The sequence below is a fragment of the Ornithorhynchus anatinus genome, chromosome X5 (genome assembly GCF_004115215.2).
Source record: "Ornithorhynchus anatinus isolate Pmale09 chromosome X5, mOrnAna1.pri.v4, whole genome shotgun sequence".
NCBI classification, from domain to species: Eukaryota; Metazoa; Chordata; class Mammalia; order Monotremata; family Ornithorhynchidae; genus Ornithorhynchus; species Ornithorhynchus anatinus.
Window position 1 is genome coordinate 41,094,516 of NC_041753.1, and position 288,358 is coordinate 41,382,873.

Sequence of the window (288,358 nt, forward strand, 5' to 3'; positions counted from 1 at the left end):
AGGTTTTCAGAACACAACATTGCTAGATCAGAAATAGATCCATAAATCAAAAGGTCTCAGTAATTAAGACTATCAAAGGTGCGGACACTATATAGCTCATACCTTCCTACACTCCTGAACAACCTGTCCTATCCTCTACCAGCCTACACATGGATGAACTCACATCACCTACCTCTGTGCATTAAGAAGCCAGAGATGTGATTCTCTTCAGTAAGATGCTGAAGGATTTCCATGTACCTTCACAGAGTCTGTGAAGGGGGTTGGGGAAGTAATTTACATAAGGGGTGGTTTGATTAGCTTATGAAGCCACCTGGGCATCCTATCAATTCTACCAACCCAGAGGCAAAGGAGTTAAACTACGGTCCCTCATGGTGCTGCCTCCCCCACCAAGTCACATGACACAATCTGAAGCTGGCCTGGTGCCTGTCCCCCACATGAAGCCCTGCTCATGGTGCCGCCTACCCCAGCCAGTCACATGATGCAATCTGATGCGTGGCCCCAGCATTCCTGGGTCTGGGGATTGCCCTTGTTTCGAGCAAGTGCTGGCCCTAGGGGATTTATTTATTTATTTATTTTGAACTGAAAAGAAAACAAACACGAGGCTTCTCACAGGTACTTTCCTGTCCCCCCCGCTCCAATCTGATGAGCGGGGAAACGGACCTCAGGTAGCCTGAACCCTCCTGAGAAGCTTGGGGAGGCCCGGCTGTGATATAGCCCAGGTTGGGCCCCACCCACTCTTCAGTTTGGGAGGCAAGCGTATGAGCTCCCGTGGTCAGCTTGGATTCTTTCCTTCTGATCTTCATGGAAAGTCCTGCCTCCCTCTTCCCCTGCATCGTCCCCCCCCGCCCCCCGTCCAGATCAGGCGATCTAGTAATTCAAACTACGAGATGGATTGATCGGTAGCCATTAAAAAGCACTTGACTGTGATATCATTTCGAAGGATTTCACCTGAATAACGTTCCGTAGAACCGAGTACGCCACCCCGTCATGGAACCGATCCATGAGCCGGTATCGAAAACTAACGAGGAAATCACACATCCATAAAACACCATTCAACTGTGGGACAAGTCTGCACAGGAAACTGGGAGGGTGTCTAAGTTATGGCTGCATCCAGCCCAGAACATTTTCAAATTCTGGTTTTTCAGATGTCTTAAGCTTTGTGTGCTGCTGAAACAGCACCTTGTGCATAGAATGGATGACTCAGTTCTGTGAATTTGCTAAAGTTTAGGCACCAGAGGCTTATGGGAGAGGCAATAGCCTAGTGGCCAGAACATGGGACTATAAATTAGGAGATCTGAGTCCTGAGCCTGCCTCTTCCATTAATTTTCAAAGGGGCACTGGGAGAGTCACTAAATCCTCTGCTTAAATGGCAGAATGGCACAATCACCCCCATTCCCAACACCTGCCTCTCAGGGATGATTTAAAAATGTTGAATTAGAATGCGTGTAAAATACTTTAAATTCCTAGAAATGAAAAGATACTTCTAAAATATAAGTATGTCTATTATTTAGTGTGCATTTGTGCCTAGTGAACAATGCCTGGCACCCTGGGAATTTCAAGGAGAATTCTCTTTTGACTCCAGCTCTAAGGGAAAATTTTGGAGTTACCAACTTTTGAGCTTGTAATAAAGTGTGGTTTGTTTTGGGGGTAGGACTTAGGAAATCAGGGCCATGAGTTGAAATTTTTCTGGGAAAGGACATTTGGTTGGTTTCTTTTGATGGATTCTGACCACAGCTGGCACTTCCAAGCTGTGTTTGAATGGAACAATAATGAGGTTTTAAACTCACAAAAGAGTCTAGAAATCAAAAATGTGTTCATTAGATCAATCTGGGAAACAGGATCTGAATTGTAGTTTGTTCCGTCAACACTCCTAAGGGACTAAGGCAGAAAAGTTTCCTTCTAAAGTAATTCTCTGAAAGAGATAACTTACCCAAGAAGCTTTTGATGTGCCTCCAGGAAAAAGGATCAAGTTGTGTGTTATTTGCTGGTACTAAGCAGGACAGGATTTTATTCGAAGTGTAAAGTGCAACACATAGGATTTAAAAACAGACAACAGTGGAAATCACAATCCAGCTTTAGAAAATATTGCCCCTCTGACTTGCTGAAAACATGAAAAGGTTATTAGATAGCATGTGGTCCAGCAACCACATTTAAATTTCCATCCTTTATGGCCAAGAGAAGCCTGCCCCATCCACGTGTCCACAGTTTTGCTTATAAAATACTTCATCCAAGCTGGTTGTGTGCCTTCTTATTTGGACCAGGAACAAGTGAGCATTTGATTTCTGCATGATAAGAACCAAGGAACTATTGAACCAGTTGGTCTCCCCTGCCACAAAGGGTCTCTCTGAACCAAATCATTCTGCCCAGAATGTTCAAGAACAAGCCTCAGGCAGGGCAAGCAGGGTAAGAGATAACTACCTTCTAAACAGTAAAAACACCCTGTTTTTTTCTATTCCTTCAAGGATGCTTTTGGATGCCCTGTTCTCTCAAAGGATAAGGAAAACTTGACACAAAGTGCTTTCTGAGAATGTACAGCACCTTGAAATCCTTTATGCTTGGCCTCATGATAGGCTCTTTGGTTAGGCTATATGGACTTTTCGATGTCTTTTTGCACTTGTGGAGAAGGAGCCTGAGGTCATTTGGTGTGGTTCTCCCAGAGACCTAGAATGCTGTGCTCTTAAAAGCATTTTCTTTTTGCTAACATCAGAAGCAGAGACTGTAATTACCACACAGTCATGCTGAGAGAAGCTTAAGGAATCTTTTGGAGTTGGGATGTGCCCAAGCCTCTCATCTCAGCTTGACAGGGAAAGGAATTACTGAAGTCTTCCCATCTTCTTGAGGTTCTTTATCTTGTTCATTCACAACTATCACACGCTTAATTAAAATGCCCAAAACAGTTCCTTGCGAGAGAGCATATTGAGGGGTGTAATTGGGAGAGGTCAGGGAGTTCAGGCTAAATGCTGCCCTTCAGCAGTTTTGACTTTCATTCATCCTTTCCAGTTTTTCTGGTTGGTCTGTGAATGTTCTTCATAGGCTCACACCTGGCACAGTGTTCTATTCTCCAAGATGTGTAATAGCCCAGCTCACTGCTTAAGATATTATTATCATATTTATGAAGTGCTTAAGATGTGTCAAGTACTGTTCTTGCCAGATACCCAGTGGATGTGATTCAGTAGGGAAGCTCTGGTGCTTTACTAGATGGACTAGAACTTGTTAGGGAGGGAAAGAGAGCACTCTTAATGGCTATATCAAAATAAGGGTCAGTGGGAAATCAAAATGGAGGCGTCTCAGAAGGAGAATTCTGCCACTTCCAAATGAACAGAAACATGAGCCGGCCGAAGAAGTTGACAATGCTTCTGTTTGAATCGGGCTATTTAATAGAGTCTTGCAAATAAATTCCAAAAATCTACCGGCCAACAAAATCTTTTTCCTATCTGCAAAATCCTAATTAGCCCTGTCTGCATTTCACAGTCTCATTGTGGTGATTTGTCTGCCAGCTGTGAGCTCAATGACCTGAGGACACTGTAGAATTAGTTTAATCTATAATGCTTTGCACTTTTTCAAGTTGCCTATTTTTTTTTTTTTTTTAGATTAGCCTAACTTTTCTCAGGCCCTAGATATATGAGCCCATGAGAATTCAATTGGCTGTTTCAGAGGGTAATTAGTGGTCAAAATGCAGGACTGAAATGCATCTAATTAAAGTGGTACTTTGGAAAAGAACAAGGGTCAGGAAAAGCTAAGGGGTAATTGGGGAGATGGTGGAACAAAATTAGTGCATTTCTTTCACTTCCCAACATATAGGGCTTGAAAATACCTATGTAATCAAGGAACGCTGTTTTACTTTCTGTCAAATATATTTTTTTTCTGATCTAGATTTCATTCCATAGAGTATTTTAGTAGGATGGCAAACAAAGCACTAAAATATGAGCATAGCTCCAATAAGCAAAGACATGAGATTAGGAATAAGGTTATTGGCTGATACAGGGAACTGGTTTTCATGCTGATTCCTAGTGTCAGAATCTGGACTCTTCCATTTGCCTTTATCTTTTCTACAAATGACTCATCAGTGTTCTCTTCTTCTCCTATTCAGGTGACTCATAATTTATTGATATTCCCTGACTGAGAGCTGTCTGAATTTTCATATCAACAGATTTAAGCACACACTGAAACCAAAACACACACACACACCTCAGTCTTAACTGCTTCTCTAAGAATTTCAGAAGATAGTTGAATTGTAATTTATGGTGGAGTACTTTTCAATCTGCAAAATGGCTGCTAAAGGAAACTTCCAGAGCAAGAGAGTTCAGTATGGGAACTACTTTACCGATATTACCTTGCACCACTGATTAGTTTCCTCTTTCTCTGGTTAGGCTTGATTACTATCTTTACTTGGAGGCACAAAAGAAACAAATAGGTGGCATGGCAATAAGAATCCAGGGTATTTTCCACAGAGTGCTTAGACCTGATCAAATCCTGCTAACTGGTGGCATGGCAACATCCCATCTTCTAGCACAGCCTTGGAAATATGTCTAAAAACCCATTAAGGGCACATTTCTATTTGGCCCCACTCAATATTACCCAAAGAATCATCCTCACCCACTTCTCCTGTCACCCCCCCACCATATAACACAGCATTTGCCTTCAACAAACACATTCTGAATGCAGCCCCAAATCCAGATTCCCATGACAGCCAAACAACAAAGGAGACAAACACTCCCGCAGGTCACTTTCAATTCCATTTTGTCCACGGAACTATGGGCTCTTACTTATTTTTTATGGCCATTCTAGGGGCTATGGAGGTGACTTACTAGAATATGATACCTTCCTTTAGTTTGAACCGGTTTCTTCTTACTTAGAGATGAAAAGTGGAATTAAGCCCGGAGGATCTCCTGGGAATGGGTAATGGAAACATATGATTAAGGGGAGAAGAAAAGCCTAGTTACCCATCATATGTGGAAATACTTCAACAGCATTTTGAAAGGGCTTACAGAGGCAAAATAGCAATACTCTTGCCAGGGAATCACTAAATTGATGTGGGAATGAATAACTGAGCCTCATGGAAAATAGCAGAGACTGTGTCTGATCTGATTAGAGGTATCTACTCCAGTGCTTAGTACAGTGCTTGACACAAGGTAAGTGCTTAGACACAATTACTATTTTTATCATTAGTGTCCAGCCCCACTTTGGTAAGGGTGAAGGAAGAACCTAGCTGGTAAAGGTGTTAGAAGTTGACCTATCAATTTTTGCTTCTCTTCCAGACCACATAAACCACCTCAGATCATGCTCCCACCACCCCCTTCTTTCAAATCCAGATATGATCAAGTCTTAGAAAACTTGAGTTTCCCTGTCTTTGAAGGAACCTGACATTTCCAATGGGCTTAGGGAAAATGTTAGACCCAGGCAGAAGTGTGAGCTCCTTGCAGTTAGAGAATGTGTCTACCAATCTATTGTACTCTTCCAAGTGTTTAGTTCAGTGTTCTGCACTCAGTAAACACTCGGAAAATACCACTGATTGGTTGATTACTCTGCACTCAGTAAATGCTCAATAAACATCATTGATGGATTGATTGGGTCAGTTGTTGTGTACTGCATGATATTAGGCTGAGAGACTTGCAGCTAAATCTGACAGCTGAAAAGGGCAAAGAAAGATGCTTATTCAGCCAGTTTCAGCAATTGAAAAATGGGAGCCCAAGTCCAGGAGTGGAATTGAGAAAGACTGATAGGAGAAGGTGCTGAGTAGTTTTTCAATATAATCATTCATTCAATAGTATTTATTGAGCGCTTACTGTGCGCAGAGCACTGTACTAAGCGCTTGACACTGTAAGCTCATTGTGGGCAGGGAACATGTCAACCAACTCTGTTGTATTGTACTCTCCTAAGTGCATGGTAAAGTGCTCTGCACACAGTAAATGCTCAATAAATACCAGTGATTATAAGCAGATAGGACACAGTCCCTGTCACACTTGGGGTACTCAGATATCCCAAATTCCAATAATTTTTCTCTTGACACAATCACAAGTGATTATGAAGTGGTTTTTAATGATGGACTGTTGAAACTGTTAAAATAATCCTTAATGAAACCTACATTTAGGGAAGACTGAGAAAGGGGAAGACAGAGAGAGAATGTGTGCATGGGAGTTCAGAAAAAAATGGAGGTGGATGGGGAGGGAAAGAATGGAGGAAAACAGGAGAAAAAAAAGAAAAAAAGGGAAGAAGGACAAAATGGAAAAAGAGAGGTTTGAAGGAAACAAGGACAAAGCTTAAATTAGGAGTCAGTTCTAGCCACGGAGGTAATTCTCCCTCTCTTTTCCTAATGGCAAATTTCAGATGAGAACACTCCCCTAATCACCGCAAAGCCAATCCCCACCTTGATCAATGCTCTCTCAGCTTAGTTCATAGATCTAAAATTTTTCTGGAGGGAGGGACTCATGTTAGTAAGATTCTGGTAATACCATTCACGTGACCCGTGGAAGCCTCTGCAGGCAACATTCAGAAGAAAAGGAATTGACTGCAACGGCTGAGTGGAGCAGATGCCTCCGAGGATTGTATACTTTATAATTCTCAATTGCCAGGGTATTTGTTTCTCTTCACTGAGGGACAAACTTGTTCCAAATATTACCTGCAGGGAAATGAATTATGCCTTTTCTTGTTTCCATGGTACCTAGTTTCTCTTGCGGTTTATACCAAGGAGTGGAAATCTCCCATGTGATCATTCGAATGGTTTCATTACTAAATCTCTGGCTATATAGAGAGGAAAATTTTATTGTTACAATATTTCAAAGAAAATGATTGTATGTGGATATGCATAGTGGCTGGCACTCTCATCCACGCTGGGTCTCTCAACTTCCTAAGGAGGCACAAGGGATAAGAACCTGCTCTCAGAGAATGATGGGATAAATTCATCCATCATTAATCCTCTTGATTGTCTATAGTTCAGCCTCTGGATTATATCATGGGTTTGACAAACCCATGCTATGGCAAATTTACAGCATTATATTAATTAGCAGTAAAATATATTTTAATTAACAAACCATAATCAAGGAGTTGAAAACAATGACCAAATGTATACAAGGAATTTTCCCAACAGACAGCAGAGCATGTACATTTTTGTGTGTGTAGCAGCATATACTTAATATACTTTCATATATGAAAATACAGACAGATTCTTTAGAAATGGAAAAGTATAGGAAAATATATCACAAAATAAAAATCCACGACAAAAAACATTTCAAAAAACTCAGCACCTCGTGGGATTTACAATGCACAAGTTCCAGAATACTTAGGGTTTTCCCTGAAGAGATAATCCCATTCTTTTGTGTGAGCCACTGTGTTGTGTTTAAAAAGGTGAGAACCCAGACTTCCTTTTCCTGTAGAAATAAATAAAGCAAAATGAGTGGGTTGTAGAAATAGGCTGGCTCTGAGGAGTTTCTTCAACTAGGATTGAAGCTATGGCAAAACTGGGATTGGTCTGGGTCATCACAGGAGCTGATATGGGCATGACCTCACAAGGATCACAATTTCAACACCCCAAACACTGTCCTCACCTTCATGCAGGCAGGAAGTGTGAAACACCAAATTCCCCAGAGCCCTCCCCCTGACACCCCTACCCCTGCCAACTTCTTAAAACTGCTGGGCAGTTAAGCACCAGGGTTTGGAATTGGGGAGAAAAGAATTTATTGCAAGGGATATGGAGAAGCAGAAGGAACTGCAGGTGCAGCTGATTTTCTTAGCCATCTGACCATTCTAACTTCAGTTTTTTATAAAAATAGTACAGCTCAAAAATTTCTGCTACTTGTGCAGCAGGTTCTCACAAATGGTTTTACAAATGATGCCATCAGAAGTCATTCTGACATCGATGGTATGGGGCTTGCTAATCCAGAGCACTGATCCTGGAAGAAAAGACGAGTCAACCTGAAGGCAAAGATCGATGTCTACTGGACTGTTGTTGTTATGCCATTGCTAGGTGGTTGTAAGGCATGGACATCATATTGACAGCATATCAAACAACTTGACCAGTTCTACCAGCACTGTCTGGTAGCCTGCCAGGTAGCCAGGTAGCCAGCAAGATATTCTGAACACAGGATCATGGACTCCGGGGCGATGAAGACCAGAACACCAGCGAGGTGATGCTGTCACCTAGTGCGGATGTACTATAGAAGGATGTCCAACTTGCTCCTTTATGTAGAGCAAAGCACTGGAGCATGTCTCACAAATGGTCAGAGGGACTGAGACATATATATGAGTCTTTGAAGAAACTGGGCACATCGCTTAAACCCAACCTGGTGCCTAAGGACTACAGGAAGTGTTGCTTTGATCATGAAGAAGGGGATGGGGTCACGGCTGGGCCAGCCATGTCTCTCAGCCTGGACCCTGATCTCTGGGTCTATATGAACTGTACTCTGTGATCCACAGAGGTCTACGAGACCAAGGCTGGTGCCTTAATCAACTTGGAGCTGGTGCTGTGCAGAGACCTATCAACTGTATTTATTGAATGCTTACTGTGTGCAGAAACACCGTACAAGCATTTAGTACAATGCTCTGCACACAGTAAGCGCTCAAAAAATACAATTGAATGAGAGTACAGTAGAGCAATATGATAGGCACATTCCCTGCCCATATTCCTTGCTTACAGTCTAGAGGGGCAGACCTGCAGAGAATTATGAGAAGTAGTGTGGTGTAGTGAATAGAGCATGGGCCTGGGAGTTAGAAGGTCATAGTTTCTAATCCCTGCTTCACCACATGCCTGCTGTGTGATCTTGAGCAAGTCGCTTCACTTCTCTGTGCCTCATTTCCCTCATCTGTAAAATGGGGATTGAGACTGTGAGCCCCATGTGAGACAGGGACTGTGTCCAACCCTATTTGCTTGTATCCATTCCACCGCTTAATACAGTTCCTGGCACATAGTAAGTGCTTAACAAATACCATTATTATTATTATTACTAAAGTGTGTATTCTGCCACAAAATGGGCACCACAAGTGGTTGTCACAGGCTAAGGTGCACCAACATGTATCACTTTACCTATACCATTAAAGCACAGAGTGTTTTTCAAGGACAAAAGAATGCCTTGCCCCATGCACAAGCCAAAGGGAGCCCACACGCGAGAACTAAACTCCTCTGTGGTCTTGAGGAGGGTCTACATCCAACGGGATGAGGTTCGGCAGATAGCCAACATTGTGCAGCGAGGTGAGTGGGATCCCACTTTCCTTGTCGGGAGCCTCACTTTCCATGCGATTGGACAGCTGCTGCCACAACAGATATGGGCGTTATACTCTCCCGGAGCCCTCTTCCCCATGGGCTACAAGGCCAGCCAGCTGTATGGGAGCACACACTACACCAAGAAGTTCTGCCACTACTTGTGCTGCACTGAAGAGAATGGTGGCTTTCCAGCATTTGTGCCCGGGATCGTGGAGCAAGGCCATGAAGCACACATCACCCAAAGATAAGTGGCCAGCTTCTGGAGGAAAGTTCCTGCAAGCCTGGGGAACATTGTACAGAACTGTCCCCATGTTCACTCCAAGGTTTAGATTGTGCTTTAGCTTTCATTCAATTGGAAACACACATTTGATGGTCTGTTTTTAAATGGCACAGTGGCACTTTCTGAAACCCAGATCTGGCAGGGTCTGGGGGGGTTTCTGTTCCTACTCCAATCCTGGTACCTGGCCTCTATGGGCAGGGAGCTGTACCAAGCTCCTTTACCTCACCACCTAAGAAAACAAGCCAGGTCTCCTGCTGTGGAGAGGCAGGGGGCAGGTTCCTCTTGGGGCCTAGGCAAACCATCTCTGTGGCTGGAGAGAAGGAGTCATGTTGTGAGAATGATCCCAACATTTGCTCTGAATCACAGAGCCTTATTCGGTTCATTACTAACTCTCCCTGGGGCGGGAGGGATTTAACCTCATTTCTGTCTCTGAGTGGTGGCATTCAATGATTACCACACAATGCATGCAGAAGGGGAAAAAATAATTTCACTGAACAAGAACATTTACTTGGGCTTATTTTTAACAGTATTTTTTAAAAACCTGGGGCATTCATTTAGTTTTCCAAAAGGCTCGATCTGAGCTTTACAAAAGCCAGGTGGTTGAATTTAGTGTTTATTGAATGCCCACAGTTCCTGCTTTGAAGTTTCCAGTCTAACACAGCAAACAAAACAGATGAAGAGGCAAAAACATCCAACAGTTGAGGAATGATTTGTGTTGGGGTAGAGAGGTCGTGTATTGTGCTGGTATGATGAGCAGGATTACTTGGAAGACAGCTTCCTGGAGAAGCAGGGAGTTGAGCTGGGATTTGAAAGGGAAGGTGGTGGAATAGTGGGCAGGAGTGGAAATGCTGTTCCGTGAAGAAAACTTTGGACCAAGAGCCAGATGCAGGAGACTGGAGGGTTGGGGGTTGGGAGCCCTGAAGAGGCAGAGGTATGGCAGGAACAGGATGTGGGCTGGGGTGAGGGGCCAGCTGGGTGGCACCAGCAGGATGGCATCCAGAATGGGGGGGCGTGCACATAGCCTTATACCCTATTTCCCCCCTCTCTGTAAGCTACTTATGGGCAGTGATCACATCTACCGACTCTATGGTGTTTTAATTTTTAAGTGCTTAGTACAGTGCTCTGCACACGGTTAGGTGTACAATAAAAAAGTTGATATATGTATATATATATGTATATACATATTTACTTGTCCATCATATTTGAAGCAGACATCGCTGACGGTGAAGGTCACCTATGAGCGTGTGTATGGCTGAAAAAGCCAATGAAGAGTCCACAGTTCCAGCCACATTGGGCACCCAAAAAGTTCCATGGTTGGGCTGTTATTCTCAATGTTTGTAGTGCCTGGTGCATTTTCTTTTTTGCCTCCTTGTCTCTCTTTCCATAAGAAGCTTTTTGGTCAAAAGGGGCTGCTACCTTCTTCATGGCAGTATGCCATGCAGGTCTGTCCTCAGCACCTGACTCCCAATTTTCAGTAATATCTCAGGCTCCATTGACACTAGTTCTTGGGAACTTGTAGCACGAGAAAGGTCCTCTTGGCATTCGGCTAGTCAGTCTTTTGGGGACAAATGAAAAGCAACAACAAAAGAGCAATGTACTAGGTGAAAGGCGGTTTCAAGGGTTGCACAACAACCAATGGTAACCTTCAACTGCAAGGTCTGTAGTTAGCCATGCGTCTCACACCTTGGCCTCTACATTCATCTTGCAAAACTTCAGAAGTGATAGGTCCAAGGTTCATCTGTCTTTTCCCATGAGACACTCCACCGATACTTCTCAATTGGTGCAAGTTCTCTTCTCACAAAGCTCCTGAACCCCTTTTCTGCTCCTCAATCCTTTCTCTTTGATTTTTCACCTTTTATTCTTTTGTTTTCCTCCATTCTCATTACTGTTTCCACACTGACCATCTCCTAGTCCACTTCTCCAACTCAAAACTCTCTCCTCCTTTTTATTTTCTTATCCCTAGTATCTCCTGGCTGCCTTGCCTGCAGATCCCATTTACACAGGGGAACGAACACCAACTGCTCTTGGACACAAGGAATACCATCAGGTCAATGGCAGGTAGTTATCATTAAATTAGCCTTGTTTCCTAATTACATTAGCTGAAGCGTTACCTTCAGAGGCGAATGGTACTTACCGGGAACAGTCATGGCCTGTCCAAGCTGAGAGGCAATAGCATCGATTTGGTCTTACACATTTTCCACCATTTAAGCAGGGAGACTGGCAGACAGCTACATTGAAAAACATACACATGCAATGTAAATTTATTTATCACAAGAAAAAAAATGTATAAACTGCATTTAGAAAATATATAGCTATACATTTACTCTCAATCACATATTTTAACTTTTATGTACGGTGTCTATTTTCAACAACATGTTCTTCAGAAATGGCAAGAATGGCTCAAACAAATCCCTGTCACATTAAATCAACTGTGTTTATTGAGCGCTTACTTTGTACAGAATACTAAGCAATTGGGAGAGTATAACAGAGTTGGTAGTTGCCCACAATGAGTTCACAGGCTAGAGGGAGATACAGGCATTAGTTTAAGTAAATAAATAAATTACACATGTGTACATGAATGCTGTGGGACTGAGGGAGGGGTGAATAAAGGGTACAAATCCAAGTGCAAGGGAAAAAAGAAAGGACAAGGAAAGGAAGAAAACCCTTCTGGAAAGAAAACAGTGGAGGGAAAGCACAGACTGATGGCTGATTCAAAAAGGAAAAACTCCCAGGTTATTAAAAGAAAAGTCTGCCCTGATGCGAGAATGATAATAGAAATATTCAGTCCTACTACATAACCATAGCCAAAAATAGGAATGGCTGAAACTGGGATCATAGGTTGATTAAAATGGTTTCAGCATATCTAAGATATATTAAAAGGCCCTGACACTTCTTCAGGGCAGTGGCCTAGCTGACCAATCACCATTACTTAGAGCTATATCTGTGTTTTTGAAAAGGGAGAGAGGGCCTCTCCATAGATCAGACAGTTCTGCCTTCATCTTGTTAGCTTGATTGATGCCATATTTTGTGGTGACATGTCATCTGATTAAATTGTCCGTACCAAAGCCCTACCTCTCTGTTGGTTAATCCTGAACACAATTCCCTCAAATGTGAAATTCTAGGAAAGCAGGGAAGGGTGTTTACTTCCCCTCTCCCCCAGGCCATGTTTGCAACCAAGTACACTGGGATGGCAAAGCCCATGAAAACACTTTTCCACCTGACTTCTCAGGGTAAAAAGGTGTCAGCAATGCAATTGTATTTCCTGGAGGCTTTGAGGTAGGCAGTTGAACGTTATAACCTAAGGGGAAAGAAGTCAGTAACAGGTGAGAATTATATCTCTGGAATAACAAGCTTCTGTCTAAGTCTTCCCGAGGAGCTTGGAGGGGCTGCCACTCTTAAAGTCTTTGCTTTGTAATTGCCTGTAGCTGATCCATTTCCTGTTCCAGCTAAAGCCGCAGCTGGAGGCAGTTATGAGTTTAAGAAGAACCAGGCAGAGACTATGGAGGAAAAAAATCCCCACTAATCTTTCAGTTAAACTAGCAAAATCAACAAAATCTTAGATTCAGTTGTAAGAAATGGCAATGGATGCCATGACAAGGCCTGAGGATTCCTACATACAAAGATGTTTTAAGTACTCCCTATTTTGCTGTTATAAAAAAACCCAAACCAACCAAAAAGCAAAAAAGCACAGTAAGTTTTAAAGTCACATCTTTAAAGTTCCCCTCAGGTTGTGAACTCAAACACTAGGATGAAAGCTGTATTCAGGAGAAGGCTTCTCAAAATGATGATATTTAGATTTCTGTTTCTCCCAGAAAATATACTTTTGAACAGCCAAGTTGCTCTGCTGGAGCTCTGAAAAATGGTCACTTGGCATGTTGTGACCTGCCCTCTTTGAACCCCAGGTGGCATCCAACTTGGGGGAGGGATCAGGGTAGAAGAGAAAGGGTCATTTTTATTTTTTGCAGTTTTTTGGGGAAGAAATTTAATGTTACTTCTCAAGAATATTCCCTGTGAAGAAAATCCCTGAGAAATTAGGGAAAAAACTCCACACAGAAGTACATGTCCCTCCCTTCTTTCCCAGGCCACTGCCACCTCACAAAAATGAAGTGTACTCCACAGTTTCCCAGGTGATAATTTGTCATGGCCCCAATATATCAGTTCCCTTCAGAGTTTGTGTTCGTAAGCAACACCGTCTCCTGTTTCTAATCTAGCCATTTGATAAATTACATTATTCTGGTATATGCTATTAACCAAATTTCCCCAATCAGTTAAACAATGCAATAAACCTTATTTATTTAGAGTTTGGCAAAACTCTCAAAATTCTTGATAAAATGGTGTCTGGGGAACACAAACTGACCACTGGCTTCTAGACTGACTGGGGATTTAAGCAATCAATAAACACATTTGAGGCCAAAAAATTAAATCATTGAAAATTGTAGTCTTCTGTTGAGAAATTCAGAAGAACCTCGGTCCTGAGAGGTCAGGACTGAGGTCACATGTTGTCTCTCACTGTACTAAGCACTGGGAAAGAGTACACAGGTGGGAACAAGCCATGGTCCCTGGCCCTCAGAAGTCTCACAGCACCACAGCAGTTGCCTGGGAAACCACATTGGTCTTCACTGCCCATTTTCTCCAGTTATTGATCAGGGTTCCTGCTGGGTCTGTCCACCTGGCAAAATGCCCTAGGTCCTTCTTCAGTCAAGAACCTTCACCATTTCTGGCATAGCCACGGCTGACATTCACCTATTTGAAGAGCCAGCATTAGATCTCCTAATTCCCAGAGCTACACTCTTTCCCATAGGAAGAACTGCATAAACTGGACTAATGAACTTGCTTGATATGTTCACCTAGATGCTTTTTTAAAAAAATGGTATTTGTTAAAACAATTACTATGTTCCAGGCACCATACTAAGTGCTGGGGTAGTACCAAGCTAATCATGTTGAACACAATCCCTGTCCCACATGGGGCTCACAGTCTTAATCTCTATTTTACTGATGAGGTAACGGAGGCACAGAGAAGCCCAAGGTCACACAACACACAGTGGCGGAACCGGGATTAGAACTCAGATGCTTCAAAGATTCAGACTGATTTCAATTTTTTGAAAGTGGGTAAATCGGCTACTGTTGATGGTTCACTTTTAAATATTTCATTTTAGATGATTTGCTGCTCCTTCCAGTTTGGTACTTAATATGGTGAATTCATCATGAATTTTCCAAAGCACATGCTTTTTACCAAGAAGGAGTCTATTTTCTTGGCAATTCCTAAGAAGTTTGAAAAAAAAAAACTGCATTCATCCCTTTTCTAAACTGAAAATCACAGAAATCCACCAATAAGAGATTTGGTAAAAATTTAAACAAATTATCCAGGTTCTTCCACAACTGAATAGCTGACATTCAAATGGATATACTGGAGATTCAATTTAGATGCCTTTCTACAATGGATGGGACCGTGAAATTAGTTTCCCTTGGACTGAATCTAGACTGTAGACAGGGAACGTGTCTATCAACTCTGTTATATTGTACTCTTTCAACTGTTTAGTACAGGGTGTAGCACACAGTAAGTGCTCAATAAATACGACTGATTGATCGATTGATTGATATGCTCTTTCTGGCAGCATGAAGAAACTATTGCTGCAATTCCTATTTCTGCCATGGGAGACTGGATCCAACAAGTATATGCAAACATTTTCAGACATCATCATAATTATTAACAATTTATTACAAGTGCTGAACCAAATTGACATTTATCATTGCACAGTGGGTAGCCAGAGAAGTAACCTTATGTGAATCCAATGTTTTGAAATTCAACATTGTTGGTAATTTCACTTTTTTTTTTTTATGAGCAAGGAGGTTTACCTGTATGACAGCGAGAACCAGTCCATCCAGCTGGACAATCACATCGGTAAGGTGCCACACAGCGACCGCCATTCAGGCAGGGGAGGATGCATATGGCTGGGAAAAATGATGGGAAAAGAAGGATGACTATAACAGCAAAAACAAACATTTGTTGCGGGTCCAATAGGGAAGAGGTTTCGAAAATGATCATGGTCAGAAGCTCAGCTCATAAAAATGTACTGTATCTAATAAGAAAAAAAATGCTTTTTTGTACTCTCTCCAGTGCTTATTACAGTGCTCTGGTACACAGTGTATGGCGCATAGTGTTTAACAAATACCACAATTTTTATAAGAGATACAAGTTAATCAGTTCAGACACAGTCCCTGTCCCTTGTGGAGCTCGCAGTCCAAGTAGGAGAGAATGGGTATTGTATCCCCATTTTGCAGTTGAGGAAACAGACATAGAGAAGTTGAATGACTTGCCAAGGTCACAAAGCAGGCAACTGGCAGAGACAGGGTTAGAACCCAGGTCTTTTAGCTCCCAGGCTCTGCTCTTCCTACTAAGTTGTTTTTTCCTGGCATTTGTTAAGTAATAATAATAATTATGGTATTTGTTAAGCACTTACTATGTGCCAAGCACTATTCTAAGCACTGGGGTACATACAAGATAATCAAGTTGTCCCACATGTGGCTCACAGTCTTAATCACCATTTTCCAGATGAGGTAACTGAGGCACAGTGAAGTTAAGTGACTTGCCCAAAGTCACAAAGCAGACAAGCGGAAGAGCCGAGATTAGAACCCAGGACCTCTGACTCTCAAGCCTGTGCTCTTTCTGCTAAACCACATTTACTATGTGCTAGGTACTGTACTAAGTGTTGGGGTAGATACAACATAATCAGGTTGGACATTGTCCATGTCCCACATGGGGCTCACAGTCTTAATCCCCATTTTCCACAGATGACATAACAGGCACAGAGAAGTGAAGCGACTTGCCCAAGTCACATGGCAGACAAGCGTCGGAACCGGAAGTAGAACCCAGGTTGTATTCTATTTCTGATCCTGTGTAGATTACAGTCAAAAGACCGGATCTAGACGCAGTACCATAATACACTTCCTGTATGGCCATATGAATGGAATTTAGTTTTGGATCCTTATCCAGTTGATTAAGAAAAACAGCCCCCTACTTACTTCCCAAGAGTAGTCTCCAGTGAATTTTGAGCCCCACAGTTGGAGTGATTATGCGAGTGTCTGTGCGTGTGTGTCTGAGTGTCTATGACCACAGTAGCTTCCCAGTGGGCAGTAAGGAGGGAAAGACTGGTGATGGTCCCCTCCTCCTCCTCCTCTTCAACCTGTCCTTAACCTCTAGGAATTGGGAGTGAGGCAATGATGGAGAGAGAAGACTGATATCACTCCCACCCTCAACCTTTTTCATCAGAGACCCCCTTCGTCCTGGAGGTCAGGCTATGGCAGGTGTGAGGAGACTACCTTAGGGACCTAGCCTTCTTAGACAGTTGCTGCCTGTGTCAGACTCTAAACTCATCAGAGAACTTGGAGAGGATGACCCAGATAGCAACATTTCTTGTGTGTATGGTTGTGTTTGTGTTTTATTCATCCATTTTCAAGCACTATGTCCAAAGTCATCTTGAGACTTCTGGAGAATTTTGATCCACAGAACCTAAAGGATTATAAGGCAGAGGAAGCTAATCCCAAATGTGAAAGCACTTTTTTGTAACTGATCAGCTTTATTCATTTTGGAACAGTACCCAGCATAAGGCTGATTTAAGCAATATAGTTATCAAAATGATAAAGCAAGCATCAAGGAAAGGATGAAAGCTATGAGTCACACAGTACTGATAAATTATTCTAAATCCCAAAAGGAAAAAAAAAACAACTGAAAAATTACTAAAACAACTGCCTATATGCCAAAGCTTATATGAGGCCATTATTAGCTCAGAATTCACTGCTAATAAAGAACCATTGACAAACTTTGTCTTCCTAGCAAAGCTCTGTTATTCTCAAAAGCAATGCAACAATCTCTGGTTAAATAGATTTATTTTTTTTTTACAAAAATCAGCTTTGTGTTCATGATTTAACAAAACTTAGTACACCTTCTGAAAACACATTGGGCATACTCCAAGCTATAGCATATCAAGCCAGCTGTCTTTTCCATTTTATGTGCTTGGGATTGTGGCATGAAACAAGCTGGCAGTCAAAATGGCCAGGAGCAGAAAATTATATTTCCCAGAATAGAGATTTCTGTTGAAACACCCTGTGATATAAAGGTAAGAAAATCAGTCGTGGCATTTTAATGGCCATTTTATCATTTAAAGAAAAAAAGAAGAAATGGATCCTGATTTATAAAAAGAATACAATCTTCTAAAATAGTCTAATGAGGATAGACAGAGGAAGAAATCAGAGATAGAGAACATGGAGGCAATGGTTTGTTAAAAATAAGAGTTTAGAACAGTGAAGAAGATTGAAGTGACCAATATTATGTGGTTCAGAGGTACTATAGGCCTATAAGTAGAGAATGGATAAAAGCCACAATAAATTTATTTTGCAATGGAAATATGAAGGAAATATGAAATATTCCTAAGGAATATTCCATATTTCCTAAGGAAATATGATTATTAACATTTTAACTAAATCACATATTTCTCATCTGCATTCGTTTTGGAGGAAGTTCATTTAGTGCAAATTATCCCCACATGCCATACACTGAAATGATAATACAAATAGGTCCCCTCCTTATCACATATTCTAATAAGAATAGACTGAGAGCATTTGCTACTTACAATGAGTAAAAATGAACAGGGTGAAAGAATATATCTGAGGAGTGATATATTAAAACAAGGTGACAGCACCAACTACTGTGTGAAGTACTCAAGTACCTCCCTCCTCCCCGCCCCCCAGCCACACACACACACAGAATGAAGTGAATAGATGATGCCAAGGTTATGGGCTTGTGAGAGAGGGAGGATAGTGGTGTTGTTTACAGTGATGGGAAAAACAGGGAGAGGACATGGTTTGAGTGAGAAGATAAGGAGTTCAGTCTTAGATATATTTAATTGGAGGTGTCAGCAGGACATCAAAGTAGGTATGTCTTGAAGGCAGGAGGAAATGTGAGATTTCAGGGAAGGAGGGAAATCATGAAGATGTAGATTTGGGAACCACCGCATAGAGGTGGTAATTGAAGCCATGGGAGTGAATGAGTTCCCTAAGGGAATGGGTGTAGAGGAAGAACAGAAGGGATCTAGGCTCAGTCAGAGGGTGGGAGGCAGAGGAGGAGCCAGCAAAAGAGACTGAGGCATGGTCAGAAAGATAGGAGAAGAATCAAGAGATGACAGTGTCAGTGAATCCAAGGTTGGCTAAAGTGTCAAGAAGAGGGTGGTCCACAGTGTCAAAGGTATCTGAGAGGTCTAGGAGGATTAGGATGGAGTAAAGGCTGTCAGATTTGGAGAGAAGGTCATTGGTTAGTTTAGAGAGAGCTGGTTCAGTGGAGTGAAGAGGGCAGAAGCCAGATTGAAGGGGATCTAGGAGAGAATTGGAGGATGGAAAGAGGAGACAGCGAGTGTAAACTACGCACTCAAGAAATTTGGAAAGAAACTGTAGGAGGAAGATGGGGCGATAACTGGAGAGAGCCATGTAGTCAAGAAAGGGTTTTTTTTAGGATAAGGGATACAATGTTTGAAAGCAGTGGAGAATAAACAGTTGAAGATGGCAGTCAAGGAGGGAAGAAGGGAGAGGGCAACAGTTTTAAAAAGGTACGATGGAAGGGGTCAGAACCACAGGTGGAGGGGGTATATTTGGAGAGGAGGCAAGAGATTTCATCTTCAGTTACTGTAAGGAATAAAGGGAAAATAGAAGAGAGTGGAGGAGGAGGGAGGATTGGAAAGGAGCAAAGGAGAATTTAGGGAGATCACGTTTGATGGTTCTAATTTTGTTGATGAAGTATATGGCCAGGTCATTAGGGGAAAGAGATGGTGGGGACAAGGGGACAGGAGGTTTGAGAAGGGAGTTAAATGGAGGAAGCACTCACGTTCTTCACAGAGACGTCCCATCCAACCTTCTGGGCAAGTGCATGCATTGGGTCGTTGGCAGACTCCTCCATTTTGACAAGGGAATCGGCAGACAGCTGGAAAAAGAAACAAGAACAACAATACATTTAGAAAAAAATCATATATTTAGCAGCTGCTAGGATCTCTGCTTTTCAAATCCAATCAATCAATTTAGCACTTATTTTTTGCAGAGCACTATACTAAGCAATTGGGAGCATACAATAGAATATGTAGATATGATCCCTGCACTCTAGGAGGTTACAACCTAGTGGGGGAGACAGACATTAAAATAAATTACAAGTAGAGGAAGCAATAGTATAAGAGTATGTATTTAGGTGCTGTTGGGGTAGGGTAAGTGCTTAGGAGGTACGGTTAAGTGCATATGTGAAACAGAAGGGAAGTAGAATAAGGTGGGGTGATAAAGGATTAGTCAGGGAAGGCTTCCTGGAGGTGGTATGATTTTGGTAGGGTTTTGAAGATGGAGAGAGTGGTGGTCTTTCGGGGGAAGGGGGAAGGAATTTCTGGAAGAAGAGAGGGCCTGAGCAAGGGGTCAACAGTGAGAGAGGCAAAACTGAGGTACAGTGTGTAGGTTGGTGTTAGAGGAGTGAAGTGGGTGGGTTGGGCTTTTGTTTCCCTGGCAATGAGGAATGTAAATGAGATAAAATAAATTCATTAAACACCAGTAGGAACTTTACCTACAGAAAGGGAGCAATGGGGAAAGTGAGGGGAGTGGGACTGGGAACACAACAGCATGCCATTTGCATAAGAGGTATTTGGTTGGATTATTAATGTGTCTGGGCACCTTATCAGATCTACCAATCTCTAGTAGAAGGGGTTGAAATATGACCCAATATGGCTCTGCATCCCCTCTGATTGACATTTGCCTGTTAGAAGACGCAATCTGCCGTCGGTCTAGCACCCACCCCCTACTTGACTCCCTGGCGGAGGGTTCACTCCCCAGCTGCACCAGAGACTCCACCCTCCTGCTCCTGCTGGAGCTCCTCTCTGTGGCCTGGCAGGCAGTGGCCCCGGGACCCAGAAAATACGGAGAGAAATGCCCCGGCTGGACACGATCCCTCCCAAGGAGTTAGGACGGAGCCGACTCAGTTTGCACCCAACCCTTAGTCTGGCAGAGGAAACCAGGCACGTCCCCGGACAGACTCTGGCCCCCTACCCCTGCCATGGGGGTCAGCTCCAGAAGAAAGTCCCACCTCCCTCTTTCCCGGGGTTGCCCCCCTTTTGGAAGATCAGTGCTCGGCACATAGTAAGCGCTTAAGAAATACCAACATTAAGATCAGGTGACCTAGTAATTTAAACAATGAGACGATTGATCAGGAGCCTCTCAAAAGTGCTTGTTCATTGGATCAACTTGCAGGATTTTGCCTTATTAACGTGTTGCACAAAATGCACCGATCCATCATGAAATTTTGGGAATGTATCATTATTCTCTCTGCCCCTCCATTGGATGAAATAGCACATCTCTTCAAGTGGCTACTGTGCAAAAGCAGAGCCATTAAATCATAACCTACATTTCTAGGTCCTCCATCCAAGTCCATGTGGGATATGGACTGTGTCCAACCTGATTGGCTTTTATTTATGCCAGTGTTTAGTACAGTGCTTGGTGCAGAATAAGTGCTTGTTCATTGTTACATTGTATTCTCTCAAGCACTTAGTAAAGTGTTCTGCACACAGTCTGCACTCAATAAATTATCACTGAATTGAATGAATGCTTAACAAAAGTCACCATATTATTCAATTCAGAGTTTCTTTTTTCCCCCAGAATCAGTATGTTCAAGAGTTGGAAAAGACTTTGAGAGATTGCTTTGCTCATATCCTTGCTTACAGGTGGTACTTGATGGAAATGGGCTATCATTAACAAGCACTTAGTACAGTGCTCTGCACATAGTAAGCGCTCAATAAATGCAAGTGAATGAACCCATTTGTCTCACCATCCCCATGGTCACTAAAGTTTTCTTTGCAACTAACTCAAGTCACTTAAGCTATAACTTAAGATCTATTTCATCTTGCTATATCCACAGTAGAGTTGGAGAACAGATAGTCATTAGTTTCCATAAAATGGGAGTGGCAAATTTACCCATAGTTTCCATCCTGAAATGGCAAATTTGGGGGTAGAGATTTTTCAGAATAAAATTAAAACTATTTTTATTAATCCATGGTCTTGATACATACTATTTTCAAGTGTGCTCTATAAAATACATGAGCATTTTGTAAAAGGGAAACAATTTGGGAGCTTGGAAGTGAGGATGCTTCAAATAGTCTTGAGACAGAGCACTTTTTTGTTTTGTTTTTATTCACTTAAATAATGTGTGATGGAAGAAAAACTTGAGAAAAAGATGTGTTGTGACAGAATTATTGTCATTGGTCTCTTATGATAACCATCATCATCATCATTCTTTGCTGAGAGGAAGATGAGGTATTGTGCTTTCTAGATTTCAAAATAAGAACATGATACAATAATAGAAGACATTTGCATGTTGATTTTTATACAAATATGAATAAGCAGAGGAGTAGTAATGAATATTATTATTTAGTGCCCATGGCAGCAAAATAATAAACTCACTCCTGAATAATCTTTGGCTGGTGTCTAATGATTAGGTCTTCTTGGCTTTGATTCTTGTAGGGATTTTGTGAGATTCAAGTGCCTTGCCATTTTTACATGCTATGACTGGAAGTTATGTCAAAGTTGGAGCTAAGGCCATGCCTTGTCCTTTTGGCTGCTTTTCTATGCTCAAGTTAAAGCACTGAATACCGTTGATTGATTGATTTAACAAATAAACATGGTGTCACAGAACATGAGGATGCTAGGTTATGATGAGAACAGTCACTGCCCAGAAAGAACAGCTTGTATAGCGTGAACTGGTCAGATATGGAGTTAATAACATGGTAAAAAACAAAACTGTTCTGTATCTAGTGAAGGACAGCTACCAGAGAGACCTCCTCTCTTCAGAATGGAAGACTATCAGGAATTGGTTTCCCAATCAGACCAGCCCTAATATTGAGTCCTCCAAATATGATGAGGTATAAGTGACATTCTGATGATTCCATTCCTGAAACAAAAGTGCTTTGCCACCACCATCAGTGCATTGCCCAGTTCAGATGTTCCTGCCATTTTCTGTATCTGACCTGCCTAGTTGCGTGAACAGCAATATTTCTTGCTTTGCTTTCTCTCTGGTTTCCACAAGAAATCCCAAAACACACTCCCCAGTCCTCATTAAAATCACTATGAATACTCTACTCAGCAATGGATTAGGAAATGCGTGAGGGCACAGAAGTCACTTCTTTTACAAAGGAGGAAACTGACTGGGAAGGTCAAGTATCTGATCTATTAACCTGTTATTTATCTCAGCTTTCAACACATAGGTAAATAATAAATGTAATTATAACAACAATCATGGTTATCACTACTATTATTATTATTTTATTTTTAATGATATTTGTTAAGCACTTACTTTGTGCCAGACATTATATAAAGCACTAGAATAAATACAAGCAAATCAAGTTGGACAGAGTCCTTGTCCTACATGGGTCTCACAGTCTTAATCCTCATTTTACAGATAAGGTAACTGAGGCCCAGAGAAGTTAAGTGACTTGCCCAAGTGGCAGAGGTGGGATTAGACCCCAGGTCCTCCTCTTGACTCCCAGGCCTGTGCTCTATCCACTATGCCATGCTGCTTCTTACTTATTATCTTATTATCATCAGATAGTCAATATTGCAAAGCTGACTCACCCTCTCATCCAATTCCCCTGTGATCAGTAGTGCACACTGTGAGAGAGTTTGTTGAGGCTAGGGGTGCAATCTGTAGCCGTGGAGCAGAATAACTTTGTCTCTGCAGCAGCAGACACTGCTTTTTCAAATCACTGTTCAGTATGGTGCTCACTTCTGCTGTAAAAACTAGTGGGGTCTTTTGACTTATAAAAAAGATGCTCCTGAATAGACTAGTTAGGTGGCCAAGTAATTTCTGATATAAATTAGCCTGGAGGTAGCTGGGAAAATGTTTAACTGAAAAACTATGGACATTTTAGAAGGATTAAAGGATATGGGGAAGGGAGAAGTGAAATAAAATAGGCCCCAAAAAAAATCTGACAAAGATCAGAAAAGCCAGTGAGTTCCATATGCTATCCTGCATAGAAACCATTGCTTCTATATTCAAATTCATTGATCGGCTCTGCCTGCCTTCTAGAGGTGGGGGTGGGGAGCAGTAACCTCCTTAAAAAGTAATTTCTTTTGGGAATCCTCTGAGGTTCAATTGGTCAGGTACCCCCAGACCCTCAGAGACCCTGCTTCAAGCACCAAAGCTGGCAGAAACCTCTGCTTCTTTCTTCAGAATGAGAGGATAGCTCGGCCTACATTCTGCCCTCAAGTCTTTGCTAAACATATTCTTAAAACTAGTCAAGGCAAATTCTTTCATGCAATATCTGAGTCTTGTACAGTCAGCGTGAGCAACCCAAGCCCAAGTAACTTGGGTTTAAATGTTAATTTGGATACTGAACAACTATGCGACTGTATCTGTTAGACAGTGATGTCACAGTGCAAGCAATGTGGTTTAAAATGCTTCCAAACAAGTCTAACCAAAAGGCTGGCAGGAGAATTGCAGGAAAGGAAGCACGACTACAACTACATAATCTGGAGTACAAAGAGGCCCGTTTCACTTACGTTCCCAAGAAGCCAATGGGGCATTCTGGGAGGAGTTAGCCTAACCAGTCAATGGGGAAGAATTTCATTCCTTTAGGTGGGGCTGAGTTTTCCTTAGAGCATGCTAAGGAAAAGGCTTAGTTTTTGTGCGTTTTAGTTTGCCTAAGATGGCCGCTTCTGACCTGGTCCTGTTGGGTTTGTACCAGAAGAAGATTTCCATGAGGTAAGATCATTTTCTCTCTGCTTACACTATATCTGGGGTAAAAATGAAGCTATGGTGAACTAACTGGGGGTTATTTTCAGGCTAAAACTTTTCCCGTCCATTTCTACCAAGCAAAGCCTTTCGCTGTCCAGGTGACCAAGTTCATGATGAGTGACTTTTGGTAATCGGCCAATCAAGGTTTACATTTGCAGCTTTAACTATCTATGGCTTGGAATATCATTCCATAAACACCCATTTTGTACCTTCTGTTGCTATTCTTTCCAAACTGCAATATGGATTAAATCTTGACTTTGGCCCTAATTGTTTGAGAATGTGGTTCAGCTATGGATAGATGATCTATAACCTTCCTTTAGTCTTTTTTGGACACAAATCCACTTGTAAAAACAGAAGTGGATTTCTGTTTTAATTATAGGCATCTCATTAAATCTGATGTTAGTACATAGGAAGAATATATATCATAAAAATACCTTCAGCTAAAACACCTTCAGCCAAATATAATGTGATCGATTTTCTTATTTGTGTTGAGAGTCATGACAACCAAATTCTTAGGACTTAATGCTAAAAATCACTAAGTACAGCGAAGAGGGAGCACAGAGTCACCATTAAGTAATTTGGGTGTGCTGTGGATCAGAAGTACATCAGCCCTCCACAGGGATTTCCTCTATGCTTTTCAACCCCAACATAACTCAAACGGATCTACTCATACCTCGGCAAGTTGGCGGTGGTGTCCAGGTTCGGTTTTCTAAGCAAACACTTCTAAGGGAGCCCTCCAACATATAGCCACTATAACACGAATAGGTAATCAAGTCTCCATACTGATAACTGGTTCCTCGAGCAATGGCATTTTCTATATGAGTTGGAGGTCCACAAGAGATTTCTGAAAGAAGAATTAACCAGTTATGTTTGCATTCACAATAGACAAACCTTCCCCAAACCAACCCTGACTACATATGTTTCATGGCCAGGGAGAAGGAAAACCCCTTAAAATATATGCTTTAAAAAGACAGGCCTTGGCTTATCTGTCCATAAGACGATATCATAACATAATGTTTGAACATCTTGCAGACTGGTGATTAGTATTCCTGATCAATCTTTGAGCAATCCATAGCTCCTGGTATATTACCACAAGACTGCCCGTTCTATATTACCACAAGACTGCCAGTTCCTTGAGAGCAGGGAACTTATGCTTTGCTTCTGTTGTACTATCTTGCTTGTGGAATTTGTTAAGCACTTACTATGTGACAAGGGCTGGGGGTAGACACAACACAATCAGATCAGACCCACACTCCTAAGGATTTAGTAGCAATGTTTGGTATGCCATGCACCCAGGGAATATTCAGTACTAACTATTGAGAGGTATGAAACTGTAGGTTTAGTTTCCTGAGTTTAAGAAAACAGACTCTACAAGACACCTTTACTCATAGTCACTCAACAGGCCCACAGACTTTGAAAGTCTCTCTCCTGGCACCCAAGGGTTTGAATTTGCCACTTTGGCTGATATTTGAATCAACTGATCAATGGTATCAGTTTAATTAATCAGCTTAATGGTATTGAGTGTTTAATGTGCACAGTCACCAGCCTTTTAAATCTTCTGGTTCCACCAGAATGAAAAATGAGGCTGTGTTGTCACAAAATAATTAATCATGGCACCATGATTCAGAAATATGATATTGTGATATAACTCTGAGGTAATTAGGTAGCTCCTTCCCCCAGAAAGCCCTCTTTTCTCCTACTCCCTCTCCCTTCTGGTATCATAAAAATACCTCAGCCAAAACACCTTTAGCCAAAGATAATGTGATCAATCTTCTTATTTGTGTTGAGAGTCATGACTTAACCAAATTCTTATGATTTAACGCTACAAATCACTGAGTACTATGAAGAGTGAGCATAGAGTCACCATAAAGTAAATTGGATGTGCTGTGGATCAGAAGTACTTCAGCTTTCCACAGGGCTGTGAATCTTCTCTGACGCCCATATACTTAAATCTGTCCCCTTTTGCATGTAATATTCATCCTACTCTCAGCCCCACATCACTTATGTACACATCCGTAAGGACCTATTTATATTAATGTCTGTTTCCCCCTTAAGACAGTAAGCTCCCTGTGGGCTAGGGATGTGTCTACCAACTCCGTTGTACTGTACTCTCCCAAGCGCTTGGAAGAGTGCTCTGCAAACAGTAAGTGCTCAATAAATACCACTGATTGATTTATTGCAAAGGGAAAAGTATCCCCATCTCTCTAATCTAGTTTCAAGCTTGGGCTTTGAAGAACATACACTACTGCTGGAATTGAAAAGTTTGTGCACATATTATGAGGCTTGCATGGATGGGGCAAAAATGAAATCCAGAATTCAAACTGGAGTCTTTTATTACACAGACTGTGCCATACTTTTTCTCTTTAATGAAAAACTGTGGCCTGCACTTTGAGATTTATAGTACATCCCCTAGGATTGGATGTGGTATGGTCTTGGTTCAAGATTTCAGGAAAGTTCCCATATCCGGGCCGATCTATGAATTGCACCCTCCATTAAATACCAGGCTCATTTAATTCTGATTTGGGATCTGGATAGTTCATCGAAAAATACTGTTTTCAATTGTTCTCTGGCCAGTGCTTAACAGAACACACTTGGAAAGTCTTTTCCTTACCCATGGTCAAATACGATTTGGTTAAGGTCTGGAAGGAACCTTTGCCTTTTTGATTCCAGGGTGTTTCTTTAATTGTTCAGAAATGGAAAAGCAAGACTTGAAAATGATAATGAAAGAGTGCTTAACCAGACTGAAACCAAACCACGGCATTAAAAAAATAAAATCTCCCGTGACTGGGGAAACAGTCTTTAATGAAAGTGACTGGTCTCCATTTGTATACTTACTTTCACATTTAGCACTTGTTGGTGTCCAAGTCTCATCAGGGCTACAGGTAATAACAGCTTGTCCCTGAAGCATATAGCCCTCCCTGCACTTGACAGATACGTTCTGACCCACATAAAATTCCGTCTCAGAAAGAACAGCATTCTCAGGGATTATGAAAGGCACGGGGCAGGGATTTGCTGTTAAGAAAAAATATAATAATGCTTTGCTGCAGTTTTCCCCTTCTCTTGATTCTTATTTATATTTTTAAAGCAGTAAGAGTGCCTTTTTTGAGCTCAATGTCTGGGTGCAGAAAAGTTTTTTTTGGAATTTAAAATTACAGATATTGAACCACATTTCCCCATGAACCATTTATAATATGCATGTACCAAACCTATGCAGAGTATTTGAAGAAATCAAATAGAAACATCAAGGAACACAGATCCCACAGATCTTGAAATGGTATACTAAAATTCTAAGTAGGAGGCAAATTCCGAGGTCCTCTGAAAATCTGACCCACTATCAATTCGATAAACCAAATAACCGCTGGTGAGCAAAAGAATTTCGAACCTCACCAAGTGTGGCATTTAGGACCTGATATTCACTAACAGGATACTGAATCTATGCAGTAGTTATAAAAATAACGTACAAATATTTGAAAGTAGGTTTAAGGTTGTGATTAAATCAATCAAGAGAGACACATAGGACAATAGAATAATTTTAGAAGTTGCTATTGGGAGTATGGTCCATCTTGACCCTTGTTTCCTTCTCCTGTTCTCTGCCTGCTGTACAAATTACATCCCACACCTATCCAGGCTACTGAGCATGCCCCAAATCTCAGCAAGAGCCACAGAGAAGATTCACACCCATTTTTATAAATTCTTGCAGTAGCTCAGAGACTGGGATTGGAGGAGCGGGGTGGGCATGGAGGAGAAGGGAAGTCAGGCTTCCCAGTGCCCCATCCCATTCCTTAGTTTCTTCCTCATATATTTTTTCCTTCCAAGTAGAGGCAAGTCTTTGGCAGGATCAGTATCATTTTGAGCCAAAGTTTAGACTACCCTGCTGCTCTCTTGTCTTCTCTTCTCTGAGCTGCTATTAAGCCTGAAGAAGGGAAACAAACTCCTCTGTGAATTGTGCCAGGATACTGGGTAGGATCAGTAGCCAGAGACTTGCACCTAGGCAACATCCCTCTCCAACTGACCCCCATTTTTTAACCTTTACATTTCCCCCTTCTATAGTGGCTGCAAGGGAAGACTTGTCTCTTCTTTCCAGCCATCCAGCAGTCTCTGCCTCTTTATCCGCTCCCTCTCTTCTCTCGGCTTGAATAGCTCTCCTTTGCCTACCTCCCTTATCACTCCTCATTCTTTTCCATTTTAAAATTAGAAGAAAGAATGCAACTGATGAAGAGTATCAATTCGCCCCATGTTTGGGGTCGATTTGCTACACACAATGTGTAGCAAACATAGGAGACTACCAAAGAGAAAAGATGCAAGTGGAAGGATTATGGAATTGCTGGAATCTTATTCTCTGGACCATCTATTTTTCCTTGCTGGTCAATAAATATCTCTGGGGTAGATGATTTCTAGTAACTTTACCAGGAATTGGCTCTGGCAGGCCTTTGTCATTACAATACTGTAGATATCAGTGCCTGTTTATGTACCCTCTAAGCAACTGCAGCCACGTTGGGCTCTTATTGAAAGAAGAAAAAGAAAAAGAAAAAGAAAGGTAAGTCTCTGTGAAGGAGCAACAGGCCAGGGTCAAAGCTGCATGAGGTGACACAGAAAGTGACCAGAGGAGGTTGTTTGGGCATTTTGACTTAAAAGAGTACATAGTTTTTTCATGGAGTATTTTTACACTTACAGAAGAATGGTGAGGTGAGCCCAAAGCATTTTGTCTATCCTCAGCTATTATGAAGCCCTCTTATGCAATTCCCTTAAAGAATGAAATACAACATTTAAAAAAAAGCCAGAAAAAGTCACCAAATGCCTTGATCCTATCCTCCTTATATCACCAAGGGAGGTTTGGCCCAGAAAACATTAAATCAAATCCAAACCCATTCAGGATCATAAATTAAACACACACGTTTGCAGAAAGGTGCTGGGTAGGTCCAAATTCCACTGGCTGTGCATTCAGCACTATGCTCTCCTTCCAAGCTATATCCTCTATTGCAGGAGTAGGTCACTTTACTGCCGACAGTGTTATTTTCATACGCAGTCTTCCCATTCACCAGCCCAATTGGAACTTCACACTTGGTCTCTGAAAAGAAGGAAAGTAAACCCAAATTAATAATCTAACATTTATGGCACCACTGATTTGGATTTGCAGTTTGGGATTTAAGACTTTGGATTGAATCCCCCCATCTCCTCAACACCTCTGGTGCGACACGGCCTGGATGCTGTAATACACAGTGCAGCTCAGGGAACTCAAGCTGAACTGCCTCTTCCAGACGTACATTTTGTTACCATAGAGACAGCTTCTGGAGGAAGAGGAGACAAGTGTGGGGCAGACATGGTAATCAAAAGAGCCTGCTCCACACCCTCTCCCTCCCCCGACCCCCCAACACACCAACTCCAGGAAAGTTGCCAGTCAACAGCTGACAAACACTTTAGTTTTGCATCCTGAAGCTAACAGACAGGGACATTAAAGGTCACAAAAAGGAACTTCTGGGCTTTGAATTATTTTTCAATATGCCTGCACAAACCCTTACATTTTTCAACGTTATAACCTCCTACTGAGCGGTAAACAGGTAAAAATTTGAGATTCATGAGTAAGTCACCAGGCACTGGTTGAATTGATATAATTCCACCCGTGACAGCTCATGAATAATACAAAACAAAAATTGTGAAACCTCTCAATTTATGTTTCTTTGGAACAGGAGTGACTCCATAGAATTTCCTTTAGATATTAAGATAAACTGGAAAGAATATAGGTAATTTATTCTGTTACAAGTTATTCAATTAGTTGTCAGAATACACTGGGATTTGGACTCATGGTTAAAAGAAAAATTGTCGAGTACAGTCGTAACCTAAGCCATTGGCAGGAAAATTTAGCTAGTATACCTAATATAGGTAAAATTTGACTGACAAGAGGAAATCTACCATAGGAAAGGACATTGGCTATCCCAAGGAACAAACAGTATACACCCATAGTCCTCCTCCTCCTCCTTCCCTTCCCACCTCCCATCTATCCCTCACACTTTGTATGAATTTCTATATTTCGTTTTGATACAAGTCTATTGTATCACCACTTCAAAATATACTTGTTCTCTCCTCCATGCCAGCAAAGAGTACATTTCTCACCCTACTTTTCCTATTTCCAGCAAACTAACAGGATATTGGATCTAAGGAGTCTGTTTCCCACACTGGACTGAAAGTTCCCTGAGGGTGGAGATCATGTCCATTAATTCCACTGGATTCTTCCAAGTGTTTAGCACAATGCACTCTCTTTTCTTTTAAATGACATCTGTTAAGTGCTTACTGTGTTCCAGGCACTGTGCTAAGTGCTGGGGTAGATACAAGATGATTGGTTTGGATACAATCCCTGTCCCAAAAAGAGCTCATGGTCTTAATCCCCATTTTACAGATGAGGTAACTGAGGCCCAGTGAAGTGCCTTGCCCAAGATCACACAGCAGACAAGTGGTGGAGGAGGGATTAAAACCCAGGTCTTCTGACTCCCAGGCCCGTGCTCTTTCCACTAGGTCCCACTGGGTCCCTATGTAGGGAAAGAAAGGTCATCTATTTTCTTTTAGGGAAAGCTTTAAAATCTTAGGAGTTTTGCAATTAGTCCTCAAGAACAATTTTTATGTCTGCCTCCTCCATTAGAGTATAAGCAACTTGTGAGCTGGGAAGTTGTCACTTTTTTGTCTTGTACTCCTCAAGTGGTTAGTGTGCCATTCATTCATTCAATTGTATTTATTGAGCGCTTACTGTGTTCAGAGCATGGTACTAAGTGCTGGGGAAAGTACAATACAGCTATAGTGACAATCCCTGCCCACAACGTTGCATCCAGTGGGCGTGCAATAAATGCCGCTGCTGCTCCGACTACTACTCCTATTACTGTTCCTGCTGCCTCTGTCGCTAAAGTCTGCTAGATTTCCATCTTGCCCAGAGCAGCAAAAGAGAAGCACCCTACTATGACCTTGGGGGCACTGTGCCTGTTAAAAATGTAGCAGGATCTTCAGGTCAGCTCTATCTTGCTGCATTCTAGTTAGCCCATCGCCTCGCCATTCTCCTGCCAATGCTGCAGCACAGGTGCGGCAGTTACCTTCTGCAAGCCTCCTTGCCTCCTCTCTCCTCCTCCTGGAGGATTGTAGAGTACTAGACTACTGGGCTAGGAAGGACAGGGCAGAACTACTTCTTTAATGAACTTGCTAAAGTGATGAGCTGAACTTTAATCATTTCTAGGAGTGATTTCCATCTGGCTGACATGGAACTGTTTGGATTTCAATATACGGAAGTATGTTCTCAACCTACATATCCTCTTGGTTAGTTTACACACAGTTCTTCCAGTATGATAGCTCCCAAAGCATCTCAGAATCCTTATAGTGGTTGCCAATAATAGAGTTAACTTCTGCATCCCAATTCTATACAAAGGACAATGATTCTCTTGGAGGTGATACGATAGCTGTCAAAACTTCAATGGGACAAATGTTGAATTGCCTGGGAATTTCGGGGCCTCTAAGTTATGGGAAGAGAGAATAAACTATGGGAGCTTTTTAAACTCCAAATGCCCCTGCTCTCAGCCTCTAGCCTATAAGTCTGGGAGCTCCACTGGGGATGGTCCCAGTACCACAAAGATTAAATGGGTCCTTGGTCTCCCCATCTTCAAGACCCTTTTAAAGCCTCTCCTCCCTCAAGTCACATCAACCCAGAAGCTACCCTGAGTCCTTGTGCAATTTTTGCCCATCCTTAGCACATATGTATATGCGTAGATTCAATTATTCAGTAATTTCAATTGGACATATCTGTGCTATTACCTTCGATATGCTTGTTCGCCTTCCTGCTCCTACTATTTTAGAATGGGCATGGGAGTGCTGTGATGGTGAGTCAAAGGGAAATATGATGGGGTCAGAGTGGTTTTCAAAATAAAAGTAAATTTATGAACGAGGAGGATGGGGGCAGTATGGTCCGGAAGATGTCTTTTAATAGACTCTGAGTGCAGAGGAAAGAACCTCAAGTGATTAGAACAACAAAGATAGTTGTGAACTTTGGAAGGTGATAACACCTCTTTATGGACTACAAAAGAATGTCACCCTGGGAGAGGAGTGGGAGTGCAGTTAACTGGGTGGCAAAATGTTCAGAATGAGATGTGTGGAGGCAGTCTATTAGAAAACTGGGGTGAAGAACACTTTCAAAGGAACAGTTGGAACATCTGATAAGAAGGCCAAGTGGAGAGACAGGATTTGATGAAATATGTGTGTAGGAGAGAGTGGCAATTACAAAATATGAATGGGAGAGATTTGCTTCTCTGGCCATTCAATGAGTAACCTAACACTGAATTTTGGGAATGTGATCACGTTTGGAAAGGGGAGCCTGAATCCAAAAGATCCAAAAACCAAGGAGGAAACCTGGGAGGTAATAAAATGGGAGGGAGGGGTGTTGGTTATTAACACATCCCCAAACCATCCCAAAATATGTGAGATCCTAAGCACAGGCATTTAAAATACAGTCAGAGGGAGGGATGAAATTAGATTTCAAGAAAGAAGCAAATATTATTTGTTAAGGAAAAGGAGGGTAGGTGATGGATGAGGGCAATAAGCAAGATCAAGTCAGCATGAAATAAGTGACCTCAACAAACTGTTGAGGGTGGGGTTGCGAAGAGAATGCAGGGAGGCTAAGAACAAACATGGAAGGGCAGGCCATGTGTAAGGAGTTGCTGCCAGATATTTTAGAAGGCACCTGGAGGAGGAAGGAAGGTTGGTTGATGCTGACACTAAAGGACAAGGACTGACAGACTATGACAGAATCCAAGGAAGTCCTGAATTTTATAAACAGCTACTTAGGAAGCAAGACCAAGAAGATTTGCAAGTGTTGGTGAGAAAAGACGTTTCAGATAAAGTCAACAGTAGGAGAAATTACAGAAGGGGAAGTGAGAGAAATTTTAAAGAAACAAGTATTTCTGGCCAGCTGGAATGATGTACAGAAGTGGAAACCAAGTAAACTCTGGTGTATTTAAATAAGAGGAACTTGGGATGCTTAGAAAAAAGGAGTAAAATAGGCTATGAAAGTCAGAAGCAACAAAGACAAAGCTTAAACAAGAAAAGGTATCAGAAGGAAACTTGAGAACAATTAATATCTAAATGCTACGGTGGAAAAGACTTTTTGGACAATGCTGGCAAAAGAGCTGGGAGACTAGAAAATAGGGTATAAACTTCACATAACTGTTGGTATTAATATTTTATGAGGAAGTAGAAATGTGAGATTGTTTAGGAGAAAACTGGAGCATGGGCTGGAAGCAACTATAAGGGAAATGAAGGGAATGGCAGTAAAAGCCATTTGGAGTATTTTAAAAGATCAATCAATCAATGGCATTTATTGCCTGCTTACTATATGCAGAGCATTGTACTAAGTGCTTGGGAGAGTATACTAGAGCAGAGTCAACAGACATGTTCCCTGCCCGCAAGGAGTGTACAGTCTAGAAGAGGAGACATATGAAAATCAATTATGGATATAAACATAAGGGCTGTGGGGCTGAGGGTGGAGTGAATAAAGAATACAAATCCAAGTGCATATGAACCAATTCATATGATGATTTTGAAAATACCCCAATAAGGACCAAACTATCGAGGTTCTCTCTCCTGCGTCTAACCCTTCTGTTAATTCATGCTCGGCTATTGGCGGTCCTAACCCGCTTGTTGACTATCTTGTTTTGCCTGCTGCCTGCCCTGATAGCTTTGTCTAGCAAACCAAAGCGCTTGACCATCAACAGGCCCAGACCTCAGCCTATCTGCCTGACTCAGTCAGTTCTGACTGCGGATCTATGCTTGGGTTCCAGCCACTGGGCTCCAACATTGCTTCACCACCCACGGCTCCTGATATCCAGCCAGCCTGGTGGCCCCAGTCCACCCCTATCTCTAAACCAATCAATCCATCAATGGTATTTATTGAGAGCTGACTGTGTGCAGAGAAGTGATTTAAGCACTAGGGAGAGAACAATATAACAGAGTTGGTAGACACGAACCCTGACCTCAAGGTGCAAGGCCTAGTGGAAAAAGCATGGGCTTATGAGTCAGAGGACCTGGGTTCTAATCCCAGCTCTGCCACTTACCTGCTGTGTGACCTTAGGCTAGTCACTTAACTTTTCTGGGACTCAGTTCTCTCACCTGCAAAATGGGGATTCAACACCCGTATTGGCTCCTTCTTAGACTGAGCCCCATGTGGGACCTGATTATTTTTTATCTATCCCAGAACTTATTACAGTGCTTGGCACCGAGAAAGTGCTTAACAAATATCACAATTATTATTATTCTAGTTGGGGAGACAGACATTAAAATAAATTTGAGATGGGGCAAGCAATAGAGTAGAAGAATACATACATTTTCATTCAAAGAGAACATGTGCCTGGCAATGCGGGGGTTGTTCCAATGAATTTCCCTTTCTCAAACTCAGAAATATTCAAAAGGAAACTGATGCTTTAGTTACCTTCACAAGATGGAAAAGGCCTACTCCAGGTCCTATTGGCGAGGCACATAATGTTTGGTGGTCCAACCAGGTGGTAACCGGGATTGCATACAAAGGCAATGCTGTTCTGATAGGCATTTCCCATAGACGTGAAGAAGGCATTTTCTACAGAAGGTGGTGACTCACATATGATACCTAGAATCAGAAAAAACATCCTGTGGTTTTCTGTCCATATGATGTCCTTGCAACAGACGTCACAACAGAATTGACAAAATACATAAAGAAACTGGGCAAAGAACAAAGAAAATTTTCATTATGAGATTTAGAGATCTGTGAACTCCAAGGTACAGAGTGGGAAGAAACTGATTTGGAGGTGGTAATTCAGGATGTAAGAGTCGAGGATCCTGACATAGAAACTGCTCAGTGGCAGCAGACAAAGTGGAAATAGAAATAGGCCCAGATTGGTTTTCAAAAGTGATAACTTATGGTAAAAGATGGAAAGAGGTCCCAGAGAGGACAATATCATAACCAATGAATGATGAGCCAATTCTCTAGCTCTGTGATTTTAATGTTCCTTGAGAAAATTTCTGGAATCCATGGGAATATGGAGAAGAAATTGCTTGCAAGGCATTGTGACAGGTCTACTTAATATCATGTGAATGTTTTCACTTTTCAAATACTTGTTTGTTCACTTCAGGGAACCAGAGGAAATGAATTAGCAAACAAGCTGCTGCTGCTACTGCTCCTCTTAGTGCCAGCACGCCTGTGTGGGTGTGTGTAGACAAGGGGAGTGGGATGTTGGGCAGGGTGGTCACCCATCTGTAGAAACCTGTACATCCTGTAAAAAATGCCCCCAAATTGGCCACACCGGGGTAACAGCAGGGGGACTCCCATTTGCATCGCTCCATAGGCCATATTCTTTCCTGGCCGGGAGGGAAGGGAACTCTGGCCTCCCTGGCCAATCAGTGGTGATGGCAGCACTAGCCCCACAACTTGAACCACATTGCCCCATTCCTAATCAAAGAGGTAGCAACTAAGCTGTTGCATCTGGGACAGGTGAGCTGCCTGTTAAGTCTTTCTCCCCTTGCCCCTGGCCTCAGCTACAAGAACATGCAGGCCACCATGTTCTCTCACTTGATTTGGGTATCCCTTTTCCTCCCCACAATATTTTTCAAATGTTGCAGCTGTGTAACCTTTCTGACTGGAAAACGGGTGAAGGACACATAGTGGGAAAGAGAAAGAGAAATCCTTTAAAGTTTTCCCTTAACTTCTTCCTCTCTCTCAACTCCCTTTTTCCCTTTTCTTTTCTTTCCCTCTACCCATTTCCCTCTATCCACTTATCTACATCTTTTCCCCGGCTCTTCTTCTCCCCCTTTCCTCTTCTTCTTTCCTGTCCTCTTCCCCCTTATCTCCCCCTCCTCCTGGCTCACCTCCTTGTCTTCTCTCCTCTTTAGTCCCTTTTCTTTCTGGGTCAGTTTGCCTGAAAGAAAGAGTCCAGGGGGCAGTCACTGAAAGCTCTATGGCAGGAGGTGGCGGGCCGACAGGATTTCTGGCGATTTCTAGTCACCCTGAATGTCCCTCCCTCCCCCAGACCCCATACTCTACTCCTATTGGCTGGACACTTGGCATTACCTAGCTATGGGCCAAATAGATACCAAAATGGATGCCTAATTACCTTATTTTATATAAACTTTTGTCAGTAAAATAGTTTGTAAGTTTGCCATGCTATTGGTAAACACCATTTTCCAGCAGTTGGCTAGCTTGCAGTTGGTGGAGGATGAGAGGAGAGGATAGGTGAAGGGGGATAATGTGTTGGGGAAACCGTGAATCTGCATGAGTATAACTTTTAAAGAAAGGTGACACACACATGATCTTCATTATTAAATTTAAGATTATTTCATGCTCTCAATACCTGACAAGAAACAATAATGTAGGGTTTAATGTTTTGTTTTTTTTAAGATCCTTTTAAATGCCTCTTGCCCTTCCTTCTTGCCAGTTAAAGGGCACATTTCTCAACCCATTCTATTCACACCCACCACAAAATAAGGATTAGATCTGAAATCCTCCCTTATTAAACCTTGAAATGATGCTTTTGTTCCAGATGTTCAAAGTGCCTTGCAAGCATTTACAGACCAAAATTGAGAAACAGAGAAGAGTTTTCAGTGACTATTATCAATGTTTTCTAGATGAAGAAACAAGCTAAGTCTGCGCTGGGCAAACTTCACATCAGACAACTGGAAAATTTTTAAGGAACCCACAACTGTCTTAATGATCCCCCAAATTCAAACTCGTTCTCCAGTATATAATAAGGATACTTGTTACCAGCATGTTTTATCACAATTGAGCAGCAAAGGTCTGAAAAACAGTATGCTGAAGTCATGTGGTTAGAGCTTGGGTCCTCATGCGGGCCTCTTCTTTGGCCTAGGAGTTCACTTGATTGGAAACTCCATTCTGTTCCCTTCATTTCCATTCAGTGCCCCTGCCTGGATTCTAGAAACTGCCTTGAGGCCTCCAGGGTGGAAAGCTGGGTGTGTGGGTATAGGGCTTGGGTTAGGAGAGATATGACAAAAATGCAATCTGTCAAACAGACATGCTGATGTCAGGATTCCTGGAGTAGGCTCAGAAGTGGAATTAATGGCACGTCTTAGACCATATATCTTGTTCACATGGGTTAATCCCAAAGAAATTAGTTTAGTTGGCAGTTATGGGCATTAAGCACTATGTCAAGGATTGGGTTAAAAGTTGAGGTAAATACATGCTAAACAATTCAAACATAATCAACTTCAATCAGTAAGTAACTTTCCACTTCAGGTTAAAGTTACCTCATACAGTCATGGCCATGAAAACTCAAGGCAATTAGACGACTGACCTGAGATCATATGGCATGATAGAGGCAAAGCTTGGACTGAAGCCCAGGTTTTCATGCCCCCAACACAGTATCTGATTCATTAGCCCACACTGACTCTCTTGAGTGGATTTATATCATTTCTTGATGCAGGTAACTTCCAGAAACACACTAAATACCTAGTTAAATAAAGTTGAAATAGCCATCTGGGAAAGTCAAAATTTGTAAATAGAAGAGATGGTTCATTTAAAAATGTAGTGTAAAAATGTTGTACTGAACAATTTTTCATTAATTTCTATGTCCACTGATTTTTGTATACAACTTGTTAAATGCAGTCCAAGCAAGCCCGTGAAAATGCTCGCTAAGCTATAATTGCTAAATCTCTACAGCTCTGAAAACCACTATATTTTTATTCTTCTGGCAGGGAAAATTGGCTCTTGCTGATTGTGATAGTTCTCTTTCCTCTTGTAAAAATCAACACCCTTCAAGTAGGAAAACAAGGACTTTTGTTGCTTGGTCCTTAATATGACCATTCATGAGGAGCGTTTCAATTACAGTACTGTTATTTTGGAGAAGACAGACCCGGAATGAAAAGAGATTGAATTAAAAATCCTGTGAAACATATTTGCTAAGGCATATGGTCTATACTGTGCATTTTAACACAAAACACTAATCCATTTACCAAATTAATTATATGTCTGTCACTCATAAAATACACAGGACTTTCAGATACCCTGGGAAGATTTCTAAACTTCAAATGCAACCTTACTTTCAGGTTTTAAAATCAGTGATACATAGCATTGACTAGAGGTGAAGAATGTTGAAGAGTTAAATTTTTCCTTGTTTAAAATGGCCTTGGAGTCTTTTTTAGCATGGTGAAGCCTTTTTCCTGCTTTTTAAATTAGCTTTCTCATTTTGTTTTGAGCTAGTTATTTAGGTGGTTAAATTTACAGCACCCAAAGAATAGGGAAATCAACAATGTTCAGTAAGATTTCAATAGGGCTTCCTTGCTATTTCAGCTGCATGGAAAATCAACAAAGTTTAATGTGGTTCATCCATGATTTGCTAGTGCAGCTGTTTGCCTGAGGAAACACAAACATGACAAATTCTCTGTCACTGGTTTGAATTTAATCTGTTACTAAAACTGGCTTAGGGAGAGGGACAGTATTTCCTGGTTTTCAGTAAAACTCCACATACTCAGGGGCAGATCTGGGGAGCAGGAGATCAGTGAAGGGGTGATCAGGGTGATTCCTCCCCATCTAAGTCAGGTGAGAAGATGGGCAGCATCAGTGGTTACCTCAGCATAGAGGTGGCAATGGAGGCAATGTAACCTGAACAAAGCTCTGCCTATTGGTTCTGGGATTTTGCCTCTTCCATAATGTGCTTTGGCCCAGCCAGGGATCCCTTTCCATTCCTGTCTGCTTCCAAACCCCTCAGCAGTGACATACCAGTGGCAAATGCCAAGCCCAGCGTTCAAGAGTCAAGGCGGTGGCAGAGATAGAAGGGGAGAAGCAGCATGGCCTAATGGATAGAGCAGAGGCCTGGGAATCAGAAGGACCTGGGTTCTAATCCTGGCTCCACCACTAGTCTGCTGGGTGATCTTAGGCAAGTCACTTAACTTTTTCATTCCTCAGTTACCTCATGTGTAAAGTGGGGATTAAGAGTGTGAGCCCCATGTAGGACATAGACTGTGTCCAACCTGATTACTTTCTATCTACCCCAGCTCTTAGGACGGTGCTTAGCACATGGTAAATACTTAACAAATACCCTAAAAAAGGGTTGGAGTAGGTCATAAAAAGAGCTAGCAAGAGCTGTACAATTAGGACTAAAGTTACTACAGAAAAGCCCGTTAGCCTGAGGTTCGTGGACCGAAGAGGAGAGCTGGAGGTCAGAGATTAGTTGAATCACAACTGTGCTTAAATTCAGATTCTTTTTTGGGGGGCCAGGGGAATCAGCACCCAGAAATCTCATCCAACGAGGCTATTGGTGAGGGCTTTTCGCTGATCAGATTAGCATGATACCAACAAGACTCCCGTTTCAGCTGCTTTGTCCCCTAATACAGACACAGCATCACCTGGAATTTTTAATGCCCAGTCTCCCACTGTCTCAGCCTCTGTCAGGTCCCTTGGCTCAAAAGTGGTGCCGACATTTACAGAGACCTGGGAGGGGACTGCAAAGGCTCTGAAGTACAGAAGGGACAACAGAGGTACTGTTGAGGAAGCATTCTAGGTCACAGACTTCTGCATAATATTCCATATTATGTCATTACATTACACTGAGGGCCTGGCATAACACACAAAATATCACAGGCATCTGGGTGCTCAGTGTCTGCCAGTGCCAACATTGGCCATCCTAAATACCTCCCTGCCACTTGGGGAGGACTCAAACATCTTCTGATCATTGTAAACTTCTCCTATGTGAAGGTGTTTTCCAGAAGGAATCAATTAGCTAAGATTATTCTTGTACTAGAGACTTCCAATTGGAAAAGGCATGGTTTAACACAGCTTTTATTGCAGATAAACAGCCACGGATGGGGTGTTCTGGGAGAGATGTGTCTATGGCGTCACTATGGGTCAGACACGACACGACAGCATAAGACAACAACAACTGTTTTCATAGCGCTCTCCTGTTAGTGAAGTGCTTTTCCTCCCGCTCAAGTGTACTTACTCACACACGTAGGTGCTGAAGGGCTCCACTTTTTATTGACGTGGCAGATTCTCCTGCTGGGGCCCTGAAGTTCATAACCTTGATTGCAGGTGTAGAGTACTTCATCTTCAAACAAGAAGGCCTGTCCCTGCACTGAACCATTTTCTATGTCCTCTGGGGGTCCACAGGAGGCCCCTAGTAAGAAAGAACAGCTCTTCAACAGAATTTCCAAAGATCCATACCAACTCCCACTTGGGAAGTCTCCATCTCTTTTAAGGCTTTCTTTGTAAAACCACTAGTGGAACGCAAGAATAATGATATCTGGATGTTTAGAAAATATACGCATTCATATTTCTTTGGGACATTGGTTTCTGGTCCCAATAAAGCTGCTAGGGGAGGAAAAAGCTGAAAAAAGCAACCCAGTAGTCCATAGAACTTTTTAAATGATATGCTCAACAAAAGCACGAGCCCCTTTTGTTTCTTTGCACTGGTGATGAACTGAGGTTCACATAGGAGTTCCAAATGACAGAAGAAATACCATAAGTGGGTTGGGTCCAACAATCCATCCAATGCTAATGGGATGCTTAGAGGAGCTGTGTGTAATCTTTTGGGGTAGATGATCCAGCAACCCTAACCATTTCCCTCTATATCACAGTAACATACTATAGATTAGACCACCCTTCTTTTAATTTACTCAATCCCGTTTTGAAACTACTGCTATTTTGGCATGAACGGCTTTCTCTGACACGCACATCACCCGGGGCATGAAGAAGTCTTTTCTACGTGAACTAGGGTTGAAGAGAGGGAATGCATTGTCCCTGCAACCAGAGCAAGGAAACTGTATCATGCCCTCCTGAGGAGCACACACATCAGAGTGCAGAGTGAGGTTTGAGTGGCAGGCACTTGCTGCAGGCGATTCTGCTATTGGTGTTGCTCACTACGGCTCAGATCCTGAATGGTAGGGGCTGGCAACTTTTTGGTGCAGAAGGGGCACATTAAATGAAACCTTTGAGCAGCCTATGTGCAAAGAGCCAATTTTATCATTTAGACACATTAATGTAGCTTACTTCATTGGGACTCTAGCACTTTTAAGGGCATGGCTGTGTCCTTGAGGACTTCAGGGGAAAGGAGGGAGGGGGCCCAGAAAGGAAGGCTTCTTGAGATTTTGGGATTCTGAAATCTTGAGTTCTGGCCTTGCTCTTCAATTATCACTGCTACTGATATGGGTCAAGTCAAGCTGTTTTTCTTGGTTCCTCATCTGGAGCATGTTGATGATAAAAGTTAGTTTCATGCTGAACTCATAAGTTCACTGTGGAAAACACCTGCATGAGTCTAAAGCACATTATTTATAGGAACAGAACAGGATGTTAAGAATGGTCAGCTCTACAAAAGTCACTCAAACTGAATTTTCCCTGAAATGTATTCCTGTTTCAGATATTCACTGTGTTTCTTATGAAAGCTAAGAAAGAAAATGGCTATGGATATAGAGATTGAATTTGATCTTGTAAGACTTACTTTTGCACACAGCCAGGACTCCACTCCATTGTTTGTTTTCTTGGCAGATACGCTCACCATCCCCCTGTAAGGCAAGGCAATGGGGTCATCCAAAAGTACAGAACAAGATGCTTGAAAGAAAGATGAAAAATCAATGGGAAATAATCTTCAAAAGAATGTGAAATAACATTCATTATGAATGTAAAAGAACATTCAATATGAATGTGAAATAAGTGGGAAATGGAGAGGTAAAGACATTTATTTTGGAGAGTAAGTTAAGATTTCAAAAAGTCTTCGACGTTCTCTAAAGCAGGGCCCGACTTTCAGCAGAATGTCTTCTGTTGCTATATAGACTTTCTCTCTAGAATATCGATTAATCAAAATGTTTGGTTGATGTGACTAGAATCAATCAATCGATAGCATTTCTTGAGCAATTACTATGTGCAGAGCACAGTTCTACACACTTGAGAGAGTACAATACAAGAGAAATTAGCACATTCCCTGTCCATACTGAGCTTACAAAATAAAAGCAAAATCAACAGGGGGTGGGGGGCGGAATCTATAGTTCTAAAATTTGACTTTTGTCTATCTCTATTTAGCACAGGGTTCTGTGTAATGCAAGAGACTTATTAACTCATTTTTGACGATGACCTCCTACCTCGGTGGATAGCTATTAAAGTTGAGAGCTAAACTATGTCCTTCAAACTTCTTGAGGAGGACTCACTAACTGAAGGGTAACTGCCTTCCATATGTTCTACAGTTAAAATAGCCTCCTTTTAAACTGAAACGCAAAAGGAATAAAGTTATTTTGGAAAAAATACACACAGATCCCCCCACAAACCCAGTGTTCTCAAGCACAGTCACGAAAAACAACAGTTAAAAAATAAGTGAGCACTCCCTTCACTCACCTCTAATTCGTAGCCTGCTTCACACTGATATCGAACTGAATTCTTGAAACTGTACTTCGTGCCAACTACGAGCCCATGATCTGGAGTTTCAGGTTTCCCACAGGAAACTGGGGCACAGGAATCATCAGAAAAAGGGGGATCCCAGGTTCCATCAAGCTAAATAACAAAAAGGGAATAGTTTTAGGGCTTGATCACAACCAGTACCTCCAAGACTCTCCATTAGCTCTCTCCCTCTTACCTATCCACTTAGCTACCCTATCAGCTGTCTTCTGCTCCACCCCAGCTTGAGCTCTTCATTCTTCTAAGCAATTTAATTTTTAATTGCTGACCTAATTTTACCCTCCACTTTCAACTTTCTCATCCTTCCCCCTGCATGGAACATTCTCTCTTTTCTGTTCTGCCAAATCACATCCTTCCCCTCCTTCAAAGCCCTCCTGAAAATCCATTCATCCCATATGAATTCCCAATTCAATGTTCTACGTTCACTGTCCCGTCATTCCTATTACCACTTTAGAACTCAGGTTCATCTATCTTTCTATTTATTTCTCTCATCCCCTACTGATTTAATTGCTTGTATTTTAATCAAGATTTGTTTCAATAAAGATGGTTAGAATATGTAAAGGCCTTCAGGCCATGTAAAGTTTACTGTTTGTCTCAATCCTTTTCTGCATTTCTTTTTGGACCTTCCTTCACTTTCTGCCAGGTGAAGTGGGTATGGGTATTTAAGGCACTCAATCACCTTGCCCACTCCTACCTTACCTCACTGCTCTCTTACTACAGCCCAGCCCACACACTTCAGTCCTCTAATTGCCAATCTATTCACTGTATCTCAAGCTCATCTATCTCACTGTCGACCTCTCGCCCACGTCCTATCTCTGGCTGGTTGTATTGTGTTCTCCCAAGCACTTAGTACAGTGCATAGTAAGTGTTCAATAACTTCAGCAGATCGAATGATTGGAATGCCCTCCCCCTTCATATCTGAAAGACAATCACTCTACCCACCTTCAAAGCCTTATTGAAGGCACATCTCCTCCAAAAGGCCTTCCCTGAATAAGACCTCATTTCCTTTTTTCCCACTCCTTTCTGTGTCACCTTTGCACTTAGATTTGCTCCCTTTATTCACCTCTCCCTCAGCCCCATAGCACTTATGTCCATAATTTATTTATTCATATGAATACTTGTCTGCCCCTCTAGACTGTAATCTTGTTGTGGGCAGGGAATGTGTCTACTAACTCTGTTATATAGTACTCTTCCAAGCTCTTAGTACAGTGCTCAGCACACAGTAAGTGCCCAATAAATACGATTGATTGGGGGCTACTAGGGAGTAGGATTTTTTTAACCTATTGCACGGCCTAACACTTATAGTCTATTTCATGGCTAAGCATATGTGTTTTATAAATGAAAAAAATGACCATTAAACACAGCCATTAGACCATTCAAATTTGATACCTTGTTTCACCAACCATCTAATTACGCTGTCACTAATAATCTGTCATTCCAAGAAACAAATGTCTTAACTAATGCTATTTGTTCTTTTCTGGTTAAAAATGTAAATTTTAACTATCATCTTGTGGGCTGGAAAAAACAAAAAACGTCTTGCAATGGTATTAATGCGGAACAACAGCAGAGGAGGTTTACTTCCAAATCTCTGGCTCAATTCACTGCTTCTCAAACTGGAGATCAAGACCCTGAAAGGGGTGGTGGAGAAAGAACTACAGAGACTGGAGCTGAAGCAACACCTGCCCCCACCTGCCTTCATAAATGGGGTAAAGGTGGGGTGGTCTCCCTCTATCTTCTGGATCCTCCCAGCCCTTGAAATCTGCTGAAATGCCAGAAGGGAGACAGGCTGTGATGTTTTTTGCCTGTTAATTTTGAGGAGGGATAATCAATCAATCAATCAATCCACCAATAGCATTTATTGATATGGGCAATGTGAGGCATGTGAGACAAGGGAATCCTGGGATGAAAACCACTCTGAATGCACAGGTTATTTCATTAGGGCCCAATGTGCCCTCTCTCTGATGGTGAGGTCAGAGACAAGTGACCTTCTGAAGTTTTAGAATGTTTGGATTGGGGTAGTGGTGGCTGTTGTGAATGCACCTATCCCTTTAGCCATAATGTTCTGTAGCTACTGTGGCATTATTCTTGTCCAGGTCTGTTTATGTGCTTTTCTCAATTGTTTTGCCTTTCCTTGTGTCCCCCGGCCTGCCCCCACTAACCCCTCCCCTCTCTCATCCCCTATTCTTAGATTGAGAGATCACGCCTAATTCTCATCTATATTTTTCCCCCAGAACTTAGTATAGTGCTTTGTACACACTAAGCACATAAAAATATGATTATTATTATGATTTTTTTAATGAGACAGCAGATTGCTAGACATATTCCAAAGCTTGCTCAAGTTTCACATATCACTTCCAGCCTAGGGATGACTATTACCTGACACGTTGATATGTTTGTTCCCAAAAAAATGTAGCCCTCTGTGCATGACACAGAAATGCGATTGTTTATACTGAAGTCATCCCCTTCAATAAGCACGTGTGTCATATTTGTTGGCATGGGACATTTCTTAGAACTACAGGAAATACTCTTGGGGGACCAATGTCCATCTTTCAGGCACATACACGTGTCTGTGTCCGATTCCATCACATAACCTTCTAGACATCTGCAAAGAGGAATGTAAAATCATGACATCAGAAAAAAGAAAATGATGTAGTTTCCAGTTCCTCCTCTGTCATTCTGGCTCTCTTCTATCCTTCTCAATCCAACTCAAAAATCTCCCTCTTTCGGGATCTTTCCGATCAACTCCTCCAAGTCTATGCACTGTCCCACACTTGACTAATTTGTATGTGGCTTTGGTACTTGGTTTCTGTGCATTGTTCATTTCAATGGCAGAGGGACCCAGGCAAGAGTGTGTGCACCTCAGTGCCTACGCTCACCAAAGCTGGAAAAGCAATTCTACCAACTCCTGCTGTTGGTAGGACAGACCTTTCCCCTTGTAACCACTGGTGCCCGAACAATGCTCAAGCTGAATGGCAAGGGACCAGAAATGATGCACTACTGTGTTTTCATGGACAAAATGGACAAGTATGCAAGAGATTCTCTTCAATGTTACTCACTGTCATGGATATGATCTCACCATCAGCATCATCTTTGAACTGAAGGACAGCTCTATTTATTCTACATATCTGCTTTCATCAGTCTTGCTTCCCCCTCGATTGTAAACTCCTCAGACACAGGAAGTCTGACCAAAACCTTGTAAAATGCAGTAAGGTACTGTTCAGCAGAGTGCACTCTATATTGATTTCTCAATAAATGTTTGTTGATGAATATTTATGTCCTATTCCTCAATTTTAAATAGTTACTAAAAGATTGAGACCACTGGTGTCCAGGCAGGGATCCCGGGCAAATAAGCCAGAGTGAACCACTGGCTCTAGGCTCTGTTCAGGAAGGTAGGAGTTCTGCTCTTTTAAATTCTCCTTTTCATTTCCTCTTGATCTGAACCCATGACTCACTCCTTCTGGGGGCTGCATATACACATGACCCGCTGTCCCTATCCAAGTGGCTCTGCTGACTGTGTGAGGGAAGGGTCCTCTAAAGTGGAGGGCCTGAGATATTCAACCGAACATTCTTTCTTTGACAGTGGTCTCTAAAGATGCTGGCTGGAACTATTTGATTGTTGCTCTCCTTGGCACCTAACCACATGGCTAGAAAGATCCCATTTAACATGCCAAATTTTTCCCCTTGTCCAAGTACTTATCTAAATTTGTAAACTAAACCCTTCTTGAGCTTTCTCACACCTTCAATTTTCCTTCTATTCGTTTTGATATTTAGTCAAAAAAGACAAAATTTAGGGAGAGAGAGGGAGAGAGATGGGGGGGGGGAGAGAGAGAGCAAAACAAAGAGAATACTACTTTTAGAAAAATCACAGATACTGGCATACCTTCTCTCTATTTCAGGATGGAGCTAGAAAATGCATACTCTCTTGCTCTCTTCTGTAGCTCAAGTAATGAGGAAAAATAATGGTGGTCATGGGGATAAATATTATGTCAACTTTAAAAGATAGCCAAAGGTCAGACTGCACAAAATATGATTGATCTCTAGGGCATTAAAAGTTAGATCCCCAATGCTTGGAAAATCCCAAACTCCCAGCGAGGGACTTCGTCCTTCAGCCAACCAATGCAACACAGCTGATTTTACCAAATTTGGAGAAGATGAAGTATTTAGCTTTCACTTTGGAATCACCTGCCTGCACCTCTTGGACGCTTTAGAGCTACTGCCTTACCTGTACTGAACTTTACTTCCATAGGTGTGAATGTCTCCAGTCATAATGGCATTCGGAACAGAAGGTGGTGGTCCACAGGAGAGGAGTTCACAGTTGGGATATGGCTCACTCCACAGCCCTGTCTCTGTACAAATCAGGTCAGACACCCCTTGCATCCTGTAGCCGGTCACACAGTTGTATGTTATTGCGTTCTCCTCCAATGAGCCACTTCCATTGATGAAGGCATTCGGGATCATAGGGGGAGAGCCACAAGAGAGACGCCCGCAGTGCGGAAAGCCAGAACTCCATTTGCCGGCTGCTTCGCAGACTATTTCAGAAGGTCCCAGAAGTTTGAAGCCTTCAAGGCACTGAAAGCGGGCCCCCTGGCCACAGGTGAAATCCTTCCCGGTGACCACTCCATTTTGAATCACTGGTGGGGGGCACTTGCAGGGCAGACAGGAAGGGAGGGTGCCACTCCAGGAGCCACTGGCAAGACAGTGACGTATAGGACTTCCAAGCAGCTCATACCCAGGAAAGCACACGTATTCCACCTGGTCCCCATATGTGAAGGAGGAGCCATTGAGGAAGCCATGGGAGAGGTCTTCAGGAGGTCCGCAGCTGACTGGTTCACAGTAAGGAGGCTCCGCGTCCCAGGTGCCATCCGCTTGGCAGGTTAGTTTGGGAGCCCCCTGCAACACAAAGCCCTCCTGGCACTGATACTCAACTTCTTTCCCAAAGCCATGTTCCAGGCCTTTCATCTCTCCATTTTCAAGGGGCAGTGGGGCAGTACATTTGACAGCCACGCAGGTAGGTGGGGCCCCACTCCAATGTCCATTGGCCAGGCAAGTTTGGCTCCTGGTTCCATCCAACAGGAATCCTTCCTTGCAACTGTACTCAATTTCTCTCTGGAAGGTGTATTCTTCACCACTCACCCGGCCATTCTCTGAAACAGGGGGTGGGCCGCAGGAAACAGGAATACAAATGGGCTCATTTCCATCCCACTTCTGGTCTTCCTGGCACGTTCTCCTCTCTGAGCCATTCAGCTCATACCCAGGATCGCACGCGTAGTGCACCATGCTCATGTACGTATAGTTCCTTCCTCTGACAGATCCGTTCATTAGCTGGCTGGGCTTGTTACATGATATGGCCTCACAGGTAGGGGGAGCATCACTCCACTGTCTAGTGGACAGGCAAAGTCTTGTGTCAGAGCCCACCAGCATATGCCCAGGTTTACAGCTATACTGCAATGCACTGCCCAAGATATTCTCGGTAAAATGTAAAAAGCCATTCTGTGGAGGAGTAGGCAGGTCACACTCTATGGACAGACAAGCAGGAGCACTGCCATTCCAAGTTCCATCCTCCTGACAGATCAGCACAGGATTTCCTAAGAGTTCATGCCCCGGGTCGCAAGTGTACAAAACCATGGAGCCATATAGAAAGTTTGACAATGGTGCAGCGACTGGTTCTTTCGACCCTTTTGCCATCAACCCAGGGTGGTGAGATGGGCTGGGAGCATGATAGGACACTTCCATGACCTCCTCCTCAGGATCAAAATGTCTTGCTCCCCCTTTGATCTTCACACTCTCCCCAAAGTCTATATGAGGAGGAAGGCCACAGTCTGTGGGGAAGCATGTGGGAGTAAAGCTGGACCATCCCGACTCTTCACAGGTCTGCATAGCATGACCCGCCAATTGGAATCCCGGGAAACAGCTGTAGATGATCATAGCCCCAAAGCTGTAATCTGCACCTTCAACGAAGCCATTCTCAATGGGTTGAGGGGGCTCACAGAGTATGGCACTGCAAGATGGAATGACGACGTCCCAATCTCCTGTCTCCAGGCAGACTAGCACGTTGGGCCCTACGAGCCTGTAGCCCCGGTCACAGGAATAGGTAATGGTCTGTCCGTAGTGCAGGTTTGTGTACGAGTATTTGCCATTCAAAATCTTCCTAGGCTTGGGGCACTCAATGGGCTTACACACCGGTTTGCCTCCGAGCCACTGTCCACTTTCTCCACAGAGGATGGTTGTGTTTCCCATCAATTCGAAACCTGGCTTACAGGTATACAGTGCTGTGCTGAGGTAGTCAAGACCTTGCACATCCACAATGCCATTGAGGATTTCCTCAGGCTGGGGGCATTCTACTGGGATGCATTCTGGGAGTGGTGAACTCCAAGTGCCATCAGATTGACAGGAGATGGTAACGGCCCCCCTGAGGAAAAAACCATCCACACAGGAATACTTGACCATGCTCCCAAAATGCAGTGCAGAAGAAGGAGTGGGGCCACCGAAAGAAATGAGTGGAGGTGGGAAGCACAGCACTGTCTTGCATGCAGGAAAAGAGTCATTCCATTGCTGTGATGGCAAGCACTTGAGAACAGAGGAGCCCTGTAAGACCTGGCCCTCCTTACAGGAAAACTGCACTACTCCCACTTCATTGACCAGCTCCTTTAAGACAAGCTGATTTTCCACCAAGGGTGGCTCTGGACATTTTGCTGGTATGCATTTTGGGTTCAGCTTCTTGTTCCACTTCCCAGATTTCTGGCATGTCCAAGTGGCATCTCCCATAAGTTCATAGCCCTCGTTGCACAAAAACTGCACTTTGGATCCCACCTCAAAGTTTTCACCCTTGGCGTAGCCATGCTGGATGGGTGGAGGCTTTCCGCAACTGAGGGGGATGCAGGATGGAGGGGACTCACTATGCCAATGGCGATTGGCTTGGCAGACAAACCCAGGACTTCCCAACAACTTGTATCCGGGGTTACACTGATACCTCACTTCGCTCTCAAAGACTCGCCCGGTCATGTGCTGTATAGGGGGGAAAAATAGGAAACGTTTGAGAATTCATCCTAGTCCTTGTACATGGCAGGTAAGAAAAATAGGCTTGATCCATTACCCTGAAGGAAGAACCTAAAAGTAAGGCTAGAAGAAAAGTCCCTGCATGAGATACGGAACCTTTGAAACTTAACCGGGAAGCAGTAGACAAGCCTGACTAAATCTAGCTAAAATCTCTGCCCTTCTTACCTGATCCCAATTATGTGATGCTTTAGAATTAAACAGAGAAACCACAAGCATTGCCAAACCCCTTCTCCCCTGCCCCTCCCCATACACAGAGAGCAGGCATCTCTACTTTATTCAAAAGCAGCACAGAATCACAGGGTGGTAGAAATGGCTCTCTAAATCCCACTAAAATCTTTGCTCTGCTTTCTCACCCTGATTCTGTTCTGATGGTGGATGAATCAGAGAAACCCCAACTCCCTAATGGCAGAGAAGGTTGTCATGACTGCTGCTAAATCTGGAATCTTCACTCCTCCACCAGCTGAGATTTGGGGATTAAAAAGTATTGCTTTCCTTTTCAAGAAAGCAGACTAACTTTTTAAAATGATCAAAGAAGTCTCTGAAAGAAAGAGGAGTTCAAGGTGGGCAGAGATGTTCAAAAGGACTAAGCCTACTCCAAGGTGCTTTATGAAGAAAGGAAACAGACTACTGGTCAGCCTAAATTGTACACATTTTTCACTAAATTTGGAAAACCACTAAAACTAACAGCAGAGTTAGCTTCTATTTCTGTGGCCTCTTGCAAAGACTAATTATCACATTTCAACTCCTTATTTAACATTGCCATATTATGCTTTGAATTATTTTAATAGAGAATAATGGTTTAGTGATGTTTAATGTTGCAAAATATTGTATGCAAAGGAACTTCTTATTGTCATTCTAGGGGTTCCGGAGTTTATTTATAAGTCTGGTAAATGTTTTCCACTATATGGTCATTCATAATACAGCCATGGCTTAGAGCAACATACCATGGCTGTATCATGCAATATGCCTTTATCATTTTACTAGAAGGAAGTGAGAAGAATGGTGGTCAGAGAAATAAGAAACTTTACCATTTAAAAAGCTGCTGAAAGGCACTGGGATTACCTGCCCATCTCAAAGGACTCTTTTTTTGTGGGGGCAGGGAGGGAAGAAATAGGAGACAAAAAGGATGAATAATAGTGAGAGAAATCTATCTCTTATCTCCTTCAATAACCAGGCATCAAATGTAAACTATAACATCCATATGACATTAAAATAACCTCAGTTCCTTACACAGCACTTTTGGCGTTCTGATATCATGTTGGACCCAGCAACGATGAATAACACTGAGCAGCAGCACAGTCAATGGAGCCAAAGAAAGGAGCCCCTGCCCTCCACCACTCCCCTATCCTCTCCCTCTGAGTCAGTGTCCCCAAGTTTCACATGGAAAATTTCTGCCCAGGTGACTATAGTCTGCACTGCCCAATGGCCTTGTTTCATTACCACACAGTTCAAATGAAATCAGGCACTACTGCAGTCCTGTTACATTTTCACATTTCCCCTCCAGTTTCATTTTGCCCATTCCAGGGCATAATGGGCTTCCACCTACATGAAGACATTAATTTAATTTTAGAACACGACATTTAAACCAGCGTGAGAAGCAGTGTGAGCTAGTGGATAGAGCACGGGCCTGAGAGTCAGAAAGACCTGGATTCTAATCCTGACTCCACCACTTGTCTGCTGTGTGATCTTGGGCAGGGCACTAACTTTTCTGTGCCTCAGTTCTCTCATCTGCAAAATGGGAATTCAATTCCTGTGCTCCCTCCTACTTAGAGTGTGAGCCCCATGTAGGACCTGATTGTCTTGTACCTACCCCTGCGCTTAATACAGTGCTTGGCACATAGTAAGTGCTTAACAAATAATTATTGTTATTATAATCATCATTACTTATTATCATTATCTCCTTCAGGGTCACAAGGGTATCATTTCATTTCTGAAGAATAGTGATATTCAGTTCTTACTTGCCCACAGCCTATTTTCCTCCAACCTCAGCCAAATTTATTTCAGTACCTGAGTCTGTGACTTCTGCTGGGGTTTTTTTAAGGGTATTTAAGTGCTTACTATGTGCCAGGCACTGTACTAAGCGCTGTAGTAGATATATGCCAATCAGATTGGACACAGCCCCTGTCCCACATGGGGCTCACACTCTTAATCCCCATTTTACAGATCAGGTAACTGAGGCACAGAGAAGTTAATGACTTGCCCAAGATCACACAGCAGGCAAGTGGAGGAGCCGGGAATATGAACCCAGGTCCTCTGACTCCCAGGCCCAGGCTCTTTTCACTAGGGCATGCTCCTCACACCTCCAAAGGTAACTATTTCTTTCCACCATGAGGATCCAGGCCAACACACTGGCAGTCATCATGAAAAATCTTAATAAATTACCATCCCTATAACATATCCTTTTTGTTGCTTGAAAATGTATTTCATTCATCCTTCCCAGTTAGTCGTCCATTATGCTTTCAACTCTTCTCAACCTTAGCCACTCATCTTGTTGCTGAATCCGCTCCCTTCAACTTACTCTGACCAAACAACGCAAGCTTCGAAATAAGACATGAGCAGCTGGTAAACTCCCTTACCTCCACGAGCCCATTCTCAACTTTGGGGGGTTCGCTGCAAGACACGGGGTGGCAGGTGGGTATGCGGCCGCTCCATTCCCCTGTGGCTTCACAGGTGCTCTTCTTCTCCCCTTTGATGTAGAATCCCTTGTTGCAGCTATAAGCCACCACAGCTCCGAAACTGTAATTGCCTCCACTTGCATAGCCATTCTTGATGCTTGGGGGCTCCCCACACCGTACAGGGATGCACTGGATCGTCATGGGAGAAGGGTTCCAGTGCCCTCCCCGCACACACTCAATCTTAGCCGAGGTATTCAAGACAAAGCCTTCCGTGCATTTAAAGCTCACGGCTGAGCCAGCAGCAAACTTGGCTTTGCTCACGGACTCTAATATGCTGTAGGAAACAGCCGGGGGTTTCTCACAGAAATCAGCGATACAGTGGGGCATTTCCTGGCCTTCGGGGGGTACCCACTGCCCTTGTGCATTACAGAGCAGCTGGGCATTGCCGGCCAAGCTGTAACCATCAGAGCAGTAGTAGAAAGCTATGTCGCCGAATAAGCGATGAGCAGTTTCTGGGGATGCGTGGTCCACGTTGGGGGGCTCGTCACAGGAAACGGCCAGGCACTGCTGGTTGCTGACACTCCACTTACCATTAGCCAAGCATTCAATGGTTTCAGGGCCAACAAGGGTGTAACTATGAGGTCAGAGAAGAGAGAAAGTATTAGAGATGGAGTTTGTAGTAGGTGGGCTTTTCCTGATTTTTTTTTTTCAAGTTTGATTTTCCACCTTCGGGATGAGGTGAGCATCATGTACTTCTGTTATGTGGAAGCACGGATCACTTGGTTGGCTTTGGGGTAGCATTTATAATTGCAATTTTAAAATACATTTTCTCTATGCTCCAACCCCAAATCAGGAGCCCAGTAGAAGTGGCACATGGAAATATTCTGCTCTCTTTTCATAACCTTCAGGTATTACTCAAATAAATAATAAAGCATTTGTACTCCTAAAACCCACTGCAGTGATCCCAAAATATTGGTGTTTTCTGGAAATATATATGTCACAATGCATTTTACAGGGCAAATGGAAGTACCGATAACTAGTCTTTGATCCCTGCAGCTTTTTCAAAGCAGTTGAGCTAATGATGTAATTTCATGCTGGCTACTGAGCCAATTAAATTACTTCCTTTTTAAGGTTCTTTTTAAGTTGGCCCACCAAAGGAGGATGGATAATAACCCATTGTTGAAATGTCTGTTGAATATCTGCAGCTGCTTCTGCAAAATCAGCTTGAAGATACTTGGCAAATCAAGGTAATGAAATTTGCATCTATGTATTTTTCCTTTCTGGCCTACAGTATTAATTTCCAAAGGTTGGTTAGGATTTTGGAAAACTATAGAGACAACACATTTTTTTGAGCTCCCATTCCATATACTCTTTGAATTTCCTGAACCCCAATCTTCTAGAAAATGTACATAGGACCCAAATATAACCACTTAGTTTTAAAATATTCTCATTCAGCAACAAAAAATACAGGATGTCATCAATCGTATTACTGAGGGCTCATCTTGTGCAGACCACTGTACTAAGCACTTAGGAGAGTACAATATAACAGAGTTGGTAGACAAGTTCCCTGACCACAGCGAGTTTAAAACTACAATATATTGCAGTAATTCCAATTACAGTACTTACATTTAAGGATCTAGATTATAAGATCCTTGAGAGCCAGGATTGTGTCTACTTTATTGTACTCTCCCAAGTATTTAGTACTGTGCTGTGTTTGGCACAGTAAAACACAGGAAATTAAGGGATTTTGATTTTTGAACTGGACTTTGTAGCAAATCCATAAGAGATGTAGCTGTCCACTAACAAGAGTTTTTCAGTTCTCTATTATTCTTGAGAATGTAATTCTGGTGGGGGTTTTTTTTGTTATAGTAACTTTCACCTGTTCCTGGTTTGCAAAATTATAAAGAATAGAAAGATTTATGATAATTGGAGTGTAACTTGAGGTAAGGTGGGGGAAACCAGTTCACAGAGAATCACTGTGAGAAGGGAGAGGAGGAAGCCAGGAGAATCACTCTCTGATGTCCCACCCTGAAGAGCAGGCCAAGCCAATCAGAGAGAAGAATTGGGGAGGAAGTAGAGGGGCCAGGTTGGGGGAAGGGAAGGCCCTTGGCCATGTTGAGGTGAGAGGAAGTGAGCTGCCCAGCTCATCTTCCTGCAGAAACACTCTGGGCATGTCACTCCCCTTCTTCAAAACCTCCAGTGGTTGCCTATCAACCTCTGCACGAAACAAAAACTTCTCACTCTAGGCTTCAAGGCTCTCCATCACCTTGCCCCCTCCTACCTCTCCTCCCTTCTCTCTTTCTACTTGCCCAACCTGCATGTTCTGCTCCTCTGCCGCCCACCTCCTCACCGTCCCTCGTTCTCGCCTATCCCGCCGTTGACCCCTGGCCCACGTCCTCCCGCTGTCCTGGAATGCCCTCCCTCCTCACCTCTGCCAAACTAATTCTCTTCCCCTCTTCAAAGCCCTACTTAGAGCTCACCTCCTCCAGGAGGCCTTCCCAGACTGAGCTTCCCCTTTTCCCTCTACTCCCTCTGCTGCCCCTCTACCCTCAGCTAAGCCCCCTTTTCCCTCCCTTTCTCTCTGCTCCTCCCCCTCTCCCTTCCCCTCTCCTCAGCACTATGCTCGTCCGCTCAATTGTATATATTCTCATTACCCTATTTATTTTGTTAATGAGATGTACATCGCCTTGATTCTATTTATTGCTATTGTTTCAATGAGATGTACATCCCCTTGCTTCTATTTATTGCTATTGTTTTTGTATGTCTGTCTCCCCCGATTAGATTGTGAGCCCGTCAATGGGCAGGGACTGTCTCTATCTGTTGCCTATTTGTAATTCCAAGCGCTTAGTACAGTGCTCTGCACATAGTAAGTGCTCAATAAATACTATTGAATGAATGAATGAATAGTAGAGCTGGACACAGGGAGAACTTGTACTGTACCCTGGAGAGACACAGGACACAGGGAGGGATCAGAGAGGATCTCTGGAGGTTCGGAGTCCAGCGGCCAGGACCCTGGAAGAGCGAGGCTCCTGCCCCTGAGAGGGAGAAGAATGTGAGCCTCGGGACACCTACAGGGAAGTATGGAGGGTCCTGGAGGGGGAAGTAACGGATCCAGGGAAAGGCAGTTTGAACTGGATTCACTGTAATAATAATAATGGTATTTGTTAAGCACTTACTATTTGCCAGCCACGGTACTAAGTGCTGGGGTGGATACAAGCAAATTGGGTTGTAAGTGGTCCCTGTCCCATGTGGCACTCATAGTTTCAATCCTCATTTTACAGATGAGGTAACCGAGGCACAGAGAAGTGAAGTCAACTGCCCATGGTCACACAGCAGACAAGTGTTAGAGCCAGGATTAGAACCCCTATCCTCCTGACTCCCAGGCCCGTACTCTATCCACTACACTATGCTACTTCTCTGCACTGGAAAAGTATACTTTCCTTTTGGGCAGGTCTTAAAACACAGATTTTCCAGACCAGGAACATTTTGTTTAAGGGTGTTTTTGCTTTGGAATTTCCAGAAGCTGCATTCGTAGTTGTTGTGGTCATCTATCTTTTGGATAAGGAACTGTAGATGAGTCCCTTTTAATGTTTGGATTGATTCATCTCATTCCAAAATACATACCCTTCTTTACATGTGTAAGTGACCTTGTTTCCAAAAGTAAAGTTACTCCTGCTAGTGGCAGCATCTTTGATGGCAGGAGGGGGTCCACAGGAGACAAGTTCACAGCTTGGTGGAACTTCATTCCATTGTGCTGAGGCTTCACAATGGAGTACTGCAGTGCCCTGCAAGCTAAAAGATACCCTGATCTTAGAAAAACACATTAGAAATGGACTTAAATATAAATTAATACCAGCAAAATTTGGGGATGAAATAGGATATGCTTAGAAATTTTAATACAGTAAAAAAAATCAGAATCCAGTTCCTATTTAATCTTTTGACAGAGGTAGGCATATCTTCAGAATTACACTGACCTTGGTTTCTGTTTCAAGATGATATTTGATTCAGACTGACAATATATCAATGTTTAACCAACACAATCACAGAGCTTTAGTTACTGTTCTGGGAAATTTTAGAAAAAAATATACCAATGAGTTCTGTCCTGGCTAAACTGGTCTGTCAACTTTGCACTGACTCCCAGCCACTCAAGTTTGCTTTAAATGGCTGGACTTCCAGATCCAGGCTGGACAGTATGTTTACCACATGCTCAGTTTAGGTTCCACAGCACCTGGGACAAAACACAGACCACTCAGAGTGCTATGGAGATTTTCCCTTCAATTATTAACCCACGTCCCCTAAAGGTTGCCAAGATGGAAGGGGTAGGTATTCAAGTTCGGGATCATGACCTGATGACCCTGCTTTAAAAATAATAATATGGGTCAGCCTACATTTCAAATGATACAATTTTAAATGAATCCTGTTTGAAATATGCTACTGTAATATTTCTGAGTTGGCATTTGTAACATGTCTTATATATGATACATAACTGCCTACTCTCATCAATACGAGAGTACTGTACTCTAGACAGTAAGCTCGTTGTGGGCAGGGAATGTGTTTGTTTACTGTTGTAATGTATTCTCCCAAGAGCTTAGTACAATGCTCTGCACACAGTAAGCGCTCAATAAACACAACTGAATGAATGACGTACGATATACGTAAATCTGTTTAAAATGCATATCGTACTGATGAGAATATGCAGTTATGTATCATATGAGACATGTTACAAATACCAACTCGGAAATATTAAATGTATCTCAGTAATAAGAAATTTCACCTACTTCAAAGCAGTATGTGGGAGTGGCTATGGGGGTGGTAAAGCTTCAATTAACAATGTTTATTTGTTAGGCCTGTTATTTTTTTACCACAAAAGTTGCAAATCAAGTATTGTGATTTTTAAAATATTGAATACTGTGTGAAATTCTGGTGGAGGCATCTTGGGAAGGGAATTATCGAGCTGGAGAAGGTATAGAAAAAGGCAACCTTGATGATCAGGGAGGTGGGAACAGCCTTTGTTTGAGGGAAGATTGACAAGTTTAGGATTTGTCCACTTGAGAAGATGATAGTTTAAGAGGAGTCAAGATTAAAGCTTAAAAATTCATGAAGGGCAAGTTTAGATTCAGGAACAACAGTAATCAATTTAGGTGTACTTGGCTTAACATTATTTAAGAACACTATTTCAACAAGGTCTATTATTGATATTTTTGTAAAACTCGGGAAATCTCAAAAGCCTTTCAATGTTTTGTCACCTAATTTTGCAAGTGATAATTAGAATTTCATTTCTTCAAGCTTCATGGGGCCCTTCGCTAGACTTTGAGGTACAATCATTTCCACATATTTAACATTTGATACGTAATTTTGATTGATTTATGCATTATACATTCTTTAAATGGCCATAATGCAGCATATATTCTGCTACATCCCAGTTAGCACTCTTAACTGGTTCCATGAAAACAGAATGCTAAGCAAAAGAATGTTAAATGAAGTAAAATTTCCCATAGGGTATAATGTAAAGTGCATTATGGCATTCCCAAGATCAAAAGAATTGACTAAATCGGTGAGGGATAAAAACACGATACAGTTATTTGATCAAATAGCACTGTGAATATGCACCAATAATAAATTAATTTGAATGAAATGATTCTTGTGCACACATATGTGAAAGAGTACTTCTTTTTCAAAGTATTTTTTTTACTCCCCATTCAGTAGAAAGATACCATCCAAGAGATCTGCAATTAACTATGCTAAATAAATGTCATTATTTAATGCTGAATTGAAACAGGCTTTAATCACTCTATTCAATTCAGCAAAATACTTCAAAAAGGAAGAGAAGTACCTAAACTAAGGCAATATTTATGGCATTATCTCCTATGGGAAAAAGCAGTAATACCTACATTCAAATTCAGTGCTATAAAGAGCATTATGATGGGGAGTACCTATATATGCAACTGTTTTTAACCTCTAGGAACTGATATCCTAGTACATCCTATCATACACAAATCATAGACACTTTTCATAATAATATTGTTGGTATTTGTTAAGCACTTACTATGTGCAGAGCACTGTTCTAAGCGCTGGAGTAGATACAGGGTAATCAGGTTGTCCCACATGAGGCTCACAGTTAATCCCCATTTTCCAGATGAGGGAACTGAGGCACAGAGAAGTTAAGTGACTTGCCCACAGTCACACAGCTGACAAATGGCAGAGGCGGGATTCGAACTCATGACCTCTGACTCCCAAGCCCGGGCTCTTTCCACTTCTCATACTTACTCACCCATACTTACCCTTTCCAATAACTCACATGCATAAAGTGTACTGATTGGTCATATTTTTGATCTGCTACTAGAGAGTTTTGTTTGTAAGAATGCCTGAATTTACATTTTGCTAATAGATTTTATAATCAGAACATTCAGACATTCCAAGGGTGCTGTGAAGGTACTAAATAATAATCAAATGTAGTAATAAGGAGAGTTCAGGTGTTCTAATATTGTTACCTGTATCCACTATTACATGAATATGATGCAGTAGATAGGTAGGTAACGCCACTCAGTATATATTTTCCATTTACGATGTCCTGCGGACTAGAACATTTTACTAATTCACACTTGGGAGGAGAATGACTCCAAGTGCCACTAGCAAGGCATAATGCTTCTTTTCCACCAACCATATTGTATCCTTTATTACAACTGTAGAAAAAGAGAAAGATAGATGACACCTTAGAGTTTGTTTCATTTGCATTGTATCATCTTTCCTGCACTCTCCGTATACACTGAAAAATAGCACACAATCTTTGAGAGAAAGTTATGCATCTAAAGTATATTTTATTAGTGGATGCTCTAGCAGCATGATTCTCAGGTAGTTTAGGTTTCTATTCATCATATCCAGTACAGATATACCCCCAGGTTAAAGCCACCCCATGATACATACACAACAGAGTGCAGCCATTGAGATATTCATTCATTCATTCAATAGTATTTATTGAGCGCTTACTATGTGCAGAGCACTGTACTAAGCGCTTGGGATGAACAAGTTGGCAACAGATAGAGACAGTCCCTGCCGTTTGACGGGCTTACAGTCTAATCGGGCGAGATGGACAGACAAGAACAATGGCAATAAATAGAGTCAAGGGGAAGAACATCTTGTAAAAACAATGGCAACTAAATACAATCAAGGCGATGTACAATTCATTAACAAAATAAATAGGGCAATGGAAATATATACAGTTGAGCGGACGAGTACAGTGCTGTGGGGAAGGGAAGGGAGAGGTGGAGGAGCAGAGGGAAAAAGGGGAAAAAGAAGGTTTAGCTGCGGAGAGGTAAAGGGGGGGTGGCAGAGGGAGTAGAGGGAGAGGAGGAGCTCAGTCTGGGAAGGCCTCTTGGAGGAGGTGAGTTTTAAGTAGGGTTTTGAAGAGGGAAAGAGAATCAGTTTGGCGGAGGTGAGGAGGGAGGGCGTTCCAGGACTGTGGGAGGACGTGGCCCAGGGGTCGACGGCGGGATAGGCGAGACCGAGGGATGGTGAGGAGGTGGGCGGCAGAGGAGCGGAGCGTGCGGGGTGGGTGGTAGAAAGAGAGAAGGGAGGAGAGGTAGGAAGGGGCAAGGTGATGGAGAGCCTTGAAGCCTAGAGTGAGGAGTTTTTGTTTGGAGCGGAGGTTGATAGGCAACCACTGGAGTTGTTTAAGAAGGGGAGTGACATGCCCAGATCGTTTCTGCGGGAAGATGAGCCAGGCAGCGGAGTGAAGAATAGACCGGAGAGGGGCGAGAGAGGAGGAAGGGAGGTCAGAGAGAAGGCTGACACAGTAGTCTAGCCGGGATATAACAAGAGCCTGTAGCAGTAAGGTAGCCGTTTGGGTGGAGAGGAAAGGGCAGATCTTGGCGATAATGTATAGGTGAAACTGGCAGGTCTTGGTAACGGATAGGATGTGTGGGGTGAACGAGAGAGACGAGTCAAGGATGACACCGAGATTGTGGGCCCGAGAGACGGGAAGGATGGTCGTGCCATCGACGGTGATAGAGAAGTCTGGGAGAGGACCGGGTTTGGGAGGGAAGATGAGGAGCTCAGTCTTGCTCATGTTGAGTTTTAGGTGGCGGGCCGACATCCAGGTGGAGACGTCCTGGAGGCAGGAGGAGATGCGAGCCTGAAGGGAGGGGGAGAGGACGGGGCGGAGATGTAGATCTGCGTGTCATCTGCGTAGAGATGGTAGTCAAAGCCGTGAGAGCGAATGAGTTCACCGAGGGAGTGAGTGTAAATGGAGAACAGAAGAGGGCCAAGAACTGACCCTTGAGGAACTCCAACAGTTAAAGGATGGGAGGGGGAGGAGGCGCCAGCGAAGGAGACTGAGAATGACCGGCCAGAGAGGTAAGAGGAGAACCAGGAGAGGACAGAGTCCGTGAAGCCAAGGTGAGATAAGGTATGGAGGAGGAGGGGATGGTCGACAGTGTCAAAGGCAGCAGAGAGGTCAAGGAGGATTAGAATGGAGTAGGAGCCATTGGATTTGGCAAGAAGGAGGTCATGGGTGACCTTAGAGAGAGCAGTCTCGGTAGAGTGGAGGGGACGGAAGCCAGATTGGAGGGGGTCTAGGAGAGAATGGGAGTTAAGGAATTCTAAGCATCCATTGTAGACGACTCGTTCTAGGATTTTGGAACGGAAGGGTAGTAGGGTGATAGGGCAATAACTGGAGGGGGAAGTGGGGTCAAGAGCGGGTTTTTTTAGGATGGGGGAGACGTGGGCATGTTTGAAGGCAGCGGGGAAGGAGCCATTGGAGATGTGATACCGTACCCTAGGAAACAGCCTGTCCCCTCTAGAACCCTAGGAAACAGCCTGTCCCCTCTAGACTGTGAGTTCGTCTGGGCAGGGAATGTCACCATTTATTGTTGTATTGTATTTTCCCAAGCAATTAGTACAGTGCTCTGCACACAGTAAGCGTTCAATAAATAAGATTGAATGAATGAACATAAAACCGGGGGATACAGCCATTATTGTTTGACAGCTCAACAAACCAATGCATCACTGCAAGATGCCAAAACAAATAAGAAAGTTATGGTCTCTCCATCATCAACTAAAATTTGGGGATTATGAAGTCTTGACTCAATGTTAAGGAAAGCATTTGAATAGATAAAAATGATTGAAGAGCTCAGTAGAGAGAGAAGTTTCAAGGGTGTACAGTGGTGTTCGGGAGGAGTTGGTTTGCTACAAGATATTTTATGAAGTCAAGAAGGCAGCTGTTGTCCCAACAGAGTTGAACAAATTCTTCACTAAAGATGCAAAAGCACTACCACAGATAGCAGAACACACTTCTACTTTTGCCACCTCTTGCAAAAATTCATTATCATTACTACAACCTCTCAGTTAATCAGTTAATGTCATGACGCTGAGCTTTGAATTACTTTAACAAAGTTTAACAATAGTTTAGTGATGCTTAATGTGGCAGTATGTAGCACATTGAGTAATTTTAGGTTATTTTTACAGAGGTTATGGAACTGATTCCTCTTTATATCATGCTACATCTTTGGGAAAACATACCCTGCAATACATTTATACATTCACATTTTTGAGGAACACATTACATTTATACCATGGGGTGCACCTGTACTATTGTCTGTATAATTCTATCTCATTATAAGACTGTGCTGTTCCTCTACCTCCCACTACTAAGTATACCACCATCATTTCTGGAGCAGTTGTTACAAATTAGCTCCATCACATTGGAATTCTTACCTGTATGTCACCTTATTGCCAAATGTAAAGATTGAGCCTTCAACACCACCATTTTCAGGAGTAACCGGCCCACCACAAGTTACAGCTTCAAGGAAATGAAAAGGAAAAAGACTGGAGTTTAGATAGCTCATGTCAAAATGACTTAAAGATCAGGATAAACAAAAGGCTTCTTAGATAATTTGAAGGAACACTGATCTTTACAGTCACAATTTATGGGACTTTAGCAGCAAAACACAACTTCTCATCTTCTCATCCAAACCTGTCCTTCCCTTGACTTTCTCATCGCTGTAGAGAACACTGCCACCCAACTGCTTCACAAGGCTGTAATCTTAGCATTATCCTCAACTCATCTCTCTCATTCAACCCACACATTCAGTCTCTCCCCAAATCCTGTCAATTTTGCCTTCACATCTCTAGAATTCACTCCTTTCTCTCCATCCTAACGGCAACTCTGCTGATTCAAGCACTTATCATATCCTGCCTTCACTATTGCATCAACCTCCTCACTGACCTCCCTGCCTCCTGTCTCTCCCCTCTCCAGTCCATACTTCACTCTGCTGCTAGGATCATTTTTCTAGAAAATCATTCTGCACACACCTCCTCATTCCCCGCAAACCTCCAATGGTTGCCCAACCATCTTCACCTCAAACAGACACTCCCCACCATTAGCTTTAAGGCACTCGATCAGTCCTCTCCATCCTACCTTACTACACTGATCTACTACAATTCAACATGCATACTTTGTTCCTCTAATGCCAACCTACTCACTGTACCTTGATCTCATCTGTCTCTCTGATGACCCCTTGCTCATGCCCTTCCTCTAGCCTGGATCTCCCTCCCCCTTCATATCTGTCAGACCATCATTCTTCCCACCTTCAAAGCCCTTCCAAAATCACATCTCCTCCCAGAGCCCTCCACTAAGCCCTCAACTCCCCTATTTACCCTCCTTTCTGCATCACCTATGCACTTGGATTGTATTCCTTAAGCACTTGATAGTCACTCCACCCTCAGCTCCATAACACCTTTTAAAAATAGCATTTATTAAGCACTTACTCTGTGGCAACCACTGTATCAAGAGCTGGGGTAGATACAAGATAATCAGATTGGACACAGTTCCTGTCCCACATGGGTCTCAAAATCTAAGTAGGATGGAGTAAGAATTAATCTCCATTTTACAGATGAGGAAACTGAGGCACAGAGAAGTTAAGTGACTTGTCCAAGGTCACGAAGCAGACAAATGGAAGAACTGGGATTAGAACCCAGGCCCGAGTTCTTTCCACTAGGCCACCCTGCTTCTCTGTCTGTATATACTGTTACACTCTCTCCCTTTCCCCATCTCTTAATTTATTGTAATATCTGACTCCCGCTCTAGGCAGTAAGCTCCATGTAGGCAGGGATCATGTCTACCAACTCTGTTGTATTGTACTCTCCCAAATGCTTAGTACAGTGCCCGGGACACAGTAAGTGTTCAATAAATTGATTGATTGATAGGAGATTTCAATTCAACTCATTGTGGGCAAGGAATGTGTCTGTGTATTGTAGTATTGTACTCTCCCAAGCACTTGGTACAGTGCTCTGCACACAGTAAGTGCTCAAATATGACCGAATGAGTGTAAACAACAATATGACAGAATATTTTACCTTTATGTAACTAATAAGGCAGGCCAGAGTAAACATATAATATTTACTAATAATACCTTCACAGTATGGTATCAAATGATTCCATTCCCCAGACTCCAAACATGTAAGTTTCGATACTCCCATCAGCTGGTAGCCCTCCTCACAGGAGAAAGTAACTTCACTGCCCACACTGAAAATTTCACCAAAAGAATGACCATTTTCTGGATTTCCTGGATCCTTGCATTTTATGGGCTCTTGGAAGGAGAAAATGATGGATTACATATAGGATAACCAATAGTTTGTGAAGCAACAGAAAAGGTAGAGAAATACAAAAGCACAATTCTCATCCCAAGATTGACAAAGTACACAAGGTAAAAATTTTGATCAGCATTTTCCAGAAATATATTCAGCACTTTTTCTGCATTCCTCCTGAACATGAGGAGTGGGGTTCCAAATCAAGTTCTTAATAAAAACAATACCATAACTTTGAGAAGAGATAATGGTGGATTAGGAATTCAACCACTTGCCAATATGACAACACACAACATATTTTCATGGTGAACTCTCCAATGCAGCAGCCTGCTTTGAATGTTATCCAAAACACAGCAGTTTTACAATAAACATACCTGGTCTTTGTTGAACCATTAATGCTACTGATTTAGGAGGGCAAAGGTATAAATATAATCTTCTAATGGATTAGTGCTAATGAAAATACAATTTGAAATCATGCAGCGTTCTAATTTGTTTTATAGAATTGAGATTCCAATACCACACTAAAAAAACAATAAAGCCGTAACTTTTCAGATAATATCTAGTTAACTAGTTAATCTAGTTTGTAATGAAAGTTTGTACCTGCCACACAACTATCCTAATTTAGATTTAATTCCCAATGTTTTGCTTTCCCATAACATTATTTCACTTCCCCCCACAATTTTGATTTTAAGAAATTTTCTGTCTAGTGAAGGCATTAATAGGTTTGGGCAGCAGGAGAAACAGTTTTAAGGTTTTCCCAGGGATTAATTTGCCTAATTTAAGGAATGTAGAATAGACTTCTACCTTCTGGTAAATTTGAAGAATTTCCAGTAAAATAAGAGACAGTAGTATATAGCAGCATGAAAGTGGAATCTGATGTCATGCATCTACTAAATATATTTGGATTACATGCATGACATCCACAGATAATTTTTTCTAAACACTAATGATTTTTAAAGCACTGCACACAGGTGACATCGATGGAGCTACTGCCATCTGAGGCCGACTTGTTCATTCCAAGCGCTTAGTACAGTGCTCTGCACATAGTAAGCGCTCAATAAATACTATTGAATGAAATACTATTGAATGAGTCTCAGAGCCATACAGAGAGCTACCTCTAGCTCTCTCTCCCCTCGCTCTATGTATAAATTTACATATACATATCTATATATCTGCTTGTGAATATAGCTGTCCTTCGCTTTCAAAAGTGACACTACTGATGTTGAGATCCTATCGATGCATGCGAGATTAATGGGTGACCATGTTCCCTTCCATACTGTGTACCGAGTTCCTTGCTGTGCTAATGTGCTCATGCACATCTCTTTATTTTTGAGCCTTCTTTTTGAGACTCAGAGTTTTGCCAAACATTTGATCAAGAAGAGCTCTCCACGTGCTGCCCACGAAGCTGATCTATTTGTTGCAGTGGTCTCACAACAGTCCACCACTATGTTGCATAGTTTGAGACTATATTTTAAGTATGTCTTTAAATTATTTACTCTGCCCTCCCAACTTGAGTGTGCCACTTCCAGTCCCCTATACTTAGTTATCCTGTTATCATCCATTCTCCTCACATATTCCATCCAGTGAAGCCATGTGGCTGTGGACATTGCTTCGGTGTTTATGAGCTGTGTTCAAGACCATGTTGCTGTTAATCTTGTCCTCCAGACTGATGTTGAATCTGTTTTGTGACACTGAAACCATCCAAGCAGCTGGATGTGTCTTCTGCAATAGCTCCAGGCTTCACAGTCACAGCATCTTTATGTCTTCGATCTGCTGTGGAACTTCATGCCCTGCTGTTGCCCTGCTTGATCAAATTGCCCAAAGCCAAGATGACCTTTAGGAACACGTCTACCAACTCGGTTATATTGTATTTTCCCAAGTACTTAGTACAGTGCTCTGCAAAATAAACACTCAATAAATATGATTGATTAATTCTGCTTTCTACCTCTTTATAGGTGCATCATTGGATAGGAAGTAGCCCAGGTAGCTGAATTTGGTTAAGAAGAAAGAAGAACATCTTTGGTTGTGTATAGGGTTTCCTGGACACAGGCTGGTACATGATTTTGTATTACTTCGGACTTGTCATCAGTTCATAGCTCTGTGCCTAATCTGCAAAGTGATTCATAAACATATGCGTGTCTTCTAGTGCGTGTGCTTCAAGAGTACAGATGTAGGTGTATTACAGTTGCTCAATGATGGCCTCAAATACTTCTGATGATGCTTGCGGCTGGAGACCTCTCCCTGCAGAATACACATATATTCTGACTCCAACCGCCAGATTCCTAATTGCAGCTACAAGAAAGTTGATATACAATGGGTTGAACAAGACTGAACCTACCACATAGCCATGCTGCACTCCGGTAATAGGAAAAGAGCACCTCCACTGACATGACTGACCATTCCATGGAAGAGGAGCCCAAGAATCTCGGTGAACAATTTGCTCAGCAGTTGCCAGAGTTCTGGTGTGTTGATGGTCACATATTTTTAATTACTTTGGCAAAAGAGAAACCATGAGGAGAGAACGTCCCAAAATTTATTCATCACCTCACTATTCTATTATGCTCTCTTCATCTTTAACCTGTTATCCTACTGTTTCTTAAGAGTTCTCCCTCCTACTATTCATCCACTCGACCTGTGCCACTGACCATAATCCCTTTTACCTGCTAAAAGGATTTGTCCCCATTCTTCTTCCCTCACTCACTTCTATCTTCAACCTCTCACTCTATTGACTCCTTCTCTTGCCCTTAAACATACCCACATCTCCCTCATTCTTAAAAATCTGTCTCAATCAACATCCCCTTCCAGCTATTGCCCTATCTCCCTACTTCCATTCCTATCCTGCCTTCACTTCCTCTCTTCCAACTCACTTCTTGACCCATTATGAACAGGTTTTCAACCCTTTCACTCTACTACAACTGCACTCTCTGAGGTGACCAATTAATTTCAAGTCAAATCTAATTGGTTCTATTCTGTTTTAAACTTCTTTCACCTCTCAGCAGCTTTTGAGAACTGCGGACCACTCCTTCCTCCTCAAAACACTCCCTGTCCTCACTTTTGCTAACATGGTACTAATCTGGTTCTCTTGCTATTTCTCTGACGACTCCTCAGTTTCATTTATTGGCTCCTCCTCTCCCTCTCATTCATTAACTGTTGGTGTCCCAAAGCATTCTGGGACATCCCACAACTTTTCTCTTGGGGAGCTCATCTGCTTATGTGCTCAGCTACTACTCCTATGCAGTTGACTCCCAAAGCTATCTCTCTAATCCTGCCACTCACCGTTTAACCCACAATCCCACATCTCCTTTAGCCTCTTGACATCTCCCCTTGGATGTCCCATCAACCTCAATCTTCATCTTCCCTCCTACATCTCCTACCTTTCCTATCTCAATCACCCTCCCTATCCTAGAAGCCCACAACTTCAGTATCATCCTTGATGTCTCACTCTCATTCAACTCTCACATTACATTCTGCTGCCAAATCCTGCCTCTCTTCTCAAACAGCTTCCATTTGGGTGCATCTGATATAAACTATGGTTCTATAGTGGCTAGACTATTTCATTGGTCTGCTGGATGAATTCCCTGTCTCCTGCCTCTTCCCTCTCAAATCTATACTGCACATTCCTGCATGGGATCATCTTCCTGAAGCACTGCTTGGCGCACATCTCTCTGCTCCTCAAAGCCCCCCGGCTGGCTTCCTGTGTCTCTTCACATTAAACAAAAACTTCTCACAGCTGACTTCAAGCTTCTCCACCAATTCATTCCCACCTTACATATCTGTTCTCTTCACCTGCCTTTCCCTAATCCTCTTCTTTTATTTGCCCCTTAGAACGCAAGCTCCTTGGGAGCGGAGGATATGCCACTTCATTGTTTTGTACCTCCCAAGTGCTTAGCACAATGGATTGCACCCAGTGGGCACTAAATAAATGTAACTACTACTACTTGTAAAGTCTATAATAACAGTATGTTTGTCTTGGTATTAGTATTTTCATTTTTACTGTAACTATCATGATGCAAAGATCATATCAATCAATATTTTTTGAGCATGTATTGTGTGCACAACACTGTACAAAAGGCATGAGAGAGTACAGTCTAGTTAATAGACATAATCCCTGCCCTCAAGGAGCTCACAATTTAGTGTGGGAGACAGGCACTAGAATAATTTACAGATTGGGGAGGAAGAAGGAAAAGTGGATATCAAGATGAGTGAGAACTTAAGTAGTGCATGTCAATATGTACAGAAATGCTACAGGTGTTTGTGAATACATGGGTGCAGAGTTCACACAGAAGCACTGAGGAGGCAGTTGGGAAGATATCACCTGAAGAGAGGAGAAATTATTTGGGGAAGGGCTCCCGGATAAGATATGAATTCAGGAGTTTGTGAAGATGGGGGAGAGCTGTGGTTTGGCAGACATGATGCGGGGAGGGAGTTCCAAGAAGGAGGAAAGTAATGAACAAGGAGTTGGAGATGGGAGATGGGAGGCAGGCATATTGAATAGGTTAGCTTGACAGGAATGAAGAGTAGGAGCTGTAGTGAAATGGGAGAAGAAAAGGTGGATAAATGGGGGTAAGACATGATTAATGCTAATCATTAGGAGTTTCTGCTTTATGTGGAGAGGAACAGGCAACTCTTTGAGATTTTTGAGAAGTGGGGTGATATGGACTGAACAGATTTTCAGAAAAATGATCTGGGGAGCAGGGCGAAGTATGGACTGAAGAGGGAAGTGACTGGAGGCTGGAAAGTCAGTGAGGAGGTTGCTCCAGGATACGGCAAGTGCCTTGACCAGCATGGTGGCCATCATTTGGATGGAGAGGAAGGGACAGATACTGGAGATGTTGTGGAGGAAATAGTGACAGGATTTAGTGACAGAATGGATATGGAAATTGAAAGCGAGGGAAAAGTCAAGGACAATCACATAGTCACAGGCTTCAGAGACCAGGGAAATGGTGGTATGGACAACGGTGATGGGAAAGTAAGTAGGAGGAGAAGATTTGGGAGGGAAAATGAGCCATTCAGCTTTGGACAAATTGAGTTTGTGGTGTTGGTGGGACATCCATATAGAGATGTACTGGAGGCAAGAGGAAACGTGAGATTAGAGAGGAAGTGAGAGGTCGGTGCTAGTAGTGAAGATTTGGGAGTAATCTGCATGGAGGTGGTAGTTGAAGCATGAGAGTTGCTTGGGATGAGCTTCCCAAGGAAGTGATTATAAAGGGAAAACAAGGGGATCTATAATGGAATTCAAGGAAGAACTGATGAAAGAGCCTGAGAAGGAATGCCCAGAGAGGAAAAGAGAACTTGGAGAATTGTTGCCTATATCTGCTGTTGTGTGTTTTGGTTTGACTCCACATTGAAATTAAAGCAGCACGCAGTTGATTATATTCTTTGGTAGTCTGTTCAGAAGGATTCTAGCTAAACTCTTGCTGGCAATGGAGACCAATGAGATGCCTCAGGACTTCTCACAGTTTGCTTTCTTCCCTTTCATCGTGAAGATAGTGATAGTGATTATGATGACATCACTGAAGTCTTGTGGCATTTATTCAGTGTTCTGTTTTTTGAGGAAGAGATGAGGTATCTGAGAATTGGTTGCCTTCCTTACTTGTAGATTTCTGCAGAAATGTCGTCAGATGCAGGTGCTGTACATTTTTCATATCTTTGATTGTGAAAGTTACCCTCCTCCAAAGTCAGAGGTAAGAATATGCTTTCATGGTTCTATATGGTTCTATTGTAAGATACTTAGGGACTGGGTTCATGTCTTTTAACTCTACTGTACTCTCCTAAGCACTTGATGCAGTGCTGCATGTAACAGCCACTCCATAAATACTTGTGACTTGCCAATTTTCTATTCTTAGAAGGGCTTCCACCTCCGTAGTTCCAGACAGTTCATAAATTCCTTTCAAGTTCTTGTTATCTGTGAATGAATCCCTTAGTCTAGGATGACAGTGGTTTGACCTACAATCTTCATGGTAGTTTGGATGGGGTTATACAACTTTGTTAGTGATGACTAAAGCTCTGTAGTCTAATGACGGCCAACTTGTCTTTGGATTGTTTCAGTTTTGGCATCCTGCTGCTAACACGTTTCTTAGCTTGATCCATATTTCCCATTAAAGGTTTTAGTTGTCCTCCATTTTGTTATAATCACGAGGAGCTGCAAGAGGGTGTTGACACATTCCTTCGTTTGCTGCAAAGGGTTTGAAAATCTGAGTCATTTTTATTAATCCAATTTCCATGGGTGTTTCCTGGTGTCAACCACAGTATTGAAGGCTGCCTGATAGACGGGCATCTCTTTGAAGTGGCCACTTCCTATTCCTGTTGTGGCTGGTAGCTGAGGTACCTTGTTCCTGCTGGATGTTGTCACAGAGCACCTCGCAGGACTCTTCACCCTTCAGGAGCTTATCATTTAGCCCTCTTGATGGGCTAGATACCACTTTTCAATACACGGCAGTAGGGACACCTTGATTTTGCAGTCTCACTGATGGATGATCATATAATTTATGAGATGCCATTGCTTAAATTTTGTTTTCATTCATGATGTCTTTATCTTATTTGAGAGGCAGAGGTTAATGTTTGACAGTAAGCTCCTCTCTAGACTGTAAATTCCTTGTACTCTCCCAAGTGTTTACTACAGTGCTCTGGACACAGTAAGCACTTGGTTGACTGATTGATTACAAGCTAATATTCGGCACATTCCCTGAGTAGAAGTAGACTGCTGCAATTTGCTTTCTAATATCATGAAGTCCATTGATGTTTTTCCAGGATCTGGCATCTCTTCCCAACCTCACCATGAAATCTCCCATGATGATCAGCCTGTCAGATTTTGAAGTTGATTATAATGATTACAATTATATAATTCTTCTTTCTCTTTGTCATTGTTGAGGCATAGACGGCAACGATGGTAGCAGAGCACTTTTGCTCTAGAGGCAGGGAAAGGGTCATTGGTTAATCACTTATGCCTCTGGGAAGATTTGTGAGGTCAGAGAGTTAGGACTGTCAGGCAAAAAATCTGACACCCATGAGATTCACACTGAAGAGGAGACTCATTTCCAGAACATATACCTAGCACCTATCTCTGTTTCCTCAGTCCCATTATGTCGACTCTGTGTCTGGCCGGTTCACAAGCAATGAGACACGTTTTCCTAAGGGAATGGCTTCTGTTCATCATCATCAAGTTGGGTACTTGTGTTCCATGACAAAGTGATTTTTGATTTCTAATCACCAATTTTCTACTTTTGATGCACAGCAAGGTTTACCAGGCACGGTCCTCAGGTGAACCAGTATTTAGTTTAACAAGACAGGTTTTAGAGCACCTTTTCTAGATCCTTCCTCATTTAAGGTGAGCAATGCCTTCCTAAATGGGCCTGCTCAGATACAAGGCAAGGTGTCTTAAACGCCACTGCTGCATGTCAGCAACCAAATGTCCATTATCATGGGCCACCTACTTGCATAGGACTTTTGTTTAGTGTAGGGTCGGGGTATTGCCCTGTCAGTAGGACACGCACTTGAGTTGTTTTTCTAGTCGTGGTGATGGCTTGTGCTAAGCCATCCACACTGTCTGGGTCAGTCCCCCTCTGAGCAGCAGCGCACCTTGCGAGATGGCTGATCCAGGGGCGAGAGGGTGCTGCCTGTCACCGTGGGACAGAATATCTCTGCGCACCCTCCACAGGAGCAGATACTATCATGCTCTCTTGGGCATTTTATGCTGTGGGTGAGAGCAGCACGCACTTCCACTGTGAAAACCGTTGGGGTTTTTTTCTACTTACCAAAGGGATGTAGCAATATAGACTATTAGGTGAGCTTGTACATCCTCGGACATAAATTGGCCTGTAGGTGGCTGGAAGATGGTTATCTGAAAAACTAAGGAAGTTTTGGAAGGGTAATAGGGGATGGAGAAGGGGGAAGGGTAACAAAAACAGATATAGACATGAAAATCCAGGGTTCCACGTGAAGGTACCTCAGAAACCTTCTTTAAAATTCACTCTTTAACTCCTCCCACTTCTGCCTCCAATGCCCCTACTTAGATGGGTGACGACTTTAGTCTCTCAAGCAGGCATGCCATTTCTAGTGGGAAACCTCTCAAATTTTCAGACCATCTTCATTCATCACTCATTCATTCACTCAATAGTACTTATCAAGCACCTACATCCCCTGAAAGACAAAAAGGGGCATCTTACATTAATTTCCCAGGCACCAGCCAGAACTACTCTTTCAGAGCCCAGCCTCAAATCCTTTCTTTAAAACTTGCACTTCAACTTCACCCATTCTCTGTCCCCAAATGCCTCTACTTGGGGGGGTTAAGAGGGAAATCATTAGCCCATTACAACATAAGCCATTTTTGATGAGAAACCTTCATAAAGGATGCAGTCTAGCTTTACCCCCACACAAAGACAAAAAAAATGGAAAAGGCACTACTCTGCAATTGCCCTGTATACCTTCAATTGGCTCTGAATCATGATGGCCTATTTGCATCATGCTCTGAGTCTCTCAAAGGAGAGACACCCTAACTTTTTTTTAATTTCAGCTTTCCATCTCCTTTCCTACCGTTTATCGATGATACTGTGCTGCCCAAGTAACAGAATTCAGTGACAACATTCAGCTCTGTATAGCTGCTATTGGTTGTGGTTAAGGCTTGCCAGGTGTGGGCTGATACATAACCTTAGTCTTCTTCAGACTAATTGTTAATACCTAGGACTCTGATGCTATTGAAAAGTGGTTCATAACCATCTGCATGTCTTCCTGTGTGTGTTTCCAGAGCCCAGCCATCACCATATAACAGCTGCAGTTATAAGGCATTCAAGAACTTTTGCTAATATTCTCAGCCTTTTGAGTTGAAAGTGTAACCCAGAGGGTCAGGATCATATTTTTTAACACTAGCTTCCAAATTTCTTGTTGCATCCTCAAGAGCGACTGCACTATACAGGTCAAACAGAATCCAACCTACTATGTAGCACTGCTTTCCTCTGTGACGGGGAAAGGATCTACCATGGCCATCATATGATCATGGCATAATCTTAGAATCTTGATAAAAATTTCTCAGAACAACCAGAAGTTTTAGTAGTTGCCAGAATCTAGGTCTAACTTATGGAATACAATGCTTTTGTAAGATCCATCTATGGGCACTCAATAGAGATTTTGATATTGTTTCCTGTGTTTCTTCTATATCTAACTTGGACCAAAGATTAACCATGTCCTGTTTTAATCTAAAGCTGATTCTGGGAGGGTTTAATGAGGTTCGTCGGTAGTTAGCCTGAAAGAACTCTGACTAGAATCTTGCCAGCAATGGAGAGAGCTGAGATCCCATGAAACTTTCTCCCCTATATTCTCAAGAAAAAGGTGATGGTGGCATCCTTGAAATCCTGTAGCTTTTCCTCAGTATTCTAGTTGCTGAGCCAGAGCTGGTGAAGGTGACTAAGCCGTATGCCTCCTGCAGGCTTGTAGTTCCCAGCCAGTATAATGGCTCTGGGCTCCAATTCTGACTTTCTTCACAGCTCTAACTGCAGTGGTGACTTCCTTCATCCGTGATTAGAGCAAAGCTATGTCATCAGATTTTGGCAGGCAAACTATTCTTTGTAGTGTGTCGTTCTCAGTGGTGGGAAGCATGTTAAGGAGATCGTGGGAGGTGGGTGGGGGGGAGTGTTACCATCTCTTTAAGGCTCCTTCTGTCGATAGTGAGGGTGGATCCATCTCTACTCTTTAGTAGGGCTGTGGTGGGTTGTGTGAGGGGGGCACTTATACACTCTTCAGGGATCGGTAGAAGTCCTTGGTTTGATTTCTGTCTGCACAGCCTTCTTTCTCTTCAGCCTTGGCAACCTAGTGCTTGTATGGTATGCTTTTTTAGCTGCTTGTGTTCTACAGCCTAGGCTTCCAATAAGCACCTCTTTTGTCAGGATCACAAACGATGAGGATCTGGAACTCAGTCAGACCACCAGCATCGAAGCCATGCTTGTCACACCACACCTTCACTGGGCGGGACATGTGAGGAGAATGAATGACAGCACGATACTCAACTGCTCTATGGTCAGATGAAATGGGTTAATTGTATGAAGTATGGACAGAAGAAATTATTTAAAGATATAAAGAGGAAAATCTGTGGTATAGTAGTTCGCAGTGGAGAAGGAGCTGCAAAAGAGAGGTCAGCCTGGTGTGCAGTAATCAGATCTGGGTTCACTATGCCTTGGAGCAGAGGCTTCAAGAAGACCATGACACCAAGAGGGAGGAACGAATACAGAGCCTGGCACTATGGGCAACAAATATAAGAGTGCTGTGAGGGGGCAAGCGCTACATACACACCATGTGGAATGGATTGTCAGTCACGCATTGGTCTTATCAGCCACACCTGTGTACACTGATATTTCACCATCAGTAGCATCATCGCCTTCTAATCCGAAGGACAGCTATATCTGTGCATGTATAGGGATACACATGTATGTATTCTCCAATATTTTAAGTCAAACTTTTGTAAATATTTTGACCCAAATGATTTTCCATTAAAACAGATTTCAAACAGATGCCTAACTAAACTATGCTATCAGGGCAGTGAAATTATTTTATTCACTCTGAATCATGTAAATGCTTATTACCTGCACATTTTTTACCATTTCCTGTATATGGTGGGATGCATGTACATACATAGGATCCATTTGTATTATGGCATGAAGCATGCTCATCACAGTCTGATCCTACAGCACATTCATCAACATCTAGAAACAAGAAATAGAATATTTCTAAAGTAACCTTTAACAGGTGATGGCTAACTCTAAGTTAAAAGTCTTGATTCTTTTTTTTTCTTGATCAGGTCAAATTCCATTTGACAACATCCAACATATTCCGAGTAACTCAAAAATTGATGCAGGGTGTTTTTACTTAAGATTGCACAGTACTTTTCAAATAATAACTAGTAGCAGGTAGAACTATTCTCATTTAACAGACAGAAATATTAAGACAGAGAAATATTCAGGCATTTACTTAATCAGGTTAAATAACTGAGTGAAACACGGCTTGGAAGAGATTTGAGGTTTCCAGATTCTGAGACCTAACATCTCATTTATAGCTGATACTGCCTCTAAGTATTAGCTTAATTGGGTAAAATTTATTTTAATGAAATAAAGATTTATGCAATAGAGAAGCAGTGTGGCCTAGGGGATGGAGAATCCTCGGCAGGAAATGAGAAGGAAGAAGCTGTAACCACTCTTAGCAAGAGAGATTTTCTTTTTAAAGAAACCTGATTCATATCAAAAATTCCATCCAGAGTGCATTTTCCTTCGATACTAGAGAACACATAGAGAGCATATGCCAAGAATGTGGTTGAACTAAGAATTTCCTGAGGAGGGAGGTTGGAGGGAGGTTGTAGATTCTCCATTCCTGAAGATCTCTCTCAAGCCCTCTGTTCTGGATGAGTCAGACAAGGCATCAGCAAGGACTTGCAGGGCCAATTCTTCTGAGACCCTGGGGGAATGGTCAGGGCAAATACTGCTTCCTGAGCAGGAACTTTAACCAAAATACTCAATCCTGCCAGACTCTTGGGGTAAGAACTAGAATGAACATTTTCCCAAATGCAAAGAATGAACCCCCCACATTATTCTGACTGCACCCTGAAATGGCCGCTTCTCCTGAGGCTACTGGGGTCCTTGACATACTCTTTTACCTCGTGGGTCACTGTTCCTGGTCTTAGAGTACCTACCCTACAGTGTCCATATCAGTGGGTCTTAGGTACCTCCCAGTGTGCATGTAGGTGGCTAGGGGAATGGCATCGGGCATGGGCCAATGATCCCAGAAGCAGGACATCAGGTTCAGCTAGGAGTAGGCAAAACTCCAGACGTCCAGGTGAAAGGCTGGAATGCCAGGCTAGTTAGTAACGTGTACCCTCTGCTGCGTTTGCTGATTGGCTTATCTCCTTCAGAAGCAGCATGGCCTAGCAGAAAGAGCATGGGCCTGGGAGTCAGAAGAGCTGGGATCTAATCCCAGCTCCACCATTTGTCTGTCGTGAGACTTTGGGCAAGTCACTTAACTTCTCTGGGCCTCATCTCTAAAAAGGGGATTATGACTCTAGCCCCATATGGAACACAGACTGTGTCCAACCTGATTGTTTTTTTCCTCTACCCCAGTGCTTTCTACAGTGCCTGGCACATAAGTGCTGAACAAATATCATTAAAAAAAGTCTGCAATCCTATGATTAGAATATTTAAAAAGAATACTAGGCTCAGTGTCTGGTCGAAGGCCAACAAATAGAAGTGTTCAACAAATAATTATGATAATTATGGTATTTTTTAAGTGGTTACTATGAGCCAAGCACTGTACTAGGCACCGGGGTAGATATGAGATATTCAGATTATACACAGTCCCTGTCCCACCTGGGGATCACAGTCTAAGTAGAGGGAGTAGCATTTAATTCCCCTTTTACAGATGAGGACACTGAGGCACGGAGAAGTAAAGTGACTTGTCCAAGGTCACATAACAGGCAAATGGCAATTAGAACCCAGGTGCTCTGACTCCCAGGCCCATGCTCTTTCCACTAGGCCATGCAGCTTCCCAATATATGACAGATCCCAAACTGGACCTTTCCCTGTACATGGAGGGAGAGGATTGTTGAAAAGCCACTTAAGTGTGCTTAAAGCACCCTTGACTTGCCAAACATGGTTACTTTGCACTTATATGCATAATGCACTGGCACCAAACAGGAATGAGTTGTGGCTCAGGGGATGGTGGGTAAAAGGGAAGATGTAGCCTCTGAGGAAATGAATCTTTGCCTGAAGGATACAGGTTAGATGTAAGGCATCATTTCTTGCCAAAGGGGAGGTATCAAATTCTGAAGTGAGTTACTTCCCTAGAAGTTCTTAATGTCTTATATGTCTGGGAGGGTTTGGGTGTAAATCTGCCTCTATTCCGTAAGCTCTGCCTTCTAGACTGTAAATTCCTTGTGGGCAGGGAACGTGTCTACCAACTCTGTTATACCGTACTCTTCCAAGTGTTTAGTACAGTGCTCTGCAAGCATTAAGTGCTCAATCAATGCCATTGTTTGACTGCCAAGGGATTGAGCTAGATGATCTCTTAAGATCCTATACGGTTCCATGATTCTTTGATCCCTATAGTTTTCATGCTCAAGATGTCCACAATGTCTAATTTCCCTTCATATATAAGAGGAGGGTATAAACTCATTCTAAATCAAAGGATGAATAAACAGATTGATAAAGCAGCGTGGCTCAGTGGAAAGAGCATGGGCTTTGGAGTCAGAGGTCATGGGTTTGAATCCCAGCTCTGCCACTTGTCAGCTGTGTGACTGTGGGCAAGTCACTTAACTTCTCTGTGCCTCAGTTACCTCATCTGTAAAATGGGGATTAAGACTGTGAGCCCCACGTGGGACAACCTGATTCCCCTGTGTCTACCCCAGTGCTTAGAACAGTGCTCTGCACATAGTAAGCGCTTAACAAATACCAACATTATTATTATTAAAGTTGGCTACACCTTCCACTGACAGCAAATATTACAATAATGCATTAATATATTTAGGCTTGCTTCCAAAGGCTTGATAAAACACAAATACATATTCTCAGAACAGAGTTAATAAAACCCCATACTCATTAACTCCTGAGGCAGTTCTTACCCAAGCACGATGGTGATATGCCATTCCAGCTTCCATTGTCTGTGCAGAACATCCTTGAATCTCCCAACAAATAGTAGCCATTATTACACTGGTAGGTAACTGTGCTGCCAGCATAGAAGTCTTCGGCAGAGTAAAAACCATTCTCCAGTGGTGGAGGTACTCCACAACTGATTCCTGTGACACAAACAAAAGGGACTGAATGTCTTACAGAGGATGTCCTCGGCTAAAGACACTTCAATTTAAGACAAATGGCCTGTACAGCAGTTTGAAGTTTTCACTCTTTTTCAGTTTTACAACATATCAGTTTTGACTTGTCAGCTGTGTGACTGTGGGCAAGTCACTTAACTTCTCTGTGCCTCAGTTACCTCATCTGTAAAATGGGGATTAACTGTGAGCCTCACGTAGGACAACCTGATTACCCTGTATCTACCCCAGCGCTTAGAACAGTGCCCTGCACATAGTAAGCGCTTAACAAATACCAACATTATTATTATTATTTTACAATACTAGCCTCTTTTATGGCAGTAGCTTCAGAGGCAAGGGTACCTGGCCTAGTGGAAGGACCATGGCCAGGGAGTCATAGGGCCTGGGTTCTAATTCTGGCCCTGCCATTTGCCTGTTCTGTGATCTGGGACAGTCACTTAACTTCTCTGTGTCTCAATTTCCTCATCCATAAAATGAAGACTGAATACCTGTTCTCCCTCCTACTTAGGCTGTGAGCCCCATGAGGGACAGGGATGGTTTTTGACCTGATTATCTTGTATCTATCCCTGGACTTAGTAAGTGATTGTCACATACTAAATACTTAACACATACCACATTTATTATTTCCATTGCTTTTATTAGTGGTGGGGGTAGGGGCGGGTAATGTAGCAGCAACTTTCAAAGTTGTGAATGGGTGATGGAGTGGGAAGAAACAAGAGGGGAAAATCTGAAGAGGGTGGTGATGAGTTTGTCCTAGAGAGGCTGGAGCATGGGGAACAGGGAGGTCACCCACTTGCCAGGTAGCATCACCAGGGACTGTCGACACATCCATTTTCACACAAATAAACATTGGCTACCCTATGTGGAGCCTCTCTGATTCAATATAAACATATCTGTGTAGCTATATTATTAATTTATAATTGATTGAGTGCACAATTCTGGGTAATTCTGGTATTCAACCTTGGTTCTGGAACGAATCTCCATTTATAATACTGTTCTTATGAGAAAATTGGTTCCGACTTACAATGTTTTGACTTAAGATGCAGGTTTTCAGACCAGTTGTGTTGTAAGTCTGAGGACTACCTGTAATCAGTTCAGGGATCAAGCTAAATTTCATAGGCTTGAAGAAAAACGCCTTTACAGAAACCTGCCACAAAAAGATATGTTGGTCCACATAGTCAAAGGCTTAAATAAAAGAAAAAGACCAGAGTGAGCCTATTAAATATGAGGCTGTGAGCTTGATTAAAATCAGGGAGTAGGGTATGTGACAATCAGGTAGTACCTTAAAATTTCTTAGTATACTCTTCCTCTATGTTTTGCTCTGGTTCTGTTTAGTTCTCATGAGGAAACTGTAAATATGTGGGCAGAAAACATGTCTACCAACTCTATTAGATTATACTCTCCCAAGCACTTAGTACAATGCTCTGCACACAGTAGCCAGGCCCAGTGCTAAGTTCTGGGATAGATATAAAAATATAAATTTTGAACATTAAGAACTTTTTGTGGAGCTAGGAATTTTTTGAAAACTTCTTTGGAAGGAGAGTTGTCAAAGCTAAACCTGAAAAAATAGAAACCTTGAGCCCTCTAGAAGGACATTTGATGTACACTCTCTTTAGCCATAATGCATGTTTTCACCTCACATTTTGTGTAGAATGTTGTCAAGGAACTGGGGAACATTTGCCTGACAACGTGAGCCTGTTTTGATAGAGCACATAGTGGTAGAATAATTATGGTATTTATTATGTGCTTGAAGAAAAAAATAGTTTGTGCACATGCTCATAGAAGCAGCATGGCCTAGTGGAAATTATATGCGCCTGGGAGCCAAAGGACCTGGGTTCTAAATCTGACTCTGCCATTTACCTGCTGTGTGACCTTGGGCAAATGACTTCACTTCTTTGTGCCTTAGTTCCCTCATCTGAAAAATGGGGATTCAGTACCTGTTCTCCCTCCTACTTAGACTGTGAGCCCCATGTGGGACCTGATTATCTTTGTAGCTTCCCCAGAGCTTAGTACAATGCTTGGCACACAGTAAGTGCTTAACATATACCACAATTATTTTCATTATTATTGAAATAGATGAACACTATAATAATAATAATACTGATAAAAATTTGTAATTAAGAACTTACTGTGTGCCAAGCACTGTACTGAGTACTGGAGTAAATACAAGATAATTAAGTTGAGCACAGTCCCTTTCCCACATGGGCTCACAGCCTAAGGGGGAGGAGGAAGTATAAGGAAGTATAAGGTTTCTTTAACATCAACCTTTGTGAGAAAGTGACTCTCATGTTATAGGAGAAGTGGGTACCTATGCTATACAAATGCAGTCAGTGCACAGTAAAGAATACTTGGTCATGCAAAAAATACAAGATGGTACTCTTTAAAATAAATGCCATCATGTAGATAAGGACTCAGAGGATATAAAAAACAAATCATCATCCTGGTACTAGTAAACTGCACTTATCCAGGGATAATGGCAAAACTTGGAGTGATGGTGGGATGGCAAACCTTCTATGTCTGTCTTCCTAATTAGAGTGCAAGCTCCCTGTGAGCAGGTGATGTGTCTAAGTTTTACTTCTAAAGCACTTAGACCATACAGTACATTGTATTCAGAAGGAGCTCAAGAACTACCACTGCAACAAGGGAGGTAGTGATGAGGCCCTAGAAAGGGAGTGGGGGGAAGGTGAAGGGAATGGCTGTTTGGCAGGGAAAATCCCCCCCCCCGCCAAGAAAAAAAGAATTTGTGCAAAACAAAAACAAGAAAGTCACATCATCCTGCCTGAGTTCTCTGTTGACTAGGGGCAGCAGAATATAATTTGTTGATCCCCAGGAAATACTGTGTCACCAACCACAACATACATTATCACTGAGGAAATACGCCAATCTGGATGTGACCTTGCAAAGTGCCTTAGCAGCATGATCAGCAACAGCAACTCACTTTCACAGTGGGGAAGTGGTTGAGTCCATTGTCCCTGATTGAGGCAGTGCTGCATAGGGTTCCCAACTATCTGGAAGCCTGGATCACAGAAAAGACTGACTTTTGAGCCTGGCTTTAAATCTGCTGATGAAACCCTCAGGTGTGGTATGGATCCCTCTAAAGATGGGCAATCTGAGGACAAAGACACATATAGAATTTGGTTGTAACATTGAGTCTGACATTGGATGCACACTTAAATGTCTGTAAATACTATTGAATGAATGAATGTATATCAACATTAATGTGCACTGATCAAGTGTCACTGATGTGTTCAATAAAAAGGTTGAACAAACTCTGCTTCCTCTTTTGTATGGATGGCAAATAGGATTTAAAAGTAGATGTAAACAATAGTTAAAGGTTAAAAGCCCATGCATACATAAATTTTATTTCAGTAATTCCCAAGGTTTTCCTGCTGAGGAAATTTCTAAAGCAGTCATGGTCTCTACTTCTTTTAAAAAATAATCTGACCTTATCTATCCTTTAATTCCTTCCTTTGTGTTCTGATTTTCAGTGTATTCTCAGAGATTCCTTGTGGGTTTCCAAATGACAAATTGTAGATTCAGTGAATGAAGAATTACGTGCTGGGAAATGCTTAATGCCATTTCTGCTTGGCTGGGAATTAAAATGCTCAGACAGAGAGGCGTTCTATGCAGCACCTTTGGCAGAGGCTGCTAGCTCTCGGGGTAGGATTCATAATTGGACAAATTATAGTGTTTAGGTCTCACAAATGTGCCAGGAACATAAATGACCATTTGTTGATACTTTACCTCTCCCTGAAACAAAACTGCTTTGTCACCATTATCAGGGCACAAATCCCCGCAACAACAAATATTGATGAAGAAAATGAATGTTTCTGTGGAGATTTTCAATGGATAGCACATGAGTGCCCATGCCGGACAAACTAATTATATTGGATGACTTAAATTCTCAAAGTTGGTAGTGATCTGCATCGCCAAAGTAAAACAAAATTATTGATAGATCTCATGGGACTGGCAGTAAAATGAAATCCAGATGACATGGCAACACACACGAAAGCTGGGAGCCAATCTGGACAGAGGCCAGTTTGGTGCACTACAATCAAGTAAGGAGTGGGGTTGTTTGAGAAGCTCCCTTTGACAGGATTGCTAGTCAGCAGGCAAAACTAAAAACAGCTACAGGCACTGTAAACAGCAGACATGACAACAAAGAACAGTCTTTATATGTGCAATGACTATGTGGTCAGGGCTGTTTGTCCTTCACTGGCTTTTTCAGGCAACTGTAGGTGAACTTCAGCATTAGTGGTGTCATTTTCTAATAAAAAACATAACTCCCACTATAGTTTTTTTAGCTTCTTCTCATTCAATCATATTTACTGCATGCTTACTGTGGGCAGAGCACTATACTAAGCACCTGGGAAAGTTCAACAATAAAGTGACATTCCCTGCCCACGAGTTTACAGTCTAGAGTCTACAGTCTAAAGCGTATAGTCTTCTTTTCCCTATCCAACTCTGTGTATTTGAATGCGCATATCCTTCAAAGTAGGGGAGCATGAAGCTCATTCTATTTTTTTTCCCGATTGGTTAAAGTTTCAAGGCTGACCCTTATTGAAAGTGAAAGCAGTTAGTAATGAAAGAAAATGACAGGCAGAAAGAACAAGAGAAACAGAGAAAGAAACTATGGGAGAAGAAAGCTTACATCGAAGTAGAGTCAAGGAAGACTAGAAGAGAAATGAGCGGGAGATGATCAGTCAAGCAATTAATGCCATTTATTTTGTGCTTCCTGTGTGCAAAGCACTGTACTAAGTGTTAAACCAAAAAGCATACTTGACCAATTGGGCACTTCTTATATTTCTGATGTTCTTAAGACTCCGTTTTGTGAAAGTTCGGGAGCTGCTCAAGACCAGAAAACTAGAAGCTGCGGAAATGAGGATCCAGGCCATAATCATATCTTCCCCACTCCCACCCTCTGCTTATCACATTCCAATTCTCTTCTCTTACCACTGAACCAAACCACCCATCTCCAGCAAAGATCCAAAACAGCTCAATCCTTATCCGACATCCCCACATCTTAGATCAACCCCTCCCCAGTTCCCCATCCTACAACGCTATCTAAATGCATTTTATGAAATCCCTGCTTCATCATGGGAAATTCTCCTTCACCCCTGACCTCTTCCAAACCAGTCACTGCACCTCCTTGAAGTCAGAGATCTAGCTCACTACAGATGTTACCATTTCCCCTGCTATCTCCTGAGGCGGGTTGCATCTGTTTCCAGTCCCTCTGACTCTTGGAGAAAGGGGAACAATTCAGTTTGCTCCTTGCCTCTTCAATGTCCCCCTCTCACTATCCTGTCCCGCCATCCCCCACCTTCTCCAAGTTGAGGTGGGGTGAGTCTCTCCCTCCTTTCTCCTCCTTCCCATGCCCACATCCACTCTCTCATCCTTCTTGGTCATCTTGCAAGGGAAGATCACCTTCCTCCTTTCAAATCCCACCCTTTCTACGTGTACTTTCCACATGGTCCCTTCTCACCTTCTAAAATCACTTGCTCCCATTCTCCTTCCCTCTCTGATCCTCACTTTCTATCACTCACTCTCTGAATACTCCTTTTCCTTTAAAGGCTTCTTATATCTCCCCCATGTTAAAAGAGCCTTCTCTGAATCCTGCTGTGCTCTTTATCTAATGCCCCTTGTGTCTACTCCTACTTGTCTACATTCCTCAAACAGATTGTTTACTCTCGATCCCTTTCCTCCAACTCCCTTTTTGTTCCTCTATCTGGTTTATCTCCTCTTCACACAACTGATGTTGCACTCTCTAAGATCACCAATTACCTTTTTGCCAAAGCTAACATCCCTACTCTACACTAATCCTCCTCTAAGTCTTGGCTACCTTTGACCTCCGGGACCAATCCTTTCTCCCACAAATGCTAACCGGTTTTTTTTTGTTGTTGTTGTTCATTTTTTTTTTAAATGGCATTTTGTAAAGTGCTTACTATGTGCCAGGCACTGTACTGCGCACTGGGGTAGATACAAGCTAAACAGATTGGACACAGTCACACAGTTTTAATACCCATTTTACAAATGAAGTAATTTAGGCACAAAGAAGTTAAGTGACTTGCCCGAGGTCACACAGCAGAGTGGGGAGGCCGGGATTAGAACCAAGGCCCTTTTGACTCCCAGGCCAGTGCTCTATCTATTAAGCCACACTTCTTCTCAAACCTTGAGACAGTCCTCCCCTAGTTCCCACTTACCTTTTTGATTGCCCCTTAGTCTCTTTCATTGACTCTTCCTCCTCCACCTATCATCCCCTAACTATGGGTGTATCTCAAGGTTCTCTTCTGGGACCTCTTTTATCATTTTACATTAACTCCCTGGTGGAGCTCTCATGGCTTCAGCTACCACCTCCATGCAGAGGACTCCCAAATCTATCTCAACCTCTCCCTTTATCTGCAATCCTGTATTTCCTCTGGTCTCCAAGAGGAAATATCCCAAATGAATTTCTCATCTTCCCTTTTAGATCAACTCTCTCACCTAATAGTTTCATCACAGTTGACAACACCACAGATTTTTCCATGTCTTAAGTTTACAACCTTTGTTTCATCCTTGATTTCTCCCTCTCTTTCAGCTTCTACGTTCATTTGGTCACCTACTGTTGGTCTCACATTTCCTCCTGACTTCAGCACATCTTTAATCACATGTCCGGCTTACATCTCAAAATTAATAATAAGTCCAAAACAGAATTCCTTATCTTCCCATCCAAACCCTATCCCCACTCCGATTTTCCCATCGCTTTGACAGCAACACCATCCTTCCTGTCCCATAAGCCCATTATTATTATTATTATTTTTAAGTGCCATCGAGTCATTTCCAATTCATAGCAATCCGATGGATAAACTTTCTCTAGAACATCCTGTCCTCTGCCATATTCTGCAATTTTTCTAATGGTTCTTCAGTTATTGTTGTTATGGTCTCTATCAAACTAGCTACTGGTCTGCCTCTTTCACGTTTTCCCTGGACTTTTCCTAGCATTAGTGTCTTCTCCAGAGAATTAGTCCTCCTGATTACGTGTCCAAAAAATGCTAATCTAAGTCGAGTCATTTGTCTTTCCAAAGACCATTTTGGTTTAATTTGCTCCAAAATCCATTTGTTTTTAGGGCAGTCCATGATATTTGCAAAAGCCTTCTCCAACACCACATTTCAAAAGAATCAATGTTCTTTCTATCCTGTTTTTTCCACTGTCCAGCTTTTGGATCCATACACTGTCACTGGAAACACCACAGAGTTGACAATTTGTATTTTTGTAGCAATAGTTACATCAGCACGTTTCATGACCTTTTCCAGGCTCTTCATAGCAAGCCTTCCTAACATTAATCTTCAGCATATTTCTTGGCTATTAGTTCCTTTATTATTATTGATCCTAGGAGAGAAAAATTGTCATCTATTTCAATCTTCTCTCTGTCCACTAGCCCATTACCTTGGTGTTAACCTTGATTCACCTCTCTCATTCAACCCACATATTCAAACTGTCACTAAATCCTGTCGGTTCAACCTTCCCAACATCGCTAAAATCTGTCCTTTCCTCTCCATCTTAACTGCTATCATGTTAATCCAAACACTTATCCTATCCCGCTTTGATTACTGCATCAGCCTCCTCATTGACCTCCCTGCCTCCTGTCTCTCCCTTATCCAGTCCATACTTCACTCTGCTGCTCAGGTAATGACCAGGCCATTTTCAGGCCATTTTTCCCCACTCCTTAAGACACTCCAGTAGTTGCCTATCTACCTCCACATCAAACAGGAACTCCTTACCATTGGCTTAAAAACACTCAACTTGCTTCCTCCTACCTTACCTTGCTGCTTTCCTAGTACAACACAATCCATACATTTCACTCCTCTAATGCCGACCAACTCACCCTACCTCAATCTTATCTATATCACCACCGACCTCTGACCCACATCCCCTCTCTGGCCTGGAACGCCCTCTGTCTTCATATCCGACAGATGATCACTTTCCCCACCTTCAAAGACTTATTAAAATCACATCTTCAAGAAGCCTTCCCTGATTAAGCCCTTATTTCCTCTTCTCCCACTCCCTTCTGTGTCACTCTTGCACTTGGATTTGCACCCTTTATTTACCCTTCCCTCAGCATTTCTGTACATATCTGTAATTTATTTCTCTATATTAATGTCTGTCTTCCCTTCTAGACTGTAAACTCATTGTGGGCAGGTAATGTGTGTACCAATCTGTTATATCGTACACTCCCAAGAGCTTAGTACAGCGTTCTGCACATAGAAAGTGCTCAATAAATACGAATGATTGATTTTTTTTCCATAATATTTCCAGGATCTTTCCCTAACTTTCCATTCTAATGACCACTCTACTGGTTCAGGCTCCAGGTATATCCCAAACTGACTATTGCATCAACCTCTTTGCTGATCTCACCTCTAGTCTCTCTCCCCCTTTCAGCCAGTCTGTAATTCATTATGTTGCCCCTTTCAGTCAGTCTATAATTCACTATGTTGCCTGGATCAATTTTCTAGAACATTGCTCTGCGAATGTTTCCCAACTCCTTGAAAACCTCCAACAATTGCCCAGTTCTCTCAGAGTTAAGCAGAAACTCATGATCACAGGATTTAAGGCACTCAATCAGCTCTCTTCCCCTGCTTATCCTCTCTCCTTCCACTATACCCCAGCTTCCATATTTTGTTCCTCTTAAGCCATCCTATTTATCTTATCTTTTCCACTGCCAAATTCTTGGTCACGTCTTCCTCCTGCTCAGAACTCCCTGTCCCTTCTAATTTGACAGATACAGCTTCTGGAATTTTGCAAGCACTTCTGAAATCACATCTTCTCCAGGCAGCCTTCCTCAATTAATCATTATTCTCCTTACATATCTTCCCAAATACCACCTCAACATTTTTGTGCTCTCTCCACACTTATGCCTTCCCAACCACCCATAACAGCAGTTCCCTTAATATCGACTCATATCCTCTTCTATTCAAACATTTACCCAAGCATCCATCTTTCCATTCCCTTTTACTACCTCTCTGTTGTTTTGTGTCTTTCTCCCACACTAGGTTGTAAGCTCTGTACAATGCAGGTGCTTAATAAATACTCTTGATTGATTGATGTTTTTCCTAATTTATTAGATTCAAAGAACAAAAATTTTGAACTATTTAATACCTGAATTTAATCATCTCTCATAACCTGTGAGATCATTTGCAAGACTAGGGTTCTGACATATTGGCAGAGGTAGGCATATAATAATAATAATAATAATAATAATAATGGTATTTGTTAAGCACTTACTATGTGCCAAGCACTTTTCTAAGAGCTGAGGGGGGATACAAGGTAATCAGGTTGTCCCATGTGGAGCTCACAGTCTTAATTCCCATTTTACAGATAAGGGAACTGAGGCACAGAGAAGTTGAGTAACTTGCCCAAAGTCACATAGCTGACAAGTGGCAGAGTGGGGATTAGAACCCACAGTCTCTGACTCCTAAGACCATGCTCTTTCCACTAAGCCACATTCCTTCTAGTGGAAGAGGTAGGCATATAGTGGATAAAGCACAGGCCTGGGAATCAGAAGGACTTGGGTTCAATCCTGATTTCACCACTTGTCTGCTGGGTGACCTTGAGCAAGTCACTTCACTTCTCTGGGCCTCCGTGACCTCATCTGTAAAATGGGGATTGAGACTGTGAACCGCACGCAGGACAGAGATTGTGGCCAAACCGATTGGCTTGTATCCACCCCAGCACTTAGTACAGTGCCTGGCACATAGTAAGCACTTAACAAATATCACCATTATTAGTCAAAACTAAGGGTATTTTAGTAATATTTCATTCTATGAATTATTTATCTTTACTGAAAATATGCAAATGGGAAGGAAATGATAAGAAAACTCTTTGCAATCATATTTGAATAACCTAGAGTATTAGCATATGATCACACACAGAACTGGTAATCCCCTACATTCTGGATGACATCATTTCCTCATGTCTCATGCATGTAACACAATCCCTTCATATGCAACATTTTGTTGAAGGTTATACCTTAGCAGCCACCGTAAAACTCCTGATCTGACAGTAGCCATCCTGCCCAGAATTGACCCAGATAGACCACGGGTCTTGGAGTTAGAAAGACCTGGGTTCTAATCCTGGCTCCGCTTGTCTGCTGTGTGACTATGGGCAAGAGACTAAAATTCCTTGTGCCTCAGTTACCTCATCTGTACATTGGGGATTAAGACTGTGAGCCGCATATAGGACATTGACTGTCTCCAAGTTGATTATCTTGTATCTACTCCAGCGCTCAATACAGTGCCTGGAACATAGTAAGTGCTTAAAAAATTCCATTAAAATTAGCATTATTATTATTATGATTTGTTCCCAAATCAGAGGGCAGGAGGAGGATCTTGAATGATGCCCCTGCCCAGCTCTGATGCCATGCCACTCATGCTCTGCACACCTCTGTCACCACATTGCTCCTATCTCCATCTAATACCATGCTGCACCCACAACTCCTCCTTTCTGATGCTGCATTGACCCAGCCCTGGCACCCTCTGATGCTGGGCCATGCTCCTCTGGTGTTATATCTTCACAGCCCCATGCAGCTGCGCCCACTGTCTGCTATCATGAGATACCACAATCCCCAATTAAAGAAATAAGATAAAATTTAGTTACATTTTCATAATTCATTCTGGTTGAAATTCACTTTATTTTATAAAACACAGGAATTTAGAATGGTGACTAAATTCTAGTTCTAACTACCTGATGGTCAAAATAATTTACTTGATTCCAGTTAGTGATGATTTTGCACAATCATCATCATCTTATCTCCCAGCCGACCTTTGATTATCTGGGAGCTTACAATATCCAGTCTGGGAATTATCCAAACTCTGTTTCCCCCTCACCTTCTCCCTGTTTTATACCTTTGGACCACTTAATTGTTCACAAAGCCTCCATCAGAGAATAGGTAGGGGCAAGGAGGGGAGGTAAATCAAACCCCTGAATTTGGATATCTCAAGTAGCTCTTAAAAAAGATTTGGTGGGCAATAAGGTTGAAACAAATAGCTCAAATGAAGTTTTGCAGTTAACCATAAAGTAACATTATAAATGATAGTTAATAATAAATGAATAATGAATCATAGATTCAATCTTTCTTTTTTTCCCTTTGTCCCTCATTGCCACAGATAATCAAGATTCATGGAGTATAACTCGAAATTCTAACAATTCTTCTTGAACAAAAACTAAGTAGAGATGAAATTCTAACCAGCACAGAATATGCTCTTGGAATCGATCTTCACTTTTCCAACAACCCCTGATAGGAAGTCTGGCCAGGCCAATATATTTCCTTTACTGAGTTCTCTTGGGCATGATGTAGCCAAGGTCTTCACCTGGAAGGTTAAAACAGAAATTTAGAGACAGGCAGAGATTGGATGGTCTGAGCTAGTATCCTTGCAAAAAGGCGCAGATTGAGATCTTTAAAACAAACCTAGAGGTTCCAGCCCATTTTTATTTTTGGGTTGTTGCTGTTTTTTTCCTTTTATTGCTCCAAGAGTGTGTGTTCATAGAAAGTGATACTCTGGTGATCATGGAAAACTATAGTTTTCAAAGAATTACAATACACTACTGGTTGGACTCAAAGAGATATGATTACTCCAGCAAATCTTGTTTGCTGTAAATTAATTGGTGTCCCTAAGAGTACTAAGCCATCCACCAAAAGTTAATATTATGTTCCTTTGAAATTATACAGCTCCCGATATGTTATAGCTCTGGGACTTTTTCACTCAGATGCACTAATTCTATTTTCGCAACCAGTTTAAGTGAAATCCAAAGCAATGTAATCATTATGTAATAAAAAGGCAAGAAGAATTAATATAGTAATAGATATAATAGCAAGATAACAATGATTGATACCTAGGCCATTCCCTTTTATCCAGAAAGCACTCTGCCCAAGGAACTTTTACCTTCATATAACCTCAGATAAAAGGATTAGTAAATGTGCTCATCATGGGATTATGCTCCTGTACCTGGCAATCGCCAAGGAACAATGGGAGGAATAGGAAACAAGGGGATAGTTCCTGCATTAATGAAAACAGAAAATCACAGGTGTGTGGAGCTCATCTTGTCCGGAATTATTGCTTTAAATTATTGCTCTGCTGGAGAGCTAGTTTTTGCAGAAATTAAGTACAGAGGAGCTAGGCTTGTGCAAAACCAACATGCAGGGAAATTAATCTAGTGTAGAACTCATATTGTTTGGAACCAACACTCTGCTGGGCAACTGGTCTAATGAGTGATATAATACTGCTCAAGGGAAGAGATCTAGGGTAACCAGATTGTCTTGCAATCAAGGTGGGGCAGTCTGTTTCTTGGTGGGACTTCCAGGTATGTGGACAATGCTTCCAATGAGGTCTTCCCCCATTTACACATATATATTTTCCCAAAGACACACATCCTCTTATACATATTCACAGAGATAGAGACATGCTTATTCAGAAACACACAGAGATGTGCTTGGTGAGATGCTAAATAGCAGGGCAGGAAAAGGAAAGAAGGAGCATATTATTATCACCACCACCTTTTTCCAGCTGCTTGAAGGAGACCTAACAACTTCTCAGTCTTGCATCCCAAATATTGTCTCTCTAACCAAACAACAGACCCAAAGTACCCCTTCTTATATCTTCCCAATCCAGTAGATGAATGGATCTCTCTCTTTTTTTCCCCTTTCTTCCCCTCTAGTCCTATAGACCCACAAAGGCACACACACTCACATTCTTCCCATACTTCTTGTGATGGGTCATGGTGACAGAATGTTACAGTCTCATATAGTGTGGACTCCCCAGTCTGGGATGTGAATGTGTGAACCTAAATGGAGGAAGGAAGCAGTGTGGTCTAGTGGATAAGGCATAGGCCTAGTGGATAGAGGATGGGCCTGGTAGTCAGAAGGACCTGTGTTCTAAACCTGGCTCTGCCACGTCTGCTGTGTGACCTTGGGCAAGTCACTTAATTTCTTTGGGCTATAGTTACCTCATCTTTAAATGGGGATTAATTAATTTCTTTGGGCTATAGTTACCTCATCTTTAAATGAGGATTAAGATTGTGAGCCCTCTGTGGGACAGGGCCTGTGTCCAATCTGAACAGCTTCTATCTACCCCAGGGCTTAGTACAGTGCCTGGCACATGGTAAGTGCTCAAGAAGTACTATGGAAAAAAAACAAGTCGTGGGGTCCTAAGCAGTCTAATCCTTGGTTCCGCTCCCAGCTTCTGGCAGTTGTCAAAGATCAAAAAAAAAAGGTTCTGTGGCCATAAATCTGCCTTCTCCTCTTTTCTATGTAATGACAACTTTAAGATGAGGAAAATTAAAGGGATTAAAGTTACAGGGGTTACAAAGATGAAATAGAAATCCTTAAATAAGGATTGAATATGATTACTCTAAGAGTTTTATGCAGAAGACAGGACATTCTAGAGAAAATATATCCATAGAGTCACTATGAATTGGAAATGACTCAACAGCACTTGATAATAATAGTTTTATGATTTTATGCATCTGATTTAGCTAGATATATAGATAGCATATCTTTGTTCTTCCACATCCCTTCTATTTCTCCACTCCAATCTTTGCATGCTTATTCTGTAACATGTTTCTAAATGACTGTCTGTTGTTTGCACTATATAGTGTAAATTTGAAAAAGCAAACATAATAATGATGATCTACTTTTTCAAACACTAGTGAGAGACTGAAGTGTATGAATGGTGTTTCTTTACTAATGAACACTGACACAGAATCATAGCCACACTTCTGCTGCATTCTACTACTTTGCCATACATTGACCAATAATAAAATATATTGGAACCATGGGCAAAAGCGGCACTAGTTATTCATAATTATTTTCCTCCTAAACCATCAGTGAAGATTTTCCATTAATTACATTTTATAAACTTTGTTAAAATACCACCAAAACTTAACCAAGTTCTTTCTCCCATTGTGGTTCACCAAGTTCAACCACATACCTTTCAGAGTCACTGAGAGGAGAACACCCCTCTTCCATCCCTCTCTTACACTTGGTTTGAGCAGAAATTTTTTTCCTTGAAGCTACCAGCAATATAGCTCCAACCCAAGAGAAGAGAATGGGACCTGGGCCAGGGGTAGTGCCCAGGTTATCCTACCCTCTGGGCAGAATCCCCCAGAGTGCATCAGTCCCATGCTTCCTGCTCCATGCTTACTCCACCCAGTTTAAACACCCATCTTTTGTAAAAACTGAAAATGGAAAGTGAATCACAGCAGGTGATCTGTTAGAGTGGAAATAGAGTATAATCAGTTAAGGAGAGTAGGAAGCGCTTCACTTCTTCATGTTGCCCTTTTCCAAGCCCCTGTGCCAGGCACTGTACTAAGTGCTGGGGAAGACACGAGCTAATCAGATTGGACACCATCCATGTTCCCCAAGGAGCTCACTTTTTACAGATGAGGTAACTGAGGCACAGAGAAGTAAAGTGACTTGCCCAAGGTCACACAGCAAACAAGTGGCAGAGCCTGAGTTAGAACTCAGGTCCTCTGACTCCCAGGTTCTGTGCTCTTTCCACTAGGCCACACTGCCCCTGGATGATAGATGAACAAATAAATGTTCATAGATGAATAACTAACAATTGGCAATTATTCTGGATTAGAGACCATTCTGAAGATAAAATGTAAAATGTGGCCCTGGAAAGGGACTTGAATTGCAATAAGAAGATCTAAGGAATTCAGGAATATGAGCAAGTAACTAAATAATTGAAAACATCTATGAATTAAATTAACCAGTAAAGGGGATATAGGATGAATAGACTCAGGTGACTATGCACTTGCATTCTGATATGGTTTCATTAAACCAATTCCAATTTTCATCCCCTTGCTGGCTGACATCATTCATCATTTTGCCTCTTTACTTTTAAAACATTATTCACCTGTTGTGGAGTCAAAATATAGTCCCAGATATTGAGCTGGCTGAGTGATCCTACAAAAGACTCAGCTGGATTGAATCCTTCTCCCCTTTTGTCTTGTTCTTGTCCAAGAACTAATGCACCACCTCCTAAGGAGAGAAAAAGAAAAAAAAAACTTTCATAATACATTCTTAATCTAAACTGAAGGCTAAAATGTATAATGTGATGTTGAAGAGTTCAACCTGCACCTGCCCCACTATTACCATTGTACATAAACCCTATTCCCACACTCCTGTGCCTCCTCCCAGCTGATCTCATCACCACAGCTAACTAGCGAGAGATGGCCACTGGAGGAAGAACGTTGATGGTAATGGAAGGCTGTGCCCACTGTTGCAGTTTCAGTTAGTCGATCATATTTATTGAGTGCTTACTGTGGGCAGATCATTGTACTAAGCACTTGGGAGAGTAGAATGTAACAATAAAAGAGACACATTCCCTGACCACAACGAGCTTACAGTCTAGAGGAGGGGACAGACATTAATATAAATTACAGAAAAGTACATAAATGCTGTGGGGCTGGGGGGGGTGTCCCACTGAGTCACTTGGACTTTAATTTCATTGCAACCTATTGTGGAAATGTAGAGGAAAAGAGCTATCAAAATTAAAGAGCATCTTAGAGTCAGATGTAGCTCCCTACGGGCAGGGATCCAGTGTACTAACTCTACTGCAGTGTACTCTACCAAGTGCTTGGGACAGTGTCTGCACACAGTAAGCACTCAATAAATACCTTTAATTGGTTATAATCACATCAGGCGCAACTTCGTTTCCACAAGACATACCGGGGATAGTTGTACCAACAGAGAGGCCGGTGCCACCATCAGATAACTTCCCATCAATATAAACCTTCCAGGCTCCACCAATACTTGTCCAAGTGACTGTGATATGATGCCAACTGCCATCATTGACTGAGGGACAATCTGTTATCCTCTCCTTTCCATTCACATAAAGAACCCAGCTAAAGAGAAAAAGACATCATGTGTGCATACTAATTAGCCCCACCTGAAAAATATTTCTGGCATTAAGGTGTCATGTTCTTTCACATGCTTCTAAATTCAAAGCTCAATTTCATTTTCCTAATCGGTCACATTCAAAGCTGCAAAAATAAGATGAACTGTTGAATTTTCAAAGACGATAATTTCAACATCGACTGCCCCAGGTGGTTGGTACTGCTGAGAAGATGCCAACATCCAGGAGCTAGACAGAATGATAACTATGGAATTCTTGTGACAAACACCACCTATGGTACTTTGCCATTGAGCAGGACTATCGGGTGATTTTTCTTGTTCATAATTAGTCACTTCATAAACCCCAGTGGTTGGAATTCTATATAAGGAAAATATACCATCAAAGCAAATATCAAAAGGACTTTGAGAACAGCCTGATTTACCCATTATAATCTGTTAGGAGAAAGGTATTATCACTTCCATTCTCTAGGGCATATGAGATCGGAGTCCCATAACTGATGATATCTGAGGACTTCATCCAGAATGCACATGTAATGGCACTAAGGGATGGGAGCACACCATCTAGCATGACATATCCATAAATCCCAGAAACTTCAAAATTCAGGTTAAAACCAGCAGACAATTCTGTAAAAAAAAAAAAAAAGCTAATTTGCTTTAAACACCAATAAAGACAATATTCAACTATGTGGAGCAACTGGAATGAAATTTATTGGAATTGGTCATGAAGAAAGTATAATCTAGGGCAACCCAATGTTTGGCTTACAAGGTGTCTTCAAAGGTTATATATAAAAATATATATATTTTTTATCTTTCTGATTATCAACCAGAAGATAATTAAACACATATGTTAGATCAGCTTGAATTTTCTGATTATTCCCCAAGTCAGGCAAACTTATTTCTCTAGTTGGCTTCTAGCCCTTGGCTATTCCTACTTGATTTGGGTGCCAAAATATCTGCAAAACAAGAAGGAGCAAGCTCTCTTTACTTGAGAAACTGTCAGGCCATTGAGGGATGAAATGCAACCAAAAACAAAAAACAAAAAACCCATAAGTTTTTAATTCTCCTCATTTCATGAAAAATAAAGCTACCTTTAGATCTGAAATAGCAAAGAGTAAAAAAAAGTATGCTTCATTTCAGAAGCCTAAATCAAACTATTTCTGAGTATATACAACATGATCTCCTCCTGGAAAATAATTTGAATCAAGAAAGACAACTGAATCCTAACAATTTCTTGCCTAAACTACTTAACTACTTTCCACTGACACTGTGATTCTGTGTACCTGTTTCACACCTGCTGCCTGTAAAGCCAGGACGACATTTACAAACATATGAGTTCAGTGAATCTACACAGGTGGCCTGATTTCTGCATGGATTGGATGCACATTCATTGATGTTATCTTCACACTGCAGTCCAGTATATCCTTTGACACACTGACACCTGCAATAGCAAAAATGTGTGGTGGGAAAAGACCATTGACACAACAGAATCATACTTAAAACCAGGAGTTATTTAGGTATGAGATAAAAGTGAAGTCTCATGTTAAGAGAAATATATACATTTATGAATTTCCTTTTTTTCACTAAAAATTCTCAAAACAGTCAATTTTCAGGCCTGAAACTAGTGTCAGATGAAACTATAAGGGTGTGCAATTGCTTACTAATAGCTCTCCCAGACACAAGAACCAGGATGCTTTGAAAAAGCTGCTTGGAGTGGCAGGCCTTGGGTGGATCTTTTACCCTCCACTTATCCTTTCTTGGCCTAGGTGTTGGCTCTCCAAAATTGAACACCCTCAATATCTGTGATGAAATCGGACAACATCAGTTCAACAAGGAACAAGGCAGATGCCTTCTCCAGGTAAAATCTATGACTGTTACTGTCAGTGAAAACCTGTGCACTGGGCACAATCAGTACATGCATGTGCGTATTCAGGGCTCAGCAAATGTGGGCTAAGTTTAAAAAGCAGAATTATGACTGGTTAGACATTTCTGGTGCTGGGCATGTACTGGCATATACAACACTTATGAACACCTCTTACTGAAGAATTAAATCCTGTATATAACCTCTTTCTCTTGCGCCTCCTATTTTTAAATCATTTTAGTGTATGCTTACCCTGCTAAGATGTATGCTCTTTGAGGGTAAGAATTAAGTCTATTAAACTTTATTGTACCAACCCCCCTCCCACCAAGGTCTCTGCACACAGTGTAATATCTCTCTGTGTGTATGTGTTCATGTAGAAAGTATCTACCACAGTCAAAACCAAGAAAAATATTGAAATATCTGAATCTGATGGTATTCCTGCAAGGAGGTACCTTAATCTTCCAACATCTATCTGAAATCTCTCTCAGTAGTTGGTACACCAAGGAAGTGCCACAGTATGCCATCAAAATTAGCATTTCCAAGAAGAAAGGTGAAACTTGACTTGGAAACCACCACAGCATTTACTGCATACATACACTGCCAATAACAGTCTAGCCAGAATTCTTGTGGTCAAACTGCTGAAGACTATATATACTCTCCCTAAATTGCATTGGTTGCTTCAAACCAAAACATAATTCAGTAGATATGACCTTTGCAGATAGAGAAAAAAATGTAGGAAGATACACCAGGATCATTATATAGTTTAAATAGACTGTACAAAGGCACTTCACATATCTGTAATTTATTAATTCATTAATTTATATTAATGTCTGTCTCCCTCTCTAGACTGTAAGCTTGTTGTGGGCAGGGAATGTGTCTGTTTATTGTTACTTGGTACTTTCCCAAGTACTTAGTACAGTCCAGTCTGAATGAATGAAGTCACATCATCTATAATCTTGGACTCTGGCAATTGCTCCAAAATGAAATTGGTTGAGTCAGAGTGGAAGGCACCTTTCTGCATCATGTCAGAGTAATGCTATATGTGGTGGTATAGTCCTGTTCAACCTGTTTGCTACTATGCTTGAAAATGCAACAAGGGATCTGGAAGCCTGTGTTAGAATATATTTCCAACCTACTGCAAAATTCTTCTCACTCACCAGGTTATGAGTATTATCAAAAGTCTTTGACACATTCATCCAGGAACTATTTTAATTCTGATGCCTGTGGTCATGAGGCTAGACACAAGGAGACATGCAGCATGGCTCAGTGGAAAGAGCAAGGGTTTGGGAGTCAGAGGTCATGGGTTCGAATCCCAGCTCTGCCACTTGTCAGCTGTGTGACTGTGGGCAAGTCATTTAGCTTCTCTATGCCTCAGTTCCCTCATCTGTAAAATGGGGATTAAGACTGTGAGCCTCAGGAGGGACAACCTGATTACCCTGTATCGACCCCTGCGCTTAGAACAGTGCTCTGCACATAGTAAGCACTTAACAAATACCAACATTATTATTATTATGATTCTTCATTGTTATGAAGTTGCCAAGCAATTAGCCTGAAGAAAATGCAGGTTATCCACCAGCTTACATTTATTCATTCAATAGTATTTATTGAGCGCTTACTATGTGCAGAGCAGTGTACTAAACGCTTGGAATGTACAATTCGGCAACAGATAGAGACAATCCCTGCCCAGTGACAGGCTTACATTTAGGAAGGACAATATACAATTAAAGATTTTAGTGGAAAAGCAATTAAGACTCCCATCATTTCTGCTATCTACATCATTCCTACAAATTCTAATCCACGCCTCATCACAGTGGAGAGTTGAAACAGTGAAAAGTAAGGGAATGCCTGATGGGGCTATGCCATCAATGGTGAAGGTTTCTACCCAAAAAACCATCTTGGGCGTCTTGTGGGGTGGACAGCCATGGAAAAATTCCTCAGAATTTGGCTAAACTCATAATAATAATGACAGTATTTGTTAAGCGCTTACTAGGTAATCAGGTTGTCCCAAACGGGGCTCACAGTCTTAATCCCCATTTTACAGATGAGGTAACTGAGACACATAGAAGTTAAATGACTTGCCCAAAGTGACATAGCTGATAAGTGGCCAAGCCGGGATTAGAACCCACAGCCTTGACTCCCAAGCCTATGCTCTTTCCACTAAGCCATGCTGCTTCTAATTCACTTGTATTTATTGAGGGCGTACTGTGTGCAAAGCACTGTACTAACTGCTTGGGAAAGTAAAGACAACAATAAAGAGTGTCCCTGACCACAAAGAGTTACCAAGATGTATTTTCATAAAGAGTAACATACCCCACAAGCAGCCAATGCATCAGCACACTTAGAAACTACTTTTTTTATGCATAGAATGGGGAATGGAATGCATTTTGCCCACTGATCTTTTCAGCTACACCCACATGCATAGATAGGACTTCACTATAGGTAACATTATCTTCTAGAAGTAATTCAAAGACAAAAAAAATTTGCAACTGCAGGAAAAAATCCCAAACTGTCTGCCGGCTTCTCTTTCTTCAGGTGGAAAATCTGTAATGTTTATGGATCAGAAGATAGGACAGGGAAGAAGGTCTAAGGGTGCAGCCATAGATTCATGAAGTTTAGCTAAAGGCTTCTGGGGAAAAGAGTGACAGCAGACTAGCCTGGGAAATGGCTCCAGAGAATGAGGTTTTTACTCTTTAAGAGCTGTTGCTTCAATATATAGCTCACATAGCTAAATCCATCAATTTAGCATAAGGCATTTTATGTACACATAAGTGTAAAAGCACTCATCAATATTTTCAATTGTGCTTGTCATATAGATAAAATCTTTGTTATCTTCAGAGTCAAAGCCCAAATTGTGAAATTGTGTGTGTTTCTATAAGCATCAAGGCAGCTGCTGAAAGCAAACCATAACACAGGTGGTCTTTAAAAGGTCAGAGTAGGTATCAGAGAGTTATCTGGCTCTAAAAGCCTCGAGCTAGCTAAGAGTCCCTACCTGAGCATTTAACATTTCAGGAAATGGGAAAAGAGAAAGCAATTGCTTAGCCATATTCAATTTCAGGGAAAGAATTTGAGGAAAGAAAAAATCTTGTCTAATAAAATGGAATTAAACAATAATGATACATTTGGAAGTCCATAGTATCTCTTTCTCAGATCAGAGCACTTTCATGAACAATTCATTTTGTCCTAACAGTAGTTCCATGTGTTAGAGAGAGGGGCAAGTATAATTATCTCCATTTTAAGGCTGGTTAAACTAAGACACAGAAAGATAAAATGACTTAGCCAGTGTCACTATAAAGCACATTAATGGTAGAGCAGGAACTAGAAATTTGGTTCTCTGAGACTTTTTCCAGTGTCCACGAATGCTGCAGAAAATGAATCCTAACATTTTACCTGAAGCTGTTGATGCCATCTATGCAGGTAGCTCCATTCTTACAGGGTCTGCTGAGACAGTCATCTAGGTTTTCTTCACACATGACACCAGAAAAGCCAGGTAAGCATTTGCATATGAACCTCCCTATCCCATCTTCACAAGGAGCATCATTCAAACAAACGTCTGAGTTACATTCATTAATCTCAATTTCACAGTGAGTACCTCCAGAGGGAAAAAAAAGGGGGGAAAAAAACTTAAGCATGCTTAATTAATGAATGAATCCATAAAACAAGTACACAGGTAAAACTTACTTTCAGAATGCACTGAAGACTGACAATGTTTTAACATATAGTCTCGGAGGCTGCAGCTAGTAATTAGAGTCCAAATTCTTGAGATCAAATTTAATTGAATCCTGATTCCTGATCAAAACCTGGGTGTGACTGCTAGGAAATCATTTCAACCACCTTGGGCTCGAACCCCTCCTCTGTAATAATAACTGTGGTGTTTGTTAAGAACATACTATACGCCAGGCACTGTACTAAGTGCTGGGTGGACACAAGCAAATTGGGTTGAACACAGACCTTGTCCTACGTGGGGCTCAACAGTCTCAATCCTCATTTTACAGATAAGGTAACTGAGGCACAGAGAAGTAAAGTGACTTGTCCGAGGTCACACAGCAAAGTGGAGGGGCTGGGATTAGAACCCATGACCTTCTGATTCCCTGACCTGTGCTCTAAAATGGAGAGGGTCAGATCAGCTTTCCTGTTCACACACAAGAAGGTGTTCATCATTTGTCACACTGAGTAGAGAAGGGAGACAAACTTCCCTGAGTACTCCTTTGGGTAAATTGTCCTCTAGCCAAGGTTGCTTCCCACTGGAATTAAACACACCAAGATAGACATGGAGGAAAAAAATAGCTCATGCCCTACATATAATGGAAGGGGGTAAAATATAACTTTGTATTAGTAATTACTGGCTAAAATTAAATTTTTAAAATTCTTCAGAGTAAAAAATGAGGTATTTTAATAATCTGCAATTGTTTGGAAAATTAAGTTAATGTGGTTTTCACACTGTTTTTGACAAATCAAAGGTAACTGCATTGACTATAGCTAAAATAAGTTATTCTGTATGTTGGTCAGCTTCATATTGGGTGAGTTTACTAAATTACATATTTCTTAGTCCCCAGCTTTTAGATTTGAGTCCAAATCAACCTGAAACTGAAAAATTAGATAATTGTTAGGGACGTTGGTGAATTTTGCTGGCTAGGTTCTGAACCCTCAAACTTTGAAATCTCTCCAAAGACTGAAGCAGCTTTAGAAAACACAGCTCATAATGTAACTGAAAAAAGATGAACGAATGAATCAATCGGTCAATAATGGTATTTATTGAGTCTCTACTGTGTTTAGAGCATGGTTAAACAGTTCTTGGGAGAACAGACCAGATCCAAAAGACATGGTCCCTGCCCTTAGGGGATACACTTTAATGGAAGAATACAGATGCATACCTGTAAATGCATTTGTACATGAGCAGTGATAACCATCAATTTCATCAATACACTCTCCTTCATTTAAACATGGGTCAGATAGGCATTCATTTATATTTTCTTGACACAACAGACCTGAAAAAATGAGGTTTTTATTTTACAACAAAGCCTGAGTCTGCATACCCAAATTGTCATGATATTTGTGGGATAAAAATACTCGTGAACTTCCTTTACCAGGGCTATCATAATAATAATAATAATGAAACAGACTTGAATAGTCTGTTGGGGACTAGCTATGATCTTTGTAGGCTAATAATAATTTTGGAATTTGTTAAGCACTTACTATGTGCCAAGCACTGTACCAAGTGCTGAGGTGGATACAAGACAATCAGGTTTGACATAGTCGTGTCCCATATGGGGCTTACAGTCTAAGAGGGAGGGAAAACAGGTATTTTTTCCCCATTTTAGAGATAAGGAAACTGAGGCACAGATAAATCAAGTGATTTGCCCAGGATCACACAGCAGGCAAATGGCAGAGCCAGAATTAGAAGCCAGGACCTCTGCCGTTCAGGCCTGTGCTTTTTCTATTAGGCCATATTGCTCCTCTAGCCTCATAGGCGCTATAACTATGCCCAGTGAATGAAATAAAATATAGCAGATTTACTGAATCAAGTCATTTTAAGCAGCCTAGACTTACCATGAATAGACTACCTTATGTGATCTCCTAAAAATATGGTAATCATATGCATAGCTATCTAGTTAAGTAAACATTTTCATTAATTTCATTGTTTTGTTTTGCTGTCTCTCTCTCCCTTTTAGACTGTGAGCTCGTTGTTGGGCAGGAATTGTCTCTATCTGTTGCTGAATTGTACATTCCAAACGCTTAGTACAGTGCTCTGCACACAGTAAGTGCTCAATAAATAAGATTGAATGAATTAAGAAAATCCCCACTTTCTCAAATTCTCAAGCGTAATTTTACTTAGTCACCGGAGCTTTAAAGAACTAATGAAGTGTAGTTTTAAAAATGCAATTTTTCCTTCACCTGTGAAGCCTGCTTGACAGTGGCAAGTGAAAGCCTTAATACCATCTTTGCAAACTCCATTGTTCAGGCAAGGTGAGGAACTGCACTCATTGATGTCTACTTCGCATTTAACACCTGAAAGGTAACACAATTACAGTAAATTGGAGAATACAGGGAAGGCACAGAGGTCAAATCATTACTATTATTATACATATGAATGGTTAGGGACAGCATTTTCCCTGCAAATTTTCACAAAGGTCTAGGTCAAAGAGCCAGCAGAAAAGTTCTAAAAAAGTATCTAACCAGGCCATAATGCACAGAGATTACTGACTAGAAAAAGAACCATTACAATGAAAAATACGACATTTTTGCAATAGCAAATCACAAAGGAAAATTGAACCTATTCTTGATTTGTCCTTACTCTGTCAGAATTGGCTACTTTTAAGTACTTCACGGAAAGCATGTTAATGTTTTATAAGATCACATTTTCTTTATGCTAAATGCAACCTGGAAGATAGATCAAACCAAACAATTTTATCATCTTGTGATGGTCCAAGCTGGCTAGATTGGCACATAGATGAGGGAAACTGCTCACTGATGGGGTTGTGATTTGCATAAGAGGCATTAGGTTGGCTTACAAATTTGTCTGGGAATCCTCTCAAATCTACCAATCCTGAGAGGAAGGGGTTGAACTATGATCCAATATGCTCCCCTCTACTCTCCATCCCTCACCAGCCATATAATGCAATCTGACATTGGGCAGCTGTGATGAAGGCAGCCCAGGCAGAATTTCTCCAGATCTGGCAAGGAGCCCTGGAAGACTTTTTCGTGCATGTGGTTTGTTTCAAAAAAACAAAAATGTTCCTCAGGCTTGGTGATGAGCCCCCGGTGCTTTCCTACTTTCCCCACTCCAGCCACTGCTGCGGTGGCCCTTCCCCATACATGCTTCAGTTTGGGAGGAAATTGTGCATGTGTCCCTTCCTCTTCCAGAACTTCACAAAAAGCGAAGGTCCCTCCTTCTTGGTGCATCCCCCTACTAGGAAGAAGGGGTGACCTAGTCATTCAAACTATGAGCCAATCCATCAGTAGTCATTAAAAGCCACTCGTTTATCAGATCATCTTGAAGGTCTTCACCTTATTAATGTTTCACAACACAAAATGAACCAACCTGTCATGAAAGTCTCAGGACCTCCCCTGGAGGGAAAATTCTTTTGCATAGGACAACCTAGAGACATCATCTTAGAAGCCAGCTAAATATAGTGGAGGATTTGGACAAGGAGGAGGGGGCTAGAAAGGTGGGGGGTAAAAAAAATAACATGAGCCACAAGAAGGGCAGTCCATGTTGGACTCTTGATAAGGAAGTGAGGAGCTGGTGTTCACTGGGAAAGCTTAGGGTTCAACTGGGAGAACTACCAGACAATAACCTGTGGACAGATTAGGGAAGTAGAGCAGGAGTTTCAGGGATGGATACAAGAACCCCTGAGGTTCACTTAGGACCAAATTACCAGATCAGAAATATTGCTTTAAATCAAGTTTTGAAACTATCTTAAAGTTCATAATATACAAACTTAAAATTTTTCTCTTAGTTTACCTGTATATCCAGGAGGGCATGCACAAATATATCCACTTCCAACTTGTTCGCATGTTCCACTGTTATGACATGGGTTTCGAAAGCACTCATGAAAAACCTGCCAGTAATGGAAAGGGAAGAAAATTGTAACAGGGCCATGATTCTGATTATATGACTTGTTGACCCACGACCCAAGGCCAGTATCAACAACTTATCAACTACATACATGAATAGTATTTATTGGTAGCTAGGGTTACTTCAGTCACAAGATCATTAAAACTCCCAATTGCAGGAATAGGTTGCAGTGGCCAGATCCTGACCCTGTCACTTTCTCTGAAACCCTTTAAGACCCATGGGCTACAGAGAAAGGGGACAGAGCCAGATCCATGTGATTGAGGTTGTCCAGCTGCTATGATGTTGAGCATAGCATACTGAAGTAAGTTCTCATCCATCTGTCCAACCTTTTTGTCTGGGAATCCTCTCAAATCTACCAATCCTGAGAGGAAGGGGTTGAACTATGATCCAATATGCTCCCCTCTACTCTCCATCCCTCACCAGCCATATAATGCAATCTGACATTGGGCAGCTGTGATGAAGGCAGCCCCAGAGTGGGGGCTGGGGGTAGGGTGGTGTGGTGTATGTGTTTGAGAAACAGCCAAAGGAGAGGAATATTTACTGAGGCTATGCCACCAGTAGTGAAGGAACAACCAGAATATCTCACGTGATGTACCAGCTCAGTTGAATTCCTCAAAATAACTGGCTAACATGAGTGGCAAAAACCATAGTTGCCAGCTTCCCTTGGCATCAGCATTAGGCTGCAGTCTCTTTGGCTGTAAATCGATTTTGTGGGCATGCCCTTTGCAGTAGGCCACACTTCCACCTGCCCCCTAGCTTGTTACAGCTGGTGCAAATTGTGCTGTGCAAACTATGTGCACTATAATTGACACCTTCACACAGGTTCTCATTCCTGAAGTCTTTGAGATTGGGACCGAGGATTAGTCAGAAGACTCCATTTGCTTCCAGTTAATTTGTCTTAATAAGGCAACATTGAGCACCTGAGCCTCTGGAGCGCTCTATTAAATTGACTAAAGGGATTCTTTCACATTTCCTGTTCTACTTTATTGGATGAAAGCAACAATTCCAGTTATTTTATTCTCTCATTTGAGGGGATATTTCATAATTAAACTAAATGTTATATACATGATACTGACAAAATAGTCCACTTATGCCATTAGCGTGATCTCACCTTGGCTTCACGGACTCTGTCCTCTCCTGGTTCTCCTCTTACCTCTCTGGCCGGGTATTCTCGGTCTCCTTCGCTGGAGCCTCCTCCCCCTCCCATCCTTTCACTGTTGGAGTTCCTCAAGGGTCAGTTCTTGGCCCTCTTCTGTTCTCCATTTACACTCACTCCCTCGGTGAACTCATTCGCTCTCACGGCTTTGACTACCATCTCTACGCAGATGACACGCAGATCTACATCTCCGCCCCTGTCCTCTCCCCCTCCCTTCAGGCTCGCATCTCCTCCTGCCTCCGGGACGTCTCCACTGGATGTCGGCCCGCCACCTAAAACTCAACATGAGCAAGACTGAGCTCCTCATCTTCCCTCCCAAACCCGGTCCTCTCCCAGACTTCTCTATCACCGTTGATGGCACGACCATCCTTCCCGTCTCTCGGGCCCGCAATCTCGGTGTCATCCTTGACTCGTCTCTCTCGTTCACCCCACACATCCTATCCGTTACCAAGACCTGCCGGTTTCACCTCTACAATATCGCCAAGATCCGCCCTTTCCTCTCCACCCAAACGGCTACCTTACTATTACGGGCTCTCGTTATATCCCGGCTAGACTACTGTGTCAGCCTTCTCTCTGACCTCCCTTCCTCCTCTCTCGCCCCGCTCCGGTCTATTCTTCACTCCGCTGCCCGGCTCATCTTCCTGCAGAAACGATCTGGGCATGTCACTCCCCTTCTTAAACAACTCCAGCAGTTGCCTATCAATCTCCGCTCCAAACAAAAACTCCTCACTCTAGGCTTCAAGGCTCTCCATCACCTTGCCCCTTCCTACCTCTCCTCCCTGCTCTCTTTCTACCGCCCACCCCGCACGCTCCGCTCCTCTGCCGCCCACCTCCTCGCCGTCCCTCGGTCTTGCCCATCCCGCCGTCGACCCCTGGGTCACGTCCTCCCGCGGTCCTGGAACGCCCTCCCTCCTCACCTCCACCAAACTGATTCTCTTTCCCTCTTCAAAACCCTACTTAAAACTCACCTCCTCCAAGAGGCGTTCCCAGACTGAGCTCCTCTTCTCCCTCTACTCCCTCTGCCATCCCCCCTTTACCTCTCCACAGCTAAACCCTCATTTTCCCCTTTTCCCTCTGCTCCTCCACCTCTCCCTTCCCATCCCCACAGCACTGTACTCGTCCGCTCAACTGTATATATTTTCGTTACCCTATTTATTTTGTTAATGAATTGTACATCGCCTTGATTCTATTTAGTTGCCATTGTTTTTACGAGATGTTCTTTCCCTCGACTCTGTTTATTGCCATTGTTCTTGTCTGTCCGTCTCCCCAGATTAGACTGTAAGCCCGTCAAACGGCAGGGACTGTCTCTATCTGTTGCCGATTTGTTCATCCCAAGCGCTTAGTACAGTGCTCTGCACATAGTAAGCGCTCAATAAATACTATTGAATGAATGAATGAATCATTTGAAATAGATAAATTTCTTGCCTGGCTACTAACTTGATACTTCTTGGTGATATGTCCAGGAGATGCAGGCAACCTTATGCTTTCCTCTGCGGCAGAGAAAGTAGAGCTAAAGCCTAGAAGAAATTGATAAGAAAATCATTGATTTGCTGCTCAGAAACCAAGCTGGTACAGAGTGAATTAAATAAGCTTTCAAAAGAAATATTTTAAGTGCATTTTGGGGATTCAGTACTTTAGTGAATGGTAAGACATATTCAATTATATTACCTATCCTGAAAGTCCATTAAAATGAGAGAGCAGGGAATTGCTAAAACAGTTGATTCCCTCTAGTGGCCACATTGCTTGTCACACCAATATCCATTGATCAAACTCCCACACTCTTAAGAGCTAAGATTTCTGAGGATCAGATTGTCCTTCTGAAAAGGCCCTCAAGAAAAGATCTTTTTTGACATGTCTCAAATTCTTAAAACAGATGCTCAACCAGCCAAGCAGGCAATATTCTGACAGTCCAACCTAGGTAAATCTTGGGTACACTGATGTCAGGATAGTAAGGAAGGCTCTGTAGCAGGGCTATATCAGAGAACTGTTTGGAAAACCCACTCACGAAAATTATCTGCTTGCTTCTTTGGGCTGCATATCATGATGATGAAGAATGGATCAGGCAAGCATTTTGGGGCTAATAATAATGTTATTAAGACTGTGAGCCCCAAGTGGGACAACCTGATTACCTTGTATCTACCCCAGTGCTTAGAACAGTGTTTAGCACATAGTAAGCATTTAACAAATACCATCATTATTATTAATGGTGTTTGGCACAATAGTAAGCACTTAACAAATAGCACCATCATCATTATTGTTATTAATACATAATGTCCTTTTTGGGTGTAGATACAACCACCGACCACACCACTTCCAATTTAGATTTCTCACCTAAAGAGGGCAGCATCAGAAATCAAAGAACCCCTTAAACACTACATTCCTTGAAAATAGCAGTGAATTCAAACGTACTTGAACAATCTGTAATGGATCTGGCACCAGTAATCGTTGTTGTTCCATAAAAGGGGCAAGATAGACAAAAGGATTTTCCTGGATCTGGTTGGTAGTAGTCTCGGGGGCAAGGATAACAGGGTATTAAACCAGAGCGTGAAAATTCTCCTACTGGACAAGGCACTGTGAATAAAAAAAGTAAAACAGTTGACAATTTAAATGTTGCTAAAAAAAAAATCAAACCCAAAGGAGAATGAAAACTTGACCATACTTTCTGTTTTTGTCTGAAAGAGAAGCGTTGTTGGGAGAGAAGCACTGCTTTTTTGAAAGTATCTGAACATATCCCTTCTATCTTTATATTCTCTCCCATTCCCCTATCAATAACATTTTAATATTTGTCTTCTCTTCTAGACTGTGAGCTCTTTTAGGCAGGGACTGAGTCTATCAACTCTGCTGTATTGTACTCTCCTAAGTGCCTAGTACAGAACTTGGCACACAGTAAGAAATCAATAAATATCACTGATTGAACATATTATGAATCCATATTTTATTTTTCAGGAGAAAATATAGAACCCACTCATTTTCCAAATTGAAATTATTATGCAAATGAGCAAACCTTGGGTTTCATAAAACTGAAAATGCAGAACTCATAAAAACTCCCACAGATTAAATGAGGTAATCCTGTAATACATTTATCAGATTTTCCTTAATTATTTGAAAAAAATTGTTAAATTAGAGAAATCTAGATAAAATAATCTAGTAAATACCTGTTTCCTCATAGAAATACATTTCTCTGTTTGTAAAGAATAACTTTATTTTTCATTCATTCCCAGGCTAATTTTCTACAGGTTTCCAGCTCAGCCCCAAATACATCACAATGACTACACCATAAACACCTAGGAAAAGGCCTGGGAAGGAACAGCTTGGTAGGGCTAACGGTGGCTGTCACAGTGAAAGAAGCAGCCAGAACCCCAGCTGTTGTCAATAAAGAAGAAGCAAATGAGATGAAATAGTTTTTCCTCCATCTCACTAGTCACTGCTGCCATCACACCCCTTGGGTCTACTTCTGGTGAAAAGCAAGACCCTAGGCAATCTCATCAATCTCTAAAGGTGGCGAGATGGAATCCCCAAAAGTTGATTCCTCACCTAAAGAGGGACATCTGGTCAGGCTAGTGTACAGCTTGAATTCAAAAGGTCTTAGGTGACCCATATTCACTGAAAAAGAACTGATTTTGTTATCAATAGAAAAATCTTTCTTCATGCTGATTGACTAAGTTATCCTGTTGGTCAATCAGTCTATCAACAAACACTTCTTGAGCACACCCATTTTTTATCAAGGGAAAAACATAAGACAACTGAGGTACAATTTTTTTTTCTTATTTATAATGCTAAAAAGACATTCATGGAAAACCTTCCTATTCCCTATTCATTGTACACTAGCTGTACATTTTGGAGAATTTCAGCTCCTAGGTTTCGACTCACCACCACAGGCAGATATATCAACGGCCCCTCGTTTCACAGTTGACGTATGTTTTGGACAAGGGACACAGCTCCTAGAACCAAATGCAGGCTGATAGGTACCAAATGGACATGATTCACAAGTCTCAAGGCCATTGGATGAGTAGGTGCCTTGCTTGCATTGAGCTAAAAAGTAAAATTACATATAAACAGTGAACATGAGGTCAAGACATATTCAAGATTCCCAAGTTACCACGGTTTATAAAAGATGTGTTTCTTATACAATAAGAAAGATGTGAAGGATTCTTCTACAGAAATGATTGAAGATGTAATGTTTTTCTATGCTTTTCAGAACTTCATTGACAGAGCTGTAAATGTCCACGTTTACCATTCCAACCACTGTGGGGAGATGCTTTTTTGAGATTTTTGCCTAAGAGGCTCTTAAACTGCACCTCTGTTTTGTAAATAGAATCTGTTTTCAAAATATTTACATCCACATTAGTGTCCAAATGTTTGTAAACATTTTCACTAATGATCATCTCTGTTTTGATAATTTGGAGTGGAAGTGTTTTGAGTATGTTTTGGGTTTAGCAGTAATGGTACTTGTGTTTAGATAATAATAATAATGATGATGGTATTAATTAGGCACTCATTATGTGCCACACACTGTTCTAAGTGGTGGGGGAGATTCAAAGTAATTAGGTTGTCCCAGGTGGGGCTCACAATCTTAATCCCTATTTTACAGATGAGGGAACTGAGGCACAGAGAAGTGAAGTGACTTGCCCAAAGTCACACAGCTGTTGAGTGGCAGAGCCGGCATTAGAACCCATGACCTCTGACTCCCAAGCCCATGCTCTTTCCACTAGGCTATGCTGCTTCTCTAAGATGCTCTAGATGCTCTAGCTAGATGCTCTAGCTTATAAAATTTCAAGTGTAAGGATAAATTAAGAAACTGATATTTTAATTCACAAAGTTCAATTGTTTTAATTACCTAAAAAAATCCCACAATTGATATGTAATTAAAATAGCATGGGAGGCAGTCATTCTAATAGGAAGGGTCAGGGGTATCTGAAGAGCTCAGAATTTCCAGCTCTGCCACTCCTACTATGTTAACACTGGCAAGTTTATCTCTCCAGCCTACATTTCCCCATTTGTAAGGGATCATGTTAGGTCCAAAATGAGAGAATTCATGTGAACAGTATTTGGAAAAATGAACTCAAGGTAGTATTATAATGATTATACCAAATTTCTCACTGCCATTTTTAATTTTAAGAGCCAGAGAAGCAGCCTGGCCTGGTGGAGAGAGCGTGGGCCTGGGTTCTAATCTTGGTCTGTCTCGTGCCTGCTGGGTGACCTTGGGCAAGTCACTTAACTTCTCTGGGCCTCAGTTTCTCATCAGTAAAATGGAGATTCAATACCTGCTCTCCCTCCCCATTAGACTGTGAGCCCCATCTGGGACAGGAATTGGTCCAACTCAATTTTCTAGTATCTACTGCAGGGCTTAGTACAGTGCTTGACACAGAGTAAGCCCTTAACAAACACTATCATTATTAGCCAGAAACACAGTTTGGGCTTTTCTAAGATTAGTTCTTACCTTTACATTCAGAGAGGCTCCGAGAATGCAGGTATTCAGTGTAACTACCACTTGGGCAAAGTTTGCATTCAAGCTGCCCCTCCTCATCTTGGTAGGATCCAATCCAGCAGCTTTCACAGGTTGTATGCTCCAGAGAATAATACGTACCCAAAGGGCAATTCACTGAAAAAATACCATAAGCAAACCACATGAAGGTTAATTTCGGAATATTACAGAAACATATCCTGCACTCCAGCCAGGACATATTCTTCAAAAATGTAGCTGTTCCACCAAGGGGTGCACTTTGCTAAAGGATTGAGGTGCAGTTAGTTAAATTCCATTCCACAACGAATCCCAACATGATGGCTGAGCACTCTATTGATTGGAATAGGATGGGCAGTGCCACACCCTTGATTTGTGGCAGTGATGATATGTGCATGCACATCACTAGCCTAAAGAAAGAAAAAAATTACATGTGAAAGGGTTCTAACCCTGAGTCTGTCATTTGTCGGCTGTATGACCTAGGGCAAGCCACTTAATTTCTCTGAGCCTTAGTTACCTCATCTGTAAAATGGGGATTAAGACTGTGCGACCCACAGGGGACATGGACTGTGTCCAACCTGATTAGCTTGTTCAGCACAGTGCCTGGAAGATAGTAAGGGTTTAAACAAATGCCATAAAACAATACTATTGATTACACCCACCTCCCCCACAGCACTTACATATCTTTGTAGTTTATTGCTTGCCCAACCCCACCTGTAATTTATTTTAGCAGCTGTCTCTCCCTCTAGTCTGTAAACGCTTAACGTCAAGGATTCTATGTACCTCCTGTATTGTTCTGTCTCAAGCATTTAGTACAGTCCTCTTTATAAAAGTAAATGGTCATTAAATACTTTTGATGGAATGATGGATTGATTAACAACTCACCCACAGGAATGAGTTTGACCTGACTGCTTTGTATTGCTACGCCTATTACTCAGTTCAGTAATGAAAATTCTGTAAATGTTCACCTCTGGACACAGTTTGACTCAAAGATCTTAGCTAAGAAAGACTCCAGAGCCTACAGACAATAGTTACTGTGTGAAGGAAGCTGGAACGGATCCAGATGAACCTTTGAAAGTTGTGGCATCAGTGATGTGTAAACACAGGTTTCGGAGGCTTTATACAACATAATTTTATAAGGAAAGCAATTTTTCATTCTATTTCAGGAGCAGTCATCTGTTCTGCTTTGAATGTGAGAGGCCAAAAAACAAACTTGTGTCATATCCAGTGGCTCACAGATTATTTTTGATCTTCAGAAATCAAAATCTTACCGCACATGCGTCCCCTCAGCACTGAACCTGGTCTGCAGAATAAAAAGGCCTTTTCCGTTTCTAATGAATTGCTGTCAGCTACAACCAGATCAGATGCCAGCTGAAAAGAATACATGGGTTCCTTATTGAGGGTCCTTTTCAACCTATTTGTAATGGTTTCTAATGTCTTAAGGAGGCGCTGCTGGTTTTCAGATTCCAGTGTATCGTTTCTTTCAGCCGGCAATGGCACGCTCGCTAAAATTTGAAGCCAAACAAACAAGACAAAAACATAAAAATATACAATGGGGCATATATGAGATAATGGAATGCTCCAGCAATGGAATGTCACTGAATAAAACGATCCCTGTGAAAAGCTGTTGGGCACCTCATGGAAATTAACAACAGAGTTCTGATCTTGACGTGTGGTCAGAACATACTGTTACCATCTAGCTACCATAACACTGATCTAAGATCCTCTAACGATTTGGAAAATTGGCAGCCCCCATTAAAATGCATCTAAGGTGGGAAGGGAGGGAAGGAAGAGGATCTGACCCTTTGACAGAGAGAATCCCAGAGACTGAAAATAAATGCCACAATTTCTATAGCAGGTAGAATTATATAATGACATTTCATATGCTCTATACTTTTTTGACCAAACTCTATTTTACAGTGAGGATGGTCTAACTGGGACTATCTGGGACTCCTGTGTTTCTTAAACTCTAACAACTCTTTTTGACAGGCAGACAGAGAGGGTGGCTAAAGGAGTGCACTACTAGCTTGTTAGGATTCCAAGGAAATCTACAACTTGGGAAAAAATGGTGAATAATGTATACCAGATGGAAAGGAACTGGCCATCCCCTGTACATAAATAGTATAAACTATTGACTATAAACTATTGCAACAATCTATGTACACATTAAAAGTTCTATTTGGTTATTTTAGGCTTGGGAAGCTCAGAAAACAGGTCATTTTACATGTATTCTCTTACCTGTGATGTTAAAAATTAACTTTATTTTATGATCAGACAGAGGAATGCTAGGCCTCTCATGTCTTTTGAACCGGGAGGATGCATGTCTAGCAGGTTTCTGTGTCCGCTTTTGCATTTCTTCTAGGAAATCGTCATAGGAATAATCGAGTCTATTAGCTGCACCCCAACCACCAGGTCCTTGAGCCATTGAAATGAAGGAAAAATGTATCAATCAATGATTGCTGTAGTGAGTGAACACAAGCCAAACTTTTTTTTTACATCATTCACTCATTCAATTATATTTATTGAGTGCTTATTGTGTGCAGAGCACTGTACTAAGCCCTTGGGAGAGTACAATACAACAATAAACAGATACATTCCCTGCCCACAATGAGCTTACAGTCTAAAGGGGGGGGGCGAGACAGGCATCGATACAAATAAATTAAATAAATTAAATTAAATCAAAAGAGTACTTACTGAGCAACTGGAAGTGAACAGTAGGTTTGTATACACTGACCCTCTACAAATGTTTTTTATCCTAGTTGAGCCACTTTTCTGAGACAGAATGTTTGGTATTTTTAGTGCTGATAAAAATGGCCAAAGTGCAGTGGTTGGTGACAGAAGCCATTTCTGCCTTTCCAGAAATATGTCTCAATTCTAACCTTAAGGGGTAACTTCTGGGATTGAAAAGTAAATTTCACCTCTTTGCTTCCTTCAGTCCTTATCCAATCCTTAGACAATCAACAGTAATACTACTAATAATGATAAGAATAATTAAGATGTTTGTTAACACAAACTATGTGACAAGCACTGTACTAAGCATGGGGTAGATTAAATAGCTAATCAAGTCAGCCAGAGTCTCTGCCCCTCATGGGGCTCACAGTCTAAGTAGGAGGGAGGACAGCTATACAATCCCCATTCAGATGAGGAAACTGTGGCTTGGAGAAGTTAAGTGACTTGCCCAAGTTCACACAGCAGAGTCAGGATTAGAACCCAGATTCCCTAACTCCCAGGCCCTTGCTCTTTCCACTAGGTCACAGTATACCTGCTACCCTCAGACTCAATGGCTGAAATATCTACCTCCCCTCCTTCCCACACTATTACTGCTTTCAAATCTATAGGGGTTGTATGAGGTTGGGTGTAGAGGACAAGAAATGATGTATAGTTTCCTTCATCTGGGAGATCCAGCAACTTTATAAGGCAAAGTAGACATGGTAAAATCTAACTTTTCATCTAGAGTAGTTCCTCTTTCTGGCAAAGATGAACTTGAATATTCAAATTCTCTCTTAGACTGAGGGAGGGCCATATTACAAATCGGAAATTTGGGACTCAAATGACATTTTTCTTTTTCTCTTTTGAAAACCTCAGAATAATTCTATGAAGTCATTTGCAATTTGTTTGAGCATTAAAGAATTTCACTCATTTTTCCAATGGATGACACAATCCGCTCTTCAGTTTAGTATATTACACTTCACTGTAGTGGGGGAATCGATCACTCCATCAATCGTTGGTATTTACTGAACACTCACTGTGTGCAGAACACTGTTCTAAGCATTTGGGAGAGTACAATACAATAGAGTTGGAAGATATACCTGTCCTCAAAGAGTTTACACTCTGGTAACAAGTAGAGATAGTGGAATGTCAATGGTGTTGAAAGCTTTTGCCTGTAGAATCACCTAGAGCATTTTGCAAGGTGAAGAGACCCAACAAGAATTCTGAAAATAGCTGATCCATGTGGGCAATAACAACTTCAGCATTTTTTTTAAATTTGTGTTTTTTTATGGTACTTCTTAAGCACTTACTATGTGCCAGGCACTGTACTAAGCGTTGGGGTGGAAACAAGCAAATCGGGTTGGATACAGCCCCTGTCCCATCTGGGGCTCACAATCTCAATCCTCATTTTCCAGATGAGGGAATTGAGGCATAGAGAAGTGAACTGCCCAAGGTTACACAGCAGACAAATGGCAGATCTGGGATCAGAACCCACGACCTTCTGACTCCCAGGCCTGTGCTCAATCCACTACACCATGCCGCTTCATAAGTCAGTGGATGCTGGCTTTTTGAGCTATGGGCACTGCAGTGGCACTATGCCATAGTCATTTGGGCCATAAATGGGTTCTAAATGCAAACTTCCTGGGTTCCATTTGCAATGTGTTGCACCCCGCCTGTCAACTTGCTTACTGTCCTTCCTGCCTTGGTTAGCACTGGAATGTGTCTGTATATTGTTATACTCTCCCAAGTGCTTAGTTACATGCTCTGCACACAGTAAACACTCGATAAATTCGATTGAATGAATGAATGAATGAATGAATAACTGGCAGGGATAAAAGAGTGTGGGAGGTGCTGAGCGAACCACCATCATAATAATCCATTTCTTTACCCAAGCTCTCGGTCCTGAAACAGGTGAAGTTCAGCTCTTGTTTTCCATGGGAGACTCCATGATTATGCCTAAATAGTCACACATTAATCTACAATATTCTGATGCTAGATGGATCAGGTAACTTTTAAAAGAGAAATTACCAATTGCAAATCCATTTTCATAGTCATAATTATATTCTAGACAATGTTTCCTTGTCAAGTCCTCCAGTTTGCAGTCAATGTCATCAACATCACTGCAAAATGATGGAACCTGCAAATGGAAAAAACAAAAAAAGTCTAATTTAATATTAAACTCCTCTCAAGCCTTCCAAGCCCCCTTTCATTTATTTCTCCATTTTCAAATCTATGACCTTTGCATCTTTAGAGAATTAAGATCAATTGAGCCTCTGGAAACGAAGCAGGTTCCTAAGTGATAAATGAGTTCTAAAATTCATTGTGCCATACTGCAATATTTGTGAATATTCAGTGTTGGGTGTTTTTTAGTTAGAGGAGGTTAATGATTTTATAATTCTAATAAAACAGTGAAGCACTGTTTTTTATTAAGTGACTAAATTCTTGAAGTTAGTTTTTGGAATTTTTTTTTTCCCCAGTTTTCTGCATTATGTTATGACTGTTTCTAATTGATTTCTTAATGTTGTATCTCCAAATTTTGCCCTTGGCATCTAATTACCAAGGGACAGAAAGCTTATTTTTCCAAATGCCAAAACTATACCTTGCAGCATCGAAGATGCTAAGCACAAAGCAATTTTGTTTTCAGAATGAAACATTTCCAAAAGCTCATTAAAGATGCTCACAAAGCTTTGAGGAGATGAAATTGCTTTTAAAAATTTAATCTATTTTCAATTATTTATATGCAAATGATCACAAACTTCCAATACATTTCCTATTAAAAGATAAAAATCCAAGAAACACACCACAGTTGTTAGCTGTTTACATCTAGGGTCATATCAAAACAAACAAGAACAACATATGCCACCTTATTCTCAACTAGTTAGCCCTCTCCAGTGATCAAGTCAGTGTTGATCCAGGTGGGAGCTGTTAAGCAAGCTAAATCATGGAGTCACAGGGCCGGGGCACATAAGTGCAAGGAAAGAAAAAGAGGAGAAAGACTGTCAGCTGTTGGTTAGCCCATGAAAAAGCATGTTTTTCTGGCCCCTAGGATGCAAAGAGTTGTGGAAGCAGTGTGGCCTACTGGATAATAATAATAATAACAAAATGGTATTTATTAAGCAGTTAACTATGTGCCAGGCACTGTACTAAATGTTGGGGTGGATACAAGTGGATTGGCTTGGACACAGTCCCTGTCTCACATGGGGCTCACAGTCTCAATCTCCATTTTACATATGAGAGAACTGAGGCCCAGAGAAGTGAAGTGACTTGCCCAAGGTTACACATCAGACAAGTGGTGGAGTCAGGATTAGAACCCATGACCTTCTGATTCCCAGGCCCATGCTCTATCCCCTATGTCATGCTGCTTCTCCAGATAGAGCATGGGCCTGGGAGTTAGAAGGACCTGGGTTCTAATCCTGCTCCACCACTTGTCTGCTGTGTGACCTGGGGCAAATCACTTAACTTCCCTGGGCCCCAGTTCCCTCATCTGTAAAATGGGGATTAAGACTGTCAGCCCCACGTGGGACAGGGGCTGTGTCCAACCTGATTAGTTTGTCTACCCCAGCTCTTAGAACAGTGCCTGGCACATAGTCAGCACTTAACAAATACCAATTTAAAAAAGAGAGAGAGTTGAGGGATCCTAAACAGTCTAATCCTTGATTCCACTCCCAAGCTGCAGGCAGGTAGACTGTCAAAACTCAAACATCTAGAAGCATTTTTCTGTTTCTAGGGAGTTCCCGAATCCCATGATAGCCCATGGGGACCAGCTTAATACATCTTTTTCAATCAACCCACACAGTGTGTCATCAAATCCTCTCAGTTCTTCCTAATGATTAATACAGATAATAATAATGGTATTAATTACACACTTACTATGTTTCAAGCAATGTTCTCAGCACTGGGGTAGATACAAGATAATCAGGTCAGACACAGTCCCTGTACCATATGGGGCTCAGAGTCTAAATAGGAGGAAGGAAGCTCGTTGTGGGCAGGGAACATAACTACCAACTCTTGTAGTCTTCTGAGCACTTGGTACAGTTCTCTGCACAGAGTAAGCTCTCAATAAATACAACTGATTGAGGGATACTGAATCCTCATTTTACAGATGAGGAAACTGAGGCACAGAGACATGCAGTGACTTGCCTAAAGTCACACAGCAGGCAATTACTGGAGTTGGGAATAGAACCCAGGTCCTCTGACTCCCAGGCTTATGCTCTTTCCACTAAGCTATGCTGCCTTTCCTCTTCTTCTATAACATCTCTGAGTTCCTCCTCATCCAAACAGCCACCATGCTGATCTAAGTACTTATCATATCCTCCCTCTACAACTACATCAGCCTCCTTGCTAACATCCCTGCCTCCTGTCTCTCTCTTCTGTAGTCCAAACTTCACTCTAATGCCTGGATCATTTTCCTAAGAAAAGTTCAGTTCACGTCTCCCCATTCCTCAAGAACCTCCAGTAGTTGCATATGCACCACCATATCAAACAAAAATTCCTTACCACTGGCTTTAAAACACTCAGTCACTTTGCCCCCTCCTATCTTACTTCACTGATTTCCTACTAAAACCCATTCCACACACTTCGCTCCTCTAACACTGACTTCTCGATTCGTCTGTTTTGCTGACAACACCTCACCCACGTCCTCCCTCTGACCTGGAACTCCCTCCCCCTCCATATATGACAGGCCACCACTCTCCCCACCTTCAAAGCCTCATTAAAATCACACCTCCTCCGAGATCCTTTCCCCAATTAAGCTCTCATTTTTTCTACTCCCTCTCCTGTCTCTGTTGCCTAAGCACATGGATACCCTTTAGGCATTTGACATTCACCCCACCCTTAGCCCCACAGCATTTAAGTACATATCTGTAATTTAATTTTTCATATTCATGCCTGTCTCCTCTAGACTGTAAACTCCTGGTGGGTGGGGAACGTGTATATTAACTCTGTTGTTTTGCACTTTCCCAAGTGCTTAGGACTGTGTTCTGCATACAGTAAATACTCAATAAATACCATCGATTGAATATTGATATGCAAATTATTATACACATAAAACATTATATATACATATATATGCCCATAAATGCTGAATATATGAACAAAATATATGTTGGAAGGGAAGTGTGATAATAATGGTATTTATTAAATGCTTATGATGTGCCAAGCACTGTAGTAAATGTCAGGTCACATTCAGGATAATAAGATCAGATTTAATCACTGTCCCATAGGGAACTCACGGTTTAAGAAGTAGGTAGAGCAGGTGTCAAGAAAAGTCAAATGAATTGACATAGTAGGCCATTAGTAGAGTGGGGATTAGAACCTGGGCCTCCCGACTCCCTATCTCATGTACTTGCCACTAGGCCACACTCCTCTTCACTGACCTTCTAAACAATGGATAATTTTAGCTCCAAAATGTAAAACCAAGCACTTAGAACATTTTTTAAGCAGCTTCATTTCTTATTCTTCTTATCGGCTCAGCTCACATGAGTAACCTCAACAAACAAACATTTAGACCTGCAGAGACGAAACCCAACTCAGGAAAATGATTTCAGAGTCCAGCTTTCATGGTACAACTAATAAGTCACATTATAAACCACAGAATAAAAGAAATATATCTCAAAAATGACACAAAAAAATTTATGAAGACATGCATATGTATTGCTAACTTACCATTTTACCAAGGGCACTCTCAAAAGCTTCAGAAAAGTTTTCTAGAAGGTCTCTATCATCACAACGAGTTGCTTTGTAGAGCATTTCAAAAGATTTGAACCCATGATTTGCAAAACGATTTACTGGAAAAGTGAGACAAAAATCACTCGCTAGCCATTTTATGATCTCTGTTGCAGGAAAGTTTATGAAAATGATTTAAACTCAATAGCAACACTTCTAGTGAACATGACATTTACAGGGTAGTTGAAAAAGTCTGACACTTGATAATCAGAGGGTCACCTGCCATAGACAGAAAATACAGGATTGCTAGAAATTTCCTAGTGATAGAAGTTTGATTTCCAAAGTAATGATAATAATAATAATAATAATAATAATAATGATGATGGCATTTGTTAAGCACTTACTATGTGCCAAGCCCTGTCCTAAGCGCTGGGGGGGGGGTGTACAAGGTAATCAGGTTGTCCTACGTGGGGCTCACATGTTTAATCCCCATTTTATAGATGAGGTAACTGAGGCACAGAGAAGTTAAGTGACTTGCACAAAGTCACACAGTTGACAAGTGGCAGAGCTGGGATTAGAACCCATGGCCTCTGACTTCCAAGCCCGGGCTCTTTCCCCTGAGTCATGCTGCTTCTCTACTCTACCTATATTGGCTGTTTGGTGAGGTAAATCCTATTATGGTGCTATGTGAAGGCTGTCCTCAATTAATAAATTAATCAGTGATATATTTATTCAGTGTTCACTGTGTGCAGAGCACCATACTAAGTGCTTGGAAGAATATACTGCAAATGATTTTTAGCAATACAAAGCAGATCAGTACTCCTCTACCTACTCCTCTCCATGGTGCTGGGTGGTTAGCTCAGGAATAGAAAGAGGGAAAAATGGAGAGTGGGAGGGGAAGGGGGTGGGAGGTGGAGGAGTCAAAAGGATGGAGGGGCAGAGGTAGATGAGGAGAAAGGGAGAAAGTGTATGTGAATGTTTGACATGGTGGGTGGGAGGAGTGTGTGATATATGAGGGATGCGACTGTTTGTCTCTCCTTTCTGTCGCTCATTCCCTTTCCTCCTTTCTTTCATCCCCTAAATCTTGGATCACTGTCTCTGCCCCCAAGGAAACCCAGTGCCAGAACACTGGTTTTGGAAGAAATTAATAGTTCTACTTTCCAAATTCATTTTCTTTTTAATATTGAATAATAATGTATTAGGTAATAATTTTACCAAAGATGTATTAGTAATTTGAAGAGGCTTTTTTTAAAAGCAGTATATAACTGGACAAATAGTCCATCAACAAGAATGGGCTTGACGAACCTGAATCTTTATATCTTATATACATCTAAAGATGAAATAACTGGAAACACTCAATCCAATCACTTAAACGAAACCTTGAACCACATATATGCTTTTCTGAATTTTAAAAGTTACTGTTAATGCATTCAATTTGGGGATAGGATTGTGCTCTATGTTTCAAACTAATATGTGACTACTTCACAGTTGGTGGAACTCCCTGCAACAGCTCTGATTTTTTGAGAAAACATATGCTCATATATATACTTATAAGTATACAAGTATATAAGTATATACATAAGTATAAAAGTATATATATATATGTATGTGTATACTTATATATGGATAGGTGTATATCATATATATATATATATTATGTATATATTCCAAAAGCTATGCCCAAGACATCCATTTTATCACAGAAACTAAGTAAAACTTACAAGCACAGTCTGGCCATTCAGTAGAATATGGTGGTTTCCAGATACCATCTTCAAAGGCACAGTAGTACTTTTCAGTGGACCCTTCTGTAAAATCATAGCCCTCCAAGCAGCTTAATGTACAGTTGAGTCCAACGCTGTCCTTTCTACATTTTAAATCCCCATTTACTGGAGTGAAGGGGACTTCACAGGGAGAACCTAGTAAAGACAAGCTGGTTTTGATATAATGCAGTATGATTGAGAAAACACAGATAACTGGAACATGGATTATTTCAACCTACAAGAACCTAGTTATTTATGATCTCTACTTTATTCAGGCAAGAAGAATGCTAGTTGGCTTTCAGAAATTCCATGCATCAGGAATACCTGACCAATCAACATCTATTTTATCACTGCTTCCAAACAGTGGCAAAAGGGCCAAGGGCACTTTAGGGAGGAATGGCAAAGGAGCAGTCTATCCTGCTGAGCCAAGGAGAGACCTGAATGTTGGGAACCAGAAGAGAGGTTAGCAGGGCTGGGCCCCCCTACAGCTAATTCTATTACCAGCCTCCCAATTTTCCTCCAAAAGCTCCTCTTAAGTGCCCACTATCCAGTTCTCCCCAACCCCAGCTCTCCCCAACCCTCCTGCATTTAACAAGGTGCTTACAATGTAATCTTGAACCTGAAAGGCAGAAATGCCTAGCCATCTAACTAGCTGGCTAAAAAGACATCATTTAACTAGTGATCTAAATACACACACATACTCCTTCAGTAAAATAGAAAATTGTCTGAATGACAATTTGTGGTCAATAAAATTACATTTTCAGTGCCAATCTAGATAAAGTGTTCTTATTTTTTTCATCCTATAAAAGCTTAAGGGATTAGTTGAAAATATGGTTAATTTAAGAAACCTAAAAAATGGGCTATGGAAAATCTTTCAAGAGCTAGCTGTATTTCCATAGCAATATGACTTCTGATGGCAGTATTCATTCATTCAATTGTATTTATTGAGCACTTACTGTGTGCAGAGCACTGTACTAAGCACTTGGAAAGTACAATTCAGCAACAAAGAGAGAAAATCCCTGCCCACAATGGGCTCACAGTCTAGAAGAGGGGAGTCAGACATCAATACAAGTAAACAGGCATCAACAGCATCAATATAACAGGCATTAATATAAATAAATAGAATTATAGACATATATGTATATACACAAATGCTGTGGGGTGGGGAGGGGGAAGTAGAGCAAAGGGAGCAAGTTGCGGCATACCAATTCTGTGCATCTGCTTTTCCATTTTTATTAAATGTGTTATTTTTCACAGTCTCGTTTCTTGGATCAAAAAAAAAGGACAACAGAAGTTGCATTTCTCAAAACACTCCATTCAGCATTTAGGGAATATTTTCTGGAAGAACTAGGCAAACATACCTTTGATGATGATGTGAATCTCACATGTTCGATTATTGCCCGATGGGTCAGTGGCAGTGTACTGAACTGTTGTTTCTCCATGTGGAAAAAGATCTCCTGGGGAATGACTTCTAGTGATAGTAAGTGAGGCTCCTGGAAAAATAGTCAAAATTTAAAAAAATGGTGTACTTTGAACAGGAATATTGTAATTTTATTCAAGCAAGGCCAATCTGAATGCAATAGATTACATTCTAATACCATTAGCACTGAAGCATTATGAAAGATGCACTATACAAAGGCAAGTGTATACCCCAGCACTTAGAACAGTGCTCGGCACATAGTAAGCGCTTAACAAATACCAACATCATCATTATTATTATTAAGTGACATATATGTAATACTTGTGTTGGTTGAGTACATCTTGCAGACAAAAGACCAAGATATTTAGCACCAATCACTTGAAAGGATGGTCTTGCAATATGTGGTTTGAGGTGCCCTTCATCACCCAATACCTGTCTTCTCCCGGTAAGGCTACTGCTGTTGTTCTGGGTCTTTTCAATTATGCTCACCTGAGTTGTCTGAGAACTGAGGCTCTTCCCACATTGCTCCGTACTCGTTCTCGGACACCTGGATTGGTGGTGGGGACCTGCATCTGTCAATAACAGGTGGTTCTATATCTAAAGAACAAGAAAGTGGTAGCATGAAATCTCAGGCAAAACTCATGTGTAATGCTAAATATAGATTGAGCAGTGTGTGTGTGTGACACAGAGAGAGTCCACGTGTATGTGTGTGTGTGTGTGCATATGTACTTGTGCTGAGCTAAACCAAGAATAGCAGAGAACTGAGTCTTTCACTGCTCAAGAAGCCTCTGAAGATGCCTAATGATAATGATAATAATGGTATTTGTTAAGTACTTACTGTGTGCCAAGCACTGTATTAAGTGCTGGGGTAGATATAAGGTAATCAGGTTGGACACAGTCCCTGTCCCACATCCGGCTCACGGTCTTAATCCCCATTTTACAGATGAGGGAATTTAGGCACACAGAAGTGAAGTGACTTGCCCAAGGTCACATAGCAGACAAGTGGCAGAGTTGGGATTAGAACCCATGTCCTCTGAATCCCAAACTCATACTCTTGCCACTAGGCCATGCTGCTTAGAACCAAGCCCCACTTTATGTAGGAAAGCATGAAAATAATGACACATCTATACCTGTTTTTAGGGCCACAAATACAGGAGCAACACCATGCACACACACACACACAAGTGATTATTTTATAGGGATTGATTCAATCACCCTGGATTAGCCAATACATACGGGTATCCCTCACATTTTAAACCAGGGGTGCTTCCTAAAGAAAAAGCAGTATAAAATGAGTTGATGTATAATGAGCCACTTTTACACAATTAGACGGAGTTTCGAGTTCCAGATCAGAGGTGAGCATCTTATCCATGCTACCAAAACTAAAAGTAGTCCCCTAAGAGTTTGCCAAGAGAGGAGAGAAAATGAGATTTAGTTGGGGAAGGCCTCTTGGAGGAGATGTACTTTTAATAAGGCTTTGAAGATAGGTAGAGGGATCGTCTCTCAGATATGAAGTGGGAGGGCATTCCAGGCCAGAGGCAGGGTGTGGGCAAGAGGTTGGAGGTGAGATGGACAAGATCAAGGTACAGTGAATACCTTGCTTTACACTGTGGATCTGTTCTGAGGGAAAGCAAAATTCATTACAAGTGATCAGAGGTATGGAGCAGCTTCCAAACAAGGCTAAAATAAAAAGAAGAGGATTTTTCCTTCTGGAAAGGTGAATGTTGAGGAGAGTTATCATTGAATTTACAAAATGATGAAGGGTATTTTCTGGGTAAACTGAGAACTTTGTTACCAGATCCCATAACACCAACATCAGTTGACACTTCTTGAACTGTGGCAATAGTAGGTTCACAACAAACAAAATAAACAAAATAAATTAATTTTCACACAGTATGAAGCAACCAATCATATTTATTGAGTGCTTACTGTGTGCAGAGCACTGTACTAAGCACTTGGTAGACAGAGTTGGTAGACACATTCCCTGACCTCAATGAGCTCACAGTCTAGATGGGGAGACAGACATTAAAATAAATAAATAAAAATTATGGCTGTGTACATAAGTTCTGTGGGGCTGAGGGGTGAATAAAGGGAGCAAATCAGGGTGATGCAGAAGGAAGTGGGAGAAGAGGAAATGAGGGCTTAGTCAGGGAAGGTCTCCTGGAGGAGATGTGTCTTCAATAAGGTTCTGAAGATGGAGAGAATAATTGTTTATCAGATATGAAGAGGAATGGCATTCCAAGACAGAGGCAGGATGTGAATGAGTGGTCAGGAACGATACAGACGAGATCAAGGTACAGTGAATACGCTGGCATAAGAGGAACAAATTGTGTGGGCTGGGCTGTAATAGGAGAGCAGGGAGATGAGGCAGGAGGGGGCAACTCCATGGAATGTATTACCATAGGAAATTGTGCAGGCTGAAAATCTCAATAGGTTCAAGAAGAGTTTAGATAAATTCATGGAGTAGAGGTCTACAATAGGTTACTACAGGGAAAAGTTAGGGACATTTAAAAACACATTCCTAGTTTTGGGGCTGGAGGGCCAATAAGGATCGAATACTAAGCTGGAAGGACTGTTTGATCCAATAAAATGTTACCTCTGTTCATTAAAGTAGTGTTAGGTGTCAGACCAAATAAAAGGGCAAGTGTGAATCAATGTAAAATTATTATAAATAAATCATATTTATTGAGTGCTTACTATGCGCAGAGCGCTGTACTAAGCACTTGGGAGAGTACAATATAACAATAAATTGATACATTTCCTTCCCAAAATGACCTTACAGTCTAGAGGGATACAGCAAATTAGGTTTAGCACAGTCCCTGTCTTCATGGGGCTCACAGTCTTAATCCCTATTTTACAGGTGTGGTAACTGAGGCCAGGGAAATGAAGTGACTTGCCCAAGGCCACACAGCAGACAAGTGGCGGAGCCGGGATTAGAACCTATTACTTTGTGACTCCCAGGCTTGTGCTCTATCCACTATGCCATGCTGCTTCCCTAAATGTAAACGAAACAGTATAATCTGTTGTGAATGTATTTAAACCCTAGTTTTCCCTGGTGCTCACCAAAGGTGCTAGAAAGGCTGTTGGTACTGAATACCCTACCTCCTTTTCCCACCGTGCCCTGGTCCTTCTTGTATCTCTCAATTTGTGATACCTTACTTGTAATAAAATATAATAAATGAACCATATTGGAGAATTGGACGGCTCCCTCTAGATTGTAAAATCCTTTTGGGCAGGAAGCATGTCTATCAACCCTATTGTATTGTACTCTCCTGAGGACTTAGTACAGTGCTCTGTACACAGTGAGTGCTCCATAAATGCCATTGGCTGATTGATTCCATGCAGTTTAAGTTCTGGGTATCAACAGCTTTCCAACTACCTAAATGTAGCACTACACCATCTCTTCTAAATTAAGCAGAATAATCTCTTCTACAGTCTTACCCTTTCTTTAATTTTATTAAAGTGGAAATAGAGCTAGAGTCCAGTTATATATTTTAATAGATTTCAAAGTAGTTTATGTCCCAGAGTCATGGCTATCAAAATCATTTTTTTCCTTATGGTTAACACTAGAAACTTGATTAATTTACTCACAGTGTTCAAAATCCCACAGTGTCAGTAGAAGCCCTACTAAAATCACATCTCATCCAAAAGGCCTTGCTGGACTAATCCCTCATTCGTTCTAACTTCTGCTTTGCCTATGAACCTGGCTCTGTACCCTTAAAAGACTTGATGTTCACCTCATCCTTAGCCCCACAGGACTCACGTACATTTCCTTATACTCTGCTGCCACTTCCTCTATCTGTAATTTATTTTAATGTTTTTCTCCCCCACTAGACTATAAGCTCTTTGTGGACAGATCTCATGCTGCTAACTCTGTTGCACTGTACTTTCCCAAGTGTTTAGTTCAGTGCTCTGCACTCAAGCACTCAAGAAATTAGAGAAGCAGTGCATCTTAGTGGATAGAGCATGGGCCTGAAAGTCAGAAGGACCTGGTTCTAATCCCATATCCACCACTTGTCTGCTATGTGACCCTTGGCAAGTCACTTCACTTCTCTGTGCCTCACTTACCTCATCTGTAAAATGGGGATTAAGACTGGGAGTCTGATGTGGGATAGGGACTTGGTCCAACCTGATTTGCTTAAATGTACCCCAGCACTTAGCTCAGTGCCTGGCATGTAGTAAGTACTTAATACTACAATTATTAATATCATTATTAGTAATAAATACCACTGACTGATTTCTGTCTCATCACAGCTGGAAATGCCTCTGGACTAAAGCTACTTGAAGAAATTCATTCATTCAATAGTATTTACTGAGCGCTTACTATGTGCAGAGCACTGTACTAAGCACTTGGAATGTACAATTCCGCAACAGATAGAGACAATCCCTGCCCAATGATGGGCTCACTGTCTAAACGGGGGAGACAGACAGCAAAGCAAAACAGAACAAAACAAAAACAAGACAACATCATCAAGATAAATAGAATCAAGGAGATGTACACCTCATTATCAAAATAAATAGGATAATAAATAATATATACAAATGAGCCCAGTGTTGAGGGGAGGGGAAGGGGCAAATCTGACGGACATCTAACAGAAATTAAAAGAGGTGTTTGCAGGGAAGAATTTAGGAGCCAAAATGCAAGAGGGAAAATGACTGAGTTTTAAACTGAACTGGCTCGATGGCATTTTGGGCAAGGAGGTAGGGTAAAGACTCAGGTACCTTGTCATCGGGGAGCCATGTGAGACCCCCTAAAAATTTCTGCCTCTTTTCTGCTGCCAGTAGTGGTGGCAACACACCATTTGAGTGAAAAATGTGCTAGATCCTTGTAAATAATGAAATAAACTACTAAGTAGGTGGGTATGATGGAGGGGGTTGGGGAGATGAGCGGAAGAGACTATATTTGTGTGATCAATAAAATCTCTAAAAATAGTGGAAGTCAAGAGATGAGGGGTGAGGAGTGGCAGGGAATGATTGATTCTCTTTAATTATATGAAAGAGCTCAGTCATCATATTGGGGTTGGCTTAGAAATGTCTCCCCACAGCACTTACATAAATGTCTTTAAATTATATATTATAAATCATTTATATTACTTTCCATCTCCCCTTCTAGGTTTTTAAGCTCACTGTAGGCAGGGAAGGTGTATGTTAAATGTGTTGTACTGTACTCTCCCAAGTGCTTAGTACAGTGCTCTGCACATGGTAAGAGCTCCATAAATATTATTGATTGATTGATTGGTATGTATTTATGAATCAAGTGAAATATTAAGTTTTAGACCTAGAATTGAAATTCCACCTTAAAGAGCCTAAGTACCAAAAACATTTTTTCAGGTTTATTTTTTTAAATGGTTATTTCTCTACAGATTTCTAAGGGTTCACTGAAAGAGGGGAGAAAAAAATGAGCAGAGTTTCAGATCATTTTGAGAACTCTATCCAAATATATCCGAGGTGGACTTACCAACAACCTTGACAACGAACGTACAACTGGCCTGATTGCTGGAACGGTCCATTGCTGTGTATGTGATAACAACTTCTCCGATTGGGAAAAGGTACGGAGGAGTAAAAGCTGGAGTAACACGAATTGAGACCTTGTGGATATAAATATAGGATGTATAAAAACCAAAGACCAAATTATCATAAGCAGCAACACACACAGCAACAAAATTGGGGCTCCTACTGTGCATAGAACACTGTACTAACTGATTGGGAGCACACAGTAGAAGTAAAATAAACAGTCCCTGTTTGAGGAGCTTACATCTAATGAGGGGAGATAAGCAGATGAATACTGTAAACATAGAAAAGGGAAAAGAGTAGGGCATAGATACACATGCTGATAACAAAAGTTCTGAATGAATCAATAAACAATAAACATATATACACAAGGGTGTTAAGGTGGCTGATGGAAGGACATGCCCAGTACAGTGAGTGCATCCTTAGCATCAGCATTACACTATTCAGTATCTGGTCTTCTATTTTAAATAAATAGGAGATATTACATTTATATGGTGTGTTTCTGTACAGAGCTTCAAGTGATGAATTAGCTATAAACTCTTTAACTCTCATAACGTGAGTCGTCAGGTATTTTTATTCCCATTTTGCCCCCACAAAAAATCTTAGACCAAAGTGGCTTGAATGGCTAGTCTAAGGTCATTAACTGAGCAGTGGGGTAGATCAATCAATCTGTGGTATTTGTTGAGCACAAATTGTGTGCAGAACACTGTATTAAGCACTTGGTAGAGTATAATAGATTAGGAAGGCACAATCCATATCCTCAAGCAGTTTACAAAGTAGTGGGGAAGACAGATATTAAAATGAATTACAGGTATTCATTCATTCAGGTATGTGAAGCAACGGAGTATAAGGATATGGACATGAGTGCAGTGGGGATAGAGGTGGAATGAGTATCAAGTACACAGGTGAAGCAGAAGAAAGGGAGAATAGGGTGGAGAAATGAGAGATTAGTCAGGGAAGGCATGCTGGAGGAGGTAGGATTTCAGTACGGCTTTGAAGATGGGGAGAGTGGTGCTCTCTCACCTATGATATATCAAGTGGGAGGGAGTCCGGGCAGGAGGGAGGATATGAGCAAAGCCTTGAGAGTGAGAGACACAAAATCAAGGCACAGTAAGTATTTGGGTGTTAGAAGAATGAAGTACATGGGCTGGGTTGTATTGAGAGAAGAGCAAGGATAGGTAGGAGGGAGAGAACTGATTGAGTGCTTAATGCCAATGCTAAGGAGTTACAGTTTAGAGGCAGACATGGGTGAGAGATTAGGTGTGCGATGGACGAGATTGAGGAACAGTGAGTAGGTTGGCAACAAAGGAGTGAAATGTGCAGGCTGGGAGGTAGTAAGAAGTCAGCGAGGTAAGATAGGAGGAGGCAAGGTGGTTGAATGCTTTGAAGCCAATGGTAAGGAGTTTCTGTTTGATGCAGAGATGGATGGGCAACCAATGAAGATTCTTAAAGAGTGGGAAACTTGGACCAAATTTTTTTTAGAAAATGGTCCAGGCAGAAAACTGAAATTTGGAGTGGAGCAGGGAGAAACAGGAGGCAGGGAAGTTTGGAGTAGAGTGGGGAGAGAGAGGAGGCAGGGAAGTGATAGAGTAATTAAGGAGGGATAAGACAAATGACTGGATTAATGTGGTAGCAGTTTGGATGGGGAGGATTGGTCAGATTTTAGCGATGTTGTGAGGGTAGAACTAACTGGATTTGGTGACCGATTCATTCATTCACTCAGTCACATTTATTAAACGCTTTCTCTGTGCAAGAGCACTGTACTAAGCACTTGGGAAAGAACAATACAATACAGATGGAATATGTGGGTTGAGTGACAGAGTTGAGTCGAAAATAATGCCAAGGTTAAGGGCTTGTGAGATAGGGAAGATGGTAGTGCTGTCTACAGTGATGGGAAAGTCAGGGAGAGGACAGGGGTTTATGTGGGAAGATGAGGAGTTCTGTTTCAGATGTGTTAAGTTTGAGGTGTCAGTGGGTCATCTAAGTAGAGAGGTCCTGAAGGCAGGAAGAAATGCAAGACTGAAGAGAGGCTGAGGTTGGACAAGTAGAGGAAGATGAATTTAGAAATAAGGCTTCCAGTTCAGGGCTCTGCCCACTCTCTAATGCCATGTTTCCCCTATTACAGCACCTCATTTGAATTTCTCCAATTCTCATTTTAATACAAATAGTAGGTTATTTATTTGATGCATTTGTATGAATATGGTTTGTGGGCAATTAGTAGCTAGTATAATTCAAATAACAGAACTTTTCTAAAGAGAGTATTTTACTTGCCAAGGCATCTTCTCAAACATGGCACAAAATAATAAATGAAGATTATACTATGCCAATGAATATAATAATTATAATTCTGGTATTTGTTAAGTGCTTACTCTGTGCCAGTCACTGTACTAAGCGATTGGGTAGATACAGGCAAATCGGGTTGGAGACAGTCCCTGTCTCACGTGGGGCTCATTGTCTCAATCCCCATTTTACAGATGAGGCAACTGAGGCCCAGAGAAGGAAAGTGACTTGCCCAAGGTCACACAGCAGATACATGGCAGAGCCTGGATTAGAACCAATGACCTTCTGACTCCCAGACCCATGCTTTATCCACTATGCTGTGCTGCTTCTCAAATTTAAGCACTTACTATGTGCCAGGCACTGTACTAAGCACTGGGGTGGGTACAAGAAAATTGGGTTGGACATAGTCCCTGCCCCACTTGGGGCTCATAGTCTCAATCCCCATTTCACAAATGAGGTCCCTGAGGCCCAGAGAAGTGAAGTGACTTGCCCAAGGTCCCACAGCAGGCAAATGGTGGACCCGTATTAGAACCCATGACCTTCTGACTCCCAGGCCCATGCTCTATCCACTAAGCCATGCTGCTTCTCCTATGTGAATAGGCTGTTTAGGATAATTTATTCATTAAAATTCAACTGTCCTCATATAGATTTTACCTTTAATTCTTTAGTAGTAGTTGGACTAGTAGCATTTATTGAGCTCCCACTTAGTGTAGTGCACTGTACTAGGTGCTTGGAATGTACAGAATAACAAAGTGACATATTCCCTGCCTACAAGGAGTGTACACTCTAATGGGGGAGACAAACATGTTTACAGAGTGCTCAATATAAATGAGTGCTAAGAGCATTATTAATAAGTTCATAAGTGCTAGAGTTGGCAGAAGAGATGATGTGATTAGGGTGGTGGGAAATTAATCAGGAAAGGTTTGTTGGAGGAGGCAGAATTTGAAGGAGGGGAGAGTTGGAGTCTGTCTGATGTGGGAAAGAAGGGTGTTATTAGCCATGGGAACAACATGAATGAGGGGATGGAAGCGGCAGAGTAGCAAATGAAGATAGGCGACTGGTAAAGTGGGACCAGATGGTGGACTGCTCTGAAGTCGATTGTGAGAAGTTTTTGTTTTAGATCTAGTTTATAAAAAGGCCACCAGAGTGGATGGACTTTACTGAAGAAGTCAGTTGGAGCTGTTCATCCATATTTTGGCCACGGCAAGCATCATCAAGGTGTTTATTATAAAGGAACAATGTTATGTGGTGGTGAACTGCATTTCAGGGTCTTGGACTTCTTTCAAACACCGGTAATGATAATAATAATTATGGCATTTGTTAAGTGCTTACAGTGTGCCAAGCAAACAAAACAGACAAGCTTTCATTGATCACTGAATTAAGAACAGGAACCTACAAAGCAGTAAAAGGTTAGCTAAACTATTGAACTAAAACTTGGGCTATGTTTTGAGCTCAGCATATAAAAATTTTAGGAGATTTTAAATTATAACATAGATAAGAGAATATGAGCAGATGATTTAAAAAATGTAAGTATTTTAAAACTAATCCACTTATTTGAGTATATTTTACCTGTTCACCAGAGTTATCTTTTGCCTTTGGAATTTCCCAGCTAATATTAGCGGAATCCTGCTGTTCCAGGGTCTCTGCCTTGATGTTGTCAGGACACTCAATTTGAGGAGCCTCCACATCTGGTCCAGAAAATACATAAATAAGTTACCTGAATGTGCCAACCCCCCAAACAGATACCTCTCTAACAAAAGAGACTCAACTCATTTATTTTAATGCTATGTAACACCTTACAACAGATTTAAGAATCCTTAAGCCTGTGAAAATTATATTTATCTGCAAATTTACACTGTCTTCCACTGTCATCCCTTATCCTTTAAGCAATCTCCACTGTCCTTCTGCTCCCTCTATCAACAGACTAAAAACACATGAGGATCTGCGTGCAGTAAATATACTCAGTAGGTATCTAGTTCCCCCACCCCCACCAAAATAGATTGCCAAGAAAACAGAATAGAAAGGGAATCGAAGAAAAACCAAGTATAGGCATACCTCAGGTTACAAGCATCTCAGTTATATAACCTGAATTTAGCCCAAGGAACATGCTTGATTGGGTCCAATATTCCAGCCAAGAGCTACACTTCTTCTTACTCCCCACCTGATTGTAATAATCAACAGTGAATGGATCTTAGAGGAAACTCTGCCAACAGTTTATGTGCCAGATTTTCAAGGTGTAGAAGAGACCCCTGAGCATTTAGTTAAACTGGAGAGGCAACTTCATTTAAAACAAATGATGCAGATGTTGATGACTTAATTGCATCTGATCCAGAGGAATCATTATCCGATGATGACCTCACTGAACATGGATGATCCAATGCAACATTGCACGATGCCAGAGCAGATGAAGTAGTTATGGTTTCTTCCCCCCAGCTAAAAATCTTGGTATTAAAAACTCTTATTATTGATTTTAGAGAAAACATATAAATATGATTGAAGAAGACCTTAATGGAGCAAGGAGTTCAAAGGTATGAAAGAGACATCCACAAGCAGTGAGTCTGCTACCAGGTACTATTCAACCTAAGCTGGGCAAATTCTTCAACAAAATTGAAAAAAACCACCACTACTACAATCAGCAGAACAAGTGTCTACCTCTGTAGCCTCATAATCTGATAACAACCCCTTGTTTAATATTGGGATGTTATGTTTTGAATTGCTTGAGACAAATGGATTTGTGACATTTACCATTACAGTATCTAGGATGTAAAGGAATTCCATGTTGATTTTCCAGAGGTTCTGGAATGAATACAAGTTTCTAATATGTGAGCCTATGGGATAAAGCACCCCCCACTACAACCATTCACTCTATAACCACATTTTCAATGAATATTAATTGCTTTTAGCTCCTGGGTATATGGGCCATGCTTATTTGTAAAGATGTATGAAATGAAAGTATATAAAGATTTCTTTGATCAGTAATACTGTGTAAATCAGTATGAAAGTTTTATAACAGAACTAGAGATAAGTCATCGACATTTCCTCTATTGGAGAAAACAGTTTTCAGACGTCAGTTCTAGCACTTGAATGTTTTAAAGTAGAGCTTCATTAACCAACTTTGCAGATACTGGGGCATTTGTTTTTCTCTCTAAATGAGAGATTTCATGGTTATAAAGTGATTTTTGTGAGGTCTGAAAAAGGTGTTGGAAAGCAAATGATTTACTTCCTCAAAACAGATGTATCAATAGGGAGTGATCCTATAAAGCCATGGAACCACTGACAAATGACTTCCTCCTTTCATGTTCAGAGATAAGATCTAGGAAGTTTCCCAGAACTGTCTCTCAACCAACAAGTGTTCCATTCCCAGTGAAACAATGTAAGCACCACTTTTTTTTATGGCACTTGTTAAGAACTTACTATGTGTCAAGCACTGCTCTAAGCTCTGGGGTAGAAACAAGATAAACAGGTTAGACATGGTCCCTGTTCCAAATAAGGCTCACAGTCTAAATAGGAAGGAGAACAGGTATTGAAACTCCATTTCACAGTTGAGGAAACTGAGGCACAGAGAAGTGAAGTGACTTGTCCAAGGTCACACAGCAGGCAAATGGCAGAGTTGGGGTTAGAATCCAGGTCCTCTGACTTCCAGACCCATGCTCTTTCCATTAGGCTATTATGCTTTCCTCTAAGTCACCAGTTCTTCTAGCAAGCTAAAATGATTTTACTTCATCCCCTGGCTAGCACCTATTCAAACTCTGAAAATACTATTTAGGTGCTCCTAAATTATACAGTGTCATTTAATGGTTTCCAGTGCCTCTAACATAGAGCCACCTTTAAATTACTCTTTGCTTCTCTTCCTCTGATATTCACCTGTAGTAACAGATATAAGCCTGGAAATTAATGTTATAAAACCCACCCACATATAGGTACCAACTCATTGGAGCAAGTGTCCCCAAAGGCCATGTGGGGTGTGCGATGATTTTTATCTCTACTAGGATTAAATCACTGTAAAACAATTTAACCAATAGGCACTCTCTCCCCTCAATCCCAACTGATATTTTCAGGGTGAAGTGAAGGAGGGAAATGACAATTATGACATGTACCCTTATAGTCTTGGGTTTACCTTTATTTTGTGTCACCACCACCACTGGTCAAAATGGTCAGCACTCACATATACATCAGTTTATTTTGAACTTGCCCTGAAGCCAAGCTTCCTGTTCGGCACATAGTAAGCGCTTAACAAATACCAACATTATTAAATGAGTCCAAAAGCTCTATTTAAAAATAAGCAAATTTTAGAACCACCCCCTGCCAAAAAAAGGCACTTCAAGTTGTACGTCTAGGCTTTCAGTGAGAATTAATTTACATTTCAAAAGTATCATCTTAAAAACAGGCTAGTAGCATATAGCACATATACCGAATGACCAAGAATGGAAAGAGTTGTGATTTCAAGGTTGCAAGCAGGGCAACTTGTATTTACCCCAGTGCTTAGAACAGTGCTTGACACTTAAGTGCTTAGTAAATGTAATAATAGTAATAATAATCTACCTGCTCTTCCTATTTCTTAGGGAGTGAACCCTGTGTGAAAGAGGGACTTTACTTGATCCGATAATTATCTAGTCCAGCTTGAGTTGAGGGGAGGAGGTGAAAGAGGAACATATGTCTTACCTGGTGACAGCTGACTGCAACAGGGAGATTCTCAGTTCCAAGGCCAGAGAGACCTAGCAACTATACCTGATTGTCATGCTACCAGGAGAGGTACTACTACTGTGGGACCTTCCTGGAGACTGACACCATGTCTAAACCGAACTAAATAAGCTTCCTGATACCTCACGGCCCATGAGAACTCAATAAGAGTCTCTTGTTCTTGATGACAATGAGGATGGTGAGAAAGCAGCTGATGTGGACTGAATTTCCTATTTGTGCTATGTAGGTGGAACAATGTGGCCTTAGTGGATGAGAAGCAGCATGGCCTTACAGATAGAGCATGGGCCTGTAGGTCAGAAGGACCTGTGTTCTAATTTTGGCTCTGCCACTTGTCTGCTGGGTGATCTTGGGCAAGTCATTTCACTTCTCCATGCCTCAGTACCCTCATCTGTAAAATGGGGGTTAAGACTGTGAGCCCCATACGGGTCAGGGACTGTGTCCAACCTGATTTGCTTGTATCTACTCCAGCACCTAGAACAGTGCCTGTCACATAGTAAGTGCCTAACAAATACCATAATTGTTATTATTATTATTTTTATTTATGTTTGGCCTTCAATAAAGTCACGTGATTCTACTTTCAGAATATTTCCTTTTTGGTTACAAACCTTTACAGACAGCTGTTTGGGCATCAGAATTCCATTCCCCAGAAATGGTGCATGTTATCTCTCCTGGAGTTCCAGATAAGATGAATCCAGGGGAGCAGCTCAGTTGACATACAGTCCCAATCTTGGCTAGTGTCTGGCCACAGTTTGATGGGTACATCATCACACCGCTAGGTTTCCCCAAAGTAGGGCAAAGGATCTCTAATGAAGGCAAACACAAGAAAGGGATATGCAATGGCAGTGCATGGTTGTCATTAGCTATCTCCTAATGGTCATAAACATTATTCTAAAAGAAGAAAAACTGTGCTTCCCATTGACTTTGGTTACAAAAACTCTTGAAATTAGTCTGATTTTCAAGTGGTGCATGGTGAGTGAGTAAGACTTCCTAACAATGTGCACTAAGTGGTTTAGATCTCAGTACAAATTTCTCCCAACTACCCTTCAACATGGCAAAGCACTGAAAAATTTCCAACTGTTCCACCTGTAAAAATGCCTTTTGTGGGAAAGGCTTAAGATTCTGTCTACTGAGCCCTACATGCTCAAGCACTATTTATTTGATCTTTGCACAAGTGAATCCTGAGTTTTTTTCAACACAGGATAGAAAATTGACTTCATTAGCTACCCCTAACCTTGGCAACAGGAATAAGCAGACTTCATGTAGGTTTTTGAAGGTTTAAAATGCCTAACTTTTTAAAAACCACAGCCCAGTTGTTTGACTATCTTGGAAAATCACATTCTATTTGGAGATGGGTCTTTTACTATAAGAGCGATGGTAGTAGGAAAGAGAGGAAGTCCAGCATCAGATTGACAATATGCACAGAGGATAAAAATGTGTTATTGCATGCTAATCAAAAATAATGAATTAAACTCTTAATGAAGGTAATAAAGTGCTTACAATGGGAGCTCCCTGAAACAGACTATAGCCTATTGTTTCTCTTTTTAGTAACTCATATTCATGTACTTGTGAGATTACAGAAGACTGTTTCTGTTTCACTTAGGGGTAACCTCAAAGAATGAAGAGAAACAAGTTCTCATCCACTCCATGTCCCCTCCCTTTCTCATGAAGAACCTTCCAGAAGTTATTTAATTGATCCCCCTGGCTTTAAAGCAAAACCATCTCAGACAAAAGAGATGCTTTTCTATTTTTAAAGATCTTCAGGGAAAGACACCCTAAAGCACCCTGAGCAACTCTCATCAGTATACAAAGAACTTTCATCTTCAGCTAATCTAATATGATCTGCTCATAAATCCATTTCCTTTTAGTTTGCCATCAAAAGAAGTATACATAAACTTTTCATACCTAGAATAAAAGTGAAATTTTCCCTAAACTTTCTCTTTCATTATTTGATTTCAAAGGATAATTAATGATATAATATATTCTTGATTAATTGCACTAATGGAGGAGAGATGTAGAACAAGTTCTAGAATATAAATTTAGCAGAGGATTCTTGCCCAGAAAGTTTTGCTGTCACTTAGTGAAGGTGGGAGAGCAGCGTGGCTCAGTGGAAAGAGCCCAGGCTTGGGAGTCAGAGGTCATGGGTTCGAATCCTGACTCTGCCACTTGTCAGCTGTGTGACTGGGGCAAGTCACTTAACTTCTCTGTGCCTCAGTTACCTCATCTGTAAAATGGGGATTAAGACTGTGAGCCTCATGTGGGACAACCTGATTACCCTGTATCTACCTCAGTGCTTAGAACAGTGCTCTGCACATAGTAAGCGCTTAACAAATACCAACATTATTATAAAGACCTGATTCATAGGCAAGGGTGACAATACATATATTCACTCAAAAACAAATACACACACACAGTGGATGTCACATGCATGTTATTCATAGAGATATAAATCCTCACACTCAAACAGTTATGCACAGCATGGAGCAAAGAAGCAATAGAAAGAGAATGTAAGGGAAAACAATAGCTAAATGTAGCCACCTGAAAGGCTGTCAGTGTTGTATTGCACTCTTCCAAGTGCTTAGGACAGTGTTCTGTACATAGCAAGCGATCTATAGATATTATCGAATGATTGAAAATGGCATTTGACATAGAGAATGCCAGTGTTACAAATGCTGTCTATCCTAGGAAAAACTAATATTCTAAATCAGGGGGAACACTTAATTACATGCAAAAGATTTTTTATATTATCATTTAAATTAATTTAAAAATCTATAAATTCACTGTTGCTCCAGCCAAACTACAGAATTTAAACTACCTCAGTTAGAACAATGAGATATGAACTAATGCAAGTTGCTTTTCCAATATTATTACCATTAAGAAAGTTAATGAAAACTACCATTAGCAGACTGAGTCTATAAAACTTTATTCAGGGTGGTAATAAAATAGCTAGTCAAATTATATTGGCTAAAGACAAAAGAGCATGGCTGTGAAATTTCTTTTCAAGTTTTACATGATAGTTCAGGGAAGAATATAGTTTGAAAAATAACAAGTGACATTGATTATATCAACACTAGAGGGCAATAGTGGCATAGTATCACTGCCAACTAGTTTTACAGTGTAAAATGCACCAGGTACAAAAACCTTATTGAGTTGAAAATTTTCTGCTGGCTCAGAAGCAGATTCTGACATCAATTTCCAGATTCCACTAATATCCTCAGGTTTGGCAAAACAGAATAAATCAAACACAACTGGAGCAACCAGCGTGGCTTAGTGGAAAGAGCACGGGTTTGGGAGTCAGAGGTCGTGGGTTCTAATCCCGACTCCGCCACTTGTCTGCTGTGTGACCTGGGGCAAGTCACTTAACTTATCTGGGCCTCAGTTTCCTCATCTATAAAAATGGGGATTAAAAAATGTGAGCCCCACGTGGGGCAATCTGATTACCCTGTATCTACCCCAGCGCTTAGAACAGTGCTCTGCACATAGTAAGCACTTAACAAACACCATAATTATTATACCACCTCCACTTTTTTAGATGCATTATGCAAATTTTGTCATCTTCAGAGGTAATTCTAAATGATCTGCTGTTAAATTTATTTTCTTAATGAACCACCAAATCTTCCTTTTCTTTTTCTGAGAGGAACAATATTCGCTACATTTCCACAATGTTAAAAACAGCTAAACATAACCTTACTCAATATCAAAAACAGCTTTAGAATGCACTCGAGGACCACATCATTTCCTCCATAAAACTGGGTTAAAAGAAAGCAGACTATTTTCTGTTGCACTAGCAGGATTCTAACAATTTCTAATCTAGTGGTGTTTGAGTTTCTAGCCAAGCTGCATACAAATAAACAAGAAGACATATTGGATCATAATAAAAAGACAATGACACATTTACAACTTACATCAAAGAAAGAAGATGTGCCTATTTCAACTGATTTTGAAATAGCTATGAGACATTCCAGGACTGTCTTACTTCTAATAGCCAATAGTACCACTCAAAGTGGAGTTGCAAACATTTCAACATCTCATCTTATAAATCATTATTATCATTGCAGTTATTGTTATGGTATTTGTTAAGCGCTTACTATGCATTAACCACTCTTTTAAACACTAAGGTAGATACAAGTTAATCAGATCGGACACAGTCCCTGTCCCACAGGGGCCTCACAGATTAAGAAGAATCAGGGCACATTGAAGTGATGATTCTAGTTTTACAGGTGTTGGACCCAACAACCAGAAAGGTTAGGTGAGCAGGAACATATCCCTCAGTGATTCAGCACCTTTTAGCTCTGATCACATCATTAATTAATGCTATTTATTGAGCATTCATTCACTGTGAGCTGAGCACTATACTAACCACTTGGGAGAGTGAAATACAATAGAGTTGGTAAACATGATCCCTACTCTCAAAAAGCTTATAAATATCCCTTTATAAATCAACTATCTCACAAGCCAAATTCAGAAAAAGCTTGGCATTAATCCAAAATAAGATTTAAAGTAATCATGTTAATGTCAATAGGCAGCAAATCTATCAGCCGTATTTCTTGAGCACTTACTGTGTGCAGAGCACTGCACTAAGTTCTTGGGAGAATACAGCATCACTGATGCTAACATTAGTGTGCCATTGATCACTGAGCAGCTGTCATTACTCAGTTGAGTCCACAGACAAATTTATAGGTGAACATGGAGGATTTGGGAGCAACACAACCTCTTGCATTGGTTTTGAGCAAGGAAAGATCCTCGCAGTGCTACTGGCTCTGTTCCTCATCAGGCTATCTATTACTTGATGCTGCCTTTTTACATCTCAGTCTTTTTACTAGGCGAGCAACACCACTTTCTATTTTTTATGGTATTTGTTCAGTGCTTACTATGTGTCAAACACTGTTTTAAGTGCTGGGGTAGATACAAGTTTAGCAGGGTGGATAGAGTCCCTGTCCCACATGGGGCTCACAGTCTAAGTAGGAGGGAGTAGGATTTCACCCCCATTTTACAGTTGAGGAAACTGAGGCACAGAGAAGTTAAGTGACTTGCCCAAGGTCACCCCGTAAGCAATTGGCAGAGTCAGGATTAGAACCCAGGTCCTCTGTCTCAAGGCCTGTACTCTTCCCACTAGGCCATGCTGTGTCTCACCAAGTTAGTTTGCTGCGATGGTCTTAATGTCATGATTTCAGTTTCTATAGGCAGGGGATGCCAGTATAGCGCTTGATCTGATTTAGCAACTCTTTAGCCCTGGCTCATTTTCAGAAAACTAGTTAGCACCAATTGCCAGCGTCCATATCCTTGCTGTCCCTTCTCTTTTCACATTAGTTCTTGTTCTAGAAGGGCTGATGTGCTGCTGTCATCAACTCTGTAGGCAGAGAATTTGATATTTTCGATTAGCAATCTCCAAACTGTGGTCCAATGGTGTGAGTCAGGTCACAGATGGCCACCAGCGTGGTTCAGTCCCCCTCCTCCCCCGCCTCCAGGGTGTTTCAAATGATCTGCCGAAGAACTGGATCTTGGCTAATAGGGTGAAACCCTTCCCCTCAGTCCTAGGGTAGAACGCACTGGTGACTTTTAGGAGAAAAAGTTAGTCTTTTATGGTGGGCGATAGGAAGTCTGACTGAATCAATCAATTGTATTTATTGAGCACTTACTATGTGCAGACCTCTGTACTAAGAACTTTGAAGAGTACAGTATAACAGAGTTAATTCCTTTTTTTGGTTAAGGAATTTAAGCGCTTACTATGTGCCAGACACTAAGCACTGGAATATTCCTGTAATAAGTGACCTCAAGCCTGATCCATTACATGTGGTAAGTTGTTTTTCTCTCTCCAAGCTACAGCTGGGATGAAAAAAGGAAGGTTAGTGTGGATTAACTTGGTCATAAGCATCATTTGTGGATGATTTCAGCAGGAACTCAGGTTTTCTGGGATTTCTCAAGCAGTTACCATAAATCCTGCTGATCAGACTATCTTTAAGATGGGTGGTCTGTTAATCAGTCTTAAAAGTTTACAGGGCATGTACATACCTGTACCTTGAAAATAGCTTCAAAATTCTGTATTTTTTTATTTGTGTTCCAAATTAAATCTTGGATTTTCTTTTTTTTTTTTTTAAAAAGAAAAAAACCCTTGCCTGTTTGGTGGAACAGTTCAAGTATGGTCACTGAGGCCTAATCAGTATTATTGATGGAATCCTGCGTGGAATTTCCAGGTCCATACCTTCACCTGGTGCTTATAAATACAGGATGGTTGACACCGGTCCTGATTTATGGATATTTAACAATGTGACTCCAAATTCACTCCAGAAAGAAATATCGATCTCCCTACCTTCAAAATCTTATTAAAAGCACATCTCCTCCAAGAAACCTTTCCCAAATAAACCCTCATTTCCTCTTCTCCCACTCCTTTGTATTGCCTTTGCACTTGGATTTTTACCCTTTATTTACCCCACCCTCAGTCCCACAGTACCTATGTACATGGGAAGCAGCATGCTAGTGGAAAGAGCATAGCCCTGTGAGTCGGAGGAATTGGGTTCTAATTCCAACCTTGCCACTTGTCTGCTGTGTGACCTTGGGGACGTAGCTTAACTTCTCTATGGCTCAGTTCCCTCATCAGTAAAATGGGGGTTTAATATCTGTTCTCCCTCCTACTTGGACTGTAGGACAGAGACTGTTTCCCACCTGAGTATCTGGAATCTACCCCAGTGCTTAGTACAGTTCCTGGCACATAGTACTTAAATATCATAATTTTCATTATTATTATAATATCTGTAATTTATATTAATGTCTGTTTCCCCCTATATACTGTAAGATTTCTTGCAGCTCTCTCTGTCTTCAATTTGTCACTGGCTACATGAGCCTCCTCCTTGCTCCTCTCTGTCCTCAACATACACTTCTTTTTTTATAATAATAATAATAATGGTATTTGTTAAGCATTTACTACGTTGCCAAGCACCATTCTAAATGCTGGGGTAGATACAAGGTTATCAGGTTGTCCCACGTGGGGCTCACAGCCTTAATCCCCATTTTACAGATGAGGTAACTGAGGCACAGAGAAGTTAAGTGACTTTCCCAAAGTCACACAGCTGACAAGTGGCTGAGTCAGGATTCAAATCCACAACCTCTGACTCCCAAGCCCGTGCTCTTGCCACTAAGCCATGCTGCTTCTCCGTTTATTCATGAACAGCATCCAGCACAGTGTAGTGCTTAAGATACAATCAAAAGTTTATGGTGGAAAAAATAAAGGAATTATAATGTTCATGAAGCAGAAATAGCATTTTAAAAATACAATGCTTGAGAATAGGCTAGTTTCTGTATGGGTTAGCCTTCATAAAAATATAAAAATAACAATAAGTAAAACACATTCTCATTGTCCTACTTCATACCTGATTGAGGCCCTAAGAAAATCCTAGTTTAAACTATTACGGTAAGTAGTAGGATAAGTATCTTTTGAATTTCTTTGTTTACAGTAATTTATTTCAGATGTGTTCACTGGAAAGGCTATTACTATAGCAAATTTCTTTCATAATTGTGTTTGTGTTTATTTTAGTGATTGCATAACTTCAGTTGCTCTGTCTGTGCAATTTCCTGACTGGGGCTGTCTACTCAGGTGCCCTTCCAGTGACTTCTGAATCACCCATTGTTAGTTCTTATAAAACACAGATATATGCTCCCTCTTGGCATCTTAATCTAAATCCTTTGAGCTAATGCACCATGTATGAGAGTGAATAGAGGCATTTTAAATGAAATGCTTTGAATGTGTTGTTCTACAGGCAATTCACTTCAGGGTGGGCGAAAACACTAGTTTTTATTCCCCAGCAGCTCACAAATAAACTCTTTGAGAAACTATATTCCATTTACAACTGTAATCTGTTTCCTTAATCCCTATTCATTCATTCATTCAGTAGTATTTATTGAGCACTTACTATGTGCACAGCACTGTACTAAGCACTTGGAATGTACAATTCAGCAACAGATAGAGACAATCTCTGCCCAATAACGGGCTCACAGTCTAAATGGGGGAGACAGACAGCAAAGCAAAACAGAACAAAACAAAACAGTATTGCCAGTATTACTACTGGCCATCACTGTTTTTTATTGAAATATGTGGGTGCATTTTCATTTACTTGTTTGATGTTTAATCAGTAAGCACCAAAAAAATTAATAACATCCATTTTGATGTACTTTCAGAATAAGCGTATCTTCTGAACAGAAGATGATTAGTACAGACACAAAACAAAAAGGTACATCATGTCCACTGAATATGGAATACAAATATCAATTAATCAGTAGGATTTACTGAGTGCTTACAGGGTGCAGAGCAATTAAGCAATCAATTAGGGGTATTTGTTGAGCATTTACTGTGTGTGCAGAGCACTGTGCTAAGCACCTGGGAGAGCACCTGGGAGAAGCAGCTTGGCTCAGTGGAAAGAGCATGGGCTTGGGAGTCAGAGGTCATGGGTTCTAATCCCACCTCTGCCACTTGTCAGCTGTGTGACCTTGGGCAAGTCACTTAACTTCTCTGTGCCTCAGTTCCCTCATCTGTAAAATGGGGATGAAGTCTGTGAGCCCTGCGTGGGACAACTTGATTGCCTTGTATCTCCCCCAGCACTTAGAACAGTGCTCGGCACATAGTAAGCGCTTAACAAATACCAACATTGTTATTATTATTATTACAAGAGAGTTGGTGTACATGTTCCCTGCCCATGTCAAGTTTACAGTCTAAAGGGAGAGAAAAATATTAATATAAATAAATCATGGATATGTACATAAGTGCTATGTGGCTGAGTACCAAAAGGTACGGATCCAAGTGCACAGATGATGCAAAAGGGAGAGGGAGTCAGGAAAAGAGGGCTTAATTGGATAAGGCCTCTTGGAGGAGATATGATCTTTAATAAGAGCACTGTACTAAGCACTTGGGAGAGTACAGTACAATAGAGTGAGTAGATATGATCCTTGCCCATAAGGAGCTTACAATGTAGAGCAGGGAGGCAGACATTAAAATAAATTAGAGTTAGGGGAAATGGAAGTGTAAATATATGAATGTAAGTACTGTGGGGCTGAGGGTGGGGGTAATATCAAGCACTTAGAGGCCCAGATCCAATTGCAGAGGTTATCCAGAAGGGAAGGCGAGTAGGGGAAATGACGAGTTAGTTGGAGAAGGTCTCTTGGAGGAGATGTGATTTTAGAATGGTTTTGAATTTGGAGAGAGTGATGGTTTGTTGTATATGGAAGGGGAGGGAGTTACAGGCTAGAGGGAGGTCGTAGGCGAGGGGTCATTACTGAGATAAATGAGATTGGGGCACAGTGAGTAGGTTGGTGTTAGGGGAATGACATGTATAGGCTGGTTTGTAATAGGAAATCAACTAGGTAAATTAGGAGGGGGTGAACCAAATGAGTACCTCAAAGCTTATGCTAAAGAATTTCTGTATATATACACATATACATCCACCGCTCTGCATATTGAAAGTGTTCAATAATTACCATTGATTGATTGATTATATGCTCCCCGATACTAGAGGGGATAGCAGATTTCTGCAAGGTGAGAGAACAAATAATACAACCTGATTATCTAGACTCTAAGTTTGCTGTGGGCAGGGAATGTGTCTGTTTATTGTTGTACTGTATTCTCCCAAGTGCTCAGTACAGTGCTCTGTTCACAATAAGTGCTCAATAAATACAATTGAATGATTTAATGAATTATCGTGTATCTATCTCAGTGCTATGTACAGTGCCTTGCACAGAGTAAGCTCTAAATAAGTACCATTAAAAAGCAAACAAACATCCTGAGCTAATTTTTCCCTGGGATTATCAGCAACCAGGCCTAGAGAGGGTAGAGAGGAACTTACTGGCAGGGGGCTCACTGAGACTCTGCCACTTTCTCCAGGAATGGTCTAAGTCTATTCCTGAGGGCTACGACATCTTCACTTTGAATTCTACATCATTCTTCTGATCAAAGCACTTTCTATACAAATGCCTGTATCCTCACTATTCTCCTTACACTAGGCAAGAGTCAGGAAGGAAAACAAAATTTTCTCAAAATCAGAAAGAGTCCCAGTTTAAGGCTCTGGCGTGCCCGAGCTAGAGGAAGGCCCAAATGGTTCCCTAGGTCAGAGCATATCCCCTCTTGTCCTCTCCATGTGGAGGCTTGTACAGTTCCCTCCTTGACACTGTGGTTGCTATTTTTAGCCTTGAACAATATCCCCAAAGGAGGTAAATACATAGAGGGGTTGCTTCCCGACAGCTATGGTGGGCCCTCCAAATGGCTGCTGGGGTCCCTTCTGAGGGATGTCTGGCACAGTTTGCCTATTAGTTCAAAAAATAAAAAGGCCTAACTAGGAATTTGAAATTGGAAGAACAATAGAGGAATAAGCAAGATTAAGTATTCAGCTGAAAACCTTACCTTCACAGTGAGGTTCTGCATAGTCCCACTGGGAGTAGTCTTTGCAGGTGAGCTTGGGCACCCCTATAAGTTTATATCCCTCATCACAGGACACATAACACACGGTATTGTATGTAGTTTCACCTGCAGTGCAACTAATATGTCCTCCTTCAGGCTTGCGGAGTGGACGACAACTCCTAGCTACATGAGAAAACAAATGGGCCAGATTTGAGTTTTATAAATGCAGTGAGAATGACCATTATATTATCAACCTTAATGACATCACCATTTTGCAACTGCAGAATGCCTTTCTTCTAAAAGCTGCAAGTGGGTTAAAAGGAATTAATTCATAATTCACAACAACCCTGATACCCTCTAGACTGTAAGCTTGTTATGGACAGGGAACACGTCTAACACCTCTGCTGTAGTGTACCCTCCCAAGTGCTTAGCACAGTGCTCTGTACACAGGAAGCACTCAATAAATACAATTGATGATGACTAGACAGAGAACATAAACACTTCCAACTTTGATTTCTTTCACAGCTAATGATAACAATAACTATGCTGTTTGTTTAGCGCTCACTATGTGCCAAGCATTATACTAAGCACTGGGACAGATATAAGATAATCAGGTTGGCACAGTCCCTGTCCCATATGGACCTTACAGTTTAAGTAGAAGGGAGAATGGGTATTAAACCCCCATTTTAGAGATGGGGAAACAGAAGCGCCAAGAAGGGAGTTGCCCAAGGTCACAGGAAAGGCAAGGGGCAGAGCCGGGATTAATAACCAGATTCTTTTTAGAGGCAAATATAGACTAACAATTTAGCATATATTTTATTAGTTGCATAGATTGAGTCCACCCACACTAGAACTGAATATTTTACTGGCATGCTCATTTTTTAGATGAGAAAGGACCTCTATTTTTAAATAGGCATTCATCAATCTGAGAAAATCTAAATCCTCTTGGCAAATCAGTACTTTGTATTTACCCACATATTCTTCCTGGAAGCTGGATATTTTTCTCAGATCTGATTTCATCAAGCAGCATGGTCTAGTGGAAAGATCACGGGCCTTGGAGTCAGAGGACCTGCATTTTAATTCCAGATCCACCACTTGTCTGCTTTGTGACCTTGGGCAAATCACTTAACTTCTCTGTACCTTAGTTTCCTCAAATGTAAAAGGGGGATTCAATACCTAATCTTCCTAATTAGATGGTGAGCCCCATGGGGGACAAGGACGATGTCCAACCTGATACACTTCTACCTACCCTACCCTAATACAGGTTTGGCACATAGTAAGCATTTAACAAATATCATTAAAAAATAGATTCTAAACTACATTAAGGGGCAAGGACGGTATCTCTTCGTTAAAGTGCACTCCTGGTTCTGAGTACAGTGTTTTCATGCTAATATATACTGTTGCTAATAATAGTTTGAGTATGAAATGTTACCATAAACACATAATTTTAATGCATTTTATTTTGGATGCTATCGATTCATTCTCAAGTACTCGAAGAGTTGCTAAGTCTACACAAGGCAAGTTAATCCTTTGAAAGGAATGTTACCTCTAGACTGTATACTCCCTGGGTCTACCCTTTCTGTTATACTGTACTCTCCCAAGCACTTAGTACAGTGTTCTGCACACAGTAAGAACTCAATAAGTGCAGTTGACTGATTCCTTTAGACACTTAGATCTTATTTAAGAAAACTACAAATGTACACTTGAGCAAAATTATAACTCCCAAACAATTTATTATGTGCTTACTAATGCTAAGCACTGTGGTAGATACAAGATAATTATTCTAGACACAGTCCTGGTCCCACATGTGGCTCATAGTCAAATTAGGAGGAAGAATAGGGGTTGAATCTCCATTTTACCGATGAAGAAACTGAGGCACAAAGAAACTAAGTGACTATTTGCCCAATGTCACGAAGTGGCAGAGGCAGGATTAGAACCCAGGACCTTTGACTCCCAGGCCCAGACTCTTTCCACTAGGCCACACTGCCTAGTCAACTGTGATGATTCAGCCACTATCCTTTGGGGTAAATTACAAAAAGTTAAACTGAGTCTACACCTTGTCTCTCCTTTTGCAAATGTTTTTGGTTTTTTTCCCACTTTTTTACCTCAATTCCCATCTAACTTGTTAAACTCCTCAAACAGATCTGTCTGATCCCTTAGAAAGGAGTCACAGTAAATATTAGCTGACCTAAGCTCTCATCTTGCTAACATGTGGCTTGCGGCACACAAAGGCAGACACAAATTATGCTGCTTTCCCTTCTGCTTCGCCTAGGCACTTGATCTGTAACTCTTAATAATTAATATTCACCCCACCCTGAGCCCCACAGCACTTATGTACATAAGTATAATTCATTTATTTCTTTATATTGAAGTCTGTCTCCCCCTGAAAACTGTAAGCTCTTTGTGGGTTGGGATCACGTCTTCAACTCAATTGTACGATACTCTCCCATTTGCTTAGTATAGTGCTCTACTCACAGTAAGTGCTCACTCATTAAATACCACAGATTGATTGATTGAAGTTAGACTTCCAATGTTTGTAGGTGTCTCATGTATGTGAAAGTTCTAATTAGTTCAATCATGGGATAATGAAGAATGGTCCAAAAGTCATAATGGAAAGAGGAAGCTTCTTTTTCTGGAATTGCTTTTCAATGTGTTATTTTCAATTTTACGGATCACATGTATGAACACTAGAAGGTTTTCCTTAATGCAGTTCCATAAGAAAATATTTAACCATCTGAAGCACACCAATCATTACAGAAATCAAAACATTTCCCTCAACATGAAATGAAACACTGTTGTAGGTTTGTAATTGGGTAATAAACTAGATTAATCACAGACATAGTACAAAAATGTAAGTTTTAAAACTTTGTTTGATTTAAAATGTGCCTCTATTTACCAGAAATGCAACTAAATATGATACTGAAACTTTAGACTCCCCACTTAGTGATTGGAACTTCTTTCAAGGAAAAGCATTATTGCAAAACCATAATTTCATTTACCATGAAACTGTGGCAAAAATAGGACTACTACTGAGAAACCAAAGTAATGACCTTAGAAAACAACTTAAATCTACAATTCTGGTAAATCTAGGGAAAATTTCCCAAGAATTATTCATAAAAATATAAAATGTTTAAATCTTAGAAATAGGCCATTTTCAATTCCCAGGTATAGGGTAATCTGCTAATACTTTATGATCAAACCCCTGGGTCTACTTCATTTCAAAATAACTTAAAGAACAAATATGATTTTACTATATAAGAATGGCAGATAATTGGTCATGGCTCATGGCTCTCGTTATATCCCGGCTAGACTACTGTGTCAGCCTTCTCTCTGACCTCCCTTCCTCCTCTCTCGCCCCGCTCCGGTCTATTCTTCACTCCGCTGCCCAGCTCATCTTCCTGCAGAAACGATCTGGGCATGTCACTCCCCTTCTTAAACAACTCCAGTGGTTGCCTATCGACCTCCGCTCCAAACAAAAACTCCTCACTCTAGGCTTCAAGGCTCTCCATCACCTTACCCCTTCCTACCTCTCCTCCCTTCTCTCTTTCTACCGCCCACCCCGCACGCTCCGCTCCTCCGCCGCCCACCTCCTCACCGTCCCCCGGTCTCGCCTATCCCACCGTCGACCCCTGGGTCACGTCCTCCCGCGGTCCTGGAACGCCCTCCCTCCTCACCTCCGCCAAACTGATTCTCTTTCCCTCTTCAAAACACTACTTAAAAATCACCTCCTCCAAGAGGCGTTCCCAGACTGAGCTCCTCTTCCCCCTCTACTCCCTCTGCCATCCCCCCTTTACCTCTCCGCAGCTAAAGCCTCATTTTCCCCTTTTCCCTCTGTTCCTCCACCTCTCCCTTCCCATCCCCACAGCACTGTACTCGTCCGCTCAACTGTATATATTTTCGTTACCCTATTTATTTTGTTAATGAATTGTACATAGCCTTGATTCTATTTAGTTGCCATTGTTTTTACAAGATGTTCTTCCCCTTGACGCTGTTTATTGCCATTGTTCTCGTCTGTCCGTCTCCCCCGATTAGACTGTAAGCCCGTCAAACGGCAGGGACTGTCTCTATCTGTTGCCGACTTGTTCATCCCAAGCACTTAGTACAGTGCTCTGCACATAGTAAGCGCTCAATAAATACTATTGAATAAATACTATTGAATGAATACTTAGAACAGCCACATTTCCTGACCTAAATCTGCCCAGGGCCAATCTAATTCTTGATGTGAAACCACAGGTTTCAGGTAACACTTGTGGAGTTACATACTATCTGATCCTCCCCAACCCTACCCTGGAAATCCTGTCTGCTTGATTGACAAAATATAATTTGGAGTTCTTCTATTGCCCTCTCCAACAAACTGCTATATTGGGGTACTTGACGGCAGACCTTAGAGACTTAGGTTCAAATAAACTTAAAGTACAGACTGGAATGAAAGGAACGTAAAGCCACTATCAGTCCAGTCAGCAGTCTTCAATAGCAGGGGGACTTGGGCCAATCAGGAGACACAGATGTATGTAATCTCATGGCCACAAATCACAGTCACGTTGGCCTCAAACAAACAGTTTTTGGGCTATGAATAGAAATCGTGGCAGAAAGAACCAGTTGTAAGCCACCCTTTCATCTAATATAAAATAAAATTACTTTCATTTGCACCATAGAAAAACATGGAGTTTCTGTTTTGTTTTTCTACAGAAATGTGGTTTTCCCCTACAACAACACTATGTGGTTAGTGATATGAAAAGCATGCAAATTTAATGTTTCATTAAAAACCCTTCCAAATGAAAGTTAATAGCAGTATAAAAACAAACACCTTCAGAAATTTGATTTTGATGTGGTTTCACAGATTTTATACAAAGCATGTGTATTTTGTGTTTCCCCAACAATAAAATGATAACTTGAACTCTAGAAAATTGCTCCTCTAGAAGAGAAACCTTAAATTGCTCAAATAACATTCTTCAGTCTCCATGACCAAATAAGAAATGTCTTACTTTCTAAAAGACTTCACTACCTAAAAGTGCTTCAGCCATTAACCTCACCACACTTGAGGAAGGTGTGTAAGATTAAAGTATCTTTTATAGATGAGAAATTATGGCAGAGAGGTTATGATAAAGCCTACTTGCAGTTTCATGCAAAAACCACATATCCAGTTCCAGAAATCCAGGCTTCCAGATTGTTGCTTTCATAATCAGATCAGACTCTATTATAAATTTGTGGTGATATCATCCTTCATGATAGTTCATTCTTTTATATTCATTGTTAACTATAGCTATAGAATGCATGATCCTAAATAAGTTCCATCTCTTCAACCAGGCCAACAATGAAAGTTGTACATAATTTTAAAATACGGATGATGTGAAGGAATTAAAATCCATACTATCCTTTTTCAATTTATACGATAAATCAGATTTAAATTCAAGAGGAACAGCAGTCAAAATTCCAGGGTGATGAATTTAGAATTCCTTTTTAAAAAAATTCAATCATTTCTGCTCTAACACATGGTTTCATTAAACAATTTAGATTTATTAGGGCAGTATGAGGGAATGTTCTTCTCAAAACACATTCTGTACTGGTAACAAGATCTACAAGTTAGCACAAGCAGATTTAGCACAAGAAGAAATAGCTGTGTGGTTACATGGGGCACCAGTCAAGGGGTAATGCTGCTATGCTAGCCAGTTCTTCAAGAGCACAACTCTAATCAATTCTCCTATAATGTGGGATAATGTGGGATTATATTCCCGATGAACAAACCAACCAACCTGTGAGGGCCTTGGCTAAGAAGCTGGTTAGAGTCTCCCCAGCTGCTGTGAAACAAAAAGAAGGGCAGGGAATCCCTCTCTTTTTTACTCTCCTATGGTCTCACTCCCTCTACTGCCCCATACTTGTATTTTTTCTTAGCCTCAATCCTAGCCCATACTAGGATAGCTCAATCCACTGGGCTGGGAGACTTCAGGGAAGCCTAATATTACAATTGGTAGCCCCCAAAATGTGGTGAAGGACACAGCAAAATTTTAATTGAGAAACACCACCTAGAAGTAGTAGCAGTAGTAATCGTGGTATTTACTGGACACTTACTGAATGCAATGCACTGTACTAAGTTCTCCCCACCCATAAGGAGCGTGCACTCTGTTGGGTGAAGAAATGAAATGCTAGCTCTGTAGTCTAGCTCTGATGCTATTCAATTTTAAAGTCTTCCTTTTTTCAGATAAATGTTTCTTAAATTCCTTAGGTTTCTCTATCTACTTAGACTTCATGAAATAGTCAATCTTTTTCCAATGAAGCTTCACTTGCATTCTTCAGATATTACACATTTAGGAAAGCAATACTCTCCTTATTTTCCTAGAACCTAGTAGACAGAACCTGGTGGCCTAGTGGATAGGGCACAGGTCTGGGAGTCAGAAGGACCTGGGTTCAAATCCTGACTCTGCCACTTTGTCTGCTGTATAACCTCGGGCAAGTCACTTCACCTATCTGTGCCTCAGTTACCTCATCTGTAAAATGGACAGTAACACTGTGAGCCCCATGTGGGAGAGGGACTGTGTGCGACCTGATTAGTTTGCATCTACCCCAGCGCTTAGAACAATGCCTGGCATATGTTAAGTGCTTAACAACTACTATAAAATAATAACCTCTATCATAAACGCTGAAAGACATTTTGTTTAAACAGTCATGAGACTGATGAGAGTCCACAAGGTGAACCTAGGGTTGGATTGTCCAGTTGAAGCCGAAGGGAACCTGCAACTCTACTCTGGTCAAATGAATCACTCAGTCAATCAATGGTACTTATTGAGTGTTTACTTTGTGTTAAGCAACCTAATTGTTCTAATTAAAGATTTCAGTCATTTCTTCCTATGGTTGTGGATTATGAAATAATAATGTTGGTATTTGTTAAGCGCTTACTATGTGCTGAGCACTGTTCTAAGCGCTGGGGTAGATACAGGGTAATCAGGTTGTCCCATGTGAGGCTCACAGTTAATCCCCATTTTACAGATGAAGTAACTGAGGCACAGAGAAGTTAAGTGACTTGCCCACAGTCACACAGCTGACAAGTGGCAAAGTCAGGATTCGAACTCATGACCTCTGACTCCCAAGCCCATGCTCTTTCCATTGAGCCACACTGCTTCTCAGTGTGAAATTATAAATTGAACTATTGTCTTCTGGATTTTAAATCAATAAGATCAAATAGAGCAACCAATTAGTTTTAAGTGGTAATTTTCATACCTTGGCAGGTGCTGTCCGAACCTGACCACATGCCACTGGATTGACATAGCCGAATACTGCTCCCCACTAGTTTATATCCAGAGTGACAGCGAATTCCACAGGCTGAATTGAAGTAGTTATTGCAGACATTCTGGATGAAGTAGCCATTTTCAGGGGCTTGCAGGACAGGGCAGTGTACAACTAGCATTATATTAAAAACAAAAGCAAAGTTAAACATCCTTCACATGCATCACTTGATTCCAGCAGCAAACAGTTTTCATTGCTTATTAAGTCACAAAACACTTCATAAAGGTATACATCTTTACTGTACTTTTTTCTGTATGTTATTAAACACACTCTCCATATAACAAGACATCATATTTAAATACACTTTCATTGAACTGAAAGAATATATAGCCTTATCTACATTTCTTATCAGCCTGGACAGGTAAATTACAACAATGGAATATTGATTTTGCATAGTAGTATCAAAGGTATGCAGAATTCCTGGTCTTAAGGAAAAAATTTCTATAGATTTCTGACCCTCACTAGAACATGTAGGATTTAACTATAAACTGTTGTGATATAAGTATATCTCAGGGGAGGGCTGCTGCCCTTTACGACTCCTCCATTTTCCCCTTATCCATCTTTTAAGGATGGGATGAGAGAACAATAGGATGCTGCCAATAGGGTCCAGGATCTGGAAAAATAAAAGAAAGCTGCAGGACAAACAATACAGGTGGGAGGAGAGCTGGTGCCTGGGGGTCTGCCTGCATTTAACATGAGAAGCAATTGGTCTCTGTAAGAAAAAAAAAGCCTTCCTCACTAATCTGCCAGAGTTCTTTGAAAGTCTATAAGCATGTAATAGACTGGAACCAGTGGACAATATATATGTAAACCCAACTACCCCTCAGACTGAGTCCCTCTTTTCCTCCTCTCCTCCCCATCGCCCCTACTCCCTCCGTCTGCTCTATCCCCTTTCCCGCCCCACAGCACTTGCATATATTTGTACATATTTATCATTCTATTTATTTTATTAATGATGTGTATATATCTATGATTTTATTTATCTATTTTGATGCTATTGATGCCTGTCTACTTGTTTTGTTGTGTTGTCTGTCTCCCCCTTCTAGACTGTGAGCCCGTTGTTGGGTAGGGATTGTTTCTGTTGCCTAATTGTACTTTCCAAGCGCTTAGTATGGTGCTCTGCACACAGGAAGCACTCAATAAATACGATTGAATGAATGAAAGAATTTAAACTCCAAAAGGTGTTTGACAAAGTTCCATACCTAAGCCTTCTAACAAAAAGAGAAAACTGAGGTTTGTCATGGACAGAATGCTTGCTAAATGCTTGGAAATGAAAGGTTAGGGATGAATTTTTCAATAGCCAGAGGTGTAAATAATTGGGTCTCCCAGGCACCAGGGCTTAAACTGGTTGTTTTAATGTCTTCAAAAACAATCTGTATAACTGATTGCCCAATGAAATCTCTACATTTGCTGATGATATTAAGCTCTTGGAATGGTAAAATGAAATGCACATAGAGGTAAACTGCAGGAAGACCTCAAAAAACGGAGTGAGGGGGCCAAAAAATGGCAGTTGATCTTGAATGTGAGCAAGAGCAAAGGAACACAACAATGGATAAATAGTACAAACTAGAACTCCATGATATTGAGCTCGAAGCTATCGATCATGGCTTTTTAAATTATATTTGTTAAGCACTTCCTATGTGCCAGGAACTGTACTAAGTACTGGGGTAGACAGAAGTTAATTAGGTTGGACACAGTCTCTGTCCCACATGGGACTCACAGTCTTAATTGTGGAAAAGCTTGGGAAAGAAAACTCAGAAATATTGCTGGTTCTTCTTTTACATCATTGGTCCCTGTGCAGAAGCAGCCAAAAAGACAGTAAAATGCTGGGCATTATCAGGAAGATCACAAAAGAAAATTAAATTTCATATTTTCATCACTATATAAAGCCATGCTACATCCATATTGGGACTATTTCATGCAGTTCTGCTTGCTACATCTTAGCAAAGATATAACATGGGTGGAGAAGGAAATCAAACTAAGGCAATTGGGGGGATGGAGACCATGGAATTGTTCAAAAATCACCCAGACTAGGACTAGATGCTGGCCATGGAAGCTGTGAGATGGTTTGTTCAAAACAAAAATGATTCTTCACAAAGCAAATAGGAAACATAATGGATGTGCTACCAGGTATCATTGGTTAGGCCCCAAATATCAGATATTTCAAGAGAGGTTTGGATAAATCAAAGCATGAATGTTCTAGAAAGGGTTAATGGAGGAACAGTTAGGACGGATGTCAGGAAAAATCAACCATTGAAAGCTTCTTCCAACCACATATTATCTCTATCAGGTCCTCACTACTATTACCATGGTGATGATCAAAGATTTAATCATGTCAGTTATCAGTGAGATAGGGAAGATAGCTAGTGCTGTCCCTGGTTTCCTCTGAGTTTCAAACTGGCTTGCCGGAATTGGCCTGCTCTCCCATCTCCATTTTAGATCACCTTGGAGCTACTCTGGCACATCTGGATTTGCTGACTTGGGCCCCCAAGATTCCCAAGATCCTCTGACCTGTTCATTTTTCTCCCATTGGCACTGCATCACTGAGCCAAAAATGAAGAATGAATAACCCACATTCTTTATTCTGAAATGTGAAAAACAGCCAAGCAACACCAAAAAAAGTGATAAACCCGTTGGAATCACTGACTGAGGTTGCAGGACCCCAATGTATTTCCTTAGTACATCTTTTCTTATTAACTTAATTATTTTTCACTCATTGGAGGAGACTGACCTTCACAGGTTTGACCAACCAGATGATATCCCTCCTTGCAGACACAGTCTTCAGGGGAAGTACTTCCAGGTGGTGATATGTGATTTTCATCTGGGCAAGGTATACAAGTGCTGATTCCCCCGGGCGAACCTTCAGGCTTGTATGTCCCCGTTGGACAAGCTATTGATTGAAAACAAACAATATCATGTGTTTTATTTTTCCTCAAAGGACAAAATTCTAAATGTAATAGAGGATCCTGATAAACAAAGTGAAGTGGTCAGTGGTTTTTTTTTTCCAGTGCAGTGACCAAACTCAAAACAGCTGTAGGGAGTTAAAGGACTCTGTAGATCTAGGAATCCTATCCTGCTGAGGCGCCAAAAAGAATGTCCACGTATTGAGGTTAAATAGGAGTGGTGGGGGGTTAGGGGAAAACTTAGAAAACCACAAATTGTGAACTGATAAAGAACGAATTGAACAGCTGTAGCAACATGAAGCTGGGGAGCTCAAAGATTTGAAACAACTTTGATGTTTAAAGGACTAGCACAAGCACCTCTGATCAAAGCAAGAGGCATATTCAGAAATGCCAACTATGCTCTCTCAAATCTGATGGCAGATCTACCCTGAGTGTGATTTCTTATCTCAAAAAGCTGCAATTTAGGTAAATTTAAGTCTATAAAAAATGTATAGAGACACTACTTGTAGTTACCATTTACTTGTGTGCCCATTTAGGGTGTCAAGCTGTTCTTTGGCAAGCTCTGCCTGCTTGGTCATATGAAGGTTGCTCTGGCAATGTTGGCTGAAGGAGAAACCATCAGGTGAATCTCACTCTGGGCAGCCAGCAGAGAACAAAGGGGGTCAGGAACACCCTCTCTCATTCTCCCACCCTACCTTGCCAATCTCTGTCCAACCCACCCAGTTTCTCAGTTCCCAACTCCCAGCCCCAACCGTCACTCCAACCTGCCACATCCAGCCTCCATTTGTTCTTCCTAATGTGTATTTTCCAACTTCTGTTCGTGGAAAGGGGAGGCTGGAACTGGAATTAGGTCCAAATCCCCCCTACCTAGACTGTGAGCCCCATGAGGGCCAGGGATTGTGTCCAACCTTATATCTACCCCAGAATGTAGAACAGAGTTTGATGCCTCATAACTACTTAACAAATACCATAATTATTATTCAATTCTTGGCCTGGCTTCAAGTGACTTGTGAATCTTGGTTCAGTGATTGGAAACATGGCCAGGCCAACTTCAGCACTTCTGTATCACTTCCTAACATCTTGCTGTTGCATTCATGTCCAATCAATCAAGTGTATTTATTGAGCACTTACTGAGTGCAGAGCACTGTACTAAGTGCTTGGCAGAATGTAATATAACGGTTGGTGGATGCTGCCCACAACTTACATCTTTCCACTTCAATGCTTCCTCCTACCTGTAACTTATTTTAGTGTCTGTCTCTTCCATTAAATTGTAAGCTCCTTGAGGGCAGGGAGCATGCTTACTAAATCTTATTTTTTCTCCCAAGTTCTTAATTCAGTGCTCTTCATAGAGGAAGCACTCCCTAAGTATTGAAAGATTACTGAGAAATCTCTACTTGAATCCTTGAGAATGGTTCAGGAATGAGGCTATGAACTGTAGAGTTCAATTTACTTGCCAGATGGTAAGCTCTTTGAGGGCAGAGTTCATGTTTACTAATTCTACTGTACTTGATACAATACTCTGCACACAGTAAGCACTCAGTAAATCTCACTGAATGACTGTGGCGATAGGTAGGTTTAATAACCAGAGCTTCTTTAGTTCTGTCTTCCCATTGGCTAATTGACTCTGAGTGGCTCCTTGATTACACTGAGCTTCAAGTAAATACGGAGCTGATAGGATCCAAACATGATCCAGACTGGCCCACGCAGGCACCAACCCACTGATATTTCTCCAGTATCCTAATGGGTCCATCCAGCCCTGACTGGAAAGCATAGACATTTGGAAGGATCAATTTACACCTTTGAATCTCACACAATTGGCAGCAGACAGGGAGATGTCTGAAATGTAGCTGTTTCTGTGTGCCTTTCAGCTCAGTTTGAAAGGATCCTACATGGATTTTTGTTATTCCTTGGAAAACTTAACGACTGGAAGACAGTGATTCTTCAACTGAATGTCTGTAATATGTCATATCCATCATGATTTCTATCTCATGCACTCCTAGTAGAGACACAACAGAAGAGAAGAGAGCTGCAGTACTAAACTGCAAATGATAAGCCAGAACATATATTTGAAGACATCTGAGTTACAGAGTGATTTAATTCTTCTGATTTCTCTTTATATAACAGAAGTATAAGGACAGTGGTGGCACTGTAAACCCACTTGTCTCCCAAATTCCACAGATTCCTTTTGTACAATATTTACAATCATCACAAATCAAGTTACTGGTTTTTACTCCTGGATTTGACTTTTCTATATTTTGCTCAATACTTATCTAAGCCTGTATCCATGGTTAATCAACTACTTAGGCTGATTGATTATACATCCTAGTTGAGCTGAAACCATCCTGAATTTCTGTAGGCTGTCCCAGGCACATTTAGATAAACAAGCAACTATCTAGGACTTGGAACGGTCCTAGCTAAACTGGTAAATATAGCCTGCACTACCACCAATTCATCTTGCTCACACAATGATCGGATGTTCTCATTAAAAAGGACTGTACTCAGTTTAGGTTCTACCTTATTCCGGGATTTGCAGGTTGGATATCCCAACCCAACTGTCACGACTGAGGTCTTCCCCAGGACTGTAAGCTCGCTATGGCCAGGGAATGTGTCTGCTAATACTGCTGAATTGTACTCTCTCAAATCCTTAGTACAGTGCTCTCACATTAATTAATCGATTGAAGTGTAGAGGTCAGGATAAGTCACTTGGTGCAATCCAACATTCTGGGTAGTGGAAAGGTGTTTAAAATATGCAGCTACTTGTCATTGGAATAGCTCTGCCCTTAAATTGCTTCCCTTCCTTCCCCTGTCTTCATGGTAAAATAGTCTTTGAGCCATTAGATACCAAGCTGATTTGGTCTGATATTGAGCAGGTTAATGTCGATTGCCTTTACCTGCCCTAACCTAGGTAGGCCCTGTTCAGGGTCTGAAAGGGAAGGGGAAGGCACTTACTCTGTGCAGAGCACTGTACTAAGCACTTGGGAGAGTATAATACAATAGAATTTGTAGACACCATTCCTGCCCTCAAGGAGTTTACACTCTAGTGGGATGGTTTTCCAAGATCTTGGTATATAACCAAAATGCAGTGTCTACTACACAGATACATTCAAACCTAACAACTCTGAAATGAAAAATGATGAAAACTGAGTTGATTCTGTAGAATGATAACCTACCAGGTGATCTCAGTTGGCTTGAATTTTTTTAAAAAACTGAGAAACACTTTCCTAGAACTGGAACTTAAGCTTGGAGTCCACACCTTTGAGTACCTAAGAATAAAGGTTCTAAATGATGATACTATAGAAATATACAAAAAGTCAAAAAATCAGCAAGTAGTCTTTCTTTCCATGTTTCATAGATCTCTTAAAACCCATGGCCTTCCCTATGAAAGGAGAACTGATCCATGAAGTTCAACAGAAGGAAGAATCTGCCTTTGTTCCCCACTTATAAAGCTGAATTTCAAACAATGCCCTACAACTGCAGCTGCTCTGCTCAGATTAGCCCCTCTTCCCAATTTATTTTCCTGCACGGTAGATCCAAAAAGTAAATGTACCACCCCATAAGCTTTGCAGCAGTCAAAAAAAAGGGCTTAGGGAGCAAAGCAGTTAGCTAGAAATCAGCCAGTGTTGCAAACAAGGTCATAAAGTACATGGCCAACCCCTATCTTTACTTTCAGACTCACCTAAATCATAAGAATATGAAGTCACTAAAAAAAACATAGTTTAAAAAAATTCATTAGAAATCGGTCATTCATTTAGTCATATTTATTGAGTACTTACTGTGTGCAGAGCACTGTACTAAGCGTTGTATTAAGCACAGTCACTAAATGTGTGCTCATACTCTGAATCAGAGCATAAGAGCAACAAGCAGTTTTGTTCTTTGTCCTTAGTGCCTCCAGCTCAGTCTGTATTTCCAAATCTATAAATGCTCTGAAAATGCCACCGGTGAGAAATCAGCAGAAGATTATCTTTTGAAATGTAAATAACAGAGATGTGTAATATTCCTTAATGGACAGGGAAAGAAAAGAACATTCTAAAATGGGGTCTTCACAACATATGAACAAACTAATTATTTAACTCAAAAATTACAACTTGAAGTCTGCATCTATAGGACGCAGCTGTTAATTTCATGATTTCCACACTTGAAACATGTGGAGTCCGGGTCATATGTGGACTCACAGTATTGCTCTCTCCCAAGTCTTAAGAATATTAAAGAATTGAATATGTTTCAAAATGGTTTTCTTCATGTTCTAGATGTGTTTGGGGTTTTCTTGTGAAATTAAGACCATTCCCTACAGCAGGAAACAGACTGTAGCAAAAAAGTTGCAAAGCATTGCACAATTCTGGGGCGTGAAAGAGAGAGGGAAACAAAACATTTTTGGTCCCCCAGACATTACTTTTCCTGATCTATTACTCAGCAGTGCCAGGAAAAGGTTAAATAAAGCTGTGGTTTGGCTAGAGGTTTTCCCTGTGTTCATAAATCCCTGTAAAATACACTGTTCTCGAATATCTGATCCTGTTTCCTTCTTGGAAGAACGCTGGCTGCTATTTCCTAACTTTCCTCCATTTTCTCCTATGACACTTTCCTCAACACATTCAGCAGCTTATCTCAGTCATTGTAGTGGAGAAAGGATTCCTAAAATACCCTCATATGACAAATTCATATTGTTCTTATTTAGCTGCCTATGTCAGAAAGATAAGGTAGCAAGGACTTTGCCATCTGTGGGATTTAAAACAACTGGATACCTTTGTATGAGAATCTCTGATTTAATTCTTGAAAAATCGATCCCTAAAAACATAGTGCAGCTGAAGAATGAAGGCCTTTTCTCTTCACGTCAATCACAACACAAAGGGATATTAAACCAAACAGTAGCACTTCTCCATGGATTGAAATCTCTTCCATTTATAAAAAAGGTCAAATAAGCACTTGGACAGGACAAGAAAGGCATTCTATGATTACAAAACATCATTTAGATATACCCCATTTTCCTGGAAGAGCTTTCTCCAAGACCTATGAGATTCGGGGCCTTTGGGCTAAGTTGACCAGAATTCTGTCCTCTACAGATAGAATGTAAGTGGGAATGGACCAAGAAATTGGTAGTGTCAAAAGACATCAGAGAGGGAGAAGGAGGTCAGAGAGAAAGGAAAAGGAGTAAAAGACAAAGGGAGGAATAGAGAAGGGAGAATAGGAGGGGAACCTAAGACGAGTGGGAGGAGAAAACTTCAATTCTGGGAATGCCCCTCTGAAATTGTTATTTTTCTAAACACACATTCAGTCCATGTTTCCCCACTCCTTAAGAACCTCCAGTGGTTTCCCATTTACTTCCGTATTGAACAGAAACTCCTTACCATTGATTAAAGTACTCAATCAGCTCTCCCCCTCCTACTTTACCACTCCATTTCCACTATTACCCATTCCGCACACTTGGCTCCTCTAATGTCAACTTACTCCCTCTACCTCTGTCGAATCTTGTTCGTCGCTGACCTCTGGCCCGCACCCTCCCTCTGTCTGGGAACTCCCTCTCCCTTTATATATGACAGACCACCACTCTCCCCAACTTCAAAGCCTTATTATTCAGTCAGTCAACCGGATTCACTGAGCACTTACTGTGTGCAGAGCACTATATAAAGCGCTTGGAAGAGTACAATATAACAATAAACAGACACTTTCCCTGCCCACAGACTTTCCCAAACTAAGTCCTCATTCCCCCTACTACCTCGCCTTTCTGATGCCTATGCCCTTGGATCTGTACCTTTTAAACACTTGATATTCTCCCCACCCTCAGCCCCACAGCACTTAATGTACATATCTGTAATTCACTTTAAAATCTGTCTCCCCCTCTAGACTGCAAGTGCCTTGTGGGCATGAAATGTGTATACTAATTCTCTTGTAGTGTCTCAAGTGCTTAGCATAGTGCTCTGCACAACAGTGCTTGGCACATAGTAAGCGATTAGCAAATACCATCATTATTTTATTATTGATTGATTTGGCCCAGCTCTGCAATTTATGGCTTGCTGTGTGACTTTGGGCAAATCATTTAACCACTCTGGGCCTTTATTTACTCATTTGTAAAATGGGGATAAAATACACTCTGAGCCCCATGTGTACAATCTGATAAACTTGTATTTACCCCAGTGCTTGGTACTTAGTAAGTCTGAAAGTTATTATTATTAATACATGATTCGTAGTGCCTGGGCCACTTATTATTACAGTGCCTTCTGATACATGAATTTTATTCCAAGTTTTATAGCCTAATGCACTTAGGTTTTGTAGGTGAAGGATAGTCTCAGAACTTTTGAAAAGAGTATCTACATTTCAAACAAAATTTTAATTTACTCTTTTCAGAATGAGAGAACTCATATTATTTTGTATTTAAAAACAGCTAGACATGGGATAGCATTGTTTTTATTCCAAAGCTCTCAAAATATAGACACAGATTGAAGACCCACACACATTCACATGCATCCACACCCAACTATGATTTTGCCAGCAAGATTTCAAGAAAGTGAACACACTTTTCCAGTTAAAACAACCCCTCAAACCCTTGGCTAGTTTTCAGTATCCTGATACTGAAGAGCCCTACATTTGTATCTACTTTTTAAAATATTTTCTGCTGCAGCCTGAAGATAACTTTGGCCTGTCCTTGATCTGTAATAGCAAGATAAAAAGCATATGGATGCTATAGATCTGTCCATGTTCAATCATGGTACTGTCACTAAGATTTACACTGGGTGTGTGAGTGTAGCAGAAATGACAATGAATTGAGCAACAGTATTTGCACAAACCTAAATAGTTGTTTGTTGTGCAAAATCATCTTTTACCTGCAGGGTCTGGTGACATTTTCAATTTTCCTTCTGCTTTTCCTGAAGTATCTACAATGAGAACATCAACCTCATCCCGAGTGTTTATTGGATGCTGTTGTTGGAACTATGTTGAATCAATCGTTTGAGACTGGCTTTATTTGTGTCTTCATCTTTATTCTGCTCTCCTTATTTACTCTCCCTTTTCATCAGCTCACTGTGCAGCAGTTGCTTGAATGTCATACTGTTGTCCATTTTTACCATTTGTCCAACCCAGGAAAACTGTGATTTGATGAGTCCTGCTTTAATTCAGGGATAGGAAGGCATTCCAAGACTTTATTATTGGTGCTGCTTTCTGGCCATTTGATTTTGAAAAAGGCTTGAAGGAGACTCTGATATAACTCTATAAGAAGTTAAACTTGAGATTTGTAGTAAGAGTTTGGTCAAAAGATTGGATACGCTAGACCTTCAATTCGGTCTGGATCTTGATTCCATATTGCTGTCATACTCTGTCATTCTACCAAAGAATATGCCAGCCCTCTTTCATTGCCTTTTCTACACCTTGTTGACACTATGATGTTAATACAGCAGAACTCAGTGTATTGACATTGGAAAGATTTCATCGTATAGAGCTTGCCAGATGCAGACTCAGACATGACACCAGTTTTCTTCAGGCTAGTTGTTAGACAGTAGCACTTTGCTGATTCTCCAAAACAGTTCATAACTGTTTGCATATTTCTTTGTGGGTGGGCTTCAAGAGTCTCAGTCATCAGGATATAGCTGTATCTTTATGACTGATTCAGGGAGCCTGTAGAATTTGAGAAATTTCTGGGAACACTGGAAGAGGATTCTATTATCAGTTTCTGGGACTGTAAGTCCTAAGCTATGGTGAAGGGTTACCATCAAGGTTCTCCACCAGCTTCCTCCATCAGACATATTGGCTCACTTCACTCGCTCCTCTCCACCTTGCTCTCTTTGTTCCTCTCAAACTCGTCTTTTACCTGTACCTCACTCTTGACTCTCCTATCTAGAACTCCTGCAAATCTGTCAGATGATCGCTCTCCTCATCTTCAAAGCCCTCCTAAAATTCCACCTCCTCCAAGAAACCTTGGGAAGCAAGGTCGCCTAGTGGACAAGGCACAGGCCTGGGAGGCAGAGGATCTGGGTTCTAATCTCAGCTCTGCCACCTGGCTGCTGTATGACCTTGGGCAAGTGCCTGAATTTCTCTGGGGCTCAGTTTTCTCTCCTGCAAAATGGGGATTCAACACCTGTTCTCCCTCCTACTTAGACTGTGAACCCCATGTGAGACAATGACCGTATCTGGCCTAATTACCTTGTATCTACCCCAGTGCTTAGAACAGTGCTTGACACATAGTAATTGCTTAACAAATAACATAAAAAAGTCTTCCCTGATTGATCATCAACATTTCAAGGCACATCAACCCAAGAGTCAGCTAATCATTCATATTTATACCCAACCCCTCAGTAGGTATGTATTTGTATATTCAATGAGAGCTCACCTCCTCCAGGAGACCTTCCCAGACTGAGCCCTCCCTTTCCCTCTGCCCCTCCTCCCCTCCACATTCCCCCTACTCCCTCCCTCTGCTTTACCCCCTTCCCCTCCCCAGAGCACTTGTGTATATTTGTATATATTATTACTCTATTTTAAGCATTTACTACAGTGTTCTGCACACAGTAAGCGTTCAATAAATATAATGGAATGAATTAATGAACTATTCCATCATGATATTTTTCTTCTTTTCTGTTATGTCCTTCTTTCTTAATTTAGGTTTGCCTCTCTCCTATATTATAACATAAGTCCCTTGAGAGCAGAGAGCAGGAACCATGTCTTTTGCTTCTAGTATATTCTCCCAATGCTTAGTACAGTTCTCCACACACGGTAGCTGCTCAATAAAGACTACTAACTGGGTGGTTGATTGATTTGAGGGTCAAGCCTCATTCAGCTGAAAATGTATAATGATGTGGAATGATAATTTGGAATACACTAATATTGTTACAGCTTTGATATTCAGGTGCAATTTACTTTGATGAAACTTTCACAAATTAAGATGAAAAACAATCTACTTATATCTACTTTTACTGTTATCTTATTATGGAAACTCTTTTCAAGTACTACTACATTAGCTGTCTGTTACCCTCATCTTCATAGAAGTGAGGATTCAAGCATTACCAAGGAATCTTATATGATCTTTGACAAAGAAAGCAACAAAAAGTGAGAAAATTGTCTTTGTTCTACTTATGTTTGTTTAAAATCAACAAAATTATTTGATGTGTGGCTCCAGAGATTTTTTAAAGGAAAAATGTGCATTTCTGGGAAAGATTATCCCAAATTTGATTCAATACAGAGATTGAATAGCAGATAGATAATCATGAGTGAGCAGTTGCAGGCTTAGTTTGGTTTTCTAGAAGATAAGATCTCCAAATCCTTAAAAATAAAGTTGGCTTGGGTCCACAGAGAGTGCTTTTTTATCTAGGCATCCAAGAAAATGAATATTGCATTTCTTGCTTGTGTGCACATACTTGAATTAAAACATCTTAATTTAGCGATAAAGAATTCTTCTTTGAGTCTGACATATAATGTTCCTGAATTTTGCTCAACTATAAAAATTTAGGCATTACATTCAAATATCCTGCTTCTTTCTGGTGAGAGGGAAAATTTTGTGTGAGTGGCAGATATTCTAATCAATCAAATCCTGTCTGCAGGGACCAATCAGAGGTGGGAGCTCGTTAGCAGGGCGCAAATCAACACCTTCATCTGGGTGGAGGACAATCAGATATGGGCACCTAGACATGCCCATATCCAATCGAATGTACTTTAGGCAATCTGTACCTATATCATGTGTCCTGAATCTTTTTTTTTTTCAATTTTACTTTCATTTGCCTCAGAAATAGTAGCCAAGTGAGAATCAGTATGGCTTAGAGGAAAGAGCATAGGCCTGGGAGTCGGGGGACCTGGGTTCTAATTTAGGTTCTGCCAGTTGCCTGCTGTGAGACTTTGGGCAAGTCATTTAACTTCTCTGGGCCTCAATTTCCACATCTGTAAATTTGTGATTAAATACCTGTTCCTTCTCCCCCTTAGACTGTGAGCTCCTTGTGTGACAGGGACTGTGTCATTTGTGCATATATATTATAATAATGTTAATAATGTTGGTATTTGTTAAGTGCTTACTATGTGCCAAGCACTGTTCTAAGCGCTGGGGTAGACACAGGGGAATCAGGTTGTCCCACGTGGGGCTCACAGTCTTAATCCCCATTTTACAGATGAGGGAACTGAGGCACCGAGAAGTTAAGTGACTTGCCCAAAGTCACACAGCTGGCAAGTGGCAGAGCCGGGGTTCGAACCCATGACCTCTGACTCCAAAGCCCGTGCTCTTTCCAGTGAGCCACGCTGCTTCTCTTATTATCTACCCCAGTACTCGGAACTTAGTAAATGCTTAGCAAATACTGCAATCATTATTATTATTATCGATAGTGGTACCAATAGAATCTCTCTTTTATGGCCATGAACATTTGTAAGTAAGCAGAGTACTCACTAAAACCTACTTAGCAATAAGTAATCACAGTTCTCTTCGTGATTTTATAGATGTAATTTATTTTACTGTCTGTCACCCAAGGTCACCAAGGAAGAACCGGAATTAAAACCTGACTCCTAGGCCCAAGCTCTTTCCACTAGGCCACACTGCTTCTCTTGTACGCTATTATAGTTTCCCAAGAACATAGTACAGTGCTCTGCACAGAAAAAGCTCAAAGAAATACTACTGATTTGATTTAGTTTTAGTTAATGAAGCCCCTTGCTCTTCCATTCCCCTTCCCTAGTTTTTCCCCATCATATCCTTAATGCATGTGTTTTGAAAGAAAACAACACATGACATAAGACTGAAATTTTGAAGAAGACTGGCTGGGCTAAAAGAAAATTTTATTTATTTATTGTTTGAAAGAGTGAAGTGTCTAAAGAGAGAGAAATTTAGTGTCTCAAATGTTCCAAATATATGTCTCCACTCTGGGGTTTTTTAATGAATGTTTACACATAGGGCAGGTTAAAGCAGCCTACTTATATAAATCACTGGTTGTGCCCTCTCCTATACCCAAAGTGCAGTACATCCCAAGAGCTGCACATACAAAAAGATCCTGCCAATATGCACATGGATACATTTTGCAAGTCAGGACAGCATAGGTCTACCTGGAACCCAAATATTTCCTTAAACTGTGCTCCCAGGTGAATGCTGAGACACAGGACCTCACCATCTTCATTCCCTGTAAAACGAGCCTGCTACATTACATAGACCCTGCATTTTGACGTGGAATAAAATATACTGAAGTAATACGGATTAGCAGGGGACCTTGGGCTCCAGACCCAATCCACCACAGGGGTTTGCTTTCTCTGACCTTGTCACTAGAACTCTTTAAACCTCAGTTTCCTCCTTTGTTAACCAACTGAATTACAACTGAGGATTCTTTGCCTGCGCTTTTATCCCACTCCTACTATTGTAAAGCAAGGGCAAGTTGAGGAACTAATCCTACTCAACATATTCTATACTTCTATACTTGAGGATGGGCAAAGGCCCTGCAAGCTAGAGTCAAAATACATTTCCAATATTCTGGAAACTCTTCCAATCCAAAAAAAACCACAAGTGTACTCCCAAACTCTCATGACAGTCACCCATAAGTTGCTATATACCCAGTACTTCCATGAGGCATGGTTTCTTTACTTTGCACTTGGGAGAGAATGCTTGCTGGCAATTAGGCCGCATTCTTCTGACAAGGCTTGTCTTTATGGATAGAATATGATTGCAGTGTTGGAAGAAATGATTGTGCGCATGAGTGCTTTTCTTTAACATGGGGTTTTGTGTGGCTGTGAGAGCTGTGAGACAGTTCATCAACTTCCCAGTAGAGCCAGGTTCACTGGCAAAGAGGTCCTACAATGCAATCAATCAGCTGTGTGCTCTGGTAGAAAGAGGCCGGGGCTGGGAATCAGCAGTCCTGGATTAATAAATAATAATAATGGTGGCATTTGTTAAGTGCTTACTATGTGCCGAGCACTGTTCTAAGTGCTGGGGTAGATACAGGGTAATCAAGTTGTCTCACATGAGGCTCACAGTCTTAATTCCCATTTTACAGATGAGGTGACTGAGGTACCAAGAAGTTAAGTGACTTGCCCAAAGTCACACAGCTGACAGGTGGCAGACCTGGGATTAGAATCCATGACCCCTGACTCCTAAACCTGTGCTCTTTCTACTGAGCCACGCTGCTTCTCTAGGTCCAGGTCCGCCACTGGGCTGCTAGGTACCCCTGGGCAAGTCACTTACTGTCTGTATTTCAGTATCCTCATCCGTAAAATGGAGACTAGAGACTGCTTTCCCTACTTAGACTGAGACAGGGACTAGATCCAGTAGGATTATCTTGTAACTACCCCATCACTTAGCATATAGTAAGCACTTATTTTGAGACTGTCTAGTCCATCCCAGCTTTGGTAGGTGCAATATGTCAGGATAATGATGATAGCAGTAGCTGAGCCAAAATGGAGGCGCATAACCCGGCAATAAAGGCAGAACAAAGATTTTGATGTCATACTGGAGCACAGCCTCCAACTAAGCAGAATATTCATGGGATGCAGTAGTACTAAGGTTGTCTCCTTGAGCAGAGGAGTTGACAAGATCTTGACTACCGAGGTAAATTTAAAAAAAAAAACCATGTTCTGAAAGTGGCAAATATTTTGCCACTGTCTGAGTCAGATATTGGGTGACACAACTGGGTCTGACATAGTTAAGGCATTTTGTATGCTTGTGGAAGTCTGTCCAGACCACTAAGGATACCAGACGTGGTAACATGTCCAGTCAAACTGAAGTTCTATCTGCCAAACTCTTCTATCTGAAGGAGATCTATTGGCATAACAGTGCCAATCTCGCTGCCAGGCTGCAGACCTGTCTCTGTGAATTGATTGATAATGCTGGCTATTAAACACTATGTGATGATATTGTACTCTCTCAAGCACTTAGTACAGCACTCTGCACATAGTAAGCACTCAGTAAATACTACTGATGATAATATTGTGTGGTTCAGATGCTCCATCTCAAAAATGGAGCACTGGTGCCTCAGAAATGGGAGTGGAGACAAAATTTGGAACATGTGTAGCAGAAATCTTCCAAATGGGAATTTCATTGGAAACTAACCAGGAAACCATTTCAGTTATAATCTGGGACTTCCCAGAAGAAATTTGAAAATGAAATGCTCCAGCTTAAACCTCTTTCAGCTGCATTTATGAAGAAAATGAACATCTTCATTAACATGCACTGATAAAATTTCCCATCAGTCAATTAGTTGAATATCTTTAATTCATTCATTCATATTTACTGAATACTTACTGTGTGCAGAGCACTGTACTAAATGCTTGGGAATGTACAATTCAACAATAAACAGACATATTCCCTGCCCACAATGAGCTTACAGTCTAGAGGGAGGAGACAGACATCAATACAAATAAATTAATTACAGATATGTACAGAAGTGCTGTGGGGCTGGGAGGGGGGAAGAACAAAGGGAGCAAATCAGGGAGCCGCAGAAGGGAGTGGGAGAAGAGGAGAGGGAACAGATAATATCTGATTATCTTTTATCTACCCCAGTACTTATTACAGTTCTTGGCACATAGAGCTTAACAAATACTGTTATTACTATGAGCTGTCGCTAAATTATAAATTGGCAGCATTCTATCAAAAGATGCAATGATAGATACATTGAAAATCCACACTGATGGACTAGACCAAATTTATTAACATATAGGTTCTTGGAAACAAGGAAGGAGTTAAAAGATCAGAGACTGACCTTAAATTGGAAAAGAAATATGCTTCCCTGTATCAACTAAGGAATCATTTTGTATCCCAACTTTCCATCAGGGTGACTCTCTAATCATCAAAACACTGCCTAGGATAAAACTCCTAGGAAGAATTACTTTGATTTTTGACAAGTGGGGAAGAGAATAAGGGTTCCATCAAAATGAGAAAAAGGGAAACGGGGAAGGTTAGACTTACTTCTCCATTAGACTGTAAGTTCCTAAAGGGGAAGGATTGTGCTTGACTTCTATTGTACTCTCCCAAGCACCTAATATAGTGTCCTGCATAGAGCAGGCATTCAATGAATACTATGGTTCGATTGACTCTCATTTCCAAAGACTTGGTTGGAGATACCGAAAGAAAGAGTCAGGATTTGCAAGGCTTCAAACTTTGGAAATGACCCAGACAGACCCGTCAGGCACACACCACATATCTGCATTGTTTTTTGGTTTAATCATGTTTCCCAGAGTAGGTGGAAACCAAGGCAGCAGTGGTTTAAATCAATCCATCCGTAGTATTTCGTTCAATAGTATTTATTGAGTGCTTACTATGTGCAGAACACAGCACTAAGCGCTTGGGATATACAATTTGGCAACAGATAGAGACAATCCCTGCCCAATGATGGAAGCACTTACTGTGTATATTGTATTAAGCACTAATACAATAGTGTATACAATAGAAGAATACAACAGAGTTAGTAGACAAGACCCCTGACCTCGAGGAGCTTACAATCTTAGCATTTAATTTACTCAGGCAGTCAAGAAATGCCAAAAATATGGGAAATTTTACATCCCCAAACATTAACAAGGTTTATCTGAAGACTCACAGATGTTAACTGAAAGAATTCATTCACCTCTAAATAGCATGCAACTTCTTCCTTGGAAGCCCTTAGGATGAAGTCCATCAAATAATCTGGAACACTAGTACATTTAAGCTGTTAAAATTAAGGGAAAATATCCTGATCCATATAAACCTTCAAGTTTTTTTTCATTAAGGGAGCTTGAATTCTGGTCTAGAATACCACTATATCTTTGAATCCCATAAAAATCCTCTTATTTCAAGTACATTGCAGAAAAATGTGCAAAAGCAATCCACAAATAATAATAATAGTAACGATGTTAATTGTTAAGCACTTTCTATGTGCCAGGCACTGTACTCAGCACTGGGAAGCTGGCTCCCAAGAAATATGCAAGAAATTGATTTAGTCCATGGGAATTCTACAAAATCTTGCAACACATACTTTGCAGATCCATAAATGCAAGCAATAGAATACAATTTACATTAAGTTCCTCTCCATAAGTCCTAATATTTTCAGTATGTATTCTAGCAAATTCTCCTTTGAATAAAATAAACATATTCACAACTGTGTCCAACCCAATTACCTTGTATCTGCCCCAGAGCACTCCACAGTGATATTTCAATGCTTTTCAAAAAAAACAACCAACAACCAACCAACCAGCCGTATAGCTAAAGAACACACAACTCTGGTTTTTGAGCTATTGAGACAATGATGAAACAACAGAGAACCATGAGTACTAGAGCAGAATTTCAGCTAAACATCCCTCCCTCCTCAGTGGCATGAGTGACAGCAGGGATCAAAGGCCTCAGGTGTCCCTAGGAATCTAGTCTCATGGAATGAGAACTACAATAATGCACAGGCTTCCCAGCACCAAAAGCAGAAGTCCAGAGTTCAAGATGGGTTCCAAGAAGAACTTGGAGCATGAACTGAATATCCCTAGAAGTACAAATGGGTCCCCTGAAACCTAGGGGACATGGAACAGCTGTTCTAGACTCCCATTGGGTAGTTCTGCATCTATACAAAGAGGGAAAAGAAGAATTCCATTTGAATCAAGTCATGCTTCTGGGATAGTCATTGTGAAACATTCTTACATTGCTTTAGCCAGTTCTCCAGTGTTAAACTCCCACTTCCACTGGCAAAAACTTACCTTTTCCAGATTTCCTAATCAAAGCCTTTCCAAAAATCACCACATACTCTCAATGTCCCAGAAACCACCCATAATATTAGGTTCAAAGGCAGACATTTTGATGAATAGACTCTTGGAGCAAATAAGCCTGTCACTTCTGTAACTAGGTTATTCTAATTGTAAGATTGCCGTGTCACCAAATAAATATTTAATAGCTATGAATTCATGCAAAACCATATTTGAGAGAATATTCTTCAAATTTATCCCTTACCTAATTGCATACACTAAATTTCTTAATAAATCTCACATCATATGACAAACCTGAGCCACTAAGTACATAATCCTTATTTGAATGTGTTAGATTTCTAAGCAGCATCAGCATTTCAAATATATTCACATTCTGATGAGTATCCCCCACCAATGTCCACACTGACATTTAAAGAAACGTTAAACAACAGATCCCCTGGAGTTAGTACATATGTGTCCTTTAGGGATAGAGGTAATGATATTAATAGTGAGATTTCATCAGGGTGCATGGTTGCAGCTGATAAAACCAACAGGAAACTGGAAAACTCTTCTGCATTATGGGCATGTAAAAGTTTACCCTTGCTACGCAGTTGCATTTATTACCTACAGCGTCTTTTTGTTGTCCTCCTGGATGCGGCAAGATAACAGATAGTGCTGTGTAAAATGTGTCCTCTCCTGAAATTTTGAATCTAGTTTATTCATGATAAGCTCATTCACAAACTTGCTCACTTCTGTCCTAAATGGATAGTCTCGGACTACTTCTCAGAACAAGTTCGAGACCACCCCGAGCCAGGTTTAATATTCCTCTCCTTACTAGTAGAGGTAATTGGAGTTAATTATATGCTATTATAGGAGCCTCCTGATTTTTCTAGGTTAAAGAAAAATAATTGAGCATCTGTCCTAAAAAGCAGTTGGTGATGTTTGTAAATCAGATGTGCATTTTCTTTTAATTTCCAACAGGAAATACATAGAGAATCATGAAGAGAATATGCTTTCCCATGCAAATTCAGCAAATACACATAGGGTTGAAACTCACAGAAAACTATGGGAAAATTGCTAAGTAGTAGGTTATCTAGTCCTCAGAAAACCTATAAAAACCTCAGGGTAAATAGCCCTGAACATCCAGCCAAAACACTTAAGTGTCACAGATGCTGGGTTGGAGAATGGAATCCTTCTGCGTGTAAGCAAATAGAGGAGGATATAAAAACTCACAAATTCCAGGAATATGCTCCCACTGGGGGCATAACACTATGCTAAACAAAAGGGGTAGAGCCAAAGAACAGACACTGTTTCCAGAATCAAGGAATTTACAATCTAATAGACAGAGATAGGATGATCACTTCCAAGCCAGGAGCTCTCTCCTTTATCTTCCCTACATGTTCTAGTCAAGGTACAGTATTATCTGACCGTAAGGGTCACACACTGGATTTAAGACTCCTCAACCTAGGGCAGCTCCTTTCTCTGAGTTGAAGGGGGCTAGTTTTCAATTAGCCTCCCATCCAAAGGATGAAGGGTGTGCCTAGGTATTTTCTGTTCAATCCCCTCCAAACTCTCATATCAGAAAATGAGCTTTAGACTGTCCCAGCTCTTCAACATTATTGCCTGCCTCAACAACCTTCTCCAGCTTGGAAAATGCTGGAAAACCTTCCAGCAGTGGTCCAATAGGAACAAAAACTAACTACTGTAAGTTTGGGTAGGTTCTGAGAATGCCAATAATCCAGAACAATGGAGAAGAAACAAGAAAAGATGTATGTTTTTTTTCCTGTGACTCCTCCATGTTGAATCTGAGTCCTGGAAATTAGAGAGAGATAAGACCCTAAAACACTATGTCGTCTAATGTATTCCAAAGTCAAGGACAGACTTAAATTTTCCATATTTTCTACCGTTTCCTACAGTCTAATTCCGTCTCAGGATTCTGCCTTTCCAACACATTCCATCAACTGATTTTTTTGAGATATTTAGTTTCAGTAATTAAGTTTCATTGCTGTTTATTGTAAAATGGCTAATTATTAGATATCATATATACATATATATTTATATACTATATATAAATACAGCAGTAAATAAAAATCATGATGAAGTTTTATCAGTGTCTGACTAGTGTCTTCGATTAGACTGATGCATGACCAACCATCCTTCCTATATTAAGTGTAAAGATTCCTCTTAGATACAAGTTTACATTGGTTACTCATAATGCCTGACACATTTTGTTGCTCCCACCACACCACATATTCTTCTCTAAGCCTCCATTAAAAATTAACCCATTGTTCACCAAGTGATCGATTTTCTGCTAGCTCCCATATGTCCATGAATATGCCACTTCATTTGAAGTTTTCATTCATCGTGTGCCTAAAATCTTGTTTTTGTCCATAAAATTCATGGTTTTCCCTTCCATGTTAAAATAGAATAGTTATTTGGGCATTTCAGTGTCACCATTCTCCTCACATAGACCACTCCAGCGATGGTGTAATGCAATGAGCAATGTTTCAATGTTGGTGGATTGACTGAATTTCAAGACCCTAATTTTCGGTGATCTTATCATTCTTTGGGATGTTCATTTTGGCGTGCAGGTGGCATTGATAAAGTTCCTCTAAAAGTTTAATACAGTATTTGTGGTAGGTTCATGTTTTACAGCCATAGAAAAGAGTGAGCATTACAAATGATCTACAGATTGATTGAATCTTAATGCTATAATGGCACCACACATACTCTCCCAAAGGACCTACAAACCTTTTCAAATCAATTTTCTACTTCTCTGTCTGGGTAGCAGAATTCAATGTTGGCAACTCTATGTTGCTGATGAAGATTGTTGGCAGTGTGTAAGGTTTGCCAGAGTCTGATCTTCAGGAAAATCAACAAGCTAAAAAAAAGCAGTATTCCTGGTTCTTGAACATTCATTTAGGAGTTCCAATTTACTAACGACTGTGCTACAAGCAGGCACATGAGATGAGATGATTCTGAACTGCTTTTCAGAACTAGTAAATTACTATGGATGGAAATTAGTAATAAATGGTATTTGTTAACTGGTTATTATGTGTCCATCACTGTACTAAGTGTTGGGTACATTTTAGATGACCAGGTCCCACATGGGGCTCACAATCTAAGTAGGTGGGAGAACAGGTATTAAATCACCATTTTGCAGTTGAGGAAACTGAGGCAGGCACAGAGAAGTTAAGTGACTTACCCAAGGTCACATAGCAGACAAGTGGCAGTGTCAAGATTAGAACCCAGGTCCTCTGACTCCCAGGCCTATGTTCCACTAGTCCACACTGTTGTTCTAAAGTAGCCTAAAAACCTTGGCCATGTACCCACCTGGTCCTGGAATTAATAAATTATAGCATTCCACGGTTTGTATACTTGACTATGTACTCTGGTGAAGTAAAATTAAACAAATAACGCTTCTTCTTGGTTTGCCTACTGGGATCCTTGGGAAGTATTACATGTCTGAAAATATGCTCTTGGCAGTAGGAAATTACTAGTTCATGTTCCTTTGAATTAGAAAGGATTATCATTTTACTGAGCCCACCTGGCCACTAACTGGAGGAGGGAGGTATTGTGCACAGAACAGCATAATTCATTTATGCTCTCAGAACAGCCTGGATGATCTTAATGTTGCATGTTGGAGTAAACTCTCCCTGGTAAAATTGTTCTGTGGCAATAAAGAGGGCTTAATTAAGAATCTTTGCCAAATATGACTCTACATGAGAGTTTAAAAGAAGAAAGCATACATAATCAAAAATATTATATAGAACCCTCATAAGATTTTCAAGCCTGTAGCTTCCTTCAGTTACCTATACAACTTTATAAGAGTGTGCCTGAAAGGCTACACCAAATAATAATAAATAATAATAATAATAACTATGTTATTTGTTAAGCACTTACTATGTGCCGTGCACTGGTCTAAGCACTGAGGTAGATACAAGATAATCGGGTTGGACACGATTCCTGTCCCACATATGGTTCAGAGTCTAACCCCCATTTCACAGAGAGGGAACTGAGGCACAGAGATCATTTTATTATAGTGGAATCTTTCCTAAATATATCTCTACCCCTCAAATTCTTACAGTTTTTACTTGGTTTACTCAAAATGGAATTTTTTAATGTTAGTAGGGAAAGAAGAAAACTGGGCTCTGGATCTATTTTATAGATGAGCTTTACAATGAGATGGAGAATCAATGAGATGTTGTTCTAAGCAGAACAGAAGAAGTCTTGTACCAACAGGGCATGAGGTTTTATAAAGGTTAGTGATAGACAAGAAAGAGAAATGTAAAAGAGGTTGAAAGAAACTAGATCTCTGAGGCAGAGTGGAATGGGACCATGATGGGTCATAAAAACAAAAAAATTTGGGACTGTATTCTGGGAAGAATGGAAAAGCCATGTGAAAATCAGGGCAGTATAGTAAGTAACTTTCTATTCCATGAGAAGCAAGCAGAAACATTGAGAGCCAAATGAATCTAGGAGAGTAGGGTCTTGGAAAGGTCAGGGAGAATGAGAAAGGTGGTGCTTTCATCACCAGAAAATAAGGTTACGAACTCTTATGGGAAGAGTTTTTTCCAACTCAGTGATAATGAATACTGTGTGAAAGATGGTTGCAGAGGATAAAAGTTATTTTCCCAAACATGTGAGCACTTCACTGGGAAAGTATGATAAGAGAGGAAGAAGTACTCATCACGAGACCATCAAGATGACTCTGCAAAGTCTCAGTGAAGTTGTGGAGGAACCTGCAACTTCTAGCTTGTTTCCTCTTTCTGTCCATGGGATTTTCCCTGTTCATGGGTCATATAATAATAAAGTTGGTATTTGTTAAGCACTTACTATGTGCAGAGCACTGTTCTAAGTGCTGGGGTAGACACAGGGGAATCAGGCTGTCCCACGTGGGGCTCACAGTCTTAATCCCCATTTTACAGATGAGGTAGCTGAGGCACAGAGAAGTGAAGTGACTTGCCCACAGTCACATAGCTGACAAGTGGCAGAGCCGGGATTGGAACCCATGACCTCTGACTCCAAAGCCCGGGCTCTTTCCACTGCGCCACGCTGCTTCTCATATCATGGAAGCATTCCCCAACCATCTTCCACCATCCCAGTCATGCCATTCCAACAGTCTCCCTTGGCCTTTCTGTATATATTAATTTATATACTACCCAAAATTCTTTCATTTTCCTATATCTTGGGGGTGACCTATATTTTTCCTCCTGCTGCCACTATTTCCATCTAATTTCCACATTTGAGTGTATGTTCCTGGAAGTGGGGATTCATGATTTTTACTTCTATCGTACTCTCTCAAGCACCTAGTACAAGTGCTCAACACCCAGTACCTATGCACTGAGCAAACAGGTAGTGGCTACACCTCTCTCGCCCAACCTCTTTCCTCATATTTCTGGATTGGCTACCTCAGGAGGCACATCACATGTGTGCAAGGGGGCCTGCACAGAACAGATTCTCCTGCCTATCCTCCTCACTCACTCAACCTTTCTCTTGCCTTTATTCTGTAATATGTCCTAGCTCATCAGCTAGCCTGGCTTGAAAGAGAGCTGGGAAAGGTGAAAGTCTCTCTGGAACTCTGGCTTGTTCCTTACAAAAAGGGGCCAGAGTTCATGGCATGAAGTGCCAAACAGCAGGATTTCACATGCAGTCCTCTGGCTGGATTTCAAGATGAGACTTTGTTTTTTAATTCGAAAAACAGCCTCAGATCTCATCTTGCTAAGAGAAACAGCTTATTGTAAAGGTGTCTAGGGAAGTTTCTTCATCCTTGGCAAAATGAGATGGAGAGAAAGAGGTCAGGGCAGTTATAATGATTTACAGACATCACAGATTCAGAAAAGAATCAGTATGGTGTAATTATCATGGCTCAGTTAAAAGAGCTCGGGCTTAGGAGTCAGAGGTCATGGGTTTGAATCCTGACTCCGCCACCTGTCAGCTGTGTGACTTTGGGCAAGTCACTTAACTTCTCGGTGCCTCAGTTACCTCATCTGTAAAATGGGGATTAAGACTGTAAGCCCCATGTGGGACAACCTGATTATCCTGTTTCTACCCCAGTGCTTAGAACAGTGCTTAGCACATAGTAAGTGCTTAACAAATACCAACATTAATTAGAGAAGGATAGAAGTAAGAATAAAAGTGACTTTACGGTCTTGTTGATTTTTGAAGCAGTGTGGGAAGCAGTGTAGCCTAGTGGACAGAGCACAGCGTGGCTTAGTGGAAAGAGCATGGGCTTGGGAGTCAGAGGTCATGGATTCTAATTCCAACTCCGCCACCTGTCTGCTGTGTGACCTTGGGCAAGTTGCTTAATGACCTTGGGCAAGTCGCTTAACTTCTCTGGGCCTCAGTTACCTCATCTGTAAAAATGGGGATTAAAAAATGTGAGCCCCACGTGGGACAATCTGATTACTCTGTATCTACCCAGCACTTAGAACAGTGCTCTGCATATAGTAAGCGCTTAACAAATACCATAATTGTTATTATTATTGTTAGCACAGGCATGTAGTCAGAAGACCTGGGTTCTAATCTTGGTTCTGCCACTTACCCCGCTGACTGACCCTGGGAAAGTCACTTAACTTCTCTATGCCTCAGTTTCCTCATCTGTAGAATGGAGATGAGATAGTCATTCTTCCTCCCTCCTAGACTGTGTCTGCTCTGACTTTCTTGTATCTACCCAAACACTGAAAATGCTGCATGGAACACAGTAACAGTAACTGCCTAACAAATACCATATTATTATACTTTTATTATTATTATTTTGGAAATTCTTCAAGATTGTTTAATGTGATTTCAAAACTATACTGAGAAGAGAAATTCAGACCCACACTGTTCATTGACTGAACACTTTCAGAATCGCAATATGGTTTCAGACCACAATTTGGCACAGCAGACATCAATCAGTGATATTTACTGAGTGCTTACTGTGTGCAGAGGACTGTACTAAGTGCTTGGGAGAGTACAATATAGCAGAGTTGGTAGGCGTATTTCCTGCTCACAACAAGATTACACTCATCTTTTCTGCATATCAAATACATGAGATGAGCAGGGCAATAGCACCAAGATCTCCATGTAGTTTTCACACACCTCACAAAAGCATTTGATACCATCAGTAGATCTGGGCTCTGGAAATTACTTAGTCAACTTGACTGCCCTGAAAAGTTCATCAAGTTCCTGAGACTAATTCATGATGGCATGGCTGGTCAAGCCAGAGTCAAAAATACCACGTTTGATCCCTATTGCCAGGGGAGTAAAACAGGGATGTGTAGTTGGCCTGGTACTAATCCTGGCTCTGCCACTTCTCTGCTGAGTGATTTTGGGCAGGTCACTTCACTTCTCTGTGCCTCAGGTTCTTCATTTGCAAAATGGGGATGAACAGGGACTGTGTCCAATTCCAATTATCTTGTACCTACCCCAGAGCTTAGTACAGTACTTGGCATATAATAAGCGCTTAAATACCACAATTATTATTATTATTACTATTCAATGTATTCTATATATTCACTGAATCAGTCTAATACTAAGTTTAAAGAAAACCAAGTTGATGTATCGCTCCCAGGGATGCCACATACACCACCAAATATTTATAGCAACATCACAATGACCAACAATGCTATGAGAGATTAAATACTAGAAAAACAAATTGAGAAGTCCTTAGGAAACTTCTGAGTCAAGTGAGGTGGCAGCGTGGTTTCAGGGTTCAGACTAAAGGCCTACAGAACTGTAGTGTTGTCCACTCTTCTTTAGGGCTGTAAGACCTGGACCTCAAATGCACTCCACATCCATCTCCAGCACCAGTGTCAATTACAGACCATATTCAACAAATGTCAAAACAAGATTACAAACAGTGAAATTCTGGGAGGGTAGTCAGTCTAATAGCGCTGAAGCTGAGCTCACCTTAACACAGCTACACTGGATAGGACACATGAGGAGGATGGATGACAGCAGAACACCCAAACAGCTGCTCTCTGGAGAGCTGGAATTGGGACACCGAAAACAAGGAGGACAGAAGAAATGTTTTAAGGGTACACAAAGAGAGGGCAAACAAAGTCTCAAGCATTGCCACATCCCAGCTTAAAACTTGAAGATAGCCACCGAGGTACACCAGCAGGGTATCTGCTATCAAAAAAGAAGTGGCTCCTTTTGAGAAAAAGCTTTGTAGGGAGCAAGAGATAAGAAAGTTAAAGAGAAAACAGCACAAGGCACTGGAAACATCCAAAATGGCTACACAACAGGGACAACTTTTATGTGCACAATGTGGCCAAGACTGCGGGTCCAGCATAAGACTTTGAGGTTACTGGTTTCTTCTATGGTCTCTTTCACTTCCTGGTGCCTTCTTCAACTACCTATAAACACATAGATACATATATAGAGAGAGATCTCTCTTATTCTGTCAAGTTGTCGCCGACTCATAGCGACTCCACGGATGCATCTCTCCCAGAATGCCCCACAGAGAGAGAGATACACACATATATATTTAGAGGCAGTGGAAAGAAAGGAGCAATTTTAAAAGAAGGGGAGCAAGTTTTATGGGAGCCATTTGGAGAATGGGAGTGGCGCCTGGTGAGATGCCATCACTGTGTTTCTACAAATGATCTCAGAGGTCTTATGAACAAAATGAATTTTATATGAAGAGTTGTGATAGGGGAAAGAACCCCAGGATGTCTGAATGAAACCCTGTAAGGAATGTGGGGTGGGGAGCAGTCCAATATTAACTAGGCCAGTTGCTCCACAAAACATTAGATAGCAGCTGGGAAAATTATTTAAGGTTACGACCTCTTTGTAGTCCTCATCACTAGTTATTAGAGTTAACTGCACATGCCTAAATGGAATCAAAATGATTCCATTTGTTACCCTGTAACATAGTTTAGCAGGTCAACATTTGAACAAATAAAAAAAGTTATGAAGCTCCTGCCATCCTGCCAAAAACCCAATAAACAGCCATTGTCATGCTAGGTGCCAGACTTGTCCTCCCTCACAGTATCCACTTTTTATCATTTCATGCTATTTCGACATCTTATTTTTTATTCCATCTTATGCAATACCTCTGCCCCGCTCCTCCACCAGCCCCCAGCATTGCAGACAAGGCAAATGAAGCAACACGTCTTGCTGATTGAGAACATATGACATTGTTTAAAGGTTTATTTACTTCGCAGCTGAGTCGAAAATCAGAGCACAGCCAGTGGTTTTGGTCAATAATTAGGAAATAAAGACAGTGCCTTTGTTAATTGTAATACTCATAATGTACTTTTATGGCCCTTTAACTTCAGCCCAAAGAAAAAATAGCCCTAGTTGTTGGAGTTCTGGTTTGGTCATGTACTGGTTACCTGTTTTTATACAGAATGTTCCATAAAGACTCAGTGCAAAACGAATGGGTATATAGGAAAAGAGAGCATTAGATATCTGGTCCTTCGGGGCCCTAAAAACATGTATTGTTCAATGTAAATAGGAGTTGATTTATGACATTAGAAGGTCAGGCCTGGATTCGGTCTAAATTAAGTAATAATAATAATAATGATGGTGTTTGTTAAGCACTTACTATGTGCCAAGCACTGTTCTAAGCACTGGGGGTATACAAGGTGATCAGGTTGTCCCACGTGGGGCTCACAGTCTTAATCCCCATTTTACAGATGAGGGAACTGAGGCACAGAGAAGTTAAGTGACTTGCCCAAAGTCGCACAGCTGACAAGTGGCGGAGCTGGGATTAGAACCCATGACCTCTGACTCCCAAGCCCGTGCTCTTTCTACTGAGCCAAGATCAGACCAAGTGATGGTGGAGCCTGAACCTAACACAACATCTGTTTACTTGGACAGGCCCAAATATGTTCAACTTGACTTCCAGGGAAGAATAGTAATTGAGAGACCACCCACAGGTATGATGCATCATTCAAACATGAACACATAGAAAGTCTCTGCAATGCTGGGATTTTAATCCAGCAGATGCTCATGGACTTCTGTGTATAATTCTCAAATCACCATATGTGGATGGCTGTCATTAAAGTCTGCTGATGCCTATGCCTGAGGAGGCTTGGGTAACCACACCCATGATTGCCCACCTTTCCACTCTCTGTATGGAACATGAGATGACAACACACACATACACGTTGACCCAGGTGAATTAGGGGAAGGAAAATGTCTCCAGAGCAGAGGTGTCCACTCTGGAGAGCAGAAGCAAACTTGGGATGGGGAAAGAGAGGAAAGAGAAAAGAGTGGGAAAGGGAGCTAGAGGAAGGGGTGGGGAGAGAAAGAGAGATAAAGAGGGAGAAAGAGATATGTAAGGGGAGAGGAAGAAACGAAAAGAGGAAAAAAGGGAGAGGAAGGCAAGGCATTCCTAATCACTACTAAGATGTTTTTTAGCCTTCCCTGGGATCTGTACAGCTATGGAGTCACAGTACTGACTTAAAGCCCATAGGGTCACAGCTCTCCAGTGGCAAGAGCTGTCCTGGAAAGTGGAACAGAGCTGTAGTCCCACAGAATTTAAAATGGCACTGAGGCTCTAGAGCTGCCCACCACCCCCTCTGCCCCCCTGATCCCTTGTAGACCACATAGAGGGGTGAGCTGCTCATCCTCCCACCTAAGATGCCAGGGGCAAGACAGCCTTTCCCCGGACCTGCCCCAGAGTCAGTGAGTCCATGTTTCCCCACTCCTTGAAAACCTCCAGTGGTTGCCTACCCACCTCTGCATTTAACAGAAACTCCTTACCACTGGGTTTAAAGCACTCGATCACCTTGCCCGCTCCTACCTCACCTCACTACTCTCCTACTACAACCCAGCCCACACACTTCTCCCAATGCCAGTCTTCTCACTTGTACTTTGATCTCATCTATCTCACTGCTGACATTTTGTCCACATCCTGCCCCTGGCCTAGAATGCCCTCCCTCTTCATATCCAAAAGACAATTACTCTTCCTACCTTCAAAGCCTTATTGAAGGCACATCTCCTCCAAGAGGCCTTCCCTAAAACCTCATTTCCTCTTTACCCACTCCCTTCTGCATCATCCTGACTTACTCCCTTTATTCTTCACTCCCCCCACCCAGCCCGATAGCATTTATGTACATATCCGTAATTTACTGATTCACATTAATGTCTGTCTCCCACTCTAGAGTGTAAGGTTATTGTGGGTAATGAATGTGTCCATTATGTTGTTGTACTAAACTTTCTCAGGCACATAATATAGAACCCTGCACACAGTAAGTGCTCAATTAAATATGAGTGGCTGATATTACAGTGACAGGAGTCATGGCCTGTGAGCAGGGAGCATACGGTAGAGCCAATATATTGGCTCCAATTCCCATTCATTTCTGGCTCTGTCTTGAAAGGGTAGATCCAAAAGCTGCTCCAAAAGCTTTAGGGGTAAAGCTAATGGCTTCACTTCCCATCCACAACTCCCATGGAGTTGATACCTATGCACAGATCTGATGGGCATGGACCTCTCCAACAGATGGCCATGAGACTCATCTGGTACCTGTCACCCCATCTGGCGGCTCCCTGAGCTCCGCTCCCGACACACCCAGGGCACCGTGGGCAGTGTGTGGATTTAAGCCCCTGATGCTGGAACCCCATACCTCACTGTCCACCAGATACCACGTCACCCCTCCGCAGTGCCTGCCAATTTCCATGTCCTTGCCAGTGTGGCTCCCAGTGTCCTCAGCATCCTCCTCTTCCATACCACCACACTGTCTTCATGGGCTTCCACACTGGCTCTCCTTCGTGTCACTGAGGAACCTCCATTCCGTGGCAAGACAGAGAAAAGCAACCACAGCCTACTGCCACCTCCACAAAACCTTGGGAGGACAGGGAGGCCGCTGCTCTAGAGGTCAGTGGCCATGGCTGCGATCGTGGACTCTTGGCCGTGAGAAGCCCGAAATTCTGCTCCTCTAGTCACAGTCCTACTCAGTTTGTATTTGTCTTTATGTAGTTTTGGTGTTTCTTCTCATCTCTCTTTATGTATCTGTCACCAATTTCCTCTCCCCCTTTTTATTTTTGGATTTTGAGCCCTCAGGGGACAGGCACTGTGTCTGATTCTCCACTGTGCATTCTTTCCCAGTGCTTAGTACAGTGCTTTGCACTGAGTAAGCACTTATACCAATAATACTATTACTATTAAATCCTGGCATGATCCATATACTAAAGGGTGAATGCAGAAGCCACTTGAGAATAAGAAAAGACAGAAGGTGAGGGAGAGAAGAAAATCCCCTTTTCCATAAACAGATAAAAGATAACTGTAAACAACAGATAAGAAGAATCCACTGAGGCAGGGTTGCAACAGGAACAAAAGTTCAAAGTATTTGTTGTACCTCCAAGGAATAAGCAGAGGATTATGTTTAAAGTACCCTCAGGACAACTGAAACCACAATTTGGAAACCACCTCATGCACTCTGAATTTTTGGCATTAAAAAAAAAATGTCCAAATTTATGCAGAAATGAGAAATGTGAATGAGAAAGACCTTCCAAAGGAGGTGATATGGAGAAGTGAGGCACCCAAAAGTCTGGAAATGCCACAGTGTTGGCTTTAATTATGTGACTATCAATAATCTGCAATGTGAGTTTAGGAAATCTCTCTGGCCTAGTCTCATCATCTATAAAGCATCTCTAAGGGCCCTCGTGGAGAGTGATATAAGAAAAGCCATAAACCAAGGCTCTCTGTTCTCCCTCTTGGTACTCCAGAACATGTCAGGGTCAACTTCTCTGAATCAATTAATCTACAGTATTTATTGACTATTTACTCTGTGCAGAGAACTATACTAAACCTTGGGAGAGTACACTACAGTTAGTAGACACAATCTCAGCCCACAAGGTTCTTTGCAATCTTGCGGGAGAGACAGACCCTAAAATAAATTACAGATAGGTGGAAGCAACAGCGTTCAAAGATATGTACATAATGCTACAGGGCAGTGGAAGGAGTGAATACCCTCTGAAGCCTCTGTTCTTCCAGTAAGCATAAGCAGAAGAAAAAAGGGGATGAAAGTCTTCACCTTTGTGGCCATTATTTACACTCAGTTCTCCCATATTGTGGGGTTGAGTCATTGCAAGACCCCATTATAGTACTCACACATTTTGTCACCCAGATCAATACCCCTTGACACTATAGTCCATCAGGTCACCTTGTCAGAAGAATACTCCCAAATTCCCTAACACTGCTTTGGCCAAGACATGTGTGAAAACACGTTATGGCAGAACTGAATGTACTTCTCAGAAAGTCGATGATGACTAAATTTTAATTTTAATGAGTTTACCAGTTTGCTCAGAAATTCAACTGTGAAACTGCAGCCAAGAAATGTGTCACAAAGATACATTTGCTTCTAATTAGTAATTCTGGATTAATTACTGCTATCCAAAATTCCTTTCAGAGCATACTGAAAGTCTGCCTGTGCTATTCAAAGAGTCAAACTTTGGAATAATGGTACAACTACTTAGAGGCTCTCATTTCTACACTGGAATGGCTACAGTCAGATAAAAGGGATAAGAAGAAATGTGTAAAACAGCAGCCATGGACATGAGAAATTCCTAAAAGGGAATAATGGTACAATAAACATACAATCAACAATACTAACATCCTCCCTGTAGCAGCAGCTTTCAACTTTGGGGTCTTTGGGGATTTATTTCTGTATTTTCCTTCTCAGTTTATCTGTTACTGCTGATTTTTCCTCCACAATATTTCCCAAGTCTTCTAGTAGTACTAGAAGCTGTGGTAGTATTCATTCAATAGTATTTATTGAGCACTTACTATGTGCAGAGTAGTAATAATATTAGTAGTAGTAGCAGAATCAGCTTTTATTGAGCAGCCCCTTAGTGCTGTTCACTGTACCTGATCCTTGGAAAAAAAAAGAATAACAAAAATGACATATTTCCTGCCAACAAGGAGCTTACACTATAACAGAGACACACACAAAAACATTTACAACTAGATAAGTGAAGCATAAAAAAACTAAACTGACATGAGTGCTAAGAGAGGGTGTTCTCTTTTTTTTATAGATTATTTGTTAAGTGCTTACTATAGGTCAAACACTGTTCTAAGCGCTGGGGTAAATGTAAGTTAATTAGGTTGGACACAGTCCCTGTCCTGCTACTTAGACTGTTTAAATATGAGCGAGAACTGGAGAAGTGAGGCACAGAGAAGTTAAGCAACTTTCCCAAGATCACACAGCAAGCGATTGGCAGAACCAGGATTAGGAAGCAGGTCCTCTGACTCCCAGGCCCATGCTCTTTCCACTAGACCATGCTGCTTCATGTTAATGAGTTCTTAAATCCTAGAGTTTACTGAAGCGATATTATGGTTCAGGATCCACCTATATAGCCACCAATTGGATTAAGTACTCTTCATCTCTTGACTAGACTGCTCTATCAATCTTCTCATTGGTATTCTTGCCTCCAGCCTCCCCCTTCTTCAATCTATACCACACTCGCTACTAGGATTACCTTTCTAAAAGCTCATTCTGAACCTTTTCCTCTGTTCCTTAAAAAACTCCAATGATTACTCATCTCCCTCTGTATCAAAGAGAAGCTCCCGATTAAGGAGCTAACATACCTGCTCTTTTTGCTTAATACATCCCAATTTGTACTCTTTGCTCCTCCCAAGCTAAAATTCTTAGTGACTCACTCTTACCTTTGAGATTTCTCACCCTTTGTTTAGGCCCTATTCCCTACCTGAGACTCCTTCATCCTTCAAATCCAGCAGACCATATTTCTCTTTGCCTGCAAAGCCCTCCAGAAAGCTCACCTCCTCTAAGAAGCATTCCCCAACTAATTTCATTTAAAAGTCACTCTTAGCACTTATGTACCTATGCACTCCATTTATTTATTCATTTTTCCATACATACCGTGACCAGTTGTAGCTATATTTTTCCTCCTGCTCCCACTGTCTGTCTCACTAGATTGTATTCTGCTAGTGGACCGGGGACATAGCTTTTGCTTTTATTCTACTCTCTACCCAAAGTAGGCACCCAATAAACACTCCCGTATGAATGATTAAAACACTGTAGTCATATGGCTAAAAGAGCCTATTGGAGCACAGCATGGCCTAATGGAAAGAACATGGGCCTCGGAGTCAGAGGACCTGAGTTCCAACCCTACTCCTGCCACTTGCCTGCTATGTGTGATCCTGGGCAAGTTCCTTAATTTCTCTGAGCCTCGGTTTCTTCCTCATCTGTAAAATGGGGATGAAATACTTGTTCTTCCTTCCCCTTACACTGTTAGCCCCATGTGGGACAGGAAATATATCCAACCAGATAACCTCATTTCTACCCCAGTGTTTAGTACAGTGCTTAGAACATAGTAAGCACTTAGCAAATATCATTAAGAAAAATAAAGAAAATGCTATACTTGTAGCTCTACCTATCGAGCCTAGGAAAGCCTCACCCCTTATTCTGACATAGTTCACTGTGGGCAGGCAATGTGTCGGTATTGTTGCATTGTACTCTCCCAAGCACTTAGTACAGAGCTCTGCACACAGTAAGTATTCAGTAAATATGATTAATTGTGTGCAGAGCACTGTATTAAGCACTTGGGAGAGTATATACATTCCCTGCCCACAACGAGCTTACAGTCTAGAGGGTACCCCAATACGGATGAATAGCTCTGTCTCCATGAACAGCATTTCATATTCTTTAGAGATGATTTTAGATTCTTATATGTCAGTCCAATCTAGGCTGTGTGAAACATGATTGCTGTTTGAAATCCATCTGCAAGAAGCAAGCCAGTAGGGAAATGGAAGTATTTCCGAGCTTGCTGATGGAATACCCCATAGAACATTCCACTCCGTTCTCAAGTTATGTCTTAAGACTCAGCATCCAAGAGAGGAAGGGAGAAGCACAGCTGTTTCTGCATTTCTGCACCTGCATCCCAACACCTGATATGTCATTGTTTGTGATGCCTGAGAGTCAGAATTTGGTTTGGAAATATAATCTATGTGGACTTTGTCAACACAGATGAGCATCACGAAAGCCAAAGTGTTGACCACCAATTAATTTTTGCTGATGCAAAATCAAATTTCAAGATTTTGTGTCTCTGCAACGAGAGAGACTTATTTTAGATGTGTATATGTGTGTGCGCGTGTGGGTGTGTGTGTTTGTGCATGGCATGCCTGGTCAATTTACACACTTATGCAGGAAGATACAAGTGACTCATCCTTTCCCAACCTGGACCTCCGCTCCCCCGCTCGGGAACTCCGACACTAAGGATCTTCGCCCCCACAGACCCCCAGCCACCAGCTCCCATTCCACCACCCCCCCCCCCCCCCCCCCCCCGCTCGGGCCCGAGGGCATTGCGCTCCCCTTCTCGACCCTGGGGACATTGTGCTCCCCTGCTCGGCCCTAGGGACATTGTGTCCTCTGAGGACACTGTGTCCCCCTGCTCGGGGCCAGGGACATTTTGCTCCCCAACCGCCCCCCCGACTCCGCCTGAAGCGGCCATTTTGGGAAGCCCTCACTCCCTCTTCCCCCTTGAGGTGATTCATCTCCCCCGCCCCCTCCCCGGGCGACGATGTCCTTGTTCTCACCGTGTTACCTTACCTTAGCCGCCGCCTACAGCCGCAACCCACCCCGGACAACCTCAGGCACCCCCCCGCCGCCTCAGGGACATTTGGTCATGAGCTCTGGGACTCTCTCGGCCGCTAGCTGCTTGACTTTGAGTCTGATCGGGTAGGGTTGGCTCGTCCCCCGACCCTGGTCATCGCCTGCTTATTAACACTATTGTATTGTATCTTACTATACCATGTTGCTATATTAGCGATTTCGCTTGTTATCATTTATTGTCGTCAGTGCTGCCACCCACCTCTCTGGCCTCAGCAGCCGCCTGACTTTGAGTTTGCTCAGGTCGGCCCTTAATCGAGCCTACCCCTGACCGTGGTCATCGCCCGCTTATTAACACTACTGTATTGTATCATACTGTATCATGTTGCTATATTACCGATTTCGTTTGTTACTGTTTATCGTTGTCAGGGCTGCCACCCACCTCTCTGGCCTCACCATGTCCCTCCTCCTCCCCTCCTCCCTCCCGCCCCTTCCTATCCTCCCCTTCCCCTTCCCCTTCCCCTCTCTCGCTCAGCTCTTTCCCGCTCTCTCCTCTGCCTCCCCCCCCCCCCCCCCGCCCTAGAACCCCACTTTACCAGTGCTACCCCTCTTCCTCCTCCCCCTACTCTCCCCCCCACCAAACCACCTCCTCACCCCCTCCCCCCTTCTCTCTTCCCCACCCACGCCCCATCCCAGTCCTCCTGTCCCACCGCTACCCCTCATCCCCCTCTCCCCGTCCAGGGCCCCGCCACCTCCTTCCCATCCAAACCCTCCCCTCCCCCCGCCCTTTCCCTCCTCCCCCCCTTGCACCCACAGCTACTTTCAAGTGTGGCCTCTGGAACCCCCGCTCTATTACAGGTAAGCTACCTTTCGTCCATGACCTTTTCCTCTCCCGCTCTCTCCTCCTCCTCGCTCTTTCAGAAACGTGGCTCACTCCCGAAGACACGGTCTCCGCCGCTGCTCTCTCCAGCGGAGGCCTCTCCTTCTCCCACTCCCCCAGACTCACCGGTAAGGGAGGAGGCGTCGGCTTCCTCCTCTCACCCCGTTGCCGCTTCCACACTATCCCTCCTCCCCCCTCCCTCTCCTTCCCCTCCTTCGAAGCCCATATCATTCGCCTCTACCACCCCCTCCAGATACTTGTCGCTGTCATCTACCGCCCTCCTGGTCCCACCTCCGACTTCTTCAACCACCTAGACCCCTTTCTCACCTTCCTTCTCTCCTTCTCTTTGCCCACTCTGATCCTCGGAGACTTCAACATCCACATGGATTTACCCGACGATTCCTCTGCCGCCCGCCTGCTATCCCTCCTCGACTCTGCCAACCTCCTGCTCCACCATACCATGCCCACTCACTGACTCGGTCACACCCTCGATCTCGTCATCTCCTACCACTGCACTATCTCCTCCCTCACCGACTCTTAAATCCCTCTCTCTGACTATAACCTTCTCACCTGCCTCATCTCTCACACTCCCACCCCCTGCAAATCTTTGCTACTCTCCCACAGAGACCTCCGCTCTCTTGATCCCATCCGTCTTTCCAAAAGCATCTCTCCTCACCTTGCCGCCCTGTCCTCACTTCCCACTCTCGATGATCAGGTCTCCGCTCTCAACTAATAATAATAATAATGTTGGTATTTGTTAAGCGCTTACTATGTGCAGAGCACTGTTCTAAGCGCTGGGGTATACAAGGTAATCAGGTTGTCCCACATGAGGCTCACAATCTTCATCCCCATTTTACAGATGAGGTAACTGAGGCACAGAGACGTTAAGTGACTTGCCCACAGCCACACAGCTGACAAGTGGCAGAGCTGGGATTCGAACCCGTGACCTCTGGCTCCCAAGCCCATGCCCTTTCCACTGAGCCACGCACCCTCTCTACTCATCTCAACTCTCTCGCCCCCTTTTCCCTCCGCCGCTCTAGCTCCACTAACCCACAGCCCTGGATCACCTCCTCTGTCAGCCTCCTACGCTCCTAGGCTCGAGCTGCTGAGCGCTGCTGGCAAAAGTCCAAGCACCAAGCCGACTTCACACACTTCAAATTTATCCTTTCCTGCCTTAACTCTGCCCTCTCCTTCGCCAGGCAAAACTTCTTCTCCTCCCTCATCGACACCCATGCCTGTCACCCCCGCTGATTGTTCCAGACCTTTAACTCTCTCCTTAGGCCCCCTGTTCCTCCCCCTCCCCCATCTCTCACCCCCAGTGATCTGGCCACCTATTTCCTCACGAAAATCAACACAATCAGGTCTGAGCTCCCCAAAGTCACCCCTCCACCTCTCCCCTCCCCCCCACCAACCCTCTCCCCTACTTTTCCATCCTTCCCTGCAGTATCCTCAGAGGAGATCTCCTCCCTCCTCGCAAGTGCCACCCCCTCCACCTGCACCTCGGACCCCATTCCCTCTCACCTTATTAAAACCATCGCCCCTGCCCTCCTCCCTTAACTTCTATTTTTAACCACTCAATCTCCAATGGCTCCTTCCCCTCTGCCTTCAAACATGCCCACGTCTCCCCCATCCTAAAAAAACCCGCTCTTGACCCCACTTCCCCCTCCAGTTATCGCCCTATCTCCCTACTACCCTTCCTTTCCAAAATCCTAGAACGAGTCGTCTACAATCGATCCTTAGAATTCCTTAACTCCCATTCTCTCCTGGACCCCCTCCAATCTGGCTTCTGTCCCCTCCACTCTACCGAGACTGCTCTCTCTAAGGTCACCCATGACCTCCTTCTTGCCAAATCCGATGGCTCCTACTCCATTCTAATCCTCCTTGACCTCTCTGCTGCCTTTGACACTGTCGACCATCCCCTCCTCCTCCATACCTTATCTCACCTTGGCTTCACGGACTCCATCCTCTCCTGGTTCTCCTCTTATCTCTCTGGCCGGTCATTCTCGGTCTCCATTGCTGGCGCCTCCTCCCCCTTCCATCCTTTAACTGTTGGAGTTCCTCAAGGGTCAGTTCTTGGCCCTCTTCTGTTCTCCATTTACACTCACTCCCTTGGTGAACTCATTTGCTCTCACGGCTTTGACTACCATCTCTACGCAGATGACACGCAGATCTACATCTCCGCCCGTCCTCTCCCCCTCCCTTCAGGCTCGCATCTCCTCCTGCCTCCAGGATGTCTCCACCTGGATGTCGGCCCGCCACCTAAAACTCAACATGAGCAAGACTGAGCTCCTCATCTTCCCTCCCAAACCCGGTCCTCTCCCAGATTTCCCTATCACCGTGGATGGCACGACCATCCTTCCCGTCTCTCAGGCCCGCAATCTCGGTGTCATCCTTGACTCGTCTCTCTCATTCACCCCACACGTCCTATCCGTTACCAAGACCTGCCGATTTCACCTTTACAATATCGCCAAGATCCGCCCTTTCCTCTCCACCCAAACGGCTACCTTACTGCTACGGGCTCTCGTTATATCCCGGCTAGACTTCTGTATCGGCCTTCTCTCTGATCTCCCTTCCTCCTCTCTCGCCCCGCTCCAGTCTATTCTTCACTCCGCTGCCCGGCTCATCTTCCTGCAGAAACGATCTGGGCATGTCACTCCCCTTCTTAAACACCTCCAGTGGTTGCCTATCGACCTCCGCTCCAAACAAAAACTCCTCACTCTAGGCTTCAAGGCTCTACATCACCTTACCCCTTCCTACCTCTCCTCCCTTCTCTCTTTCTACTGCCCACCCCGCACGCTCCGCTCCTCTGCCGCCCACCTCCTCACCGTCCCTCGGTCTCGCCTATCCCGCCGTCGACCCCTGGGCCACGTCCTCCCGTGGTCCTGGAACGCCCAACCTCCTCGCCTCCGCCAAGCTAATTCTCTTCCCCTCTTCAAAACCCTACTTAAAACTCACCTCCTCCAAGAGGCCTTCCCATTCTGAGCTCCCCTTCTCCCTCTACTCCCTCTACCACCCCCCCTTCACCTCTCCGCAGCTTAACCCTCTTTTCCCCCCATTTCCCTCTGCTCCTCCCCCTCTGCCTTCCCATCCCCTCAGCACTGTACTCGTCTGCTCAACTGTATATATTTTCATTACCCTATTTATTTTGTTAATGAAATGTACATCGCCTCGATTCTATTTAGTTGCCATTGTTTTTACGAGATGTTCTTCCCCTTGACTCTATTTATTGCCATTGTTCTTGTCTGTCTGTCTCCCCCGATTAGACTGTAAGCCCGTCAAACGGCAGGGACGGTCTCTATCTGTTGCCGACTCATTCATTCCAAGCGCTTAGTACAGTGCTCTGCACATAGTAAGCGCTCAATAAATACTATTGAATGAATGAATGAATACAAGTATCCTTCCTACTTAGACCGTGAGTCCCATGCATGACAGGTATTTTGTCCAATCTAATTAACTTGTACCTATCTCACCGCTCAGAACAATGTTTGACACAGAGTAAGTGCTTAACAAATGTCATTTTAAAAAAACAGTATTAGGATATGCTTTTGCACCTCTGGTAAACTCTTCTAACTCAAAACACTTCAAACATCATCCATATCCTAAAGACAGTCATTCAAGGTTTCCTGAACTTCGGTGACTGCACCCTGGAGCTCTGACAGTGGTTTTACATCACTTTACTAAATCAGCCAGGCATTTTGGACTGACAATTAGTGGGCAGAGGTCATGTATAATGTTATTGTACTCTCCCATGTGCTTAGTACAGTGCACTGCACATGGTAGGTGTTCAATAAATACTATTGATTAATAAGGCTAAAGAAAACCAGGGAAGCCAAGCATATAAACCCAAATTTATCATTGACAACGTGGAGCTAAACACTGACCAATGACATGGTAACAGACAAAGAAGAGGTGGTGGTGGTGATAAATGGATTTATGAAGTGCTGTATGCCGAGCACTGTACTATTCCTTAGGAAAGAATACATAGATGGGAATTAGACAAGTAGAAAACCAGATGAAGACATTCTGCTGAAGAATATATCTGCAGCACTTTGAAAGTGTGAAGATACAGAAATGTGTTTCCCTGAAGCAGCTTGATTTTAAATGGGCCTCTGAAGAAGAGCTCATAACTAGAAACTCTGCTGGGGAGCAGTGTGGCCTTGTGGAAAGCTGATGGGCCTGGGAGCCAGAGGACCTGGGTTCTAATCACAGTTCCACCACTTGCCTGTTGTGTGACCTTGGGCAAGTCATTTCACTTCTCTGTGCCTCAGTTTCCTAAACTGGAAAATGGGATTCAATACCTGTTCTCTCTTCCACTTGGGCTGTGAGCCCCATGTGGGACAGCACATCCTCTGGGAGACTGTCAGAATGTGGATCTCACAAAAATAATAATAATAATAATGATGATGGTATTTGTTAAGCACTTACTATGTGCCAAACACTGTTAGATTATGTCTCTGATTAATAGTTTAGCTTCATTATCTGATTTAAACCATTGCTCTCTTTTAGATTACATTAGAAAGAGAATCTCAGTGAAAATTCTACTGGTCAGATCAGTCAATCAATTGCGGTATTTACTGAGCACTATACTAAACACTTGGGAGAGTACAATACAACAGAGTTGGTAGACATGTTCCCTGCCCACAATGAGCTTACAGTCCAGAGGGGACAAGAATAGTCTTACTTTCACTTACAACTAAGTCTATGCGGTCTTATCTGCAATATGTCAGAGTTCTCTAATCCCTTTAATAATAATTTCCCTCTCGTTTTCTCAAATCTTAGATTTATTTTTAACATTTTTGTATTTTTAATTTTTAGTACTTTTTGTATGAAAGGCAAATTGTAAGCACTTTACTTTGGCATAAACAAGCTTTCTGGTACTTAATTTTCCAACATAGAATTCCCTATCCATAATAAAGGGATGCAGACAGTCTTGTAGAGCTCTTGACTGGGATATCAGAAGCCCAAGGGCCATTCCTATATCTACTGCTGTCTGACCTGGAGCAAAGTATTTGTCTGTGAACATATTCACCATAAAAAAAATAAGAATGATAGTACTTACAATCTTTTCACCTGAGTAGCTTGTGAAAAGTAATTAAATCATATTTGCTAAAGTAAATAAAACTCCTCAGGTAAAATATGTATGATAAAGTAGTAATACTACAAAAGAGAAAAATTAATTAAAAAGAACTCCGAACTCTCTTAATATCTTTTCTGCTTATCTCTCTGAATCATTTCCAATCTGCCCAGAAGATGATCACATGCACGTGTGCATACACACACACACACACACACACACACACACAACACACATTCTTTATTTCTCCGCCTCATCTGCTTTTCCAATCTATCATTTAATAAGATTCCCTCACTCCCTTGCAATTTTTACTATCTTCTTTCACACCTCCTTGACAATCACCCAATAATACTGCTGAAGTCATTAAAATGCATTGCCATCTTTCAACCCTGTGACTTGGTGACCCAGCCTGTCACAGTTTTGAAATTCCTATTTATTAATCATTCATTAATTCAGTCGTATTTACTGACCACTTGCCGTTCATAGAGCACTGTACTAAGTGCTTGGAAAGTACAATTCAGCAACAAATAGAGGCAATCTCTGCCCACAATGGGCTCCCAGTCTAGAAGAGGGGAGACAGGCATCAACTTACTATGTGCCGAAGCACTATGCTAAATGCTGGGGTAGATATAAGGTAATTAGATCAGAGACAATAGTACTTTCCCAATTTGGTACAAGCTTGGTACAATGTTCTGCACACAGTACAGGCTTAATGTATCTATCCTTTAAACTTGTTCTTCTCCTTTGTTCCATTCTGCCTTCTACATTTTCTTGCTCTGGAAAAATTCCAGTTGGCAGATGCTCCTTCAGTTAGGTCATTATTTCAGAAATGTTGAGATTCAGACAGGCTAGATCCCTCCCTCCGACAACCAACACTGCTAAAGAAACCCTAAAATCACAGGGGAGAGCTCATGGATCAGAATTAGTAACTGTCACCCAAACCCTCCCTCCCGCCATCCTCTCCATCAGTGTTACAAAGAAGGGAGGAGGACAGGAAAGCAAGCAAGATGATAATTCAGTCCTAAATTATCCTAAAACTAATAAAAAGTAAGTGTTTCACAAATCAGAAAAACAAATGATAAAAAGAAATCTTGACAGCCTAAGGCAGCATAGCTTAGTGGAAAGAACACAGACTCATGAGATACAGGCTCTAGTCTCAGTTCTGTCCCTTATCTGCTTTGGGACCTAAAGAAAGTTACTCAATCTCTCTGTGCTTCAGTTTCCTCATCTGCAAAATGGGGATAAAACACCTGATCTGTCTCACTCTTAGGCTGTGAGACCTGTGTGGGATAGGAGTTGTGCCTGATCTGATTACCTTGTATGGACCCCAGTGCTTGGCACTTAGCAAGCACTTAATACATGCCATTATTTAAAAAACAAAACAAACAAACAAAAAAAACAACAGCAGGGTTAGGTCTGGTGATACTTCAACCTAATATTCAAGTCTGTTATACTGTACTCTCTCAAACACTTAGTACAGAGCCCTGCACACAATAAGCTCTCAATAAATACTACTGATTGATAGTATAGATGTTTGAATGCTCGCTTTATGTCATCTTGCCCTTTAATGGGAACACAAAGACCAAAAACTCCCACAAAGGAAGGGAAGAAGAGAGGATGTGAATAAGGGCAAAATAGTACTTACATTGGGGACAAGGATCTGGGCAGATCTTTTCACTGTCATTTCACAATATTAAACATATTATTGAAGCTGTCTGGGAAAGACAGATGTCCCTGGCCTTTGGAGTTGTATGATACTGTGCCAAGAAAGTTTTAATTATGTGTAACATGTCAAGACAATAAAATAAATAGACATACTAGACATGGAAAATGACTTTTCAACTACTTGGATAAATTACAATTGTGTATTCCACTCATTGTCCACATGGTATTTACATGCCTAACACGACGGAAAACAAGCCTTAGTCTTCCAGGTTTTATGGCTAGAACTTTTGCATGGTCAGCATTAACTGTCAATCTGCCAAAAGTATTCCCATGCATTGTATGAAGATAAATCACTGATGCATTCTGCAAATTCTTCATGGTTTACAAAGTCCACTGCTATGCTCAGCTGGGGAACATTATAAAAAGAAATTGAACTCAGTTTCAGAAAACAAAATTTCAAAATGTGTTTTCAAAAATAGAGAAGACTTTTTCCCCCACCTCTCTTTTTCCAAAGGGCTGATACGTAGCTTAGAAAAAAAATGTGTTCATAAGAAAGGGATGAAGTCTTTGTTTCCCTAAATAGTCCAAATAAATCAATCCTATCAGTTTAGAATTGAAGACTGAAGTCTGTATTGTATTAGGGCAGCAGTAAGAGACCCTTGTCCAAGCTAGCACTGAACCTTGGCAATGACTGGCTATAATTTTTCACATTGCTAACTCTTGAAATTAATCACTGCCAGGAAGCGTTGTCCTTAGGATGCCTAGTGACTCTGGACTTTTTGGTCATCTCAAGTCTCTTTTGGGAAAAGTCCGTAGCAGCTGCAAAAGAAAGTATTTAGTATTCCATTTGCTTAGTTAGAGCCAGTTGATTCTGGGGTATGTCTGTTCTTAAAATATTTGTGTCACTGAATTCTACTATATTAAATCATCCATGATTCTCTCTGACTTCTGGTTAGCAAAAGCACAAAAACATGTTAAATATAAAACAGAGTAAACATTTTTGATATTTGCCCAAGTTTACAATGAAGTTTTTCCACTTGAAACAATGAGGCCAAATTTTACCATACTTCTCGTTCAACAAGATCATATACGCAAATAAAGTCTGGATTTTTGTAACATTTCCTACTCTTGACTGTTTACATAGACAAGAAAAGAATATCTATATTCACTTTCCCCTCCTTTCTGTTTACATATGTAGATTGCTCCTTGTTGCGCTAATGTGTTTTTCCTACAGATGGTGTGCCTCTCTTTTCAAGACCTACTCCCAGTATCTCTATCTTTGCAAACTCTTAGAGCAAGGAGAGCAATGCCTCATTCCAACATTTGCTTATCAAGCTGGTCTGTCTCCTTTTGTAGGCACTTTTTGAGACTTGACTTCCCTATGTCTTCCCTAAGTCACTTATCCTGCTCTCCCAGCTAACACGTGCCTCCTTTCGGTTCTTCAACACCGCTGTTTGCATATCTAAGTCTCATCCACTGTATGTATCAACGAAATAATGAACCCGTGTTTCAAGTTCTTTGAAAGCAAAGAATTGTGTAAATGATCATTTTCGAATTGCAGGTATTGTGAGTGCTACTGTTTCCTTACAGAATGAAAGGACTCAGAAATTGAACTCTTCAGAATCCAAATGACTACTGAGCAGATATCTGTGACTTATGAAACATGGAGTCTAATTCCAGGATAAACAGTGACTGTTCAGCTCCTTGTGGGCAGGGAATATGTCTACTAACTCTGTTATGATGTTATATTGTGCTTTCCTGAGTGCTTAGTGTAGTGTTCTGCACACAGTAAGCACTCAATAAATATGATTGACTGACAGAGGAGGTTTAGTATATTTTCTTTACACAATAAAAGCCCAGAAAAACACAAAAGAAACAAGCTCCTGAAAAACGATCACATAATTCGTGGTAACCCAATTCCACATCTCTTCTGGGACTCAGATGAAATTTAAAAACAACCGTATGGACATTTACATTATTATGGAAAAACTAATGCTATGCAATTTGAATCGTGTGTGCATGTTTTGGTAAACAAATGCAAGGATAATTAAACCTGAAAGACACAGGGAGTAGACCTAAGCTTACTAATTGTGAATGTATCTTGGGGCTCCATCTAGCATAGAGACCTCTCATGTTCCTCTAGGTGCATCACAGAATGGCTATTTCACCCTATCCAACTGGAGATGCCCAGTTCCCTGAACCCCTTGATTTGTGTCAGAACAACTGGATCAGCACTGGCCACTGAAGATACCTGATCCTGAGGGTCCAAGAAAAGACAGATCTGTGCTAGCTCACACTGTGTACAGGACTCCCAAATCTCAAGGTGCAAAAGTGTGACCCAACTCTCCCTGAACTGGGAGGTCTGAACCACATCTATGAAGGAAAGAAAGGTCCCTTTTTACCTTTTTACCACCTCCCTGGGAGGAAAGAGGGGTTAAAGCTTGTAGGGAGCCTATTTCAAACTCAAAGTCAAATAATCAGTGGTATTTACTGAAGTCTTACTGTGTGCAGAGCACTATACTAAGCACCTGGGAGAACAAAACAGAGTCGGTAGGCACATTCCTTGCCCACAGCGAGCATACAGCCTAGAAGGGAAGAGAGAAAGTCAGAAAGAGATCTTAGTGCCTCTTTGGTAACTGGATGCAGACCTTCCAATGGTCATAAATAAATGTAAATATTCATTTATATTAATGTCTGTATCCCCCTCTAGATTGTAAGCACAAAGCGATCAGAGAATGTGTCTACCAACTCTTGTATTGTACCCTCCCAAGAGTTTAGTACACTGCTCTGCACACAGTACTCGCTCAATAAATACTATTGATGGATTGAACCTCAAGAACGCTGCTCTTTCTAGCCTGAAATGCATGGAGAGCCAGCAGGAACACATAGAGATTTGGACAAGCCACAATAGATTCAGGGCACAGAAGGCAGGGTGACTCTTGGGAAGCAACAGGGAGACTGGCATGAGGTGATGAAGCCTGACAGCCAGTTGCAGCAATATGACAAACAGATGATATTCACAACATATGACAAAATAAGATGCTTCTACCTGGGCTTTCTTTAGAGCTGTGCTGGAGGTGAAAAAGACTGTCTAAGGGGGAGGGAGACATGAAGGGAGAAAGGGAGGGGGTGAGAAAGACAGAGTGAAAAAGACACACACACAGACACACACACACACATATTTTGGAGGAGAGCCAATGAGAGTGTGACTGCTTGGTGGGAATGGAAAGCCATGCCAAGGAGACAAAGAATTTGACAGATGGCAAAGGAGCTGGGCCAGGGTAGAAACAAAGAGGGAATGGAGAAAGCAGAGAAGTAGAAAAGACAGAGAAAGCAAAATGGGAAAACAAAAGAATGAGAGGGAAGAAGAAATGGGAAGGAAAGGAGGGCTGAGCCAAAGACAAGAAGGGTGAGAGTGAGGGACAAGGAGATGCAGAGAAAACAGCACTTGCCAACCAAGGGGAAAAAGATCCTGGTTGCAGAGGGAAATCAACTGCCCGTTGCCATAATACAACTAAGGGTGTTCCCATTCCGAGTCATCCTGAGTCAAATAACAAATGCCACATGCTTCAGGAAAAAGTACTTGGTGTGTATCCCCGGGAAACACAGTAACCTTTTCATGTCTAGACTGGGAAATTTTCTAAAACTCAAAAGGGAAAATCAATTAAGTGGGGAAGTTATGAATTTTGCTCTGATATTACATCCAGTTGCGCCTAATGTCACGGTACAATTACATTGCTTGTGCTATCCAGCTCTTTCTGTAAACACTACAGTCGAGACAACATCACTTGCTTCTCATTAAACACTGGGCACACTTAAGCCGGGTTCTGTTTTTCTGGCTGGGTGAATTGTACTCTATTTTAGGAATCAAAGACCAGCAGACCTACCATACATTCAATTTGCACTTCCCCCTGAATGTGTGAGAATCAGGATGGCTACTTATACTGGTTTTAATTCTGTGCTCAGTCTGAAAGCAATGTTTGGCTCTAGTCAGGCCAATCCAGCATCAGATCAGAAACTGGACAAGTTTCAGAGGTTCAAAGAGGATTAAACTGGAGACCGACCTGTACATTCATGTTGCAGTCCTCTCCCAAAGTATCCCTTTTCACAGATGCATTCGAACTGGCCAGAGTGAGTGCCACACTTGCAACTTGCCATTATGTCACAGCAGTCCTTGCCTGCTTCACAGAGGTATGAGCAATGGGATATGTCCTCTTGAATATAACTCCCTGAAGGCAGATCTGTCAGTAAACCAAAAGAACGAAAGAGGCAATAATTAATCTCTGGTGGATCATCATTATTTTATCATCACTGCCTTCCAAAATTCTAATTTCTTTCAGTAAGAGAGGAAATTTACATTCCTAGCAGTATCTCAATATTTAAACACATTACTTTCCATAAGAGAATACGAATCAGTTCCACAATCAGAAGTCTAGTCATTTCAATCTGGACCTCGTTACAAAGATTTCACAAGTTATTTAGGAGTCAGGCTAGGGTGGTATTTACGTACATAAGTGGGAAAATCTAGATGCAGCATCTCCACCTCAGTGTTTTCATTACTTCACTATCCCAATATCTCCTTTAAAAAGAATCACTACAATAACCATTACTGATGTTTGTGGTTACAGTGAAGAAGCAGCATGGCCTAGTGAGGGCCTGAGAGTCAGAGGAACTGCATTCTAATCCTAGCTTTGCCACCTGTCTGCTGTGTGACCTTGGGCAAGTCATTTAACTTCTCTGAGCCTCAGTTTCCTCATCTATAAAATGGGGATTGAGATTGCTCCATGTGCCTCTGTTTGACTCTCCCTCCTGTAGTCGTGACTGGTAAGGTACTGGAAATTCTTCAGGTGCAACTCTGAGGGATGTAGTATTTCTAGCTTTTATTATTAATTTTCCCCCACATAATACAATCAGATTCGCTCTATATCATGAAGGCATTTCTGTCAGATCTTATGCAGGTAGATAAATCTAAATCAGACACTGGCAACCTCTAGCAGGCATGAGAGAGGGCACCTTGTCAGACCCTGCTGTCTGGCACATTAGACCCTCACTTCATTTGGACACCAGGGAAAGTTGGAGGTGCTAGGGGCTATGTCCTAATCTAAAGGATAGATATCGAGGAGAGCAACCATCACACTGTCAATGGAGAATAGCTGGGCTTTCTCATATGTTCATAGACAAACTATGTAGAACACCATTCTCAGGGATGGAAGGTGTCACCGCACATACACACACCTTCCACTAAGATGGCACTCAATATGCACTTGAGTGCTAGGGTATCTTTTCCACTCAGGTGGTTTTAAAACTATACAGGCTGTCAGAGTACTACGGGTTTGAAGGAAGAGAGAAAGAGCTTATAGGATATTAAAAATGCCATCAACTGAGGCACTTGCACTCGTGAGGTTTTCACTACCTTCATGCAGGGCTCGACGAGCCAGAGCCTCAAACTCTGCAAAGCTGTGGAGCAAGTAGCAATGTTCCTCTTTTGGGCTGGAAGCCATGTCATTCAGCTCACGGATGTTCCCCTGCCATATCCCAAATGTGAAGATCTCCACTCCAAACTCCCGTAAAGATGTTGCAATTGGTCTCGGATCACCTCCGTTGGAGTAACCATCGGTGATAAGAAATATAACTTTTGTGGCATTCTCCCGGGAGTGACGCAGTATTTGCTGTAAAAGAACAAGCAAAGTTATCATTCTTTGGCGCTTTTATTAACAAAGTATTCTCTGCAATTTATCAGTTAATCCTTTGGGAAGATGGTGGTAATCACTATAATCTTCCAAAAACAGAAAGTGAGATATTATCCAGTTATTTAGTCCAGGAAAAAGAACCTCCCCCATTTTTTCAGCCTCCCAGGGAAGGATGGCCAATTCTACAACGCCCAGCTACTTCAGTTTCATGTGGTTCCAAGAACAAAATCAGCTCCTTAAAGACTAATTAGGAAAAATGCATATTAACATTCTGCATTCCGCTGTATCCCCCACATGATTAATGATGGCTGATCTGTTAACAGATTTTCCATTTCCAGAAACAGTTTCTGAATCAGACGGTTATGCTGCTTAACTTGATCTATGAAAGGCCACCCAGTATCAGAGAAGATGAATAGTTTTCAAGGAGAGCCTAGCTGCAGAACCAAGTATCACCGCTTAGGTGACAAGACGATTCAGGTCTAATATGCAGGCCTCTTATTTTCACCAGAAATGTGAACTGCTTTTCGAGACTATAAGTTCACTGTGGGCAGGGTGCATGTCTATCAAACTGTCAACTAATCATATTTACTGAGCACTTACTGTGTGCAGTAGAGCACAGTACTAAGTTCTTGGGAGGGCACAATACAACAGAATTGGTAGTCACGTTCCCTGCCCACAATGAGCTTATAGTCAGAGGGGACTTACAGTCTGTGACCAACTCTGTTGTAGTGTACTCTCCCAAGTGCTTAGTACAGTACTCTGCACACAGTAAACAATAAATACCATTGACTGATTGCAGAATACATGTTACAAAAAGGTAAGATGTTGATTGCTCTTGGAGTATCTGAAGTAAGGTCACGAGTAGCCAGTAACATGCACCAGAGAAGCCGCGTGGCTCAGTGGAAAGAGCATGGGCTTGGGAGTCAGAGGTCATGGGTTCTAATCCTGGATCTGCCACTTAGCTGCGTGACTTTGGGCAAGTCACTTCACTTCTCTGTGCCTCAGTTACCTCATCTGTAAAATGGGGATTAAGACTGTGAGCCCCACGTGGGACAACCTGATCACCCTGTATCGCCACCAGCACTTAGAACAGTGCTTTGCACATAGTAAGTGCTTAACAAATACCATCATCATTATTATTAATATTATCCTGAAGCTAACTTTCAGAACAATTGCCTTTTCACCATCTAATGAAATGAGGGATTTTCACTGAGTAACAAGCAGGAAGGATGGGTGAGCATCGGGATGGGTTTTCTGGTGCCCTTCTAGGAGAGCAAAGTCATTTTTAAGCCTCATTCCATGGGAATCTGGAAGCTAGGGAGTGTTAGCAACCTCAGTTTTTAAATGGGAAAGCTGAAGGTTAAGAGGCTTTTTACCAAGCTCACCCAAAAATAAATCCTAGGGCCTTCAAAACCCACTTCATTAGTCTATATAGAGCATAATATTCATTAAAACACAGCCCCTCATTATATATCTGAAACAGCCAAACATCTTCCATCTATACCTTGGGCAGTACACCTTCATAAACTCAATTATGGCCTGTGGGACTCAAAGCCTCTCTTTGAGCATTCATGAAAATAGTCCAAAATGAGTTGTACTAGATGGGTCAGATTACTGCTGTGAAAAAAATCTCTTTCACACTAAACCTTCCCAGACTAAGCCCTCTACTTCCCTATCTACCCTCTCCTCTGTGTTGGCTATGAACTTGGCAGTGTTCCCCTTAAGTATATTGATACTCCAGCTCCACAATACCTATGCAAATATTCTTATATTTGATTATTTTCCATATTCCTAATCTATTTTAATGTCTGTCTCACACCATAGATTGTAAACTCCTTGTAGACAGGGATCATGTCTGCTAACTCTGTTGTATTGTACTTTCCAAGCATTTAATACAGGGCTCTGCATGAAATAAGCGATCAATAAATACCATTGATTGACTGGTTGATTCTACATGTGCCCAGGGGGGAAAAAAATAAGGAACTGTTACTATTATACAGAAATAATCCAGAATGATTAACAGATCTATAATGCATTCATTCTCAATAGCTCTGTTATCTCTGGACTATATTCATGTACGATAAGCTTGTCATATTTGGTACTAAGCAGTTTAATTGGGTAACAAAGGCATACATTAACCACAGTATTTTTGAGACAGCTGCATTAGGTTGAATAAAACTTATAAGCACCTATATACTAAAGTGGTGAAAATTGGGAAAGCATGGTTTCCTTTCCCTGGATTTTTGCTTTGTGCCAATTTATTCATTTCACTTTAGTTGCTTTCCAGGTAGATTTTAAGCTCCTAGAGGGGCAAGATCAAATCCACTATTTTTAGTTTATTTTCCCAAATACTTCATACAGTATACAATATGTGCTCCATAAATACTACTGTTTGAAATTACATGAAGAAAAGTTTTTGCACATGTAACTTGGGGATTTCACACTGCTTGCCAAAGGTTACAGAGTTCAATGAGAATAGCCTGCTTAAATGCTTGCAAATGATCCACTTAAGCATTCATTTATGTTTGCAACATCCAGAATAATCTTACATTAGGTTTCAGATAGCATTGTTAAATATGTGTATCGTGGTTAAAATTTGCCAAAATGAAAAATAAATCTACTCCAATATTATTTTTTTATGTTATTTGTTAAGCACTTACTAGGTGTCAGGCACTGTTCTGAGCTGGGGGTAGATACAAGGTAATCAGGTTGGACACAGTCCAAGTCCCAAATAGGCTCACAGTCTTAAAGCCCATTTTACAGATGAAGTGACTGAGGCACCGAGATGTAAATGACTGGTAAATAAATGTAAATAAAGGTCACACAGCAGACAAGTGGCAGAGCCTTGATTAGAACCCAGGTTCTTCTGACACCCAGATCCATGCTCTATCCACTAAGTCACATTGCTTTTCAACAGCTACTAATCCTGAGCAGCACATATTTATTCACTGGAGAAGATGTGACAAGTGAAATCTCCCTTTATTTGGTGGCTTCATTCTCAGCCTGCATGTTTGTCATGGGAATGAAGGAACACAGTACTTAATTTTGATGCACCAAAAAGAAAACAAATGATCTCTCTTGGATTGGATTTTTAAAATTCATAAACCGCAAAACACTTACTAAAGTTACCAATTTATCTGCATACTCTATTTTAAATTCTGCACTTCATCCGAAGCAAAACTAGTCAAACTTTAAAAATATGTGAATAAAGTAAGAAATACATGAAAGAAGATCTTTATTTGGCTTCAAAGCAGTGAATTAAAAGTTGAATCAGATGACCAAAATGAGTCCATATGGAATTTATTACTACAGGAAGTTGGGGAGACAAAACAGATCAACAGGTTCAAGAAAAGCTCGGATAATTTACAGATGATAGGTCCCTAATGAATTACTAGAGAAAAAATTGGGAGTGTTAAAAGGAAGGCACAAAAAATTATAGGGCTCATGAGAGTTTAGCATTAGGAACAATAATTCCATGATGGGTTATTAGAGAAAAGAATTAGACATGTTAGAAGATATATCCCTAACTATGAAGGTGGATCTAAGTAGAGAGGCAATCACTCAGTTCCTCCAAGCACCCTTTGGTCCTTTGGTGCCACTTTCAGTAAAGAATACTAGGCTGAAGGGACCATTGATCTGGCCCATAATCACATATCTTGTGTTCTTATATTTTTGAATTCTCTGAAATGCAATTAGATCTCACTTCTTGGCTGTTCACAGTACAACAGGCTGAACACAGATGTCAATGTAGGTGGTTTGGACAGAGAAACCACCACGGAAAAGAGATATGTTTCTCTTTGGGGGGACGGGGTGGGGGTGTCGGGCAGACATCAAAAAAAGCAATCTTTATTTTTCAAAATAAATCCTTTTAATAGAGGAATCTGTTACTGTTTTCAGTGCCTCTACTGCATTAATAGGAACAGCTTCTTTAGAGCACTCAAAATGGAAAATAAGAGTTATGCTTCAAACAAAACAAACAAATAAAATCACCCAAACTGACCATTTAGAACCAATGGATGCCATATTTACTTGTAAATAATCCCCCTTTTTTAATAATTTTCACAACACTATAAAAGAGAGGGATTATTCACGGGTCATATAAGAATTACATCTAGCAGTAAAGGGAAGAGGAGAAAATAGAGAAGAAAAAAGGGGGTAAGGAGAAGAGAAGGAAGAGGGAGGTAAGAGAGCAATAGAGACTGTGTCTCTTCTACTGCGCTCTCCCAAAGGCATCACATAATAGGCACTCAAGGAATTACGGTAAGCCCCCTACCATTCTCCCCTTCCTCCCTCAGATTGTACCTCTTTCAAAGAGGAACCGCCATCCCCAGCCTGAGCCTGTCTTGGCTGGGTTGTCACATTTTGACTCTTCTCCTACTTCCCAAGAATGTATGGCTATCACTGCTTACAGTTATGTAGTACAAAAAGCAGTCTTTCATCAAAATTTGGGCTGGGACAGTTATGCAGTAGAGGTGATTATGCCAGTAAATATGGTACTATCATGCTTTTTTATTTGACAAACTGCCAATTATAGCAAAGTCATATATAGCATGGCCTAGTGGGTAGGGCCTGGGAGTCGGAAGGACCTGCATTCTAATCCCAGCTCTGCCACTTGTCTGCTCTGTGACCTTGGTCAAGTCACTTAACTTCTTTGTGCCTCAGTTAACTCATCTGTAAAATGCAGGTTAAGATTGTGAGCCCTATGTGGGACAGGGACTGTGTCCACTCCAATTACTTCCGATCTATCCCGGTGCTTAGTACAGTGCTTGGTACATAATAATAATTATAATAATAATAATGGGAATAATAGTTATGGTATTTATTAAGCACTTACTATATGCCAGGCACTGTACTAAGCACTGAAGTGGACACAAACAAATCAGGTTGGACACAGTCCCTGTCCCACGTGAGGCTCAGACTCTCAATCCCCATTTTACAGATGAGGGAACCAAGGTACAGAGAAGTTAAGGGACTTGCCCAAGGTCACACAGCAAACAAATGGTGGAGCCAGGATTAGAACCCGGGACCTTCTGACTCCCAAGCCCATGGTCTATCCACTAGATCATGCTCTTAACAATTACCACAATGATTATTATTATTACTGAGTATCAAAGAGCTAAATACAATTATATGATTAAACTATATACAGCCTATTTGGTGCAAAAGATTATGTAAATAAAATGAGTTGGAAGTGGTGAGTAGTTGGTATCCAATTGTTAATAAAGGCATTAGCAAAGTCTCATCTTAATTTATAGTAATAAAAAATTATTCTGTTCTTCTTAAATCTACCTCCTGGTTTATTTACTAAAACTTACAATAAAATTTTATTAACACATATTCCCACAGTCTAATTCCTGCTTTACTATAGTAACACAAAAGAATACTGGTTGTCACCAGAAACTCCAGGTGGAAACTCCAGGACAAGGCCCCAGCCATGGGGTGTCAGACAGGTGGGGTGTTGGGGGTCTCTCTCCTACTTGGTAAATTGGCAGAGCCTGGTTCCCCATAGTTCCTCACCATTCCTCAGTCAATCGTATTTATTGAGCACTTACTGTGTGCAGAGCACTGTACTAAGTGCTTGGGAAAGTATAACACAACAACATAACAGACACGTTACCTGCTCACAATGAGTTTATAGTCTATTCCTCTCCTCTAAGCTCTCCTGGGCCAACTCTCTCTAGCTGAGGCCCTTTGATTTCATTTTTAAGATTTGATGGGACCCTTAGATCAGTTTTTCAGAAATAGAGCATTAAGTTGAACTGGAGGAATCCTCAGGCCTACATGCTTACAAAGCACTTTTCAAGGAAATCTAAATGTCTTTTACCTAGAGAATGATCACTAACGGCCCCGACGGCTATCAGATGAGGAGATGTATTTGACGTTGCAAGCATTTTTGCCAAGCACACAACATAATATAATGTGACCTTAAGTCCCATTTTTTGAAAATCAGCTTGGCTTTGTTCAAATCCAGAGCTTTTCATTCACCTCCGAGGTTCCTCTGAATACAGGCATCATTTCTGGGCTGTGGAACTCAGTGGCAGAGGGAGGCCAGTGTTGAAACTATCCACATCAGATATAAAGACACCCAGTATCATATCCTTACTGGGCAGGGAAGAGACTGGCTGAAAAATTGACTATCCAGTAAAAAAACAACAACCAAAAAACAGACAGCTGGTCTCCCTCCACAAATAGCGCTGCTGGAATCAAAGAACTAGGTCTTGAGTAAACTCTATTACATAGCAGGAAACAATATCCAAACCCACTGAGTGAAAATATGTTCTCTGTTACACAGAGTTTCATTATTGTGTTCACAGAGTCTGGTTGTGAACTTGATCTCTACTAAGCATTAGCTGATAAATCTGACTTCTTAAAAGATGAAAAAAGGCATTCTGAAAACAGTGGCACATCATCGGGCAAGCAAAGCAGGTTCAATTCCACAGCAGGTAGGCCATCAGAAATCTTAGTTCTCCTGCTCCTAGTAGTTGTGGCATCAACTGTGTATCAAACTTAGAAAGAACTCCACAGCCAGAGAGTGGGATGTTACTGCTGGAGAAAAGAAATGGATTTAGCAACTTGGCTTTTATGTCCTGCAGCTGTAACCCTAGTCTCAGAATCCCCTTGCTATATGAGAAGTAGGCAGATGAGAACAATACAGAGACATATTTCAATAGTCAAGGGGAAAAAAAAGCAGACAGGAATCTATTTTTAAGTCATTTGCACACAGGATCCAAGTTGCCAAAACAGTCTCCTTAAAGGAAGGCAAGACAATGATGATTTTCTCCTCACTTTGTTTATGGAACCACACACATACACACACATATTGAGTATAGCAGCACCATAAGGAAAACCAAGAAACGGAGAACAAAACTTGGTAGTTGTCATTAAAATTACCCCCCTAAAGTGAAATAATGTCAGATTTTGTGAATTTTTTTTCTCTCCACATATATTAGAACTTTTTGAAAATGAACTTTCAAAGTGAGAACTGGATGATAACCATAATTATTTAGTTATCTATTGAATATCTGAGTTATGCATGAAGGGGGCATACTCTACAGCATTTCAGATATTTAACCTTTCCTGCCTTAACTCTGCCCTTTCCTCCGCTGGGCAAAACTACTTTTCTCCCCTCATTGATGTCCATGCCCATCACCCCCAACTGTTCCGAACTTTCAACTCTCTCCTCAGGCCCCCTATTCCTCCCCCTCCCTCATCTCTCACCCCCAACGATCTGGCCACCTACTTCATTACTAAAATTAACACTATCAGGTCTGAGCTTCCCGAAGTCACCCCTCCCCCTTCTCCACCCACCCCCCCTCCCAACCCTCTCCCATACTTTTCCATCCTTCCCTGCAGCATCCTCAGAGGAAATCTCCTCCCTCCTCGCAACTGCCACCCCCTCCACCTGTGCTTCGGACCCCATTCCCACTCACCTTATAAAAACTATCGCCCCTTCCCTCCTTAACTTCTATCTTTAACCGCTCACTCTCCAATGGCTTCTTCCCCTCTTCCTTCAAACATGCCCATGTCTCCCCCATCCTAAAAAAACTCTCTCTCGTCCCCACTTTCCCTTCCAGTTATCATCCTATCTCCCTCCTACCCTTCCTTTCCAAACTCCTAGAACGAATCATCTACACTCGCTGCCCTGAACTCCTCAACTCCAACTCTCTCCTGGACTCCCTCCAATCTGACTTCCGTCCCCTCCACTCCACTGAGACTGCCCTCTCAAAGGTCACCCATGACCTCCTTCTTGCCAAATCCAATGGCTCCTACTCCTTCGTAATCCTCCTCGACCTCTCAGCTGCCTTTGACACTGTCGACCATCCCCTTCTCCTCCACACTTTATCTCACCTTGGCTTCACAGACTCTGTCCTCTCCTGGTTCTCCTCTTATCTTTCTGGCCGTTCATTCTCGGTCTCCTTCGTGGGCTCCTCCTCCCCCCCCCAATCCCCTAACTGTTGGGGTTCCTCAAGGGTCAGTTCTTGGCCCTCTTCTGTTCTCCTTCTATACTCACTCCCTTGGTGAACTCATTTGCTCCCACAGCTTCAACTATCATCTCTACACAGATGACATCCAAATCTACATCTCCTCCCCTGTTCTCTCTTCCTCCCTCCAGGCTCGTATCTCCTCCTGCCTCCAGGACGCCTCCACCAGAATGTCTGCCCACCACCTAAAACTCAACATGCCTAGCTTGGCTCAGTGGAAAGAGCCCGGGCTTGGGAGTCCGAGGTCGTGGGTTCTAATCCTGGGCTCTGACTCTTGCCAGCTGTGTGACTTTGGGCAAGTCACTTCACTTCTCTGTGCCTCAGTTACCTCATCTGGAAAATGGGGATGAAAACTGTGAGCCCCACGTGGGACAACCTCATCGCCTTGTATCCCCCAGCGCTTAGAACAGTGCTTTGCACATAGTAAGCGCTTAACAAATACCACCATTTATAGAGAAGCAGCGTGGCTCAGTGGAAAGAGCACGGGCTTTGGAGTCAGAGATCATGGGTTCGAATCCCGGCTCTGCCACTTGTCAGCTGTGTGGCTGTGGGCAAGTCACTTAACTTCTCTGTGCTTCAGTTACCTCATCTGGAAAATGGGGATGAAGACTGTGAGCCCCACGTGGGACAACCTGATTCTCCTGTGTCTACCCCAGCACTTAGAACAGAGCTCGGCACATAGTAAACGCTTAACAAATACCAACATTATTAACATGTCTAAAACTGAGCTCCTTATCTTCCCTCCCAAACCCTGTTCTCTCCCTGACTTCCCTGTCACTGTGGATGGCACTTCCTGTCTCACAGGCCTGCAACCTCGGTGTCGTTGACTCAGCTCTCTCATTCACCCCACACATCCAATCCGTCACCAACACCTGCCGGTCTCACCTTCACAATATCGCCAAGATCCGCCCTTTCCTCTCCATCCAAACTGCTATCGTGCTGGTAAAAGCTCTCATGATATTCCGACTGGATTATTGTGTCAGCCTCCTCTCGGGTCTCACTTCCTCCTGTCTCTCCCCACTACAGTCTACTCTTCATTCCACTGCCCGGATCATCTTCCTACAGAAATGTTCTGGGCATGTCACTCCCCTCCTCAAAAACCTCCAGTGGTTGCCTATCAACCTTCGCACGAAACAAAAACTCCTCACTCTTGGCTTCAAAGCTCTCCATCACCTTGCCCCCTCCTACCTCACCTCCCTTCTCTCTTTCTACTGCCCACCCCGTATGCTCTGCTCCTCTGCCGCTCACCTCCTCACGGTCCCCCGTTCACGCCTATCCCACCGTTGACCCCTGGCCCACGTCCTACCACTGTCCTGGAATGCCCTCCCTCCTCACATCCACCAAACTAACTCTCTTCCCCTCTTCAAAGCCCTACCGAGAGCTCACCTCCTCCAGGAGGCCTTCTCAGACTGAGCCCCCCCTTTCTCTCTGCTCCCCCTCCCCTCCCCTCAGCACTGTGCTCATTTGTATATATTATTAACCTATTTATTTTGTTAATGAGATGTATATCTCCTTGATTCTAGTTATCTTGATGATGTTGTTTTGTTTTGTTCTGTTTTGTTTTGCTGTCTGTCTCCCCCGTTTAGACTGTGAGCCCGTCATTGGGCAGGGATTGTATCTATCTGTTGCCAAATTGTACATTCCAAGTGCTTAATACAGTGCTCTGCACATAGTAAACGCTCAATAAATACTATTGAATGAATATGCTTTAACTCAGAGTAAGATTACAAGATTAGATTTCTCATAGGAACGTTGATGTTCCTTTAGCAGGTATGGAGTACAGCTAGGGTGATTACCTTGGATTGACCGAATGAAAGAGGTAACCTGATTGATGCAAATGGAAATCATTACCTTTATCTGAGAAAGTAAATCCATGGAGAGTAATAAAGAATGCAAGGCAATTTTACCTATCTATATGCTGATTAGCACTCAATTGGTTCCATGAAAATAGAGTGTTAACCAACAAATGTTAATGAAGGAAATGAGATAAAGTGTCCTATTCAGCAAAAAGTTATATTGGGCTAAGGGATCTGCCATTATCTATACTAAGTATACCTATCACTATCACTGCTAAATTGAAATGATCCCAATTCTTGTCAAAGTACTTCAAAGGGAGGGGAAAGCAGATGCTTAAGCCAAGGTAAACTTAGCTGTGCTATTGCAAGCTGACAGAGGGCTGTAAGAAATACTAGCATTAGAAGGCAATGGGCTTTCCCTGGAAAGTGCTAAAAGAAAAGCATTCTAACGTGGGATAGGTGCAGAAACCTTCAGGTAAGTGATCCTAAAATATCTGCCTTCTTTCCAAGAACTCTGAACTGGCACCAGTATTGCTGTATCTCGCTCTTGAATCTTCCACTTTCCTCCACTCACTCATGCTGTTCTCCAGCTTGAAATGCCCCTTACTCCCTCTTTTTTTCATATTTTTTTGAGCACTTGCTTTGTACTAGGCACTGTATTAAAGGCTGGAGTAGATTGGTCAGGTTGGACACAGTGTTCCAAATAGGGCTCACAGTCTTAATCACCATTTTAGAGATTAGATAACTGAGACACAGGTCACACAGCAGACAAGCGGCAGATGTGGGATTAAAATTTAGGCCCATGAGGTTTACACTAGTCCATACTGCTTCTCCCTCCCTTCCCTTATCAAACAGGCCACAGCTCTCCTGATATTCAAAGCCCACCTGATATCTCACCTATTTGAACAAACTTTCCCTAATGAATTTCTTCACACCCTGAGCCACAGCATTCCTTCAGCCAACCTAACATGGATGAATGTATTTACACCCTCCTCAGCACTAATGGATTCAAGTGCAAGGTTGATGCAGAAAGGAGTGAGAGAAGAGGAAATAAAGGCGTATCGGGGAAGAACTCTTGGAGATGTGCTTTTAATAAGGCTTCGAAGGTGGAGAAAGTGATCATCTGTTGCATATGAAGAGGGAGGACGTTCCAGGCCAGAGGCAGGACATGGACAATAGATGAACTGGATAGACAAGATCGATGTACAGTGAGTATGTTGGCAGTAGAGGAGTGAAGTGCGCGGGCTAGGTTGTAGTAGGAAAGTAGTGAGGTAAAGTAGGAAGAGGCACAGTGACTGAGTGCTTTAAACCCAGTGGTAAGGAGTTTCTGTTTGATGTGGAGCTGTACAGGCAATCACTGGAGGTTCTTGAGGAGTGGGGAAACATGGACTAAACATGGTTTTAGAAAAATGATCCGGGCAGCAGAGTGAAGTATGGACTGGTCTGGGGAGAGACAGAAGGCAGGGAGGTCAGCAAGAAGGCTGATGTAGTAATCAAGGCAAGATAGAATAAATGTTTGGATTAATATGGTAGCAGTTTGGATGGAGAGTAAAGGGAGGATTTGAGTGATGTTGGGAAGGTTGAACTCTTCTCTATTAGGAGAACTGTGGGCAAGGAACATGTCACTTTTTTAAATTCTGTACTTCCCAATCACCTAGAACAGTGCAGTGCACCAAGTGGGTACTCAATAAATGCTACTATTACTTCCAGTATAGCAAATTAAAAAAAAACTAGCAATACCACTTTAAGCCAGAAATAACATCCAGTGGCTATATTCATTGATTCAACTGTATTTATTGAGTGTTTACTGTGTGCAGAGCACTATACTAAGCCCTTGGGAGAGCACAATATAATAAGCGCTTACTATGTGCCAGGCACTCTACTAATAAACAAACACATTCCCTGCCCACAACGAGCTTACAGTCTAGAGATAGTTTAATAGCCTAGGCCCAGGACTGCTTTGTGGAGTATTGAGGTCTTTATTTTAGGTCTACCTTTGATTCACTGTGTCCTAAGGAAACACATTTCACTTGGTCTTGATACTCACAGGACAAAGATGAGAAGTCAGTAAAACAAGTATGGAGGTGGGGGAGCTGATGTTTACCAAGTAGGCTGTGAATCAGTAGGATAGCTACTACCAGGGAAGAGCCGGGGGATGGCATGCCTGTAGAAGAGCTGCTAAGAGAAACCCAGGAGCAGGCTCAGGGGAGCACTAAATTAGGAACATGTTCCCCGTCAGAAATATGCAGTTATTCCTGGATTGTGCTTAAGATTCGGCTCCACATCTATTATGGCTGCAGAAACCATTAACTAATGAAATGCTGGTTATCTGTCTTTGACCAAAGCATGGTCACGGGTGGAACCACCCTAAGACTCGCTAGTAAAGAGAGGGAATGGGACATTTGGCTTTCCTCTTAACCTCAGCAACCAGACCCTTGGGGTGCAGGCCTCACTATCTGAACACACTTATTTGATAACTAAGCTCAGCAATAAATTGGAGTTCAATCGGCAGAACACAGTGGGCAACAGCAACTTCTTTTCTCTAACGATGCCGCAATCTTGTGTTCTCTGCTAACCCTCCTTGGAGAATTTTACCAGCAGAACTAGATGTTTTTTTTGGCTGGAGCTGACAATTCTTTTGCTGCGAAGGTAAAATTAACATTCATCTTTACATGAACAAAATTTATTGGCATCTGTATTGTAGTTAGCTCCTGGTTAGAATTCATGAATGTCTGGCAGGCAAGTAACTTCCCCTGTGCCTGCAATAGTCATTAGAATGATAAAAATGCAGGATTGTGCAACAAAAAGTTATTAACATCCGATATCCATCACCATTAGGTGACACAAATCCCCAAGGAAACTAGGCTTCAGTGCAATTGTTTGGCAAGACAGCTTGGATGAAAATTTGGTTCCATAATAGTGGCTGATTCTTACTTCAACGGAAGTAAAAAAAAGTCAGAGTGACCTCCCTTGGCGACCCTGCCAGGCCATGAGGTATCCCCACTCCCTTCCCACCTCCTAGAATCTCTCCCCAATCAGCACCCTGGACCTTTTTCAACATCTCTCTTCCCTCACCCGCACTGGGGCTTTTTAAATTACTGTGTACATCCTCCCCTCCCCCTACACCTCCAAATCCATCTCTCCATCCTCATGTTCACCCCCACTTTCCCACCCCTCTGCATGGCCCTTCCTCTCCAACTCAGCATCACTTTTTGATTATTTTTTTGCTGTTTTAAAGCTAGGTTGGACACTTCCTGACTCGCATCCCCGAAGACCAGAGCAGTAGAATCTGAGGGCAGTAGGCCCTATCTGGTCTACCCACTCTCAGAGGTGTGGGTCCTTAAAGATCAGCAGGGACCCACTTTGTCATGAGCATGCTCTTCTACATACCTAATTTACTTTCACTTTAGATGCCTAGGTCATCTAAAATTAGCATCAACAGTACTACCAAACACAATTTTGCTAAGCATTGGGAATTTAGTGCTCCAATACCCATGGTGGTGGGGAAAATGAAAGTATTTTCTTTATTCCTGAATTGAGGCAGTTACTGAAAAGACTCCAAACAAAGAAAACATGTTCCACTGCATTTGGGGGTATTTCAGGTGCACGGCATTTTTTTCTCCTTGAATGATCTAGATTGTCTGTCTCTATTCTGCACTTCCCTAAATGGAGACCTGGTGATGAAATTACATTTTACTGCAAATAATCATTCAATCTGTGGTATTTATCGAGTGCTTGCTCTGGGCAGAGCATTGCACTAAGCACTTGGGGAATTACATTATAATAGAGTTGGTAGATGCAATCTCTGCCCACAGAGAGCTTAAGAAAACCATTCAGATAGTTTTAATTGATGGATGAGGATCAGAGAAATACCACTGCCAGTTTTCATTTATCAATACCACATCCTTCCACAGCACATACTCTTCTTCAGAGAGCCAATTTTATTTTGCGATTTTAAAGACTGAATATATTGTAAAGGAGACTGCCTCCCCTGTATGAGATACAAGCCAAGCAAAAGGATTCAGAACTAAAAAAGCTCTACCAACTTCCAAGGCTCCATAGTTACTGCCTCTTCCCAAAGAGAAAAATAGTGTCCATGTGCAAGGGCTATTTTGTGCAACAACACAAACAATACTGAGGAGCCCAAAGAGGAGTGAATCGATGGCAGGGTATCTAATGAAGACTGACAGATTAAACCACTGTGACTTTTTAGAACCTTGAAAGTGGAAGAGTCACAGTGGAGCATTGTGACAGCAGAGTAGCAAATTGGGAGAGTATGGAAATGGGTTTCAGTATGAAACTGAGTCTCAAGTCTCAGCTCTGTAACATGATGTCATGAAAACTATGAGAAATTTGCATCCTACTGGTGTCTAGGTTTCCTTAGTTGGCTGATTCTTGAGCATGAAAATATTACCAATGTCCTCTAAGTTTCTCCTAGAACAGACTCTTTACCCAAAAGTTGGGATTCTATTTCTCTCTCCAAGGAGACCAATTTGTTACCCGGATGGGTCAGCCTGACACAGACGTCAGGGCCGGATGAGTGATTTGCCCTAGTGGAAAAAGCTAGAGAAGAAAGAAAAAGCAAAAACTGAGTTGTAATTAAAGGCAGCTTATTCTGTGTAAGGTTCATAATGACTATCAAAGCCTTGTGTTCAAAAAAGATCAGTGGACAGGCAAAGACAGACAACTCATAATCAAAAAGTGCTTTTTCAAGTCCACAGAGAAAAAGAGATTTCTTTCATGCACCTAAAGCTTAAGTAAAAAACCCTGGGATATTTCTGGGCAGAGCCTAGAGTACAATTTGATTTAATTTAACTTTCCAAAATTGAAATATGAAAAGGAAACTCTAAATGCACATTATTTATAGCTGAGACTATTTCATATTATTTTCAATATTATGGGTTCATTCATAAAGACACATTCCAGACATTCTTGATCCTAAAGCCAAGGGGACTCGGAGAGTTAAGCTAATCTATCCCACTGCCTCCAAAAAGGGCCAGACCTAACCCTCCCATACACACGAGAATTTATTCTATTACTATGGGCCTCCAGAAAAGAAGAATCCACAGCCTCCCTCAATAACCCAGTCTAATGTTTAACAATCCTCACCATCAGGAAATTCTTCCTTGTAACAAACTAAATCCTTTTAGCTGAAACTTAAGCCTGTTTCATTTTATTCGGTCCTCAGCAGAGATGGAAAACAGCTGGTCACTACGATAATTAATGGGCAGTTGGAATGCTGTGATATAATTTTTTGCAAAACCTACATTACCTTACAAAGTTTTATATTGAAAAGCAATTTTTTTTCACTTATGTGACTGGTAAACTTTTATCTTGCCATATGGGTAGGCTCTTATCTCCAGGACTAGTTAATCTTTTGATCTAAAGTTCTAGATGTGGAGGATAAACAGCATGATAATTATAATTGCAAATAATATGAAACTAGGAAGAGGTAAGACTGACAAGTGATCTTGAGGGGTTGGATGTATGGGCAGAAACTTGTCAATAAGATTCAGTCTAAAATATCACAAGTTAATGTATTTGGGAGCTATAGTCCAAACTAAATAAAGAACAGGAAGGAGACACTGAGACAGAAAAGTGGTAAGTAGGATTCAAGGGTGAGCTTGAAAAGCTGATTAAGTATGAATTTTCATTATGGCCTAACACTGAAAACAAACAAAATGCATCATAAAACAGAGGCATCACAGTCCAATTGGGGAAAATGATGGTGCCTTATGTGATTCTTGTGAGAATACACCTGGAAGCTGTTTTCTGTTATGGGCTCATCAATCTTAAAACATGGGAATTAAAGAAAATTTTAAGGAGAGCAACAAAAATGAATTAGGGATGGGGGTGGGGTGGGGGGAGTGAGGATTAAAGGGATTATATATTTATGGCTTTGCTAAACAATAAATGTCTGAAAGTATTTTAAGGATATAAAACCCAGGAGTGAGCATTTATTTATTATGGTTCAGAGGAATATAACAAGGAGTGCTAAAATGAAATGAAGAAAGGGGGAACATGGATATCATTTCTCAACAGAGAGATATTTTTGATTGGCACGATAAACTCCCTAAAGGAAGTGTTGCAATCCTCAATGCATTTAAGAAAATGATAACTAAGCTGCAGTTGTTTTCCATGAAAACATTCTGAAACGAGTTCTGTAACACAATTACCAGAGTGCGTTGGATTGAGTCATTCATTCATTCAACTGTATTTATTGAGCACTTACTGTGTGCAGAGCACTGTATTAAGCCCTTGGAAAGTACAATTCAGCCACAGAGACAATTCCTGCTCACAATGGGCTTACAATCTAGAAGAGGGGAGACAGACATCAAAACAAGTAACCAATAGCATCAATAGCAGCAATATAAACAAATAGAATTATAAATACACATGGAAACAAGTAAACATGCATTAATATAAATAAATAGAATTATAGATATGTAGATATATACACAGGTGCTGTGGAGCGGGGAGGGGGGGTGGAGCAAAGGGAGCAAGCGGAGGCGGTGGGAAGTGGAGAGGGAGCTGAGGAAAAGGGGGGCTTAATCTGGGAAGGCCTCTTGGAGGAGGTGAGCCTTCAGTAGGGCTTTGAAGGGGGGAAGTGTGTTTGGCAGATTTGAGGAGGGAAGGCATTCCAGGCCGTAGATAGGATAATAATAATAATAATAATGGTATTCGTTAAGCACTTACTACATGCAAAGGACTGTTCTAAGCACTGGGGGGATACAAGGTGATCAGATTGTCCTACATGGGCTCACAGTCTTAATCCCCACTTTTACAGATGAGGTAACTGAGGCACAGAGAATAAGTGACTTGCCCAAAGTCACACAGCTGACAAGCGGTGGAGCCAGGATTAGAACCCATGACCTCTGACTCCCAAGCCCGGGCTCTTTCCTCTGAGCCACGCTGCTTCCCTCTGGAAGCAGCCCTGTGTTTCCCTGTGCTGTTTCTAGGATGTGGGTCAGGGGTCGAAGGTGAGATAGGCGAGATCCGAGATCGAGGCACAGTGAAAAGATTAGCACCAGAGAGACAGTTAGCACCAGAGTCCTAAACAGGGTCACCATTTGTTCAGGTTTGTACCAGACTGTCTGGGTTGCAGTTATCCTGTCTCCTGCCTAGTACAGATATGGCACCCTGCTTTATCATCATCATCATCATTACTGTACTTGTTAAGCACTTACTATGTGTCAAGCACTGCTCTAAGCACTGAGGAAGATACAAGTTAACGAGAGCGGACACAGTCCCTGCCCTATGTCAGTCAGTCAACAGTATTTTTTGCGAGTTTACCATGTGCAGAGCACTGTACTAAATGCTTGGGAAAGTACAATATAACAACATAACAGACCCTTTCCCTGCCCACAATGAACTTACAAGCTACAGGACGTGGGGCTCGCAGTCTTCTATATCCAGTATATGTAGTAAGTCTCAGCTTTTTTCCACCTTTACTGCCGTTGCTGAGTCCCATGGCTCGGAAGTGATGCCTGTGTTAACCAAGATCTGGGAGGGCTACGCAATGGGAAGAACAGAGGTTAGGAGTCCCTCCGCAATTCACTCTACGTTCCGTGGGTTTGGGTAAAAGGTACTAAATGGCATCACGTCATGTTGCACGACCAGGGTAATCTACAATAACATGTGATTAGGGAGGTAGTGTGGCTCAGTGGAAAAAGCATGGGGCTGTGAAGTCAGGAGCCCCAAGTTCTAGTCCCTGATTGGCCATTGCCTGTTTTAAGACCTTGGGCAAGTCACTTAAATTTTCTGTGATTTAGTCTCTTCAACTGAAAATGGGGATGTGATACTTCCTCCCTCAGATGTGCCTGATCTGATTATCCTGCATCCACCCCAGAGCTTAAACAGAGTCAGGCACTTTCTAAATACCATCATTATAAGACTAGTCATATAAAGTGTGTATTTGGTCACTTAGATTTTATTTTTCTCCTAAATGGAAGTTTCATTTTATGATATCAAAGGCATAGAAGGACTGAGAAAAACTTACTTAACTTCTCTGTGCCTCAGTTTCCTCATCTGTAAAATAGGGATTAAATTATCTGTTCTCCCTCACAGACTGGGAGCCCCATGTAGAACAGGAACTGTGTTTGATCTGATTATCTTGTATCTCTTCCAGTGCTTAGTATAGTGTTTGTCACATAGCAAGGGCTTAACACATACCACAATTATTTTTATTGATGGCATGGGTTCAAATCCCGGCTCGGCCACTTGTCAGCTGTGTGACTTTGGGCAAGTCACTTAACTTCTCGGTGCCTCAGTTACCTCATCTGTAAAATGGGGATTAAGACTGTGAGCCCCACGTGGGACAACCTGATTCCCCTGCGTCTACCCCAGCACTTAGAACAGTGCTCAGCACCTAGTAAGCGCTTAACAAATACCAACATTATTATTATTATTTATTGATTTCAGCTATCTAAATTTAAATGCTTTCTACCACTCAGTAAACTAAGTAGGTAGCTTTCTACCAAATTTCCAAAATGGGAGATATTTAATTTGATCAATGTTACAATGAATCCTTCCTTTTAAAATAAAAACAGTATTCCATTATTTGAATCATTCTTTCGTGCAATCTAGGAGGACAGTTGTTCCCTGCACCATTTACTTATAAAAATATGAATGGGTGACTATTATAGTTGTTCTTTGGATTTCAAGATGACATTGTTGCTGGTGGGATTTTACCATATGAGGAATGCAGCTTAAAAGTTGTATATGTAAACAACAGTGCCAAGCACACAATAATAATAATGGTGGTATTTGTTAGGTGCTTACTGTGTGCCAGCACTAAGTGCTGGGGTAGATACAAGACAATCAGATTGGACACAGTCCCTGTCACACATGGGGCTCACAGTCTAAGTAGGATTTAATCTCCATTTTACAGATGAAGAAATTGAGGCATAGAGAAGTTAAATGACTTACCCAAGGTTACACATCAGACAAATGGTGGAGCTAGAATTAGAACCCAGGTCCTCTGACTCCCAGGTCCATGCTCTTTCCACTAGACTATATTGCGTCCCATATGTGTCTGTTTATTGTTATATTCTATGCTCCCAAGCACTTAATACAGTGCTCTGCACAAAGTAAGTGCTCAATAAATGCGAGTGAATGAATGAATACAAGGGATGTAAAGATTGTTCATTGTTCAGTTATACCATTTACCATCTGCACTGTTGTGACAGTTTCTGATTCTGCCTCTTGGTATCTTGATCTCAAATACTATTTTTTAAGAGTTAACCCATTCTTATTTGCTGCATGCCAGGCTGATTTGCCTGCTGCTGTAGTCTTCCAATTTCAGCATCATCTAGGTCTTTAAAACATTTTTTCTACCCTCTTTGTATCTGATATCCTATGGTCAGTGATTTTCCTCAATTGCTCCATCTAGTAAAGGTGAATTGTGATGAACACTGCTTTGATGCTGGTGGACTTGCTGTTTCTAGTACCTCATTGTTTAATCAATCAATCAATCAATCAATCAATCAGTGGTATTTATTGAGTGCTTATTGTGTGAGAGAACTATACTAACAGCATGGGAGAAGATAACAGAGTTGGTAGACCCGTTCCCTGCCCCCATGCCTCAATATTTAATGTGTGTGGCTCATAGAAAGGTTGACGGAACAATTCTAGAAGTTACATGTGGCAGTGGGATTAAAACCCAGGTCCTTGTCTCTCATCCTTTGAGGCTCTACATTATAATTACTCTATAGACCTTAAATTTGGTTTGAGGAGCTATGCTAGATTGGTTCCATTCTTCATCAGTATCCCAAAGGACATAATGGCTTCTGCATTCAGTTTTTGACTTCTTTTTCTATTTTTATGCATTGCTCAATGTGCTGCCTAGGAAGCAAAATTCAGTGACGTAATTTAAATCCATCACTGATGGAGATCCTTATTCGTACATAGGGCTTGTCAGGTGCAGACTGGTGCATAATCATGGACTAAAGGTCAATCCATAAGAGCGTCACTGAATCTGCAAACTGGTTCATAATTAACTACATGTGTTTGTGTGTGCTTCTTGTGAAGTCAGTAGTATACAGTAGTAGCAGTAATGGTATTTATTAAGTACCTAAGTGCAATGCACTGTACTAAGCACTTGGGGACACACAACACAAGCATAAGTCCCATTCTCTGTATAGCAATTACTGTATAACTGATTCAAGACCTTCTGATGATGTGATTAGCACACTAGATAGGAAAAGTTTCCTGAAGGACTGATATCATACTCTGATATCAGCTTTCTGGTCCCCTATTGCATCCTCAAGCATGGCTGCCTAGAATATGTTTAACAAGCCTGACTCTATTATATGTTTTACTCCACTTGTGATAAGGAAAGGGTCAGTTAAGGCCTCTTTAATTCTAAGACTACCAGCCAAGTCATCATGTGGTAGCCTTTAGATCCTGAAAACTTGGTTTTAGGGCATTCAAATTTGCATGCCAGAACCTAAGTATGCTCTTGGTGCCAATGCATTTATAGGACTCTAAGCATGAGTAGTAGAGGTTTTGATTTAGGCTAGTATCCCAAGTTATTTTCTCATACATTAATTTTCGAGATTAAGTCAAAATTTATCAACTATTTACTCAATGAATGTTTTGCATTTACCTCAATGTTACCTGAGCATTCAATACCATAACATCCTTGTACAAATATACTCCTGCTTACAGCCACCCTACAATATGTGCAACTCGAGAATTCTTCCAGCCTCCCTAAGCCTAACCCACAACATTACATCCAATCACTACAGATAGGTCGATTCCCACTATGACTTTTTCTTCCCTTGTTTCTCTCCTTTCTCACTCTCCCAGCAGTTTTTCTGTCCTGCTCTGCCCCAATCCCCACCCTCATCTCCCCACCCCCTATGCTCCAGTATTTTTAATCTTTTTTGAACTAACCATGTTATACCAGTGGTATCTGCCACCAGCCTTCCATGCAATGCTGCCTCCCACCTCCGGCCCCTCGAGTCTCCAACCATCCACACGATCTCCTGCGGATATAGATGCTAGTGTCTCACACCTCCCCTCCCCTCCCTTTTCCTGTTCCCAACTTGTTATCCGCAGCAGGGCTGGTGCAGGGTTAAAAGCTGAGAATTTAAAAGGGAGGGGCGATGTGATAATGCTGCAGCACTGCTGGATGTTCAGATAGAGATAAAAATCATTGGGGGGGGGAGGTGAGGGGGAAGAAGGAGAGGAAGAAAGATAAGGCTTTGAATTTACAATACTTCTCTTTGGAATTTTAGTACTAAAAAAGTTCATTATTCAGATGTTAAAATTAAGATATAAAAAGTAATTTTCACCAGAGTTATTGCGTGAACACAGAAGTGTGTTACTAAGTAGATTTTCTAAAAAATCATTTTTAAACAGGAATATGTGATCCATCAACAGTTTTCCCCCAAATCTGCAGCTTTCAACTGTACCATAATCACAACAACATGAGAATTTCTCGTCAGAAGGCAATAAATAACCCTCTCAAGAAAGTTCTTAATTCTAAGAACTGCATTAACAGTACTAAATGTTGACGCTTCTCTGTTGGGCGACCAGATTCCTCCCACCTTCATGGCTGCCGGATAGGGTAAACAACGGGGTGCAGACTGCTTAAACTGTTTGATTGGATTACTGCCGACGGGAGCGCTCCTACCTGATCGTTTTTCAGTCAATTCAAGGCATTAATTTATGGTACCGTTGTGCGCCACGGATTATTTTTGTTCTTATTTTTAATAATGATAACAATGAAGATGATGGTATTTGTTAAGCGCTTACTATGTGCAGAGCATTGTTCTAAGCGCTGGAGGCGGGGGGGAATACAAGGTGATCAGGTTGTCCTACGTGGGGCTCACAGTCTTAATCCCCGTTTTACAGATGAGGGAATTGAAGCACAGATAAGTTAAGTGACTTGCCCAAAGTCACACAGCTGACAAGCAGCGGAGTCGGGATTAGAATCCATGACCTCTAACTCCCAAATCCGTGCTCTTTCCACGCTGCTCCCCCAGCTCTGATTTTTATTGGTTTCACAGATCCATGGTCTCTGCTGTAGGAGGGGTTTAGAACCATGCCCTTCCTGCCATTCATTCATTCATTCATTCATTCATTCATTCATTCATTCATTCATTCATTCATTCGTATTTATTGAGCGCTTACTGACTTATAGAGAAGCAGCGTGGCTCTTTGGAAAGAGCCCGGGCTTGGGAGTCAGAGTTCACGGGTTCGAATCCCGACTCTGCCATTTGTCAGCTGTGTGACTGTGGGCAAGTCACTTAACTTCTCTGTGCCTCAGTTACCTCATCTGTAAAATTGGGATTAAGACTGTGAGCCTCATGTGGGACAACCTGATGACCCTGTATCTACCCCAGCGCTTATAACAGTGCTCTGCACATAGTAAGCGCTTAACAAACACCAACATTATTATTACTGTGTGCAGAGCAGCGTGGCATAGTGGAAAGGGTGCGGGCTTGGGAGTCGGAGGACGTGGGTTCTAATCCCGTTCCGCCACTTGTCTGCTGTGTGACCTAAAGTAAGCCACTTAGCTTCTCTGTGCCTCAGTTACCTCATCTGTAAAATGGGGAATAAGACTGTGAGCCCCACGTGGGACAACCTGATTACCTTATAATCTATCTGCCCCAGCGTTTAGAATAGTGTTTGCCACAGAATAAGCGTTTAACAAATACATTATTATAATTGTCATTACCAAGCGCTTGGGAGAGTACGATAGAACAAAAAACGGACACATTCCCTGCCCACAACGAGTTTATACTCTAAAGGGCAGGGAATGTGTCTGTTATGTTGTTCTATTGTCCTCTCCCAAGCGCTTAATACAGTGCTCTGCCACAGTAAGCGCTCAATAAATACGATCGATTGACAGTGAAGACTGCTTTCCGGCTCCCTCCCCTCCTTGTTCCCTTTCCTTTCTCTCCCTCCTCTTCCCTCCCGCAGCCCCGCAGTCCGCTCCAGGTTCTCCCACATGAGCTTCGGCTTCTATCATCCTGGGTTCCTCCACAGCGTCATGGAAAGTCCTCCTTCCCTGTTCTCCAGCCTCTCCTCCTGCTGACCACCCCGAAGATATTTAAGAACACCACCGGGTAGATCATCTTGAAGGCGCTTAGTACAGTACTTTGCATATTAAGCGCTCAATAAATACGAGTGATGATTAAATGAATGAAGGGTTTCGCCTGGATAATGTGTCGCAGTGAAAAAGGCACCACCCTGTCGTGGAACCTGGGGGACTATGTATTCTTTTCTGCTGTATGACCTGGGCAAATCACTTCACTTCTCTGTGCCTCAATTACCTCACCTGTAAAATGGGGATTAAGACCGTGAGCCCCATGTAGGACAGGGACTGTCCAACCTGATTAGCTTGTATCTACCCCAGTGCTTTAGAACAGTGCTTCCCACATAGTAAGAGCTTAACAAATACTATAATTATCTCTTAGTCTTTCTCCCAAACACTCCCATAGAAGGTTGATAGACCTGTGCAATTCGGTGAAAACCTACCTGAACTAAGTCCCATGAATAACTCTGAAACTTGCCCATCTTGGATTTCCCTTTCTGTGAACTACTTCCATTTTCAACAGCTTCATTTTGGTTAATATAATTGGCAAAGCTTTACAGGGTGAGAGGACCGATAGGAAACCAAAGAATGAACTGTTACACAAACCTGAGTGCAAATAAGGTAATCAACTAAGACAGTGTTTGAGCTGGATCATTTAAAATCATTATGGGCAAGGAACGTCTGCTTATTCTCTTGTACTGATCTCTCTCAATTGCTTAGGACAGTTGCTCTGCACATAGCAAGCGCTCAATAAATACCACTGATTGATTGAACAGAACAATTTATTTTTTTGTTTTTCCTTAGGGCGCAACTCCAAGCTACATGATCTGTTTCGGGAATGTCTGAAGAAAATCATTAACAAAAAAGAACGAAAAATTGTGGGATCATTTGGAACTTGTACAACCAGAAGTGTATTAAAAAACTCATCCTATTTGTCATGTCTATTTCATACACTTCCCTGGCCTTTCCAGAGAGAGTTTCCTAAAAAAGAAAAATTATGAGTTTTGGGCCTTTAAGGCACTTTCTGTTGTGCAGGCTGGCCAAGTTATGGAAGAACTAGAAGGCGAAGTCCTTAATCTCAGATGCACAGCCGGAGCTCGTTCCACCCACACGAATGCTTTAGCCATTAACCGTGAACAGAAACCATTTTCAAATGAACTGGGAGGACGAATGCATCCAAAAGGGAAATGATCACTGCATGAGTTGACAAGTAGCTGATTACATAATAAACTGCAAAGAACAATGAAAAGAAATACACATAACCAACTTGAAAACAACCTCTGAAATGTGCTTTTGTTCCTGTAAACCTATAAAAATAATGAGATTCTGAGCATGAAAAAGAAAGTTCACCTTTATCTAAATTCAAGCAACATCTTTTCTTTTTTCCCACATGGTGTAATTACCACCCTGGTAAAATAAGGTTTCTGGTATAAATACACATAAACTGTCCTTTCCCCACCCTCTCAAGATTTCTCCCACTTACTTTACATTCTTTCCCATTCTTTATTCCCCATCCCATGGAAGTCCCACCCTCTGAGCCCCTGCCCCCATCCTACTTAAAGTGACCAGAAAAATGGTCACTTGGGGGGCTGGACCTACTTCTTAAACAATTTTAACCTCCTTCCAATTCTCATTTGATGGCTAAAAGTTTGCTGACCACAGGCATTAAATACTCAGCTTTTTAGTTCCATGTGCCACACCACTTTTGGCTGAAGTTACTGATAAATCCATATAAACAACTGCCTGGTAGTGCATCAGCACTCCATTTTTCTTTTCTTGGTGAGTGCCTTGGAATCTAGTAGTTCCTAAAGAATTCAGCATGCTACAGTTCTAGTGTAAGTAGCAAAGAGTGTAGGCTAAATTGTGAGTGAAGGAGAACATTTCTTCCAGGAAGGTGTTGATTACCTAACAAAGTCAAATATTAAGAACACTGGGTTACATTTTGTTCCAATAAAGGCAGAGGTGATTTGAGCTGCAAAGAATGCTAGAGTGTAAGGGAAAAGTGGAGTGAAATAACCTACTACTAATTCTGTAGCACTGGATCAGGCTAAATATCTTCAGCCCTCAAATTTCAAGTTTTCTTTTACATAATAGAAGGGGTTAAGTACCATTGATTTTTCTTCATGAATAAACAGCAGTATTTGAACTTTTGTAGTGAAAACATACTTAGAAAAATGTGGTCAGTGGTAAACTCATATAAGAGATGGGAAACATGAATTATGGGGAAACTTGTTTTGGAATCATATTCCCAATTTTGTGTAGAAGCCAAGCATTCTGATCTCCTCTTCTATGTGCACTTTGATTAAAAAAATTCCGAATAAGGACTATTATCTTTAGAATGTGCTTTCTTTAGGGAGCACACATCAAATCATATCTAATCCCAAATTACGAAGCCCAAGCACTTTGATACTCACCCCAACCCGACAGCACTTGCGTAAAAATCCCTATACTTCCCCTATCTGTAATTTAATGTCTGTCTTCCCCTATAGACTGTAATCTCCTTGTGCCAGGGAGCACATCTACCAACTCTCTTCTACTCTCCCTAGCACTGAATACAGTGCTCTGCACATGGTAAATACTCAATAAATATCACTGGCTGATGGATTAAAATTATGTGATAATGAGCTGCCATACTCCATCACCGCCATCGGTGTCACCACCAGGAAGGCAAAAGCCACAGTGGCAACATTCAGCGGCTTAAGCTTGTTGTGGAGAGGGAACGTGTCCACCAACACTGTTGTACTCTCCCAAGTGCTTAGTAAAGTGCTCTGCCCACTTACACTCTAGTTCAAGGCAGGTGATGGATCCAGTAAACCCTGAACACTATTGCCAACAGAGCCCCCACACAGACTGTATCTGGATCACTTCAAGGTTTGCAACTGTCAAAGAGGTCAGAATACTCCTGTGAGACAAAGGTCAAACAATGAATCGGACCATCTATTCCACTTCACATCATGCATGACATCTAGGTAACTTTGGAAATGGAACGCAAAGATTTCACTCCACTTTTTCCTTGTACTCTAACATTCTTTGCAACTCAAAGCACCCCTTTGAGGTTTAATACATAATTTAAAAAGTATTAATATTCATTCATTCATTCAATCGTATTTATTGAGCACTTACTATATGCACAGCACTGTACTAAAGTGCTTGGGAAAGTACAATACAACAATCAACAATGATACTCCCTGCCCACAATGAGCTTACAGTCTAGAGGGGGAAAGAATCTAGAAATAGGTACATAAGTTCTGTGGGGCTGGAAAAGGGGAAGGGCAAAGGGAGCAAGTCAGGGTGAGGCAGAGGAAGGGGAGATGAGGAAAAGTGGTGCTTAGTCTGGGAAGGCCTCTTGGAGGAGATGTGCCTTCAATAAGGCTTTGAAGCAGAGGCGCGGAGCACAGGGGGATGAGTAATTGTCCATCAGATTTGAGGAAGGAGGGCATTCCAGGTCCCAGGCAGGATGTGGCCTAGGGGTCAGCGGCAAGACAGGCAAGATCGAGGCACAGAGAGAGAAGGTTAGCACTGGAAGAGCGAAGTGTGCGGGGCTGGGTTGTAGGAGAGAAGTGAGGTGAGGTAGGAGAGGGCAAGGTGATGGAGTGTTTTAAAGCCAATGGTGAGGAGTTTTTGTTTGATTCAGAGGTGGATGGGCAACCACTAGAGTTTTTTGAGGAGCCACGTGACATGTCCTGTAGAAAAATGACCCAGGCAGCTGAGTGGAGTATGGACTGGAGTGGGGAGAGACAGGAGGCTGGGAGGTCAGCAAGGAGGCTGATGCACTAACCCTGGTGGAATAGGATAAGTGATTGTATTAACATGCTAGCAGTTTGGATGGAGAGGGAAGGGAGGATTTTAGCGATGTTGTGAAGGTGGGACCGATGGGATTTGGTGATGAATTGAATATGTGGGTTGAATGACAGAGAGGAAAACAACAAGATTACAAATTTGTGAGGCAAGAAGGGTGGTGGTGCCATCTACAGTTGATGGGAAAGTCAGGGCCCAGTACCACATATAAGACCACATGATATACTAGGAATGGTAAATGATCATTAACAATATAAATATTTCTTAAGCATCAGCACTCTGCTATAGCCCATGGATTAGCATAGTTTAATGTCCTACTATATACTAATTATCCCTCAGTTTTAGCACGTTTCTAGCACCTTTTTATAAAACTGCCCATTCTTAACTCTTTTGCCAATCTTTACCACTGGAAAACCCCCAATAATAATAATAATGATAATTATGATTTGTTAAATGCCTACTATGTGCCACATACTGTGTTAAGCACTGGAGAAGATACAATATAAAATGGATCAGACACAGTCCCTGTACCACGTGGGACACACAGCCTAACCAGTCCAATGTTCAGTAGCAACCTCCTTTCCCCTGCATCCCACAAGCTTGCAGTGTAGCCTAGTAGAAAAGAATGTGGAACTGGGAGTCAGAAGACTCGAGTTCTAGTCCCAGCTTTGTTGCTAGCCTGCTGTGTGATCTTGGATAAGTCCCTTAACCTCTCTGAGCCTCAGTTTCTTCATCTGTAAAATGGGGATAAAATGCCTGTTCTTCCTACCCCTTATCCTTTGTGGGACTGGGACTATACTTAATTTTGTAATATTACTGTTATTATTTCATAACCTACCCTCACCCCCATAACTGAGGCGGGGCCCTTCCAGGGAAACTGAGAATAAGGCAAACTGGGCCCAGGATATACCCAGGAATTCAATTAACGTAGGGCTCTCGTTGGGCAGGCCAACTTGCCTCTCATTATTCCCATCTGTATCTTGGGAATGAGGTCTACTATACATCATCTCCCTTGTACGAATTCACTAGTAAGTACTTATGTAGTCTTTTGAAACTTAGAAATTGAGTCGCTAGAATCCCAGGACTTAGTTCAGAACTCTGCCCTCAGTAGCCACTCAATGAATGCACTGACTGACTGGAATTGCAAATAAAAGACAACATAAAAAGTGAAAAACGATTATAAAATTCAGAGTTAAGCAATTCAAGTAAGACTGACAAGGAAACAGGAGAACCTTATACAATCCATTATCTACTATTAGAAAAACTTTTCTGTTTTCTAGAGAAAATAGATAGCCACAAAAGCGAAACAAGGCATCAGTCCTGAAAAACATCAGGGAAACAAACCTTTGCAAATCAATATTTTGTTGACTCTAGTTTTCAGGGCTTAGAGAAACTTAATTTGAGGGTTGTCGGAGGGTACAGAGACCTTATTCTGTATTCTAATTGTAGGTACAGGCTTGACTGTACCACATTCCCATTTCCCTGACCATCTAAAGAAATGGGTTTTAGATGAGACAGCACATTCCCACAAATGGATCATATTCCGGAAACTCTGACACAGTTAGGAAGCCAGAAAGCTCTCAAAGGAATCTCCATATTATGTTTAACAGAAACTGCAAAGCAGAAGTGGAAATGAGAGGTTTGGATCTTCATTTTTTTTTGGTAATCCTTGGGAGACAATGCCACTAATATCACCTTGAAGTCAATTTAACAAGAACAGTTTAGAAATGGATAGTATATAAGATCCTTGCTAGGAAGGAAACCAGGAAAAATAGACGCTGTGAAAAACTGCTGTTCACTAAAAAGAAGAAGTCCTGTTCAGATGAAATAGTTTTTGCTCAACTCAATAGTGTGTTTCTATTTAACTTACGTCAGCGGGGTGTTATTTTTAAACTGATTCTTATTAGCAAATTCTAATTTCTCTGACAGTAAGATACACTGCAAAATAAATCTCACTGTCATATTCCTCATCCCTTATTCTGGGAGATGAAATGCAATCTCTAACAGAAATTATTTGTTCAGTAATTATGTAACAGAACTTATATCTAATTACAGACACTTGCATCTTTCCCATTTCTGCACCCTTGTCCAAGTTATCATCAAAACTGTAACTCCGAAAAACTAAAGTTGAGATGGTATCAGCTTCCCTGGACACACTGGCTATTTTTTTAACGTGATTTAAAAAATTAACCTTCCTTTATTCGGTGAAGCACTCTCTCCTCAGAAGCTTTACTGCCCCACAAACACTATCATGGCACCACTGGATCCACCCTCATATCAGTCGAAGAGGGAATCTTCATCCACTAGATTTTAAGCTCTGATGTCAGGGACCATATCTACACTCTCCCAAGTGTGTAGTATGGTTCTTGGCAGATGTATTTGCAATCAATCAATCCATGACATTTTCTAAGCACTTACTGTATGTAGAGGACTGAACTAAGCCCTTGGGAAAGTACAATATAATAGCGTTTGTAGCCGTGATTCATTCCATTCATTCGGTTGTATTTATTAAGCGCTTATTGGATGCAGAGCACTGTACTAAGCGATCCCTCCCCACACAGAGTTCACAGGCTACAGAGGGGACAAACAGTATAATAAGTTACAGATAGGAGAAATGGTAGAGTGTAAAGATATTTACATAGGCATTGCAGGGCTGGGAGAAGTACCAAAGTGCTTAAGGTGCACACAACCAAGTACACAGTCAGTGGTGAGGAAAGGGCAAATAAGGGAAATAAGGGCATACTCAAGTCTCCTCCTCAACACACAGAACACTGAACAATAATAATAATAATGTTGGTATTTGATAAGTGCTTACTATGTGCTGAACACTGTTCTAAGCACTGAGGTAGATACAAGGTAATCAGGTTGTCCCATGTGGGGCTCACAGTCTTCATCCCCATTTTACTGATGAGGTAACTGAGGCACAGAGAAGTTAAGCGACTTGCCCAAGGTCACACAGCTGACAAGTGGCAGAAGAAATGCCACAACACTTCTAAGATGTCACCATAATCATCATCTTAAGGAGAAAGGTGAAAGAGAACTGAGTTTGGAAACTCCCCAGGCATCTCATTGCTCTCCACAGCTGACAATATTCTCTGACTGAAAAATACACACAACCAGTGATATATGGACTGCACAGCACATAATATTTGCAGGCTGACAGAAACAAGAAAAGTGCAGGGAGCAGCTCCAAGGTCTCTATACTGTTTACGGTCATGATTTAATGAAATCCACAATCCTGTGCTCTGGCAACTCCTAAACAAATTTGACTGTAATGAGAAATTCCCCAAGAGTGTCAGATTGTGGTCAGTCCAGTCAGAGTTGAAGTTGCCCTGTCCAACACTTTCCCCAACTCTAAAGAAAAGCAGGGTTGTGTGGGACACCCAGTTCTATGCCACCACATACAGGATGTGACAAAGGATTTGGAAGTCATAATACGTTCACGATCCGCTGAAAAATGGTTTCAGCTCAATCGGCTACAAACATTATCAAAAGTCAATGACTTTATTTTAATAGTATTTGCTAAGCGCTTACTATGTGCCAGGGACAGTACTCAGCACTGAGGTAGATTCAAGTTAATCATGTCCCACATGGGGCTTACAGTCTTAATCCCCCGTTTACAGATGAAGTAACTGAGGCACAGAGAAGTTAAGTGACTTTCTCAAGGTCACACAGCAGAAAAGTGGCATAGCCAGGATCAGAACCCAGGTCCTTCTTGACTTCCAGGTCCGTGCTCTATCCACTAGACCATGCTGCTTCTTTTGATACAGGAAATACTATATGCTGGTGATTGTGCTCTTGAGGCAAATAAACAAGAAGACATGCAAATGATTATGAATCACTTAGATTTGTCACAGTGCTATGGACTGAAAATAAGTCTGAAAAAAACCAAAGCTATTACGAGCCTAAAGCCAGGAAATCCTACACACAACCAAAGATTTTCACTGGCAATACAGACCTTAATATTGTCACTAATAGCATTAGTGACATCCAGTGATGCCTAGATAGTTATACTAGAAGAAAACCAAAATTTTAGAAGACAGTATGGCTCGCCAATGATCTCAGACCATCATGCCCCACTTGGACTTCTTTCAAACCGCCCTTCTTGATGCACAGATACACAACCTCAACTCCACTCAACACAACCTCCTCCAGCTCCTGTCCCTCCATCAATCCTGAACCAGCAGCCCCCAAGCCCAAAGTACACTTCCTCCACTCCCGCATTCATGTTGCAGAGTGCTCTGGGACCAGGAACCAGGCTGACTTCAGCCACTTCAAATTGATCCTTGCTTGCTAAACTCTTCCCTCTCTTCTGTTCAGCAGCAATACTTCTCCAAAGTTTACAATGATCTAGACAAACCCCATGAACTTCATGCTATCCTAAAATCCATCCAACTTCGCTAAAATGTGTCCTTTTTTTTCCATCCAAACTGCTACCATGTTCATCCAAGCACTTATCCTATCTCGCCTTGATTACTGTTTCTGCCTCCTTGCTGACCTGCCTGAGTTCTCCCCTTCCCCTCCATCCAAACAGCTACCACCTGGCTGAAGTACTTGTTATACTTGTTATACCCTGGGTTGACTACTGTATAGTCTCCTCGCTCTTCTTCCAGTCACTAGTCTCTCCTTTTTCCAAACAACACTTCACTCGGCTGCCCTGACAATTGGCTTTTAAGGCACTCCATCAGCTACCTCTCTCTTACTTATCCACTCTCTTTTCCCATTACATCCCACTAGCACTCTTTATTCGGCGCATGCTAACCTACTCATTGGGTCCTTTTCTCAATAATCCTGCCCCGACCCTACTAATCAATCAGTCAATCAATCAGTGGTATCTGAATGCATATTCTGTGCAGAGCTCTGTACTAAATGCTTGGGAGAATATAACAGAGTTGGTAGACATGATCTCTACCATCAAAAAGCTTGCATTCTAGCAGGGCCGACAGACATGAAAATAAATTATAGATAAGGGAAGCCACTGAATATAAAGAATGTACATGAATGTCAGGTGCTTGAGGGATGGGATGAGTGTCTAAGGACTTAGGGGGTAAGAACTCAAGAGCACAGGTGACCCAGGAGGGAAGGAAATGGATTGGAAGCCTTCCTTGAGGCAAATATGATTTTAATAGAGCTTTGCCAATGGAGACACCAGTGGTCTGCCAGATGTGAAAGTTGGGGTGGTGCGGGGAGTTCCAGGCAGAAGGGAGGACGTGAGTAAGGGCGGCGAGAGAGACGGGAGCAAGGCACAGAGAATAGGGTGGTGCTAGAGGACTGAGTTGTAGTGGGGGAGGAGTGAAGGGATAAGCAGGTGGGGGAGAAAGCTGATTGAGTGCCTCAAAGCCAATGGTAAGGCGTTTCTGTTTGATGTGGAGATAGATGGGCAACCATCGGAGGTTTCTGGGGAGTGGGGAAAAGTGGATGGAACTTTTTTTAGAATAATAATCCTGGCGTCAAAGTGAAGTATGGACTGGAGAGGGGAGAGATAAGAGGCAGGGAGGTCAGCGAGGAAGGTGATGCAGTGGTCAAGGTGGGATATAACAACTCCTTGGACCAGCATGGTGACCCACTGGTGCATTTCTTCTACCCTAAATTATTCTGTGACCATCTTCCCAACTGGACTAAATTCCTTGAGGACAAGGCTCATACCTTTTAATTTCTACTGTATTCTCCCAAGGACTTAGTACAGTGGTCTGCACACAACAAACACTAAATAAAATACTACCAAATGACTGATTAGCAACACAGTTTTGGTAGGCATGACTCTTGAAGAGACTAGATGACAGCAGGATACTCAAGCAGGGGCTCTATAGTGAACTGAAATGATGGACAGGCAAGCAGGGAGAGCAGAACAATTTAAAGACAGAGTAAAGCCCAGCCTCAAACCACGCATAGGTGAGGCCAGTTTGGTAGGCAGCACTTTTGAAGGAGGGTGGGTCTCTTTGGGAAGTAGCATGTTGTAGTGGATAGAGCAAGGGCCTGGGATTCAGAAGTTCATGGGTTCTAATCCAGGCTGCACCACTTGTCTGCGGTATAACCTTGGGCAAGTAACTTCACTCCTCTGTGCCTCAGTTACTGCATCTGGAAAATGGGGACTGAGAATATACATCTCCAGCCCTGATCTCTCTCCCTCTCTCCAGTCTCACATTTCCTCCTGCTTTCAAGACATCTCTACTTGGATGTCCTCCTATCAACTCAAACTTAATATGTCCAAAACAGAACTCCTTACCTTCCCACCCAAACCCTGTCCTCCCCCTGATTTTCCTATCACTGTAGAATGCACGACCATCCTTCCTGTCTCACGAGTCCATAATCATGGGTTATCCCTGACTCCTCTCTGTCATTCAACCCACATATTCACTCAAATCTTGTCAGTCCCACCTTCACAACATAGCTGAAAGTCACCCTTTTCTCTCCATCCAAACTGCTACCACATGAATAAAATCACTCATCCTATCCCACCTGGATTATTGCATCAGCTTCCTTGCTGACCTCCCAGATTCCTGTCTCTCTCGACTCCAGTCTGTACTTCACTCAGCTGCTCCGATCATTTTTCTACAAAAACTTTCAGGACATGCCACTTGGCTCCTCAAAAAACTCCAGTGGTTGCCCATCCACCTCCAATTCAAACAAAAACTCCTCACCATTGGCTTTAAAGCAGTCCATCACTTTGTCCCCTCCTACCTCACCTTGCTTCTCTCCTTCTACAACCCAGCCCACACAGTTAGTCAGGAAGCCTTCTCTGACTAAGCACTAGCTCCTCTAGTGCTAACCTTCTCACGGTGCCTTGATCTCGCCTGTCTCACCACCGACCCCTAGGCCACGTCCTGCATCTGGCCTGGAACACCCTCCCTCCTCAAATTTGACAATTACTCTCCTCCCCTCCACCCCCTCCATTTAAAAGCCTTATTGAAGGCACATTTCCTCCAAGAGGCCTCCCCAGACTAGGTCCTACTTTTCCTCATCTCCCACTCCCTTCTACATTGCCCTGACTTGCTCCCTTTACTCTTTCTCCCTCCCAGGCCCACAACACTTATGTATATATCTGTAATTTATTTCTTTGTATTGATGTCTGTCTCCCCACCACTAAACTGTAAGCTCATTTTGGGCAGGGTTTGTCACCGTTTATTGCTATATCGTACTCTCCCAAGCACTTAGTACAGTGCTCTGCACACAGTAAGCACTCATTAAATATGATTGAATGAATGAATAACTGGGACTGTATCCAAATGGATTTGCCTGTATCCACCCCGGTGCTTGGTACATACTGGCACATAGTAAGTGCTTAACAAATAGCATTATTATTATTATCATTACTATTTGGGTAAAGACAATAGGAATATCAGGATACAACCAGAGACAGACTTTGACTAAGGTAAAAACATGAGAACAGAAAATAAAGTGTTTCCCCAATTGCAATGAGTAATGTGCATTTTACCTGCATCAACTTTGAATTCTAAGTTTCCAGATCTCTCTTTTCATAGTCAATTTTATTTACTGAGTGCTTATTGTCTGCAGAGTACTGTACTAAATGCTTGGAAGAGTACAATACCACAGAGTTGGAAGACATGTCTCTTGCCCATAAAGAACATTTCAGACATTAACTTTTCATTTTAATCTTGTTTCTGCAACTTCTTCTCTTTTCCTGTATCATGAGCACTTTAAGAAAAACTCAGAGGTGGGGCATAAGAGAGTGTTGGTTACGTATCTGTCTTTTCACCTACACTCCCATGCATATATAAGGTCCCACCTTCCGTAGCATCATATTCAGAAATTTAGGAAAGCTCCGTATGTATTTACAACGCAATTCCACTCATCACCCAGATGCTGTACAGGTGTCTAGTTTAAGCTAGCCTAGGGGCTAGTGAACTTTTCCTGAAGGGTTTCAAGCCTCAGTTCCAGAATTCAAAGTTTCACTTTGAATCTCCTTTTTTAATAAACCGGGCAATCCCAGATGACAATAAAAAATTCAAATATTGTCTATTTTTTTATCAAAAAAAGTCAACTGCATCTAAGTTCCCTAACCTAACACCAACAAAACGTGGCAGTTTCAAGACACTCCAGGGAGTAGCTTTTTTTTTCTTGGTCTCTGGAGAAATCAAAAGGGTGAAAGGAAACGTTGAGCCCAACCTTCACCAGTTTTGCTGCCAACTTCTCTCCCTGTTCTTGCTACCGATATAAACATGCATATTCATTAAAAGGGAGTATGATACGGGAAAAGGGAGAGTCGCAATAACAAGAACAAAGTTAAAACTGATATGCGTTTTAGGACAAGGGAGATCTGGAAGCACAGAAGGTTCAAAGTAAATGCAAAGGATAGGGCTTATTACCAGTTGTAAATTCCAAGAGGGAGAACTGGAGGACACGCTTCCAAATCACCCTTAGACAAGACCGAGCCGCGCGACCAGAGTGGATCCTGAATCACGTGAGTGTCAGACACGCCGAAACGAACCCACGCTTTCTTCTAAAACAAAAGACTTGTTCGGGAAGATTAAACGGGTCAGCTTTACAAGTACGATCTATGCCAGTCACCTGCACCTCAACCCCTCCACGTAGCCTTCTTCCCCCCACCCCATGCCCTGTTGGCTATATAGGGAGTGACATCGTCTTTGGAGATTGGGGTACCAGTATACACAGAGGTTCACAAAGCGTTTGCCCCACACCCACGGACGAGCACGTTCACTACATGTTCGCTGCACATACAGACCGGCGTGGTGCGTGTGAGCATGGAGTTCGGATGCGTGGGGAAGTCTGCAGGGCGATCCGGGGCGGGAGTGAGGTTGGGATGCCCCGGGAAGCCGCTGCGGGATTGAATGAGGGAAAGGAGGATGGGCAGGAGGGTGGGATGCCCGGGATCGCCGGCGCGGGAAGGGGAGGGAAGGATGCCCGGGAGGGTCCTTACCGCGGCTTGCTGGAAAGCCCCTTTGGTGTAGGTGCCTCCACCCCTGTAGGTGATGGCAGGGATCTCGCGGTTGAGCAAGGAGCACTTGTGCTGGTGCGCCTGGCTGGAGGAGATATAGTCCACCCGGGGCACCACATTGTTCTTGGAGGAGAAGGTAACGATGGCCACCCGCGTGGCGGTGGGCACCACGGGGAAGTCGGAGAGCAACTTCTTGACGAACTTGAGCTCGTTGAGGAAGTTGGCGTGCCCCACGCTGGAAGACTCGTCCACGAGGAAGACCAGGTCGAGGCTGCTGCTCTTCTCCCGCAGCTTTCGCACGTTGCGTTTGAAGTCCTGGCCGAGCTTTTCCACTTTGTTCTCTGTGGCGTCCTGCGGGGCCGGAGCAGGAGGAGGAGGAGGAAGAGGCGGAGGGGGTTGCTGCTGCTTGTGCGGCGGCGACAGCGGCGGGGGAACCCCTGGGCGGGAGAAGGAGGGGGGGAAGGAGAAGGAGGAAGAAGGCGAGGACGAGGAGGAGGAGGGAAGAGAGGGAGGGAAAAAAGTGAAGCTGAAATTTCGAGACCAGGGTGTCTGCTGAAATGTCGTCCAGCCAGAGGCTAGACCTAAACCCCAGCAGCAGAGGGAAAGCAGGCACCACATTGTGAAGTCAAACCTAATGCTCGTTGACCCTAAACCGAGAAGCAACAGCCGCAGAGCAGCGGCGGCGGCAGCAACTCCTCCTCTGGAACCAAAGAAGTCTGGTTCCCCTCGCTGGCACAGCCCTCCTTCTCCTTTGCAAAGCAGATGGTGTCCGAGCCAGACCCCCGCGCGCGCCTCAGGTATCAACTCGCTCGCCCTCTCGAAGTCCTTTCATCTGACACACCACCAGGAGAATCTCCAGGCTCCACGCTCAGCTCAAGGAACGAAATGCTTTCCTCTTTATATGTGTGTCTCTGCCTCTCTCTCTCTCTCTCTCTCTCTCTCTCTCTCTCTTTCTCCTCCTCTCTCTCCCGCCCCGAAACCTATAAAATGTTTGAAGGAAAGGGGGCGGTCAAGATAAATGTCTTTACGTCCCGCTCTCTCTTCCTTTCTTCCTATTTCCTCCCCTCCTCCCTTGCTCACGCTGGAGTTGCTGAGATTCCATGTCACCAGAGCCCATGTCTGTCATCCTGTCAACATTCCCAAAGAAAACACATCGGCACCGAAAGCCCTGATTGATCCCATATGTCTGGCGTGGAACTGCAGAGGCATTCGCTGGAGATGAATCCAGATACCAGGAGTACCATGGTAATTGGAAACACTTTGTATAGGAAAACGTGCCCGCGTGCACACACACGCCAACAGTGACGAAGTAGCATGTACCTTTGTAACCTAGCTCACCTTTTGTACTGGATGAACTCCGTGCAAACTACTGGAACTTTTGTTTTTCCTTCATTTCAATCCTCCTCTCCCCCTTCCTTTCCTCCCCAAACACTCTCACAGGAAACATAGTTCTTTCGACATAGTCTGGGTTTATTTGGTGATCCTATATCTGTGAAATGAATCAGAGAGGTCGGAGAGGACAGCTGTATGTCTGAGGGAGAAGAAGGGGGCTTCAGTAATGTTGAAAGAGTTTGACCATAGCAGAACCCTTCCCCGCTTCCCCTCCTAGCCACAACCCCCTATATAGACGTTCTCTTCTTTGTAATGTGCCCCGTTCTTCACTCTTTCCATGGGGGATTATTCTGATGAATACTCCAAGGAAATGAGGAGAAATGGAAGAATGGGCTTTTTTTTTGGGTGACAGGCCATCAGAGGAAGCCTCATTATACCTTCATTCAAAGTCCATCTCTCCACTCAGGATGCCCATCACTCTTAGTACCAGGCAGTTGTTAAGGAAATCGTGTTTAGGAACTGGGTCAAAAAAGTTCCATCATGACTAGTCGCTATGCAGGGGGTACTTCTTAGCAACAATACATTTGGAACAAACTGTTTAGAATTGTCACTCTAGTTTTAAATGGCCCATTAGACTGAATAACTGAGGTCTTCCATAGGCCAGGTCAGTCAGTCATATTTATTGAGTGCTTACTGTGTGCAGAGCACTGTTCTAAGTGCTTGGGAGAGTACAAGAGAACAATAAACAGACATATTCTCTGCCCACAACGAGCTTTCAGTCTATAGGGGGAGACAGGTATTAATTTAAATAAATTAATGACATGTACATAAGTCCTAAGGGGCAGGGAAGGGGGGACGAATACAGGGAGCAAGTCAGGGCAACACAGAAGGGAGTGGGAGAAGAGGAAAGGAGGACTTAGTCAGGGAAGGCCTTTTGGAGGAAATGTGCCTTCAATAAGGTTTTGAAAGGGGAGAGAGTAATTATCTGTTGGTTACAAAAAGGGAGGGCATTCCAGGCCAGAGGCAGGAAATGGAAGGTCGGCAGTGTGATAGATGAGATCGAGGTACAGTGAGAAGGTTAGCATTAAAAGACTGAAGCGTGTGGGCTGGGCTGTAGTAGGAGAGTAGTGAGGTGTGGTAGGAGGGGGAAGGTGATTGAGTGCTTTAAAGCCAATGGTGAGGAATTTCTGTTTGATGAGGAGGAGGATGGGCAACCACTGGAGTTTCTCTAGAAGTGGGGAAACGTGGGCTGAACGTTTTTGTAGACAAATGATCCGGGCAGCAGAGTGAACCAAGGCAAACCAACAGGAAAAGCTGTCAAGATCCACATCATTTGACCTGTGTAAGCAACTAATCCAGATAATTCAAGACACAAAGTTCTGAATGTATTCCTGAATGATCCAGAGCAGTGGGCCATAAAGCCCCAATTCACTAGCTAATTACAAGCCCTTCACTTCAGTCTGTAATGGGTCAACTTGAGTCATACATGGTCCATTAAATCAGCCCAAAATGGAATCTTGGAAATTTATTTGGACAAAGAACCAGGCTTTTTAGATTACTGTTAGGAGGGAACTTTTTTTTTAATGACGCAACAAGCCAGTTTATCCAAAATTTATTTTCTGTCAAGAATTCTTACTGCTGTATTATCTTTCATGGTACACTGTCTCCCAGCAGCAGTCTTTGTCTTTGTGTCCCTTTCCCTTCTTAACAATTCCTTCCAAGTATTCACTTCTTTCACAGTTGTAGTCCCATTTACAGAAAAACCGAGAAACAATGAACCAAGAAATCACTTGTGTTTTAAAGATAGCCACCTTCACATCTCATCTATGTTTTGCCTGGTCAATTTAATATATGTACACCCACTATGGAGTACAAATTACTCTCTACAATACTAAGAGTTTGGGATCTATATAAAATTGCAATTGCTAAAATAAAATTGGTTCCATTTTAGCAGAATCATATTTTTCCTTTTAAATGCGTGGTGAACATTTGGCTGCTTTGGCAGAACAAAATCTCACAGGATCTGAGGTGCTTAAATATGGAAAATAGATTTTTGCATAAATTCGTTTGCTAGTTGTGAATAATGATGCATGCAGAATCACAGAGGAAAACATCAAGGGATTTTGAAATGGGTGCTAATTAGAAACTCCCCCCACCAGTAAAAAATGTGATTTTAAATGGCAGTGGCCATGTTCAGGCATTACCACATTTACCAGAACTAACTGAAGAATAAATCCTGTGTTTCATAAGTTCAGATTCACATTGCAAATATGTATAGTTCACATAGTGATGATGATATCACTATAGCTTTAAATTCATCTTCAATTCTTCTGTTACTGCAGTGGATCCTCAGCATCACATATCCTTACTTTGGGTTTTATTTTAAGGGTGTTTCAAATGTCCAAGATAATTCTGTTGTTCTTTATGGAAAGGTCCAGTTTCATGGAAAGCTCTAAAAGGTACCCAACTCTGTGATTGTTGATATGTATTTCCTTTAGCCACAGATGTGGAGATCAATCAGTCAGCCATATTTATTGAGTACTTACTGTGCAGACCACAGTATTGGGTGCTTGGTAGACATCTGAAAGTGAGCTGCCACTTTCAATATCACATGCATTGACACCACAAAGCTAAATGTAATGACCAAGATTGTACAGGCTTGTGGCTATCAATAGACTGTAGTAAAGAATACACATGATTCCCAAATATAATAGTTTTCCTTACCCTACTTTGAATAGCACTGTAGGGGAGTTTACTATATTAAAGAATACACATGATTCCCAAATATAATAGTTTTCCTAACCCTACTTTGAATAACACTGTAGGGGAGTTTACTATATAATAAAACCCAATTGCTGTTTTAAAACAATTAACTGAAACACTGAACAAGCCATTGAAAAATTAGATGGTACTTTCCAATGTTAAAGCCATACAAGGGAAAAAGACAAAAGATGAGAGATATAACATATACATGATCGCATTTTTACTTAGGACTTGCAATTTATTCAGTGTATTCAGGTTGTGTAGGCACAGCTAATCTACATAATACAAAATGTCCTGAATTTATTTCTCAATTTCCAGATAAGAAAAAAATTGCTTCTCATGATTTGCAAGTAAAAAAGATTAATATTTGAATATTCCTGAACAATTGTCATTTACTGCTTTAATCAGAATAAGCACTGATAGAGGCAAAATGTATGGTGTGGGGGATGACATTATTTCAAGCTCAGATACCATAGCAGAGAAATGAAAAACATCAATGACACGTATCTAGAAAAGAAATTTTAAATCACATTTTATAGAGTTAAGGAAGGCAATAGAATAAATACCCAGTACTGTGATAGAACTTAATTTGCAGCATTCTTTACAGTAAAGGAAAAAAAGTAGACCACATCAAATATTATAAAAGGAGTGAGCACTCAAAAGAGTGCAGTCTCACTGACGACAAGAAATCAGCTGCCCAAGGGGGAAATAATTTACCTGAGGGTGGTTCATGGATTTGAAATACAGTTCTCTTATTTCCAGTGGAAATGTTTGCAAAGGAGGTTAACAGTAAGAAGAAAGAAATGAATACAATTAAATTTTACGTCTGCAACAGGAAAAGTAGTGATGTGAACAACCGTCAAAGTTAGTATGTTTTTCTAAGAACTGAACTTCTACAAGCTTGCCAAGATATATACATTTGGCTTATAGACTTTTTATTTATTTGGTTTCGTTGTTGATGAAAATTAAAGTGCACTATAACCACAAACATCTTCCATATTAAAAATCAGAATTCTTGATTTTATGTGGTATTCATCTGGCAAAGCAAAAACATAAAATCCGGAAAATTTCATTGTTCTTTTAACCAAAACATTGTTTAAATTCTTTCATCAAAAGTCACAACACCACACTGCTGTTGCCATTTTTTTGACCAGACCCTCAGTCTCAGACTATTTTGCCTGACCCTCTTTGGCCAGTTGTTTATAACAGTCATATCAGTGTTGTTTCTATTTAGAATGTGAGCAGATAGCTAAGTCAGTAGAGCATCAGACCTTTAATCTGGGGGTCCAGGGTTCAAGTCCCTTTCAGGTGAATGCTTATTTCCTCTAGATTGTAAGCTCTTTATGGGCAGGGAATGTGTCTGCTAATTCTATCTCCTAAGTGCTTAGTGCTCTGCACATAGTAAACACATAGTAAATAACAGTCAATGATTGATTGATTGATTGATTGATTGAAGGCCGGGGCAGTGGCTGTTTAATTTGCTGACTACAAACATTTATAGTCTTCGGTTGCTGCGCATTCTAACTGAAGGAAAGTAGGTTCCACGGAGTCAGTATAGGCTTCTGAGGCAGGGGGTATATCATGTATAGTTTCCTTCTCAGATTGTAATGCAACTTTTAAAATGTACTATCACTTGTAATTGCATACATCTCATTGCTCCACTCATCAACTTCATTGTTGCTATTAAGTAGCCTCATTGCAGAAACATTTATCTTGTGGGCAGGGAATGTGTCTATTATTTTTCTGTACTCTCCCAGACACTTAGTACAGTTCTTTGCACACAGTAAGAGCTCAATAAATATGACTGAATGAACTCTGATTTCTTTCAGGATCTTTAACTGCAAATACAATAACAATACAGTAGCTTTCTGACATTCAGAAGGTCCCATGGATAATAAAGAACCCGAACTAGCTGTCCCTGAATCTTTTAAATATGGCTACTGCCCTGTTTTAATTTTAAAGGAGATACATTTTGGAAACTGACCCATAGAGTTCACCTGTTGCAATTCCATACTTTGAAAACTGCCATACACAAGTCCCTTCTAAAATGCCTCAACACATAAAGTTTCTTTGGGATCTGTGAGTTTCCCCTTCCAGTTAATAACACCACCACGGTCCCTATTTCTGAAGCCTGTCATTTTGCTATTTTCCTCTTGCTCTACTCCATCCTAATCATCTTCAACTTCTCAGTTGCCATCAACACTGTCGACTATCCCCTTCTCCTTGACTTCACTGACACTGGCCTCTCCTGGTTCTCCTATCACTCTAACTGTTCTTTCTCAGCCTCTTTCATTGGCTCCTCCTCTGTCTCCCATCCCCTAACTGTGAGAGTCTCTTAGAGCTCAGTTCTGGGTCCCCATCTATTCTCCATCTACATCCACTTCTTTGGAGAACTTATTTAGTCCCATGGCTTCAACTACATCTGTATGCAGGTGATTCCCAAATCTACATCTCCAGCCTTGATCTCTCTCCTCCTCTTGATCTATTTCCTCTTGCCTTCAGGACATCTCTACTTGGATGTCCCTCCAACACCTCAAACTTAATATGTCTAAAACAGAACTCCTCATTTTCCTACCCGAACCCTGTCCTCTCCCTGAATTGCCCATCACCGTAGACAACACCACCATCCTCCCTGTCTCACAAGCCCATTATCCTTTACTCATCTCTCTCATTCAACCCACATATTCTGTCACTAAATCCTTTCAGTTCAACCTTCACAACATCACTAAAATCTGCCCTTTCCTCTCCATCCAGACTGCTACCACATTAATTCAAGCAGTTATCCTAACCCTCCTTGATTACTGCATCAGCCTCCTTACTGACCACCCTGCCTCCTGTCTCTCCCCATTTCACTCTGCTGCCTGGATTATTTTTCTACAAAACCGTACAGTCCATGTTTCCCCACTCCTCAAGAACCTCCAGTGCTTGCCTATCCACTTTTGCATCAGATAAACTCCTTGTCATTGGCTTTAAAGCATTCAATCACCTTGCCCCCTCCTACCAGATTTCTTACTGTAACTCAATCCACAGACTCCCCCCGCAATGCCAACCTACTCATTGTACCTCCATCTCGTCTAACTCACTGCTGATCCCTCCCCCACATCCTGCTTATGAACTGGAATTCCCTCCCTCTTCATGTCCAACAGACATTCAGTCCCCCCAACCCCCTCTTCAAAGGCACACCTCCTCCAATAGGCCTTCCCAGACTAAGCCCTAATTTCCTCTTCTCCCTCTCCCTTTCTGTCGCCCTTGAATTTGGATTTGCACCCATTATAAAATAATAATGTTGGTATTTGTTAAGCGCTTACTATGTGCCGAGCACTGTTCTAAGCGCTGGGGTAGACACAGGGGAATCAGGTTGTCCCACGTGGGGCTCACAGTCTTAATCCCCATTTTACAGATGAGGGAACTGAGGCACAGAGAAGTTAAGTGACTTGCCCACAGTCACACAGCCGACAAGTGGCAGAGCTGGGATTTGAACTCATGAGCCCTGACTCCAAAGCCCATGTTCTTTCCACTGAGCCACGCTGCTTCCACTGAGCCACGCTGCTGCTGCTGCTGCTCTTATTCACCTCTCTCTCAGCCCACAGCACTTCTGCACATATCTGTAATTAATTTATTTATATTTGTCTTTCTTCCCCCTGACTGTAAGCTCATTTTGGACAGGGATCTTGTCTACCTTCTCTGTTACATTGCATTTGCCCTAGTGCTTAGTACAGTGCACTGTACACAGTAAGCACTCAATAAATATTGTTTGGTTGATTTTCCTAGAACCCTTGATCTATTTCAACTTTCATATTCAGTGCCTTGATAAAATGGATCAGATTAGTAATCACCGAATAAAGCAGAGGGAGAGACAGCTATCTCCTTCTATTCCTCACCCTTGCAAGTCAGCCAGCCTCTTGATCTCACTTCACTACTCCATCTGTTTATGTGCCCTTCATCCTCCTCTGCCTCCTCTGGGGCTCAATTCATCTCTAACATCAGGTTAGTCACTAATATGATGATGCAGTCTTCAGTTGAGAACAGTGAATGAGCCTCGGTCTTGAGATTTCAGTACCTAGAACCTGCACAGAGGACTAGATTATACTGAAGGTGATTTTCACAGTGCTACTGGCATTTTCTACCCTCTTAATAGTAATAATAATAATTGTGGTTTTTGTTAAGCGCTTAATATACGCCAAGTACTGTACTAAGTGCTGGGGTAGATACAAGTCCCACATGGGGCTCACAGTCTAAGAGGGAGGGAGAACAAGTGTTGAATCCCTGTTTTGCAGATGAGGGAATTGAGGCACAGAGAGGTTAAGAGACTTGCCCAAGTTACACAGCAGACAAGTGACAGAGCCAGAATTAGAACCTAGGGTCTCTGACTCCCAAGTCCATATTCTTTCCACTAGGCCATGCTGCTTCTCATGTTATTCATGCTGCATTCTACTGAATCCAGTTTCAGTGGATTAACCAGTGTGGCATCCAGCAAACAGGAAAGGAGTGACATTTTTTGAGCAGTAGCTTCCTAATGCCACAATTAAAATGCCACAATTAATCAAGAGACAAGGAGGCCATAACAAATACAGTGCCAGGCACTGCAAACACCAAACAGGTCAACACAACAATGTTGCATGCACAATGCAATCGTGACTGTGGGTCTCACATTGGCTTTTTCAGCCACAGCCTCATTCATAGGTGAATTTCACTATAAGTGGTGTCTACTTATATGCAGGATAACTGTGTACATGAATAGATAGGTAAGTTAGACATGTTCTGGCTGAGCAAGTAAGCAGGCAATGGTGCAGTGAACTGAGAAGTGTAAATCCAGGATTTTTTACATGCAGGAGCCATTTATAGCCAAAGTGACCACAGTCTAGTGCTGATTGTGTGCCACTGGATCTCAACCAAGCAAGCTCCTGCCTTGGTAGCTGCTGTGGTCTTTGTTCTCCACATTAGCTGGCTATTTTCAGGATTCCTGCTGGGCCTGTCCAGGTTCCAGAATGCCTTACAGATGGTTCTTGATCAGAAACCTTCAAGAGTTACTGCTTGATGCTGAGAGGGATGGGTAACCACAGAAAATTAATGAGGAATGGGCAGCCAAATGAGGAATGACACTTTAAAAAATGATCCAGCTGACAGAGTGAAGTATGCAATGGAGAGGAGAGAGACTAAAGACAAGGAGACTAGTGAGGAGGCTGATACAATAACCTAGCTTGGATATGGTAAGTGCCTGAATTTGAGAAGTGACCACTGACCATTTGGATGAAAAAGAAGGGATGGATCCAGGAAATGTTGTGGAGAAAACACTGAAAGAATTTAGTAACAGACTGAATTTGGGAGTTGAGAGAGTGGAAGAGTCGGGTAATATCAAGGTTGTAGACTTCATAAAGAGACTTCCACTGGCTATTATGAGAAATAGCTTTGAATGATAACAGAATTAAAACTTCTTATTTGGATGTTAGGGTAAATAGGTTAAAATGGGAATATATATATATATATATATAAACATATATGCACACACACACACACACATATATATATACATATGTATACACACATCTGTGTCTTGGACATTCAAAATTTTACACATGCACTTAACACAGTTTTTACTCAGAGGCTCTGAACCTCAATCCATACATAGCTCACTGTTATGGAACTTCATGGGAATATTAACAAGACATAAAATGAACCTTTGTGTAGTTTAGGTACAATGGATAGCTGAGTACATAGTTAAAGCAGTACACATATCTATGTATCGTTAAACGTGGCTCTCAAGTAATCAAGAAATCTGGACTGAAGTCTTTAAAGAATTTGGTCTCTATCACATAAGAAGAAAAGAGCAGCTTAGTGAGGATAGTGATTGTGGACAGACATCCACAGATATTTTCCTTTTCCAAAAGGGAATCCTTCAAGGAGAAGAACTGGATCTTTAAAATTTTCAACACAGGAAACACAGTGTGAACAATCAAAGCGCATAAGCCAAAACAAAAATGAAGTGATTCATTCTCCATTAGTTCTCAGACAGTAAAATAAATCACACACTTGGTGCTGACATTGATTAGAGGTCTCTTCCTCACTTGAGGAACACTTCAGTGTGAAAGTGTGTCTGAGTTCCGTGACATGCAAGGCAGGAACTTTGAGAAATCAATTTCTTCTCATCAGCCACAGAGGAGGTTGGACATACATATGGATTTAATTGAGCCATAGGGAATCTGTGTCAGCCATCGTATTCTTAAGCATATATATTCTAGTCAGCCACTTGTCTGGTACTTCAGACCCAAGGTTTATATTTTGATTTATTGATCCTCTTAATTATGGCAGTGACTGATAGAGACCAGATGGTTTTCATCTCAGAGAAAGTAAATGAGAGACACTAAAAGGAAGCAACCCAAAGTTTTTAGGGTCATTTTGATATTGCAAAAGGCACATTCAGGGGTTGGGGGAGACTAGGTGCCTTAAGGGTCTGAATTTTGTTTTGTTTTTAAAGACAAACACTTACAGAGCCTTTTTACCTTCAGGTGACCAGTTTATAGCTATCCCCAGATTTGAAGTGGCCAAAGGATATGATCGCTCACTGCAACGAGGTTAATAAATAGAATGAGGTTGTATTCCTTATAGATTGTCAAAAACCACAATTTCTGGGTGCCAACTGTACCTTTTGAGTGTGACAGCATGATCAGTGGGAAGGTGGGGTGGACTTTCTGAGCATGTGCATGGGGAAAAAAAATAAAAAGGAGTAATTCATTACTCAGTATTTACTGAGCACTTACTATGTGCAGAGCACTGTACTAAGTGCTTGGAATGTACAATTCGGCAACAGATAGAGACAATCCCTGCCCAACGACGGGCTTCACAGTCTAAATGAAAGTGGAGTAATGGTATTTACTGAGCACCCACTGGGTGCAGTGCATTATACTAAGCAATGTGACCTAGTAGAAAGAGCACAGGCATGGGAGACAGAGGATTTGGGTTTGAAACGCAGATCTGCCATTTGCCTGATATAATGTGGACAAGTTAATTTACTTCTCTTTGTCTACGTTTCCTCATCTGTTATATGGGGATGAAATACTTGTCTTTCTTACTTAAACTGTGAGCCCCATGTAGGATTGGAACTATGTTCAACCTGATTATCTTGTATCGACCCCAGTGCTTAGCACAATGTTCGGCACATTATTATTAAGCACCATCGAGTCGTTTCCGATTTAAAGTGACTCCATGGATATACTTTCTCCAGAACGTCCTGCCTTCTGCCAAAATCCGCAACCTTTCTAATGGCTCTTCCGTTATCATTGTTATGGTTTCTATCCATCTAGCTGCTAGTCTGCCTTTTCCACATTTTCCCTGGACTTTTCCTAGCATTAATGTCTTCTCCAGAGAATTATGTGCTCAAAATATGCTAATTTAAGTCGAGTTATTTGGCCTTCTAAAGACCACTTTGGTTTAATTTGTTCCAAAATCCATTTGTTTGTATTTGCAAAAGCCTTCTCCAACACCACATTTCAAAAGGATCAATGTTCTTTCTATTATGTTTTTTCACCATCCAGCTTTCAGATCCATACATTGTCACTGGAAACACCATAGAGTTGACAATTTGTATTTTTATCGCAAATAGTAAGCACTTAAATACCACAATTTTTCATCATTATTATTATTATATTATTATTATATTATTATATATATATAATAATGATGGTATTTGTTAAGCGCTTACTATGCACAGAGCACTGTTCTAAGCGCTGGGGTAGATACAGGGTAGTCAGGTTGTCCCACGTGAGGCTCACAGTCTTAATCCCCATTTTACAGATGAGGTAACTGAGGCACAGAGAAGTTAAGTGACTAGTAGTAGTAGTAGTAGTAGTAGTAGTTGAAGCTATGGGAATGGATGAGGTCCCTAAGGGAATAAAATCTGGAGTGAGACGAAAAGGTGATTCAGAATTGAGCCTTGAGGGGCACCCACAGTTAGGGAATGGGTATGAGCAAGAGTTCCTATGGCTTCAACTGTCGTCTCCCTGCAGATGTTTCTTGAATCTATATTTCCAGCCCTGACCTCTCTCCTTCTCTGCAGTTTCACATTTCCTCCTACTGTCACAACATCTCTACTTAGATCCTGCCAACACCCCAAATTTAACATATCCAAAACAGAACTCCTCATCTTCCCACCCAAAATCCTGTCCTCCTGTGACTTTCTCATTCCTGTAGACACCAACACCATTCTCCCTGTCTCACAAGCCCACAACCTTGGCATTATCCTTTACTCATCTCTCTCATTTAATCTACATATTCAATCTATTGCCAAGTCCTGTTGGTTCTACCTTCACAACATCTCTAGAATCTGCCCCTTTCCATCCAAACTATTACCATGTTCATCCAAGCATTTATCATATCCCACCTTGACTAGTGTATCAGCTTCCTCACTGACTTCTCTGCTCCCAGTATTTCCCCTTTCTAGTTCATTCTTCATTCTGTTGCCCAGATCATTTTCCTGAAAAACCGTGTATATCATCTTCCCACTCCTCAGAGACCTGCAGTGATTGCCCATCCATCTCTGCATCAACTCCTCACCATCAGTTTTAAAATGGAGAAGCAGCGTGGCTCAGTGGAAAGAGCACGGGCTTTGGAGTCAGGGCTCATGAGTTCGAATCCCAGCTCTGCCACTTGTCGGCTGTGTGACTGTGGGCAAGTCACTTAACTTCTCTGTGCCTCAGTTCCCTCATCTGTAAAATGGGGATTAAGACTGTGAGCCCCACGTGGGACAACCTGATTCCCCTGTGTCTACCCCAGCGCTTAGAACAGTGCTCGGCACATAGTAAGCGCTTAATAAATACCAACATTAAAAGAACACAGTCAGCTCTTCCCCACTATATCTGTGTTCATTTCCCAGTACAACCCAGCCTGCACGTTTCTCTCCTCTAACACCAACCTCTCCCACCATCGGTTCCTTGCTCATGTTAGTTCTCTCTCTTGCCTGGAACAACCTCCCACTTCATATCACACAGACCACCACTCTCTCCCTCTTCAAAGCCCTACTAAAATCACATTCCTCCAAGAAGCCTTCCCTAACTAACCTCTCACCTTCCCACCTTATTCTCCTTCCCTTTTGCTTCACTTATACACTTGGTCTGTACCCCTTAAGCACTTTGATACTCAACTCACCTCCAGCCTCAGAGCACTTATGTACAAATCTATATTTTCTGCTGCTTCCCCTATTGTTATTTATTTTAATGTCTATCTGCTCCTCTAATTGTAAAGTCCTTGGACATGGATTGTGTCTACTGACTTTAATGTTCAATGGTCTGTACACAGTAAATGCTAAATAAATGCCCCTGATTACTCAGTAACAGAGACAGAGAAGGATTCCCCCAAAGATGTATGTTGAGAACAGGTAAGGTCTATGTCAGAAAAACTGAGGTTATATGGTGTTTCCAGAAGAAGGAAGTGATTCTCTACTTGCCCCCTGATATCTTGATTCTGTCCCTTCCACTCCATGGAAACTGCCCTCTGTAAGGTCATCAATGACCTCCTTCTTGCCAAATCAAATGGCCTCTAACCCTTCCTAATCCTCCTCGACCTCTCAGCTGCCTTTGACAAGGTGGACCAGCCCCTTCTCCTGGAAAAACTGTCTAGCCTTCACTTCACTGACACTGTCTTCTTCTGGTTACCCAGGATTACCACACTCATGTATATATCTTTATGAACTGTCATTTCCCTAGCTGTTACTTATTTTACTACCTGTCTCTCTCTCTCTCTAGACTGTAAGCTCCTTGTGGGCAGGGATCATGTCTACCACCTATATAATATCATACTCTCCCAAGCACTTAGTAGAGTGCTCTGCACACAGTAACCCTAAGTAAATATCATTATTTAAATTCCATTGATTGAAGGCAGATGAGGGGTAGGAGGAGGATTAGGGCAGAGTCGAGTCTGTAAGATTTGGCAAGGAAGAGGCCCTTGGTGATTTTAGAGTTAGGGGGCAAAAACAGGATTGTAGAGGTCATGGTGGGAGTTGGTCATGGTGGGAGTTGGAGGGGAAAATATGGAGGCAGAGGGTGTCAAAAATATGCCCAAGTTGTTTGGCCAGTAACAGGAGGAGGGAGATGAGGCGATAACTGAATGGTGCAGTGGGCTTCAGAGGAGGATTTTTTTAATGATAGGAGAGGCACAGGAAGTCTGATGGCAGGAGAAAAGGAGCCATCAAAGAAAGTCTGGTTGAAGATGGTGGTTGCTGGGGGAGGGAGAAGAGTGGGTGCAATTTTTTTTTAAGATGTGAAATGATAGGATCAGAGTTGTCAGGTGAAAGAGGTAGATTTCTGAAGCAGAATTTGAGATCCTGTTCTGTATATCCCCAATACCCCTAGACAGAAGAGTTGGATCATCCAGTCATCTTTCCCCAGATGGGAAGAGCTGACTATTCCACTCAACCATCTTCACCAGGAAGGGGTAGCCAAGCCCACATCCCTATCTTCCCCAGGATGAGGAGATCTGAGCCTGGACATCCCCGTCCCTGTCCAGCTGACAGCCCAATCCCAGACAAGAGGATGCTTTGGATCCCCCTCAAATCAAGCAGCTCCCTGCTGCCCCCACAATCCAGGGAAGTAGATGGAGGGGATGGAGGGAAGGAAAAGCTCCCCAGCCTTCAGTGTAAAAAAAAGTCAAACCTTTTAAAAAGATTTTCATCTTTGGAATGTTGGAAAGCAAATAAACTCACATAAAAATTAAACTAAAGATGATTCTTGGGTTTGCATAAGGAAGGGAGCAGTAGGCTATTATTATTTTTTTTTTAGTAGTATTTCTTAGGTGCTTAATATGTTCCAGGCACTGTACTAAGTACTGGGGTAGGTATACACTAATCAGGTTGAACACACAGTCCCTGTCCCTCATAAAGCTCACAGTCTCAATCACCATTTTACAGATGAGGTAACTGAGGGAGAGAGAAGTTAAGTGACTTGCCCAAGATCACACAGCAGGTAAGTCACAGAGCCAGGATTAGAACCCAGGTCCTTCTGACTCCCAGGCCTGTGCTCTATCCATTAGGTCACGCTGCTCTATTACTCTGACCATGTGTGATGGCTATCTTGATAAGGAGGTCTGGTAGGGGCACCCATCATCGTGAATGTCCCAAGTGTCAGACATCTTGCAAGGATTGAGAGACACATTACTGTCCTTATTCTGCCTGAGGCTGCTGCTCTCTTTGTTTACTGTCTGAAGCTTCCCTGACCACTGCCCAACTGTTGTTAGCATCTGCAACCAACCCTGGTTACATCCACTAGCCAAATGCTTTCAAACAAACAATGCAGAGCTGATGTGTATAAAAATTCAGGTTCCATGCACAGGGGTAGGACCGAGTCAAAATAATTACACAGGGTGATAACCACTGGAAAGGCAAACAAAGAGTTGTCAGCTGCCAGTGCAGAGACTCTCTCTACCAACAAGTTATCAATTTGACCCTTTTTGTGAGCCCTAAAACAAAAGAGAAAATGATAAATACCAGATTCAGAAGCCAGGTCAAACACCATATAGGTAGACTGGGAAATTCAATATAAGACCATTTTAAAATTATTCTCAATTCAATTGCAAAAGTGATTTTCAAAAATACTGTATAGTAATTTGAAAATTAGCTGGGAAAATAACTTAGAATGGATTTGCCTAGCAACCGAATGAAGCACAAACAAAAGAACAAAATAACCTTAGGCAACAACATAAATCCAACACATTAGAAGCATTTTTGAAATTACTTTGGAAAGTCACTTTGACCAATCTACAATTCAAAGAAAGAACTTCATGAGCACTACTTATAATGACACTGAGATAAAACAGAAGATTTGAGGAAGGAGGCAAAAAAAAAAATTTTAAAGGTGGGAGGAAAAAAACCTAAGTGGCTACCTCTGTTTCATCAGATTCCTTTCTCACGATGGATGCTAGCACCCAATAACCCCCAAATTTCTCATTTGGTTTTTTGCTCTCTTTTCTGATTGACTGATACTACTCCATGGTGGGGAATGGTGCAACAGCCCAAATGAGGGAAAAGCCAGCTGGCTTGTTTAGATTAATGTGTGCCTCCCCCTTTAGACAGTGAGCTCATTGAAGGCAAGGAATATGTCTACCAACTCCGTTATATCAGTCTCCCAAGCGCTTAGTACAGTGCTCTGCACACAGTAAATGCTCAATAAATATAATTGATTGATTGGAGTAAGTGTTGGCAGGATGCTGTTGGGGCCCCTGAATCAAGACCCTTGCTTCTCTGTGTACCTCATAACACACTGGAAGTGGTGGGAACAAGACTCAGCTATCATTTTCAACAGGAAGTCTCGTCATCCTTCCTGGACAGTTACACATTTTTATTAAATAATTATGAGAAGAAGAATAATTTTGGAATTGGTTAAGTGCTTACTATATGGTGAGCACTGTACTAATCACTGGGTCAGATACAAGACAATCAGGTCGGACACAGTCCCTGTCCCTCTTGGGGCTCACATTTTAAAGGGGATGGAGAACAAGTACTGAATCCCCATTTTACAGATGAGGAACCTGAGGTATGGAGAAGTTAAGTGACTTGCTCAAAGTCAGACAGCAGGCCAGTGGCAGAGTCGGAAATAAAACCCAGGTCCTCAGACTCCTAGCTCTTTCCATCAGGCCCCGCTACTTCAAATGATTTAGGCGCTCAGCTATCCATCAAAAGAACCCTAAAGGCCCTTGTGACTTTACAGTCTTGCTTCTTCATGTACATTTTTTGATAGCAAGGATGATTGTCACCCATCATCCATGGGTGTCAGCTGCAGAATAGATGGAAAAAGCCACTCTAAAGATTTAATAGCCACAAGATAAAAGGCCGGGCCTACAGAAGAAAGCCAAGGACAACAAGGCCATCCTAATCACAAAATGAACTCTGGTTGAACTGCCGCCACTGATGGAAAGGGAGCTTGCACGTGAGGGACTTCCAGATACCGCCTTATCACAGATGGTTGACTTGGAATGTACATCACCAAAAGGCGAGACTTTCCTATCACAAACAGGACTTATGGAACTTTGGGTGGCAAGGGGGTGCTAGGGATTTATGATGTTTTGTAAGGGGAGTTAAGGGAAGGAGTTTATGATGCTTTTGAGGGGAACTATGATATGGGACTTGCATAGCTAAGGTGTTTTAGGATTTTAGAGACACAAATCTTCCCTAATTTTAATAACTGTGGCATTTAAGAGCTTCCTGTGTGTCAAACCATGTATGAAGCACTGAGGGGTGAGTGGAGGCCAAGGCATGAAGCATATGGCGAACCACAAACTGTGCACACAAGAACCAGCATTGATTGTTCTACAATCAATTGGTCTCGTGCATGGGGACAGTCAGTCGTATGAGTGCTGACTATAATAATAATGCTATTTAAGTGCTTACTATGTGCAGAGCACTGTTCTAAGCACTGGGGTAGATACTAGGTCATCAGGTTGTCCCACATGAGGCTCACAGTCTTCATGCCCATTTTGCAGATGAGGTAACTGAGGCACAGAGAAGTTAAGTGACTTGCCCACAGTCACATAGCTGACAAGTGGCAGAGCCGGGATTCGAACCCATGAACTCTGACTCCCAAGCCCGGGCTCTTTCCACTGAGCCATGCTGACTATGTGCAGAGCACTGTATTAAGTGCTTGAAAGAGTAAAATATGACAGACACATTCCCTGTCCACAATGAGCTAAGTCTAGAGGACTAGCCGGAAAGTGTCCACCAACTGATATATTGTTATTTTGTACTCCCACAAGTGTTTAGTACAGTGCTCTGCACACAGTAAGCCCTCAGTAAATACCCGTGATTGAATCCTCTTTTGTAGCAGCAATGCCTTTGTCCTCAAATGGCAGAGCTGCTTTTAAAAAGACCTGCCTTGGGCCACAAGTTCCCTAGCCCTGGGATTAGAGGAGCACATTTTGAGGTTGGCTTTCAGTATTCATTTCTACCATTCCTCTGGCTACCTCTGGAGCATGCTCCAGTGCTGAGCTCTTGCCAAAAGATCATCTTGAGATTCCTTTCTATTATTCATTCATTCATATCTGACGACCTCTCTAGCACATCTGAGCTCTGATTGCCATCGCCTCCGTGCCAGTGATCCCATGGTGCTGCAGGACCTCGGTGTTCAGGATATAATCTCGCTATTTCAGGGCGGCTCTCTGCCTCAAACAGTGCAGTCGCTGGAACTGGTACCAAATTGTTTGATATTCCGTGTGCCTTGCATCCGTTGTAACCACAACAGCACAGTGGATGTCAGTCTTTGTCTTCAGGCTGACTCCCCTTTCTTCCCAGAGCCGATGTTTCAGCTTTCCAAGTGCTGTGCTGTCTCCTTGTCTGTTTCCTATATTGTCCTCTCCCAAGTGCTCTGCACGGAGTAAGTGCTCAATAAGTCCAGTTGAATAACCACATTTTGTAATGGCATGCTGTCCGAGGAAGATAATTTTTAGTCCTGAATGGAGAAATGGGAACTTAAACCCCATTAAAGGTAAAAGCCAACTGCACTCACTTTTGATGTTTCTTTCTAATTTAGCTCAGCCCAGAGTGGCTCTGAATAAACCAAATCTTTGGGGAGAAATTAGAAGCAACTAGGGAAATATGAGTATGAATAGGCCATAATAAATATGGCAATCTTGGAAAGAATCAGCAAAGGAAAGAAGGATCAGAAGGTTCATGGATTAATTTGATTAAGGTATTCACAGAAGAAGTTTAGAGAAACAGACAAAAGGAGAAAGCGTAAGGTGCTTGAAATATCATAACCTAGGAACAGACCTCTATATCCTTATACTCCCAATGAATGATAAAATAGAATTTATACTTTGTCAAAGTGCAAGTTATTCAATAAAATGAACACAGATGAATTTGTAAAAAACTGTTACAGCAAGCAAAGGATAGATTTGTTTTAGTTTCTTAAAGAAAACTCAGTAGGTATATTAAAGTTTATTGAAAATTTTTTTTAAAGTTCACAAGATGGTACCAAGATATGTCTTGAAAGCAAGATTTCAACATTAAATGCGAATGTCACATGGTAGAGAACATGCCGACATTTCTTTAATCTTCTGAGAAGCTGGTAGGGCATTAAAATGATCTAAACTGTCACTATTTATGAAACATTCAGAAATGACTCCAAGTTCTTTGATGTTTGAGCTGTCTACTGTAAAGAAAATCTGAAAAACATTGAGATCATCTCCCTTCCTTCTCTGCCCAGTACTCTTCTCTCTCCCTGGTTCCCATCATCAGCTCTAGCTGTGTTCGGAGGAAGGGACCAAACAGGGTGATGCAGATAGATCTGATACAGGCAGTGGAGGAGGGAGACAAGGGTTAGAGGGTGGTGGGAGAGTGATCCCTGGCAGTGGGGGAAGAATGATCCCCAGGGAAGCCCCAGAGAAGGAGTGATGCTCCCCTTTATCCACACCACCTCCTCCAGGAAGAGGTGGGGAGGATGTGATCCTGGGGGTAGGAATTACAAGAGGCAGGAACTATCAATGAATCAATCACTCAGTGGTATACAAGAGCTGATTGTGTGCAGAACACTGTAGAACGTACAGAGCACACCAGCAGCAGAGAGATGGGAAAGGACCAGACTTTCTGTCTTGGGACCATCCCTCCACACCTGCCCTATCTCCTCCCTAACCCTGTCCTCCATTTGCCGGCAGAATGGATTGCTCCCGCGATGATGGTTTAGACTCCAGGTGGCTCTCATGGAGCTGATGTACCTGGTAAGAACAAGATATCTTGTCAAATAATATTTCTCTGCAACTTACTAGGTTCAATGTTCTGTCATAATAGCCTTAACAGCAATAATATGTCTCCAATTATAGTAAAGTCAAAATTTTATCAAGAAGCCCTGATTGATTCCAACATCAGTAAGAGTGAAGCTAAAGTGATTTCTAGGTGCTGTTAGAATAACAATAAGAAACGATTCTTTCCATTGTTGGCTTACAGTGGGTGTATTCGATATGTAATTCTCAGAAGAGAATGAAAAAAAAATCAAACACTTGTCCCCAAACGGTCTCTGTTTTGTCTTATTTGTCATCATCTCCCCAACCATGTTCTATTTCCTATCATATCCATATTCAACAGAAGAGAATGTAAGCTCATTGTAGGCAGGGAACATGTCTACCAACTCTGTTCCATTTTATTCTCCCAAGTGCTTAGTACTGTGCTCTGCACACAGTTGAGTGCTCAATAACTATGATGGGAATTTTTTTTTTTTTAGTGGCTGGGGGGCAGGCAGACTTCCAAAGCATCATATCATGTAGGGAACATGATATATTTGGAGAATTTAGCATTTAGAATTGTATTTGAAAAGACCATTCTTTTTTGTGGGTTACTTCTTTGGCTGCTAGGATTATGTGTGGGAGCATTTTTTTCAGGATGTATTCATGCATGCATGACAAGATGTCATGTTTTCATATTTGAGCTAGCTAATATGCCTGAGTATTAGAATGATTATATTTTAAATGGTAAATGAACACTTCCAAGGGAATTTTGGAAGACCAGTAAATGTGACTATCCTCTAATGAAACACAAACCAAAGGATTCAATTAAAGGCTAGGTTGAGAGATTAAAAGAATTGGAAAATGAACCTGGGAAAAATGTAGGCCATGATAGTTTATCAGCTGGGAAATTGACATGACAATCAAAAAGAAGACAATCAAAAAATACCCATGACTGCATGGGTATTTTACCCAAAGGGAGACCATCTACTAAGATTGTTAGAAGTATACATTTTAGAAAACATTTCTAGTAAATTTTTGCAAATGTCTCAAAATAGCAATGTTAGTAAATCCCCGCTAGGTCCGTGTTCCTAGTTCCTCCTAAAAGTAGAAGACAATCTACTGAAAATTTCTATGAACAGATTTTGTGACAGTTTGACTCTTCAAGAATAAATTTCCAGTAGCATTTCAAAGTATGTAAATTTAGTAAGGAGGGTCGTGTTTATAAAAGAATAGTATCTAAATTGGGAAAAAGAAATAAGATACGGTGTAAACTAGATTAAAAATGTATCTGGCACTACTTCCTCAATAAAGAATAGGAAGGCAAGTTTCCTTGGAACGCCGAGGCCGTTATTGTTTCTGTAGCATGTGCAGTAAATGAATAAGAATAAGAATATTTATTTAAGCGCTTATGTGCCAAACACTTTGCTAAGCACTGGGGCAGATCCAATCCAATCAAATCATACCAGTGCTTAGAATAGGGCTTGGCACATAGTAAGCGCTTAACAAATACCATCATTATTATTATATAGTCCCTGTCCCACATGAGGCTTAAAGTCTAAGAAGGAGGGAGAATAGGTGTTTAATCCCCGTTTTACAGGTGAGGAAACTGAGGAACAGGGAAGTTAAGTGATATGCCTTATGTCACACAACAGACAAGTGGAAGAGTCAGGGTAAGAACCCAGGTCTTCTGACTCCCAGGCCTATGCACTCTTTCCTCTAGGATACACTACTTCTTTAGATGGGATGGGGGGGCCTTTAAAAGTTATGATTGGGTGGTCAATTTACTTTGAATTTTATTTTTAGAAGTAATGAAAACAAACTTAGTGCCTTGTTATTTGCTTCCATCTGTACCATGTACTGTGCTGTGTGCTTTGAAAAATAAGGAATTAACTCTCAACCCACAGACATCTGGGTTTAACAAAGAGTCTTTTACTATTTTCTCTTTTTTTGGTTTTGCATTCAGCTTCACTATAGGGAGTGGAAGTCATTGGGAAGTTAAATACTGGGAAAGCAACTTCTTAAAAATTCTACCTTTTGAAGGGTTAGTTTCCACTCAAACAGAGGGATTGCCAAATAAATTGGAGGGCAGAGGCAATGGGGAAAGATGGTGGCTACTTCTTAATGGTGGTATTTCTTGAGTACTTACTATGTGTCAAAGACCTTCTAAGCTCTGGGGTAGATACAAGATAATTGAGGTCAGACACATTCCCTGACCCACATAAGGCTCACTGTCTAAGTAGCAGGGAAAACAGGTGTCAAATCTCCATTTTAGACAATATAGGAAACTGAGGTCTCAACAGAGAAGTCCAATGACTCTCCCAAGGTCACGCGCAGCAGGCAGGTGGCAGAACCAGCTTTAGAACCAAGTCCTCTTACTCCCAGGCTCTTTCCATTAGGCCATGTTACTTGGGATGTGGGAGGCCTTTATCATATTTCTGAAGACACTGGAGGTTTGTGGCTCCTAGTCCCCACTGCAGTTCTCTCAGTTGATGTAAGCCTTTTTCTAAACACATATTTAATCACTTTGCCATTGATTAACCAAATTTGCAACTCCCACTGACGTATGCCAGTGGAAAGAAAAACTGCGCTTAGCAGTATGTAATATAGATTGAATTCAATCTATTAGCTTTGATTAATTTCCCAGCACCCTGAGCCATATCATCTTCTCAGCCAGCTTTAGCACTTAGGAATTTATTCATATCTTTGTCAACCTTCATGTGTATGTGTCTGCTCAATTTGTTTATTTTGACCTCTCTATTTGTAAATCTTTTCGTGTTTGTCTCAGAATATAAATGCCTCGTGGGCAGGGAATGTGTTATTTCGCTATTCTGTATTTACCAAGTGTTCAGTACAGTGTTCTGTACCAAGTTAGAGCTCAATAAATGCTACTACTACTACACTGCTATTTAGTGGGTGGCAAGTGGTCTTTTGGATCAGGGGTTGGTAAAATAGAGGAGTGGTAGCGATAGTATTTATTACACCCCTCCTGGGTACAAAGGACTGTACTAACTAGCAATAGTAGTATTTATTGCGCGATTACTTGGGGCGATTCATGGTATTCTAGGCGCTTTGAAAATGCACAATGAAATGTTTCTTGCCCAGAAGGAGCTTGCACTCCAGTGTGGACGGACTTACAAATATGGATAAATAATTGAGTGTACAACTGAATACACACAGATTTTTCCTAAAGGGAAAAAATGGGTTGGGGCACATGTTCCCAATGGTTAGGTCAGATAGGGAAGGAAAATCCTTCCTGGGCATCTCTTCCTTAAGTAGGGGTGGGGAACACAGGGAAGGGGGAAGTAGCATGGTCTAGTGGAAATAACATGGGCCTGGGAGTCTGAAAGCTCTGGGCTCTAATCCTGGCTCTGCCACTTGTCTGCTGCGTGACCCTAGGCAAGTCACTTCACTTCTCTGTTACCTCAGTTACCTCATCTGTAAGTGGGTATTAAGACTGTGAGCCCCACATGAGATAGGGACTGTGTCCAACCCAATTTGCTTGTAGCCACCCCCGTGCTTAGTACAGTGTCTGGCATACTAAGCGCTTAGTACCACAATTATTATTATTAAAGGGGTTGGCAGCCACCTGGTAGTGGGATTCTATGGAACCTGGCAATCAAGATGATCCTGGCTTTCTGAGTCCTAGACCATAGTGTCCAGGGCTCAATCTACTGGCCTAAGGTTTGGATCCAACACAGAGTTCAGGACTCAGGTACTACAGTGCTTTGAGGGACACTTGTCACTGCCCCGGCCATGGCAGCAGGAACCCTGATACCTGAGAGTGAACCAGTTGACCCTCCTTTGCCTGATCATGACAAAGAGGTCCCTACCTCCCAGAGCTCATACTGGCAGAGCTTCCATTACCTGAAGCATGGTGTTGAAATCTACTTTTCTAGGGTATGGCAACAGAGGCATCATTTCCTGACCCATTGCAAATGATTGTAGACCTCTTTGCCAAATCAGCCAGATGTTATGGGTTGACAATGCCATTGAAGAAAACCGAAGTGATGCATTGGCCTGCACTAGGGAAGCCCTACACGCAACCGAAAATCTATATTGACAACCCAGAGCTAAACACTGTTACAGAATTCTGTTACCTAGGCAACACAATGACCAACAATGAAACAGCAGGAAAGAGCCCAGGCCTGGGTGTCATAGGACCTGGGTTCTAATCCCTGTTCTACCACTAGGCTGCTGTGTGACCTTGGGCAAGTCACTTCACATCTCTGTTACCTCAGTTACCTCACCTGCAAAGTGAATATTAAGACTGAGAGTCCGGGACTGTGTCCAACCTGATTACCTTGCATCTACCCCAATGCTTAGTACAGTGCCTGGACATAGTAAGCACTTAAATACCATTTAAAAAAAGGAAGTAGAAAATACAATTCTATAAAGATCTCTTAAGTGCTTAGAAAAGTGCATTGCATTCAGTGGGCACGGAATCAACATCATAGTAATAGTATTACTTCATAACTAGTTCTTTCCAGTGAGGAACAAATGAAGTGAAATGGTACCTTCTTGAATTGTTCCTCATAAATGCTGTGGAAAGTGTTCCGGTACCTCAGGGAAGTGGGATTTCTTAATTTTTCTTAGCATGGTCTATGGAAGTAGGAATGACCCTGACCTAACAGACTTCCAATCTGTGACAACTCATCCTGTCGCACTTTATTGGCAATGAGATAGATCAACTAAATAAATACATCCTGACTCACTCTTCCCTGTTCAGTGGTATCTGGCCTCTAATGCCTTTATCAGTACACATTTCCACAGATTGTATACTCTTCTGTAATGTACCTCCTATTAGCCTCAAATGTTAGTCATTTAAACTTTTGGTGAGTAATATACTCAAATGTGTGAGAAGAATAATGAATCCATCATTTCTGTTTCAACTTTCCCAAACTCAGAAGAACAATTTTTATCTGGAATTTTCTAAACAATGCAAATTTAGAAAGTGACAATGTTTCATGGGAACCTTCTCCCCATTAGATGATCTTAGAGGGAAATCAATTTAAGATTTGAACAGGAAAACTCACTTTTATGCAAATTTCAAAGATAAATCCAGTGGAAGGAACCAACTGATTATAAAATACTAGACATATAAGGAAATGAAGAATATCCAAATTCAAATTTGCTATTAACAGTCAATATTGATTGTTGGTATTTAGCACCATACTATGGTTAACTGGAACTACATTCACCACGCTTTTCCCACACCATATTAACAAAAGAAAATTCAGCACGAAGCAAGAGATGTGGGTAGCTTGTAATATTTTTGTTTTTCCAGGACTGTTTGAGGTTTCACAGAATTAGAATGAAGCAAAGTGTATCCGTGTGCAGCATTTCACAAAATTAGAAAGAAACAAAGTGTACGCATATGCACCACTTAATTTGGAATGGGAGAAGTCGGCCAATCCCTTTGCTGAGTGAAGCTCCTCCTGAGTGTGTAGCTTAAGAGTGGAGCAGGAAGAGGGAGTTTGAGGGGCAGAAATACCTCTATTTCTGGGTCTGATGCAAGTTCAGCCTCCAACAGCTCCTGACTGGCTCCTGGACCCCACAGCTCCTATTCATGTCTGATGCAAGTTCAGCCTCCAACAGCTCCTGACTGGCTCCTGGACCCCACAGCTCCTATTCATAAGCCTTCCCTTTACCCCTTTCTCCCAAAAGCTACAGGGACTCTCCACAGTGGAAGTAGCTGGGGCTTATTCCTCAGGACCCAGTTCTTTGCCCTGGCACAAATCAATCAGTGGTATTTATCAAGTGTTTACTGTGTGCAGAGCACTGTACTAAGCACTGGGAGAGTCCAACACAATAGAGTTGGTAGACACAAATTAACCACTTCCCCAGTGACAGCAAATTCATCTCAATGCTTGTCCCCCAAAGAAAAGCAGTTCATATTAAAACCTTTTCTCCCTCCTACTTAGACTGAGAGCCCCATGTGAAACAGGGACTGCATTCAACCTGACTTCTAACTTCTATCTACCCCAGCACTTAGAACAGTGCTTGACATGTAGTAAGCACTTAACAAATACCATAAAAAAGCCCTCCTAAGAATTGAATAGGTCACTTTAAATGATTGATTTCTTTTCTTTAAATGAACGATTATGCTTTTAGGCATTGAGGACATCAGCACATACTCTACTGACACTCTGTACTTTACAAGACTTATAAGTGAGCTTCTTAATAATAACACACATTAATATTATTATTATAGTGGTATTTGTTAAGGGCTTACTATATGTCCAACACTGTACTGGGCACTGGGGTAGATACAAGATAATCAGGTTAGTTTCACAGGAGGCTCATAGCCTCATAGTATGTGTCCAGGGCTATATTTTAAGATCCAAATATTTCAGCAGGATAATTTTCTTTTGCTTTGAAAAAAAGGCAACTTCACATTGGGTAAAACAGAGCCCGTTGTGGGCAGGGATTGTCTCTCTTCATTGCTGTATTGTACTTTCCAAGTGCTTAGTAGTGCTCTGCCCATAGTAAGTGCTCAATACATACAACTGAATGAATGAATGGATTAGCATTCCTCAACATCAACTAGCAGTTATGAAAGTGCACTGAGGCAGTGAGGTCTGGTGGCAGAGTCTAGGCTGTAGCAAGGGGCAGATCTAAGAGATCTAGGTTCTAATCCCAGCTGTGCCATTTGCCTGCTATGTGACCTTGGGCAAATCACTTAACTTTTTTGTACCTCAGTTTCCTCATCTTCAAAATGGTAAATACCTATTCTCCCTCTCTTAGACTGTAAGCCCTGAGTGGGCCAGGGTTCATCTCATCTGATTTTATTATATCTACCCCAATCCTTTTCACAGTATATGGCACATATTAAGCACTTAAATATCACAATTATTACTTAATCTCCCCAGGTCTCAGTTTCCACATCTGTGCAATGGGGATAGGATAGATTCTGAACCTTGTGTGGCATGGGGACTGTGTCTGATATCATAATCTTGTTTCTACAAGTGTTTAATAAATCCCATTAATATTATTCTCCAAGATCCTTAGGTTATTCCATGAGTATTGCCATTCAAGTGGAGTTAGAGGTACCCTGACTGAACCTTTCCCCATCACTGTTGAAGTGAAACAGAACGGTGTGATACATCCAGTCCCGTTCAACTTGCTGCCATGCTTGGGGTTACAGTGAGGTTTCCTTTTGTTTGTTCTGAATTATCACTTTCAAACTTCAACGTTTCCCTCTGTCCTGTTTTGGTGGAATCTGATGAACAACAATTCTGCGTTCACCTTGTCCACACCCTGCAAGTTCATTTCCACTCAACTTTAGTCTTTACATATGAATGCCATTATTTTCTATTAATATCAGATAATAAAAAATACTGAATGGCAACACACTAAATAGCCTGTGAGCTCAGGGCCAGATAACCATCTTAGAACAGATGGGCAACTGTTTAGGATGTCAGGATATTTAGCAAGACTTCAGGGCACCAGATATAAAGTAACAAAATATACTGATGTGAGTGGGAGTAACTGCAGTCCTGCTTGTTGCTGAGGCTCCATCTGTCCTGCAATAAACAGCAGACAGCAGCTCAGAATAGCAGTGGCCGTGTGAGCTCATTGTGGTCAGGGAATGTGTCTATTTATTATTTTGTACTCTCCCAAGCACTTAGTGCAAAACTCAATAAATTTGAATGAATGAATGATGAAGCTTTCTCTATTAGATCTTCGTCAGAACCTTGTTCTCAACACGTTAACCAACCTTGGCTTCAGGAATTCCATCCTCTCCTGGTTCTCCTCATCTCTCTGGCCGTTCATCCTCAGTCTCCTTCGTGGGCTCCTCCTCCCCCTCCCAACCCCTAACTATAGGGGTTCCTCAAGGGTCAGTTCTTAGTCCTTTCTGTTCTCCATCTATACTCACTCCCTTGGTGAACTCATTCGCTCCCACGGCTTCAACTATCATCTCTACTCAGCTGTCACCCAAATCTACATCCCCTCCCCTGTTCTCTCTCCCTCCAGGCTCATATCTCCTCCTGCCTCAAAACATCTCCACCTGGATAACCACCCACCACCTAAAACTCAACATGTCCAAAACTGAGCTCCTCATCTTCCCTCCCAAACCCTGTCCTCTCTCTGACTTTCCCCGTCACTGTGGATGGCACTACAATCCTTCCCATCTCACAAGCCCACAAACTTGGTGTCATCCTTGACTCAGCGCTCTCATTCACCCCGCACATCCAATCTGTCACCAAAACCTGCCGGTCTCACCTTTACAACATCACCAAGATCTGCCCTTTCCTCTCCATCCAAACAGCTACCTTGTTGGTGCAATCTCTCATCAAATCCTGACTGGATTATGCATCAGCATCCTTTCTGAACTCCCAACCTCCTGTCTCTCCCCACTTCAGTCTATACTCAACTCTGCTGCCGGATTATCTTTCTACAGAAATGTTCTGGGTGTGTCAGCACCCCCTCCGCAAAAATCTCCAGTGGTTGCCTATCAACCTTTGTATGAAGCAGAAACTCTTCACTATTGGCTTCAAAACTCTCCATCACCTTGTCCCCTCCAACCTCACCTCCCTTCTCTCTTTCTACAGCCCAGCCCGCCCACTCGGCTTCTCTGCTGTTAATCCCCTCATGGTGCCTCGTTCTAACCTGTCCCGCCGTCAACCCCTGGCCCACATCCTACCTCTGGCCTGGAATGCCCTCTCTTCTCACATCCACCAAACTAGCTCTCTTACCCCCTTCAAAGTGCTATTGAGAGCTCACCTCATCTGCAAAACCTCTGAGGTGAGGTAGGAGGGAGCAAGGTGATGAAGAGCTTTGAAGCCAATATTCATTCATTCAATAGTATTTATTGAGCGCTTAATATGTGCAGAGCACTGTACTAAGCGCTTGGAATGAACAAGTCGGCAACAGATAGAGACAGTCCCTGCCATTTGACGGGCTTACAGTCTAATCGGGGGAGACGGACAGACAAGAACAATGGCAATAAATAGAGTCAAGTGGAAGAACATCTCGTAAAAACAATGGCAACTAAATAGAATCAAGGCGATGTACATTTCATTAACAAAATAAATAGGGTAATGAAAATATATACAGTTGAGCAGACGAGTACAGTGCTGAGGGGATGGGAAGGGAGAGGGGGAGGAGCAGAGGGAAATGGGGGGAAAAGAGGGTTAAGCTGCGGAGAGGTGAAGGGGGGGTGGTAGAGGGAGTAGAGGAAGAAGGGGAGCTCAGTCTGGGAAGGCCTCTTGGAGGAGGTGAGTTTTAAGTAGGGTTTTGAAGAGGGGAAGAGAATTAGTTTGGCGGAGGCGAGGAGGGAGGGCATTCCAGGACCGCGGGAGGACGTGGCCCAGGGGTCGACGGCGGGATAGGCGAGACCGAGGGACGGTGAGGAGGTGGGCAGCAGAGGAGCGGAGCATGCGGGGTGGGCGGTAGAAAGAGAGAAGGGAGGAGAGGTAGGAAGGGGCAAGGTGATGTAGAGCCTTGAAGCCTAGAGTGAGGAGTTTTTGTTTGGAGCGGAGGTCGATAGGCAACCACTGGAGGTGTTTAAGAAGGGGAGTGACATGCCCAGATCGTTTCTGCAGGAAGATGAGCCAGGCAGCGGAGTGAAGAATAGACTGGAGCGGGGCGAGAGAGGAGGAAGGGAGATCAGAGAGAAGGCTGACACAGTAGTCTAGCCGGGATATAACAAGAGCCTGTAGCAGTAAGGTAGCCGTTTGGGTGGAGAGGAAAGGGCGGATCTTGGCGATATTGTAAAGGTGAAACCGGCAGGTCTTGGTAACGGATAGGACGTGTGGGGTGAACGAGAGAGACGAGTCAAGGATGACACCGAGATTATGGGCCTGAGAGACGGGAAGGATGGTCGTGCCATCCACGGTGATAGGGAAGTCTGGGAGCGGACCGGGCTTGGGAGGGAAGATGAGGAGCTCAGTCTTGCTCATGTTGAGTTTTAGGTGGTGGGCCGACATCCAGGTGGAGACATCCTGGAAGCAGGAGGAGATGCGAGCCTGAAGGGAGGGGGAGAGGACAGGGGCAGAGATGTAGATCTGTGTGTCATCTGCGTAGAGATGGTAGTCAAAGCCGTGAGAGTGAATTAGTTCACCAAGGGAGTAGTGTGGCCTGGTTGAGGCCTTAGGACTAGGGGCTATTTGTAGAGATGAATCTGTCACCAGGTGGAAAAGGGAAATGCTTTGAAAATTTTGTTTGCAAAAAAAGTTACTGTTTTTGTTCACTCTTTTCTCGACAACTCCTTTATTTTTGAAGTATCAAATATGGAAGATCTTCCTAAGGGTATAAAGAGGGAACTCAGGATAGCGGCTGTATTTGTTCTGGCAAAGCATTCATACAAGCATGACATGGTACAAATGTTGATAATTAGCACAAGCCTCAATACCAATTCCAGGCCGCTGGGGAGCCTGCAAGTTTCTCTGACCCTTGTGGCATAATCATGTCAGGGAGCACATAGCTTTGAACAGGCTAGAGAGCTTCACACAAACAGAAATGATCCACTTTCCAGTAAAGGTAGGAAATGGTAAATTTGTCTTCTATAATTGATCAGGCCACATACTCTTGAAGAAGCGATGCAAAGGTGATGATTGTTGTATTTTTCATTTTTTTTTTCCATTCAAAGAAAGAAATGGCAAAACCAGTGAGGAAAACAAGTCTCAGGAAAGCTGAAAGGCTTGTCCTAGATGGTTTAATGAGGATCATTATCTAGTCAGGTCAAACTCTGATCTGTCGACTGTGATGCCTAGCGGAAATCAAGAGGGCCCATTAGTTTTCTTTTTTTTTTTCCATAAATAAGGTTCCTCATTCACTTAAGGAGTAAACCCAAATTGAAATTAACTCAAACTAGAATGACTGGCCACAGCTTGGTTATCTTATATCTAGTTTCATTTCTGTTGTTGTTTTATGCAAATGATAATGGAAGTCAAATGGGGCCTTTTCATCTTGGGCCATTCTTCATAATTTTATTTATGCATATGTTATAAATACTGTTATATCTACTTATTTTATTGGAAGATGCTCATTTTTATGATTTATCCAGCTGGCCCCAGTGGGAGTCACAACCTAACACTGCATACTTACTTGCCAGAGTCAGCAAAAAAAAGGAAGCAATGAGATAACTTAGACCTAAACTGTGTTTCCCAGCTGTCCCAAGAGAAACAGGGCAACAGACAGAGAATTTTCTATCTCTGTGTGCTTACACATTATGGATACCAAACCAGAGCTTTCAAATGAATGGAGAAGCCCAACAAAAAGTTCTCTGGAGAACTATTTCCGTCAAAAGCTGCAAAATAAAAATTTGGCAGCATTTGTTGCAATGTACTGAAGAAATAAACACACTTTCTACAGTGAGTCTGAATCAAGTCATTATTTACTGAAAATTTTGTAAATATTTACTACAATCTGTTGACAGCCTTCCAAGGACAATCATGTCTATCTTCCTTTCCTCCTTCCTTCTCCCACAAATTTCCTTTCCCTTTTCATGGAACTAGAAAATTTGCATAACCCACTTAAGTAACAAGTCTTTTTCTAAGGGATATAATCCTAACAAACAGAAGAAGGCCAGATTAACCAAGGAAAAAGCAGAGTAAGGGCTCATCCATTTGATCCCAGATTTTAACAAACTCCTTGTGAAGGCTTATCCTTGGTTCTAATTTTGTCTTCTGGGAAATGATAGTGCCTTCCAAAAATTATGTCTCTCAACACTCAATTCCCTTGTCATACAAAGATAGTTATGCAAAATTACCAATGAGGTTTAACAATCAATGGCAAAATGTATTCTATTAGGGCTATCTTCATTTGGGTATAGTGTCAAGTTTTTTTGGGTCTTGAAAATGTCTGTTTTCCAATATCTTGAGGTAAGGTATTTTAGAATACTATAGTTTTTCGTGGTATTTATTAAACATTTACTGTGTGCTAAGCGCTGGGGTAGGTGCAAGATAATCAGATTGGACACCGACTACCATTTTACAGATGAGGAAACTGAGCTCCAGAGAGGTTAAGTAACTTGCCCAAGGTCACAGAGCAGGGAGGGCTGTGACTGGAATACAGGTCTCCTGACTCCCAGTCCCTTGCACTTTTCATTAGGTCATGCTGTCTCCTGAATACAGAATAGTTTAAAATGGCTACTTGTTTTTGTGAATCCAGGAAGTGCTGGATTTAAGATGAGTTAAGATGAACAGCATTTATAGCATTTCTAAGTTGATACCCTGTTTTGAGTTTGCAACTCTAATGCCCTTTTTGGATCTAGTTCCAGGGCTGTGGCAGAGTGTACAAATGTCATGGGAAAATAATTTTAAAAGCCACTAGGGTGAGAGAAAAAGGGGAGAAGGGCCAAAGAGGGTTGCAGGGGTAGGATTCCCTGATCGTGGGGTGGAGTCACCAGAGAATGTCGGCAGATCCAGTTTGCTTATGATGAAGTAAAATTTGACTACCCCATCATGGACCTTCTCTGACAGTATAAATCTCTATTCATGGAGCTATTTTCCTCCTCTATAATTGAGTACATAATTCTAGGAAATTTTGGTAAAAATAGGTTACCTTCCTGGTTCAGGCAAAACCCTCCATTTATAGCACTTTACTGTGGGAAAATTTGTTCTCTCTAGCGACAATTGAATTTAACAATCAAATTAATGGTATTTCATTCAATAATATTTACTGAGCACTTACTGTGTGCAAAGCACTGCACTACACACTTCAGAGAGTACAAAACCATAAAATTGGTAAATGTGGTCCCTGCCCTTCAGTGGAGGAGACAGACATTAAAATAAATTATAGATTGGGGAAATGGCAGTGAAAAAGGATATGTACCTAAGTGCTGTGGGGCTGGAATGGATATCAAAATGCTTATTGGACACAGACTCCAGTGCACAGGCTTCGCAGAAGGGAGGGTGAATAGGGTAAGAAAATGAAGATAGTCAGGGAAGGTCTATTGGAGGAGGTGTGATTCTTAGTAGGGTTCTGAAAGTGGGGAGAGTCAGTTATGAAGGGGGAGGGCATTCCAGACCAAAGGCAGGATGTGGGCAAGGGGTTGGTGGCAAGATCGATGAGATTGAGGTATGGTGAGTACATTGGTGTTGAGGAGTAGAGTGTGTGTACTGGGTTGTAGTAGGAGATTCATAAGGTCAGGTAGGAGGGAAAGAGCTTATGGAGTGTCTTAAAGCTAATGGTAAGGAGTTTGATGTGGACATGCATTTTTTTTAAGGAATTGGTCTGCGTTCTAAGTCCAAAGGCTGTATCTACCTGTATCTAGCTGTGTAAAATTTAATATAATGAGTTAGGAACTAACTCAATTGAATACCATTACTTCATCATCATCCAGAGGTGATGGGATGTAGTGGAAGGTGGGTGGTGTTTGGTGATAGGCAGATGGAGTTCTTGTCCTGCCTTGGACAATTCACCTCTGTGCCTCAGTTTCCCCATCTGTAAAATAGGACAAGACTACCTTCCCCTTTCTCACCATACAGAAAATTTCTCATTTCATCTTCACAACACAGAGTTTTTGGAATTTTTTTTTTACTGTTTCCACTACCCCCTCTATCCAAATGCCTCATTTCTTTCTCGCTAACTGTAGCCACTCACTTGCTTTGCTACATGCCAAGCACTGTACTAAGCACTAGGGTAATTACAAGATAATTTGGACACAGTCCTTGTCCCACATGGGGTTCACATTATGAATGGGGGTTGGTGGGGGGGAGAAAACTGAGGCACAGAGAGGCTAAGTGACTTTTTCAAGGTCATAGAGAAGGCAAGTGGCAGAGCTAGGATTAGAATCCAAGTCCTTTGAATACTAGGCCCAAGCATTTTTCCCTAGGCCACACTGCTTCAGGAAACAGGAAGTCCCTGGGCAAGATTCTCCAAAAAGAGTCTGCAAAGCCCTGGACTCACTCCAACCCCCTGTCAAGACGAGGGTAGCTCAAGACATGATGAGACTTGGGGACTCCAAACCCCAGATCTCTGCAGAATATGTTGCAGGTTGGGTACAGTGGCTTAGTGCCACTAAAGCAGCAGCTGCTACCTACGTAGCCTCAATGGCACAGAGTATGGCTTCCATCTCCAAATGACGCTGTGCGTTGTTGGTGGCAGATGTCAGCATATAACAAGGTAAATCCACTGAAGGAAACCTATACAGTGGATGAGAGTGGCAAACACTTCTGGGCCTGCTCCTGGAGAAAAGCAAGGTTTATGGTCATCATCCCCAAACATTTATCTGTATGAGGTACTGTGCTGGGCACTGGAGTTATACAAATGCCTGCCTCTATAAGCCCATTTAGAAGGATGGCACACAGAGTGACAAGTGGAGAAAAGTTTTGGCACAGGGTTAAGGATTGACTAGAGGAAGGTGGTATTGTGGGGAAGAACAAAAAGGGACAGAGAAGAGAAAGGTGGGTGGGGTAAAGTGTGTGTGTTGGGGGGAGCAGAAATAGACCCTGTGAGAAGGAGAGTTGAAGTGAGCAGAGTTTGGCCTGAGGCCAAGCCTGGAGGAATCTAAAGGAAGGAACAAACTGGGGAAATGTGAATGAAAAAGCAGCAAGACACAGCGACAAAATGGGTGGGCAGAATATCTGTGACCTAGAGCCACAGATATTTTGCCTTTTAATCACTTAATATGGTTGATAGCTGCAAATTGGCTGAGGCCATTTCCTTTTTTTTTTTACTTATTGTCTTCTGTTTTAATAAGACTTCTTTACATCCCCCCAAAACCCTCAGGACCATCTGTTTCTACAATCCTTTGGCATACTTTGGAAAGTTCATTTTTGAAATCTGCAGTTTGGAAGGCCTTCGTGCAAAGTTTCAGAAGGAAAATAAGTACGACATAAGAGTTTCCATCCCTCTCAGCTTGCTCCTTAATAAACTGCACCAGAATTACACAAGAAATTCAAAGCTGTCTAAATATTGTGATATACACAGACATTTTCCTTCTGAAAGTCTTTCTAACATTGTGTCTATTATGAGCCTGTGGGAACTATGATTCACGTTCTGTGTACAGATTGTATTTGTGTGATATCAGATTTCATTAAAAATCTTACCACAGTATTCTAGTCTATTCTTGAATTTTTGAAGAGTCTAGGAAATCTAGGCATAGTATATCTGTTTATTGGCCAAAACCACACTGTATAAATAACTAGGATTACCAAAACAATTGCTGCAAAATATATTTGAGGGGGGCAGGATGGCAGATAGAATTAAATTGTTGAAGTTTAGAAGTGTGTGGAAAGATAACACACTATCACTTCAGTTTATTGGTCCAAAGCACATTTCAGAAGGAATTAGGATAGCAAAGTAATTGCTTCTAGGTGGGCTGGAGTAAGCCTAGGGGACAAGATGGCCAGTGAAACACTTGATAGGAATTATCTAAAGTAGTGTAGCCTAGTGGTTAGAGCACAGGTCTGGAAGTCAGGATGACTTGCATTCTAATCCCCATGCCCCCACTTCTCTGCTGTGTGACCTTGGGCAAATCACTTCACTCCTCTGTTCCCTCATCTGTAAAATGGGGATTAAGGTTGCAAGCCCAATGTGGGATAGGGACAGTGTCCCAGCTGATTAGCTTGTATATACCCCAGCACTTAGTACAGTGCCTGGCACATATTAAGCACTTAAATATTCTTTAAATAAAAAACAACCTAACATGTGCAGAGCACTGTACTAAGCACTTGGGACACTACAATACACTTAGTAGACAAGATCCTTGCCCTCCAGAAGGTTAGAATATAGTACATTTAAAACCAGAAGTAACATTAAGACAGTAAGGTCCAGAAGAGAGAAGATCAATGCATAGGAGGATGGAGGGATAGAAGAAAGAAAACAATGGTAATTTCAGGTGGCTACGCCATTTTTCTGCTATGTGGCCTTTTGCAAATCACTTAATTTCTCTGTGCCTCAGTGACCTCATCTGTAAAATGGGGATTAAGACTGTGGGGCCTCACATATGACATGGACTGTGTCCAAGCTGATTAGCTTGTATCTACACCAGTGTTTAATATAGTGCCTGGCACATAGTAAGTGCTCAACTTACACCATAAAAAAATACTAAGTGCATAATTCTTGCAGTCCCTCACAGCCATTTAAGGGTCCTCCATTTTCAGTATCTATTCTACAGCCTACTGCAACATTCAACTGTTCTGAATAGAAATAAGTAGCACTCTACTATATTTCTACATTAGTTGTATATTTGCTTCATCATACGGCATGAAACATGAACAGCCCAGTGTCTGCCATTCAAGATGTAAAGAATGGACCTCTCCTTACTGGAGGAAAGAGAAGGACTCCAGCTCCTTTCTTCTGTAGGTGTCTGGATAAGAGATGTTACTACAAGTAGTAACACTTTCATTGGAAGCCATTGCAGCTTACTGCGGGATCAATGTAATGAATTATTGGGCGAAAAAGATCTTCATGTGACAAACACTGGAAAACTGGGAAAGCATTTAGTATGTTTTTCTCCAGATTCCTTTATATTCATGTCATAAGTAGAAACACATCTGAAGCTTTTTCACCCGAGTTATTAGCAATGAAAGATCACTTGCTTAAAATGATTTCAAGTATGGATTTGCCATGGTAAAGAATTACCTCAACAAGCAGAGAGATGCACATTTCAAAGCTAGACGCTGCCCTCTGGTGGATACTAAGCATAACTGCAAAGATCGTAAAATAAAGCCCTGTATTAGTAATAATAATAATAATGTTGGTGTTTGTTAAGCGCTTACTATGTGCAGAGCACTGTGCTAAGCGCTGGGGTAGATACACGATGATCAGGTTGTCCCAAGTGAGGCTCACACTTAATCCTCATTTTACAGATGAGGTAACTGAGGCATAGAGAAGTGAAGTGACTTGCCCACAGTCACACAGCTGCCAAGTGGCAGAGTCGGGATTCGAACCCATGACCTGTGACTCCCAAGCCCGCGCTCTTTCCACTGAGCCAAGCTGCTTCTCTAGATGCTCTGGCTGGAAAGCCCAGGATTTGTAAGAGGAAATTTAAGTTACAGGCAAAGCGATATATTACTTTCGTTTTCCCCTTTTAAAATATGTTTTCTTGAAACAAGTAAAATATTAATAATAGGAATTTAGGTCAATAATAATGATCATGGAAATAATATCCATAACACAGGTTGTGCCAGTCACCCTTAAGCTTTGTGGGTCCCAGTTCCTCCTCTCTCCCCTGAGCAAATTGCAGTGATTCAGTAAGAGGATAGGTAGACTCAAATATTGTAGTATTTGTTAAACACCTGTGTCAAACATTGTTGTAAGCACTGGGTAGGTACACGTTAATTAGGTGGGGAAAATGAGGCAGAGAAGTTAAGTGCTATGCCCAAGGTCACATAGCAGGCAACTGGCAGAATGGGAATTGAAACACAGATCACCTGACTCCCAGGCCCATACTCTTTATACTAGGCCACACTGCTTTTCATTATCGACCACAGAAGAGGTCCTGCCTAGCAATCAAATCATATTTATTGAGCACTTACTGTGTGCAGAGCACTGTACTAAGCTCTTGGGAAAGTACAATAGAGCAGAGGTGGTAGACAAGATCCCACAAGGAGCGCTAAAGGGGATTAAACTTTGTTTTTGTTTGCTTTTTAATGGTATTTGTTAAGCGCTTATGATGTGTCAAACACTGTTCTAAGTGTTGGGGTAGATACAAGTTACTTATGTTGGACACAGTCCCTGTCCCACATGGGACTCACAGTCTGAGTAGGAGAGAAGTGTTAATACAGTGCTCTGCACACAGTAAGTGCTCAGTAAATATGATTGATTCAGGGAGAACAGGATAAATGATGCTAGAGAAGTTAAGTGATTTGTCTTAGGTCACACACCAAACAATTGGCAGAGCTAGGATTAGAACCCAGGTCCTCCAGGCCTGGTTCTTATTTACTCCCTATACCTCGCTGGGGTGGGGGTTTGGAAAGGGGACAGAGTGGCTCTGGAGCAAGGGTGGGGATCAGGTTCCCCTAGAAAAATGCTACAGATTCTGACAGAAACAAGCGCTACAGTGATGACATTGTGGCACGCTGAATGTGATGTCATGTGCATCTGGGGAGTTGATCGCTTTAGTTTATGGGCTCATGGGAAGTAGGAATTTGTATTGCCCTCAATCCAGTCGAGGGGTAAGGAGGTGTTTATCTTCCAAGTAGTGCTGTGACAGTCTTTGCGTGACGATCCTGCTGTTGCCTTCTGAGGTTGTCTGGGTGTTCTAATAGTTCAATCAACCTCGAGGTGAAGGGGTTGAATTACTCTCCCACTTGGTGCCAGTTTCCCCCTCCTCCACTGGATTCTTTACAGTCTTCCTCCCTCTCAGGGCAAGATGAGTCAATCATCAGTTTATGCTGATTACTGCATAGAGTTGGCTGCAAGTTGTAACATTCCATTTAAATAGTACAAACTAGAGTTTTTTTGATCTGCTCATTATTCTGACCATCCACTATCATGGCTGACCTTGATTTATCTTTGAAACCAACTTTGGCTTCTAGAGATAGAATTGCTTCCTTTAAGCACTTAATAGTCTCACCCCACCCTCAGTACTTGTGTATGCATCTGTAATCTATTTTAATGTCTGTCTCTCCCTCTAGATAAACACTTTCCCAATTGTTTTGTTATGAGGAAGCAGAGGCACAAAGAAGTCAATCATTTATTGAACATTTTGTATGCAGAGCACTGTGCTAAGCACTTGGGAGAGTACAATATAGCAGGTATTCCCTGAAGACAACAAGCTTAGAGGCTAGTGACTTGCTCCTTGTTTCTCTCTCACTATACCCCAGCTAGCACTCCCGCTCCCACCCCCATTTTCCCAAACATTTAGTGTAGTGCTTGGCACTCAGTAAATCCTCATTAGAAACTACTGAAGTATTGATTGATCTGAATGGCCCAAAAACTTTCAGCAGGTAGCTGGAGAGAATTGAAGGCAGGGTGGGTGTGGAGGGTGGAAAGAGATTTAGCTAGTTGGAGGAAAACCCAGAATCAATCATATTTATTGAGTGCTTACTGTGTGCAGAACACTGTAGTAAATGCTTGAGGGAGTACTACATAATAGACACATTCCCTGACCTCAACAGAACACTCATCTGATTATTTTGTATAATCCAGCACTTGGCATAATAATTACAATTATGACATTTGTTAAGCACTTACTATGTGCCAAGCACTGTTCTAAGCAGTGATGGCATCTTCCCCTGAGACTTCCGGACGGGGAACTGGTGCAAAGGAATTTTAATTCTCACCTGTATTTTCTCTCCCAGTTCTCTGCACACCCTAAGTCCTTAATAAATACTATTACTACAACTAATGGATTACAGGGCTAGTGGTTCAGCACCAGGCTACTTGCTCTCTTCCCTGTCATATTTCCCCAGAGCATGGCAAGTGGACAGGCCAGCGGGGGTCCAGGACATTGCAAAGGTTTTTACAGGCAGGACCCATTTATGGCCAAAGCAGGCACAGCCTAGTGCCCTGTTGTGACACCAGGGTCCAAAGGCAGTTTCCTTGCTAGCTTTGGCAACCTACTTGATGCCTACTTTAGCAGTTTTTCAAACTGCCTTTTGCGCCTGTCTGCCTCGTGGAATACTGTAGATGCTTCTTTGGTCAGCAATCTTCACCACTGATGACATGGGCTTGACCAGCAGAACTGAAGTTTTCAGCTTCCCAGGGGAGTGCTACAACACACAGTAAGTGCTAAGTAAATGCCATAATATTATTATTCTTGATACATTCCCAGATCTTGATCCCCGAGGCATTGAAACTTTGCCCCTTCAAGTGAATAATGGATTAAGTTCAGGCTAATACTGTTCTGGACAAAACCCAAATTCTTTGGAGGAGTTTAAACATTGTGGAGTGCAGTGAATCTGGTCTGCGGAACTGAGCTGCCAACTGTTACCTAGTCATAACCACAACAAGCATGACGATCATTGATATGAAATGAGCAAATCGTAAGAGTTGCCTTTGTGTAATTCTAGTGGAGTGCTTAATCTAAATAGCACTTAAAATGGAATCTTTCTAATATCCCACCACTTAGGAGGGGGATACTTTATCAATAAAACTATTTTGCTTTTCAAATGTTTTCCTATCTTGCAAGGGCAGGGGACTGTGGCTTTTATAATATGCTCTCCCAAGTGCTTAGTAGCCTTGCACCCAGGAGGTGTTCAATACAAGCAATGCCCCACAAAACCATCCAGGAGAGATGGCCAGTATTGTTTAATACCTAGGGTAAAGTCCCCCAGGACACTACCAGTATCATCAGATTCCTAACCCTAGACTGGCCCCAGTTCTCAGTTGTTATCATGAAGCACTACAAGGAAATAAATCATTTCTCCCCCTTGCCCTACAAGAGACACAATATTGATGCAAACAGCAGCAACAAGATAACATTGGAGAAGCAGCGTGGCTCAGTGGAAAGAGCCTGAGCTTCGGAATCAGAGGTCATGAGTTCGACTCCCGGCTCTGCCACTTGTCAGCTTTGTGACTGTGGGCAAGTCACTTAACTTCTCTGTGCCTCAGTTCCCTCATCTGTAAAATGGGGATTAAAAGTGTGTGAGCCTCACTTGGGACAATCTGATTACCCTTTATCTCCCCCAGCGCTTAGAACAGTGCTCAGCACCTAGTAAGCGCTTAACAAATACCAACATTATTATATAAAGTCAGACTGTAAACTCATTATTGGCAGGGAACATGTTTGCTAATTCTGTTACATTGTACTTTCCCAAACAGTACCGTGCTCTGCACATAGTAAACACTCAAATACCACTGCTTAATTGATTGACAATTGGATGTTTATCCAAGTAATCTCATTGAAAATGTATTGTGATGACAGAAGTGTGGAGGATTTTCTTCACAGGCACCACATCAAGATAACACAAATTAAGTTGGAATAGGTAGAGAATTCCATTGGCCTTTGGGGGATTTAGTTAATCATTGGTATTTATTGAGCATTTATTGTGTGCAGAGCACTGCTCTAAACACTTGGGAGAGTACAATACAATATAGTAGGTAGACCCGACAGAGAGTTTACAGACTAGAGTAGGAGTCAGAAATCAAATTATAGGTAGGGGAATTGGATAGGGAGGACCCTCTCCAGTCCATACTTCACTCTGCTGCACTGATAGTTTTTCTGAAAAAATGAATACTCAAAAATGAAGCTGCTTGTTGCTTTTATACTCTGATTCACAGCATGCGCACACATTTAATGACTGTGCTCAGTACAGCGTTTAGTACAGTGCTTTGCATACAGTAAGTGCTCAATAAATATGATTGATTGAGTGAATATACTCCCAAGTGCCTAGTGAAGTGTTCTGCAAGCAGCATTTTAACCAATACAAATGAATATTTCATGGAAAGATTCTGTAGGTAGAAAGAGTATAAGAGAAGTGAAATGTGAAGGATAAGATATGCTAACCATAAATTAATAATGACAGATTAAGGAAGCGTGAGATGGTAAATCTATCTATAGTTGTATCATAGGCAAACAATCATGCTGGAGAATAGTGGTATCTCATAGGTGCTTACATTGTGATAACTGTCCCGCCGTCGACCCCTGGCCCACATCCTACCTTTGGCCTGGAATGCCCTCCGTCCTCACATCCACCAAACTAGCTCTCTTCCTCCCTTCAAAGCCCTACTGAGAGCTCACCTCCTTCAGGAGGCCTTCCCAGACTGAGCCCCCCTTTTCCTCTGCTCCTCCTCCCCATCACCCCTATTCCCTCCCTCTGCTCTACCCCTTCCCCGCCCCACAGCACTTGTGTATATTTGTACATATTTATTCCATTTATTTTATTAATGATATGTATATATCTATAATTCCATTTATCTATTGTGATACTATTGATGCCTGTCTACTTGTTTTGTTTTGTTGTCTGTCTCCCCCTTCTAGACTGTGAGCCCGTTGTTGGGTAGGGATTGTCACTATCTGTTGCCGAATTGTACTTTCCAAGCTCTTAGTACAGTGTTCTGTACACAATAAGTGCTCAATAAATGTGATCGAATGTATGCATGAATGAATGAATGAATGAATGAATGAATGAATGAAAGATCCAAGAAGCAATGTGGCCTAACTGAAAAAGCACAGGACTGAGAGTCAGAGGAGCTGCTTCTAATCCAGGCTATGCCCCTTACTAGTCTGCTGCGTGACCTGGGCAAGTCACAGCTTTTCTGTGCCTCAGTTACCTCATCTGTACAATTGGGATTAAATCTTTTTCCTTCCAGTTTAGACTGTGAGCCCTATGTGGGTTGGGGACTTGGTCTAATCTGATTATCTTGTACCTACCTAAGCACGTAGAATAGTGATTGGCAGATAGTAAGCACTTAAAGACCATAAAAAAGTAGGTCAGGCAGTTCCTCTCCCACTCAGGGTTCACAATTTAAAATTGAGGAGGAGCAGGTATTTTAACCACATTTTACAGAGGTGAAAACCTGAGGCCCAGAGGATTAAGTGACTTATCCAATGTTGCACATCAGGCCAGTAAAATCAGGGACAAAAATCCAGGTCTCCTGCCTGGCAACACCTTGCTGTTGCCACTAGGTCATACTAGATCAAAGTTGATGCACTAAGAAGGTCATCAAGAATTACCCAGAGAAGCAGTGCAGTCTAGTGAATAGAACATGGGCCTAGAAGTCAGAAAGTCCTGGTTTCTAATCCCTGCTCCACCACTTTTCTGTTGTGTGACCTGGGGCAAGTCACTTCACTTCTCTGTGCTTCAGTTACCTCATCTGTAAAATGGGTATTAAGATTGTGAACCTTATCTGAGATGTAGACTGTGTCCAATCTGATTAGCTATTATCTACCCCAGTGCTTAGAACAATACCTGGCACATAAGTGCTAAAATGCCATAAAAAAAATTAAGACTGTTTGAACTTTTCCTTCTTAAAGATATGCTTCTATAGTGTGTTCCCTTTTAACAAATATTAGCAAAAGCATTACTCAAACTGAATCTAAATACATTTTAAACAGTTTTAATTAATGTGCCAAAGGCAGGAAATTCTAGGAGAATGGAACTGGGCATGAGAGAGAGGTGCACCCCTTCAGTAAAGGACAAGAAAGAATTGTGATGCTAAAATATGTGGTAGCTGGATTGAATCAGTGAAGGTGTAGAACCACTGGTACCCCACCATTTCAAAGTATTGACCTATAAGCTCCCACACTCCACAACAAATGTGGTAAAGTTAGAAACAGGCAGATAAGATTTAAAAAGTTGAGGAAAAAATGCCATCAGAGGTTGGGAAAGGCTATTTGTCAAGCAACAAACCTACAGTGAAACTGACTAAAACCTAAATTTTGATATCAGTTCTGTTGATATTATTGCTTAGGCCTGAATGATTCACAATGGCATAGAACTCATTCCCACTCCTTTTCCTAGTTCATTGAGTCATGACCATAGGCCTGCAGAAGAGATGCTTTGCATGCTTTCCTTTAATTAGTATCATCCCATTACTATAAATTAGATGAACTTAGACCACCCTAGAAAGAAAAAAAAAATCCTCTCCCTCCTTGGTATTTACAACCTTCAGATGTTTGCACACAGAGATCATATTTCCTCATAGTTGCTGTTTGGCCAAGTTATAATTTAGTATTATGCTGATTGATATGTAGCCATCTGACTATTTCATGGCTGTGAATTGACACCTGCATTTTGTTTGCAGTTCCTTATAGGATATGCCCATAACATTGGCACTCTTCCAACTTTCATTAGACTGAAAAGGAGTCTGCTACTGCCCTCCCAGCTTCTGACACTTCTAGGCTGGTGTTTTCCTCCCTCCCCTGACAGTGCAGCAAATAAGATCACCTAAGGGGGGTCACAGTTCTTCAAGAAAAAGACATAGGATTAGACTAGGCCATAATAGTCTTACCACAAACTAAAGCCTCTCTCTTTCCTGGTTTAATTCACCCTTAGTCAGAAGATGGTGCATGGGATGGTGGTAGTAGGGAGCTTTTTGTATTATCCTAAATCTTTTCACATCTCAAATAAAGACGCCCCTCCCAGTGGATAGAGCATGAGCCTGAAAGTTTTGGGTTTATGCTCTGCCAGTTGTCTGCTGTGTGGCCTTGGACAAGTCACATAATTTCTCTGTCCCTGTTGCCTCATCTGTAAAATGGGGATTAAGACTGTGAGCCCCATGCATGCCAGGGACAGTGTCCCCCCTTATCAGCTTGCATCTGCCCCAGTGCTGAGAACAGTGCGTGACACATCTCATCTTGTCTTATGTTGTCAAGTCATCTCCGACCCATAATGACACCATGGACACATCTCTCCAGAACTTCCCACCTCCATCTGCAATCGTTCTGGTAGTGTATCCACAGAGATTTATTGGTAAAAATATGGAAGTCGTTTACCAATCGCCTCCTTCTGCACAGTAAACTTGAATCTCCACTCTCGACTCTATCCCATGACATTGCTGCCCAGCACACGTGAGTTTTGACTTGTAGCAGATTGCCTGCCACTCGCTAGCCACTGCCCTAGCCAGGAATGAAAATGCTTCTGTTTGACTTTCCTCCCATAGTTGAGACTGGTAGAGTATTGGAAGCTCTCCAAGTGCGACCCTGAGAGGGGGCCTTGACACACAGTAAACTCTTAGATATCATCATTATTAATATTACAGAGATCCTCTAGGCCTTGAGTATTTCTTCCACACAGTAACAATGTCAGTTTAGGTCTGTGTCAAGTACCGTACTAAACTCTAGGTTAGATATGAGATAATCAAGTGGGACACAATCCCTGTCCCACATGAGGTATACAGTCTTAATCCTCATTTTACAGATTAGGTACAGAGAAGTTAAATGACTGGCCTAAGGTCACACAGCAGACAAGTGGTGGAGCTGGGATTAGAACCCAGGTCTTCTGACTTCCAGGCTCATGCTATTTCCACTAGACCACATTGCTTCTCTATACTGGAGCCAGATCTCCATGTGGCATGGCTGTGGACAGTTGACATAGCTAAGTGGTAAATCAGCCAGGTAGTTAAATGAGAGGTAGTTCTTAAAGCAGACTTTTTGAGCAGATCACAATACCAAGAGGTGCTCAGGTTTGTCAAGGTGGGAGAGATGCAAGTGCCAATCTTGATTTTGTATTGAAATTTTAGCTGTGGTTGCAAGTGTGGCTGATAGAACCATCATCATTCGCATCATCTTGGAGCCTGCTAAGATAGCGATCCCTATCTGTGTCTCTCAATGCAGGATATTTATACGAGTAGTCAGGCCTAACTCTACTTGACCAAAATGACATTGGAAAGAATTTGTTTATTCAATAATCCCTTTGGTCTTCAGAAGGCTAGTACTTAGCTAAGGAATACAAAAATCCCAGAATCTTTTAAAGAAGTGAGGTCTCTGGGGAGGAGTGGGTTAGGGCTATTAGGAGCACTGGAGTTTAGCCAGTCATAAACAGAGGCAGATTTAAATCAAGAGCAGAAATTACAGTGCAAATTATCACCCTTCTATTATACTTGAGCATTTACTATGGGAAAAAGATACTGGATCATCAGATTCAACTCAGTCACTACCCTACATGAAGCTCACAATCTTGGTGCACAATCTTGGGCCTCAATTTACCTCATCTGATACTATGAGGATAAGTGATTTGTCCACAGTTACACAGAAGATCAGTGGAAGATCTGGGTTAGAACCTGGGCCTCCTGACTCCCAGTCCCATGCTCTTTCCACATGTCATGTGGGAGTCTCTTCCCTACTCCCCCGCTACACACATACACCCCACCTTATGTCCTCCTTTTCCCCTTGTTTATTCCCCCACCACATGCTTATTTTTGTTTACTGGTACTTGTTAAGCACTTACTATGTGTGCCTGACACTCTACTAAGCACTGGGGTAGATACAAGGTAATCAGGTTGGACTTAATCCCTGGCTCACATGGGGCTCACAGTCGTAATTCCCATTTTACAGATGAAGTAACTGAGGCACAGAGAAGTTAAGTGACCTACCCAAGGTCACAGAACAGACAAGTGGAGAAACCAGGATTAGAACCCAGGTTCTTCTGACTCCCAGGCCCGTGGTCTATCCATCAGGCCCTGCAGCTTTTCTTGGGTACTCAACTACCCCTCAACATCACTTACGCATGGATCCTGGTACTCTGTTGCTTCCTGTAATTTATTTTAATATCCATCTCCCCTTCTAGGTTGTAAACTCCTCAAGGGCAAGGATCATATCTAACAAATTTATGGTACTCTCCCAAGCATTTAATACAGTGCACTGCTCAAGTTAAGCATTCACAAGCATTGATGGATCCTTCACTCCCCGCCCCCCTGCCACCCAGGTTGCTCTTTCCCAGTCCCCCTTCCTCTCTCCAGCAAGTAGGTCTTATCTGTGCACACTTCAGATAGTACACTGTGCAAACTTGTCTGTGCTCACTTCAGAGCCCAGAAGGAAGAGGGATCAAAGAAATTGTGGGGAGAGTAAAAGTTAGGCAGGACCTTTGGAGATGGAGGAAATTATATCCAGCACATGTCAGTCAATTGTATTTATTGAGCACTTACTGTGTGCAGAGCACTGACTAAGCACTTGGGAGTTTACAATATAACAATAAACAGACACATTCCCTGCCCACTATGAGCTTACAGTCTTGACATGAAGTTGCCAGCCTTTTATTCCCGTCTCTTTTCTCTCCCTTCTTCCCCTATGGTTACAGCACATTCTTGGAGCATAATGATTTGATGCTATGGTATTGTAGCTATAGCTTACTACTTTAGTACTACACCATCCCACTGCCCAGTGTTAAGGGGTGGGACCTTCGACCCAGTCCCACAAGAGACAAACCAAGCCCAAAATCTAAGGAGTAAAATCCTCCACCAAGACTCCAATGTTTATTTACTGTAACCACCCTCCTCCCCAAAAACCACCAGCTGAAGTTGCACCAGCTGCAACCTGATGCCCCAAGAACCTCCATGCCAAACAGAACCCATAAAAGAGATCAATGTGACAGTCATCTTTTTAAAAAAATACAGAGCTCACCTAAAATGACAGGAAGCCCATTAAGAGTAGTAAATCTGGTGGAACAGGAAAATATAGGTGGCCAAAACATAGTTTGAAGAACACCATGCAGATGCCAAAGTTAATGAGTAATTACTCTTCACACATCAAGAACTAGAAGCAGATTGGCAATCAGTGGAGTCACTTGATCATGGGCTAAGAGGTCCCTCTGGATTTGAAAAAAGGAGAAAGCCAAGAGACTCAATGAGTTTTTTACTTGGAAACTCATATCTTCCTCAGGAAAGATCACTTACCCAAACTGTTTTTGTAGCAGTCAAGTTAGAGAAACAGGACAAAGTCAGAGGACCTGGGTCCTAATCCTAGATCTGCCTGCTGCCTGACTCGGGCATGTCACTTTACTTCTCTGTGCTTCATTTTCTTCATCTGTAAAATTGGGGATTAAACCCTATTCCCTACTACGTAGACTATGAGCCCCATATGGAACAGGAACTATATCCAACTTGATCATCTTGTATATGCCCCAGTGCTAAGTACGGTACTTGATATGAAGTACTTTAGTTTTAAAAAAATTGTAGTGATTCATTCAATAGTATTTATTGAGTGCTTACTATGTGCAGAGCACTGTACTAAGTGCTTGGAATGTACAATTTGGCAACAGATAGAGACAATCTCTGCCCACTGATGGGCTCACAGTCTAAACTCACACTACATCTATCAGTTTGATCTAACAGATTCTAATGAATTACACAAACTTGATGATAGCCACAGAAGAGTTCTGAAGGAACTCTGAGTGGATGAAAATGGTATGTAGATTGCCCTTCAGGACCACACTAGGCTGATCTTAATCAATTGTATTTATTGAGCATTTACTATGTGCAGAGCACTGTACTAAGCACTTGGAAGAGCACAATATAACAGAAGCGGCACGGCCTTGTAGATAGAGCATGGGCCTGGGAGTCAGAAGGTTTAATCCCAGTTCCACCACATGTTTGCTGTGTGACCTTGGGCAAGTCACTCTATTTCTCTGTGCCTCAGTTACCTCATCTGTAAAATGGGGATTAAGACTGTGAGCCCCACATGGGACATGGACCATGTCCAATCTAATTATCTTGTATATACTCCAGCGCTTAGTACAGTGACTGGCACATATTCAGCACTTGAGGTACCATAAAAAAATGTTCCCTACCCATAATGTGCATACAGTCTTGCACCTATGGTGAACACGGTCATGACCTCTTTGCCCAGATGAGCAGAATAAGCAGTTTGAGATGGACTAGGATCTGTAGCTTTAATAGGAGTCGGGGAGAAGCTGTTGTGCCCCATTATAATTTTCACTCCCCCATAGTTAGGTTGCATCAGATTGGCCATATCCCTGTTACACATTTAGCTCATAACTTGTCCATGGTGTTGCAACTAAAAGAGTGACAATACCCTTAAACCCTGCTGGTGGTGAATGGGAATGGCATACCTTCTTGAATGTGACAGAAGACCTAGCTATTTCATTTACCAAATTTCTGAGGGTTTTTTTTTCCCTCCATAGTCATTCAAGAGAAGTCTTTTCACCAATGTTTTCCCATTTGACTGACAACCTGATAAATGATAGTTTAAGGAGCCAGTTCTCTTATGGTAATTATTATGTTCTTAGTTAATCCACATGGGGCAGGAACTTAAGTGGAAGGCACTGCAGGTATTTTACCCTCATTTTATAGATGTGGAAACTTAGGTACAAGAAGGTTAAGTGACTTGTCCAAGATCACACAGCTGGAAAGCAGATTTGGGGACTAGAAACTGGGTCTTCTGAATCCCAGTTCAATCCTCTTTCACTTACACTGTGCTGACTCTTGGGATAGGCTGGAAATAAGTAATCATAGCAATCTTCTCCCAATCTAAAAATAAGGAGTTGAAACAATCAGTTGAAGACTAATGCAAAATAAATAAATAATTTTAAAAATCAGATAATTCCCCCTTTTTATGAAGTGATGCTTAGACAAAATTGATACCCCCCCACCATACCCCATCCTTAACTTTTGAAATAGCTGCAGAAAGAGCTCCCTAGAAGCAACTTTCACTTCACAGAAGTCACAAAGTGCCTCAAACAACCTGAACTCACTTTCTTCCCCCTTCCCCGCAACTCCAGAATGACGGAGGACAGTTTGGTAAAACATCTAAATTTTGCTTAATGATTCCTTTGAGTCACTCATCTTACTTAGTTGCGGGGGGAAATAAATCTATATTCCAGAGATCAGTCTTTCATTCTCAATAGAATTCTTCAACACCGACCAGTAGATGACAGTGTTAACCTGAAGAATTTACTAGTAGAGGCTTTAAAAATAGAATGTACTATATACTGAAGAATTCATTTTTAATCTTTGCACTTAAACACATGTGTGGGGTACAATTTAGGATAAGTACACCATCAGTGCTAAAAAAGGATTACAAACAAGAATGACCAATAGAGAGAACATATTTGGTTTAATTACCTGATAGAATATAATATCAAAGGCAGCTCCTCTGTTGATTTTTGCTAAATTGGTAAGGCTAATGAGATATAAAATGTTTTCTTATTGCAACTGCCTCCTCCCAGATCTTCCTGCCTTCATTCTCTTCTCTTTACAGTCCATACTCCATTCTATTGCTCAGATCATCCCAAAATAAACAAAATCTACCCCCTTCATTCATGCCCCGACGCATAGCACTTATCTAAAAACAATTTCTTAGGCTCACAGTTTTCATTCTCGTTATGGTGATATTTGTTAAGGTCTATGTGTCAGGTAGAGTTCTAAACCCTGGAATAGGTACAAGTTAATCAAGTTGGACACAGTCCCTGCCTGACATGGAGCTCACAGTTTAAGTAGTAAGGAAGAATGGTTATTGAATCTCTATTTTAGAGATGAGGAAACAGGCCCAGAAAACTAAAGTGACTTGCCCAAAGTCACACAGGCCAGTGGTTGAGCCAGGATTAGCAGAATTGCTCCTTCTTATCTTCAACCACACCAATGGCTCCTAATCCTTTGCCTTTAAAACATTCTCACCTCTGCCTTATCCAAAAACCTTATCTGTATCTCACTGCATCCATAATCTATTACCCTCTTTCTCTGAATGCAGCTGATACCTCCACTGCTTCTCCTACAAACACCCTCCAAAACTCAGTTTCCACCTACTTCACTCCAAGACATTAATTTCCAAGTTCACCAGGAACCTCCTCACCAAATGGACTCTACTATTTTAATCCTCACAGACCTCTCTGTGGCCTTTGATGCTGCAGATCACCCTCTTCTTGGTAACACTAACCTCGTTATCTAACAGTCCTCATCTCTCTGCTCACTGCTTTAATCAGCTCTTCTCCTACCTCAGTTTTAGGTCCTTTTCATTCACTCCTTTGGGGAGTTCAACTACTCCCATGGCTCTGACTCCCAAGACTACTGTGCTAATGCTTCTCTCTCCCTCTCTGCAATCTTGCATTTCTTCCTACTTCCAGGACATCTCTACATAAGTGTGCTGCCTACACCACAAATCAACACCATTCATTGAATGCTTCCTTGAACTCATCCTCTTTTTCCTCCTAATTTCCAAGACCAGTAGCCAGCACCACCATCCCCTCTGGCCCTGAGTCCCCCAAACTTGGCTTTATCATTTATTCCTACTCTTTTACATGCCCCTCCCCCGCCTTATAGACTGTAAGCTCATTGTGGGCAGGGAATGTGTATGTTTGTTGTTATCTTGTACTCTCCCAAGTGCTTAGTACAGTGCTTTGCACACAGTAAGTGCTCAATAAATATGATTGAATGAATGAACCAGCATACGCAGTCTGAGAAGCAGCATGGAGGCTTAGTGGAAGAAGCATGTGTCTGTGACTCAGAGGAGCTGGGTCCTAAATTCCACTCCACCACTTGTATATTGGATGACCTTGGATAAGTCACTTAACTTCTCTGATTCTGTTTCCTCATCTGTAAAATGGAGGTTCGATAACTGTTCTCCCTCCCCTTTGAACTGTCAGCCTCATCTAGGATAAGGACTGAGTCCCACCTGATTAGTTAGTTCCTTGTACAAAACTTAGTACATTGCTTGGCACATAATATTTCAATATCACAATTATTAATCTGTTGCTAACTCCTGTTGGCTCCCCCTGCCCTCCACGATTTAAAACCCACCTCTTCCTCTCCATCCAAACTGCCACCATAGGGGTCCAAGCACTTGTCATATCCTAACTTTAGCCTACAAACTATTGTAGAGTCCCAAGCACTTATTCTAGTGCTCTGCCCCAGCTGCCCAATAGATGCTATCATTTGATTACTTAGCCCTGGGCTTAAAAAGAGAAGCAGCATGGCCTGGGAGTCAGAGAACCTGGTTTCTAATCCCAGCTCTGCCAAATGCTAGCTGTGTGACCTTGGGCAGGTCACAAACTTCTCTGTAATTCAGTTCTCCCTCCTACTTCGACTGTGAGTCCCATTCGGGACAGGGACTCTGTCCAACCTATCTACCCTAGCACTTAGAACAGTGTTTGACATATAGTGAGAGTGCTTAATACCATAAAAAACCAAGCTTAATTATTCATAAAACTTCTTAAATCATCAGTCCCAGAAAAACAAAGTCTCCAGTTTCTCTATCTCTTTTTCAAGGTCTTTGACCCAAACTGGTAAAGGCCTCTAAAAAAGGGACTGATACATACCCATATCAGTATGTACCAGTTTGGGCCTGTACCAGTTTGGGTCAAAGCCCTTGAAAAAGAGGTAGAGAAACTGGAGACTGTTGTTTTTCCAGGAATCTATGATTTAAGGGGTTTTATGAATAATTAGCCTTGTTTTTTTATGGTATTAAGCACCTACTAAGTGTCAAACACTCTACAGGCCTCTGAAAAAGGGACTGACCCATATCATATGTGCAATCTATCTAGAGACACCTACTCATATATCTATGTGTACTTTCAAGATATCACTAGGTATCCCATTGTGTTAAGTTTATCACTCATCAGCAACAGTATTTGAGCATGGACTAGGTACAGAGTAATACCTTAGGAATTTGTGGGACATACAGAAGGTGTTTGAGAATCGGCTAGCATTCATAATAGAGATTCAAGTAGTTTATTTGTAATTCCTCATGAACTTTTTCAAAAGTTGCATCATTTTCTCCTTTGAGTTCTCCACTATGCCAAATGAAGCACCATTTTTGGACTTGTGGGAATATAGTATTGAAACATTTACAGTTCTGAAGACCTCATTTGTTCAGGCAAAATTTCATCTATTAGACCCAGCTGGATGAGCTGTAAAGTGCTTCATGGGCCAAATGAATATTCCATAAGTTGTATCTGTTGAAGATATACCATATTTCCCCTCTTGGCACCATTAAAGTGACATCATTTCCTAGGTTTTACAGAGAAAGTTTAGTTACCTTTAAACTATGCCAAAATAGCAAACTGTTTATGCTTCTTTGGCATGCTACATTTTGTTAAAAATATTCAGTCTGGGAGAAGAACAAAGCCATTTATTGGCTCTGTGGAGTCCAAATTCAAGAATAGCTGGGAAATTCTTAGCATAGGTGAAAAGGTAACAAGGAGAGAAAACAGAAGAGACAATTTTTGGCTACTTGAAATATTTGCATACAAATTTGGAGAGCATGGAAAGTAGGAAGGATTGGTGTTCATTTAGGATGTGATGAGAAGCTCTGAGAGAGTGGCAGGATAGTACTCATGAATAGGGGGCATGTTATTCAGGAGAAGTAGGCAGGGTAAAAACACATGCTTTGAACATCAAGGAAAATATCTATTCAAGGGAGCCAATCATCAGGAAGGCCAACAGGTACTGTGTCTGGATTAAAATTAAAGGTGAAAAGGCTCATGATGACATCATGTTAAGATTTCTATAAGCCTCCAAGTCAGGAACAGAAGGTCAAAGGAAGCAGACTTTGGTCACATCATCCATAAAAGCAGCTTCAGATCAGGTTCTGATAATGATAGTTGGATGCTTAAAAAAAAAATCTGCTGGAAAAGCAATTCTTTGTGGTACAGATCACACAGATTTTTGGAATGTGTGAAGATAGTTTCCTTGTGCAAAAAGTAGAGGAATTAACTAATGAACAAGATTTCATTTGACCCTTAGTTACAGGGGAGAATTGAGCATCTAAAAATGGATGGAAATGATCAAGGTAGTTGTACTCAAAATTCTCAGGGATAGGAGGAGAGAAGGTAACCACGTTTTAGAGAGTTCATGTAAATAAAAGAAGTTTAACAAATTTAGGGCACCAGGACTAAGAGGTCAAAGTAGCAAGTTGAAGAAAGCTAGACTCAATTTCCTCATGTTTAGTACTCAGTGATGATGAGAAGCAATTAGTTTGAAGACTTAGGCACATGCTATACCAATGCTCAAGGAGGAAAAGGATAAAAAAATTCCCAGTGGGCTAAAGTCAGAACTCTACAGCAACTTGAAGACAAATGAATGGGAAACTACAAGAAGTGTTAAGCCATCTCACCAAAGAATATCAGTCAACTGGTCGTATTCATTGAGCTC

The 288,358-nt window shown here is 41.8% G+C and overlaps 1 protein-coding gene and 1 long non-coding RNA gene across 9 annotated transcripts; one reads left to right on the forward strand and one right to left on the reverse strand.

Annotated features, from left to right (window-relative positions):
- Nucleotides 1–6,017: 6,017 nt before the first annotated feature.
- On the reverse strand, nt 6,018–236,228 carry SVEP1 (sushi, von Willebrand factor type A, EGF and pentraxin domain containing 1). 8 transcript variants are annotated; one of them, XM_029055005.2, is made up of 50 exons: nt 235,169–236,227; nt 199,372–199,627; nt 198,023–198,199; nt 154,090–154,248; nt 151,293–151,472; nt 144,081–144,260; nt 134,305–134,502; nt 130,568–130,686; nt 126,666–126,795; nt 121,697–121,804; nt 121,149–121,280; nt 119,749–119,943; nt 118,028–118,149; nt 114,392–114,500; nt 111,893–112,069; nt 110,926–111,159; nt 109,634–109,795; nt 108,064–108,225; nt 106,603–106,764; nt 105,631–105,710; nt 102,924–103,020; nt 101,354–101,467; nt 100,333–100,446; nt 98,849–99,050; nt 94,884–95,041; nt 94,026–94,227; nt 93,418–93,593; nt 92,603–92,727; nt 88,933–89,056; nt 80,652–80,822; nt 77,510–77,683; nt 74,490–74,609; nt 63,744–63,920; nt 62,047–62,131; nt 58,827–59,018; nt 55,960–56,127; nt 52,297–52,969; nt 46,887–49,669; nt 45,041–45,266; nt 42,605–42,760; nt 41,718–41,781; nt 40,224–40,397; nt 34,733–34,906; nt 29,174–29,347; nt 27,115–27,291; nt 24,953–25,123; nt 19,351–19,446; nt 15,333–15,428; nt 11,611–11,704; nt 6,018–7,367 (listed from the first exon to the last, which is right to left on the reverse strand). In XM_029055005.2, exons 1-50 carry the CDS (start codon nt 235,802–235,804, stop codon nt 7,337–7,339), a joined length of 11,166 nt encoding a protein of 3,721 aa, XP_028910838.1. In that variant the 5' UTR covers nt 235,805–236,227; the 3' UTR covers nt 6,018–7,336. The 8 variants fall into 8 exon arrangements, with proteins under 8 accessions (XP_028910838.1, XP_028910833.1, XP_028910832.1 ...); XM_029055000.2 differs by having other exon boundaries at nt 105,619–105,710; nt 235,169–236,226; XM_029054999.2 differs by lacking the exon at nt 6,018–7,367 and adding an exon at nt 10,651–11,031 and having other exon boundaries at nt 235,169–236,228.
- Nucleotides 220,986–223,402, forward strand: LOC120638148. The gene is made up of 2 exons (XR_005659653.1): nt 220,986–221,102; nt 223,276–223,402. It is a non-coding gene; the product is annotated as an uncharacterized LOC120638148 (long non-coding RNA).
- Nucleotides 236,229–288,358: the final 52,130 nt, after the last annotated feature.

Coding starts and splice junctions, on each gene's coding strand:
- SVEP1 (XM_029054998.2), bottom strand. CDS start 235,804: ATGTGGTGCCTGCTTTCCCTCTGCTGCTGGGGTTTAGGTCTAGCCTCT. Junction 126,796..130,567: donor AAGATAACTCTGGTGAACAG/GTAAAATATACT, acceptor TATATCCACAAG/GTCTCAATTCGTGTTACTCC. Junction 114,501..118,027: donor AGAGTGCCCTTGGTAAAATG/GTAAGTTAGCAA, acceptor TTCCATTTGCAG/GTTCCATCATTTTGCAGTGA.